The sequence below is a fragment of the Hesperophylax consimilis genome, chromosome 26, assembly GCF_061612785.1.
Source record: "Hesperophylax consimilis isolate HC1 chromosome 26, BYU_Hcon_1.0, whole genome shotgun sequence".
NCBI lineage: Eukaryota > Metazoa > Arthropoda > Insecta > Trichoptera > Limnephilidae > Hesperophylax > Hesperophylax consimilis.
In genome coordinates, this window is record NC_142861.1 from 23,473,285 (window position 1) to 23,723,365 (window position 250,081).

General features: G+C 33.6%; 1 protein-coding gene across 1 annotated transcript; it reads right to left on the bottom strand.

Moving 5' to 3' along the window:
* Positions 1-41,347: 41,347 nt before the first annotated feature.
* LOC149411332 (uncharacterized) lies at positions 41,348-172,206 on the bottom strand. Its single transcript, XM_089647382.1, has 2 exons — positions 170,636-172,206; positions 41,348-44,090 (listed from the first exon to the last, which is right to left on the bottom strand). Exons 1-2 carry the CDS (start codon positions 171,522-171,524, stop codon positions 42,316-42,318), a joined length of 2,664 nt encoding a protein of 887 aa, XP_089503508.1. The 5' UTR covers positions 171,525-172,206; the 3' UTR covers positions 41,348-42,315.
* Between the last annotated feature and the right edge of the window lie 77,875 nt (positions 172,207-250,081).

The window sequence follows — 250,081 nt, forward strand, 5'->3', positions numbered from 1 at the left end:
TACAGCTCCAAGAGGATTTAGAAAATTACATGGAAGTCCAAATGATGGGATGCAAAATGAGATTGAAAAAAAATGTGATCCCACATATTTTTGCCTGTCAAAAAAAAGTTTTACCAAGCCTAAGGCAAACAGGACTAAAAAAATTGCGTGCCGGGTTAATTCAAGACGCGATGATAGTGGGGGACCCCACGTGGAACGCACCATTGGACCCAGAGCCCTTAACATCTACAGCAGCTAGTCTTCTCTCGGAGCCCTCCACTTCAACAGACATTCTCTACCTTCCAGAAGCTGCTGATAGCAGTTGTAAAATGGCTAATAAGGCGGTACAAGCAGATATTTGCTGTCGTGTTACCTACAGAAGCAAGTTTTCTTCAACCGTGCCAACAATGACGAACACGGCATGCTCACCATTGAAGTTCTCACCCACAAAGCCTGTTTCTGCAAAAGGTGGCTACTGTGCGCCTACTCATCATAATATAGATATTATGTCCACTGGTTTCGAGGACAATGATTCAGATTACACTCCCTCCGCATACTCGGAAAGTAACAATTTTGATGGGTCCGAGATTGATACTGGACTTGTAAATGTGACCATGAGAAAATCTTTCATGCTTGTCATAGAGAGAAAGTCTGTTTAGGAATCAAATATTATTTCTATTGTAGTTGCCAAAGCACCTACAGAAACATTGCACTTAAAAAAATAAGGTTAGATGATTCGTTCGCCATACTTGCGCTTCACTTTGGTTTGTCGGCTTCCTCTGTAGCACGGATTTTCTCCAAGGCTATCAAAATATTAGCGATTTTATTTCAGGAACTCATAATTTGGCCAACCACACCCGATATAAGAGCTCAGCTACCAATATCCTACAGGGCTAGGTATGGAAATGTTCAGTCCATAATAGACTGTCTAGAAATACAAATTGAAAAGCCCTCAAATCCGATTCACCAATCCATGTGTTGGTCAGAGTATAAAGGATGTAATACACTGAAATATCTAATTCCGTGTACACCAGATGGTCTGGTAAACTATGTTTCATATGGCTATGGTGGTCGTGCGTCTGATGCAATTATTATAGAGGACTGAGGTTATTTGTCATGCCTGAGACCTGGGATGACTGTAATGGCGGACCGGGGTTTTAAAAATATTTTCCATATTTTGCAGCAGATGGACTGCGAACTGATTCGCCCACCGAGTGTTTTTGCGAATGTTAAGTCTAGCCGCGAAGAAGTAAAGTAGTCCAAAAGGATTGCCGCATTGCGCATTCACGTAGAGCTCGTCATAAGTAGAATTAGAGAATTCCAAATGCTCAGAATGCATCCAAGTACTGACCATAATCATATTCCCGTAATTGATTACATTATTATTGTAGTATGTGGTCTTATTAACCTGCATGGTTACTCATTAAAATGTAATATTTAAAGCAACTGTTGTTATTATTTGTGCGAGACCCTCCCGTCTGATGATGTGCAGGTGTTATATGATTAGTACATCTGCACTGATGTATTCCTTACCGTGGGTAATGAAAGTGACCAGAGGCGGTCCCTGCCTTAGTGCATTTGTGCACTGCACTGCCAAACATCGATATACGTCAGAAATGTAAATTCGTATATCCACTCACGAAGAATTCCCGCCAGATCATTATAATATTCTTACCAATCAAAGTTTGTACTAGACTCCCGCGCATGCGAAAAACAATGTAATATATCAACCCGTGCATCTTTCGCTTTGCCGAGACATGCCATGTACCTTCTATAGGCACTGTCTCTAACACATAACGGCTGTTGATGTGTTAGAGCAGTGGAGATAGAAGATGGTCGGTGCATTATCGGCGCATGCGCCGAAACATCCTGATCTATATCAAATACCTTAAACATGCGTAAAACGTTTGGAATGCATTAGTTAGGATTGACAGATTTCGAACTAATTAACAATGTTATAATATTCTAGCGTTACCGGCGCGATCTACATATCTGCAAACTTGACAGTATTCAGTATTGGCGATTGACGCGACGTTTTAACGGTTTTTGCGAGTTTTGCTCCACAAAAAGCTTTTTAAAAATGAGTGCTAGTGAAAACATTGCGGTTAACATTGATTATATCAAAAGTAACCGAAGTTCATTTGAAAATAAATTGTTTTTGAAAAATAATGGCCCTCCCAAACCATTGCTGAACATAATACAAGTTTGTAAGGTTAAGGAAAAAACTGTGAATAGAGCATTTAAAAAATAACTTTATTCGAAAGCATTTTGGCTTTGTGGATGTGATCGTTTAAACACATTTTTTTGTTTTTCGTGTACAATTTTCGGAGGTGATAAATTGTGGAGTGAAAGTGGTGCAAATGATATTCCTCATTTTACTGAAAAAGTAAATAAACACTCATTGTCCCAAGCACACATAAATAACGTATTAAAATTTAGTTTGTTGGGACGAGTTGATATATGATTACAACTTGATGTTGGTTTTCGCGAATCTGTTTAATGAGAAAGTTCGCAAAAAACAGATTGATTTTGTCCAGAATTATAGACTGTGTTAGATTTTGTGGCGCATTTGAACTAGCTTTAAGAGGACATAACGAATCTGAAGATTCTACGAATAGGGGAGTGTTTCGTGGTCTGATAGATTTTGTAGCTGAAATTGATTCGTCTATGAAGGATCATCTTGAAAAAGCAACTGTGTTTAACGGCGTTTCTAAGACCATTCAAAATGACTTATTGAACGCAATATTACGTGTTTGTCACGAGAAAATTTTGCAAGAGATTTCGGAAGCCGATTTTTTTTCGATCCAAGCCGATGAGACCACTGACGTCTCTATATCAACCCAGATGGTTTTAATTGTACGATACGAAATGAAAGGAGTAATATATGAACGGTTCTGGAAATACCTAACGACCAGAGATCAAAGTGCATCAGGATTAAGCCAAGTCATCTTGACTGAAGTACATCAATTTAACAAGAACAAGGAAAACATCAAACATAAATTTACTGCACAAAGTTATGACGGGGCGAGTGTCATGAGTGAACATTTAAATGGAGTCCAGGCAAAAGTAATAGAGGTCTATCCATACGCACATTTTACCCATTGTTATGCACATCAACTTAACTTAATTCTTGAAAAATCTGTTTCGAAAAATATACATGTGTTAAATTTTTTTGCACATTTACATAGTTTTCCAAATTTTTTTTCGCGCTTAGCAAAACGCACCGCTATTTTAAATAAATCGTGTCCAAAAAATAGAATCAGTCCCCCAAACACGATGGAGCTATAATATTCGAACTGTTTCTACTATATTCGGTCACAGACTCTCATTAATACAGTGCATGGAAAATATAACAAATTCATTGACAACAGATACTTATACTCTAAATCAAGCTGAAATGCTATTACATTATCTAAACGACGAAGAGTTCAATTTTTGGCTTTCTTTTTTTAATGATGTATCACCACACTGTGAAGTACTTTTCAAACAATTGCAAGGACGGTCAATTGATACTATCCAAGTAAAATCGTTCATTGAAAACTTTGAAAAGTGCATTCAAAACGTTAGGAATTCCTTGGATAGAAGAGTGGAGCCATCAGCAAAAAGGATACGACTAGAACGACCTTTTTCTTTACTGACCGTTTCAAATTCACGCAGCACTTGCTAGCCGCAAAATTATTTTTTACTGAAATGTTCCCTGTGTACAAAAATAATTTCCCGGAGGAAGAGTTTAAAGTGACTACGAGTGTGTACGATTTTTTGGATAAAGTGAAACTTCGAAACGAATAACGTGTCCTTTACTCTAGAGATGATTTTGCGAATGCTGACGGAGCAATATCAATTTTACAATTATTTTACAAGTGTAACTTGGTGGAGTGTTTTAGTGAAATAGTGAAACTGTTAAAAATTATTTGTACTATTCCGATGACAACTGTCGAGTGCGAAAGGTGTTTTTCTACGTTGAAACGTGTAAAAACATTTCTGAGGAATACTATGTCCCAAGATCGTCTCAATAGTCTACCAGACTTTAATAATCTTGTAATTGAAGAATTTTCTCAAATGAAAGAGCGACGAATGGATTTTCTCTACAAATGAATCATTTGTACTGGGTATGTAGTTCCCTTTAAATCACTTTATTTTCCTATTTTACATGTTACCATTATTTGTGAAATTCACTGCTGGCAAATTCTGTCACGAGCCGCAGCTGAAAGTGACCCTGATATGTCTTACAATATTAGCTGAGGGAAAAATCAATGCAATGAGTTAACAACTGTATGTAGGTACACAGGATGTGAAGGAAAAACTGGTGGAAAATTTTGGAAAATTAAATTTTTATTTAACTAAAAAAAACACTTACAGGAGATACAAAATAGATTAATTTGAACGCTAGTAGTAGCTATGTAAATTTAAGATTCTTATAAATAGCTTGGAACCAAAATGTTAAGCATTTGTCCATTAAATCTAAACAGTAATTTTTATCGTATTCTAAATAACAAACAATAAATAACCTCTTTCGAACTTTCGAAGTCTGGCTTTGCTACACAAAACATAACTTTACATTTTTTGCAAAATGCATTTGCAATTGCATTTGAGCCATGTACTTATCACTAGGTTTGTCCATGGTGACCGTGAAGTATCTTCTTAAAGCTGTATCGCTACTTGGACATTTCACTTCTACAATGTAATTTTCTCCTACTGCATCTGGAGAAGCTCCAAAAAATGGATGATGATTAGAAAGAATCAGGCCGCACTTCTCAAACTTTATTTGAAGTATTTCCTCCACTTGTTTCAACACTTCAGACTCTAGAAGTCTGCCACGCCTAAGAAACTTAGTTTCTATTAGTTTAGCACCTAGAATGCTGTCAACGAGTGAGCCTTCCATGGTTTGGCAATGAGCAGCGCTTTAGATGTGGTAATTCTAGCGTACCTCAAGTTGTGCCACAATGGACAGTCACAATGACTGCCCAACAGTCATCTGAGCTGCCCTTTGACAGGCAACGGTGTCCATATTTTGTTGGCAATATTTAAAAAAATCTTCTGATGTTGATCCCACATCATTGGACAGAAAATTACAAATCATATTGTTTATGGAAAGATTTTCGATCACCGTTGGGTGGATAAAATATTTCACCAGCTGAATGTCTCGTACACCAAGCTCGATGCTGCTGTCTATTACTGACTTTAAAAAAGATCTATCGCCCTGCGGCAGAGCAGCAGGAGCAGCTTTTCCTAAATCGCTCGCCTTTATAAATTTTATTGTGGTTCCTATAGCAGCCATCTTAGACCGCTTCCAGTAACACTGAGTGGATGTTTTTGGAGGGTCTTCGCTTCTTCGGTGCAACCACGATAATAAAGTTACCACATGTTTGCAACCGCCTAAAACAATAATAATAATTAGTATTATAGCCAGTAATGTAATGTTGAAAAGAGGGACACAAATGAATTAACAAACAAAATTACGAGTATTAGGCTCTCCTCTTTCACCAACCTTGTGATGCCGGACAATCTTCACATTTGCAGGACTCGATTACTTCTTCTGCTTCGTTGCATACCAAAATTACAGAATATGCCTTCGTGCGGACTCTGTGCTCTGGAGTTACCCGGGCCTTCACAGTGCAAGTGGCACCAATACGTTACACTTAATGTAATATACACTTGGACGTAACCGATGGCACTGTCTCCGTAACTCTCTCTGCGGATCTACAAATTATAATTATATTCATTATTATAAGGCACAATATATCTTTGTACTATTTCACACACCTAAATATTATACTTTACTGAAAGTCAGTTTCAAACATGTGGAGGTTAGGTTTTACAACTGTCAAATTTTACTAGAAAAAGTAAATACTGATATAAAACGTATTACTTTTAAAAGTATTGTTTGAAAATCCAATATATATCATGAAACATTACATACTCATCATAATAGTGATTTATTTACCGTAAAACTTTAACGCCTCGCATTTCTGCACTAAAAAAATCAATTTGCGAAAAGAAAACTGCCATCATAATCGCGTCGATTTTTTGCAAATTATCAGACTGTCCTTGTAGAAAACCACTGTCTGTCATGATAGTATGTATTTAAAATATATGTTATATAAAAACAAATGGGTTTAGGATTGATTACGACTATCAAAATCAAACTAATTCAACAACTTCAACAAGCAAAAAGTGGCAACAAGCAACTGGAACAAAAACAACTTGAAGTGGGACACGTGAGTGTGTTGTGACGTCACAATTCGCTAGCCAATCATGTCTCGTTATTGATATTTGAATTTCCATACAACTTAATAAGTGAATTAATTAATTGAGCTTGATTCCCCCTTTTATTATTCGAAATCCATGGGGGGAGGGATTCTGTAAAATATAATTCCCCACAAAAAAAAATTCAAAATGAGTTCTCCCCACAAAATATTCGAAATCCATGGGGGGAGGGTAGCTACGGAATTCCTTTTCGGAAAATTCCTCACATTTGGTATGTTCAAGAAGGTAAATTCAAGAGATTTTTGTTATGTTTAGTAGCCTAAATGGCGATAAATCGCCTTCGTCGACGCTGGTAACCATTTAACTTTGGAGCTGTCAACAATTTATGTGTTGCCACGAGCAAAATTATTTGCGCGCATATTTGTCTGTCAAATATTTGTTTTTTGGAGATAGATCTAGCGTGTGCAATAGAACACTCTTATACCAGATCTGATGTGACACGACAACGACTATCCTCTTCGGGTTTCAATGTCTGTACGTCAAAGTCGCAATTAATCTCAAATTAACGTGATATAGAAAGCCAGATTTTGTAAATCATGTTCCTGATATTAAATGTATTGAGGGCCGCACAAAATAGCTTGGCGGGCCGCAGGTTGAGTATGACTGTTTTAAATGAAGAAAGTACTGGTACGCCGCCGCTACTTGAATTTATTATCGTATCTGTATTATTAAATAAATTATAGAGAAAGTCGGTAATAATACACTGTTCAGAAAAGTATTTCCTTTTTATGTTCATAGATGGCAGTAAAGCATACTATGCCAGAAGATGTTATTTAGAATGCCGCTAGATGTCGATGGTTACAAATATAAAATTTAATTCAATTTACGGATAAAAACGCCAGATGGAATGCGCAGCGTTGAGGAAATACTTTTTAAATGAAGAAAGTACAGGTACGCCGCCGCTACCTGTGAAATAGTGCACAGGTGAGCTTGTGAATGGAAGGCGAACGTATCGTGGGAAAGAATGCGGCCAACCAAATACTCTCAAGAATCTAGGCTACACAAATCAAGCCAAGCTGAGAAAATTCACCACTTCATTGAAAAAAACGCCTCAAATGCACTAAAATTTGATTAAATCCTTACGTTTTCAGTCTCTTTTGCTTTAATCGGAGGAGATATTTTAGCCTTTTCTTAGATAAACTTGAACATGTCTGATTCACAATTTACCGGAAATGCGAAAAGTGCAAATTCCAGACAGAATATCGTTGTCTTAGTAAAAGCTTATTTTGTACAAAGGCTTCCATTATTTATTTGGAGATTTTCAGTGTAATATTTTTTTTGACTATAGTGAGTAAATATTGATTGAACTCCTGTATAATTAAGTTTGTATCTTTGTTACTGGTTTAGTAATTTGGATAAGTATTGTTCTGTTTAGAGTTTAGATGAAAATATAATAACGCTTGTGTATAAATTTTATAAATGTTTCAGGGTACCTAATAAAACCAATGGGGTATATGTATAGACAGAGTCAGCTTTGACGTTCGAGGTATGGGCCAGGCATATTGGCTCATTGTCGGATGTGAGATATTTCGCTTACAAGCGCTCGCCGGGCACAAGTCTCCGGCGATAACTTCAAAATGCCGACATGCACACTGAGATATTGTACAAGTCGTACTGAAAAATGTAGGGAAATCAATGATATAATCTTTCATCGGTAAGTAGGGTTTACCATAATCAGTAGTCGTGTAAATTGACTTATTAATGTTAAAAAAACTCGTGTAGCATTTGCGGCCGCCGGTCCCCTTCGACCGTTCGTTGAGTTCATTTGTGGTCCGAAGGATTTGGGCGACATCAACAGCCGCCACAACCCCTTCTTACTTCCCGCACAATATTTCAGACGTATATTGCAAGGAATTTAGACTCTATTTATATATAACTCAATAAATAAAACAAAGTATCCATTGAAATTACAATTGTTTTTGATGTTCAGCGTAAAACGATTATACACCAATATATCAAGGAGAAGGTTATCATTTTGAGGCACATGTAAGAATAAAAAGTTTATGGGGTCAGTTTTACCATTTTGTGACATGCCTCAAATGATAGTCGTCAATCTGTCTGTATGTGACGTTGAAATGTCGCTGGTCAATGCAGAATCATAAAGCAGTTCTGCTAGGCAGAAGTCCTCGCTTTCGGAGCATAAAAAAGTGCATGGGATCTTCCACGAGAATACTTGTTGGGCACATATATGTTAACCTCTTCAACATAGGTAGATTAAGTAAGTTCTACAAATTAACATAGACAATGCTTACCTAAAAAACATCTTTAGGCGTTCTTCTAAGGCGTTGAAATCAAGCATTCCTGTAATGGAAAACAGGCATATACATTACCTCATACATAAGTAACGCATACATTATTTTGTACTTTTTGTATTTCTAGGATATGTGGTTTTGTTTGTTCATATTGCGAACAAGTGCTTTACGTGAATAGATACTTACATAAACAGAGGTAGGTATATAAATTATGTTTTACATAAAATGATTGTATAAAAAAAGGATATGTTCAGGAATCTCGATAAGCAGGTGCACACCTTACGTAGATTTCGCGGTTACCTCTACAACAACAACAGCCAAACAGTTTGCTCCACTGTTGGCTGCGTGCACATTTTTTTTTCATTTAAATTATTCGCATAGAGCGTAAAAGAAACAGGAAGCGGTGAAAAAGAGGACTTCTCAAAATTCAACCCGTAAGTAATTTCAGTCACGGGGAAGCCCAAAACATTACTGTCGACGGAATGGGAGATAAAGGACTATTAACTACTTGAGAATACTACTATTTCACATAGGAATAATTCACGCAGGAAGTAAATACACTAAAAAAAATGAGTATGGCTGATTTATTAAAATCTTGTGATGGCAAGACATTTCCTAATAAAATCTTAGTCCATTCAAAATATATCTCAACTTGTTAACGCAGTTGCTCTTTTCCTGATAAATATAATAACGAAATTCGAAAATATTAGAATTTTTAAGAACACGTGTTCCGACATAACACATTCGTGTTTTACTGATAGTGTTGTATTATTCTGACTCTTGACATGGCCCGACTCAAGTATCTGATTCACTTGGTTGTGCCATGTCTTCCTTAAGCGTCCCCGACTTCGGCTACCATTCACATTTCCATCATATTAACTTACACTTCTTTCTTCGCTCATTCACTCTACATGCCCAAACCATCTAACCATCAGCCGTGCACTCTTTGCAGATCTCCACATTTCTTACACGATCAAACGTGGTTTTATCACAAGGAAAAATAGGAGTGGGAAGGAGGTCTTTACCTTGTGAATGTTGTGGCTTCTATTTGAAGTTCTGATGTTGGTCTTGAATGTTGGTCTTGATGTGGGCACTATAGTATATAGATGTACATCTAATATTGTTTCTCCACTTCAACGGTTTTTGTATCACAAATATTTATTGTTTTACAACATGAACCGTTATTGTATGACAAATATTTATTATTTTACAACATGAACGGTTTTTGTATCAAAAATATTTATTGTTTTACAACATGAACGGTTTTTGTATCATAAATATTTATTGTTTTACAACATGAACGGTTTTTTATCACTCTTGATAATATACAATATTTATTTAAATGTATGATAATTCGGGCTGCTAAATTATACTGTTTTTCGATAATTATTACGAGGGGGCGACAAATATGAAACGAAATGCAACAACGAAAATAACATCCATTAACAAAAGAAACTTGCTTTTGCCTTCTATTTTACTTTTGGGAAAATGGAAAAAAAAATAAGAGAGAAGGCAATTTAGGTAGGAACCGGATTGGAATAACCGTAAAGGTGTTTCAATATTAAACAGATAGTTTATTAGGAAATCTGTCAATTCATTTGTTAAAGGCCTGCATTACCGTTTAGGCCTGTTTTACCAGATTTTTAATAAATTTGCAAGATTTTATACCAGTAAGTTATCTCAGTGTATAAAATACAAAAAATATGTTTGAGAAACAAAAAGGATAAATAAAAACAAATTAATTTATTTATTGATAAACGCCCTTTTTCGGGGCTTTCACATATAAATATTAAGAAATATACATTATTTATTGTACATAACTGAATTGTTTCATTAACAACATTTTATATTTGTTTAAAGATAAATTGAAGATGTCCACTGACTTGGTATAATTATTTCCCTCCATTAGTATTCTGGGAAAAAAGGAATACATATGGTAGTAAGTCCCAAAATTTCTGAACCTGAAATAAATCCTGACTTCTAGTATTACGGTGTGGAATCCAAAAGCTTATCGATTCTAGCAATAACGGACTATCAACTTAATCATTTAGAATTTAACATAGAAATTACCAAGTCAGTGAAAATTCTTATTTCTGACAATTTGAGCATATTCATGTAATTTAACAGAGTGTTGTAGTTCAACATAATTGCTGGAATACACATTTTAAAATTTATAAAACGTAAGAATTTGTTTAATGTTATAATGTGGGTTCCAGACAGGAGAATTCTACTCATGTTGACTTCTCACATAGGCAAAATATTATACACTTTATATTGTTAAAATTTCTGGTTAGCCTAGTTATAAATCCCGAGATTTTTAAGTCCTTATTAGAGATTTCTGTTATGTGGTTAACAAATGAAAGATTTGATTTAAAATGCCTAAGTCTTTGATTTGTGTTAATGTCTCAAGAGGAGCATTGTTATTAATGTGGTAATCAAAAATCAGTGGATTTTTTATTCGAGAAAATCGAAATAATTCGAAATCTCATTTTCAAAACGTCAATTTTTCTTAAAATTTTCCTGAAAAAAGGGGATTAAAATCCTTATCTCAGAACAATCTTTTTGGCATGAGCTTCAATAATATATAGGGTTTTCCAATAAGAGGTGTTTAATTCCGGCCATAATATGATTTTATATGGCCGTATATGGTAGGTATTGATCTGGACAACGTTTACTTTCAACAAGACGGCGCTACGTGCCACACAACCAACGAAACCATTGATCTTTTACGGGAAAAGTTTCCGGACTGTGTTATCTCTCGAGGAGGTGATCACAATTGGCCACCGAGATCTTGTGATTTAACACCTTGCGACTTCTTCCTTTGGGGCCACGTGAAAGAGAAGGTCTACGCCAACAGCCCAGCGTCGATTCAAGACCTCAAAGATGGAATTAGACAGGAGGACATAAGGCAGCCACTTCGCGATTTGGTTATGGAAAATTTCATGAAAAGGATATGGTCCTGTAGGCGTGGGGTAGTGGTGGTCATTTGAGTGATGTTATTTTTCACTATTAACGGCATACCTTCCTCTTTATAATGAAATAAACATTCGATCATTTATATTAAAAAATTGCATTTTTCTTTGAATATCAAAATAACACCTCTTATTGGAAAACCCTATATTTGTTTCATTTTTTTAATATCTGACTTAAAATCAAAAAAATGATAAAAAACCTGTTTTTTTGCTCATTTTGCTGCCGAATTTTATTAATATATTCTTGTATATTTTTTTAAAATATGATAATCATTTGTTACACTCACTTAAATCAATCATGTTTAGTGTTAGATTATGAGAGATTTCGTGATGAGAACAAGTAATAAACGGAGATACATGATCTGGGCAACAAGTTTGGTGGTACTATTGATATATTTACTGACTCCATCTATACCAGCACTTGGTTGAATTCTACAAATTATAGTAGCGTTGGTAATGTTGTTTTAGTGAGTTTCCTTATATGTAGTATTGTTCTAGTATCTATTTAATTTTATGTTACTGTTCCACTAATATTTTTTCATATTTATTTTATCAGTTTAATGTTATTTCAAGCTTTAAAATCTTTGTGTACCTATATTTTGCGATAGCTTACTATGTTATAGCTTATTATATTCTTATAATCCATACAAAAGCCCAGCTGGGCGTAAAACCAAACAAAATAAAATACCAACAGAAAAATAATGGATATGAAGCAACGATATGTACAAGATGGGGCAAAAGTAATGTCATAATGTGAATTGGCAGCCATTTTGTTAGAAATTAAATGATGACATTAAGTTGTGACTCCAAATTGGTGATTTCTTCTTTAATGTTGGCTTTCAAGACTTGTGATTTGTTGTGGTAAACGCAAGATTTCAAAAATCCCCAAAGGAAGACGTCGATCTGGCCAGACAGTTCAAATTGCCAAGACGTGAGATCACACGGCCTGGAAATTGGTGATTCAAAATCTCCATCGTTTCCCGAGCTGCGTATCGCTTCATTGCTTGTTGTCGACTAATTCTCTATCTGTCTACAACATATATGTCAAAGCACAGTGAAATTTTACGCCATTTGCAAAAATTATGGCACATTCACATTATGACATAACTTTTACCCCACCTGCGTTAAAACAACAGACCGGAAATTGGTCAAATAAGCAATAACAATAATTCCGCGTTCTTCAGATGTGTATCGCTTCATTGCTTGTTGTCAACTAATTCTCTATCTGTCTATAGCATAAAAGTCAAAGTACAACGAAATTTGACGCCAGTTGCAAAAATTATGGAATATTCACATTATTAAATTACTTTTGACCAACTTAGTACCTTCGTACGGAATATAAATATGTTCGTAAGCCCCTACGCGAGAGATTCGAATACTCCTATGATATGTTGCTAGCAAAGTAAAGCCATTCTAGTTCAGTTTACCTGTCGACCTTGCCGTGCAGACCTCAATCTGAACGAAAGGGACTTAGTTTCTATGATGGAACACAGGTGTTTATTTCATTTCTTTATATCAGCTTGGCTACGTTCATGAATACTACAGCATTACAGCAATAATAACACATATTGGTGTGAAGTGTAAGGTAAGCGTGTTGATGAAGAAGAAGAAATTGAGAACCTTTACGGAATGACGTGTAGGAATTATATTGGATAGGTACTAGAAATGCCTTCCACGTAGATTTGAATGGAAACTGATGGCGCCGCTGACTTAGTACCTTTTAGTTCCAGCCCATTTGGCATGCGCTGTGTCTCTCTTACCACTGCCTGGCATCGTATATCGCCAGACCATTTTATCGAAACGAAAATTTCATGAAACGAATTTTTATATTTGAAATTAGCAAAGAATGGTCAGACTTTGTTTAGAAATTCTGGTGTTATTTATTCCATGGCTTGCGCACAGCAAAATGGCTGCGGATGTGGTATTTTTATGAGAAAACTGTTGCGTATTTTTTCATGAAAATTTTTAAAATCCTTCTATATAAATGTAGCATTTGATAAACATATAATTGGGTTCCTGAAATTAAGGTTAAGGCACTGAAAAAATTCTGAAACCGGGAAATTGTGTTATTTTAGTGATTTATAGGTTTATTATTAATAATTAAAAAAATATTTGTTAAATTTTTCATCACTTTTTATGAAAGTTTGAAATTATTACATCACTGAAAAAACAAGTTTTTGAAATTAAGCTTTGAATACCGAAAAAAACTTCTGAAAAACTGAAATACGGTAAATTGTATTATCTGGATGGAGCAGCGTAGATAAAAATAGGTGAAAAAAAAAATAAGGCGTATGTACTAAATTGAACGAAGACATCTCCTTTCAAACAAAGCGGACTCTAGAAAAAAGTTAAACTTTTTTTCAAATAATTTTCATGTCACTTTCGGGAAAATGATATTATTATATTATGTAGAATTTTTAGAAAGAAAAAATGTAACATCATAATTTTTTTAGTTATGTAGGTACCTAGATACTAAAAAAATTTTTGGGAAATATGCAATTGGTTTATAGTACTTAGTACTAAAAATATGTTTTTTTAAAGAGACAGTAAAGGAAAATATGCAAATAATAAAAGTTAGAAGATATAAAAAATAATAATCCACATTCACGGTACAACTCTCTGAAGTATCCAAAAATAAAAATAAATATATAATAAAAATTATCTCTCCAATCAGAGTAAACTTAAGAAAACACTAACTTTCCGCAAATATTCGCAGTTCAAATTTAGCAATCTCTTGCTACAATCATTATTACTTATTTTTTATATATTGGTTTCCCAGAGGACCCAGGCGGATATTTTAGTTTAAAAAAAATTACTCTTTATTTTTGAAATCACAAAAAATAGATAAAGGATGAAATATAAAAATAAACGCGTAGATTAGCGTGCTCTCTTTAACAAACGTATTTAAATATCTCCTTTTCAAACAATCTTTTTCTTCTTTTCAAACGCTTACTACGAAGCCTTAAGTCTCCGCATTCCCAATTTCAACCGATTTATAACAAGTTTCTCGTTAATTCTTTAAGTTTATAAGTTCCAAAAATAGTTATTTTTAAAGATAATATCTATACATTTGTTATACCGAAATGTTAATTATATGAAATTCAAATAAAAATTCAACAAAACACGTTTAGTTGTGTTACTTAATATGTTAAAGGCATTAAATCACAGTGTATCTTTAAATACAACTAAAGCATTTGTCGAGAGATTTTTGCTATATTTTAAACGAGTCGTGTTTTATTAAATATTTTCACCATTTCCGCTTAAGGCGATGAGGTTTTTAAAATTTGGTCGCCTAGAAATGTTTAAGATGCTTTAATTAAATACTGCGATTAGAATACATCTTGGCCTTTGAAATAATCGAGTATTTTTTAGATCAGTCTTTTTATAAGCCCAAAAAAAATAATGTATAAGGCCTATGAAAACTGCTTTAAAGTTCAAAATCTCCTACTTACAAACCGATTTTCGGTTATGGTTTTATTGTATAATGTGGAAAATTAATTTATTTATAAAATGATCGTAAAAAATTAAAATATTTGTGCCTGAACATTTACAAAATAAAATAAAAGGCATTTTTTGGCCATGTTTTTTTCTTGCATAAATCAAAAGGGCTGGTGTTAAGTGGGAATTTAAGCCTTATCGCCATCTACGTAAGGTGTGTTATTGATAGCGGCTCGATTCAAAATATTAGACGACGTAGTGCATCGCCTTAATTTTTATCGTTTTTTTAATATTACCGCGCTACCTCTAACATTCGTATTTACATATCTCCCTTTCAAACGCTTACTACGGGGCCTTAACTTGTCTTACAAACTGTAGTACCTAATGTGAAATGGGCTGCCTTAGACAAGATATGGATAAAATATGTTAAATATCACCCAGAAGTATTTATTCTATAAATACTTTTGCAAATAATAATGTTATTTAATAATAACTTTATTATTTATAATCACAGTATTAATAACTTTGAGAGTTTCAAAAGGCAACTAATTTTAGACCTATTTGCTAGTTATTAACTTGTAATATTTATTAGCTTTAAAAAAAAGGTCTAGCCTTCATACTTTGATTTACTTTACCATATTATTTTCTAATTACCTTATGAGTAAATTATATTTAGCTATTTTATCCATGTACATGTTACACTTATATACATATACTGTCAACTTACTATGTAAAAGCCCGATAGGGCGTTAATAAATAATAAAAAATAAATAAATAAAAAAAATTAGTATTTTGGTTTATTTTTTTAATGTTGTGCTTCTGCATATACATGTGCATATATTTAACCAGTTTATTTATGTAGTCCTAAACGGGAAACACGCTGACATATTATATTATTGTCATTGGTCCTAGTGGGTAGGCAAATAATCAGATAGATGCATGCTCACCTGCGAATTAGCAAGAAGACTGGATAAAATTAGATGCCCATACAAATATTATGCGCAGGTAGAACAGAGTTATTATGGCAGAGGCGCACGAACGATATTATTGAATGTTAATTTGTTGCTAATTGGAAGATAATTTACACGGAAATTCTAAATAAACATCTTAATATACATATATAAATGTGGTGACAATGCCGCTCAACAGATGTCGTTAGGTTGTTTTAAGTTAGGATATGTAGTTGTGTACTTTTAAGGTATCAAAGATAGTAACACATGACAGAGACAACATGTCGGACGTTTGGATCAAATACCCGAATGGTTACGAAGATAGCCGATGGTAGCCGATCGATCGGCGAGCGTCGTCAGTAAGCAATCCTCCCGCTTCAGAATAACTTAGAGTATCCTTTAGAACGGACCTGAGACTAGTTAGATATTTATTGTAAATACATCACGATAATAAACATACACGAAATATCAGACGAACCGAAGTATTACTATAAATCTCACGATCATCAAGTGTATTGCAAATAAGAAGAGAATCACCAGGACACCACGGTTTATTTAGAAGAACTTTTCTTCAATTTTGAACATTTTGGTGCACAGACATTTTTTTTTTTTTTAAATTTGCCGGTAACCTGGGTGTTTATTGACATCAATATTTGTTTACAAATTATGTGCGCTACCCGACTTACTAGACAATATCTGTTCTGAGCCGGGTAGCAGTATCAGTACATAGCACAAGATTTACTGAAAGAAAGTGTATAAATGTTCAGTATGGAGCCAAACGCTTGAATAAATAATAGTACCAGAGATTTATAAAAAACTTGATGTTTTTTATGTACTCCTTATTTCATGTATATTTAATACAATAAATTATAAACAAAATGACATCAGAAAATATAAAATTAGCACAAACTCTAGACGCATATGTAAGAGAAACATCTACATGCAAATTTATAGGTAGGCTCAGGTTAGATTAGTATTGATTGAAAATGCATGTTAGTATAGCCTTCTTGTACCTAAATTCCCTGCAGTTAACTGTAGATAAAAATAAAATATCAATTTTAATTTGGGAGGCAGGTTTGGACACAGCTGTCTAACTAACTAACTAAATAACTAACACCTCTGCCATAGGTCACCCCATTTGGTTTGCTACGTTTGGCGATATAGCAGGAGTGACTGGGTTCATCGGGTGAGGTGTGTTCAAGATAAGCCTGTCTACAGCGGGATTGATAAATCATTTGTCCGTCACCCCTGGACACACTGATCCCTAGATTCCTACACACCCCTCATACCCTTTCCTTCCCAGAACTTATTCTGATTTCTTTCCTTAAAAAGTCATTCACACATCATCACCAAATTATTATCCTTAGGGCCTCCTGTATGGGGTTAATGTAAAAAAAGAAATGTATCTAAAAATTATAAACGATTCATTTTTGGAACATACAACGTGAAGTCAGCCGTACGGAGTTGATCATCAAGGCAGATAAGATGTTTTTCAGATGACGTATTTGGACAGAAAATATTCTTCAAAGACAGTTCAGAATGCTTTTTTATTTTTGTGAACGTGGTTTCAAATACAAATTTAAATCCACCCCTGCTATTTATAACTGCAATGCAAGCAGATTACACATTCCAGTGAATACACAAACATGATACAATCAGCGGCGATACAATGTCCGCTAACTAACCGTAAGGCCCTACACAAGGCATATTATGCATAGCCATAAGGATTCCATTATATCATCAACGTGAAACATGCAGAGATGTGCAAAATGGGTACCCAAAACCATTTGAAATGCAAAATGGAAATGGGTCAAAATTTTTCCATTTGAAAATGCAAAATGCAAAATGGGTTTTAGAAAAGCATTTCAAATGCAAAATGCAAAATACCTATTTTCAAAATGCATTGAAAATGCAAAATGGTTTCTCAGGTCAAACAATTAAAATAATTTTAGAATTTTTAAACAGTTTTTTGTAGAACAAACATATTACATGATGGTAAATCCAAAAACACCACGACTACAGATTATGAAACCACAAAAAATTCGCGTGGGACTAATGTTGCCAACGTAAAAACATAGAAACTGCTATCTAACATTTAATATTAAATCGTCATGGCCCTATGTTCAGGACCTATTTGAATCAGTATTTTTTGCAATGGTATCACTCAATTTCCAGGGCTCCTACCAGGGAGCAACTTGACAAATGTAAATTATCTCTCATAGCGAGGTTGAGGACCGACTGATATTTGGGGCTTATGAAAAAAAGATGAGTGGAGATAGTAGGAAGAATGTTGCAAAAAAGCATTTAAAATGGAAAATGCATTGAGAAAAGCATTTAAAATGCAAAATGGAAAATACCCATTTTGCATTTTGCATTTCCATTTGAAATGGATTTATTTGAAATAAAGCACATCTCTGGAAACATGACAAATATATCTAAGTATGATTCCGACGATCACCACCACCCTCTGGCTACAGTAAACACTTAGGTATTTGTGAAACTTTTCTAATTCAAAGGTTGTAAAATACGTCACGCAGGACACAGGTTATTATCATGTATACTTCTTATGTTCATCAAAATTTATTTTTGGATTTCGGGCCAAAATACCCAACCGAACTGAATAATTTATTTTTATTGAAAATCTGTAGCAAATATCTATTACGGATGTGAGCAATTTTATTTATTTGTGTTTAGAATTATAAAATACTAGCTGAAGTGTACCCGGCCTTGATAGAGGTTATGAATGGTTTGGAGTAAAGTTTTGAGGTTATGAATTATAATGTACCTGAAAACTGGGTGCATTTTTAAGATGGAAATAATATTATTGTAAACAAGTTTTTTATTCACTTGATCGTGCTACGTCTTCCTTGGGCGTGCTCGACCTCCACCATTCACTACTGTATACCTTACACGTTGTTACTATTAAAAAAACTTCATTATATCGACTTTTAATCGAATTCATATCTCAGTCTTTCTCGGGCGTCCCCGACTTTTTGTACCGTACACTACTGTATACCATATTGTTAATATTAAAAAACTTCATTTGAATGCACTATAATTTATTGTATTTCAATCCAGTGTTCCTCGGATGTCCCCGACTTTTTATAACGTTAAAACCACTCTCTAAACACTCCTAACACTTATAAGAACAAACTTAGAAATTTTCAGTCAAGTATTTTTGAATCTCTAGGGGACAAACAAATAAACATTTATTTTTCTATAAATAATGGAAGATGAACTGAACGTCTCAACTTTGGCATTTTTGTGAGTTAATATCGTAAAACGCATTGTTTTTCACGGAGAAAACTTGTTACTTTATTAAAAATGTCTTTTAACGAATAGATTGACATATTTCCTAATAAACTATCAGTAAAAAACGAATGTGTTATTACGTTTTCTGAATCATTGTGAAAGTACTAATAATTTATTAGGAAATGGCCCGCTGTCACCTTTTAACAGGATTTCAATTTCGTTACTTGATTGGCGCAGTCTGCGCCATAAGCTTCCCATGTGATGGCGGAGAAGCGCTCTGAAAGAGTGTACTCGTCAATCCAGGAACATCAGTCTATTTCGTTTCCCCACAAATAGATACTAATTTTAACTTTACATTTTCAATTAATACTAGTGTACCCCGCTACGCTTTGCTGTAGCTCAGTCTGTCCGCGTTTTCTTTTTACGTCCAACAGATGGCGCTGTTTTTTTAAAAGCATGTTTTTACATGTCACAGGTGACATCTTTAGAATGGTTCCATGATAACTCAACACAGTGACAATTCAACACACTTTCAAAAAGTGATATAAAGTCATTAGAAACAATGATTTTTTTTTAACCTAACCTAACCTATTTAACCCAGTTAGTAAAGTTTTTGTTTTATCACTTTCCATGACTTTATATAACTTTTTAAAGATGTGATGATTTATCCGGTCACCCTTTAGAATATAGGTACATAAAAACACACGCGTATTCGTATGCAACGTTGTGTCAACATTTCTTGCAATCGGTGAAAAAGATTTAAGATTTTGAACAAACGAAAATTACATTTTAATCTATAGATTCTTACAAAAGTTCCACAAACTTCTATATTCACGGTCACAATCAGACCGAAATCTTATCGTTAAATCCAAGTAATATGTTTAGCCCGGGTTTAACCTCCAGTGAATCATTATTCCTCCCACTGAACAGAAAATTCCTAGAAGTGGAATCTAATTCAATAAAAATTAACTCGTAAAAGTCATATTTTTATCTTACCATAATAATTCTATTTTTCTAAATAAATGTATTTAAAAATATAATATTTTTTTGTTTTACTGAGAATTGAGGACTGAATTTTAACTGCTGTGAACTTTTAAAACATAAAAAGGCAAGATTTTTGGCTTGACTGAGGATTAAACCTTTCTCGAATCGAATCGACGAATCCTAATTGGGTACGACCGACATTTATGTCATATATTAACTACTGTAATGTCATCCAATTTCAGAGAAATGCTTGTATATCCGGGTGTGATTCCAAATGATAGAATGCATTTTCATCGACAACGAGTCTGTCTACCGAGTTTAAGCTCGATCGGATGTCTGGAAGTGAGTTAATTTCCACTTCAAAGATTCAATTTCATTTTTCCATGCAATCAAATAGATGAAATTGAAATAGATGTATTTTGTAAAAAAAAAACATTGTCGTCAATTAATTTAAGTACTTAACTAATAAATCCTTTAAACTATGACTCCCTCACTAAAAATAACCGTGTTTTGAATGTTACTCCACTGATAAACAACCATTTAACATAAATTAATTATTGTTTTGCTGCTGTACAAAATTTAAAATAAGATTATTAGTAAGGCCTTTATCATCAACAAAACCGTGGCATGAAAGAATTTCCTATATTTGAAAATGTTTGATCAATTTCATTTTGTACACCCCTAATAACTGGTTTACATTATACCTTTTGATTTTTAGATCCCAGACAGGCCAACAAATTTGATACACAAAATTACTGCACGGGAAAAACTTACTATCTTCAAATAATTCATATTCCGGTTAAAAACGGGACTGAAGGCCTTTAACGGGTGAATCGACAGGTTTCCTAGTAAACTATCAGTAAAACACGAATGTGTTATGGCTATGTCGGAAAAATTGTTCAGAAAAATTCTAATATTTTCGCATTTCGTCATTGTATTTTATCAAGGCATGCGCAAGTGTTCCGACATATTATGACTGAACTAAAAGTTAATTAGGAAATGGCAAGCTATCCCGTTTTCTATTTTTTTATAACAGGATATTAATAAATCAGCAATTCTAATTTTTCTACGTGTAGTAAATTGTATTTCTTAGTCCTCCTCACTAGGGTGTCCTGTGTTGAACTAAAGTTATTCATTTCTGTTTAATTACTTTTCTATGTCATTTTTAATGTTTTTTTTAGCCTTTTTTCATTAATCTCTTTCAGCCAGATTTTTATTCTTGATTTGTAATAATTCATATTTTCTATTCGCTTTATATCAGGGGCAAGGATGTTATGGAGTTTACCTAGATACAACTGATCCCCATCCTATAATTCCATACTCAATACGAGAGTGACATAAGGCGTAATAGATTTTTTTCATGTCCTTTTTATTTACTACATTTCCTAGATTTTGAAAGAAATATATAACTTTTGTAATTTTTTCCGTGATACCTTTTTGATATGTATGTCCCATCTAAGATTTTCATCAATTACCACCCCGAGATTAATTAATTAATTTCCACTATCCACTAAACACACTATCAAACAGCTCTGTATTCCACAATCCACCCTCAAAACCAACTACACACGGAAACAGATCTGTGTTCCACATTCCACCCTCAAAACCAACTCCACAAAATATCAATTTTTCGAAAGAACATGTAGGTACATAAATTACAACATCTTTTCAGACGATTATATTTTCCATTTATCCTCGAGTCAATTTATTAAATGCGTACTAGAAAAAACCTAATCACGAGGATAATTACCAACCCCTGGCGTGTGCTAAATCTTTAAGTTATTTTTTCTCATTTACATTAGGTTTTTTTTTCCTTAATTTAATTTGTTTTTCTTGTATAATTTTATTTATCCGAAAAAAACAATAAATTTAAAAAAACAATTTTAACGGAAGGAATGACACGGCCACATCGCACTTCTATGGGTCTTCTCTTCGGTGCCTTCCGGATATAGGGTGCTATCTACCGGCAGATCTGTTGTTTGGGCCATGGTTCCCATGGGGATATGGCGTGCAGGTTGGTAAATAGGCCAAGAAATCCCGTGCCACAAAATGGGCCAGAAGTCTAACTCCCAAAGGTTCCGATCGATAAGTTTTATGCGCTAATTGTATTGTTTTTTGCCTTTTGTGAAGGGTATTTTAGCATGCCTAGATGTTGTTTAGATGGAGAATGACTAATGATTTAATGAAGGTTGCATTTTGTGATAATATTGGATTTATTTACTAAATAAAGCATGATTATTGATTCAATTAAGTAAATTATAATGATGTTGTTTACGTCTTTTCTGAGTGAATAATGTTGTAGCGAAATGATCTTGAAAACAAGAAGTGACTATTTATTTATTTTATTTGTCTGAGACACAAACAGGACGTTTATAGAACATATTTGTTTGTTTGTAAAGTAAACGTATATCCTTTAAGTTTTGAATTTCACCGTTCGCATTCTGCGTTGCCGATAAAGCCGAACTTCTGATTCTGAATTGACAGATGATATATTATTATGTGGAAAAAAAATAGAACGAAAATCAAGATGGCGATATTGCGTCACATTTTTTTCATGATTGAAGTAACCAAACCAAACAAAACCAATTGTTAAAAATAAACTGATTCAATAAACTTTAATATCGTTTTTTACAGAGCCACACAAGTGTTTTATTCAATCAATTGAAAATACATCAAAGTTCAATATTATATGTAATATAAAAAAATAGCATTCAATTATAAATGTCCCTAGACTAAAGCGTCTGCAGCATTCACATTTGGACAGTAAGATAAATTTTAATTTTGACAGTTCTGGAAGTTTCTTGGTCCTTGGTCCTTGTTATAAGATGAAGCCTTGTGGGCTTACATTAATTATGGCTCCGTAGTAAGCGTTCAAAGATGGTTTGAAAGGGATAAAATACGAATATTAGAGGGAACGCGCTAATATTAAAATAACGATAATAATTAAGCGAAGATAGTGATAATATTTAATCAAACACCACTCGTTTTTTTTTTTTTTTTTTTTTTTTTTTTTTTTTTTTTTTTTTTTTTCATTATTTCTGGTTTTCACGATCCTCATTCGAATGAGTGAAGAAATTTATTTTTTTGGAAAAATGAGGGAATTGCTGAAACCACGGTTTTGATGGAAAAAGAATATTGAAAAAATAAAGAAAATTATATTAAATAAATATGTATTATTATAAATATAGGGTATAAAATTTGATGTAGTTTAAAATATTATTATTATATGATAATAATAATAAGAAAAATGCTTAAGTTGCATTTAAAGATACACTGTGAATTTTTTCATGCCTATAACATATTAAATAACAGAACGAAACGTGCTTTTAATATTTTTCAGAGCTTACTTTGGGATTTTTTTCTATCCAAGTAATTTCACATAATTAACGTTTTGGCAGAACAAATGTATAGATATCAACTTAAAAACTTAAAAGAGAAATATGTTATGAATCGGTAGAAATTGGGAATGCGGGGGTTAAAAGTAAATCAAGTACGAGTACGTCCCCAATATATACTTTTGAGATTCTCTCAGTGTCGCCATGATGTAAAACCTCCATTACAAATTGAAAAGTTGCTTAAAATGGCTTTAACCGTGTTTGGTGATCAGACCTGAACAGTAACTTCAGCACCCTCATCTTGTCCATCTCCTTCCCCTCTCCACTTCCTTCTGCCTCACAACACACCTCAATTGAGGATGCCATAGAATATTGAAATTGAAAAAAATGTACATTTGATTTTGAACGTACTTGACTTATTTTACCATCAACCCGTCAAATTTACAATAGCACGTAACTAATTTAAAATCTTATTCATTTATAAATAGGTACTTAATTGAGTTAGATTTGAAAATTCTCCACTAACCAAGTACTAGAGGTAACGTTTTTCCATCACTTCCGACCTATTAAGGTATGCCCTTGACTGCAGCGCCGGATATCCGGTGGATGAACATAAGACAGGCTGCGTGTTCACTTCCCATCACGCTTACTAGTTGCCCTCACACTTACTAGTAGTCATTAGCTAAATACCGCTGAATATTCATACCTAATTGAAATACTCTTAGAATAGATCAGATTTGCTGTATCAAAAATGGACAAAAATTGCTACTGAATGTTACTTATTTGTATTTTAATACCTAAATGCAGAGTGATAAGTTCCTTGACTACGGTCACAGAGGTCACAGGTAATGCTTTATATCTGAATAAATACAAACTACAGGGTTTTCCAATAAGAGGTGTTATTTTGAATAACCCGCTATTTCGGTAGATGTTACTTTTGAAGCTGTCATTTTTTTACATTTGACAAGTAGAAACTACGCCATTAATAAAAATGGAACGATACACGCTTCAACAACGCATTAAAATTATTGAAATTCACTTGAGTGAATCAAGTGCAAATCATCTTGATTGGTGAGGCCCATTTCCACCTCGGTGGCTTCGTCAACAAGCAAAATTGTCGCATCTGGGGCTCGGAAAACCCAAGAATTATTGTTGAAAAGCCTCTCTATCCTCAACGTGTGACTGTTTGGTGCGGTTTATGGCCCGGCGGAGTCATTGGACCTTACTTTTTCGAAAATGAGGCTGGAGCAACAGTTACGGTGAATGGATTGCGCTATCGAGAGATGATTAATGATTTTTTATGGCCGGAATTGAATGGTTTTGATCTGGACAGCTTTTACTTTCAACAAGATCGTAAACATTGATATTTTACAATTGAATATCAAAATAACACCTCTTATTGGAAAACCCTATAGTATTTAAATGTCTTCATCTCATTGAAGAGTGAAATACACGTATTCCTTATTTAACTGATTGTAGCCATTTCAATCAGGCGTTTGAATTGGAATGGTGGTCTTTTACAAGGGCGACACTGAAAGTAACTACCGCTCTGGATTATAGTTCATTGACTATTATTCCGCCATCCCAATATCACAATGAAACTTTTAAATATACATATTTGAATTTTTTTGTTTTCGGTATTGAACGAATGCCAATTAGTAAACGAAAATTAATCCACTTCCCGATATTCGATCGAGCTAAAACTCGGCATATAGACTCTTTGTCAATGACAATGCATTCTGTCAACTTTTGGTGGAGCTCGTGCGCACACACGCGCGCACACATACATTTTCTGAAATTAGGTGATATTATATTTTCCGCACACATGCAGACGTATAAGCATTTCTCTGACATCGGATGACATTAAAGCAGTTCATATACGATATAAAAGTCGGTCCTACCCGATCGACATTTGGCGAAGTTGTTAGAGTTATCGACTCCGGTTCCTGGGTAGGAAGGTTTTTTTTATGTTACACGTAAAATATTCATCCATTTTAAAATAGATGTGTTATAGATGTGAAACCTTTCAACTGAACAAAAAAATAGATTGAAACCTTTCAACTAAACAAAAAATAGATTGAAACCTTTCAACTAAACAAAAAAATAGATTGAAACCTTCCAACTGAACAAAAAAATAGATGTGAAACCTTTCAACTGAACAAAAAAATTGATGTGTTATAGATGTGAAACCTTTCAACTGAATAAAAAATAGATATGTTATAGATGTGAAACCTTTCAACTGAACAAAAAAATAGATGAGTTATAGATGTGAAACCTTTCAAACTGAACAAAAAAATAGATGTGAAACCTTTCAACTAAGCAAAAAAATAGATGTTTTTTTTTTATATTAACTCCACACAGGAGGCCCTGAAGAAAATAATTTCCCTCGGGGCCTATGTCATCTTTGGGGATGCTGTGTGGAGGGTCTTTATTTGGAGAGGAAGGAGTGAACATGGGTCTTGAAGAGTCCCATGTTGTAGGAGGGAGGAAACACAGAGGCCGGCAGTTCGTTCCACAGCCGAGCTGTTGAACTTAAGAACGAATCGTAGAAGCGACCCGTTCTCATGTGACAAGTGTCAACTGTGTACAAATGTTGGGCGCGCGTTTGGCGTGTATCCCGACTACGCACCGGTGCCGAAGGGATCAATGACCCTAGTTCCTCAGAGCATCTTCCATTGTAATACCGATAGAACAAGGACAGCATACCTACCTGACGCCTGTGCTCTAAAGATTGCAGTCCGTTTGTTAAGATTGGGGAATCTATCAAACGGACCGCCCGTTTCTGCACAGAGTCAAGGGTTTTTTTCAGGTATTTTGGGGCTCCAGACCAGAGATGGCTGCCAAATTCGACAGTAGGGCTCACTTGCGATTTGTACAGGGTGAGCAGTTGTGTACTATTAAAGTATCTGCGGGCCCTGTACAGTACGCCCAGCTTCTGAGAGGCCAACTTTACTCTGGCTTCGATGGAGCCCCCGTACCTGAGCTGGTCACTTATAGTTACACCAAGCATATCAATGGAAGGCCTGTTCGGAAGATTGCTTCCGTTGAAGGAGACTAGATTATCATTTGGATCCCTTTTAGACGTAATCAGACAGGATTGGGTCTTTGAAACATTAAATTCGACGAGATTATTTTTACCCCAGGAGGAAATACTCTCGAGATAACCGTCCATTCTCTGCTTCAAAGCCCTCCGAGCCGTTGGAGTTTGTGTGCCCTTTGGGGGCTTGTCAAACAAAAAGCTATCATGAACTGTACTGTCATCCGCGTAACAATGAATCGGTGCACATGTCAAAAGGTCATTGATGTGCAACAAAAACAAAGTCGGAGACAGAACCGATCCCTGTGGGACGCCAGCATTTATGGAGTGCGAGGAAGAGGTGAAACCGTCAGCAACCGCCTGAATCGACCTATCCCTTAAAAAGTCAGCAATCCACGTACACAGGGATGCGGGAAGTCCGTAAGAATGCAATTTGTTGACAAGTCCTCGGTGCCAGACCCAGTCAAAGGCCTTGGATATGTCTAGTGCGACCGTTTGGGTCTCACCGTGACGTTCCAGGCACCGCCCCCAAACATGCGTCACATACGCGAGAAGATCACCGCACGAGCGGTTTCGCCGGAATCCGTATTGACGGTCGTTGATAATTTTGTTCTTCTCGAGATATGTGAGCAGTTTGTCGTTGATCACACGTTCCATCACTTTGGACAGAACTGATGTGATCGCTATGGGGCGGTAGTTGGCCGGGTTGGAGCGGTCACCTTTCTTGGGAATAGGGTGAATTACCGCTTTTTTCCAACCAGAGGGCACAGTGCCACACTTCAGGGACATTTTGAAGAGCTTGTCAAAGATTTTGTCAAAACTGTAACTATTTCCGCAGCACACCTCTGCAATACCAGGGCAGGTATTCCATCAGGTCCACTAGCTTTGTTAACATCGAGCCCCCGTATGACGTGGAGTATATCCCGATGCCGGATCCTCAGCTTTTTCATATAGAAGCCGCAGTGAGGAACCGACGGCGGAACAGCACCCCCGTCGTTGAGGGTCGAGTTTTCCGCAAACATTTTCCCTAATAGGTTAGCCTTTTCGGTGGCGGTGTTTGCTAGTGAGCCGTCAGGTCTGGTAAGAGGTGGCAAACTGGGTTTGCAAAAATTTCGACCTATTGAGCCCGCAAGCGACCAGAATGCTCTGCTGCCATGCGGGCAGGCAGCCAGCTTTTTGCTGATCTGCAGGTCGTGTTCGAATTTTGACCTATTGATGATTCTCTTGCATTCCTTTGCCGATTTGTTGTATGCTGATCTGCTTTCGGGCGTTCGAGATGTGTTGTAGGCTCGGTAAGCCGCGTTTTTTCGTCGGACTGCTTCGGAGCATTGTCGACTGAACCACGGCTTTGAGCCCACACCAGTTTCTTTAGTAGTCGATTGTATGAAGCCATCCATCGCCGATTTGATGACTTCACCAATCTCCTGGGCATATCTTGAAGGGTCCGAAGTCCAAAAACAAACAGCTGACCACGGAAAAGCGTTGAAATGGGCCCGCATACCGAACCAATCTGCTGACCTATAGTGCCACACTTTTCTCCTCAGCCTCTCATTGGTTTGTCTGAGGCTAACGGGGATTGATGTCGTCACTAGGCAGTGGTCAGATGATCCCAGAGGCGCTGTGACGTCAATCTTATAACCGTGTGGCACAGTAGTTAAGAATAGGTCTAACAGATTGGAGCGGTGAGTCTGGACATCAGGAACCCTTGTAGGCTCCTGAACCAATTGCTCTAATCCGTAGCAAATGGCAAAGGATTCCGCCTGTCGGCCAGCCGAGTCCGTTGGGCCTGAGAACTTCAACCATGGTTCGTTATGAACGTTGAAGTCCCCCAGAACAACAAACTCGGCCGAAGGGTAGCGGGGCAAGAGATCATCAATAGTATCGCTCAAATGTTTGAAGAGCTCGGAAGTGTCTGATTCGCTATGGTTCGGTGAGCGGTATAGACATGCGTAGAATCTTGCCGTACTGGCAAGATTGACGCGCACCCACATTACGTCGAATCTGGAGTTTTCCAGACTCAATAGTCGCACACAGTTGACGTCAGCTCGACTATAGAGGCAGACTCCTCCTTTCAGTCGGAATTTGCTTGCGAGGGTAAAGCCCGGGCAGTCCAGATAGGAGGAGTCTGGCGGCTCGGCTATCTGAGTTTCGGATAGGAAAAGAAGGTTGGGACAAAAGATGGTGATGGACGGAATTTAAATTTGTGTGCAGGCCGCGAATGTTGGCAAAATTTACCAACAGTTTTGGTCCGCACCGGGGACGCCTGCTACTCGCCGCTGTAACGATGTTAAAGTTGTTGTGTTGTATGTTCATGAATTTAATTTTTTTTTTTTTTTTTTATAAGGGTAGGAGGTGAAAGGAAAGGTCTGGAAAGGAAAGGTATGAGGGGTGGGTAGGAATCTGGGGTTCAGGCTGTCCAGGAGTGATGAGCGTTTGGTTCCAGCCCACCCACTACGGTGCTAGTCGATAGGCTGGGAGAGTCCGGCTGGAGAGGGCATCCAATGCGCCCCAAATGCTGCTGATGGGTCCCCTCCGGTCACGAACCGGCACAACAGCAGTGGCGGGGTTTTTTCACTCGCTGATGGGGCAGCCCACCCTTAGTCGTGAGCCTGAGGGTCGGGCCTCTGTACTATCGAGCGGCCCGGACAGCGGTAACCGGTTGTAAAGAGTCTCCCTCAACCAGCATCTCCCAACCAGCCCGCCACGCAGAAGGTGGGCCGACGCACCCGCCACCAAGGCCTGGGCAAACCTTAACCCATGAACCCGGGCACCCCTGCCAAGTCACCAAACGTAGCGAACCACTTGGGGTGACCTGTGGCAGAGGTGTTGGTAATCCAATAAATGGTTCCCAGGGCGGCGGTTCCCATTCCCGCCTACCAAATTGAAAAAGATGTGTTATAGATGAACAAAAATACACCATGTAAAATATTTAAAAATAATTCAGGAAAAAAACACTATTTATAATTACTTTATATAATTCATACAACAATTTTTTTGTTTTAAATGCGAATGAAATCTTCAGCACGGGAGATCCCAGTGAGGATATCACTATATCTATTTGTTACAAAAAAAGAAGATAATAAAACACAATGTTGTTATTAAAAAAAATAGAAAAAAAAACTTTTGTTTTACGGGTTGATTTTTAAAAATCGAATGCTATTGTAGCTTTAATAATATTTTTTTATACAGTTAATATTGTTGTGTACAATGGAAAAATGCCAATTTTACCGGAAAAATACAAAATTTGCACTTATCATGTAAAAATGCATGTGAAAATTAAAAAAAATCTCATTTCCTTTTCTTGTCTCTAGTCACTGCGATATTACAAATAATATCACCAAATTATTCGTTACAAATGTTACGGGTGGATGGATCGGTCTTAGAAAATAATTCCGTGTTTAGTTTGAATTCGTGAGCCACAAATATAATATGTATATAACAAAAGACCTAATTTTATGAGATTTTTTTAATCCAAAGGAAACATCTAGTCTGATCATTATTCATGTATGTAATGAGATAACGCTGGATATCTTATGAATATTTATTTATTCAATGATTTTGTTTAACATTACCAGAAATGATGCAATATGAGAAAAATTATATAATTATTAAAGGTGTGAATCCCAGGCTATGCAGTACGCCAACCCAGAATTTATTTATTTATATATTCTACGCCGATATGGGCTTTTACAAACAATTGATATACATACCAATTTACAAAAACCAAAAAAAACTAAAATTAAAATTAAAACTTATAAAAAATAAAAACTTTCTTCTACAACACATAAATACTTGTCACACCTATATATAACCACGTAAACACCTCAGCACAGGTTCTCCTAGTGAGGTGTTCACGAAACATACAATATTACTCACATACAGTTTCACCTTCTCAAACCTACTCTACACACAACATATTATAGTTATAAGTTTGAAATATATCATGTACAAATATAAATAATTATTTATACACTGTAAATATTATATAGAAATAAATTTGAAAAAAACATAATAGTTTAGTGGAATAGTAATTAAGATGTATTATATTCCTGACATTATTTGGAGTAAAAACTTTAAAAGAAATTCTGTCTCCGCTGTCTTTTTTCTTGCTTTTTTTTAAACATTTTTTAAAAATTCTTTCACACATTACTATAATTTTTTTTAATTAAAAAAAAAGAAATTTAAAAAAATTATTTTACATGTCGTCACTAGTTACTCAGCCGAATCCTACATCGAACCTAGCTCACCAATTTCTACTGATAACAAGTAAGTCCCTTAACACCATGTATAACATTTACAGTTTTATTCCGAGGTTGATGAAATTTGGCACACTTGACCTTCAAATGCTGTTCATAAATTCAGTAACATTTTTTTCGGATTCACTGCCCATATTTAAAAGTAGCATCACGTCGATAATATTATAAACTGTTCAATGCGCATACATATACACACACACTCACACATACACACACACCTATGCACTACACACGTCACCCGGTAATTACTGAATATACATACCGCAAATGAGACATTACAAGAAAACATATCATAGGTACCCAACTTGAAATATTTCATTTCTGTAAATTGTTTCATCATTGTAACCAATGTAGGTACTGTTTGTTTCTATAATATAAAATAAATAATTAAATTTTTAAAAACCATAGATACACTAAAACCAAAGCATAATTAAACATTTTTAACAGTTCGTATTTCTAGAAGTAATAACAGTTTTAAATTTTGTTATCTTTCTCCTAACTATAAGCACATAAACTACATAGTGAATTATTCGTGGTTACTATTAAATAAATAATTCATTCTGAATTGTAAATTTAGTTCTACAAACCCTACAGAGTTTGTGGAGTTATATTTAGCTGACAGCATAAAATATTCAGCAATATGGATTCATGTTTGTGAAGTATTACGAACGTTTTCCCTGCCTAGTCTGGATCAATAGAATATGCGAGCCTTATGAATATTAGATTGACAAAACTATACAAACACAATATCTCGCATTCCGTAAAAGCTCTTCTGTGTCATTAATAATATACGTCTTTTGTCTACCACATAATAACATCTCTTCTCTTCAGCCAGTAATCTTTTCAGTCTCTAATATCTTTGTAATCCTTCACTGGCCATTAAACTTCTACTTCAACACATTCTATTATTTTTTTGTCTATCACTTTATAACCGAACAACTTATCAGTCTATGTCTATGTAACCTTTTACTGGCCATTAAACTTCTACATCAAAACATTTTATCATTTTTAGTCTATCACTTTATGATCGAACAACTTATCGGTCTATATCTTTGTAATCATTTACTGGCCATTTAACTTCTACTTAACTTCTATTTAACTTCTATTGTCTATCACTTTATAACCGAACCACTTATCGGTCTATATCTTTGTAACCTTTACTGGCTATTAAACTTCTACTTCAAAACATTATATTATTCTTTTTTCCATCACTTTATAATCGAACAACTTATCAGTCTATATCTTTGTAATCATTTACTGGCCATTTAACTTCTACTTCAAAACATTCTGTTCTTCTATTGTCTGTCACTTTATCTCTATCTTTTAATCCTTTATTGGTCTTCTGTCTTCCATTTTAAAATTTCCACTTCCTTGCTTTATAATCTTGAATTGATTTTCTATCTCTTACTTTACATCTTTATAGTCGAGCGTTTCTGTTATAGCCTATTTATTACCTCTGTTATCTTTGTAAGAATACTTTATTGGCTTTTTTGCTCTTTTGAAAATCACTTTATAAACAAACTTTCCTATCAGTTTACTTCTCCTACATCTCCGGTGTTTTTTATGTAGGGCATGCAGTATTGGCATAACAAAATAACAGCAAATTTGTGTTAAATATTATAAAAGTTATCATCTAGAATCTCCCCTCTTGAAAACAATCAAAATCAATCAGTCACCGTCTAATAAACAAATACCAAACATTACTCTCATCCATTCGAGCAATGGGGTATATATATACACATATATACAGAATTACCATATTATTTAATTATTGTCATTCCTCAAAATATTAATATGGAAACATGTGAACACTTCTGACTGCGATTTCATCGTTTATTCCATATTTTTAGGTTCTAAAAATTTGGCACATTATGGCAAGCGATCGCTCTAGACGTTTTGCAAACTTGCCGTAATATGCCAAAACTCGTTCGAGTTGCTAAAGGATCAACTTAACCTTCTCCCAAACTCTTGTGCAAATTTGTCAACCATATAACATCCACTGTATAGGCAAGATTCCCGACATATTTATTGATAGCGTCCAGAACTTACTAAATGTCTCGAATCTCTTGTTTTCACTAGTTGACTTAACTTTTTTTCTTCTCGTTTTTGTTGCTGTTGTTTACATATTTAACTGTTTTATTCTTACATATTGTTGTACAGCATTATTAAACGGTTATCATTCATTATTTATATTTGTTTTTAATATTTGTTTAATCCGTAGCTGGATAGATATGAATCTGCAACTGGAAAATTTTAACAAATTTTGGAACCTAGCTGGGGCCCTTTCGACGTTAGAGCACTATGGAAAATTTGGTATCTACAATTTTACGAGTCCTGTCCATTAAAGAATGTGTACCATTTTCACTCCATTACAGAAGATGTCACAGCCTCAGGGAACTTATTTCCCATCGGGGCCTCCTGTGTGAATTTAATATTAAAAATCGGTTCCTGTGTGGGGGCCCCCCACCTTCACCCCATCCTGGTTGGGGCTATAGTTTGGGACCTCTCTATCCTAAGTGGAAGTACGGCCCCGACAGAGAAGACGCATTGTGTCTATATCTGGCACTAAGCCTAGGTGCATATATAAGAACCTCTCAGCTAAGTTATACCTTTCTTATAGTTTTATCTGAATCACCGGGAAAAAACCCGTTCTCAAGTTCTAAAAGTAATTTTTTATGCCTTTTTTTGTGATCAGCATCGCACCGAAAGTGTTTGCGGGTCGCACCAAAAAGCCTCGCAGGCCACAGGTTCCCCACCCCTGCTCTAGTGCTTCTGCTAGTCGGGTATCATCAGTATCAATAAATATAGTCTTATAATAAAGTCAATATACGTGATTCAATCTCAATAATAATCTATCTACTTAGAAATGATATATGATATATTTGATTGGAAATTAGAAGCACCTGGGACGTATCACGTGATGTTACCTGAAATTACGCGATCGCTCGTTGCTCAATTTACGAGCATCGCGTGTCTTCCGTTACCGAATCAAATAACAAATAATAACTAAATATTGATTGTTTGAATAAAGCCGAATGCGACGGCTAAAGTCTCTTCCTCGTTATTATTACGCAAGGTCTGCTGGTTATGCTTTGACGATTGTAGACAATGCGTATCACGTAAATAAATTACCAATGTAAATAAAAAGCAGGTATTATTCAACTTTTATACACAAGAAACATGGTATGAAATTTATTTGTTGGATGTAGGTAGTTCCTTTTTTTAAACATATCTGATGTTCCCGATAGATTTAATTCATTTGTCTGAATGTCGTCACTGAGTGGCTTATAGTATTAATGGCAGCAAAAAAAATCGTATGCCATTTTTGCTCTCTTAGGGTTATCTTAGGGTTATCTCATAATCGAGGTATACATTCTTTACGGGCGTATAAGGTCGTGGTAGTGGAAAACGTTACTCATAATCACTGCGGATGCGTACACCGATATTAGTAGCTGTCAGATTTACATCGGCTGGCCCCTCAGAATAGCGTCAGGATAGCTCCGGCAATGTGAAGAATGTCCGAATTTGTTTACGTTTGTTCGACAAAAATCGATTTGTCACGTAGTGGAATTTTAAAAAGCAGTAATACCCCTTTGCAGCACGATGGGAGGTATATTTTAAATCAATATATCGATTTACATTTATATAGATGTCAATACAAATAAAAAATATCGGATTAATGAGATTTCAATTGTCACTGTTTATGACATCTGAAGAAACGTGAATTTTGCAGCAAAACGCGAAATGCGAAAATGGGCGTGTTTTTGAGGTTTCGAACACAATGATGCCAGTCTAAAACAATCTGGCCTGAATATTACTATGAGTAACGCTTTTAATCCAAGCAGTTTATGGCCCTCTTTCTCGTATAGTTATACCAACGCATCAGCGGCGTATTAGAGATTCTTTATAAGTAAGATTGACAGACTCTAAGAAGCGTCTAGTTTCCCTTTTCTAATCCGTAATTTCAGATGAATTCGCTGTTTTTGATATTTCAAAATGAAATGCTGTTCTTAAAAGCGGACGAATGACTCTTTCAGATTATAGTATTACAAACTTCAACATTTGAATGCACCCAAAGATAAAGTTTTTAAAGTCGCTTAAAAACCTCAATGTTTGCCGATGGTTTAAAACTGGAATTATTACAACTTTCCACAAACTAAAAAACACATTTAATTAGACAAATGTACTGTAAAACTTATTAAGACTTTTTTTCAATTATTGAAGACAATATTAGCGATTCCTAAACAAAAATCTGAAAAAGAAAAATCAGAAAAGAAGTATAGATTATGACGGGGCACCGGCAAGGTAAGGGTCCTGGGTTCGAGTCCTAGATGTGACCGTATCGCTAATATTGTCTTCAATGATTAAATATTACAATTTGAGGTTTTACTCACTAAGTTATTCCAAAAAATTAAAAATCCCTTTTTTTCTTATATTAATATATTTTTTAAAACTGGGGGTTCCCGCAATGCTTCGCTATTACTAATGTGCTTCTCGGGCGTCTCTAACTTCTTCCACCATTCACTACTGTATACCACAATGTTAATGTTAAAAAACTACATTCCGTCGGCTTTAATTCGACTCCGAATCTCCGGTGCAGAGGTATTCCTCGGGTGTTCCGGACTTATTCTACCTTTAAAACCACTCTCTAAAAACTTCAGGCACTAATAAGAAACAACTTTGAAAGTTTCAGCGATATCGATCGACTACTTTTCGAGTTTTGCGAGCACAAACATACGCAAGCTGAATTTTTAGTTATTAAGATTTCCAAACTTTCACAAATATTTTTGAAATGCTAAATGTTGTTTCATAAAAATCTTTTCAATTTTTGGCATTCATGTTTATTTTTAATGCAAACTGAAAGCGCGGAATTTTCTCTTTCTAACACTGTTTAAATCATATTTCTCACCGCATTACAAAAGATATAGCCTTCATTTTAAGTTACCGTGTCAGGCTGGGATATATATCTCCCAAAAATACTCTACGGCTCTTTGATGTCTGTGAAGAATTTCTTCCAAAATTACCCAAGGGGTTAAACCCTGTTGTTGAACATGTTTTATAGTTGTCATGTCATAAAACTTACCCCCACCCACACTTGCGACATCTACTTCAATCTTTCCCAATTTTACCTGCCAATGTTACAGCACAATATTTTTTTTTTAGAATTATCTCAATAATTCGTTGTGTTCCAGATCGTTTTCTTCCCTTATCCAGTTCGGGTCGAGGATCCATCGATTCGATAAGACATCTCCAGTAATGGCTTACTTGTCCGGCCTCCGTCCATCGACGTGTACGTGTAATTTGAGAAGCAGGTATGGGTACCGTCGTCCCGGGAACCATTTATTGGATAACCAATACTCTTGTCATAGGTCACCTAAAGTGGTTAGCTACATTTGGTGACTTAGCAGGGGTGCCGGGTTCATGGGGTGATGTTGTCTACGTATTGGCGCCGGATGCGTTTGCCCAAGTACTGCGTGGCGGGCCGAATCGGAAGATACTAGTCTAGGGAGACCATTTGACCTTTCCAGCCGGACTCTCAGCCGGAGTGGGAGGGATTGATTCATACGTCTGTCACTCCTGGACAGATTGACCCAAGATTCCTCCCAACCCTCATACCTTATTCATTACCAAAAGTTCCTCTCCATAAAAATACCCGCTATACAGCATCTCCAAAGATCACATAGATCCGAATTTGTTGACGTTTTTTCGCCAAATATCGATCTTTCGCGTAATGGAAATGTAAAAAGCAGTAATACCCATTTGCAGCACGATGGGAGGTATTTTTTAAATCAATATATTGATTTACATATATATAGATGTCAATACAAATAAATAAAAACACCGGGTTAATCTTGTGTGGAGCTAATGTAAAAAATATATATTTTATGAGGAAGTAAGTCCTCTAGGATTCTGAGTATATCTAGGTTTTGTAAAATGTATCGTCCTTATTATTTACACTGAAATATCGTTAAGATCACTCATAAAATATAATAAAAAACTTAAATTTTGAATTAAACATTTAATGTATTCATTTGAACCATTTACATGAGGCTAAGGCCTAATATCTACATAATATTCTGTACAATAACATAGGATAGCCACATTTTAAATATAAATACAATATAATATAACACAATTTATTAAATTACAAAATAAAGTTCCCTATATAACATAAATGCTTATAAACAATACAAGGGTAGATTTTTTAATTGTGCAGGTAATACAATGGTTTTTATATTAATATATACGTACAGTATAGAGAATAATTTCTAGCTAAAGCCAAGTATATACGAGAAGAATTATTAATATCCGTTGCAGAGCTGTAAGATCCCTGACTCTGGACCTAACGGTCGCGGTCTCAAACTAATAACAACTTTCGACATATTTAGAAATAGTTTTACCTATGATATTATTTGAGATTTTCACAATATTATAGTGGTTTATTTTATATTTTTTCTAACGTTACGGACAGCATTACAGTGCCCATCATCAGGTCAGATGTGTGGATTACGCAATAGGACATAATACACCAAAAATAAATCACTCTAAAGGATTTAGCTATGGTTAATGATTGATATAATGCTGAAGCAATTGTAGTATGCATTTCAGCACGGTGGGTTGCTGATTCAGCGTATTTTTCAGGGAATCTAATTACTAACTACTACGACTATCCAGTGCTTTTATTATTATATATTCCACGATAACTATTACGTATAGTGCTTTCTCCTTGATAATAACTTTTTTTCTTCAAAAGGCGCCAATTTCATGTAAATGGCGCCAATTTGTTCTTGAAAAGGCGCCAATTTCATGATAATGGCGCAAATTATTTTTCAAAATGCGCCAAATTCAAGTTACGTTTGTTCTTAAAAAGGCGCAAATTTCAAGTTTCGTGCGCCATTTGTTCTTCGAAAGGCGTCAATTTCAGTTAAGGGCGACATTTTTTCTTAAAAAGGCGCCAATTTCAAGTTACATTTGTTCTTGAAAAGGCGCCAATTTCAAGTTACGTGCGCAATTTGTTCTTGAAAAGGCGCCAATTTCAAGTTACATTTTTCCTTGAAAAGGCGCCATTTTCAAGTTACGTGCGCCATTTGTTCTTGAAAAGGCGCCAATTTAAAGTTACGGGCGCCATTTGTTGATAAAATGGCGCCAATTTCACATTAAAGGCGCCATTTGAGTCAGTTTCCTTTTACTGTGTTCACAGCCTGCTATTCTCCTACTTTCCACCCAATTTCTTCAAAACTTTTAACACTTTTAAGTATGTGAACCCCACAACTTTAAAATATTATATTACACGAAAAATGTGATTCAAATATTTACAATTTTTAAGGGAAAAATATCGGTATGCTGTTACATGCTTTGAATATTAAAATACATTTTTCATTAACGCTATTATCACAAAATAATAAAAATGATGTAGCGATCAAAAATATTTCATATCTTATTCACAGATTTTTTTAAAAACATTGTATTAATTTTACTATTTTTACCATCAATACAATATTATAAGGGACACTAATATATGAAAATAGTAAGTGAATGAATCAAAGATTAAATAATTAAGAATCAAATTGAGTTTTTCTTTGGAGAGTTCTTCGATACTTCGAGCTAGATACATATTTTTGAGAAACAATCATTATTACGAACAGTCTGACAAAGTAGTAGAGTTTATTTTAATACTTTTTCAAAAAAAAAGTTCGGTAACTAAAGGGTTAAAAAAGACTTTTGGAACCAGTTTTACGATACTGATAATAACCCTTAGTACGGGTTGTTTCGGAGAATTTGAACAATTCATCAAATTTCAACGTTCATTTTCGGATTCTGTGAAAGTCCTATTCAAGTTCTGCTATTATAATTTTACTATGGGCTAGTTTCTTGACAGAACTGAAATAATAACAGAACTTGAAAAAATCATTCACATAATTTGAAAATTAACTTAATAAAATAAACTTTGTTTGTTAACAAATAACTTTTTTTTAACTTTGACCTAAAAAATTGCGATTTTATCGAAAAATAAAGGATCAATTAAAAAAAATTATGTTGCAAAATCGACTCCAAATGTAATGTGGATTCACCAGTTGTATTATGAACTTCCGTAAACCATGTATATAGACTCCTACTACAATCATTATAACCAGAAAACATTGCTTGTGCCATGATGGACATTGACATTATTTGTTGAGTTTCACAGAAATTAGCGCGATTTGAAATTTATGAAATGAATGGTTCCCGTTAAACACCGATTTCTAGGTCCGTTTCCGCTTTTGAACAATTTGTGATCATCATAAAAGCACAACTATCATATTGTTTTGATTTTCAGCTTATCGAAATTTGTTCAAAAGCTGAAACGGACCGAAAATCATCTTTTAACAGAGACAATGTTCCATTTGTGTTTATGTGAATCAGCGACACCTGAGTGGCAACCCACAGGTTTGGACCAATCGGCTTCTAACAGGTAAGACGAGCACAAGAAAGAACGAGTCTTAACCGACGCGTTCTCATGCATCAAATGTTTTTTTAAACAAATTATTTCAAATAACTGAGAGATTATTCAACGAACACCTTGTTATTTTTTATGATTATATTCAATGTTATTATTTTGAACAACTATACCGTATCTAATTGAATATCTGTTTATACGGTTATGCATGCATTTAGAATTACGTATTATATCATTTGATTATTTGTTGAAAACACATCACATTAACACTAGTATTCACTGAATATCGGTCAAAAATTGAATACAAATTTAAAAATATTATTTTTTAATGCTACCAAGGTCATTGCACAATAATAATCTGTTGATGGTTATTCATGAAATCTGTGTAGCGGGGATAATCCAAAACGAGTAACAAATTAATAATTGTAAATAGCGAAAAAATATTAAAATTGACTTGTTAAAATAATAATTCCTTACTAAGGTGATAAATCGTTCATTATCATACACGGAGAAAAACGGAGGATTGCCGATTAATTAAAATCCCGTTAAATCGGAATTGCAGGCAGTTTTTTAATAAACTTTAAGTACATTTATAATTTAACGGAACACGTATTCATGTACCTGCGTTTTTCCTGATAATATTTGAATTTTTATGAACGCGTGTTCTGATATCACGATAACACATTCGTGCTTTACTGAAAGTTTACTAGGAGACATATCAATTCATTCGTTAAAGGCCTGCAATCCCGTTTTTAACCGGATTACGAAACATTTGAAGAGATTCTTAATGAATTAACAATATTTTATATCAATAAGTTTTCTCGGGCAGACCCGTCAAAAATCACGGGTATTATAATTATCATTTTTGAAACGCAATTAAAATCATTTTCTGTTAAAATATTTTCTCATAGGTAGGTTTATTATCTCCTTTATAGCTTGTCTGAATTATTCTTCACACAAGAAGTAACAATTTTGAAAATGACACTTAAATTCAAAGCAAACTTGAGAGCATTGAACGTGAATAATTTCACATGGGAATAACTCAAATCAGAGACAACTGGAATTAGTACGTTTAATGGTGGGAAATGATTTAAAAAATAATTTTAATTACACATATTGAAATTTTGAACATAAAATGAACCTTTTGCTTCCATTATAACTTTAATGTATTAATCTTACTTTCGATTCTCCGTCGCAATCAAACCTTTCATTTTTTGTATGATTTTCAAATTCATAGTAATTTGTAAACATCGATTTAATTTCATTGTTAAATTTTAACTGTATTCGACTGATTTTTTGTGGAATAAAATAAACAATTTTGTTGTTATTTCGATCAACAATTTGATTCTACTTGCCATTTTTTTACACCTTTAAGAACATGTTAAATATAGTAGATGTACATTGACATCATAAAAGTTTGTTTTGATTAGCATTTTAAAAACTACTAATATATCATTCTCTGACCACACAGTGTAAATAATGCCTAAATAATAACGTTTTATTTTTCAAAAAAATATATTATATATCAGTACGAATAAAAAGGCTCATGCATATTGATGAGATAGTTTAAAAAAATACAAGCTGTAAATTATTTTTGCAAACAATTTAAAAACCAGATAATATGCCTGTTACAGGTAACATACATAAAACTACTTATTTTCAGGGTGGTGCAGCGAAACTTAAGGAGGTGATTTAGGCTGGCCGCATACATACGTTTTCCGTATTCGATTTCCGAATTTGTTTTCCGTATTCGGACATCCGAATGCACGGAATCAGTAGAAAATACATTAACTGCCGCACACGTTCGTTTTAGTTCCGAACGGAACAAATTCCTTACGCACGTTCCGAATGCAAGCCGGCGCGTTCGGAGAAACCGAATAGAAAAAACCTAATGACGTCATGTGGAACGCAGCTATTGCATACAGTTTGTTTGTGCCGACGCAAACGAACGGAAATTTCCGTTCAGTAATTCAGTGTTGCCAACGGATCTTGACCTAATATCGCCGTTTCTCATACATAAGGTAGCGTAAAGTAGCCGAATTTGCTGTTAGGTGGGACATTGGGACATGTTTAAAATTGATTGTTTTTACGTGAAAATACAAATTTCGTGGGGGGGGGGGTGGCTAGAGAATTTCAAAAAAATAATATTTGTCCCCAGAAAATAAAAAAAAATTCATGGGGCGGGGGGGGGTGGCTAGAGAATTTCAAGAAAATATAAAATTTGTCCCCAGAAAAATAAATTTCATTTTCGGCGCCGATTCTCGCTCTGAGTAGCCTAAATGGCGATATATCGCCCTTGTTGGCAACACTGGTACTGACGTTTATACATTCCGAATGAAGAAAAACGAACGTTTGCGCTAGTCTCACGGAATTCCGAATACGGAAAACGAATTCGGAAATCGAATACGGAAAACGTATGTATGCGGCCAGCCTTACGAGGAGGCACGAGCATGCCCACTTGTAGCACGTGGTACAAACATAGTGTTATATCAATCTTAGCAAACACTCTGTAAATAATGTCCATACATCTTGTAAAGTCATTAACCATGCACTAAAATGGAATTTCTCAATAGCAGAGTGGAAATCTTAACTAATTAACAACAGTTAACGAGGCGAGATTCAATAGTGACCCAGGAAAGATATTCAACACCGAACAGGTTTAACCAGTGGTTCCAACGACAAGACAAATAATATACTTTAAAATTTAATCATAGAATGTCAACGATGTGAGAAATACTAGAGTCGCTTTGCGACTACGAAAAGCGCAATATCAGATCAAAAACTATACTCGTGACTCGTGACGTCATCTTACAAGGAAAGCTTAAAAATTTCAATGATGCTGAGGAAGCATAAGCTAGTTGCCACTCGATTCCAACCAGTATTGACTGTAAAATATAGTGATAATCAAAATAATATGAACAGGCAATCTTAGATGCTCTTATAATCTTGTAAAATACCAAAATTTTAAAAAAAAAGTCTGAAGTGGGAACAGAAAGGAATTTAGGATTGTGGCAGGTGCCTTCGACTATCCAATCTAGCATTTCCTACATCGCTGACGGCTGTTGACATAACTTCGTTAAGCTAACAATAAAAATAATTGCTAATTTTGGCAAAACAAATAACAGTCATAATTTAATGCGTAGTACAAGTAATGGTTTACACACATACGGTGCTTCCTACAACACAATCGTGTTGACCTCCATCCAAGAGTTCAGAGTACCCCGATTCAACACTGCAAGCACTGTCGCTATCTTCTTCCGCCTTTTCTACTTCTGTGTTTGTCGTGTTATCAAAGTTTAGACTCTTTTCGGAAGCACCACAAACGTCTTCACCCAGGTTTTCTCTGCTGTCGAATTCATGGCTGTCGAATGAGGATACATTGGCTTCGTCGTCCGAAGGAGGGTAAGTCGCACACCTCAGGTAGCTCGGTCTCAGGTTCAGTCCATCGTGCTTCTCTCCAAGAGGGACTAGATTCACTTCATCTCCGCAACACACAGCGCCAGAGTCTGTCGAAGGGGAGTAAGATGGACTATCGTTAGCGCTGGAGTATGCAATCTCTGAGTCTTCACTTCTTTCGGAAGAAGTGCGGAAGTCTCCTGCGTTACTGTATCGGAAGTTGCCCTTATTAAACGATCTGAAATTCTGCAAGGAGTTGCTCCTTTCTCTGCTGAATAATTGCTCGAAGCTTTGGACTCTTTCAAGAACGCTGATCTTCTCAGATTCTTCTGGGTAACTTTTAAATTCGTTAATTGTGAAGTTGCAAGGGAGAGAAGCCATCTCGATATCAGAGGAGGTGACCGTGCTGGATGTTTCGCAGCCACTTGATATGGACCCTTCATCGCTGTCCAAAACCAAGAAGTTAGTTTGCGCGCACAGTTGATCCATACCATTGATAGATACTTCATCGTTCTTCTGCGTTTCGCTCTTGTCTTGGTTGGACAACCTTTCTTCTGTCTCGCAATAGAATACGTCATCTTCGGTGTCATCGGAGGCGACGTCTGTATTTTTTGGATTGTTTTCACTAGATTCTGACATGGTTGAGAAGCTAAATGATACATGGTGTGTAGAATTGGACACTCGTTGACTAGAATAGGGGTAGCTCTCATCACAGGTATCTTTCGATTCGTCACTAAGCGAGCTGATTGAATCATTTGCAGGTATTTCACTATTTACACGTTCATTGTCTTTCACCACAACAGCATTGTTTGTCGAACCTTCACTTTTGCAAAAAGCGGATCCCATGGTTTTAAATCTATTTTCTGGTACGGTCTTTCTAAAACATTTCTTATCACATTTTCTTCTTCCCAAAGTGTAAGATGGGAAAATATCTTCGGGTTGACAGCACATTTTTAATGAATTATCTTTGGTCCAAGTGTTGGTCGATCTCTCTCCAGTCATGGTCATTTCTTCTTCATCTTCTTCGGAGCACATCTCTTCGATAGCCATCAGCTTTGGTGCAGATTTGGACCTCTCTAGTGGTGGTTTATAATTGTTACCTCCGACACTGAGCAAGATCTTCCTTCTGGGCATGCTAGGGTTTTCGTAAACTGAGTTAGCTAAGCTTAGCCTAGCGTTTTGTTTGGCTAGTTTGTCTCTTTTAAACTCGAAGAGAGCTTGTTTGATTTTGAACTTCAGGTCTGTGGCAATCTTCTTGGCGACAGATTCCTTGGAACAGAGGACAGCGTGGCATCTGAGTTCGTGCTTGAGTTTCCTGCCTTCATGCCGGTAGACCCAGCAGAAGACCTTGGGGAACTCCGGCGGGCTGGAGCAGTAGGTGATGCGGTGTGCCCAGTACTCCGTGAGGCCGTGCTCCTTGGTGACGCCCTTGAGGCCGGAGTTGGTGATGGACAGCTTCATGACCACATCAGGCTTGGAAGACTGGTTGTAGTTCCTCCATAGAGTGGCCAGCGGCTTATCCACGCACCCTTCACCTGCAAACAAAAAATAAACACTGTTATTACACCATCAAATAATAATACCAATTGAAATTGTCAATTTTCAATAAGAAATACTATATGAAATACAAAAAATATTCAATTTAAAATTTAGTAAACATCATCACATTGTGATGGAACATCTTCTATATAAATAAAAATGATCGTTTGTTCAAAATCTTAAATCTCCGAAAGTTCTACGCGTGTGTTTTTATATACCTATATTATATGGATGTCACCTGTGGCAGATAAAAACATGCTTTTAAAAATAAAATTAAACAGCGCCATCTGTTGGACATAAAAGCAACGGGAAATTGTTTATCTATCTGCAGAAACAAACTAGGTCCAGCAACGCGTGGCGGGGTATAGCTATTATCTCCATATAGTATAAAACAGTCACTATCCGCGTTTGTATGTTTGTGCGCTTAATTCTTCTAAACCACGCAACGGATTTTGATAGGGGTTATCCACTATCATTTAAAGAATTTCTTCCCTTAGCTTTATATACATAATGTATGCATATTATATTTGTAGAAAGTAGAGAAAAATCGCAAATGTAAAAGCAAACCGTGCTATTTTATTTTATTATTTAAATTACATATCGGTACAAAATATATTTATAATCGCATTGTTCCTCTATCTGCCGACAGACTGAGCCTTTGCAACGCGTGGCGGGGTATAGCTAGTTATCAAATAAAAACTTTGTTAAGTTTCAGTGTTTCAATAAATATTTTTAAATAAAGTTCTGTGTAATATGGCGATAGTATTATTACAAAAGCCAAGCAGTCAGCGGCGAAGGTCATAAGGTTTTCCTCTTGAATTTTCCTCTTGAATCTCTCCCCACTGATGTCAAATATATCAATTCAGAAGCCATTCTATTTAGCAACAATACATCCCTCCCCACCGCACAGTGGGCTGAAAATCGCCTTTCATAGACATAGAGACTTGAATTTTCAAGTGTATTTTTTTTGGCTAGAAATGGATTCTGCTGATAAAATGAATGATTAAAATGAATCATCAACATTAAAAAGGGTTTTTTTCAACTTTGAGGATTTAAAAAAAAAATCGCACCTTGCGCCACAATATGAAGTATGTCAAAAAAATACAAAAAAATAGTAGTATTATCTGTGTGTAAGGATAGAACGGCCAACCTTATGATTCCAGAGATAGCCTCATTTTTAATGTCAGCGCCATACAAATTTTTCTTAAAAAAATTATAACTCCTTCATTTGTACACGCAATTGCTTCGTACGACATTTTATAGCATAGTAATGATCAGCAGAATCCATTACTAGCCAAAAAAAATGCCCTTGAAAATTCAAGTCTCTATGTCTATGAAAGGCGATTTTCAGCCCACTGTGCGACGGCAGAATCATTGGCAGGTTGGTTCTATGTTATTTGTATGTTCTATGTTGGTTCAATGCTAACGCTGTATTCAAAGTCACCAGGAATATGTCAAAGTCGTTTAAATTATACTTTATAATCATTTGCTGCTTAAGTAAATGAAAAACAAAATGTTTTCGTTCATGAATAATTAATTGTGCATTATTTCAGTTTTAAGTGGATAACTATACCGATATGCAACTGCATCCAAAAATATTTAGAAATATTCCAACAATATTTATGTAAAACAGTATTTTGCAACAACATATTGAAGAAAATATGAATATATCGTGCAAATTTTCAAATAACAGATAATTTACAGAGATGAATCATCAAAATCACAGTAATAGTTAGGCATTTATGCACGTAGACATTAAAAGATTACAGTTTAAGAATTCTCATTAGAAACCTTAGACATCTAACTACCCGTATAGAATACTAGCTTTTACCCGCGGCTTCGCTCGCGTGATATTAGGGATAAATCACTGTACGAAGAATCTTCCCACGGGAATGAAATGTTTTTCCGGGATGAAAAGTAGCCTAAGTCAAATCTCAGTACCTATTCCAAAAAAATCGCGTCTATCGGTCGGTCCGTTGCGTTGCGAAAGAAGGACAAACAAACACACTTTCGCAGTACAATATTTAGTTAGGATTTTCACATTTATTTTGCATTATCAGTGTTTATTTTGAAGTGCGGACACTTAACTATCATTGTAAATTTAATTAATTATTAATTAGTTGTACAATGTAGGTACATGCCTTTCTAACATAACCTAAACTAACACCGTGCCTTTTGTTTTGTATTGCCCCATTTTGCTGATCCCCACATACGTTCTATGTGTATATTCTTGGTATTGTAGGTAATAGGCATTAAAATCGCTTGACAAACTAAAAGAAAATCCGAGATACAGAGTTCATTAAGAGGAAGCTACAAGCCAAAAATGTGTATATTCTTGGTATACCTTATATTGTAGGTAATAAGCATTAACATCGCTTGACAAACGGAGTCTAGAAACGTTCGATTTCAAACACAAAACTGGTTTATATTTATTTTGTAAATAATTTTATAAGAAAGCAAAAAGTTAATCAAATGAAACTGTCACAGATAGTCTTAGCTATAATACTGTATTTTTAAAAAGTTGTTTCCTTTACGCGTTCATACATTTCTATTGAAAAAATATTTTTTTTAGAAGTATACATTTATATTTTTTACTGTGTAATTTATTTTTTTATTTGTAATCTACTCAAGCTAAACGATAGGAAAACCTTCAATTTATCTAAAGCATATTATTTTGGTATTCATAAGGTACACAAATTCGTTTAAAGATTAATCAAAATAGTGATTTAGCATTAAGCTTCGCCTTAAAGCGTGTTTAAAAGCATTTTATGTGATCCCAGTCAATTTTCTATTTATTATGACGTAATTAAAATTGCTACCAGCAAGTAGATAAGTACCTAACCAAAAACTTTTCGTTCTGATAGTTAAGTTAGGTTATTTACTTATTTATTTACTAACGGACATCGTCCAAATTACAAAATAATAACACGAATAAAGTAAAATGAAAAATACAAGAGTAGAAAAAGGTACATGAAAGCAAAGACATATGGTAGATATAATATAAGAAAATAAAGTGACAAGTCGAATCAAGTCAAGAATACGCTGTGGGTCAGGACCACAGGACACTTATAATATTCCGTCACTTGTTTAGCGACTGGCAAAAATCATTCAGACTTATCCCAAAAAAGTTTAGGTTTTGACTTGAGTTGACCAGTCTACACATTCTGGACAATGGTGAATAATATCCATAATTTGTCGAATGATGGTTGAGGAAGAGCAGTTAATTATTTCTGAGTCTGTGCGAGGGGATATTGAAGGGAATGAGTTGCAGTAGAGTAGATGAATCAATAATACCATTTATAATTTTGAAGAAGCAAATGAGGTCATTTCTTTCCCGACGGACTTCCAAAGGAGAGAGGTTTAGAGTTAGTTCAATTTCATCATATGAGTATTTGCCTTTTTCTAAACCTAGCCTCCTAGCAACCCCTCTTAAGAACCGATGTTGAATAATTTGTACATAAGATTAAGGTTTAAATATAGCAGTTTTATTTTCGATTGTATTTTGCGACTGTATTACATGTAATGACATCTGTTGTATTAGTTTTGAACAAATATCTCTAGGAAAAATAATTTATTTTAAAATACATCCTATTTGAATTTCACTTTAGTTTTCGTGAACGAATTAATGCAAATCTTGGAAGTGGAAATTAACTCTGATCGGACTGAAACTCGGCTGATAGACTCGTTGTCGATGACAATGCGTTTTATCAACATTAGGTGGCAATCACGCATATTATACGTATACATATACGTAATTCTCTGAAATTGGATGACATTTCAGCAGGCAATATACGAAATAAATGTCAGTCCTGCCCAATCGGGAATTGGTTCAGTTGTTAGCGCGGTTGATTCCAGTCCCTGGGGAGGTAGGTTCAATCCTCAGTCAAAGCAAAAAAAGATAAAAAATATATATTTTTAAATAAAAAAAAATAATCATCACACATATGTTAATTTTTTATTTTTACATATGTACCGGAACTAACCTAAGGTGGTAATAATAATATATAATAACTTAATTAACACATTCATGACCATAAATTTAATATGTAAAGTTGATAAAGTAATCGTGACTTTAGCATTTAATATTTATTTGTTTATTCAACACGGGGTGTCCAGAAACTCGGTGTAATGATGTTTATTTATGTTAACCGCACAAGAGTCTCAACGGCTTCCAACCGTCTATAGCACTCCCGATTGTGGTATGTTGTTAGGCTGAAGGTTGTGGGGAGGGGAAGGAGATGGGAAGAGGAAGTTGGGGAAAGACCTGTCTGTCACCAAACACGGCCATTTCAAGCAACTTTTCAATGTTTAATGATAGTCTTATACCAGAGCGTAACTGAGAGTATCTTCCACTCTGGAACATGCCACAAATATACAACATTTAATTAAAAATGAGTAATTTGTGAAACAACACAAATGAGATGTGCTAAAAGTGATAAAAAGTTGTGCCACGTGACCACCGATAACAGAAACAAGGGGGATGGGCCAAATGAGTGTAAAATCATACGCACAAAGTTGTCTGCAACATCGTTCACCTGTACTACTACAAATTGCATCTACGCATGGTGACACCCATGTTTCTACCTTCACAGGAAACGCATAATTTTCACCGATTAGTCCACTTTGACAGCACCAACGTGCAGTTTGTTAGTAGCTAGGCGACAGTCGGCAGGCTTCCATGCCATATCTCGCTCTGTTTCTATTATCCATGGTCGCTACTGTAGCAATCAGGAAAACCAAAATCGATTGGTGAAAAAAATCAAACCGTAAAAAATAGATGTATTATTGTACAGACTTTTTGTGATATCTGACTTTTAACACGCTATATGCAGGGTGCGATTAAAATGGATCCACGATAAATGTTTACGTAACGCATTTGAAACTTGTGTGATAACTTTGATGGAATAACTAATGAAAGATGGATGTTATAAGAGGAATTCATAAATATTCCTATCCATTAGGATTCCGTAGGATAATGAACGCTAAACAAATCTGTCATCAACACTTCTTATTTCTAAAAATAAATTGTTTGAACGATAGAAATAACTGTGGAAAATTTAGAAATATACATTGACGTGAACATACTAATTTATGTAAACAGTCAGAATAACAGGAGGATATGTATGAATGAAAAAGTGTGTTCCAAGAGAGAGTTACGTAACGGTTTATCTTCTCTGCCTACCCCTGCCGGGGAATGGCGTGATAAGTACCTATACAGCCTCCATGGTTGAGGGGTAATCGACTAACAATTCGGAGGTCGCCGGTTTAAATCCAGACAATTTTATCAGTTAATTTGTGTTGTTTTGTAATTAATTCGTTTAATATTAAATATGGAGTACGTATTTGCAGCACGTACCAGAGTGAAAGATACTCTCAATATGATCGTGGTGAAAGGCTACCATTGCTTGAAATGGCTTTAGCCATATTTTTGTTAACATACCTGATTAGTCAGGTACTTCCCCACCTTCCTTTCTCAAATATCTTCCCCATTCCACTACCTTCAACCTCAAATACCTACCTAAATTGGAGATGCCTTAATTTCACTGCACAGAGATTAATGAGTATTGCTGAATAATTAAAATTCTTTTAAAAACGGAAACGCCGGACGTGTCCTAATAAAATTTTAGTACTTTCCGAATATATCTGAACACGTGTTCATGCAACTGCGTTTGCCCTGATATATACAGAGAAAACACGAGCAACGCATTGAACACGTTAGCTAGTATACAATAAATAAAATAAAAAATTATATACAGGGTTTTCCAATAAGAGGTGTTATTTTGAATATCTCGCTATTTCGGTAGATGTTACTTTTGAAGCTGTCATTTTTTGACATTTGCCAAGTAGAAACTACGCCATTAATAAAAATGGAACGATACACGCTTCAACAAAGCATAGAAATTATTAAAATTCACTTGAGTGAATCAAATGAAAATCATTTTGAGTGATGAGGCCCATTTCCACCTCGGTGGCTTCGTCAACAAGCAAAATTATCGCATTTGGGGCTCGGAAAACCCAAGAGTTATTGTTAAAAGGCCTTTCTATCTTCAACGTGTGACTGTTTGGTGCGGTTTATGGTCCGGCGGAGTCATTGGACCTTACTTTTTTGAAAATGAGGCTGGAGCAATAGTTACGGTGAATGGATTGCGCTATCGAGAGATGATTAATGATTTTTTATGGCCGGAATTGGATGGTATTGATCTGAAAAACGTTTACTTTCAACAAGACGGCGCTACGTGCCACACAAGCAACGAAACCATTGATCTTTTACGATTGAATATCAAAATAACACCTCTTATTGGAAAACCCTGTACTACCTGAAAAATTTCGAAATTTCCACTGAAATCAAAAGATTTGTAAGTAGGTACTTAAACACTTACCCACGAAACTATAAACCATATATTTTAGGTAACATTAAAAACAAATCGAATAAGGATTTTTCCATTTGTCAAACTTCGCTATCTCAAAGACAATTCTTTTTTCAAACAAAGTTCAAATAAACATGACGTTTTCACATTTGAAAGAGGTCAAAAAAAAGACTTCGCTACGCTCAGTACGAAATTGTAGATCTGCAAGATTTGAATCAGCTAATTCAGATCTTTCCAGTCTAGACGCAAGGCTGTTACCGCCAAGCCACGGAAGTCATTTTTAGGTTAGGTTAACTCGTTGCAGGGCCGGCCCTGTGCAAGCACAATTGGAGCAATCCGCTCCGGGCGTCAAATTGCCAAGGCGTAAATTCGCCCATACCTTTCAGTACTAACACATCGCCGTTGAGATTATTTTTCATAAAAACAGCGCTACACAAAAAATACAACCTTTGCTTGCGCCAGGCGTCGTTCGGTTCAGGGCCGTGCTTGACTCGTTGGTAATAGGCCCATAGGGCATATCTTCTTTAAAAAAACCGATATGTATTATGTTTGAAGGGCCTTGTAACCTAAAAAGGAAGTATTTTATTCATGCAAATAAGTGCTTAACAGGAGTTTATAAATAGGCGAGATTGATGGGATATTTTTTTTATTTATATACCTACATAGTATTCACTGCACGTGTAGAGAAGCAATCATTTATATTCTTAGATTGACTACAACCTTGGGTCAGTATGACGAGGATATCAGGAAATAGTCTGCGGAAAACGAAGAAAACCTTTAAGATAAATAACTTATATAGAAAATCGATTACATTGGCTAGTAGATGAGATGACAAATACGTTGAGTTACATTTCAGCGTCGCGCGTTCGATTCTCCTCCGTCATTGCACAAGCTACATTTAACGGTTATAATGATGGTAGTAAGAGTTTTTTAAAATATTTTCAGGTTATTCGTAACGAGAGAATGTTTGTCTTTCTTTTAAAACAGAGAAAAAAATAGATTAAGTGACGGACATAGTTGATTTAATTCATGATAATTTAATATGCTAATTTATTAATAATCTCTTCTAATTATTCGTAATCCGATTAAATACGTGAATCTTAACACTCAACGAATGAAGTGATAGGTTTCCTGTTAAACTTTTAGTATAAAATTAATGTATTATCGTGACGTCGGAACACGTGTTCATAAATATCAAAGCAAATGAAAGTGCATGAACACGTGTTCCAATATATTAGGAATGTATTAAAAGTTTATCAGGAAACGGCCTGAAATCTCGTTTTTAACCAGATTTTAATAACTAGCAATACTCATTTTTTTCCAGGTGTTAATTTGACAGAAAAAGGAATGGGGTTTTTCTTTATGCGATTATCGCACAAGAGTTCCAACTGCCCGAGCTAGTATAACTCATAACCAGGAAACTCAACACAATGACAAGTCATGAAAAGTGATGATAAAAAACTAGGTTATTTAGGTTAGGTTTATAGGTTAGTTTTTTCAATGCTTTTAATGACTTTACATAACTCTTTAAAGATGTGATCATTTTGATGATTTATCCGGTCACCATAGACGAAGTGGTACGAGGAGGAAAATGTTAAGAACAACATAACATACAGGTTTAATGACTATCATTGTTAATAAAGCGATTAGTTCTGATGATTGTTCGGTAAGCAGTGACATGGTTTTATCATTAGAAACACGGATAGTTACGATAAAGATTGATGTTAATAATCAACAATTTCATTTCCTCTGCAATTATCTGTCATTCTAAGGTTCTCCGTAAGGTGAACCAATCAATATGATATAAAACCAGTTAAGGAGATGTAATGCGAATTAATGAACAAATTTGATTACCTAGAAATATTTATTATAGAAGTCCCCGCATTCCGAATTTCTAACAATTTATTTCTCTTGAAAACTTAAAGTTTTTAAATTACTAAATTTGAAGATAATATCGATTCATTTGTTGAGCCGAAACGGTAATTGTACGAAATTCGCACGATAGAAAAATCATCGCAAAGTGTGCCCCGAAAATTATTAAACACACATTTTACTCTGCCATTTGGCGTGTTATAGGTAGAAAAAAAAATTACGGTAAATGTAACTTAAGGATTTGTTGAAGTTTTATTTACATAAAGCCTTAGACACATTACGCTATATTATGCGCGTATAATTTGGGTGTGGCATATACGTATAATATGTTGGGGTGACACACTACGCTAGAACCTTCCCCAGGAGAGGGGGTCAGATCAAATGGAGAACTGCCGCCGAATATCATATCTTTGTATGGGATCTGTCACTTTAACAGATGACAGCCGCGTAATTACGGAGTCGCATTAAAGCCAGTTCTTTCACCAGGACGTTACAGAGAGTATCTACCACTGTGACTGCTAAAATGGTGGCCGACAACGTAAAGCGTATTCATCCTGTAACATTGTGTAATTTAATTTTCTACGGATATTTTTACGGATATTGTGTCATTCAAACATAATTTAATATCTATGACTAAAGTCTACATTTAAATTGACTTGTAATACCTACAAGCAAACAATATAAACTCGTATCGAATGAACAATGATTTATTTTGATTGGCACACATCTGTAATGCGCACAGACCCTGGTAACTGTTAGGTTGGGTTAGATGATTGATGCTGCATGGATTTATGAATTTACATGGTACTTAGGGAAATTACCTGTATTGATGTACATGACGATGTAAGTCTCAGTAATTACCGGAACTAGCAAACTATACAGGGTGTATAAAAAAGATAAAATCGGAAACATCGCACAATTATGTCTTTGCTGAAATGTTATCATTCAAAGGCGAAACGCTCCTAGAAATGGTTTTAGCTGTGTCTAGTGACCAGATATCATGAATAGTCAGGTACTGCACAAGTTCAAAGCCATCCTCTCTCCTACTTACTCCCTTCTGCCTCGCAACTTGGTCGACAGGCAAGGCCCTCGACTAGCAATCTGGAGGTCACGGGTTCAAATCCCGACGTGCGCAAGGAAAATTTGATATAAATAATTTGTATTACATCACAATTTAATAATTTTAAATTATATTTAGTATATTTTGCGGCATGTTCCAGAGTGGAAGATATTCTCAGTATCGCCCTGGTGTAAGACCAACATTCAGAATTAAAACTTTGCTTGAAGTGGCTTTAACCGTTTTTGGTGACCTGATCTAAATAGCCAGGTAATTCTCCACCTTTCACCTCCTCGTCTCCATCCCCTCTCCACTACCTGCAGCCTCGCAACATACCCCAATTAGGGATGCCATAATCTCTCCGGTTCCAGAAGGTTGGGAGCTGTTGGGAGTCTTGTGCGGTATTCAGATTAAATAAAATAAGAAAACTATTGGATCTATGGCCGCACCAATTTATTGGTTTGACTGGGGATTAAACCTTTTTTCACAGGGACTGACACCTAAGCCAAATCATAAATCCTAATTGCATAGTACCGATATTTATTTTGTATATTAACTGCTGTAAATTTTTAAATATAATGTCATCCGATTTCAGAAAAATGTATGAATGCGTGCGAATGTGTGCACCAGCCCCATCAAAATACAATGCATTGTCATCGACAACGAGCCTATCTGCGGAGTTTCAGATGGGCTCGTTGTCGATGACAATAGGATGTTGGAAAGTGGGTTAATTTCGAATTCCAAGATTTCACTTCATTCATACATTCATTTGAGAAAATAAAAGTGTAATAAAGTGTAATAGACGTATTTAAAAATAAACGCTTTTATGTTCGGTTTTAAATAGAGATTTTACTTCTACAGCACTCAGTCTACTTTAATCCAAACATCACCCTTTATTTTAAATTAAAATTGACAAGTTACCTAACTGCAAAAATTTCAGTCTGTGGTTAGAATAAACAACTGGAATTAAGATAACCACAGGTGACTTGCACGTCCAAAGCGAGACATACAAACGTGGCTAAGTCACTCTGCGTGCTCGTGGACCCATCAGTCACTAATCGATGTCCATTGTTTAATTTGATTGTCAATCAGTGTAATAGAATGCACGCTATTAAGCCTTACATATGCACGTTGCATACGTCATGCACGAACATGTAAATACAGATATATTAAATAACATGGAATTCATGCTATGAGACAGTAAAATATTGAGACTAATCGTTGTTTGAATCTAAGTTTCCAGTAAATTCTTAATTCAAACGTTACCCATGACAAAGATAAGTACTTTTTACTTGTCACTTTAAGATTTCTTCAGCACATTTGTGTATATTGTAACGTCATTGATTTTAGGTAACCGGACAAGTCGTGAATGAAAATTGATGAAAAAAAATTGAATCGGATACGTAAGGTTAGGTTTAGATATGGGCTAGTTTTTTCACTTCTAAAAATCACTAGAGTCGGACGGTGTTGGGTACTACTTAGTAAACAGTACCAAGCGCTAAGGTAGAACCTAGCGCTAAGGTAGGCCGTCGTAGAACCTACTGGACACTTTGGACGTTGCCTAGAGGTCAAGCCGGAAGGTACTAGAAACTACCGTGCTATTCCTACAGGCACTGGACGACTGCTACAATCTTCGGCGTAACGGGCGGCAACATATTGTAGCGATAATAAATAGAATGTTCGGGAACATACTAAGGTGCAACTTGAATCGCGTTAGAACCTACTAGCATAACACCGTAGGTACTGTCCATCTGCCTACCTGCTGCATGATTCTCGATGCATTCGCACCTTGTATAAGCGACAGCGGGAAGGTACTCATGCAGTCTACTACTTACATATCTTTAACGCGCTAATCAAAACAACTTAATCCTTTCGCTCCACGATACTTAAATAATCCTTGCGTGGCTCTTGTGATTAATTATTTGTGTGATATATAAAATATTATTAAAATTTATTCACGGCTCTTTTATCCCGGCAACAGAATAAATCTATTATAAAATATTCAACACAGAACACATCTCCAACCTTCGCAATACATTTATTAATGACTTTATATCACTTTTCAAAGGTGTGTTAATTTGTCATTTTCGAGTTGTCTCTTGCTGTTGGTTGCTAACATCCGTCTGGAGTCAAGGAGACACGGCATCCGCAATTGTGGTATGTTTTGAGGCAGAAAGTAGTGGGTAGGAGAAGGAGATGTGAAGAGGACGGTCGGGAAGTATCTGGCTATTCGGATCTGGTCACCAAACACTGCCAAAAACCCTTCAAGATTTCAATTCTAAATGGTGGTCTTACACCAGGGCGATACTGAGAGCATTTTCCACTGTGGAACGTGTCTCAAATATACTATATAAATATTAACTTATCGAGTGAATTGTGAAATAACACTAATTAATCAAATAGAACTTACTTAACCATAATGTCACGGAGCCATTTTAATTCAGCTTACTCTTTTCGACCCGTTCTTATGTGACAATTATCAAACGTGTACAAAAAATGTTGGGCGCGCTTTTGGTGTTTCCTGATTATTACCCTCGTAGCGTCATCCAATGAAATACCAGTAGAACAAGGAAAGCATACTCTCCTGATGCCTGTGATCTAAACTCTATTTTTTTTATGTATTCATTAATATAATTATTAGATTTATCAAAACAGTTTATTTTTAAACATTTCTGCCAGCTGTCACGCGTAATAATAGTTAAAAAGCAAAACTTGTTTAAAAAAAAAGTGGGTGTGTCAAGCCTACGCAAGACAGAAGTGAAACTTCTTTTGTTAAACCGTATGAACCACAATCAATTACGTATTTCACTCGTATTACACTCACGACGCAGTATACTAACCAAGCAGCTGATGCTTGGCGTGGCGCAGTTCGCTGGTGTCTGAGAGAGAGGAAAGAAGAGAAGAGAGAGAACGTTCGTGAGCGGCTCCCCCACCTCAACAAGCGCATATGGTGAGAGAGGGACAGTGAACGGTGAGCGGTGGTGGGGGTACCCGCATTTTCGTGTCGATCCTGACTCGGTTTTACTCCGTCCATCGAAAATCCATTACGCGCCTAAAGAAGTTTCACTTCAATAAACTGTTAATATATAAAAAATTAAAATTAAAATGGAGTTCTACAAATTATACTTGATAACAATATTTAAAAATTACAACCCGTTTGTGACGACAGTTAAATCTATCAATCAAACGGCCCGTTTTTGCACAGAGTCAAGGGATTTTAGTGCTAGAGATAAAATACAATGACACGTTATAACATGTTCTTGCGGTAAGAGTAGGGTTCAAAGGGTAAACAAGATAAACTTTTTATGCGATGATAAGGGTAGACATTGTGGACATGTTCTGCCCTTTCGCTCATAGCAGAAAAGCAGACTCTAAAGTTTGTGAATGCTATTTTGAAATACTGTGGAGTATTAGGAAAGGGAAAAAGGAAACGTTTCAACTGTCGCCGATCTACGACCAAACTGGCCGAACTATCAAAGCTGTGGAGTCAATGAAAGGTATGTGTTTAGTGTGAATACATAAATAAAGGAGCGGCACCGCTTTGCGAAGATGCAATAATTTGCAGTATGGGTAAACTATGTTGGCGTTATGCTGCACTCAGTTTCATACTAATAATGTTTCATTACCATTTTCATGCTTTTTATTATCTACGGTCTTCAAATTATGTATTACATTTAAAAGCTCGAAGTTATTGTTTTTTTATTTATAAATTTGACTAATTCTACTTTTTGTGAGTCTTTCCCCCTATTATGGTAGTCGTACATGATTTTGATTATAATGTAAGAACTAGAAATAATATACTGTAGAAAAAAATAATAAATTTTTAGGGAAAAGGGGATATTATGAAGAGAAAAAACAAAATTCATAGTATTTTACAAATAAAAAATAAAGATTAAATTGAATGATAAAAAGATATTATTTTTAATGATAAACTAATTTTGAAAAGACAATATTTTTGCATACCATAAAGGGCAAAAAGGATAACATTATATTTTTAAGCAGTAATTATCAGCCTGAAACACCTATATAAATTGAAAAATCTTCGGCGGAATGTATTTTTTCTCGAAAGATTTTTTGAATTTATATAGATGTGTTTTAGGCCAATAATTAATGCTTATAAATAATATGATAAAAAATTAGAAATGTAATATTAAAATTTACGGTAATGTTTATGTAAGAGTACACGTTTACGATCAAAACTGAAATTATCCATAAAAATTGAAATGATTCATTTTTTTTTTACGTGTTGGTATTCTTTAAAAAAGCTGATTCCCTTTCAAATATCCAATGTTGAACACGTGTAGTAAAAAGGCACATGAATTAATTGACTTTATATCTGTACTCAATGCATTGTATATTTTAGATGCGATGAACCAGATTTGTCGATGAGCGAATGAGGTGCTAGTTTTGAGAGCACGCATCCCGGGTTTGATGAAAAGCGGGTGTGTGCTTGATGCTGTGGAGACACCAGCAAGTTATTTTTCCGTATATAGCATGATTATTGCCTAGGTAATTTTATAAATACACGTCAATTTTTAGGTGATTTTAGATTTTGTCTATTTTAGGATTTTTCCGCTTTCAACTCCAACTTCTTAGCACCTGCGTGATAAGTGCGCACATTATACTGGAAAATCTATGTTAACAAAACAATCACACTGCAAAATATTCTATACTTTTATCAGTTTCAATATGGGGTTGACTGCGGTTGAAGGCCTTATCAATTTGCAAGAATGATTCGCACGTGTTAATTGAGAAAATTCTATGTTTTAATGGTATTTTGGCAATGAAAAGGTTCCACACATGTCCATATTTGGGTTTATTTCTATTATGTTTTGCTATGGAACATCTGCATAGCATTTGTATTGTGTAAAAAAGAGACGAGAAGAATATGTAAGTTCCGTAGGTCCTAAAGATTGCAATGCTGGACATGCAGAAAGAATGAGAGATCGCCAAAAAACTATGGCTCTATGGGTGCCCAGTAGAAGTGACACAGGGTCAGCGGAGACATTAATTTCGTCTATCTAGTGGAGAAATGACCTAAAGGACATTATTTAGTTTTTTTTCATATGCAGGGTCAGATCATTTCAATTTTTCCCTATAGTCAAAATATTTACAAAAAAAAATTATACTCGGGTTAAATTAACATTGTAAATTAGTTCTACGGTCACGTCTAGATGTCGCACATTAAAATTAAAATAAGACATATTTATCTAAAGACGCTGCCTAGATTGCATTTAGTTCGGGTTGAATGAATTGATACATAAAGATGGTTGCCAATAAAAATGTGCGGTGAGAAAAATGAAGACAATGTTGGTAGTTCTTACTCGAAGTATGATACAGTTAAATATGACCGAAAGAGATAAGGTCTCATTAGCTCAGTTGGTAGAGCAGTGCCCCGCAAGACAAGGGTGAGGGTTCGAGTCCTAGATGTGACCGTATCTTTTTCTGATTTTCTGTTTCAAATTTTCGTTGAGGAATCGCTAATATTGTCTTCAATAATTAGAAAAAATATTGTTGCTAATATACTTAAAATTATTGGCAATCCTGTTAAAAACGGGATTGCAGGAATTACGAATGAATAAACAGGTTTCCTGGTAAACTTTTAGTATATTACAAATATATTATCGCAATGTCGGAATTCCTGGTCATGAAAATCCGCGAATCCAGCGAAATGCGAAAATATTCGGATTTTCATGCGAACGACGTGTTCTGACATCGTGATAATATATTCGTAATTTACTAAAAGTTTATCAGAAAACCTTCGTAATTCCTGCACTCCAGTTTTTAACCGCATTACCAATAAATTTAAGAGATTCTTAATTAATTAGCAATACTCATTTTTCTCCGTGTAGATATATTCCTTGGCTAAGGATACAGAATGGGAATCTGTCTGGTAGGATGGTGGATAGTGAAAAATAATCATAAAGAAGTGTATTTTTTTATCCACCGACTAAAAAAAAGAAGCCAGTTCAACAAAAGTACTATCCCATCGCTTTTGTATTGAGAAACAGCCTTAATGGTAGTTCGTGTTACGAAACGGATTTTCTGACCAATGCGATGCAATAACTCGGTCATAGTTTTCGTGTAGAAATCGATTTTGATTAAAATCAATATGGAACAGCATTCAGCACGTAATGTGGATTAAAACTTATTATTGCCTTAATATATGACTTGTTTTAATTACGTGCACTAATAACGGAGGCATACAATATGTGTGAATCGCAAATTGCACTTAAGTATTCATGGACCTAATTCAAGTTTTTAAAGACGCAGGTTAAGGGTAAACGTAACGTACGTTATAATCTACACGTTCAAAGATGGCGTGAATTTAATTATTTAGTGAAAAAAACATCTCTTACAAGTTATATTTTAAAATATTAATACGAATTATTTGTTTGCGCCTGTACATACGTATTATGAATATGAATATAAATTTTTGTCCGTAAACTCAATTCTTTCAAGAAAGGCATACAAATGCAATCTATCGTTTCGGTGATTCAATCGAATAATTTGCTAAAACTGTTTTTACTAAAATAATTAAATTACCGCCATCTATGAACGAGCAGTTTATGAATAGTTTTATGTTTACCCTTAAGGCAATGCCATACGTAGTAATGCAAAATTATGTGTTTTTGGTTTGAAAATTTGGTCGCCTAGAAATGTTTCAGATGCTTTAATTAAATACTGCGAGTAGAATTCATCTTGGCCTTTGAAATAATCGAGTATTTTTTAGATAAGTCTTTTTATAAGCCCAGAAAAAAATAATGTATAGGCCTATAAAAACTGTTTTAAAGTTCAAAATCTTCTACTTACGAACCCATTTTTAGTTATGGTTTTATTGTATAATGTGGAAAATTAAGTTATTTTTAAAATGATCGAAAAACATCTAAATATTTGTGCCTGAACATCCAGAAAATAAAATAAAAGGCACTTTTTGGCCATGTTTTTTTCTTGCATAAATCAAAACAGGTGGATGGTGTGAAGCGGGAATTTAAGCCTTATTGCCATCTACGTAAGGTGTGTTATTGATAGCGGCTCGATTCAAAATATTACACGACGTATTGCATCGCCTTAACAGCCCTCCACGCTAGCGACAAAATTCACATAAACGTGTTTAGATTTAAGATTTAAGCTATTGACGGTATCCGTGGTCGAGGGGTAAGGCTGTAATGTTGTACAAAACGTTGGCTTAAGAAAGAGGTAATGCAACACGGCATAATACGTCAAAAATAAATCACTATAGCATAACGTGTATTGAGATAAAATAATATGTACCCTAATTATCGACTGCGTCCAAAACCAATCACCAAAAACAACATGGTGTTTCGTAAAGAAACGTTTTTATCAATTACAATATTCCTCGCATTATTGTTAAATTTAAATTTGAATGGTCGGATAAGAGCAACGAAACATTTTGACAAAACTGATTATCTTTATCACAAAAGTTTTGTGTTTGAAGGTTGAAGTCGGTTGCCATTTCCGCTGTTTAGCAGATACTAAATATTTAAATTATGACGAGCCACAAAGTTAATGTTTTTTTCAAATACTAATTATTTCGTTTACAGCAAAAAAATACGTGCCATATTATTCCATAATTTCGCGTCAAAAAGATCCAGTTTTTTTATCTGCATTTAGAGCATCATCGATGTAGAAAGATAAACAACAAGAACATCAGAAGAACAAGAGCACTAGCTTATCACGTAATGCGTTTATGGCGCGTCTAGTTTAATCCGACTCTTGCCTAGGAAGCATGGCAAGATCGGACAACGCGCTCGCATGGAAAAGGGGTCAGCTTCATTCGGCCAGCCACGTGACGTGACTCGTTGTCTCTTTCCGCCCGGCCGCCAAAACTCTGTGCGGTATATTTTCTTCTCTTCTCACTCAAATTTGAAATACATAAATATGTTCTAAATGATGATGAAATTCTAAATTAACTTGAAGTTAAAGGTCTAAACCAAGTGTTTTATATTCATTAAAAATGTATAGAGCACAAAATTTGGGAGGTGATTCTAAATGATGGTAGAAGTAAAAAAAATGGATAACTTTTTTCGAAATTCCGTGGTTTTTTCCAATTCAAAATTTTTTTCCATAGAAGAACATTATTTTCTCCATACAAACAATTTAACTTTTGTACCTGTAACTACTTTAAAACGTTGAAATTTCTATGAACTTGTTTATGTAGAATCATCTGCCGAAGTTGGTGCACATTACCCTCGGACACCAAAATAATAGCACAAATAATTAATTTTCATGTTTTTACATAACATTTTGTGAATTTCGTGAGTATTTTTTGACAGATGTGTGATCTATAGTTATGTTCAAGGTGTTGCCATTTTTTGACGAATTCGTACCGTCCCAAAATATAATTTCTTCTCTAATGGCAACTAACTATCCGTATGTAATCTAAGGTATGTGAAAATAATCATAGTGCAATCCAAAGATATTTACAGATTTTCAAATGGGTCCCGATATAGTATCCATATGGGATTGTTAAATTCGTGTAACACGCCTATAATTCAATGTCGTAGAGTGAAAATGTGAAAGTACTTTGAAAAATACTTTGGGTAGGTTAGGTTAGATACTGAATTCCAAGGTATACATCAAATTTCGTCTACCACTATGAATAAAAACATTTGTACAAAAAATGTGTAGGGAGCAGGAGAACACGATACACTTAACCCATTAACCTGTTAACCCATTGGGCACATGAACCAGTTAACCCATTGGGCGCATTTGAACCTGTGTTCTGAAACTAATTATAAAAACACCCTACTACTATTATAGAACTTCCTTCTTCTTCTGGCGCTAGTAAAATTAGATTGTTAATGTTAATGTTAGTTGTAAGTTTCTATTTATGTAAATATATAATTATGTCATTAATAAAGTAGTTATAGGCCTTAGCCGTAAGTCACTAGATTAAGTCTTAGATATAAGTCACTAGTTTTATCTCAGTATTTCTAAATAATTATAAGCAATAATTAGTCATCCGAAATACTAATTCAAATTGAAAATATCTCCCGAGTAAAAATAAATGCCGCAAACGGGAATTGAACCCGTGCCTTCTGATGTCCGGTCAGGTGCTCTGTATCCACTGAGCTATGTCGGCTTATTTCCAACCCGCCAAATGATTCAATATGTACTAGTACCTCAATCAACAATTACTGCTTATTATATTTTTTCACCTGTAAACAACCAACTTTATTTTTGTAGGAAAGGCTTTGTTAGTGCTAAATTTCTCACTAGATGGCGTCCATACATATGATATCTTCATTTATTGGTGAAATAATTTTGACATGTCAAATATTATTATTTTTTAATGATAAACTAACTTTTATAAGACAAGGTTTTATGCATAGAATAAAGGATAACAAATAATTATAAGCAATAATTAGTAATAAATTAAATATTTTTACTTTGCTATGCATAAAACCTTGTATTATAAACGTTAGTTTATCATTAAAAAATAATAAAATTAGTATTTCTAGTATTAATTATTAAATAAATATATTTGTAAAGCGTCCTTAAGGTGATTTTTCAAGAAAATGGCGCTATATAAGTTAGCCAAATATTATTATTATTACTTCTTGATAGCATGTTTCAACAATGAGTTCAATTACTTCAGCAAGGCATATATTTCAAAATAAATGACCGTACCGAATCAGTAAATGTTATTGAAAACGACCTAGAAGTGTTTAAATGTAAATTATACATTACACGAGTATTGTTACACTACGGGACGAGGGGAGGGGATTTATGATAATGCCCGGTAGATCCCCTGGCTCCAGCTGCATTAGTTTTACACTAGTGTAAGTTTGTTGTAAGTGGCAGTATAGTACATTGGTATTAAAACGTTAATTGTAGATTTCACGTCGGTATCAGCGCTGTAATCATTAAACCAGTTATGTGTTGTAAAATGCAGAGGTCGACAATCTGAAGAAAATTATTTAAGATTTTTTTAAAACATGATATTATCAGGACTGTTGTTGGTAAAACCCTTCAAGCCATAAAATGAAAACTCAATAGGTAGACGATAACAAAGAATATTTACAGATTAGTTTTTCAACATTTTGACGTAATTTATTGCAATTCTATTTACAATTTTGAGAAATTTGAGGGTCGAGTTATTTCATCAACATTTTTTTCGAAATAAACTAAAAAAAATTGCTTATGTTTAGTCCACATTAAAAATGCCCTAATCACCACATATTACTTTATCGTTGTATTTTCAAAACTATTCTGTGTGAAACCACTGAAAAGTGACTTTTCAAAAAAATGTGACTTGAAGGGTTTTATAAAAAGACAGTCGATGTAATGTTTTGAATGGATTCACTACACAGGAATTGATTAAGGACTTGGCTTCATTAAAATAAATAAAAAATATTATCTTGATTTTCTCCTTATACCGAAAGATATTATTCTAAATATATATATAATTTTAAGTACAAATTATTAATTTTTGTTATATAGACCTCACTAGATATTATACTTGTTCTGAGGCCTACGTATTAAAATAACTATTGTTTTGCATTATTCTTAAATGTGATTGGAACCTCCAATATAAAAATTAAAATATAGTGTGCAAAAAACTTAGTGTGTTGCTTCTTTTAATTGTGCTGTGTTTATGGTTCGTGTATATTATTCTTTATTTGACTTGATCCAGTTTTGTTTATTTATTTTCAAAAGCTAGATTGTTTATTTAGTGTTTTGATTACGACCTGAAATAAAATTATACAATTTTGATCGTGCTGTGTCTTATGTTCAAAAGTAGTAAGTATTCATCGAGATTATTAATTTTGATCGTGTTGTGTCCTTTGTTCAAAAGTAGTTACTATTCATCGCATTGATATGTCACGTAAGTAAATAGTTCAGATTTTTCTATTTTTTTTAATGAAGCTGTTATTTATACGCACATAGTTATTTCATGTAAAGTACGTTAAATTTCGCATTCTTAAACCCGGGAATGATTTTATTTTTTTCAATATAAAAATCAAAATTCTAAATCTCTTCTTAAAATGTCAAAAGTATAAAGTACCTACCAAATTTAATAAAATATAACAAAGAAGCCTTAAAATCCATCACAAGCTTAAATGCTTAAACCAGCTGCCGTGCCATAGTTACCGCACCCCTGATAAAAATCTAATCAAACCAGAACGGAAGCAACTCGTTCTTTGCGCATGGAGAGATATTCATAAATTCATTGGAAATAAAAATAAAATCTGAATAAGTTCACAATACTATACAAGTTAATTCGTTAAAACAACGGTTAAGTACGGGTAGTTATGTGGAAAATCGTTTTGACATGTATCTTTTTTATTTTAGCTGTATCTTAACCAGGAAGTGAAAGATACGGATAGATACGTAGAGAATTCCGGGGAAACAGAACCGTTGGATTGTACTTTGTTGTGTTCATTTTAATGTATTGGCAGAAGAAGGAAGTTATAAGGAAATCATTTTAAATATGGAATCATTAAAATTGTAATTACTGTTTTCGATACGTGAATTGAGTTTTTCGTTATGAGGCGTTAAAGAAATGTTAGAATGAAGTAAGATTATATATTAAACATATATTATATGTTGAATATAAATGTTATTTAAATCACATATATGTTTTTCGCAAACACAATCACCGAAAAAAATTCAAATTCCTATTTTAAATTATTGTAGGTAGGTAGGTAGATAACTAGGCCTTTTTTAATCGTTCAATATTTTCACCCTTACGTTTTGTGTTTTAAATCTCAAATTAGTATAAAATAAAGTCGCTATCCACGTCTGTCTGTTTGTGCGCTTAGTTCTTCTTAACTACGCAACTGATATTAATAGAGTAAAAATAACCCCCAGCAACGCCGGGTAAAAGACAGCTAGTTTTACATAAAAAGGCATTTTCAGAGTTTTTTTTTTCGAAAAAAATTACAATACTGAAGGTATTTTTATGTTGACAAATAACGATTTGAAAAGTGTCATTTTCGATTTGTCGCGAAAACGACATGTTAGTTTTTATTCGTGAATTCGGCAATGTTGACGTCACGCCGGCGTAGTTGATGACAGCCGTTTTACCAGTGGCGGTTTCTATCATAATGACCTTGTACCCAGTTGGAAAGTTTTGGAATGTGTGGTTTTAGATCGTTTTCGAAATGAATAATTTTGACTGAAAATATTAAAATGACATATTTCTAGTACGATAGTCAAATTCAGAAAAAATATCTTTAAATCTTCCGCACACTTTTAACAGTTTAGGGTAAATAATAGGGAGTTTCGTACTCTCTCTTTGAAACACCATTACTTTAGACTAAAGCTGCCGACAGACGTAGCTATAAAAGATCAAAAGTTATTTGGCTTGGCGTATTTCGGCATATCGCTCGCCATACATTTCAATTGGAAATGTACGGCGAGCGATATGCCGAAATACGCCAAGCCAAATATCTTTTGATCTTTTATAGCTACGTCTGTCGGCCCCATTACTTACATTCATATTCATTCAGTGTGCAATATAGCTGTGAATGAGGAATACTTGGAGCAGGTGGATGAGTTTGTGTATTTAGGAAGTATGTTCTAGAGAGATGGGAAGGCTGACAGAGATATTGAAAGAAGGGTAAATGCAGGTAATTCCGTTAATGGAGGACTGAACGCCGTTGGCGCTAACAAAAAATTGTCCAAAGAAGCGAAGTTAGCAGTCCACAACGGAGTGCTGGTACCTACCTTGATGTATGGAAGTGAGGAATGGAACTGGCAAAGAAAGGATGAAAATAGATTGAATGCTGTTGAAATGAGATCCCTGAGGCGTATGTGTGGTAAAACAATGTTTGATCGTGTGAGGAATGTGGAGATCCGCAAAGAGTGCAAGGCTGATGTAAGTGTAATGAGTAAGATTAAGAAAGGGACACTTAGATGGTTTGGGCATGTAGAGCGAATGAGCGAAGACAGGAGTGTAAGGAGGATATATGATGCAAATGCGAATGGTAGCAGAAGTCGGGGACGCCCGAGGAAGACATGGCACGATCAAGTGAATCAGATACTCGAGTCGGGTCATGTCAAGAGTCAGAATAATAGAAGAGTATGTATGAGACGTTGTATGAATGTGAATGAGGCAAGAAGTGTGTGCCAAGACCGAGTTGTTTGGCGGTCAGTCCTCTCTGCCTACCCCTGCGGGGAAACGGCGTGATGGTTAGTTAGTTAGTTATAGGGAGTTTACATCTCCCGAAAATAATAATAACATTACTTTTACCCACATTCATGTGAGACTGGTATCACTGTGAACCTGCGCGCGATACCTCGCGCGACAAATAATTAATTCTATCTCCAGTGGTTTAGCCGTCGGTTTAGCCCTAAATCTACTCTAACGTACGCGATCTGTTTTGTTCATAAAATTATTGTAACGTGAGTTTTGTTAAAATAAAAACTAAATTGAAAATATTCGAATACTCATTATTACACACCGAGAGTAATCAGGCAACCTTGGATTCTGCGGATTGGAGAACCACAAAATCATTTAGCCAACAACCCATTAAAATTGGCGATAGTCCACAGACATAGGAATTAATAGACGAGAAGATAATGGCGAGGGGTAAAATCAACTGTTGAAGAACGAAGGGAGTGAAGCTGACTGTGATTCGTCAATAAATCAATCTGACAGTAAATAGGCATCTCGCATTATAATATCACCATTTACTTCTTAAAAGTAAAATCTGCTTTTGAATGAATAGACATTTTTACATGGGAGCGCAAATTACTCGCCACGTTATGAACAAATTTGCGAAGTCCAAATTCGGCAAAGTAAGGCAGCTTCTATATTCAGAGTCGTAGTTAGTTCAGAGTATTTAGTTAAGACACTTTTATAAATGTTCATAATTTACTTCCCAGCAACCAACCAGCTTTGTGTTTCGCGTCCAGACGTTTCTCGATGTGATAGTAACAACTGATTCATATTATACGATGTGAATATGCTTAAAATAAAGTAAAATAATGCTTATATATGGAATGTAATACGACAATTGGGTTTATTCTCTTTTTCACATCTATTTTTACAAGTTTTCATAGTACAAGTCAACATTTTGCCGTGTTATTTCGTAAAATGAACCGATGATGCCTCGACCATAGTTCGCACGAGAATGATGACGTCACGTTTTCAAATTTCACTTGAGGCCATACGCGAGCACAGCCGGCTCCAATGGAACCGGTATGGGGAGTGGGGATAATACGCTTTTAATCACTTAGGGCAGGTCTACTAATATTCATATGTCTATGCGATAGTCACAATCCTGCAAAACAGTATTCATAGTTTGTGAAAACACTCAATTGATAAACATTAAAATTAATGTACGGTTAGTGGTTATCAGTTGTGTAAAACTTAAAACAGGTTTATTAGTGAGACCTACAAAATCTTAAACATAACAACAGATAATTTTCGTTAATTTATAACTGAAGAGATACACTGATAAGTGTTGTGGACGTTTCTGTGTGCCAAAGTAAATCAATTTTTCCCTGCCTATTTCTGGCGAAATAATCAAAGATAAAAAAACGATATTCATTGCCATAGGAGCAAGTTCTTTAAATCAAAAATATGAAGTGGTTACGATATCAGATACTCTCAGTATCGCCCTATTGAAAGACCGCCAGTCACCGTGTTTGGTGACCAAATCTGAATAGCCAGACATTCTTTTACCCCAAATCCCTACTTTCCCCTTAACCTTGAGCCTCACAAGATACCCCAATAATTGGGAACGCCATAGACCCACTGGTTCTAGACCAAGGCTGCCCAACCCCAGGCCCGCGGGCCACAATGTGGCCCGCGAACGAATTATAAGTGGCCCATTTAAAAAAAACCCGCCAATTTGAAAAAGTGTCGCGGGCCCGCTGTAAAACAAACAATGCAGCTTGCGCGCGGTCACCAGTGTTGCCAACGAAGGCGATTTATCGCTATTTAGGCTACTCAGAACGAGAATCAGCGACGAAAAAATCTAACCTTTTTAAACAAAAATACACCGGTTTTTTATATAATATTTTTTGCGTCCGAAATGGAATTTTTTCTCGTAGCGAAGTTTCGTAACAACCCCCCCCCCCCATGGATTTCAAATATTTTGTGGGGAGCGCTCATTTTGATATTTTTTTGTGGGGAATTATGTTTTATAGAAATTCTCTAACAACCCCCCCCCCCCATGGAAATAGGAACCGTCAGGTATACAGTGGCCCGCCAGTGATTCAAAATCGTCAATTTCGCCCAACTGTTAAAAAGGTTGGGCAGCCTTGTTCTAGACGGTTTGGTGCAGTTGGAAGAATTTTTCGGATTTCCAATTAAAAAAATAACGGCAGTGCTGTCAATGTCATAAAAAATAAGATAAAATTATGTAATGATATTACCACATTAATTTGAATATGTGATGAATATCAATTTTTATTTGTTTATTATTTCACCGGTAAATTTAATTAAATTTAATTTGTAAAGTTAAGTCCGTGTTTTGGTAATAAATAGCCTTGGATAGCGTCTAAATCAAGGCGAAGGTACTAAGTATGATATTTTTAGACATGTTTGTCATAAAAAAATATTATTTATGTACTAAAACCTGTTGTTTTTATCGAGAGATTAAAACCGAATATTTGTTTCTTAACTGGTTTTCGCTTCTTGAGACAAATTACGTGTAAGTACCTTCACAAATAAACTTAGTATTATAAAAATCTACAAAATAGTGTACAGCAGACAATCTGTTTGCTAGAGCAGCAAAATCTCTCTGAAGAAAACTAGTAAAAAAAATAAGTTTTTAAATATAACTATTTAAATATCACTTTTGTTACAGGTAACCAATGCAAATATTTGGGATAAGCGGAAATTAACGCACTTTTCAACATTTGATCAAGCTGAATTTCGGCAGGTAAACTCGTTGACGATGACAATGCATTCTATCTAACTTTTGGTGGCAATCACGTACATAAACGCGGACATATACGCATTTCTATGAAATCGGATGGCATTACAGCAGTTAATACAGGGTGTATCGGCACGTACCCGACAAACTTGAACCAGCTATTCCTTAGCACATTTGGAGTAAAAAATGTTATGGGCACTTTGCTGTCCGGTAACATTTTTTTTAAATAAAATTTTACTATTCATATTTTCACCACATGTCACCAATGTTTTATCCTTTGTCAAAGTTTGAAAACCCATCTGGCAATATTTTGTTCGAGTTTCGTTGAATAATGTACGTACGTACCTACGTTGGCGCGCTTTTACAATCACAACGAAATGGCCCGGCACCATTCGTCTCATTTTTAACTATTATTATTTAGTGTGTACGAAAGAGCGAGGACACTTTTTGACACACTTGCTAATAACAGCTGTTGAACACGAGAAACAATGCAAATGACAGTGACGGACTGTGGACTTTTTATTTATTTTTTGTTTTTAATGGCAAAAAAATGTTACCGGACAGCAAAGCGCCCATAACATTTTCTACTCCAAATGTGCTGAGGAATAGTTGGTTAAAGTTTGTCGGGTAGTTGCCGATACACCCTGTATATGTATTAAATGTCGATCTTACCCGATCGGCATTTGGCGAGGTTGGTAAAGTTATCAACCCCACTTCCAGGGTATGAAGGTTCAATCCTTAACAAAAAGTTTTTTTTCTTAATTTTAAAAAACATTTAAGATAGATGTACCTATAATAGTAAAAAAACGTTGTCTCTTACGGGATGATTTTTATCCTGCCACAACATTTACATGGTGAGCTATAAATGCATTAAAATATAACGTATACCTTTTTTTAAATGCGAATACCCTAAAAAGAGTCCAAACTCTTTGGAGCCAGTAGGATTATGACTTCCCCAAGCATATTTGAATCATATTTACCTTCAAAAACTCTTCTAAAAAAAGTAAATAGTTTACTGATGCAATGAAAATATAACGTACAATTAAAATATATATTTTTTACTTTTCGACTGCAGTAAGGTTGGTTATAAAATTGTTTACCTTGCATTACAAATTACTTACTACTGCAGGTGTAGTATTTAAGAGTGATAACTGTTACGTCCCCGACATTGACAATGCAACAGCTTAAAAAATATAAAAAGCGAAAGAGAAATATAAACGCGTAGGTAATTTTTTACTTATTAAAAATTCGATCAAGGATAGGAAGGACATCTTGGTCCGTAGGCAATACAAAAAATTGTAGGCGTAAAGGCCAGTGTGCTGTAGGCTTTATTTATAATCAAACTATGGTAATGATCCTTCAGCGTAATCAAAATCGGATCTCTGATAGGTGTAGACGAAAAATTTAACCTAGGAATATCGTGAAAGTCATTAATTAGTGTTTTTTTAGTGTAAGTATCGTACAAGAGTCAAGTCTTAAATTGATTGCTCTCAAAAGTTAGTCGAGCCAGAGAGTTAGTGAAGGTAGTGGAGAGGGGAAGGAGAAGATGGCAAAGTTTCTGACTATTCAGATCTGGTCACAAAATTATGCCAAAGCCATTTGAAGCAAAGTTTCGATCAAGGCGATGCAGAAATTATCTTACGTGCCGCAAATACACTCCTTTTCACAGAATTTGAACAATTCATCAACATTTCATATTTAATTTTCAAGTTCTGTTATTATATTATTATTGGTCAGTTGTTTCGCAAAACTGAAATGATAACAGAACTTGAATATAACTTTCAAAGAATTTGAAAATGATCTTTCAAATTTGACGAATTGTTGAAATTCTGTGAAACCACCCGCCCATTTATTATTTTGTTTATTAATAAATTCTGAAATAACTCAAATTGATCAAGTATTTCTTTTGCGAGCCGGATTTTGAACCTGCGATCTGCGGATTCATAGCAAAGGATTGTAACCAGTCAACCACGGATGCAGTAAAAATTTAAAAAATATATTTTGACCAGTCGGTGGCCCAGTTTACATCGCGTTTGGGTCCCACCCAGGCGTAGTGTGTTCAATTCCTCGGCATCACAACACAAGCAACATTTTCAGTTTACTGTGGTGGTAGTAGGAGATTTTCAAATATTGTCAGGTTATTCGTAACCCGGGAATGTTAGTCTTCCTTTTTTTTAAATTAAATTAATTGATATAGTTTTTCACGAAGTTATTATGGAAGTGCCTGAAATCTGTGTTTTTACAATCATTGTCAACTTTAACGTTTAAAGTTAGTAACCCTTCGAGAAAGAACCGAATCTCGCCGGCTTCTTGTATCAAAAATATCCGCTAATATAAATGTACTACTAATAATTGTGAACCACCGCCCAGACATGTTCGAGGGTAAAGTGCGCTAACTTCGGGAGGTGATTCTACAAGATGGTAGAAGTAAATAAGATAACCTTTTTTCGAAATTTTATTATTTTTCCGTAGTTGAAATATCGTTTTCTCCATACAAACAATTCAACTTTTGTACCTAAAAACTACTTTAAAAAGTTTAAATTTCGTAAAAAAGTTACTTATCTTTTTTACTTGTACTTGAAGATATGACACACTTAATGTCTTCGGAGAGCACCATAATTTTAGGTTATAAACAATATCGGCCTTTAAATAGCAGAAAATAATGTAGCTATACGCGTCTGTCTGTAACTGCGCTTAGTTCTTCTAAACTACGCAACAGATTTTGGCTATCATCAAAAAAATTTCTTCCTGAAGGTAAACATATATAATACATGCATATTATATTTATTGAAATTAGAGAAAATTTGATGTTTTATAATCAAGTCGTAATTTTATTTTTCGGGCACTACTTTGGTAACGCTGGCTTAACCTTATGAGATACATCAAAATGATGTACTACGGAATTGTAAACCTTAAAAAGGACCACAGAAAAGTCTTAGGTGGTATATGTCTATCTCCTAAGGATAATCCCCAGCAACGCCCGGTACACGTCAGCTAGTTTTTATTATAATATAATCATCCATACTGATCCTTCAACGTAATGGGTACTAATACATATATTAATCAAATTACACCGGTATAACGAAATGGATATTTATAATCTATTTAGTATTTGCCTATAACACTCGTTGTTGCCTCGCTACGTGGTCAAGGTATCCACTTGCTTTTAAAAGTTCAACCACTTTTTTTACAAATAATATAAGTACTATATAATATAATATGAAAGTGCTTCCCAGAAAGATTTATTTCCAACCAATGATATAGCATACAAAAGATTGGCATACGTAGTACAATTTTGAACACAAGGCTTTTAAATGAATACTACTAGTAGTTCTGTGAACAGTATATCTCGCGTCCAAAAATAAAATAACTTATTAAGGTGAAGCTTAGTGCTAAATCACTATTTTGATTAAACTTTATAATGAATTGGTGTAAATTATGAATACCAAAATAGTATGCTTTAGATAAATTCAAGGTTTTCCTATCGTTTCGCTTGAGTAGAACACAAATAAAATAATAAATTACTCACTGAAAAATATAAATGTAAACTACTAAAAAAAATAGTTTTTCAATATAAATGTATGAACGCGTAAAGGAAACAACTTTAAAAAAATACAGTAGTACCTATAGCTAAGATTATATGTGACAGTTTCACTTGATTAAAATTTTTGCTTTCTTGTAAAATTATTTAGAAAATAAATAAAAACCAGTTTTTTGCTTGAAATCGAACGTTTCTAGACTCCTCTTGCTAAGCGATTTTAATGCCTATTACCTACGATATAAGGTATACCAACAATATACACATTTTTGGCTTGTAGTTTCCTCATAATAAAATAGCTATGGTCAGTTTTCTCCGTGCATCAATAAAGACTTAAAAACACGAACCAATGTTCCCAATTAAGCAGACGAATTTTATATCTGTATACTTATTGAAATTTGATCCGAATTCATTGTGAGCTTTCAATGAATTATGAAAGTTTAAAAATTTCAATGAATTAGGAAAGCTTAACAATTTCAATGAATTATGAAAGCTTAACAATTTCAATGAATTAGGAAAGCTTAACAATTTCAATGAATTATGAAAGCTTAACAATTTCAATGAATTATGAAAGCTTAACAATTTCAATGAATTATGAAAGCTTAACAATTTCAATGAATTAGGAAAGCTTAACAATTTCAATGAATTATGAAAGCTTAACAATTTCAATGAATTATGAAAGCTTAACAATTTCAATGAATTAGGAAAGCTTAACAATTTTAAACCTTATTCCCAACGTCACATATTTATTCATTATCTACAGCTTGGCGTTTTAATTGGGAATGCAAAATATTAAAATGTATTCCCAAAGTCACCTATTTCTTCAATAAACTACCATCACATCTCGTGTTTTCTCTACTACTGTATACCCGATTAGCAGTGGCTTCTAAACTTTCTTCTGTGTGCCAAGGCGTTTTAGCATAATATTACAGGTTATTTATTATACATAGATAGTTGTTGTCGGTTGTAACGGCCAGATTCTGTTTCGGGTCGCTGGCCTCGACTGCAAACTGGGTATTGTATCAGTTAGCTAACCATCCAAGCGTCACTTTCTTACTAATACTCGTGTATATTCAACATTCATAATGCTGTTGTATAATTTTTCTTTTATAAATACATCTTGAGGATGAAACAGACGTATTGCACAATGTATATTATGCGCAAAGTAGGTAAGTATTAAAAAAATACACCTTGAATGTCGCCAAATTCAAGAAGGTCAAAATTGATTAAAAAATAATGGGGAGGTCACATCCTGTCTAGAGTTATTAATACTATGGCATCCCAATGGGAATTTGGGGGTGAAAGGAATAAAGAGAGAAAAAGGTAGGTCCGGTAAAACTGGACTATTCAAATCTAACCAACCATCACTCCCTTTCTCCTTCTGTTCACATTTGATATATATTCTGATATATATATTCTGATTCTGATATATATACATTTGATATATGATCTTCGGATCTACCGGATCTGCCCTGATGATGGACACTGCAGCGCTGTCCGAAGCGTCGGCTAAAGAGGGAGTTAGCGCAACGCGGCATAACACCCCAAAAACAAACAACAAAAAAAACTAAAATATGTATTAAATATCTTATCTTACAGCTAAACCATTCTGAAACACACACAATTACTACCATCCTTATTCCAATCTCAAGTCTTTTAATATCTTTTGAGAATCAAGTATATAATCTAATTATCACTACTTTCTTGGCAACTTTTTATATGAGTCATAGCAATAATAATTATATGTGTACTCAAGATAAATTCTTACACTCCGAACTAGATTCCTCTGCTTCTATCATAATAACCTTAAAAAATGTCTTATTTCATATTGTATTGCTCAATATTATCACCATACAAAAAAATAAGAAAACAATTTTTGTCATAAAAAATGAGTAATATAGGGAATAAACAACTATGTACAAGTAGGCATGTGTATATGTGTGTATGTATGTATGCATACATATATATATGTGTATGTATGTATGTATACATATATATTTGTATATATTTGTATATCTTTGTATGAATATGTATGCATCTATAAATATGAATAAGTGTGTGTGTGGATGTATGCGTGTACACGCGTATTTACGCGATCATACATGCATGTACACTTACACAACCAGAAAAGAGAGTTATGTATTTGATCTTTTCCTGCATAATAGCATGTCTTAGACTTCTAAATTTTTTATTTTTTTGTTTTTCTTTTATTTTTATTTCTTCTTTATTCTTTTTATTTTCCTTTTTTTTTTGTCTTCTGCTTTCTACTTTAACATTTTTATATTTTCTATTTCCATTATAATTCATTCTAATATAATCTTTCATACTTTAAACATGTATAAATATTTAATTCATATGTTAACACTAGACCTCACATATTAACTATATACCATTGGTCGCCACGAGACAGGCAGTCGCCTAGTGTGGTGATTTAATGTATCACATGTAAGAAAATGTATTATTGTATTATCATGTATTCTATAAATAAATAAATAAATAAAATAAATAAATAAATTCCTTACACTTATTTCTTAGTTTCTCACACGATCATACATATTTTTACCATACATACGTCCCATGGATCTCATTTGTACAGCGTTCACATGCTTCAATTCCATTCATCATTTCCATATCTCGTAAAGAAACTTCCTAAATACAATAACCTATCTAACTATTACAGGTATACATCATTCGCAATTATTTTGCACGCTGTTTTGGTACTATCTCTTTCAAACAACGTGACTTTCGACTTACTTACATTCATCATTAACTCATTCTGCATACATGCTTAGTTCATCCTAGACACGAGGGACTAGATCTTCCACACTGTTAGAAATCAACACTGCATCATTCATCATTCATCAACACACAACAGACAATAAATACACTTTCAGATTACTCTTTTTCGCGCCCAAGCCCACCTCTCAATTCTTGCATACAATTATCCATATATAGATCTAGTTTAAAATGAATAACTAGTTAACTATTACAGATTTTCTCGCATTGATAGGCAGATATTTAATTCACTATTATATTCACACTTCTGATATTCTGAATATTGACATAAACACTATAAACAGCCCTTTTACCTCTTTGATTTACGTGTTTGAGCCATACGTTTCCAGAGCGTACCCAACTTGGACTCCCATCTACTTGTGCATCATATTTGATGCTTCTCACATTTATATCTTTTTCATTTTGCCTACACATTAAAACCACCTAATAATTCCATTATTTATTTCTTTAATTATTATTACACCGGCCTTGCATACTTACCGGATCTCTTGGTTGGTTGGTTTATAGTGCTATCAGTTTTCATACTTCCTCTGTCACTTCTGTCTCGATTTGAAAGAATGTGGTCTAATGACGTGAAAGTAATGACGTCATCAGAGATGTGCAAAATGGGTAACCAAAACCATTTGAAATGCAAAATGGAAATGGGTCAAAATTTTTCCATTTGAAAATGCAAAGTGCAAAATGGTTTTTAGAAAAGCATTTCAAATGCAAAATACCTATTTTCAAAATGCATTGAAAATGCTAAATGGTTTCTCAGGTCAAACAATAAAATAATTATAGAATTTCTAAACATTTTTGTCATTTAATAATGGATATCAATGTAGAACAAACATATTACATGATGGTAAATCCAAAAACACCACGACTACAGATTATGAAACCACAAAAAATTTGCGCGGGACTAATGTTGCCAACGTAAAAACATAGAAACTTAGCAGTTAATATTACAGCGTCATGGCCCCATGTTCAGTTTTTGAATCAGTATTTTTTGTAATGGTATCACTAAATTGCCAGGGCTCCTACCAGGGAGCAACTTGACAAATGTAAATTATCTCTCATAGCGAGGTTGAGGACCGACTGATATTTGGGACTTATGAAAAAAAGATGCATTTAAAATGGAAAATGCATTGAGAAAAGCATTTAAAATGCAAAATGCAAAATGGTTTTTAGAAAAGCATTTAAAATGCAAAATGGAAAATACCCATTTTGCATTTTGCATTTCCATTTCAAATGGATTTATTTGAAATAAAGCACATCTCTGGACGTCATAACATTCCAAAACTTACCAGAAATTCTCGAGTTCCTTTTTTAAGTTCAAAATACGTCCAACTTAACTGGAATATTGAAATGGTGTTTACCTGAAACAATAGAGAAAAAAAAGATTAGACAAATAAAAAAATAACCAACGTTAAAAGTATTTGTACACACCGATAGTGGAGTTCGGAATACAAGCCCGTAGTTCCCTCTTACCCCGCATTAAACATAAGAAATTAAACTCGCAATTAAATTGGACAATGTTCTTTTAACGTTTTTTTGTATCATTCTATGAGCTTTTCCTGTCAAAAATAAGTAGGCATTGTTTGTACTTGATATTTTATTTCTTCAATTAAGTATTTAAAATAGTTTAATTCAATTCAGTGCACCATTATACAAGCAAAACTCTGTAATGATTTACAGATTTTTTATATCTATTATGTCCTCTGCTTGCAAACTGTATCTAAATTTCTCTAATAAACAATAAAAGTCTCAAATTAATCTAAGTTAATCTCAAGTGACCTCCCAGGTAAGTATGATTCTGTATATTATCTGCCTGTACAGTATAAATAAATAATAAGGATGTTGGGAAGTAAGAGCTTCATAGATGCACGCACAGATGGCAGCGCATAGAGCTTGCGTGGAAGTTCGCAAGATGGAGCCAGTGGCCAGTAGTCGCCAGGGCCAGTGGGAAGGCTCCCAGAGAAACTTACCGTTTCAGATTCCAATTAGCCAGCTTCTAGTTAGGTCGACTATCGAGTCACCATTATATTACGCGGAGTAATAATAAATCCCTGATTAATTTAAAATTACCATTTTATTCATAAACTCCTTCCAAGACGAGTGACATAACATATAACATAATATGTACATTCTAATGCAGCATCAAGTTCATTAGTCAAATGCATTGTAGTTACATATAGTTTTGTATTAGTGATCGACGAACTGATGGATGCAATCTGTCAGATATAAGTCGATAATAGTTTGTCTAGTATGTAGTTAGTATTGTGACAGATTACAATAGAAATATATAATATACGTTTGTACAGCGCCCTTGGGGTGATTTTTCAAAAAAACTGCACTTTAAAAATCCTCCCGATATGAGTATTATTATTATCATTTCCCCAACTAAAACCGTTTTCTAGAGCAGGTAATATCGCGCAATGTAGTTTAAAAATCACCATTCTACCAGAACCTCAAATAACACAATAATAATGAACCAGTTAGAATGTATGTAGCAACATCCCAGCATCCATAGAATGCATCAGTGTTGAGATATTCTGGTCCAGACGTCCTTTCATCATTCATATTATGTATGTAGAACTCGTCTCGATTGGATGATCACGCTATGATTACAGCCTCATCTCGCTCATCTGTCTCATCTGAGTGGCTTCGGGATGAGTGGACCAGTGTGGGCAGATGATCAGATGATGATCTGATGATAAGTACATCTGTATATGGACAGTGAAGCGTTCTGAACAATGTGGCGAACATTTTAAAGAAAAATCACATATGTATGATGTAAATGCATTAAAACTGTGAATAAGGGTATGAAAGCATTAGGTTTTATATTAAGAACAATTAAAAACTTTGAATCTTTACAAATCATAAAACTATTGTACATATCCCTTGTTAGAAGCCTGATAGAACATAACTCCATAGTTTGGTCGCCCTTCTACAATGTACATATTCATAATGTTGAAAGAATTCAAAGAAAATTTCTACGCTTCGTCAATTTTAAACTTAACATCCCTTTAGAACACATAAATTACCAGTCATTATTGAATCATTTAAATATTCCGACATTAGAAAACAGAAGAAAAATAAACGACCTAACCTTTTTATTAAAATTATTGAACTCTAAATTCGATTGTTGTGAACTCCTGCATTTAATAAATCTACACATACCTACACGAACAACTAGGCAAATATCAACATTTTACATACATACATCTCATTCCAACTATAGTTTTCACTCTCCAATACAACGTTTACACAGTCTTGGTAACAAATACTTAAATAATATAAATGTATTTGACAATAATTTGAACTTGGCCAACTTTAAACGGAGTATGTGCGAACTATTTTTACCTAATTTGTAAACTATTGTTATACTTTCTTATTATCATTATGGTTGATTTTGTGGATTTTGGAAGATTTTATATTTTTCGTCTCACTTACTCTATCCATACCTATATTTTTAAAATTCTTATATTTTATGTAACATATTTTGTCAACTCTGATATTTTTTTATGTAACCTGTATTTTGCTAACACTGATTTTTTAATTTTTTTTAAATTTTTTATATGTAATCTGTATACTTAACTAAAAAATAAAGATGTACATTATTATAGGTAAAAGCCCTATGGGAGTTTAAATAAATAAATAAATAAATAAATAAAACATTATCTTTTACACAAAGCTAGTGCACGCAGCAATGCTTCGCTTTTGCTAATGTCTTTCTAGGCCGTTTCCGACTTCTTCCACTATTCACTACTTTATACCACAATGTTACTATTTAAAAACTACATTACATCGACTCCGTATCTCGTCCCAGTGCAGAGATATTGGAGTTATTCATAGGGCGTCCCCAACTTCTTCTGCCATTGAAACCACTCTCTCAATACTCCTGGCACTAATAAGAACAAACTTTGAATTTTTCAGCGATATCGGTCGACTACTTTTCAAGTTTTGCGAGCACAAATATAAGCAAACTGAATTTTTAATATGGTATTTCCGTCAATATTGTTAGTCAAATGTAAGGCTGGTATAACAGAAGAAGATATATTGAGATTTTCAATTACTATAAAAATATAAATTGTTAAAAAGATGTGTATGTAAATGGATTTTGGCGCAGACGTTATAACAATGAGCTCTATACTCTGTTTAAGGAGCTAAACGTCACAAAGTTCATAAAACTGGGAAGACTTCGGTGGCTAGGTCATGTGGAGAGAATGACCGAGCATCAAGAACCAAAGTCCCTGCTGAGCTCAAGACCGATAGGGAGAAGGAGCCTGGGAAGGCCAAGGTTAAGATGGAGCGACAACGTCCTCAAAGATTTGTCTGCCTTGGAGCTTCGAAACTGGAGAGAGCTGGCGCGGGACCGAGATGAGTGGAGGAAGACTCTTGAGGAGGCCAAGACCCACCAGGGGTTGTAGAGCCAAAAGTGATGATGTATGTGTTTACTTTTATATTCACAATACAAACACAGAAAGGTGAAAGGGTTTCCTTAAACCCCTCCCGATCTCGCCCGCTACGCAGTTTGTTGGTGCGCAGGCGTATTCACAGCCAAGATCTAAGCACTCCTCACCCGATGAAACTGAGCACCCCTGCTAAGTCACCAAACATAGCAAACCACTTGGGGTGACCTATAGCAAAGGTGTTGGATATCCAATAAATGAATTAAATACCCATACCCGCCTCCCAAATTGGAATTCGTTTCTATTATCTACTATAAGCTATCATTGATATGTCAGTGGTCGTTCGACCACTGAGAACTGCGACCTAACCTCTCTTTCTGTTACATTACGTCCTTTATGAGATAGAGGGAGATGATTAAGTTGAGTCATCAGAAGTACGTCCCATACCTGTGAAAATAACAGGTTGGCGTGTCCAGCGGCGTCTATATATACCTCCGAGAGATATTGCGCAAGATTAAGAAAGGTCAATCCCAATAAGTACATAGTGCAGACCATCAATGATTGCACACTTCATTAATGAAGACTTGTTAATCTTAACAGCTGAAGATTTTTATCGAAGAGTATGGAATAAGCTACAGCGTGACATACTTAAAACTTTGCAATCGGTAAAAGGACTGTAACGATAATAGAATTGTAATCGTAATTGTAATTGTAGACATAAATAATAATTGTAATTGCAATGGAGAAACCACAGCCCTTAAGGTTACACGGAGAAAATCGAGTATTGCTAATTTATTAATAATCTCTTTAAATTATTGGCAATCCTGTTAAAACAGAGATTGCAGGTCTTTGACGAACGAATTAACAGGTTTCATGCAAAACTTTTAGTAAAATACGAATATATTATCACGATGTATAATGTACAATGGTTTGGACAAGTGGAGCGAATGAACGAAGAAAATAGTATGAGAAGGTATAATAAGTCGGGGACGCTTGAGGAAGACATGGCACGATCAAGTAAATCAAATACTTGAGTCAGGCAATGTCAAGAGTCAGAATAATAGAAGAGTATGTATGAGACGATGTATGAATGTGAATGAGGCAAGAAGTGTGTGCCAAGATCGAGTTGTTTGGCAGTCCTTCCTCTCTGGGAGGTCGTGATGGTTAGTTAGTTACCCATTATTAAACAAGTGATTTTCACATAAACGGCGCTATACAACTCATCCAAATATAATAATTATTAAGAAATGTCCGTTTGAAGCAGCAGTAAATTCTGTGTTTTGGGACAAATCTACTATTATATTTTGTGTATCTAATAAAATAAGAAACTGAGAAGCTGTAACATTTATAAATATCTAAATTCTTTCTTGAACACATAAATGATTTCATTGACTTGTCTAAGACCTAACCTAGAAATCTAACCTAACATGAACATTTTTTGGATAAAATGTAAACACATTATAAAAGCATGGGCAACTACGGGTGCGAAAGCTAGTGTAAATTAACCAGTTTCGAAAGTGTAATGGAATGATTTCAAAAGGGTAGTTAAATAGTCGAATACTCATTTCTCACAACGGCCGCATTGTTTCCAATGGCAATTTCACAGCTCCATTATCATATTTAACTAGTTGTTAGCCGTGAAAAATCACGGGATGTAACTCGACTTGGCAAGATGAAACTGAGAAATTTTATTTCTTCAGAATCAAAAAAATTATAACAATAACACAATAATAATGTACATTCTCTTGACTCTTCTCTAACTGATTCTCTGATTCTTGACATGACACCACTCAAGTATTCGATTCTCTTGGTCATGCCATGTCATCCATTCTCCTCTTTCTTAATGTGAAACCGCAGACCCAACTGCTCCCAACCGTCTGGAGCCAGTGAGACTATGACATCCCCAATTGGGGTATGTTGTGAGACCGAAGATAGTGGAGAGGGGAAGGAGATGTGTAAGAGGAAGGTGGGGGAGTATCTGGCTATTCAGATATGGACACCAAACACGGCCAAAGCTATTTCAAGCAACGTTTCAATTCTGAATCATAGTCTCACACCAGGGCGATACTGAGAGTATTTTTTCACCCTGGAACGAGCCGCAAATATACTAAATATAATTTTAAATGAGTAAATTATGAAATTTCACAAATTAATCCAATAAAATTTACTTGCGCAAGCCAGGATTCGAACCTGTGACCTCCAGTTTGCTAGTCGAGAGCCTTACTCTTTTACTGCTTTTACCACACCTGCTCCTCAGGGATCTCATTTCTACTGCGTTCAGTCACTTTGGTCCTTCCTTTGTCAATCCCACGCCTAATTATTTTTTTATTTGATAATTTTCAAACACGTACCTAGTTGGAATTTTGAAATTTTCACATTCGTACGTACACATAAAGAAATTGAATTGTTTAATTATGATTTGACAGTGTGTAGTTGTTTTTGTTCTTGCGACGTTTGAATTTGGAATGCAGAATGGGCGTTCGAATTTCAAATTTCATACAGGTGACTCCAAGGCGCATGTGTAAACCGATATCCTGTAACGTTACGTACGTTGAACCGATATTGCGAAGTCAATATCGATATCGAATGTCGATACAGATTGACAAGGTTAACTTTGCAGTCAAGTCATTCGGCTGTCAAAATATTATTTTTTTTTGTTTTTGTTTTCAAGATTTGATTTTCAAACAAAGTATAAAAAAAAGTGGGTGTGTCAAGCCTACGCAAGACAGAAGTGAAACTTCTAGTATTCCTCTCTCTCTATTTTCAAATTTAATTTATTCCTCTCTCTCTATTTTCAAATTAACCGTATGAACCACAATCAATTACGTATTTCACTCGTATTACACTCACGACGCAGTATACTAACCAAGCAGCTGATGCTTGGCGTGGCGCAGTTCGCTGGTGTCTGAGAGAGAGGAAAGAAGAGAAGAGAGAGAACGTTCGTGAGCGGCTCCCCCACCTCAACAAGCGCATATGGTGAGAGAGGGACAGTGAACGGTGAGCGGTGGTGGGGGTACCCGCATTTTCGTGTCGATCCTGACTCGGTTTTACTCCGTCCCCGAATCCATTACGCGCCTAAAGAAGTTTCACTTCAAAAAAATATATATATTTTTGCTTTATTGAAAAATGCACTTTATTTTAATATTATAAAATATTTGTAAGCTAGTCTGTCTCGGCACAGAATTTCTAGTGAGACAGGCAAAGCCAAAAAAAATATATAAACCTTTTTATATAGATGCACATAATAAATAAAAATATCACCTGAAATAATCAAAACACAAATTAAATAAAACAGTATCTCAGAAAATTGACCAAAAATAATTTCCGGTACCGGGAATCGAACCCGAGCCTCCTGGGTGAGAGCCAGGTATCCACTATGAGAGCCAGCTAGCCACTAGACCATACTGGACTTGCGAAATTGTGCGAAAATACGTTATTTAACTTGTTTAATAATTACAACGAATTTTGTACACCATTTTTCTGAACGGTGAGCGGTGGTGGGGGTATATGAATATAATATGAAATAAAAATTTATTTCATACTACTGGAGCTAAAATACAATATCAAAAATATCCTTCCTTTGAAAAATAATGATTCTCCATAAAAAAGGAGTGCACTGCCCGGGAATCGAACCCGGGTCGCAAGAATGGGAATCTTGCATGATGTGCTTCCGCATTCCTAAAATAATTGTGAAATTATAAATACATCCCGGCTGCCAAAAGTCCATATTGAAAAATTAACAATTTTATGATTTTTTTCAAGTCACTGCTTGTATTTAATAAAATGAATTCTTAAAAATATCACCTGAAATAATCAAAACACAAATTAAATAAAACAGTATCTCAGAAAATTGACCAAAAATAATTTCCGGTACCGGGAATCGAACCCGAGCCTCCTGGGTGAGAGCCAGGTATCCTAGCCACTAGACCATACTGGACTTGCGAAATTGTGCGAAAATACGTTATTTAACTTGTTTAATAATTACAACGAATTTTGTACACCATTTTTCTGAACGGTGAGCGGTGGTGGGGGTACCCGCTTTTTCGTTTCGATCTTGACTCGGTTTTACTACGTTCCCGAAAATTCATTACGCGGCTAAAGAAGTTTCACTTCAAAAAAATTCTTGAAAAGATTATCATTTTTATTGACCTCTATGGGGCCCAGGAGTCTAAGGTTGGGCCTACCGACAATTTTCCATAAGTATAATATTTCAAAAAATTGTGTTCAAATATCCAAAATTATACCATATGAACACTAGCGGTCTCAGTAGTAAAAAAAATCACTTCACAACCGTTAAACGGTGTTTTTGTTACGCATTGTACAAAGACACTTACACTTTTGCATGCCTGTTTTTTGGTTATTCTCTGGGAATTATTATTCTTATTTTAAATCATTTTTAATTGTATGAACGAGATAAAAAATTAAGTGTCAATACCTAAATAAAAGGACTCTGTTCTTTGGTTTTTTAATTCTTTAAAATTTTTGAATTTTTTTGATTAAAAATGTTTGTATTTATATTATAAAGTTTGAAATTACAATATTACTATTTCGAAACACTAACGCATATTTAAATTACAAAAATATAAAAGGTAATTTTATCTACTTTTTAAAAACTAAATTAAAATAGTAATTATGTTAGGACATCTTTAAAAATAAGAAATACAGGGTTTTCCAATAAGAGGTGTTATTTTGAATAGCCCGCTATTTCGGTAGATGTTACTTTTGAACCTGTCATTTTTTGACATTTGATAAGTAGAAACTACGCCATTAATAAATATGGAACGATACACGCTTCGATACGATACGATGAGGCCCATTTCCACCTCGGTGGCTTCGTCAACAAGCAAAATTGTCGCATCTGGGGCTCGGAAAACCCAAGAGTTATTGTTGAAAAGCCTCTTTATTTTCAACGTGTGACTGTTTGGTGCAGTTTATGGTCCGGCGGAGTCATTGGACCTTACATTTTTAAAAATGAGGCTGGAGCAACAGTTACGGCGAATGGATTACGCTATCGAGAGATGATTAATGAGTTTTTATGGACGAAATTGGATGGTATTGATCTGGACAACGTTTACTTTCAACAAAACGGCGCTACGTGCCACACAAGCAACGAAACCTTTGATCTTTTAGGATTGAATATCAAAATAACACCTCTTATTGGAAAACCTTGTATGTAGAACATTTAAAATTCCGAAATTCGACGAAAAATTATTATTATTTCAAGTTTATACAACAGATAAAACAACCCCCTTTGACTGAATACGCATTGTATATATCTTTCCATGAACTATTTTATGTCAGTTTCTGTTAGTAAAGTTTTATCTTACTTATTAAGTTTGTATTATTTAAATTGACGAAAAATTCATGTGTAACAATTTCATTCGATGGCCAATCGGCACCATATATAAACGCTGATTCTAAGGGGGTATTTCACTATGTCGGGCTAAATATCTGACTAGCTATCCGTTGGCTGGCTTTAAAGATCAGAATAACTTCGTTATTCAACGGCGACCGTTTCACCATTGTTTCGAGCTTCCGGATAGATAACACTCGAAATAGTCTGGCAACATCGCAAAATGTTTGCAGTTACTCCATCTACTGCCACGGCTGTCATGCGTCACAGTCCGCACACCGCGAAGTGTGCATTTTTTTGGTTATGTTATGTTGATTATCAGGTCATTTTAGATAGATTCGTGTCGAATTAATACATTGTTTCTTATTTTGAACACAATCAAATAATTCAGGATGGATCATACAAGCATTCAAATTCATTCAACAAAATTCGACTTACTTCTCAGCTGTCAAACTCGGAATGTTTTGACGCCATCTTTGATTCGAGGAATAGGGCCTAACGTGAAGTTCGAGCACTGATTAGTCAAATCGAACTTTAACCCGTTACCCGAGCGTTAGCGTTATTCAGATATAGTGAAAACGAAAAAATGACTAATCCGCGGATTAGTGCTTAGTCAGAACATAATCAGAGATAGTGAAATACCCCCTAAGTCCGTTTCAGTTTTTGAATAAATTGTGATTAACAGGAAAGCACTACTGTCAAACACAAACATTTGACTGAAAGCTGAAACTGACCCGGAGTCAGCGTTTAAGAGCAACATTTAAAAATGTGCTGTTTTACCACTTGATGACAATGTTATTTTTTATGTCACTGTTACATTTAATGACAACATTGAATTTGAAGACAATGTAACATTTTTTATTTTATTTTTTTTAAAAAGAAAGACAATCATTCCCGGGTTACGAATAACCTGACAATATTTGAAAATCTCCTACTACCACCACAGTAAGCTGAAAATGTTGCTTGTGTTGTGATGGAGGAATTGAACACACTACGCCTGGGTGGAATCCAAACGCTATGTCAACTCGGCCACCGACCGGTCAATTAGATGTCATGTTAGATTTCATTACAATGATACCTTTGACGACTATAGTATATATGATGACAATAATACATTATTTGTTGACAATGTTACAATTTAAGAAATGTTAATTTTTTTTTAAATATTACATTTAATGACGATGTTACCATTTTATCACAATGTTACTTTTGGTGTAACTGTTAAATTTGATGATAATATTACCTTTGATTATGATGATACATTTGATGACAATATTACATTTTATGACAACGTTATATATTATGACGTTACATTTAATGTTACTTTTGATGTCACTATTACATTTTATCACAATGTTACGTTTGATTACAATGTTAAATTTTATGACTTTGTTGCATTTGACGACAGTGTTACATTTGATGTAAATGTTTAATTTCACGACATTTTTACAATTTAAGATAATGTTGTATTTATAATAAACACACCATGATTTTATGTTTGTGATGTATGGTAATAAAATTGAGTATTTAAGCGATAGATGGCGCTAGTCATAAAGCTTACTCCAGAGTCCGACAGATGTCGCTAGAGTGTAACAATTACTTGTGAGATGAGATTGACAGGGAACAAGCTTCTCGAACGAGAGAATTACCAACCCTCGGGTAATGAACAGTGTAGCTAAATCCAGACCTATTATTTGTAACCTAAATAAACACAATTATAAGTAGAACCTTTTACTTTTTAACAAAGAGTTACCAACACTTAAATCTGCAAAGTAAGGCAGATATAACACTGTTTAACGATTTTTTTTCATATAATTAACCTTTCTTCCAAGATTTAATTAAAGCACGTCTACCATCGTAATGTATCCTATATTGGCACGTTTACGCCTGCTGATTATCTATGATCATATTCTCTTCAGGTTATATGTAGTTTGTCACTTGATCTTGTTTGGATATTGAACTGTGAATACCGTTAATATGCCGAGGCTATTTACATATCTGTCCTAGTTACGGAGTCACCACAATGTGACGTGTCACACCCATTATATATTATAAGAATCGTAATAAATTACGTTTAGGTACTTCCATTTGCAATTAGATTATAAAATAGGAGAGGATGATATTACTTGAGATTTTCACGATCAAACGTATTATCCGAAAGATTTTAGGTATTTAAAGGTAAAGGTGTTAAACATATTAAAATAATCTACATTGTACACGACCACACATATTTTTATACTATATTTTTTTTATTTACCCCTCGAGCGAAAGCTACCCAAATTTGGGTAGGTGTTTTTTAAAATGAATAATAAATTTAACAGTTTTATTATTTTTTTTTATAAAGCTAAATATATGGGATAGACGCTGAAATCTTTCTTTCAATTTTTTTTTTCAAATTTTGTATTCGTAGTTACTTGTTGGATATGATATTGACACTTTCTAATATACTTGTCAGTTTTTATATCTTATGTTTTATATTTATAAATGTTAAGCAATATGGTTAGAGTTGTTTAATTGAGCTGAAGACATAATTTAATAGCGCCCATCTTGAGATTTATCATAATCAAACCTTAATTTTTTCACTGCATAAATATGTGTCAGCACCTCTATAGTTCTTTCTGCAGTGCATTTGTCATAACACCATACAATTAGTATGAACTAGGACATCCAAGATACTATGCAATTTCCTTAACAATGCGATCAATAAGGTAGAAATTAAGTCTATTTAACCCTTATGACTCTACGGCTTAGAGGTGGTATTTCAGTTACTCTGCTACTTCTGCTCGTGAAATACATGAATCCAAATTGAAACGTGCTAATTCGGATGCCTATTCGTCGAGAGCCGCAAAAGAGTAGTTCCAGTTACACATCTTTCAAATTTGACATTTTCGTAAATAATTGCATGTTTTCGTCTCGCTGAAATTTACGTCAAATGGAATTATTTTATATTTCATTATGAACTTCGATGATTCATCGAGCGAAGACGAATGTTATATATATGATAATTATTGATAAAGAATTCAGTCTAAATAGTACAAAAGGAATTTTAAATGTGACGATGTGAAAACATGTTTGTTTTCTACCGTTGCGTTAGTTGGATAAAATTCATGAATGAGGCACTGACCCCAAACAAACAAAGTTTATTTATAAATTGACTGTCCTGAGTTACTCCAATTAATCAGCATCCACATACCCAAAAGATCTTGCCGAAATTTACTACCCTTTTATTTTTACAACACCAGCACACTGTCTTAACAAAATTCCCCAATTCCAAGACTTCACAGTCTCGGAAATAAATACTCTGATCTGGGAGATATATTTCATCTTAAAAATAATCAATATAAATATTGTTTATTTCAATTCTTTTATAGATCGAGACACAAATAGACATCTATAATTTCCGCAATATATATATATTTTTTTTATTTTGAATATCTATTTATGTGAGACTTCTTATCATTTTTACTAATGTATCTTATTTTATCATATGCTTTTGTTGTAACATTTAATATTTTTTCTTTATTCGTTGTATTATGTTTCCTTTATTGTTTTAATTTTGTAGAATCTATAATAACTGTGATACTCTTCTATTAAACTTTGTAATGTGTAAAAGCCCATTAGGGCGTGTAATAATAATAAATAAATAAAATAATAACTAGCTGAATGTGCCCGGCGTTGCTTGGGATTATGAATGATTTGGAGTTAAGTTTTGAGGTTGTGAAATCTAGTGTACTATTTTAATATGTAAATAACATTATACTAAAGAATTAAATTAAAAGTTTTTGTTTCATTTGATAGTGCTACCTCTTCCTCGGCCGTTCCCGATTTCCATCATTCACTAATGTATACCACATGAATTTAAGATTAGGTTCATGGAATATATGCTGATTGTGTGGATTTCATCAAAAATCAACTCTTAAACTTGAAAATAAACAGCGGTCGTCGATATTTTGAATTACCTTGATTTGCAAAAAAACACGTCAATCTATTAAAATCATAGACAAACTTGTAAAATCTGCAGGTACTTACAACCGATATAATATACCTACGGATTGTTGATCATTTCTCTTTAAAAAAAAACAAGAGAAAAGGGTTCTGTCAACTCGTTTAACATTATTATTATTTTATTTTTTTTTAGTTTATTTAGGAAACATACAGTATTATAAAAAAATAATTGAACATAAAATATAGAACATGATTTAAACCAATTAAGTTCCATTTATAATATTTATAAAAGCTAGAAATTAATTAAAAGTAATAAAGTACATAGTGTGTGTGAAAAATGATTAAAAAGAGAATACTAAACAATACAGAAGTAATATTTTTAACTTAGGTACATAGTAAGGTTAATTTGATTTTAAACGATTTAAGGGTACCTACAGTGGAAAATGTCAATATCGCTTAAGGCATTATAAGATTTGCAGATACGCCCGAGCAAGGAGTTTTGTGCGTATTTCGATTTGAAATGTTGTATATAAAATATATAAAAAATGAACTATCTGATGTTTCCGGTGATGCCCGAGCTTCACACAGAGTTTTTCGAAATCAGATGTAAACAGCAATTTTCCTCGTATTTACAACATTAAGGACGGGTTGTGTCACTGAATTTGAACAATTTCAAAATTTGATTTTCAAGTCATGTGAAGGTTTTTTAATTTGAATTTTTTTTGGCATACATGGCATTTTTGATACATACAGGTACATATATAATTATACAAAATATAAGACATTAACAAAAAATCCCACAAAGGCGAAGCCGGTGCGTGGGCATTATGCATTATCTATACAAAACAGTTGTGGTTAAATAAAGAAAAAAATATTGCACCCTTTGTGATTAATGTGATTTTACTGGAGTTTCTGCCAATTTAATAAAAACAGTTCTATGCAAGTTTTGTTATTATTGAGGTTTTTTAAGCAATTGTCCAGTAATGATATAATCATAGAACTTATAAATGTAAATCAACTTCGAAATTTGATGAATTGTTCAAATTCTACGAAACAACCCGTCCTAAGTGTACAAAATTTAATTGAGAAGTACCAACTTCTGCTCTAAAGGGTGACAAAAAGGGATCGGGTTGTTTTCGATCTAATATAAATGGTAACCTTTCTCTTGTTTTGAAGGTCAAGTGTGCGAAATTTCACCATTTCCGAATAAAATAATAAATTTGTCGAAAAACCAAACCCAGACTTTTTTGTCTATTATGTGCGTTAGTCCTGTATAATATTTGGTTCACTGAACTCAAATTTTCTTTGAATTAAAGTGTTATTTTAAATATTGGAACTGATTTAGTTAAGAATTCCGAGCAAGCAATAACGTAGGAAGGTACTTTGACACAATATTTTTTTTTTAAATTTGAAATGTTTAGTCAAGAATTCAGACTATTCCGTGATTTTTCACGAATCTGCGTTATTATACACAAATGTAATTAATGTTGTCACTGTAATAGTTATCTCATCCTGCCATTGATGAGATCAGAGTTAGTATCAGAACTAATTTATTATAAACTGCCTCGATTAGTAAATATATTTTCACACGAGGTTTAATATTGGTGGACATGATTTCTTTGTTCTATAACCGCCGCATAATATTATACAGGGTGTCCGGAAACTCGTAGTACAAGCGGGAAACTGGTGAATCTACATCACATTTGGAGTCGATTTTGTAGTATATATTTTTTTTATTTGAGCTTTCGTTATCGAGTAAATCGAGTTTGAAGTTGTTTTTTTTTTTTTTTTTTTTTTTTAAATCAAATTCTTATAAATTATTACTGAAGATCAAAGTACCCAACTAATTAAAACTATTTGAAAGTAAAACAAATGAAGAAACTCGGATTTGAAGCATTATTTTGAAATCACCCTTCATTTAACCCGGTGTAATCATAAAATATTTCTGCTCTGCAGGGTTAAAACATCTGTTATTCAACCCTAAACACCAGAAAAAACTTTAACCCTAAAATAGCCGAAAAATATTTTTTTTTGGTTTTTTTTTTTTTTTTGAAAATGCTCAAATCAAAAAACTTTATGTTTTTTTGGGTTCCCCATGTGGTGTAGATTCTCCAGTTTCCCGCTTGTACTACGAGTTTCCGGACACCGTGTATATGACTATATTATTTAGTAACCAAGTGCGTTATTTGAATACCATTTCCACTAGACAAACGTACTCACGTACTCACTACTTGAGCAATACGCCAAATATCATATCTGCATACTAAAAGGTACTCTGTCACGCTACTTGTGACGAAATACTATTGCATTAGTTCCAGTTACGTAAAAAAAATTTTGATACATATTTTATTTATTTACGTAATGTATTATCTTATTATAGAAACAAATCTTAAACATACTTAAATCGGTTGTTGGTGCATGGGTAAGTATGTAATGTGTGATATTTCTGCGTAATGCGTAACATTTTTCAAAATCAATGTACTTATTCGATGCCATGTTATATGCCTAGAATACATAATACCTAATACATTTAATGCAATTACTTTTGTACTATTAAATTACCTATAATAAATTCAATTAGATTACTGTTGTACTATTAAATTACCTATAATACATTCAATTCAATTACTTTTGTGCTATTAAATTACCTATAGTACATTCAATTCGATTAGTTTAATACTGTTAGATCTTTCAATTAGTTTTGTACTATTAAATTACCTATAATATAGGCAATTCAATTACATTTAACGGAAATATATTTAGGACAAAACTAAAAACATGGCTGAAAAAACAAAGTGATAATCAACTTGCAAACTTTATGGAAACGATATAAAGACAACTAGATATTTAGTAAAAACATATGAAAAACTACAGGCTGTCTCAGAACAGGAAACATTAGTGAGGAAGACTGCGAAACCTTTGAATTTATGCATATATTATGCTTTATTTTATACTTACACTATGCAGAAACTTTGCAGTAGAAACTGAAGTTTTAGAGTATTAAATTACCTACCTATAATACATTCAATTCAATTAGTTTTATACTATAAATTTACATATAAAAAAATCAGATCAATTAATTTTTAACTATTTTAGGAAGTGTTTGTTTTTCTATATAATTTGCTACTGGTAAACTTAGTTCATTGAGTAATGAATTATAATTATTATATTATTGAAAAACACACTTTGTTATTTATTTATTATTTAATAACGCCTCAGTGAAATTCTACATAGTAAATTTACTTTAAAAGTGATACCGTAACCAATAATCCGAATAATAACAAACAATGTGGTGAAAACAAAAACATAGCTGTCATGTTATAATGACGTTGTTTACGAGTGGGGAGCTAAATCTAATAAAATTTCCATATGTTTGCTTACTGTACTTTATCGGATGCGTCTTTCGAGTACAAATTCAATTTATCGCTGCAATACAATTTTTCAATGTCTCACTGCCATTAAAATATCACAGTGGTACACATGCCCGCCGTCCCGGGAACTATACAGGGTGTCCGGGGTGAAAGTGCAGTAACTTCGGGAGGTGATTCTACATGATGGTAGAAGTAAAAAAGATGCATAACTTTTTTTGAAATTTTAACTTTTTATTTTTATTTTTATTTTTTTTATTAATAATTTTCTTTTTTTACATGCATAAAAATATAATTACAAAAATCAAGTATTACATTATTAAAATTATTGTAGTATTACAAAAAGCATTTCATTCACAGATAAAGAAGGTACTATAAAAAATAAAAAGGTAGCTTTAAGATAAGAAAAATAAAATGATACAATTAAATAAAATATATAATAGAATAGTATGCATATATACCAAAAAAAAATCCTACATAGGCATCGCCAGTTCGTGGGTATACTAATTTTGTTTAGTGCAGTTTATAAAACAAATAATTCCGTTTTTACAAAATTATAATTAAGAAGAAAAGGTTAAAAAATAGAAAAATTAAGGATTTGTAAATTTACAAAAGGTAGGATGTTATAGCAGGTAAGTATTTGTGTCAATGGTAGTGATCCTAAGTCTTTATTACGTTTTTGTATATGCTGTAAGACGATATATTTTTAGATCTAATTTCTATAGTCTGATAGAGTGCATTGTAGATTTTTGGGGCAACTACCTATATATATTCTCTTCTGAGTGTTTCTATCCTTCGATAGTACGTTTCAATGGGTTATTGGATGTAGTTTATTGAAGACTTAGAAGATTTTTTTATTGAGGATTGGGATTGTAAAGGAATATCTCGTTTAGGTTTGAAGATCATAGAAAAGTCACGTAAACATTGGTTTCTTCAGACGTGAAATGGTAAACATGTGATATTGTTGTAAATTCATTAAGAAAGATTATGTAAACTGGTTTGTAATTAGAAGTGTAATCACTGTTATTATTTAGTCATTATATCTCGACGGAGCATTGATAAGAAAAGGTTAGGTTAGGTTAGGTCAAGTTGTCGATGTATTATTTGTAGTTGTTTACAAACATTGACAGTCAGAAATATTTATTATTGGTTGGGACCACACGATATGCGACATTGAGTAGTTTTAATAGTGGCAAATAACAAAGTGGTATTTGTATGGTCCTGCCACTGAGAACTCAGATGTAACCTAAATTTATATTAAATTACTTGTTTGTGCGAGAGAGGCAAAGACCGCAACTACTCTATTTTTTTTTTTTTAAATTGCGCGAATAGCGCACAAGAGTCCCAACTGATCGGAGTCAGTGGGAATATGGCATCCCCAAACTTGGGGTATGTTGGAGTAGGGTAGTGGAATGAGGTGGGGAAGAGAAAAGGTTGAGAAGATACCTGGCTATTCAAATCTGGTCACTAAACACGATTTTCGCCATTTCCAGCATCGGCGTTAGTCCTGTGTGAAATTTATTTATTTATTATTTATTTATTTTTTCATGTTCTCCATGAAACGGTTATACACCAATATATCATGGAAAAGATTACAAAATAAAAGGTTTACACAGGCAGTTTTACTATTTTGTAACATGCGTTATAAGATAGTTACTGAATTGTCTGTAGGTGACATTGAAAATCTCGATGGCTAATGCAGAATCGTTAAGCAGTTGAGTCGCTCTGTTTATTGGCGCGTTCTGATAGGCAGAAGTCCTCGCTTTCGGAGCATATAAGAGTGCATGGGATCTCCCTCGAGTATAATTGTTAGGGACATAAAAGTTAACCTCTTTCAACATAGGCGGATTATGTATTGTACCAGAGATTAACTTAAAAAGTGTTTGCCTAAAAATATTTTTCTGCGGGCTTCTAATGTATTGAAATCGAGCATTCCTGTTAAGAACAAGGATGGATACAGGAATGGATAGTGTGTATATTCCCTCATATACAGGTAACGCATAAACCTTTTTTGTACTTTTTCTATTTCTAAGATATGGTTTTGTTCAGAAGGGGCCCAAATAATGGAGCTGTATTCCAGGATACTGCGGACGAGTGCTTCATATGTTCTCCGTATTGGTATCTGGTTCAATGAACTAAAATTCGCTTTGAATTTAAGTGTCATTTTAACTGATTGTCTTAAGATAAAGCAAGTGCCTAACTAACTAACAGACCATCACGCCGTTTCGCCGCAGAGGTAGGCAGAGCAAACACTCCTTGTCTCATTAACATTCATACACACTCTTCTATTATTCTGACTCTTGACATGGCTAGACTCAAGTATCTGATTCACTTGATTGTGCCATATCTTTCTCGGGCGTCCCCGACCATCTAAGCGTCCTTTTATTAATCGTACTCATCACGCGTACAGCAGCCTTGCATTCTTTGTGGATCTCCACATTTATCACACGATTATAGGTACATGGTTTTACCACACATACGCCTACATCGCAATTTCCACCGCATTCTGTCTACTTTCATTCTTTCTCTGCCAGTTCCATGCCTCACTGCCATACATCAGGGTAGGTACCAGCGCTCCATTGTGGACTGGTAGCTTGGCTTATTTGGACAGTTTTTTTGCTAGCGCCAATCGCATCTAGTCCTCCATTAATGGAGTTACCTGCATTTACCCTTCTTTTAATTAGTGGCGGCTCGTAAATTTTGGGTGTACTACTAATTTTACAAAAAATTAGTTATTGATGTTGTTGTAGCTGAAAACGATTTTTAATTTTTTTTTTCTAAAATTCAATTAGTTGTATGAAGATTTTCAGGAAATCCGTGCGTCGCACGGCTAAACTGAAATTTTCTGAAAATCTTCATAAAAAATCGAGTTTTCTAAAAGACATAAAAAATAGTTTTCAGCTAAAACAATTATCACTTTAGTACACTCAAAAGTCACGAGCCGCCATTGCTTTCAATATCTGCATCAACCTTCCCATCTCTCGTAAACAAGTACCTACCTACCTATATTACTAACATAATATTTTTTATAGAAAATTTAAAAAACTAATTATAATATCCTGTGATTTTTCATGTGCGCTAATTAACAAAATAAAATTAATAAATAGTTCTTAATAAATAAAAAAATTAATAAATAGTTCATCCTTAAGGCATAATTTTAACATCCAAATTCCTCTATTTTCAACACAACAAATGCACAATAACTACATTTACAAAGGCATAAGATATTTTAATAGTCTTCCCGAAGAAGTGAAAAAAATACCAGATTTTATTTTATTCAAAAAGAAGGTCAAATTTATCTTAAAAAAAAATTAATACCACCTATCAAATGTTATAACTTCAATTCATGTTACAACCAAAATTAACGTCACAATCCTCTTTTAAGTTTATATTTATTGTACTGTAATAATGTTAATTACTGATATAAACATGAAATAATTGTCAAATAACTCCTACGCCAAGCTCAAGAGCTAGCACTCTTCATTGGAGTAGAATTTCAACAACATATGTTTTACACTATTACTTATTATTACCTAATTTTATGTACAATGTAACAATGTTATAAGTTAAACAATAAAAAAAAAATAAAAAAAAAGTTAAATAACCCATTTTAATTATAAAAAAATTTACGTACGCGGGAATTGAAATCGCCACCTCTGGATTCGTTGTCGATCACGGAGATCGTCAAATATTTTATTTTAAAAATCATATATTTAATACATGTTAATATTGATTTTTCAAAATGTATTTAAATTTTCCATGATGATTAAGGACTTACTTCATTTAGGCATTACTAATTTATTTTTAAGCCAAAGCTCCAAACGTCCCCTAGGGGTTGAAAGTTAAAACGATTTGAATATAACCTAATTAGAGACAATTCTCAAAGGGGATTAACGGAAATAATCCAATCAGAAAACAGGCCATTAAATATACGTACAATGTAGATTATTTTAAAATATATTTATACTAGCTGACGTGTACTCGGCGTTTCTGCGGGTTATCCTTAGGAGAAAGACATGTACAGGGTTTTCCAATAAGAGGTGTTATTTTGAATATCCCGCTATTTCGGTAGATGTTACTTTTAAAGCTGTCATTTTTTAACATTTGACAAGTAGAAACTACGCCATTAATAACAATGAAACGATACACGCTTCAACAACGCAATGAAATTATTAAAATTCACTTGAGTGAATCAAATGCAAATCATCTTGAGTGATGAGGCCCATTTCCACCTCGGTGGCTTCGTCAACAAGCAAAATTGTCGCATCTGGGGCTCGGAAAACCCAAGAGTTATTGTTGAAAAGCCTCTCTATCCTCAACGTGTGACTGTTTGGTGCGGTTTATGGTCCGGCGGAGTCATTGGACCTTACTTTTTCGAAAATGAGGCTGGAGCAACAGTTACGGTGAATGAATTGCGCTATCGAGAGATGATTAATGATTTTTTATGGCTTGAATTAGATGGTATTGATTTGAACAACGTTTGCTTTCAACAAGACGGCGCTACGTGCCACACAAGCAACGAAATCATTGATCTTTTACGATTGAATATCAAAATAACACCTCTTATTGGAAAACCCTGTACAATAGTGGACTTTTCTGTAAGCCTTTTCAAAATATACAATTCCATAGTACATTATTTTGATGTATCTCATAATATAAGGTTTAGCCATCGTTAACAATGTAGTGCCCGAAAACATATTTTTATGACATGATTATAAAACATCGACCTTTCTCTACTTTCTATAAATATAATATGCATGTTTTATGTATATATAAACCTTCCAAAAGAATTCTCTAAATGATCATGAAAACCGTATCAGAATTTGTTGCGTAGTTTAGAAGAAGGACATTATTTTATACTATTTAGTAATTTAAGGTAAAATACTAAACCAATAATTCAGTCGACAAAAAGACATACTATTTATTATTATTGGTTGTACTTATGTTTTTTTTATATATATATAACGTTTTCTGACTTAAGCCCACGATGCCATACAATACATTCATCGTAGTAATTCGTCGCTCAGTATACGCGTATACGTAGCATAAGATTTGTATCTGTGCCGGTTGTATGGGATTGTATGGCAACGCCCACAAGTATTCATATATTTTATCCCTCGTGTGTAACAAGCTTTATGACCTGTCATCCGAGATAATATATTGTGTTAATCACAGTCTATTGACTACCATTTCGCTATTCCAATTTCACAGTTCAACCTTAATGTAAAGGGACAACAAACAAACAAAAATTACAATATATTTGCTTCGTCTTCAGCTGGGTATTTCAAAGAATCAGTAAAGAATTTTCTGCTAATTTTTAGTGATTCAATTCAATTCAATTAGTTTATTCCTTTAAAAACATTCCAAAATTACATTTTAATTCGTTTATAAGTACAATTGTAACATGTTATTACATAATAAGTAAGCGGTGTATCAACTATACCAGCATCAATAGAGCTTGCCTTTTAAAGGCAGCTTCACCTTCAGCTAAATATGTCGATATCCGAATTGATTCTGTTCAACAGCAAGACTGCTCTCCCCACCGGCATGACCATTGGCAAGTTGGTCCTGCAGGCTGGGAGATAAAACAGTCTATGCTGTCGGTGACGGAGATAACCATCAGGAACATAGAGACTAATACTCTCCATGATAGTCGGATTTTCAAACCATCCACGAATCAGTTTGAAGAAGTGTGATACAATATGCACATCTCTTCTGACCCGTAGATGGTTCATACTGAGCATGCCCAAGAGAAAGTCAGTAGGATAGAGCCACGGGTAGTAGCCATACTCCCTCAGGTAGAGGAATCTCAGAAATTAAATATTTAATATCTATTCGTTCGGTGGTTCTGGACGTGTCCGTGGGCCCGCAGTAAGCCCAATTTTTACTTACTTCTGTTCAAATTGTTCAAATATTATTTTCAAATATCTTTTTTTTTTCGTGAACAGTTTATCTGAGGAATACAGCCTGTCTAGGCACTAGGTGTCAATTTTTCTTGCATGAAATACAGTAAATTTTTAATATGTGTTAAAGAAGTAATCAAAAAAGTAAATTTTCTTAGAAACAATACAGAGCTCATTTATAAAACTACAGTTGCTCCACATTTAGACTACCGATACACGATATTATATTTGGCCCATGAAGAAAATCTTAACAAGTTGGAAGTTATTCCAAATAGAGCTATGAGATGTATACAAAGGAAAGATATATATATGCAAATGTTTATCAAATGAGAGAGGAGCTGAATGGAATTCCAATAAAAAAGAAACTGCTATATAATGGTTCATTTTATACATAAAATTATGAATAATCAAATTCCTAAATAATATACATGAATATGAAACCAGATATATGAATCGACTTCGAGAAAAACAGAATTGCTTGTTGAAATGTTTAAAAGAATTAAAAAAATTTACTTTTACTGCAAAACTATAATTTTATAAATAATGAAATGTAATCATGTACAGATTAATTTATATACATACAATGTATATCAACTAACTCATTCTCTAAATAGTATAAAATAACTTCGCTATCAGCGTCTGTCTGTTTCTGCGCTTACTTCTTCTAAACTACGCAAAGGATTCTGATACGGTTTTCACAATCATTTAGAAAATTTATTCCGGAAGGTTTATATATATAAAACATGCATATTATATTTATAGAAAGTAGAGAAAAATCGATGTTTCGTAATCAATTCATAAATAAAATATTATCGGGCGCTTACATTGCTAACGCTAATGCTAAATACAGATGTCACCTGTGACAGGTAAACATGCTTTTTTGAAAAAAAAAAAGGGCCATCTGTTGGACGTTAAAGCAATATGCGCTATTGTTTCTTTTTCTGCACAGACAAAATAAGCCATAGCAACGCGTGGCGGGGTACAGCTAGTATACAAAATAAATTAAAACTATTGTGGTCAGTTTTGCTTCAAATCTGTAGGTACAGATGACACTTCCACGGATCCATAGGTGGGTATTCCATCGATTGTACACTTAGTTTGACCTCTCTAGGGAGTAAATATTATGTTGTTTTCATTTGAACTTTGTTGGTAAACAATATTGTTTTGAACGCATTAATAATTATGCACGGAAACAGGAGAGTTCAATTTCTCCTTGAAAATATTGTGGATTCTAGAATTTCTAACCTGATTACTATATTCTAGTTTCCTCTGATTCCATAAACAGGTTTACTAACACGTGGTACAATCCTTTTAATTTTTACGTGAGTGACCCTTTGACGAATGAATTGACAGGTTTTCTGATAAACTTTTAGTGTGCTTCGAATACATTATCACGATGTCTGAACACGTGTTCATAAAAATCCTAATATCTTCGCATTTTGTCATTATATAATATCAAAGCAAATGCAAGTGCACGAACACTTGTTCATGTTATCTCATGTCATTTTTCAAACTTAACCTTGCCTCACAGCTTCCCTTTTCTTATTTTATGCTGGGAAGTAAGAGCTTCACCGATGCACTCATAGAGGGCAGTGCATGGAGCTTGCTTGGAAGTCTGCAAGATGGCAGCTAGTAGTCGCCAGGACCAGTGGGAATGCTCCCAGACAACTTGGTGTTTTCAGATCTCATTTAGCCAGCTTCTAGTTAGGTCGACTATCGAGTCACCATGGTAATACTCGAAGTATTAATAATGGTGCTGCCACACGCAAAGCTCACATCAACAGATAATATAAAGCACAATAGCGCTCGCCATACAATCCCATACGGACCCGACACACGTAAAAAGATAACGCGCTATAAGTGTGGTTCTGAACTTCGCTAACCGAATTTATTTTACGTAACCGCTCCCGACGCGATATTTGAAAAGTTATGCGTCCCCCTCTCCGCAGTAAAAAGGAGAGGGGGTCATTTTAATTACGGAGCTACCAACTAAGTTCCGTGTTCCCTTTGACAGCCATGACATAAGCAGCCTAATAATGCATTTCTTATTTATTATGTTAGCTCATATCGTCATGTGTGCTAGTAAATTTAGAAACATAAAAAAAACTTTATTTGGCAAACATACTTAACATATATTTAAAATATAAATATAATCAATATTTGAATTTGAAGTAAACAAATTTTCGCCCTTTCAAAATTAATCATATTTTTAACTCAGTATGTTTATTTGGTAATATCATTCGGTTTTTTGATAAAATTGGACGGCCCGATACCTACATAGAGAAGCTTCTAGTTTGTTCGTTTGTTGATTGTTTTCCTGGGTAATCTGGTTTGCTCTCGTCAGCTCTCGTGCTCTCTTCTCGTTCCCTGCCCTGGTGTTGGTCCTTGAGGCCTTTGCCTTCGACATTTTTGGAAATCGACGTGAGCTTATTTTACAATAATTTATTATATGTCGCTTTCGTCGATCGGCGTGCGAACTGCGAATTTCCTGATTCGACGGAGAGGTTATGTCAGGTTATATGAAAATGCGCTATTTACGCGCAGATTGTTTAAAATCTAAAAAGTTTATAAAAAGCATTTATAATTATATAGTTGGCGGCATCATCATCTGAGGATGAGCTGTCCAACAGATCCAGCAATAGGCGACAAGTATCATCCATTTTCAAGCTTCACCATGCTCAAGCTGTCAGTAAGTAAAGTTGTCACTTTGACAGATGAAATTATGTTCCTCGGCCGCTCTCGAATTCAACTGACCCCCTCTCCTACCATAGGAAGAAATATTTGATAGCGTCGTGTGTCGGTAGAAAAGATGATGCGCTGTACATTAACTTTTGATGTGAGCTTTGCGTGTGGCAGCAGCTTAAATCCCCGATTTAACACAAAGAACCTATTATTTAAAATCTCCTTCCACGACGAGTTGGAGAACTGTTTGTGGGAACACAACATATGACTACTACAATTGATCTAGATGATGTTAAGTTAAAAGGGCCGATCAACACCGGGGACGTAATTTCACATTAAAGTAACACTATAAACAGAACTATATTCAAATTAAATTAATTAAAAATAATATTACGAAGTAAGTATACCATTTATGCATTTCTAAAGACCCGAGTGTTCACAAACGTCTGGAGCCAGTGAGAATTGGGGTATGTTGTAAGGCTGAAGGTAGTGACGAGGGGTACGAGATAGGATGAAAAACAGCGCCATCTGTTGGACTTAAAAGTAACACGCGCTATTTTTTATTAATCTAAGATACAGCAAAGCGTGACGAGGTACAGCTAGTTAATTAAATAAAATGTATTTGATTTTAAAACACCACTTCCGTATTTGTAGTCGAGAGCCTTACCCCTTACCCCTTACCCTTACCACTTACCACGGAGGCCGACAACTGTTCCATGCATCAGAAGTTATAAGGCAGAACAATCCGTATGTAAAACAAATCATTTTTTAGACTTGTTTAACTGGTTTTAGGAGATGTTTTTTCATATTAAATATTTGCCGAAATGTAAACTGCCGATGAATACGATTGACCTCAGAATATGACTAAGAAATATTTTATTTATATTGACTTAACATTTGAGAAGGAAGAGGAATTTTAAAACAAGTATTATTAAGTTTCAACAATAGGGACATTTTGTTTAGCTACCGTTCTCAATTATAATAACCCTGGCCACAAATGATCACTCACAGTTTTCCTAGTATAGCGTTCGAGGTAGTTGCCTAACCTACAATTTTTTTCGCAGTCAAAGGGCAAACGAAATCACTTGTGACCGTATCGGTCATTTTAAATTGTTTTATGTGAAACATCTTTTGGCGCCTTCACGGAGAAAAATGATCCTGTTAAAAAATTGACAGAATGCTAACTTCCCGATAAAAGCCCGCAGTCGTATTTTTAACAGGTAAACGAATAATTTTACGAGATTTATAATAAATTTGATATATTTCATGTCAGTAAGTTTTCTCCGTGTAGTGGGGTAAAACTGCAAGCAAGCGTGGCAAGGCGGAACGACGATCTTGCACGGAACGACAACTAGTCGTCTACCGAACTCTGCGGTAGATTTGCTTTTATTCTAACTATAATTAAGTGTTAGTAAATTTTAATAAAAATAAAATAATTGTTTTGGTATCAAAAATATAATGCTTGTTTACTTTAATTTTCACATTCTTCATTTAAAATCAATTTTGATGTTTCACATATGCCTTTTTTTAAAATAAAAATCTACAGTTTTCTTCCGAGATTGATCAATTTATACAGTTGACCTTCAAAACGTGGGGAAGGTCACGGTCTCCAAGGGCCGTATGTGTATGTTCATATAATCCGGGCCTCTCAAAACCCGCATTAATAAATCTCTTCCTACAGCCTCTATCTTAACCCGCCTTATAACGCTGCCCAATGCGGTCCTGCCTTTACGCTGTACAAATAGGGGCGCTCTTGTAAAATGTCACATAAAAAAAAAATCGTTTCCGAAAAACCTCCCCCATCCCTCATTCCCATCCCTTAAAGCAGAATTTTGATACTTCTTGGTGAAATTTTGCGCAAACCCGGGCAACGCCGGGGACTTCAGCTAGCTATGAATATTTGTAACTCGGCTTCGAGTACCTTGCCTATTAATTGCCCAAGCATAATAGCGCAATGAAACCAAACATTAACTCGTTAGTATAGGAATTATTAATGGTTCGCAGTTCGCACATTGTTTGGAATTCACTGGTAATTGTTTTGAATGGACTATTGATTCGTAATCATTAACAGTGGCGGTTTTATCTAGGGTGATTTTGTGTATTGAACTCATATAAATTATAAAAAAATTATTATTTTCCACACTTTAAACAGCGCGCTATTCAAATTTCGGAGTAAAAAATCCACAAGTGAGAAATGAATCCCTTACGTGCGTTAAGAGGAAGCTACAAGCCAAAAATGTGTATATTCTTGGAAAACCTTATATTGTAGGTGATAGGCATTAAAATCGCTTGACAAACGGAGTCTAGAAACGTTCGATTTCAAGCACAAAAGCTGTTTTTTTTTATTTTGAAAATAATTTTATAAGAAAGCAAAAAAGTTAATCAAGTGAAACTGTAACAGATAATCGCTATTATACTGTATTTTTTTAATTCCTTGACGCGTTCATACGTATTGAAAAAATATTTTTTTTTAGTAGTTTACATTTATATTTTTTATTGAGTAATTTACTATTTTATTTGTATTCTACTCAAGCGAAACGATAAGAAAACCTTAAATTTATCTAAAGCATATTTTTCGGATTCATAATGTACACCATTTCGTTATAAAGATTAACCAAAATAGTGATTTAAGATTATTAGAATGTCAGCGACTATGGGACTTTCTGTTCTTTATAGTTTATACAAAACGTACTACTGGCGGTACAGTGGTAAAACGAGTGCAATCGGTGCTGCAGAGGGTGCACCGGGGTGCGCAGCGATTATGAGATTTGTTGTAATCTCTGGTGAAGTGATGTGAAAAATTCCTTTAGATAAATTGATTTTTTTCTCCTTTTTTCATCTCCGATTGAACTCTAATGAAAAATGCCACGAACCGCCACTGATCATTGTAACTGTGGAACTATGTACAACACTGGCTGATTATACAATAAATGGACAGCGTGTAGGTGTGCTGGAATAATAAATAAATAGAAGTAATGTGACTGGTATTCCGAGTATACATTGTTATTTTATAACACCAATTACTTTTGTGGTTTTTTCATTGGACTCTAAAAATGTTTGTTGGTTCCACCACAACCACAGAAGGCAATGGGGTAGTATAGGTGCACGGAAAGGTCATGTAAAATAGAAATAAAGGGAGATATGGATTGAAAGCGTACCGTCAAGTCGTTTCATCAATCTACGACAAAACTGCACGGGCTTTCAAAACGGCCGTACAAAGAAAGTGGTTTGTTTGGTGTGTAACAGATGCAATGTAGTGATGACGTTTATAAACTATTGTCTCGATTCTGGTTACGAATGATTTGTGTTGTTTCAGAACGATTGCCTCAATTCCAGATCATTTTCAATGACGTTTCAACCGATTGTCTCGGACTGTTTCCGAAAGAATTTTGACATTGAGATTGAGTGAGTCGATTGTTCAAGAATCGACTTGTTTATTTTTCATACATTAACCCCAAACAGGAGGCCCTGAGGAAAATGAATTCCCTCAAGGCCTATTTTATCTTTAGGGATGCTGTGTGAAGAGTCTTTTTAAGGTCCCGTGGTAAGCGTTTAAATATGGTTTGAAGATGTGTAAAAACGAATTTTAGAGGGAGTGTGCAAATATTAAAAAAACTGTAATAGTTAAGCGAAAATGGTGAAAATATATAATTAAACACCACTCGTTTGAAATCGAACAAAATTCTCTGGACAAATGGTTTAGTTGCATTTAAAGATGAAATATCTCCTGAAATATCAATACAAAATGAAAATATCTCCCGAATAAAAATAATTATTTCACCAATAAATGAAGATATAATATGTCTCGACGCCATCTAGTGCGAAATTTAGTATTAACAAAGCTTTTCCTACAAAAATAAAGTTGGTTGTTTACAGGTGGAAAAAATATAATAAGCAATAATTGTTGATTGAGGCACTAGTACATATTAAATTAGTTGGCGGGTTAGAAATAAGCCGACATAGCTCAGTGGTTTCAGAGCACCTGACCGGACATCCGAAGGCACGGGTTCAATTCCCGTTGGCGATATTTTCAATTTGTAATGATATTTCAGGCGACTAATTATTGCTTTTAATTATTTGTTATCCTTTATGCTATGCATAATACCATGTATATTAAACGTTAGTTTACCATTAAAAAATAATACTACATATAATTTTAGATGAGTAAATTATGAAATTACACAAATTAGTACTATTAAATTTACTTTCGCACGACAGGATTTAAACCCGCGTCCTCCGGCTTTCTAGTCGAGAGCCTTATCCCTCGACTACGGAGAACGTCAAAATTATTGTGTACTCGGTGGCGTGTGATTTTGTGGCGTTACTTTGGTTATACAAATAATGGTTCATGAATGACCCATCTCCATTTTCTCTATTATCTATGTATGTACCGTAACCTTTCCCAATCTAACCGGCAACACTGCAAGATTTGTACGTACAATATTATATCTTTTGACTGTAAATTTTGATGGTTGTATTCGGCACCGGTTTGTTTGGTGACATCATTTCAGATATTATAATAATTTTGAGTTCATCGCATATAAATATCTCACACCTGTATTTGCTTTCTCTCATAACTGGCTGATGCAACTTGATAATTAATATACATGTTTATAAAAAAAATATCAGGGCTAATTAGGTAGGTGCGCTGAAGAGGTAAACCAAAAATATGGCGTGCGCCAAAAGTAAACAATGTCCAAAATTAGTTTTTGGAACTTCAATCAATTTCATTTGCCCGTCTGGGACCTAGGAGATCAGAATAGGTCACACTTCTATTGATTTTGTGTTCAGTAAATACAACTACTTGTAGGCGATACGTATAGTGTGCAAAATTTCATCAAGAAGTATCAAAAATTTGCTTTCATTTGTGGATAAAGAGGACGTGGTGTATTTTCTAAGTTTCATGTAGACCTTGCTCTTGTTTTGAAGCTCAAGTGTGCCAAATTTCATCAATCTCGGAAAACTGTAGATTTGCACAAAAAACAAAGATTTCGCATCAGACACTCTTTCAATCGTCCGTTTTGCATTTTATCTGTCTGCAAATTTGATTGTACGTTCCGTTTCAATTTTAAGATGGTGGTCGTTTTCATGGTTCAGTAAAGACTATGTTTTCAAATGTGAAATCGTCGTATTTCTTATTTACATTTTTTTCAATATTATTATACTTACGTTCCTGCCTGAAGAAAGTTTGAAAAAAGGCAAATATTATGATTTCAGATAAAATTTATTTAATAATATAATTTATAGAAGTCCTCCAACATTCCAGCTTATAATAATAATAGGGGAGTTTTAAAAATGTCAGGTTGTTGGTAACCTGGGAATGTTTGTCTAACTTTAAAGAAATGTATTTCAACCCGTGCAAATGCATCAAATAAAATAAAACACATTCCGTAATAAATGGAGTCACTAAGAAGTTTGTACATTGGAATTGGGTACACGCTCGCCATAACAGGCAGCATTTATAAATTATATATTATAATTTAATAGCAGTCGATAAATACATTGGTATGTAGTCACCAGGCATTTATCAGGTGCTTACTGCTGCCAATCCAGAATTGTCAGTTGTCACTAAGTGAATTCTATTTTAATCAATTTACACAGGAGTAGACTGGGGCGACGTATCCTTGTGGGCAATATGCGAGGCGCATACGGGCGGTTGAACCTAGGGGCGGCCAAATGATTTGTTAGATTAATTTCAGTTATCATTGTCTTACGATAAATTCTCGATCGATATATCTGTGGCGGAAAGATAAACACCCCTTAGTATTATTTACAGATATCGTATCAGTATCATGCTTAAACTGTTATATACAATCATCGAAGGACAACTCTTAAATGATAAATCTGAAACAGAAAATAATTTGGTCGCATCTAGAAATTGATCCCAGGATCTCAGCATTGCCGGGATTTTCCTCTACCACTGAGCTAATCCGACCCTACCCCATTCGGTCATATTCAACTGTATCATACTTCGACTAAGAACTACCTAAAATTACTTTCATTTTCTTGAAGCATATTTTTGGCTGCTAACTTTATACACGATTGCAAGATTATACCCGAATTAAATTGCAATTTAGATAGTGTCTTGGATAAATATATCCATTTTTACGACTTTTTCAAAATTCTAGAATGAATATTCATTTTTTATTAGCAACTAGTTCAACTCCTAGATTCAACGGAATATTTTTCTAATTCTTCTGATTCACATTTTTCATTTGAGAATTGTTAACATTATCTTCAATGGTTATAATACGAGTATATATTATTATTTTTAATTTTTTAACCATGGTTTATGTAACCGAGCTCTGCGGTGTAATTAGTATTTACAAGAAAAAATATGTACGTAAGACATTTCACCACAATTTGATAATGGAAGGTGAAATAGCTGTTCTGCGTAACAGTAATTGCACAATGGACCTTGTTTATAAATTACCTTTATTTATTTGAATAAAAGTATTTTAAAATATTTAAAAAAAATCTTTCAACTGTAATTTAGTTCCACAGCTACTCGCAATTAATTACACTTGATAACAATGAGTATTTGAAAATGATTTTCAGCTAAGGTAAAATAGCTGCTTTTTATTCTTAGATCTTAGATTCTAGAATTCTTATACTTAACTAGAAGTTAACTTAGTTACTTTTTTAATCGCACACGGGCGGCAGTAACCCTTAAGACGGCCCTGAATAGGTACTGTACTATGTAAATACTGTTCATTACACACTCCTATGGCCCAGAATCGACTGGCTATAATAATAATTATTATTATACTCGTAGGACTTTATTACGTTGGTCCCGGCGGACGTGAACGTATATTGTACGCAGGTACAGTGTGTCAACACATTATAGAAATTAAACAAAATGGATTTTTTTTCATTTTATGCCAACACTTAGAAACAACGATTTTAGTACAAATTACAGTAGATTCAAAAATGATCTTATGTTTGTCTTCCGAATCTGACAGATTTTAAAAAAAATTTTATGTGAAGCGTCCCAACAAGAGTCCCACAAGAGTCCCAACTGCTCTCAACGGTATGGAGCCAGTGAGACTACAGCATTTCCGTTTTATCATTTCAGGTTTTTGTTGTGATGCTGAATTTAGTGAGGAGGGGAAGGAAATGGGAGAGAGGAAGGTGAGGAACTACATACCTGTCTATTCAGATCTAGACCTCAAACACGGCCAAAGCCATTTCAAGCAACATTTCAATTTTGAATGGTGGTCTTACACCAGGGCGATACTGAGTGTATCTTTCACTCTGGAACGTGCCGCAAATATACTATATTTTGTTTTAAATGAGAACATTGTGAAATGACACAAATTAATCAAATATAAATACCAATTCGTTATAAAGATTAATCAAAATAGTGATTTAGCATTTATTTACTTAGACCATAGTGCTTTAATAAGTTACTTTATTTTTCTTTTACACCACCTGGGTGCTGCTATTTAAAACCATTTAATCGGTCGCATTTTTGTGTATAACTCTTTGACAGACTGTACCGAGACTGTTTGAGACTGTGCCAGTAATGAATTGTACGTATACCTACGCGCTTTGCAATACATTGCATCGAAGGTCGTTTGAAGGAAATAGCACCGGGCAGCCAGGCAGGCCATTCGCCTCTCAAATAACTCACTTGTTTACAAAGGTTCTGTGGCAGATTTTCAAATAAGAGAAAATGCGTCACATAAAATATTTTATTATTAGAATCTAATAATTTATTATGATGAGGAACACCTTTAATTCGTTTGATTAGGAAACAAACCTAGCCTTTTTTATATCCTTTTTTTTTTATATGAGCACGAAACTGATAGCCTTAATCACTTAAGCCAAATCCAAATTGCAGATTTATTTCGTATATTAACTACTGCTGTAATTTTCAATTTCATAGAAAATTCAGAGAAATTTGTGTGGGTGCGTGCGTGCCACCAAAAGTTGATATAATGCATTGTCATCGATACCGAGTCTCAGTTCGATGGAATTTCGGGAATTTGGTTAATTTCCACATACAAGAGATTACATTGAATTTCATCAGTTATTTTATTCATTCTTCATGAAAATAAAATCGAAATTCAAGTAGATTGATTTCAAAATTCAAGTACAGTGAAACCTCTATCTATCGTTCCTCGAATAATCGTTTTCCCGGATGTATCATTTATTTCTTCTAGTCCGAAATCATTTCGTACAAAAATAGATTGCATCGATCGTTTCTATGTCCACTATTTTCCCGCATTCATCGTAGGAATTACGTCGCGTATTTGATATACATATTTTGTCTATGTTTAAACGGCGCCAGACGGCACTCGTTACGATGCGCGAAACTTTTGAGAGAGAAAGAGAAAGAATAACAGTTTGTCACCGCCATCAGTCGCTAGTTGTCGTCAGTTGTCGCTAGATACCCGAACTTAGTGGAGTGTTTGCAGTTATCCTTTTTGAGCTTTTAAACTATCTTCGAAATGAGCCGTTTGATGAAAAAAGTACGTTCTCTTACGTACGAAAAAAACCCCGCTGAAAAACGCGTCGATATAGCCAAGCGTTTAGGAATCGCGGCATCCACGTTAAATTCTAATTTCTTAAAAAAAAACGAAATTCGGGAGCAAATTCAAAAGTGCGGAAAATCTTCGAAAACTAGAAAAACCAGTAAAGAATCAAAGTTTAGCGAACTGGAGAAAATTCTTATCTCTTGGTACCAAATTTGAAAAATTTTAACAATTTTGTTACTTTCGACGACAATATTCTAACTTGTGGGATAGAAACTATCGAAAGCTTGTGTGACGCAAGATTGACGGAGACAACAGAAGAGGTCGATATTGATGAAGAGGAGCCGCTGCCTGTACCTTCATTTTCAGAAGCATGCACACTCTTTGAAAGATTGAAAACTTTCTACTAAGCACACTCAATATCTGATGCCGAAAAAAATATAATTGGCAAAGCTGAAAATATACTGTTGACTTGCGGAAATAAAACAGTAAAAAAAACAAATGTCGATGAAAGATTATGTATTTACAATGCAATAAATTTAAAAAAAAAATTGGTTCTGTTTAGCTTTGTATTTTTTTAAATAAATACATTTATTTACATCTAAAACTTATTTTCTTCTTATAATTTTAATCTACCAACGGTTATGCAGATTGGGAGGACGGTAACTTTACTGGATCGTATCTCCTTGTGTTTTGTCCTCTTAATCCCGCATTCATTGTTTTCCCGCATTCATCGTTTATTTCGATAGGTCCCTTTAAAACCAATAGATAGAGGTTTCACTGTACATTGATTTCAAAATTCAATTAGTTTGATTTCAAAAATGTAAATACCATTTTATTAATTTAAAAAAATAAAAAATTATCTTGCTACAATCTAGCGCAGAGGTTCCCAAACTTTTTTGCCCCGTAGACCACTTGCCAAACATATTTTTTTCCGTAGACCCCCTGCCTGCCGAATATTGAATTTTCCTAAAACTATTAACGTCCCATTTGATAATCATTTCTCTTTTTCCTAAGAAGATTCCCTTCCCTTGCCTGTCCAACAACCGGGTGGCGGTATAGTTCCTCTGTCTTTACATTGTGCAGACAGGGGCACCCTTGTGAGGTATTACACTAAATGAAAATGGAGCAGGATAAGCAACGGGAATTTCTTTCTGTAGCTGGCCCTACAGAACTGCCCCTTAAGTTCTTTGTTAGCCCTTATTCCGATCAGTTCTTCTTGTCATATGATATCCGATTCTTCAACATTCCATTTCCACAATCAAAATGTCCTCAAACTTAGTTTTGAAGTCTGTGTGAAGTGCATTTAAATGTTGAACGTCATCATTACCCTAGACGTTTTTCGAAAATTCGCGGCTTCCAATGTGCAATGTTTTGCTTCAATATATTAATTCTGACGAGAAAAGGAACGTATAGTTTTATTTATATACCTTAATAAACAACTTTACGAAATATAAAAATACAAATATCAAATAAGTAATTTCTCAGTCTATTATAAGTCTATTATTAGTATTACGTAAACTGTGTTATTTGTGTTAGTTGTATTGTGTCATCTACGGAACTCCTAAATGTTGACTTGAGGTAAATGGGGGTCCGCTCGTATGTACCCCCATTTGAATTTCGTGGACCCCCAAATTTTTTTCTCGCTGACATAGACCCCCAGCAAGCCGATATCGACCCCTGGGGGTCTATATAGACCACTTTGGGAACCTCTGATCTAGCGCATCACGCGATACGCACCCCGTTTCATTCCTACAGCACGTATCACGTGATCCGTTGCGACGTGTGACAGTAGAAGTAGAAAATATGCTTTTTGGTTTTTGTAGCAATCAAAAACTATTTCGCGGTGAGCTCTGGCGTGATCAAATTGAAAAAGCTTTATCTGTCTGGAAATTCTAGGTCAAAGCAACTATTATCAGTTCGCAGTATCGTTTACATCGTGAGATTTTTAGCTTTCACATTTCTATTACCAATAGTTATCATAAAGTGCGTTGTATCTCCGGCGAAACCGGGTAGTGACGGCCTCTGAGGTTGAGGGATAAGGCTCTTGACTACGAATCCGTAGGTCACGGGTTCAAATCCGCGCAAACTAATTCAATTAATCTCACTGGATCCAGACGTCTGGAGGAAGTTGATTGGGACCATTATACACGTGTATTCGAATGCAACTTTGTGTCATAATTTCAAAGCAATAGGTGAAGAACTTTCGGAGATTTAAGATTTTAAACAAACGAAATGTTTATTAAATTATTATAGTTCCAAGATGATATTCTTAACACTGAGTTTAAAATATGAGATCGTCAAATATGACGTTTAATAAATAGATCCCAATGTTCAAGTTGGTCTGTCAATCCTGTCCGCCGGTAAGACGAGAGATCTCTCTCTCTCTCTCTCTACATTTTTCTATTAAAGTAAGAAGCTATTGCGAAAATTACGTTCACATGCTTTTTTCTCTTGGAATTCTCACGACGTAAATTAATCAAGTGTGTCAAATATTACATGAATATATAATCCAAGAATGGCTTCCACTTCTCTGCACTTTACACTAGAGACAAATCCCATGAAAATATTTTCTCTATCGTTGTAAAAACCACGTAAGTTGGGTTTTTTTTATATGGGAGCATTGTTTATTGAATAGAGACATTCTGACACTGAACATTCAATCTCTAAAAGTGTTATTTTCTTTTCTAGTCACAACTGCTCCCATCTGCCCGGAACCCATCGACTGTAGCATCCCCAAATCTTGGAATGTTTATTTATTGCAATTTATTTATTTTAACATCAACGGTATAAAATATAACACATACAGTAAAAAATTATAAACAGTGACATCAGAAAATATACAATTAACAGAAACTCTAGATGGATATAAAAAGTTAGAGATACAAGTACATGCAAAACTTATAGGTAGACTAGGTTAGATTAGTATTTATTGAAATAATATGATAGTATAGATACATGATATAATATATTACAATAGCTAAAATGTATGCATTTATTTTCAAATTTTGGTTGAAAGTAGGTAAGTGCCAATCAAGCTGTTGGTTCACCGAATTGAATATTATTATTTACCCAAGTTTCCTCAGTTGCCCCAGGCAGTTCATTTATATACATATTTATTAGACTTTTTACGTAAGTATGAGTAGACTTACATTTTATTGGTCATGATTTAAAAGATATGATATAAAAGCCTTTTTGTACCTAGCTTCTGTGCAGTTAAACAGATCCGCTACATCTGCGTACCTATTACTAATTTCATGTAATCTAGGTACAAGCGAGTGTTTTTCTTTCATTCACTATTTTCTTTTCAAGCAACGGCTGTACTTACGATCTGTCCCGATATGAAAAAATCAAAATTATTAATTAAGATTATCTGTGCGATAGTCCTGATTTGAATTTAACTGACATTTTAAAAATTGTAACTGATTGTTGGAGGAATTCACAGAAGCGATAAGTACGTAACTATAATTTAATATTTTTAACGGAAAATCATTTTTATCATTCTCAAAATTATAACTGATTGGCCTAATAATAACGTAACATTTGTATAGCGCAGTTTTGTGCGTTTGAGTACTTGCTAAAGAAATATGACATCGCCCGAGATAGGCCTAAAAAAATGATTTTCTATTCGAGAAACAATTTCGAATTGTGATAATTTTTTCTAATTTTCATTTTTATCAGGAAAAATAGAGCTTACTGGGACACGCCCACAACATACTTCTATCGGTTTCTCACTTCAGTGCATTTCAAGTAAAACAATTTTACTCTCAGTAAGTTAAATAGCACACGATTGTTTTCACAATAGACAACCTTTGTGGCTTAGTGGTTGAAGACCAGAATGTGTTTCTTCGGTCTTGAGCTCGATTCCTGGTAAATAATGTTTATAATAACAGTGTGTATGTGTTAAATAAATTATTTGAATGATTGAGTGGGCAATACAAACCATGACCTATTTGTAAATAAAAATAATCACAAATGAAAACAAAGTGGGTGTCTGTGCGTACCCCTTTTCAAATACATCTACTTGATTTTTTTTTAATCTTGCAAGCGGAAATTAAGCCGTTTCCAGACATCCGATCGAAGTTGAAATTCCTCAGATAGATTCGTTGTCGATGACAATGCGTTCTATCAAATTTTGATAGCAATCACGCATACACATGCGGACGTATACGTAGTTCTCTGAATTCTGATAACATTACAACAGTTAATATACGAAATAAATGTCGTTCATACCCGATCGGCATTTGGAAATTTTAGATTGGTAAAGTTGTCAACTCCAGTTGCTGGGTAGGAAGGAACTACCCTCAGTCAAACCGAAAAACATTTTAAAATAGTAATTTTTTTTTTTACGGGTTGATTTTTTTCAAGTCAAAAAATTATACAGTCGTTCTACCAGCGTGTTATGTGGAGACAATTTGGCGCAGTCTCCTGGTGCAAGGACTCAAATACGAATCGCTAGGTAAGCTTATTTTTTTTCAAAAGTCTGTTTTTTTTAAATTTTTGCTAATTATGTTTCATACCGACCCGTGTGGGAATGGCCTAACTATTAACTGAGACAACCTAGATACGTATGACGTCATGCGTACCGCGCCAGATTTGAATCGTTTCAACGAGCTATGAAAACGATATTTATAAAAATGTTCTGGTATTTAAGTTGGAAAGTATTGGGGTATATTGTCAGGCTGGAAATAGTTGAGAGGGGAAGGAGATGGGAAGAGGAAGGTGGAAAAGTAAATAGCTATTCAAATATGGTCACTAAACACAGCTAAACCATTTCAAACATAGAAGGGACAATTAATATTTTATTTCAGGTTAGGTTATTTATGATTGTTGGTTTAATTTCCAATGCCTTACTTTTCCCAACGTAACGCATGTTAATTAAATTGCTTAAGTCACGACATTATGTCTTACATATTACACAAAAGATAATACGAAGTGTTAACCCGTACAAGCTATGCGATGATGCCATATTAAATAAATAAATAATTCAGTTAGGAATGTCAATTCAATGCGTTATTACGGACGCCATAAAAGGATCTTTTGTACGGTGGGATGAACAATCACATTGATATTCTCTATAAGAAGAAAATATTGTTTTACAACTGCAAGTCTCGTTCATTATAGAAGTCTTTTAGTGCGGTTAGTTTTTGACACCATCACGATTTTGTATGGAATTTGAAAAAAATTGAACCTACCTACATACATGGGAGTTGAATATATTGTCATTTATATTTATATGACACTAATGCAGACCCGCGAAAAATCACGGAATATTCTGAATTCTTGACGCATCAGTAACAATTTTGAAAATGACTTAAAATAATTTTCTTTAAAAGTATTATTAATAGCATTGGTAAGTACCTACTTTATCGTTTGTCTGAATTCTTCACACAATCAGTAACAATTAAAAAAAAACACTTAAATTCATAGCTAATCAGAGTTCATTGAACCAAAGTTACAATCACAGATACATTACCAAAATTACGGGATATTATTAGGATTGATAATTGCGTGCTAGCTAAAAAGCAGAGACCTTTGAAAATTCACGAAATATATATTTTTTTCAAATATAGAATTACAAAAAAAATCTGGTAAAATACGTATTCGATTTTTTTATATAAAATCTTTTTTCAAATTTTGAAAAAGTTCACAAATTCAAAACAAATCCAAGTTCATTTAACCAGAGTAACAATCATAGACAAACAATAAAAATATTATGTTTGATTGTTGTTATTCTTCTCGAAAGCAGAATTTCCGATATTCGTAATTGCGACCGATAAACATCCCGAATGACTAAATTCTCCAATGAGCAACTTCTCGAATGATAAATTTTGATAGAAATCCCTAAAGCCGAACAATTTTATTATATTTCTAAATAACTAAAGTGATAAATGCATTATTTAGATTAATAATAATATTTTTTACCCACGTGATGGTAAGGTTCACATAGAAACTAGTGCACATAAACATGGAAAACAAAATAGAACAAAACAAAACATCTGTTTTTTAGTTATAATTTTATGACTAACCCCGTAAGGAATCTAATTTGAATACACAACTAAACTGTTTCCTAACAAGAATAATAAGTAAGAACTTAACTACTGCAAAAATAACTTACCAGATTTCCAAGATTTAGTTTCAATTACTCAGTGATCAATCAAATTTTAAAGATGTTTACCTGAAAAAGAGAAAAAAAATGTTTAAAAAATCAACATCAATTCAATCAAAATCAATTTTTTATGCAATACATTTTTATTTTCTTAATTGGTTGGTCTAAAAATTTCAAAAAAGTTTTTTTTTTAGGATTGAACCTTCCTTCCAGGGACTGGGTTAACCGCGCCGACAACTGATCCAAATCCCAATTAGATAGAATCGATATTTATGTCGTCCAATTGCAGAGAAATGTGAAGCGTTCGGGTTAATTTCAAATATTCCATTTCATTTATACATTCGTTCAAGAAAACAAAAGTAAAAATCAAAAATTGGTACTTAAAAATGTTAAATCATAATAAATTCAATTAGACGTCTTGGGTCGGTAGGTAAATGCAATTATCTTTTAAATGTATTTGCCCACACCGAAGGTATCGAAATAACTAGTTTGGAACACCACCCGCAATTATTATTTAATTTAATTATTTTTCACCCATCCTGTACACCACTACACAAACAGGGATCTCTTTACTAACTCATCAAAATGACAATCTACAATATACAATTGACACAGCTTTAAAAAGTGTTATAATAATCGTGATGAAAAGTTAAATAGATTACATATGTAACTATTCAACCTAGTTTTTGTTTCATAACCTTAAAGGACTTTATATCACCTTTTAAAGGTGTGTTGAATTGTCATTTTAAGGAGTTACCATGGAACCGTACATAAATAATAATAATTCGAAAAAAAAAAAAAAAAAGGCATATTTTCAAAATCTTTAATTTTTTTTTCAGACTTTATTTCCGGGTTAAATCTTCCCCACAGGAAAAACTAAACCATTCCACACAATTTTCCACAAATGAAAACACACACTATGCAAGTGCATTATATAACCAAAATAAATACAAAACAATACAAGAACAACACGTCAACTCACCAGAGATCAAATGGGAAAATAATTCACCGACTCCAGATATTTTCATATCAGAGGGTTCGGCTCGGTAGAACTTCTAACAGGGCCTATAAATCCTACTGATCCCTCAACATAAATATTTAAAAAATCTTTCGTTATCCTACATGTATTTAAAATTACCGATTTTTGCATTTCTTAATACATCTAATACGCCTAAATTTTTAATGAGAGAGCTAGGTATAGTGCCAGTAGCCGAAATAGCAAATGGTAATATTTTTATAGTCTGAGAATGAATGCCAAATACTTTTTATCTCATTTCCTAAATCTGGGTATTTTCTTATTTTTTACAAATTTAATTTATGGAATCATTTTAATTTAATGAAAATAAATTACTTTTTATACACACATAGACATCCAAATTGAAAGTTGAATGCATATATTTTTTTCTTAAGACCTGAAAAATTCAATCTACATTTTTATGCATTTTTTCATCGTTTTTGAAATATGAAAAATATTTTTACACAAGTTTTGGTGCGTATATTTCAATTTTCCCGCTATATCGTCACAATCATATTTACCTACACGGATAAAACTTACTGATATGAAATACTGTTAATTTACTTAACTTACTGTTATCTAGTCAAAATATTCATTTTCCTGTTAAAAATGGGACTGCGGGCCTATAACGAATGAATTGAAAGAGTTCATAACAAAGAATCAGTCAAAAGAAAAACGATTTATGAGGACGGCGGAACACGTGTTCATACAAATACTGACAAACTTAAATTGTACCATTCCGTCATGATATCTATTAGGAAAAGAAAACGTGTTCTCGATATATTCTGAATGACTAATATTTTATCAAGAAGTTAGCACGCTGTATTTTTTTTGTGTACATATATTCAATGTAATCATAATCATATCTCGATGATTGACTATTCCTATTACAACACTATGTACGTTCTAAGTGGCAATTTGGTAATAATAGAAACGCCTCAGTGCAAATGTAATCGAATGCTCAGTCTAACACGAGTGTCACCATTGAAGCTATTGAAAACACCATTAACCTTGTTTGATATTAATATCTGAAGGTGATAGCTATGGTAAAATCAAATCATATACAGGGTGTTACAAAACAACCACCCGTAGTCAACTAATCAGTTTGATAGTTGCTTCGAAGGATGTAAGGGTGTTTTAATTCAATTAAAATAATATATAGTATATTTGCGGAACATTCCAGAGTGGTAGATTCTCTCAGTATGAAACAATGGAAAAGTTTTCTTGAAATGGGTTTAGCCGTATTTCGTGACCAGATCTGAATAGCCAGGTACTATCCAAACTTCCTCTTTGCCATCTCCTTCACCTAATCACTACCTTCAGCCTCACACCAATTGAGGATGACATAGTCTCACTGGCTATGTTGTAAATTGTATTGTGAAAGTCCTATTAAAAAAATATATAAACAATTAGCAGAACTTAACCCCTGCTTTAATTTTATTAATAAATAGCCATTAAGCACTGCGAAAAGATACGCAGTGCTTAAGTAAGTGTGTGGTTGGCGTATCTGTGTACCCGAAGTAAGGTCAATTTTATCCTACTTTGGGTGAAATGAATAATGAACCTAACTATTTAAAATACAGAAATTCTTTCATAAACAGGTAATCAATCTCATTGACCCGAAAGGTGTTGTGTAAATTAGCAAATACATAAAATATTTGTAAAAAAGTACGAAATGTGATTAAAAAAACCCCATTATATTTTTCTTACTAAAAAAAATAATTCAAAAAAATGTTTCACGTATCTAATTCGAGGCGCGCACAAAAATATGACAATATTCGAAAGTGACATCTGGCGAATTTTATAAAAAAACTTTGATGTCACGTGCACAGTGTATGGAAAATGCAATGGAAGGTGCGCCGCGACATACATAATACGAACATATTGTCCGTGGAGATAGAGAGGTACACACCTCTCACTCTACGAGACGAACATTGTTCGTTAGAAATATTACGTAGGAATTATCTTTCTATAGGTGCGTTCTGGATTCCGCTCTTATGAACAGATTTTCACGTTATTAAAAATGTGATACCTAGACATATTGTAATTAATACTGATTTGTCTTTTTCGTCTGTTTATTTATTTATTTTGTAAGAAACAAACAGCTTTTATATAATATACAAGATAAATATACAAGTTAACTGAAGTCAAGCCACAGAAGTTTCTTATGTTAAAGTGCATTAGAAATCAAGTTTTAGTATCTTAAAATTAATTTGGTGTTAAAGGAAGGGGAGAGGAAAAGGAAAATAGGAAGAGGATAGGAGATGCTGCCGATACATTCCATACTCTCATATTAATAATCGATCGTACGCGTTACTTCATACCGATATTTCTTTAGGTTATTACCGAAAATGTCAATGCTGTAAAATTTTGTATTATATTGTGCACATATACGAGGAATTGGGGAATTTTTTCGAATTTTTGCTCTACACAAGGGTAGATAAAATAAATCAGATTGTCGGGTTGATCTAGACCAGGGGTCTCCAAACTTTTCAGCCGGAGGGCCACGTTGACTACTCCAGTGAGTTCAGAGGGCCAAAACCGTTTTAATTTCTAGACACCCATATTTTCTGTCCTAGGGAGGGGGGGGGGTAGACAATAGAATTTTCAGGGATGAAAATATAGCTTTAGATAACGTAGCTTTGAAGATAATTTTTGATACTCGTTTCTCAGACCTTGATATCATTGCGAATAAAATAAAGATTTTTCAAAAAAATCCTCTCGATATATTCGCGCGATACTTGTGGACGCAATGTATAGGTGCGAAGTATCTCGCCAACGAGCATATTTATTTATTCGCACGAAAAAATTCGCGGAGTTTTCGCCCCTTCTGAGCAAGGTCTTAGCCATTAGCTGTCGCGGGTCCTTGATGACACTGGTCATAAGATGTCGCGGGCCGGATGGAAGACACTGGCGGGCCGGATACGGCCCGCGGGCCGTAGTTTGGAAACCCCTGATCTAGACGGAATATGAAGATTTATTAAATTGGTAAGTTCTGGTGAGTCCAGACAATTATTTAGGATTTTAAATAATTTGTCTGGACTCATCAGAACTTAGATTTGATCAAAAATTAGACGTCGTGTTCCAAACACCTTCCGAGGGAGTTAAAATTATGAAATTTAATGGATTCGGTATAATTTGAGAAGTATAGGTTAGTTTATAATTTATGTGTTTAAAATTTTTTTTTTGAATTCTTTCTTTTCTTTAGATATGGGCTTGGTCTTTGCTAATGTTTGGGTGTTCTCTGCACATAAGCTCCTTAGAGAGCCGCAACTGGACCCGACTCAACAAATTCGATTCACTTGGTCGTGTCATGTCTTTAGGAGCGCTCTTGATTACTGATTATTGTATCTGACCTCTTTAAAACATAGAGTATAACATTATTATCCTTGCGCAGCAGCTAATCCTTGCCTTGCGATGAGACGTGATGAATAATATGAAGAATTGTTAAGTCGCTGTGTCTTGTCTAATGAATATAAACGACATTTAATGCACAAAACGTTTATGCTAATCAATTTCCGTGTCAGAGGTAATCGTGTGACCTTCAATCCGCTTTAACTACCTACAACTAAGTTCTCAGCTGATGGCAGAGAATGCAGTAGTATTTAATTGTGTAACAAACAACATCATTATCGTTTTATTCAACACTTGCTGTACCCCGCCAGGCGTTGCTGTGAGGCAGTTTGTCTATGTGGATAGATAAACAATAGCGTATTTTGCTTTAACGTCCAACAGCAAAAGGCTTGTTTTTTACCTGTCACAGGTGACATCTATTAAATACAGGGTTTTCCAACAAAAGGTGTTATTTTGATATTCAAAGAAAAGTGCCATTTTTTAATAAAAATAATCGAATGTTTATTTCATTACAAGAGGAAGGTACGCCGTTAATAGTGAAAAATAACATCAGTCAAATGACCACCACGACCACGCCTACAGGACCATATCCTTTTCATGAAATTTTCCATAACCAAATCGCAAAGTGGCTGCCTTATGTCCTCGATAGCCTCCCGAATTCCATCTTGGAGGTCTTGAATCGACGCTGGGCTGTTGGCGTAGACCAAGGCTGCCTAACCTTTTTAACAGTTGGGCCAAATTGACGATTTTGAATCACTGGCGGGCCACTGAATACCTGACGGTTCCTATTTCCATGGGGGGGGGGGGTTGTTAGAGAATTTCTATAAAACATAATTCCTCACAAAAAAAATTCAAAGTGAGTGCTCCCCACCAAATATTTGAAATCCATGGGGGGGGGGTTGTTACGGAACTTCGCTGAGAAAAGTCGCTGATTCTCGGTCTGAGTAGCCCAAATAGCGATAAATCGCCTTCGTTGGCAACACTGGTGACCGCGCGCAAGCGACATTGTTTGTTTTACCGCAGGCCCGCGACACTTTTTCAAATTGGCGGATTGGCGGGTTTTTTGAAAATGGTTCACGCCACTTATAATTCGTTCGCGGGCCACATTATGGCCCGCGGGCCTGGGGTTGGGCAGCCTTGGCGTAGACCTTCTCTTTCACGTGGCCCCAAAGGAAGAAGTCGCAAGGTGTTAAATCACAAGATCTCGGTGGCCAATTGTGATCATCTCTTCGAGAGATAACACGGTGCGGAAACTTCTCCCGTAAAAGATCAATGGTTTCGTTGCTTGTGTGGCACGTAGCGCCGTCTTGTTGAAAGTAAACGTTGTCCAGATCAATACCATCCAATTCCGGCCATAAAAAAATCATTAATCATCTCTCGATAGCTCTTTGAATATCAAAATAACACCTCTTATAGGAAAATCCTGTATAAAACACACGCGTATTTGAATGCAACGTTGTTTCAAAAGAACTTTCGGAGATTTAAGATTAAAAAAAACGAACATTTACATTTTTATTTACATAGATAACGGAATTATTATTTTGTGCATAACTAGTACATGGGTACATTGCGGTCATAAGCAAAAAGGCAGCTGGTATTTTCCAAACGTCACATTCTAATATACGAGGTCTTTCAACTAATATAATAAAAAGTATATTAGAATGCGACGTTTGCAAATTACCAGCTGCTTTTTTGCTTACGACGGCAGTATACAAGATTGCGATCAAGGGTGTCTAAAGGCAGTAAAGGGTGGCGTGGGCAATAAAAAAAGCACTAAGATAAATTACTACTTTTTTTCTATATAATTAAACTCTTGGAAGCGGAAATTTAACCACCTAATTAACGACATCCGATCGAGCAATGAAAATGCGATGACAATGCATTCTATCAACTTTTTGTGGCAATCACGTACAGACACGCGGACATATATGCATTTCTCTAAAAGCAGTTAATGTACTAAATAAATGTCGGTCCTACCCGACAGGTATTTGGCTAGGTTGGAGTTGTCTACTCCAGTTCACGGATACGAAGGTTCAATTGTCAGTCAAACAAAAGTTTTAAAATAAATATATCATAGCAAAAACATCATGTTTTTACTGGTTGATTTTTTATTTTATTTTTATTTGACGCTAAGATGGCTTGGGCATGTAGAGTGAATGAACGGAGAAAGAAGTATAAGAGAATTTATGATTCAAATTTGAATGATAGCACAAAGAAGATATGGCACGATCAAGTGAATCGAGTCAAACCATGTAAAACATAATAATAGAAGAGTGGGTATGAATATTGGTAGCTTTTGAAGATACACTGTGATTTTTTTCATGTCTATAACATATTAAATAACATAACAAAACGTGTTTTAAATAATTGTTGTAGCTTACTTTGAGATTTTTTGTTCTATGGAGAGAATTTCATATAATTAACGTTTTGGCATAACGAATAAATATGACCTTCAAAAATGACTTTTTTTTTTACTTAAAGAGTTAACGAGAAACTTGTTATAGATTGGGTAAGCGTAGGCTAAAAATATATCTTCAATAGGGATAGAAAAAAAAAAGATTTTAGTTATAACGGTTTTGTGAGTTAAATACCTTTGAAAATTTACAATTTGTTTCCGTCAAAAAGCAGTAATTAACGCATACAAGATGACATTTTATCAACTTCCACCAAATGTGACAGAGATATAGCCTCGGAATAACAATAACGTCAATATGAACGATATCTCTTTGTGTCTGTGTACAAGTCAAGTGACAGCTAGAGATGTGACAGATGACAGCTGATAATAACTGACCACTTTAACAACTAACAACTAGTTGTAATGGTAATTACTAATTCCACTAATAATGCAAACAGGTTGAGTAACTTCATATTAAATAATTGAATGTGTAGACAATTCCGAACCTTACGCACCGCAGTGTGCGCTATTAGTAATGTGACAATTATTACCCTATCGATAAGCGGCCATGGCCTATTATCGGGTGAATAAATTAATCCATTAAAGGTGTTTATCCTTTGAGTGGTTTTCAGAAATATCTCTAATGGAATTTTATGACCATTTCAAGAGAAAATGCAAGTTTATACATTATTCTTAAGTATGGTCAGGTTATTCGTAACCCAGGAATGTTTAGTATTTCTTTTGTTTTAAAAGTTAAAGGTAAAAACTCATATTCCCTCTATTTTTGTTGCTTCGTATCATATAAAGCTAAATCGTACAAGAATCCCAACTGTCTGGAGCCAGAGAGACTATGGCATCCCCAATTGGGGTATATTGTGAGGAAAAATGTAGTAGGAATGGGATGGATATGAGGAAGAGGAAGGTGGGGGGAGTGCCTGGCTATCCAGATCTGGTCACCAAACACGGTCAAAGCCATTTAAAGCAACGTTTCAATTCTGAATGGTGTTCTTACACCAGGGCGATAAAAAATAATATTTTAAATGAGTTAATTGTGCACGCCGGGAATTGAGCCCGCGACCTAGCTAGTCAAGAAGCCTTACCCCTCGACCATAGAGGCCGTTGATTTAACACATTAGATATAATTATTTAAATTAAATTTTAAACCGTTATTTTCTGAAAAATTATTTCAACAATTAACTTCCATATGTGAGCCGCAAAATCAGAACAGATATAATGTTATTAATAATATAAAAGCAAGTTTACAGGTCGGCTGGAACTTGATGCAAAATATTAAAAATAAATTAATGAACGAAGGTGAATATTTTCAGTTACTATAAGTTATGGATAGAATATCTAAAAACATTTAAAAAAAAAGTAATAATATAATATTTTATAAAGTTACAATTAAATAAATTGAAACGATTATAATGACAAAGTAGAAAAACAATAATTGTTTATATGTGTTTTTTTTAAATAATAAACTGAACTAACCGAACATACATATCTAACAATTACGCCATTCTCTGCACGGAGAAATATGAATATTGCTGATTTATTAAAATGCGGTTAAAAACGGGATTGCAAGGCGTTTCCCGTTAGTACTTTCTTAATATATCGGAACACGTGTTCATGCACCTGCATTTGCCCTGATAATATATATTTACGAAATGCGAAAATACAATGATTTTTAGGAACACGTGTTCCGAAATCGCGACAATATATTACTTTATTACTTAAATTTTAACAGGAAACCTATCAATTCATTCGTTAAGGGCCTGCAGTCCCGCTTTTAACCGGATTACGAATAATTTGAAGAGGCTCTTAATATTTAGTAGGATCAGCTCCTTATTTCATTAATAGTATGCACTATATGGACTTACTTTGGGCAACGATAGATTTAGCCTAGAATTCGAACGTTATGCAAATCTACTTATTTTTTAGTATAGTGCATATTCTATTGAAAGCCCATTCCTCTTGACTTGTTAAAGATACCACAGGGCAGTACAGATGTTATAGCACAGCGTAACGCGATAAGAGGAATGGCGCTATTGAAACAAATTTCTAAAACAGTAGATGTACTTAAATGTCTGTCCTACCTATCTTTACAAATGTTTAGAATGCTAAAATAATAAAGCTCGTACTTTAAAAGTTTAAATGGATAATTTAATCTGTCTTACGATAATTTAAATAATATTAAAAATTTAATTAAAAAAATAAATTATCTTATACATTTTTCTTTGTAGTCCACAACTGTCAATGTAAAAAAGCGAGGCACTTTCTTTATGCAACTATTTAGTTATTATTTTTTTTAATTAGGAATGGTAAATAATTCCATAAAAAATCGTTATTAAATACGTATAACAAAAATAATTTAAAATCTGCTCTTTCACAGATAGCGCTAATTTAATCATTTTAAGAAAAAACGCTTTTGGCAGGTTATGCTTTAAAAGAAGAATTATTTTTTGCGCCCATACGCAATGTGAATTATGAATAAATAATTTCGTCCGTGTAAAAACACAATTCTTTCAAGAAATGCATATAAATACAATATTGGATTGAATCACCGAAACAATATTGTATTTGAATGCCTTTCTGAATGAATTTATTTTGTTTACGGACACAACTACAAGGTTTTCCAATAAGAGGTGTTATTTTAATATTCAATCGTAAAAGATCAATGGTTTCGTTGCTTGTGTGGCACGTAGCGCCGTCTTGTTGAAAGTAAACGTTGTCCAGATTAATACCATCTAATTCCGGCCATAAAAAAATATTAATCATCTCTCGATAGCGCAATCCATTCACCGTAACTGTTGCTTCAACCTCATTTTTGAAAAAGTAAGGTCCAATGACTCCGCCGGACCATAAACCGCACCAAATAGTCACAGGTTGAGGATAGAGAGGCTTTTCAACAATAACTCTTGGGTTTTCCGAGCCCCAGATGCGACAATTTTGCTTGTTGACGAAGCCACCGAGGTGGAAATGGGCCTCATCACTCAAGATGATTTGCATTTGATTCACTCAAGTGAATTTTAATAATTTCAATGCGTTGTTGAAGCGTGTTTCGTTCCATTTTTATTAATGTCGTAGTTTTTACTTGTCAAATGTCAAAAAATGACAGCATTCAAAATAACACCTCTTATTGGAAACCCCTGTATTTATTGCATTTCGTATGTACAAGCGCAAACTAACAATTAATTCATATTAATATTTAAAAACAAAGCGAAAATGTGTTTTTTTAATAATTATTTATCAGTTTATGAATATTTAAAGTATGCCCCTAAGACTTTCCTTGAATTTTTAGGAGAAATACAATGTTTGTTTCAAATAGATATAACGTTAAATTATTCGATCTTCTGTGAAAATCTTTGGCATGTTTACATGAAAATTTATATCTATAATGCTGCTGACAAAATCATAGCACGCAAAGGAACAGGAAATCTTACCACAGACTTGGAACACTGTGGTTTACAGATAAGTCGTAACTTGGACACTGGGCAGTGAGCACCAAACGGCCTTACTTCCGTACTAACTACTTTTTAGTAACTTGTTAGTAACACTGAAACACGCTATTCTGGGAAACAATACATATACCTATCTAGCGGTTAAGTCATACGTCAGCCATCTGTCATTGCTTCATTTAACATCGCTTTGAATAACCAGTCCAAAGCAACATGCAAGCTCACGCCGCGATACTTCATTTGGTGATTAATTATGACAAACTGAGAAAAAATAAAAGACTGGACAATATCCTAAAATATAGTCGAAATCATAACGACGTAAGTGAAAAAATCATGCACAAAAATATGCGACGCGCGGCCCTGGTGTATTGAACAGACCTACGGTTGAATTTTGTCTTTGCAATAAATTGGTCTCTGAAATAAATTGGGAATTTTAACGACATAAGTGAAGAAGTCGTACCATAAAATATTCGGTGCGCAGTCCGGCGTAATGTACGGACATACGGTCGAATTCGCCCTGGCAGGCATAGTAAATAGATAATTCTGTGGGGTTTATTTTAATTTTTATTATTTTTATGTGTAACCGTTCCGGTGAGACTATGACATCCATAATTTGGGTATGCTGTGATGCTGAAGGTAGTGGAGAGGGGAAGGAGATGGGAAAGAGAAAGGTTTTTTGAAATATTAAAATTTTGAAAACAAACATTTAAAAAAATTAAAATGACTACTTTACGTTTATTGTCACTAAAATTACTGATAACGAAAAAATACATAAAATACATTTACTTTATTAGACAAATTTATGGCAAATATTAAAGTCACCTCACTTTTTGGCGTCACATATAAAAATAATTGATAAAAAGCTTTTTTCAGATTGCAGTCGGAACCTTTGGTTTCATAAAGGTTCACATTTAATTTAATTCTTCGGCTCGTTAAGTCCTCCATCACAACACGAGCAACATTTTCCGTTTAGTGTGGTGGAAGGGGGAGATTTTCAAACATTGTCAGGTTATTCGTAACCCGGGAATGTTTGTCTTTCTTTAAAAAAAAAAAATAATAAATCTTCTGTGGATAGCTTCTAGATTTGAATATAAAGCGTGATGTTTTCTCTTTCTAACACCATTTAGATCACATTTCTCATCACAACAGTAAGGTATTAAGTAAGACCACGTGAGGTGTTCCCAAATTAGCCCGAAGGCTTAAAATTTTATAAAAATTAAAATAAACGTTTATTTATATACCTTGGGCACATTTTCTCATTTTTCTACATAATGTGATTTTCTTTTATACGTTTTTTTCCTTAACATTTTTTCACAAAAACATATTTGTAAAGTTTTATTTATATGTAGCTAATTTTAATCGGTGAGAAATGGTTCTATTGATGTTTTTTTTATATCTGTATCTGTGTTTGGTTTTTGTTATTTTTATTTGTTTTTAGTTAAAAAAATTATACAACAAATTGTAAAATGTTGTATTTCAAACTCGTGCATGGTTTATAAGAACGAGGAGAAAGGTTATAATAGAGTTATCAGCGGTATGTCTTGAGGTACATTCATTTTTATTATAAATAGGATTAATATAATATAGGATAAATAATACTGATAACATATTAAAATAACATTAATTTCTTGCACGGAACGTAAGCTGACCGCTAAACCACAGAATTTTGCGTTGGTTCTCATTAAAAAGGTGTTTGTCATGTTTTGAACTTTATCACTAATTGTACATTCGTAAGCTTTAATAGCTTTGTCCAGACTTCGAGAGGCCTGCGACGCATGAGCTAACAACACAACAGTTGAACTGTGCCAACAAGTAACTAGCAATAATTGAACCCGAATATATTAGTATAGTGACAAATGATTTCAGGTGGGAACGGCTCACGTGCGTTGTATGGACTGCGTGGGAGAACCTAAATTTTAACCATAATATAAATTCAAAAAAATATTTATTGCACAAAAAGAGTACAAAGGTATAGCTTATGGGTTACATCCTATTTCTTCCAGCTAACCCAACAAATACACATTATATTACATAACCCAACAATTACATGCTAACAAATGCATGTAAATAAAAAACAGAGGTATTTAATTTATGTAAGGTATTCATTTAAGGTGTAGTGACATTTGTTTAAAATAAATGTTTTTAGTGTTGATTTCAATTTAAGTATGTCGGTTATTTGTTTGATGCTACGTGGAAGGTTGTTTTATACTTTAATCGCCATGTAGTGTGGTCCTTTTTGAAAAATAGTTTTGTTATAAAAATCTTAGGTTAGTTTAGAAACGTCACAGTCCTAACTTAGCCAAACTGATACAAAATTTATGATGTATGGATACTGGTTTCGACATGTAGAGCGGGTGAATGATTGAATGGTAGAAAAAGCCGGTGACATCTGAGAAAGGCACGGCATGACAAACTCAATCAAATACTTGTGGCGAGTCATGGTCAGCAAAACAAAAGAGTATGTGTGAGACGATACACGGTTGTCCATATTAGGTGACCCAGGTACTTTCCAACATTCCTCTCACTCATCTCCTTCTCATCAATGGGAAATAATTATACAGTAGACATCTTCAATTCACTAAATAAATACAAAAGATTGCTACTGCGACAGTTCAGTTATGTATGATGGACCGAACAAGGGTCGACACCACTACCTGAATTGTATTCCACCTGATAGATAGAAGTTCTGGCACATAATGGCATTACAAAAAGTATGGTGCTGCTCTAGGTCTGAAATTTTCAACACCAGCCTTGAAGGTTTTAAGGCTAATTTTTGGCAAGAACTCTAAAACATATTATTGTTAAATTTTTCATCAATTTATTTTTATATTATGTAAATTATTTCATGTAAGTATAATGTAATAAAAGTAACTCTTGTCTAAAAGCCCCTAAAAAGGGCTTTTTAAATAAATGTGGAATACTGTAGTATATAGGAAGCATTTAGGACTCTTGTGCGGTATTCTAAATAAATGGGGATGCCGTAGTACATAGAAAGCATTTAGGACTCTTGTACGGTATTCTAAATAAATCAGGGATGGGTAGTACATAGGAAGCATTTAGGACTCTTGTACGGTATTCTAAATAAATCAGGGATGGGTAGTACATAGGAAGCATTTAGGACTCTTGTACGGTATTCTAAATAAATCGGAGATGGGTAGTACATAGGAAGCATTTAGGACTCTTGTACGGTATTCTAAATAAATGGGGGATGCCGTAGTACATAGAAAGCATTTAGGACTCTTGTACGGTATTCTAAATAAATCGGAGATGGGTAGTACATAGGAAGCATTTAGGACTCTTGTACGGTATTCTAAATAAATGGGGGATGCCGTAGTACATAGGAAGCATTTAGGACTCTTGTACGGTATTCTAAATAAATGGGGGATGCCGTAGTACATAGAAAGCATTTAGGACTCTTGTACGGTATTCTAAATAAATCGGAGATGGGTAGTACATAGGAAGCATTTAGGACTCTTGTACGGTATTCTAAATAAATGGGGGATGCCGTAGTACATAGGAAGCATTTAGGACTCTTGTACGGTATTCTAAATAAATCGGAGATGGGTAGTACATAGGAAGCATTTAGGACTCTTGTACGGTATTCTAAATAAATCGGAGATGGGTAGTACATAGGAAGCATTTAGGACTCTTGTACGGTATTCTAAATGAATGGGGGATGCCGTAGTACATAGGAAGCATTTAGGACTCTTGTACGGTATTCTAAATAAATCGGGGATGAGTAGTACATAGGAAGTATTTAGGACTCTTGTACGGTATTCTAAATAAATCGGGGATGGGTAGTACATAGGAAGCATTTAGGACTCTTGTACGGTATTCTAAATAAATGGGGGATGCCGTAGTACATAGAAAGCATTTAGGACTCTTGTACGGTATTCTAAATAAATCGGGGATGGGTAGTACATAGGAAGCATTTAGGACTCTTGTACGGTATTCTAAATAAATGGGGGATGCCGTAGTACATAGGAAGCATTTAGGACTCTTGTACGGTATTCTAAATAAATGGGGGATGCCGTAGTACATAGGAAGCATTTAGGACTCTTGTACGGTATTCTAAATAAATCGGAGATGGGTAGTACATAGGAAGCATTTAGGACTCTTGTACGGTATTCTAAATGAATGGGGGATGCCGTAGTACATAGGAAGCATTTAGGACTCTTGTACGGTATTCTAAATAAATCGGGGATGAGTAGTACATAGGAAGTATTTAGGACTCTTGTACGGTATTCTAAATAAATGGGGGATGCCGTAGTACATAGAAAGCATTTAGGACTCTTGTACGGTATTCTAAATAAATCGGGGATGGGTAGTACATAGGAAGCATTTAGGACTCTTGTACGGTATTCTAAATAAATGGGGTATGCCGTAGTACATAGGAAGCATTTAGGACTCTTGTACGGTATTCTAAATAAATGGGGGATGCCGTAGTACATAGGAAGCATTTAGGACTCTTGTACGGTATTCTAAATAAATGGGGGATGCCGTAGTACACAGGAAGCATTTAGGACTCTTGTGCGGTATTCTAAATAAATGGGGGATGCCGTAGTACATAGAAAGCATTTAGGACTCTTGTACGGTATTCTAAATAAATCGGGGATGGGTAGTACATAGAAAGCATTTAGGACTCTTGTACGGTATTCTAAATAAATGGGGTATGCCGTAGTACATAGGAAGCATTTAGGACTCTTGTACGGTATTCTAAATAAATGGGGGATGAGTAGTACATAGGAAGCATTTAGGACTCTTGTACGGTATTCTAAATAAATGGGGTATGCCGTAGTACATAGGAAGCATTTAGGACTCTTGTACGGTATTCTAAATAAATGGGGGATGCCGTAGTACATAGGAAGCATTTAGGACTCTTGTACGGTATTCTAAATAAATGGGGGATGCCGTAGTACACAGGAAGCATTTAGGACTCTTGTGCGGTATTCTAAATAAATGGGGGATGCCGTAGTACATAGAAAGCATTTAGGACTCTTGTACGGTATTCTAAATAAATCGGGGATGGGTAGTACATAGGAAGCATTTAGGACTCTTGTACGGTATTCTAAATAAATGGGGTATGCCGTAGTACATGGAAAGCATTTAGGACTCTTGTACGGTATTCTAAATAAATGGGGGATGCCGTAGTACATAGGAAGCATTTAGGACTCTTGTACGGTATTCTAAATAAATGGGGGATGCCGTAGTACACAGGAAGCATTTAGGACTCTTGTGCGGTATTCTAAATAAATGGGGGATGCCGTAGTACATAGGAAGCATTTAGGACTCTTGTGCGGTATTCAGATTTTTTAAAGGAGTTGTACCAAGAGAGAGATGTGTGGCGAAACGTTGTGAAACAACGTAATTGTACTATGTCAACGTAATTTTAGTATCATGTCTAGTCAACTTCATTTCAACGAAGTGCCAATTGAGTGTCGATAGGTTTTGGATCGCCTATAAAACAACAGGCATTCCGTTACGATAAGTATTCATCTCTTCATCTCCTTCCCTTCCCCCGACTACGAGCAGGTTCCGACTCCAACTACAGAATCCGGAGTAGGAACTGATCACCGCTGACTCACATCGGACCTACCGGATAATAACAACGACGGCTGCTGTTTGATGGACTATATAATTGCGGATGCAGCTTTAAGATGAATTCATTGTCATTTAATAATTATAATCAGATGCGACTCTAGGGAACCAGAAATAGGAGGCAATTATGACTAACTTATATTTAATTAACAAACAGTGAAACATAACGAAATTTAAAGTTTATCCTAAATATCTAGAACCTGTTAAGGTTTTTATTAAAAAACGGTGTTTTTTACTTTAAAAAAATATGAATCCACATCAATTCATGGATTCTGCGAAGGAGGCAATTGATGATTTATTGAATTGTGTTCAAGATAAAGTCAATAAATTTAATAAAGAACAAATTAACTTAATTACAACAAAAACAAGTGCTATATTTAACTGGATGGGACATCTAACTCTTCAGTTATCTGAAGCAAAGGGAAAAATAGTCGAACCAACATTTGGATACGGCAAAGTAGCTGAAAACCAAAATAAAACATTGGAAAGTGATTACAAATTAATAGTTTCATCGAACAATGCTGACGAATCTTCAGAAAATATACAAAATAAAATCAGGAAGAAAATTAACTTAAGTAAGATTGGTGCAAAAGTGATTGGTGTTAATGCGATATCTAAAAATAGAATACTTATAAAATGTTCGACAAAGTACGATGCGGAAAAAATGAGTAAAGCTATTGGAGACGAGTTCAAAGACATCAGCGCTACAGAAATTAAAAAGAAAAGACCAACTATAATACTTAAGGGCATTGCTAATGACTATAATAAGGATGATATAATACAAGATATAATCGAACAGAATGAAGATATCAAGGATGTGATGATAGATAAACCAGAAATTGAGATGACGTTAAAAAAGATCTTGAAAAACAAATATAATAACACATCTAATTACATAATAGAAGTTAGTACTGAAATAAGAAGAAGGCTAGTATATACCGGTAAAATGTATGTGGGATACCAGAGAATACAAGTAGAGGATGCCCATCCTCTAGTGCAATGCTATCACTGCCTGGGCTTTGGACATACTTCTGTCAGGTGTCTTCATAAAGAAAAGGACAAACCATTGTGTACACACTGTGCTGGTGATCATTCCTACAAAGATTGTGCTAACAAAGATAAAGAACCTAAATGTAAAAATTGTGATAAAAAAAATGAACTGGAATATTGACATCAGGCATTCTGCAAACGATAAAACGAAATGTGTTGTGTATAAAAAAATGAGCTTTTTAGCAAAAGAAAAAATAGAATATTGACTAGAAATAAGATTAAACCTGTCTCAAAATAGATTTAGTGTTATTACATTTTATTACATAAATATCGTTATAAAAATTATAAAAAATCACAAATTAACTAACAAAAATAACATTATTATATTACATTATTTTTTTAATAGTAATATCATAACGTCACCTTCAAAAACATTTTTTTGTTTACTTAAACATGCATTTTTTCACTGTGTACTATATTTCACATTCATAATTATAAAAACAGCTTTTAAATTTTTTTTTAAATATGAAAAATATTCTGAAATAACACTAGATGTGAACATACAGTTTATTTTATATTTATTAAGCCTTTATCAAAAATTACTTGTACCAATTAGCTTCAAATACAATCACTTTTATTTTGTTAAATATTTAACATTAAATTCTTCAATTTATACTCAAAATATGTCTGTTAAACAAAACAAGAAAACAATTAATTACCATCACGAATTAAATGGCGCAGAATAATTTTTCTTATATAGATAATGATAATGAAATAGAAAGTAGTACAGTAAATAATTTAGAAGATTGGATAAAAAAACAAAACATAAATTCGTCTGATAATCTTGTTTGTATTCAATTAAATATTAGATCTATACAAAAATATTGGGATGTATTGCATATATATTTAATTAATTGTTTGAAGCATATTGACATTCTGATGCTATGTGAAACATCTGTACAAAATGAAAGTATGTGTATTTACAATATTCCTGGATATAATGCATATAACTACTGCAGAACTGATAAGTCAGGAGGAGGAATTATATTGTATATAAGAAACAAATTTGAATTTAGACTAAAAACATTAAAATCAATACATTTTGAAAATATATCAGGAAAGCTCATACTCCAGGACAAAACTAAAGTCAATATAATAGCTATCTATAGACCTCCTAATTTCAGTAAATCTTCATTTCTGACGGAATTATCATCATATCTTGAGACAATTAATAGTAAGGAAAATATTATCTTACTTGGAGATATAAATCTTAATTTGCTTGATGAACAAGATAATATTGTAACTTCGTATGAAAACTTACTTACTAACCATTATTTAACTAAATGCATCAATGTAGTAACCAGAGAAGCTGTATCAAATGGACAAATTACTCGCACGTGTATTGACCATATATTTGCCAAATTTAGAGGCAAGAAAATAACAGCTTGCGTCAGTGAAAATAATATTGCCGATCATTTTATCACTGCTATTAATATAAAATGTCATAAACGTCAGGTAGACTTTGCAAATAAGTATATTCAAATCATCTCACAAAAGGATATTGATAGACATATCAGAGATTATAACTGGAGTAAACTTATAGAGGATAAGGATTGTATTTCATTATATGAAAAAATAAAATCTTTATTTAATAAATTTTACAAGAGTAGTTCTAAAACGATAGTGCAAAACCCGAAAACACGACCTTATGCAATAAATGAATGGGTAAGCAGTGAATTATTATGTCAAATAAATAAAAGGGATAAACAATATAAAAAATGGAAAAGTACACCAACAAACAAAACATATGAAACAGAATACAAAAAATCACGAAACCTTGTCAATAAACTTATAAATAAAGATAAAACTAACTACTATAATAATAAATTTAAAAACTGTTTTAATGATACAAAAAAAACCTGGGATGTGATAAATAATATTTTAGGACGTAAACCCAAAAACGATTGTGATGAAACAATAACACGATATATGTTAAAAGATAGAACTGAGGATTCTGTGTCAAATGATTTTGTGAATTACTTCTCGGATAGCATCAGCAACATGTTACATAAATGCAATCACAAAGCTACTAATATTGTACTGGAAGAACTGCCTCACAGTTTATTTATACCAAGAGCTACTATAACTGATATTGAAAACATTGTTAAAAAAATGAAAAATTCTAAAAGCACAGGTATTGACAATATAAGAATGTTTGATTTAAAAAGAAATATAAAAACTCTTGGGCCAATAATTACTCATTTAATCAATATGATAATAAAGCAAGCAAAAATTCCACAAGAATTTAAATGTAGCATTACTAGACCAATATTTAAAGGTGGAAAACACATTGAACTGGGAAATTATAGGCCTATTAGTATACTACCTGCGTTAGAAAAAATTCTCGAAAAATTTTTATCAAATAAATTAAATAATTACATTGAAAAATTCGCTATCATAGATCCAAATCAATATGGCTTTCAAAGAAAAAAAAATACTGAAAAATTACTGCAAGATTTTTCCAATTACATAAATAATCAATTAAATAATAAATTACATGTTATTGTGTTATTTATCGATAACTCTAAAGCTTTTGACACAATTAACTCTAAAAAACTGCTAGAAACCTTAGAAAAAATTGGAATAAGAGGAAATGTGTTAAATTTATTTAAAGATTATCTTAGAAATAGAAAAATATGTACCAAAATAAATAATACTTTTAGTAAAACAAAGAATGTATCTGCAGGAGTTCCACAAGGTTCCATATTGGGACCTACACTATATATAATTTATGTAACTATAATGAAAAAACTTTTCTCTTTTGTTAAACATTTTGTATTTGCAGATGATACGGCATTGGTCATATCACATAAAGATCTAAAAATTGCAATTGAACTCATGCAAATTGACTTTAATCAACTTTGTAAATGGTCACATGATGCAGGACTATTAATAAATGCTAAAAAAACCAAAGTTATGCATATAAGATCACCTAATGCCAGATTTCAATTTAATCCTAATATTATTTCTCATAGTTTTAATTGCATCCATAAAAATATCCCGACTAATTGTAAATGTGAAAGCTTAGAATTAGTTACAGAATATGTCTATCTTGGTGTTACAATAGATTGCTTTTTCAAATGGGACAAACATATTAAAAAAACCTGTAAAAGACTCAGATCAATTGCTGGCAGAATGTACACATTAAATTTTTTCCTATCAATTGAAACACTTAAAATAATTTATATGTCAATGGCAGAATCTATTATAAGATATGGATTAACCATATGGGGAAATACTAGTATAACCAATCTGAAACAAGTCCAAGTTGTACAAAACGCAATTGTAAAATTACTAGTCGTTCCTAATATTTTTAAACAGAGACATAATACACCGTTGCTGTTTCAGAGTGCCAAAATTTTACCTGTTAAGGCTATACTATGGCAAAAAATCATAATTCAGTATATATTTACCCCGCAGCATAAAGAAAAATTAGAACATAAATACAGTACTAGATTCACGCGCAATGACGGGTTAATAGTTCCGAAATTTAATAATAAATACGGACAGAGAACGTTTGAATACAACATACCGAAGATATTTAATTTATTACCTGACACTATAAAGCAATGTAAATCTATGAATAAGGTTAAATATATGGTGAAAAATTGGTTATCGGAAAAAAAATATTTATTTTAATATGTATGAAATATTGTATGAAAAAATTGTTAATTCTGTAGATGTAAGATGTAAATTATAACTTTAAAAAATGTATTTGAAACTAACTTTAAGCACCTGTTGACAAGCCAATTCAATCGGCTTAGCAGGACTTGTTTTTGATATTATGTATTAACTATTTATTCAATAAAAAATAAAAATAAAATAAAAAAAATAAAAAAAATTGTTTAATATATTACGAACTATTGTCGTTTTATAATTTTAGTGGCTACTGTCCATTGACCTTATGAAACAGCCGCCCCTGATTACAATATAAATATGTATTTTGTTATCAAATTTTACCATCGCTTTTTAACATTATTTTTCTTGTCAAGCTAAAATTAATAATAAAACAATCAATAAAAATTGCAACAATTGCGTTTCTAAATAAAATATTTTTTTAAGCTGCAAATCTCATGGTAGAAGTAACGTCACAAACAACGCCCTTTTTCTTAATCAATTTTCTTACTGTTACAAAGGACAATATAAATATAAATGTATATTTAAAAAAAAAAAAACAAAATTAGTTTTCTAAGTTAAACGTATTATTTTTAAAAACTCCGTAGTTGATGGTGTAATGACGCCAGAGTTCACAAGCTTCTTGGCTCATGACGAAAATATCGTCACGAACAAGCAACATTTTCCGCTTATAATGATGGTAGTATGAGTAATTTAAAGGTTTCTAGGTTATAAACCTGGGAATTACATGGTTTTTTCAATAAATACGATGCATCCCGCACAGTTGATACACCGCCATATTATATGCACTGCAAGGGAGAACCTACCTATTCATGTACCAGTTTATAGAATATGAATCAACCTAGTCTCGCGACCTGCGCGACGGGGCGGTGGTAAAGACGATTGTGTCGGTAAGTACCGGTCGCCAATTCGACGCCGCTGAGTCACAAGCCTAACTATCGGTGTATAATATTTATATTTGAGTACAGGCATCATGCGGCAACACTCAACACTAGAATAGTTTGACACGGATAACTAAGCAGTCAGTGTTTACCAGAGAAAAATACTTACATTACAAGAAGTAGGCTTTTATTTAGAAACAAATGATAAGCAAACATTTAAAAGTAATTAAACATATTCAGGAGTAATATTAACTAGGAATACAAGACAAAATATAACATTCTTATGCAATACATACACAACCAACTATCAGACACACTTAATGACCAATAGGATGCATGATTTTGGCAACAAGTTAAGGGGTACTATTGATATATTTACTGACTCCATTTATAGAATTAACCGTAATCTATACCAGCACTTTGTTGAATCCTACAAATTAGAGTAGCGTTGATAGTGTAGTTTTAGTGATTTGTCTTATATGTAGTATTGTTCTGGTTTCTATATTATTTTATGTTACTGTTACATGTTTTACTAATATTATTTTATATTCATCGGATAAAAAAAAATTACGTATAATTTTTGATAGCTTACTAGATATATTCTGTTTTAAAATGCATGTAAAAGCCCGGAATAAAATAGAATAATTATCTATTTTCCAGCAAAGCAAACCACACAACGGGATGAAGCTAGTTCTAATATGTATATTTAAATATAAATTCTCAAGCTACATGGCTCAAATCTTGATAGTAAAGATTTTTCTATTTCTAGAGCTAAGTTATCATAAAAAATAACTTTGAATAAATGCAATTGACAATATTTTGACAGCGAATAAATAATAAAATAAGTTTTTTTAAACTGGAATAACTTAAGGTCATTTAAAATAATTTCAACATTTAATAAAACACGACTCGACACGACGTTTGAAATAGACCAAAAATCTCTCGAAAATTGCTTTATCTGCATTTGAAGATACACTGTGATTTTTTTCATGCCTATAACCATAGACATATGAATATTAGTAGACCTGCCCTAAGTGATTAAAAGCGTATTATTCCCCACTCCCCATACCGGTTCCATTGGAGCCGGCTGGGCTCGCGTATGGCTTCCCGTGAATCTTGAGAATGTGACGTCATCATTCTTGTTCGAACTAGCGTCGAGCTATGGTCGAGGCATTTTATGAAATAACACGGCAAAATAGTGGCTTGTGATATGAAAACTTGTAAAAATAGATGTGAAAAAGAGAATAAACCCAACTGTCGTATTACATTCCATATGTAAGCATCATTTTAAGCTTATTCACGTCGTATAATATGAATCAGTTGTAGAAACATATAGGTACTATCACATCGAGCCAACATTGGTCGAATGTAGCGATTCTCAAGTGTGCGCATCGTTGTTACTGGGAAGTAAATTATGAACACTTATAAAAGTGTCTTAACTAAATACGTAAACAAAATATTCGACTCTGAAAATAGAAGAATTTTTTTTTGCTGAATTTGGACTTCGCAAATTTGTTCATAACGTGGCGAGTAATTTGCGCTCCCATGTAAAAATGTCTATTCATTCAAAAGCAGATTTTACTTTTAGGAACTAAATGGTGATATTATAATGCGAGATGCCTATATACTGTCAGATTGATTTATTGACGAATCACAGTCAGCTTTACCCCCTTCGTTCTTCAACAGTTGATTTTACCCCTCACCTTTAATTTCTAGTCTATATATTCATATGTCTGTGCCTATAACGGTTCCATTATAACTCAACACAGTGACTATTCAACACACCTTTAAAAAGTGATATAAAGTCATTAAAAACGATGAAAAAAAAATAACGTTACGTAACTTAATCTAATTAACCCAGTTAATAAAGTTTTTGTTTCATCATTTTCCATGACTTTATATAACTTTTTAAAGATGTGATGAATTATTATCTTGATGATTTATCCGGTCACCGAATTGTAGATCTTAAAAAGGCCTACAAAAAAGTACTACATGGCATAGTTTATGTCATATCTTTTAAGAATAATCCCCATAACGCCGGGTACACGTCAGCTAATAATATTAATAATGTATAATTGCAATTTATAAGGAAAGTGGTTTTAATAAATTAGTTGTTTATAGTGAAAATAGGGTTATTATTTGAATGTTGTGGTTTACACATGAAATGCATTTGGGTGGAAACTCATACGTTAGTCATAGATTCCGTTGATAATGTTAAAATTAAATATAAATATTTTGAAGCCAATTGTTTCTAATTGGCAATTATCAATGTGGGTATTTTCCCATGTTGGTTGTTGAACAAGCCCTGTACCCGTTAAAAATCACGGGAAAATTTCCAATCAATTAAAGTTTGTAGTTACCGGCACAATATTACATAAAAATGAAAATGAAGGATGCTCACACTACGAAAAAATGAGTAAAGCTATTTTATTAAAATCGGTATTGCAGACCGTTTCCTGAAAACTTTTAGTATATTCTCAACATATATTATATATTCAATGACTAAATGCGGAAAAAATTGTATTTTTATGAACACGTGTTCCGACATCGTGATAATACGTTCGTATAGTAATATTACAAAAGTTTAATAAGTAACCTATGAATTCATTCGTTAAGGGCCTGCAATCCCGTTTTTACCAGATAACAAATAATTTAAAGAGAAAATTAGGAAATATTCAATGTATCACTTATTTTTCTTTGTGCATTTAAAAATATGTAGGCATAGTAATCCCATTAGTGTATCTTGAAAAGAGGAATGGGAAGGAAATAAAGAGGGGAAGATTCCCGGCTGTTCAGACCTAGTCACTAAACATAGCTAAAGCAATTAATTTTAGATTCTGAATAGTGTCCTGTTACTACAGGTTCTAGAACGAGCAGCAAAAGTGAGTACTTCTAATTTAATAAGAATCTGTTCGTAATTCGTAATCCGTTTAGAAACGGGATTGCAGGCCCTTAACCAATGAATTGATAGGTTTCCTATTAAACTTTCAGTAAAAGAGGAATGTATTATCACGATGCTGAAACACGGCTTCATAAAATTTTCGCATTTCGTTATCATATATTATCAAAATGCAGGTGCATGAACACGGGTTCCGATATATTCGGCATATACTAAAATTGTAGGAGGAAGAGGCCTGCAATTCCGTTTTAAACCGGATTTTAATAAATTAACAATAGACTAAACGAAGAAAATAGGAGAAGGAAATGACCAAGGAGGAGGTTCTCGGTTGCTCAGACCTAGACAATAAACATAGCTAAAACCATTAAAAGCAATTTTTAGGTTTTGATTTTTTTTATTCTAGAAAGAATCGCAAATATATCTATCATTTAACAATCAACGAAATTTAAATACAATCTTTTTCCTACGTTGAGATTTGAACCCAGAGCCACTTATTATAGAATGACAAAAAAGTGTTAATGACGGCCTCCGTGGTCCGCGGTTCAAATACCGGCGTGCGCAAGTAAATTTTACTTGATTAACTTGAGTTGTTTCAAAATTAATTCAAGTATATTTGCTGCAAGTTTCAGAGCGGAAGATACTATCAGTATCGCCCCGGGGAAAGACCACCATTCTGATATGAAACGTTGCTTGAAATGGCTTTAGTGATGTTTGGCGATCGGATCTAAATGGCCAGGTACTTCCTCATCTTCCTCTTCCACAAATCCTCCCCATCCCCACTACTTTCACCCTCTTAATTTACTCCGATTGGGGATGCCACATTGTCTCTGGTTATGGGCAGTTGGAACTCTTGAAAAAAATTATAATAAAATAACTGATGCTCAGTGAGCTCTTTCTCTTCGGCCAAGAGACAAGAAACCTCAAAAACTCACCCACACTATTCAAGTATACGATTTAAGTCACAAATTAAACACCCTAGAAGGCAAAAAACCACTAATAAGCAGGTGTTTGTTATTATACGCTGAATAATCTTTAAATGATATAGGTAGGTAGATAAGTATGTGGATAGAGCAACTTTCCAATCAACTAATTGAGGAAAACATTGAACAATAAATATTATTATTATATTTGATATCTCCAGCCATTATTATGTCATCAGGAACGTTTATCGCGCAACGAGGAAAATGATTGTTTAAAAGAAGGATTTCCCACAATCACACTTTTGAACAAACGATTGTATATTTTTATATAAAATTAAATAAGGTGGCATGATTAATGGTTGTAATATAAATGAGTCGGTAATTGAGGAATCTACATTTTTTTATTTAACGGCAGTATAAAGTAAAAAAGATACAATATTAAGTAACATAAAGATATAAAGTGATGTAGTTTGTTCTTAGTCCTCCTCACTAGGTATTCCTGTTCCGAGGCGGAATGTAGGTTGTTGTATTTGTGTTGATCATGATTTCCTCATCTTATAATTTGTTGGTTCCCACAAAATATAAAATAAAATAACCAAAAAGTATTTATGTTTGTTGTCTGTAGGTTGCGTTGGGGTTACTTCATAATGGATTCATGGGGTTATTTAATGATTTCCTTATCTTCATGCATAATTTGATGCCTTTTTTAAACTTTTCTATATCCATGGTATTTTTAATTTCAATAGGAAGGGCATTATATAATTTTATAGCATGGAAAGAGTGGTTTTTCTGACGAAAGATGTATTTAATTTTGGAATTTTTAGTAGATTTGAGGATTTCGTCCTTTTAGTGTAGGTGTGTTAAGCAAAGGTACTCATATTATTCTTTAAAATTGAGTTGTGCATTTTTGAGTAGTTTTATAATGCTGAAATTTCTTTTGATGGAGTCCTTATGGGTACTATCAGGATTATTTTTGTTATTACTTTTTGTGTTTTAACGAGCTGCTTCATGATAAGGTTTGAGGCAGATCCCCATCCAATAATCCCATATTCTATGCGTGATTGGCAAAGAGCATAGTATACTTTATATAGATCATCATCACAAGGTTTTTGTTATAATTTAATCAATCTATATAACATTAAAATAAATGTTTCTTTGTTTGTCCCGTTTGCGATCCTATACCATTCATCCGATTACGCTGAAAATTTCTAAGTTTGTTCTTATTAGTGCCAGGAGTGTTTAGAGATGTTTGAGTGGTTGAAGAAGTTAGAGACGCCTGAGGAAGACTTAACTCTACACTGGAATGAGATACGGAGTCGAATAAACTTAACGCCGGGTACACTAGCTACTCAGCTAGTTAATAATAATAAAAAATGCATTTTTAATTTGACAAAAATTTTAGTATTCTCTGCAATGTAGTTTTCTAACAGTAACAATGTAATAGGTACTAGAAAAAGTCGTAGATGCCCAAGGAACGAAGAAATAGGTGTAATGAGAATTAGTGACTTGGAAGTGAATGGTTAAATAGGCCGAGGACGACCGAGCAAAACATGGCACGGTCAAGTGAAGCAAATATTTAAAATAATATCATTTCTAGAATAAGTACCTCAAAACTTTATACCAAGCCATTTATAAGTCCTCGAGCAACGTAGCAAATAATATTTATCGTTGATCACTTAGGAATCTATATTACCGACATGCATCCTGATACTACAAGCTAGAATAAAATTAAAATTCTTATTCCCAATAAGGCGCCAGTTCCCAGCATTGAAGAACTGTCCTTGTTAGATGCATAATATAAAAACACAATTAAAAAACAAGTCACACATTGACAAAGCGAGTTACTATACTGTGTCGGCTATTGCAAATTACAACAACAGAAACGAGAAATACTTAATCTAGAAAATAACTAACTTACTAGCAAACCATCACGCCGTTTTTTTTTTCCGAAGGTGTAGGCAGAGAGTTTCCAATCAATACAAGAGGGCAGATGTGTAATCTGATTGTAATCACACCTGAGTGTAATCAGATTACACATGATGGACACTGTAATGCTGTCCGAAACGTTGGATAAAGAAGGAGGTAGCGCAATACGACATAATACCCCCAAAACAAATCACCATAATGAGTGATTCTGATCGAATTAAAAAAAATCACACCTTTGAATTTTAATACGGAGACATATAAACTGAATACAGTTCTATATAGCCAATGAATTCACCTATATATTAATACGGAGACATATAAACTGAATACAGTTCTATATAGCCAATGAATTCACCTATATATTAATACGGAGACATATAAACAGATTATAGTGCTATACAGCCGATGAATTCACCAATATTTTACCGTTTATCCTATATCTACAAAAAAAATATTAAAAAATCCTAAATGCGTGAATTCTGCAAGTCAAAAATGGCATATTATAGCGTGCGATCACTCTAGAAGTTTTGCAAACTCAGCATAATATGCCGAAAATCACTCAAATGGGTATAGACCACCATGACTCATGAGTCTTAGCACGCTCTCACATTCATGCATCGTCTCATGAGAACTCTTCTATTATTCTGACTCTTATCATTTGATTCACTTGATCGTGCCATTTCATCCTCGGGCATCCCAGACCTCCTTTATCACTCACTTTTGAGTCAAACAATTTTATAATATTCTTATCTAATCTCATATAAGCGTCCCTTTCTTAAACTTGTGCACTTAGTTTTCTTCGGGCATGCATTCTTTCCGAATCTCTAGATTTTTAATACGTTCAAGCATGGTTTCACCATACATCCACCTCAGGAATCTTATTTTCACAGCATTCAAGTTTATTGTCATCCTTTCTCTGCTAGTTTCATCCCTCACTGCCGTATATCAGGGTTGGTTTTAGTACGCAGTTGTGGACTGCAGTTTCACTTCTTTGGACAACTTTTCGGATACAACCTAACCATTTTATTTCGTCTTTTCTGTATTCAAATTCTTTTAGATTATTAATAGTCAGAATTAACTTTAATTAGTGTGATGTATGGTAATAAAGTTGAGTATTTAAGCGATAGATGGCGCTAGTCATAAAGCTTACTCCAGAGTGTAACAGATGCTTGTGAGGTTATAGAAATAGGGAACAAGCTTCTCGAACCAGAGAATTACCTACCCTCGGGTAATGAACAGTGTAGCTAAATCCAGACCTTTTATATGTAACGTAAATAAACACAATTATATGTAGAACCTTTTACTTTTTACAAAGAGTTCCCAACCCTTAAATCTGCTAAGTAAGAAAGATATAACAGTAACCCATCACACGTGGTTCTCTACGTTCGGTGACTTAGCAGGGGTACCCGGGTTAATATGATTTTTGTATTTTATATCGTATTTTTAAATGAAATATTGTTTTTGATAGCAGATGAAAGACTTTGTCAGAATTTAATATTACAAATCCACATAATATGAAATTAAAAATCTTAATTTTTTTAACGCAAACAAAGAATACTTTAAAGTCGCTTTCCGATGGTTTTAATTGTGTAAACACTGTAACTCCGGCTTTACACGAAACTAAAATAAAATATTTAATTAGACAATGATATAATCAATGTTACTGTCGCTTCTCTTTATTTCCTTTAATATAAAAAAATATATATGTTTAAAAATTTGCAAACCTTGATAAAATATTTTCAAATGCTAAATGTTGTCTTATAGAATTATTTCATAATTTTCTAGAACGTTTGTGTTAAATTTTTGATTCAAAAACTGAAAACACGATGTTATCCCTTTCTAATATTATTAAAATCATACTTTTCACCGTTTTAAAAAAGAGATAGCATAACTTTTTTAAGATCGTGTCAGGCTGGGATATACATCTTCCAAAATTGACCAGGGGATTAATATTCAATTGTTTTTTTATCATTCTACAAGTATTCTCAAGAAATGAATAATTATTTATGAATGAATGATTAAACATGTTTTTCTTATGACTTTACCATGAAATACAATATTTATTTATTACGAGATGACTACGATACTTTTCTAAGTAATTTATGTGGATGACAAATTTACGATTGCAGTAAAATACGGAATTATTGACAATAAATCATCGTTGTTTGTTTTTCCGTTTGTTTGACTTATGTTATTGATGAACTAATCTGTTTGACAATAATAAAGAACTTGTTTTATTATGTTACCAAATAAGTCAAGTTTACACGTGTTATGTAGCGATATTAGCAGTGCGTAGATTTTTTTTTTAAATTAGCTTACACAGGCTCTGGGGAAGTAATGGTCTATATCATCTTTCGGGATGCTGTTTAGTGTAGTATTTTTATTGAAATAAAAGAGAGGAAGTTCTGTGAAGGATATATGTATGAGGGGTGGGTAGGAATTGAGGGGTCTATGTGTCTAGGAGTGACGGATGTATGTATCATTTCTCCCACTGCGATGCAAGGCGATGGGTCGATAGAATCCTGTTGGAGAAGTCAAAGGGTTTCTCTCAACCAGTGTCTACCGATTTGGCCCGCCACGCAGACACATTCAGACCTAGAAAAACCTCATCCCCTGACGTTGTGACACTAATACTGATTTATGGCTGAATAATTTTTAAATGAATTCTGAATTAAATTTTTAAATTAATTTTGAATGTGTAATCGTCTGGAGTGAGTGAAATATACTTTCTAATTGATTGCGTTGTTTGGCTGAAGTGGAGGGCTTGTGTTGGGAAGTGATTTAGCTAAGAGCTTCACAGATGCAATCATAGAGGGCAGTGCATAAAGCTTGCTTGGAAATCCGCAAGATGGCAGCTAGTAGTCAGTAGTCGCTAGGGCCAGTTTGGCTGCTTCCAGACAAATATGGTGTTTGCAGATCTCATTTAGCCAGCTCCTAGTTACTCGTAGGTCGACCATCGAAATCACTCTTGTAATTTGCGAAGTATTGAAATAAATCCCTGATTTAATATAAAGAACTTATTCTCTAAAATCTCCTTCCACGACGAGTTGGAGAACTGTTTGTGAGAACACAACAGCTTGGAAGTAACTGGTCATTTATATCTGATTACGAAATAGGCAACAGCCTTTTCAAAGTAATGTTTCGATTCTGAATAGTGATCTTTCACCAGGAAGATACTGGAAGTATCTACGAGTGAATGTAGTATTATTGTGATCCCTGAGGCATACATGTGGTAAAGTGATTAAATTGTGTGCCCAATTTTCCTTACTTCTGGTGAAATTATGAAAATTTTTTTTTAAACAAAATTTATTTCTTGAACAGTTAATCGTTTTAACACGCCTGTCTAGGACGTAAGTGTTGTAAGATCTTTTGAAATTTCTCTCTTTCGAATAGGTAAAGATCACACTTCTAGAAATTATTATCCGTTCAGTGGTTATTCTTAAAAGCGAACCATCTGCGTTCAAAGTTTTAAAGTAAAGTTATTTGACGAGATTACAAAGTTTCCGAGTATTTTATGCAACGAGTGCGAGCGAGACCCGCGGCCAGGCTTATCTCCCCCTCCGCCGGAAGTGAATGGTGTCCCATGTTTATAATATTACGTGTTGGGCACACCGACACCGGGCATGGGCAGCGGGGAGCCGGGTCTTGCAGAGACCCACTAGAGCTAGAGACCAGTGAGATGAAGAAAACAGCAGTGAGAACGCAAAACTTTCTCCAGGTCAGAGACCTCTGAACGTGGCTGCAGATTGCGGCGTTACGTGTCAACTTTAGAAATAGTAGACTACAAGGCGAAGATCATGACCGCTAGTTGTGGAGACATTTCAAACAATTTATATTTATCTTTAAAGAAGAAGATAATATTAAAAAATCTTAACAAAAGCTAACAGTTTCAACTGAAAATCGAAGTGAAGAATATGGGAAAAAAACTCTTGCAAGATAATATTGTTTACTCTGAATTGGAAATATGAAATCGACAAATATGGCATATAATATTTAGGTCTTAATGGTCGAGTGGATAAAGATGTTGTCCCGGCAAGACGGTAATCCTGAGTTTGATTCCCACTTGAGACTGTTATCGTTTTGTTTGAAATTCAATTTTTTTTTGTAGAAAGCAACATACGAAAATAATTTAATATTTAGTTTTCGAGAAAATCACGATAAACCGTAAATAGAAACATAGTTAGCTTTCTTTAATTTACTTGAATACTGCGCAAATGTAAATGCAAATGAAAATGCGTAGCATTTATTTAGTAATAACACCATATTGCACCGCACTGACTTGGCTAAGTGAATAAGCCCATTTGACCACATAAGGCTTTTAACTTATGCGATGATATTACAGAAAGATGTGGGTTTCTTTCTAGCCTGGAATTCTGATTCACAAAACATCGATGTATCTATATAGTAGTTCCTTTTAAAAGAATTTTACTTTTTATAATAATCATAATTGGATAATTTATAGAGCGCTTTTTTTAACATCATTGCAACTTGGGAAAATTACTTAAAAATACTAAAGATAGAGATCATAAATTTAGCCATGCGGGCATTTACCAACTATTTTGCAATGATTGTCCATCGTTCTACGTAGGTAAGACAACTAGAAATATAAATATTAGAATCACGGAACATGTTTAAATAACAATAATTTTTCCGAGTTTAAAAATCATCTCATTTCACCGATCATAATTTTAATAGGACAGGGGTTAAAATTCTTCACCGTAATAATAAAAGCAAAAATTTTGATAATTTAGAAGCACTCGAAATTAGAAAATCCCTAAATAATAAATCTAGTATAATGAATAATCAAATTCATCCATCGTTTAGTCCGATTCTAGATATATTTCTAGTTAACCGCTCTGTTCTTCCTGGAAATTCCAAATTACACCTTCCATTTTGTCCACCTCTCCCTCATACACCATTTTTTTCCACCTCTCCCTCATACACCTAAAGTTTTACTGCCCATCTCTCCCTCATACACCTAATGTTTTTTTGTCCACCTCTCCCTCATACACCTAAAGTTTTTTGTAAATAAATATGTCAATATTTTGTATCGTAGATAAGTTTTTGATATTCTCCTGATGAAGGAAGGGTTCTTCCGAAACCGGTAGAGTTTAAATAAAATGAAAGTGGTCAAATACAAATTTATGTGTTTTTTATTGTAAATTATGACGAGCCACAAAGTTAATGCTTTTTACAAATACGAAATACAATTTTACTAAAAATATTTACAACATTTCATCCAGAGGACACTATAGTAAAAACACTGGACATTGATAGTATATTTGCTATTTTGTCCTCAATTACTATGATATTACATTTATTAGAAGATAAGTGGCAAGAGTAGAGTTGTAGTTGTTAGGTAATTTTTTTTTTAAATTCTGTTGTATTTATTTGTTTTTGCACTATACCCCTGGACACCGCGTATAGTTCAGAGGTAGTTCATATTCAAACATAAAAAAGTATTTTAAAGTCATAAATACTAATTCGAATTGCAATGGCCTAGTAACTAAGTGTTTACGATTAAATACAACTAATCCAAATTAGTATTTTAACAACTTGTTGATATGGCATTGATTACTAATTTTATTTACGGTAGACGGTTGTTCATTTAGTGCAACATGCGCAGATTGGCGCATCCGATATGGATAAGTGAATTCTACGCATGTCCGACTTCAGGTGCGGAAGGAAGGCAGCGTTTCCGGCCGGTGGTGAAAGAGGCTCTGCAGAAGTCGGAAGTGATGCTATCAGAAGTCTCAAGGACGAACGAGGAGTGTGATGGTCACGAAACGCACACAGACAAAAAATATTATTTCTTATTATTAAAAATGTCTTCAAATTCTTAGTAATCCGGTTTAAAACGGGATTGAGGGCCGTTTCCTTTACTAAATTCTACATAACACCTGTCCAAGCACCTGCGTTTGCCTTGATAACATCTATTTATGTTATATTGTTGTTGTTTTTAACTTAAGTTACTGTAATTTTTAATTTAATTTATAATCTCATTGTCAAATCCCAATAGGGCGTTAATAAATACACATTGACATCGTAATAATATTTACGAATTTTACTAAAAGTTTACTAGGAAACCGATCAATTCATTCGTTAAGGGCCTGCAATCCTGTTTTTAACAGGATTACGAATAATAATTAAATATCCCTTTCGAAGACTTAAAATACAATTTCTTATTAGATACTCTAAAAATACATACAATTTAAATAAAATAAACGATTTAACGTTCTTATTCAAAATACTTAACTCTAAATTCGACTGTTGTGAACCTGCAACTTATAAACATACAAACACCCACAGTAACAACACGACAAAATACAATATTCTACAGCAGCACACATAAGCGTAACTACATTGCCCACTCTCCGATACAACGACTTCACACCATGGGAAATCATTACTTGGGTGATGTTGACATATTCAATACAAACTTGGCAAGTTTTGTGGATCATTTAAAACATTTATTTCAACAATACTCCCAAACAAATCATGTAAACCTACAAATAGCTGTAATTTTCTGTTTTTGTTTTTTGTGTTTGTGTGACTTGTTGCATAGCTTTTATCAAATGTAATTTTATTCTTATTTTTTATGTTTCAAAGTATCTGTCAAATTAAAATTATACTACCAACCATGTAAAAGCCCTCTGGGCGTTAAATAAATAAATAAATTTCAAGAAAATCTTAATAAATTAGCAATACTCAATATTATTCATTTTTCTTCACGCAGAAAAGATTTTTCGAATCATTTAAGCATAGTCAAACATATTCCTACGTAGACGATATTTTCTCCTCGGCCATTCAGGAGGAAGTTAATGGCTTCAGGAAGGCATTGAAGAAATGTAGGGGTGGCGAGGGCAGTATGCTCTTTCAATTTCAGAAGCGGATGTAGATACCGCCGCCCCGGGAACCATTCATTGGACAACCAACGCCTCTGCTATAAGTCACCCCAAGTGACTTAACAGGGGTGTCTGGGTTTATGTAGTGAGGTATGCCCGGTGACTTAGCAGGGGTGCACGGGTTCATGGAGTGAAGTTTATCTGGTTCTTGACGGCGGATGCTTCTGACCATCAACGAACCATTTTCCTTCACAGAACATCCTTTGATTCCTTTCCTTAAAAATTACCTCCACACAGCATCCCCAAAGATGACATGACAATATAGTGTTTACGAAATCATACATTATGAACCGATCATAATTGATTGTATATTTTTTTGGCAGCACGTCTTGCTACGAAAATATTATTTATACTCGTAAAAAGAGCAATGTTAAAAGTGGCGCTAAGTCATTTTGAATCAGATGATGTCAGAGAGATGTCAATATCATCGCTAAAGCGTCCCTGGCGATATTCATGACGTCAGTGTCGAGCCGGAGCGTTTAGCTTTGTTTGTTATTTAATCGTGTTTCAGAACATAAACGTTTACATTCAAAATAGACTTTGTATCGAGTCATAAAATAGGAATTTCTTATTTCAGTGAGATTATATAACGCCCGGGGCAAGTGATCCGACTGCCCCACCCAAGTCGCGCCCATGGATTTCAGATGCGAGCATCCTCTATTTTTCAGAGCACTGAAATTCATCCTACCCAATCTGTCCTAAATGGAGCATGGCGTCTGCAATCATATCGCATGGCTACTTCGTCCGGAGACTGCGCCAGCAAAAACATTCCGACAGCGAATATTGCGCACAAATTATTCCGGACACTGTGATTCCGCATTTGGAAAAGTTTGGACACAGATTATTCCACACATTAAGGACTTCGAACGCGGAGAGATTATTCCATATGCAGATTATATATACAGAGTACACCAATATTGGAAAATTCCGCAAACAAGTCATTTTAAATTCAGTTTTATCAAATTTAGTTTTAGGCGAAAGTTTAAAATATTTAGATTCATTACATTTATTTTTACAAAGATTGTCTCTTTTTTATGTGAATACCGCACTAGAGCATCAACTGCTTCCAACCATCTGGAGCCAGTGAGACTATGGCATCCTCAATATGTTGTGAAGCTGAAAATAGTGGGGAGGAGAAGGAGACGGGGAAGAGGAAAGTATTGGCGGGAGAGGAAGGTGGGAAGGATACTGATTATTTAGATGTGGTCGCCAAACACGGAATTATTTGAATTATTCGGAATTGAAATGTTGCTTGAAATGGCTTTTGCCGCGTTTGGTGACCAGATCTGAATAGTCAGATACTTCCCCACCTCCCTCTTCCTCTACTTTCCCTCCCCAATACCTTCAGTCTCACAACATACCCCTATTAAGTATGCCATTGTCTCATGTGTTGGGATCAGGTTTCACATAAAAATTAAAAAAAAACTAATATTGCGCACAAATATTCCACATGCGAAGATTCCGAAAAGATTATTTCGCACACTAAAAACTACGATCACAAATTAATCCATTTTTTTATTATTTAAAGTTGTATTTTAAAATTTTGGATGCACAATTATTCACGAGAACATTTTAACAGGGAATATTTTTACTGGGAACATTGTTATCTGGAACATTACTACCTACTACCTAACATCTACCAATCTAACACTTAACTAACATCTTATCTACCTGTTAGCTATCACGTACCTATATAGATATAATAGCTAACGCCGCAGTGATTGGACAATGCACTCGGATAAATTGCAATTCTCTTCCGACAATGGACTTTTAACTAGGCGACTTAAGGAGGACTGCCAGGGGCTATTTTTAGAAGAGATTGGTCGCTCTTACAGTCGGATAATGGAAACACTGATTGAAAATGAGGAGATGAAACATTGCTAGATAAACGTCAATAATTTCAGCCCATACACGCAACGTATTATAAAATTTGGCCAATAGATTCGTACCTTCTTTAAAAACACACCTGTGGTCAAAAATGGTTTTCCTTATTCTATGATATTGGGACGGCGGAATTATAGTCAAAATACTGTAAATTAAACGACAGATTATTTATCACAAGATTTCTTGTTTTGACGTTCTTAACATTTTGAAAGATAATTATTGTTTTTTTGTTATTTAAAGAGTATTTAAGTACATCCACTGTTTCAGAAATTGTATTCAATAGTACCATTCCTCCTATCATACTATGCTGTGCTAGAACATCCGTTCTGCCATGTGGCATCATGAACAAATCGTGGCGAAGACCGAATCTATTATCGCGAATGACAGTTGATGACGAAGAGACATGGGACAATTTTATTCTTCATTATAAGCAGGTCAATTCCACAATATCAATTATAACACTAAATCACACGTATAACGAGAAGCCATAATATAGATAATAGATAGAAGAATATAATAATAGAAGAAAGACAAACATTCCCGAGTTACGAATAACCTTTGTCAGGTTGTCATTTGAAAATCTCCTACTACCACCATAGTAAGCTGAAAATGTTGCTTGTGTTGTGATGAAGGACTTAGCCAGCCGAGGAATTGAACACACTACGCCTGAGTGGGACCCAAGCGCGATGTCAACTCGGCCACCGACCGGTCGTGTATAGATATAACACAGTCCAAATACTCAAAGCCACACAAAATTCGTATAATTACGGATAACTCAACACAGTGACAATTCAACACACTTTTAAAAAGTGATATAAAGTCATTAGAAACGATGAAAAAAATTTTTTTTTTAACCTAACCTGATCTACTTAACCCAGTTAATAAAGTTTTTGTTTCATAACTTTTCATGACTTTATATAACTTTTTAAAGATGTGATGAATTATCATTGTGACGATTTATCCGGTCACCATAATTACATGCATACAATCAATGGATACTAATGCATTTATAAACAGAATCAATATATCTATTAACCATATTTATAGCTTTTTTTGTTCAGTTGTTCGTTCGGTGGTGACATTTAAATCCCCTTTTACTTGCATTGACATCTTATTGAATATAGTAGTACAATCTTATTAAATATATTAGTACAATCTTATTAAATAAAGTAGGTACAATCTTATTAAATATAGTAGGTACAAATAAGTGAATGTTCGTTATCCGAATCTATTAGTAATCTTTTAGATGGAATAACTACTATTTATACAGCTACCGTACACGTGCAGTCTCACTAATACAAGACTTAAATCGAACGTTCATTACATTAATTATTTATCAAATAATACAAATGAATAATAGACAAGTTGAATATTTACAAATTTATGCATTATTGGAATGATATTATTAAATGTTTGCGGTCATTCGACGCGATTAAAAGGACAAACAAAAAATTATAATCATAAACACAAATAGGTATCATAATTTTACTATTCGTTACGGCAAAATACTGAACACTCTAAAATACTTGACTCTAATTAGTCATTTCATGAAATGACCGTTGTAAATTGAAGGAAATACATAAAACGTATATTTTCCGATCTTTTACTTGACCAGAAGTCATTTGTGTTCTATAATTTTTATACGCCTATTTGATACAGACATAATTTAATTATTTTTAGAGAAAAATGACCTTACACCAAGTCGAAATATAATAGACATTACACAAGAATTATTACAATTTGTTTTCTGGTAGAGATAGATATCAGTTATTGAAACGGTGAATAATTCATAATTAATTGAATTATTGAATGTTAACCTCAATACGCTGCGTTCCTTGAAATCATCGACCAATTAGGTCTTATTATATCAATGCTTGAAATGCATTATTTTAGACTTTTGATAAATCAGTGATATATTTATGATGGAAAAATGTTTTTTTAATATACGAATACCTTACAAGAGTCCCGACTGCTCCCAACTGTGAGGAGCCAGTGAGACTATGGCATCCCAAATCGAGGTGTGATCTAAGGCTGAAAGGAACACGTGCTCCCCATGCTGTGACCAGTCTACAAAAGTGACCTATCATTACGCGAGCCCCACTCGGCATAAAGTTTATACCGGTTTATCGCACCCAAAGGGTTAAGGATGTTTTTTATTACCAGATTTCTAAGTTCACAGTTCACAAAAGCTGACTCTATTTTAAGGCATTATTTACTTTAATATGACACCTGTAATAATAATTAAGACTGTTACAAAGTTCAAAATAATAACATTATTGTGCCTACCTATTATTTGACGTGTTATTTTTTTTTTTTTACTTTTTACGTAGATTGGCGCATACTCTTTCAAAACTATAATAATAATAATAACGAAGGGACCTATTTAACACTTTTTACTAACCGTTTTCGCCTCAAAGCGGATTAGAAAACAACATGAATGTTCAAGATGAAAATAATTGCATTAACCTAAGAATTATGATATTTTTCGCTGCTTAAAATCTAATAAGCAATAATTCTTGAATTAAAAATACCAGTACACATTGATTAATTTGGCTGGTTTTGAATAAGCCGACATAGCGCAATTGGTAGAGCACCTGACTGGCAATCAGAAGGCTACGGGATCAATACCAATTCAATTATTTTTCTCTTTTAAAAAAAATTATATGGGTGTTTCAGGCTAATAATTATTGCTTAAAAATAATATGGATCCTTAGGGGTTCGCTGGCGTTCGAGGTGTTAATAATTGCAATAAAAAAAGGGTTAGCCTTCAAAACTCAGAAATACAAATCAAAGGGGCGAGACTTTTTACAGGCGAAAATAGATTCTTGCTTAGTATTTCAGATTACGTATTCTCTCAATTACGTAGGTACATTAAAAGATCTCTCTCGCTCTCTTTCTCTCTCTGCAATATATAATAATTGAAAATATAATCTGATAAACCACAAGTCACCAAATTACCGGAGAAATCGAAGTTAAATTCTCTTATTCAATGAACATCCGAGAGTTAATTCTCTTCAAAATAATAATAATATTATATAACCTAGGCATTATGCATTATGTCCATTCATCTCACCACCGTAACATAACCCATAACCACATTCCACTGGTTTACAGTATTGAAACATTTAATTATGAAATATAAATAATAATATTGTTTATTTGAGACGCCATTTTGTATCCAAAAACTATGCTGTATTGTTAACATTCATTATTACCTCTGTATCATCAAATAAATTTAAATGAATATCTTAATCGAAACCGAATGATCAGTACCACCGAATATATTAGTATATAATATTTTTTATCGTTTTTTTAGCTAAATATTATTAAAAAACTTTAATATTTATAGTCACATTATTAAAGTAGTTTTTCCTCAAGGTAAGGTGGTTAAAAATGATTAATTTTTAACAAAAATTATCACTGTTTATTATGAATTTTAATTCTTTATTAATCTTAATGATACAAATAGTATAATAAAATGCATTTTTGTTTTACATAATAATAACCGTGTTACACCTTTTTTAGAGCAAATGCTAGAGTTAAGAGGAAGCTACAAGCCAAAAATGTGTAGGTATATTCTTGGTATACCTTAGGTAATAGGCATTAAAATCGCTTGACAAACGGAGTCTAGAAACGTTCGATTTCAAACACAAAACTGGTTTTTATTTATTTTGTAAATAATTTTATAAGAAAGCAAAAAAGTTAATCAAAAGAAACTGTGACAGATAATTTTAGCTATAATAATGTATTTTTAAAAAGTTGTTTCCTGTACGCGTTCATACATTTCTATTCTATCTATAAATGAAAGCTACTAAAAATATATTTTTTAGTAGTTTACATTTATATTTTTTGTTGAGTAATTTATTATTTTATTTGTATTCTACTCAAGCGAAACGATAGAAAAACCTTCAATTTATTTAAAGCATATTTTTTGGTATTCATAATATAGACCAATTCGTTATAAAGATTAATCAAAATAGTGATTTAGCATTAAACTTCGCCTTAAAAAAGCGGAGAAACGTACACAAAATTGAAGAAAGTTTTAACATAAAATTTTCGGAAACTTCAGAAACTTCAGAAACAGCTCTAGAGCAAAAAAATAAAATATGACAAATCTTAGATTTTTTGAACCGGGGAACATTTATTGGATTACCAATGCCTCTGAAATAGGTCACCCCAAGTGGTTTGCTACGTTTGGCGACTTAGCAGGGATTCATCGGGTGAAATGTGTTCAGGATGCACCTACCCACAGCTGCGTGGCGTTGATCTCTCTCGACCCATTGCAATGCGCCGCAGGGGGAGGGATATATATATATACACTGATCCCTAGATTCCTTCCCTACCCTCATACTCTTTAACTTCCCAGGATTTAATCTCCTTAAAAAAGGACCCTCCACACAGCATACCAAAAGATGAAATAGGCACTGAAAGAAATTATTTTCCTCAGGGCCTTCTGTGTGGGGAAAATGATTTTTTTTTTAAATTGAAGATACTTCAGAAAAAAAAGGAAAAAAGTATGTCTAATTATTATAAATAAATTTTATATTTTATTTATGTAAGTATAATATTTGAGATGTAGGTACTCTTTATTTAATCGTAAAATTGTGTTTTTTTAATGTTAATCCCATAAGAGCCCCATCTGCCTTGTCCCTGTGGGATCGTGTCATTACCATATTTGGTGAATACTGGGAGGCTGGAGTGGGTAGGAGAAAGAGACGTGAAAGACGAAGGTTGGAAAAATATCTTCCAAGTGATAAAGCACGGTTAATACCGCTGCAAACAGCGTTTCAATCCTGAATGATGGTGTTATGCACGCGAATATATACCACTCTGGAACGTACCTTCTGTGAATACAAACATGATATACATAAGACATATAAATTATTTATAAATACATTTATTCGTGAGGATCTTAACCATGTTGACAAATTGATTTATTTACTTGTATTTATTGCTTATACAAATCATAATTTTTCACATGAAAATCAACCTTACTAGGACTAAGAATTTTTCGAGTTAATTATGTGTTCATCTATTTTTTATCGTTCACTGGAATACCTATATCAAATACGAATATTTCTATATCAAATCATGTTATATTAATTCCAAGAAAGTCAAAATAGGTCCCCATTACTTTTTGACGACTACTACAATAATACAGAATTATGCAAAAATTTATTATAACGATATTTTTACAATGTTTTTCATTCAGTGATTTAACTTTGGACCCGATTGTTAGTTACAACGACAACATGACGTGTTGACGCTTAATTCTTCATTCACTCATCTTAAGCTTACGAAAGGCAAATCAAATATTGAAATATTTAACAAAAACCCTACCTTCTACCTAATTGTGCTAATTAACCGAACAAACCGCGAAAACAACAAGTTTTTTAATTGCTTAATCTTTTTGCCCTTTACTCTCAGTTGTTATTGGCCAGAAATCAGCAGCGAAAATAACCTTTCCGTATCCAAAATGACAATCTCAAGTCACGTAACTTCTATAATCTTTAATATTATATTCATAAACCTACACAAAACTATAAGTTTGTCAATAATAATAAATTAAAGTGCATCTTAAGAGTAATGTTACAGATATAGTAGATAATAGATTTCATCTGATGTATTCCTTTATCTCTTTTACAGAATCTGTGAAATTGATTTGTGACAACACGCTTTTCTATGGAATAGAAACCCAAAGTTGAATGGACTTCAACTTTTGATCTGTAAATTGACCATATAGTCTTAGATAATAGATCAGATGAGAACGCTAAATTAGATAACGTGCATAAATATAACAAGACACACGTAACACTAGAACGTCTTTATCTAACGATTTTAGGCAGTCAGGTGTTTTTACTTCGTGTAATTTGGTGTGTTACATTGTTTTTCTATGTTTCCACAAAACCATGAGCACACTGAAGAGATAAATCTCTAGAATTTTCATCCAAATCGATTTGAAAGAAAGCTGATTTCACCAAGTTAAATAAAACTTTTCAACCCCCTGGCCAGTCAGTGAAATTGGTGTTCTGTTCAAGAAATCATTCTGATATTTGAAAATATTTTATCAACTTCACCAGATGTACGGTAATTTTGATTTCAATTCGACACATAGACCTACAATACACTTCAAAGGGTATATCTCTCCAGTGGAGGAACAGTTTCGATTATTGAGATCACAAATGTTTATTTATTGGGCAATTTGTATGGCGCCGTTTTTGTGAGATATCTCCTCAGGGGCACTTTACAGTTGATGCAGGTATTACAAAAAATATAAATATTACAAAAATAAAGTTAAGTTAAGTTAATTAAAATGAAGAACAGGAACAGGTGACACGAAGATAGAAGATGGAGACTCTGCGGCAAGAATCCTAGGTGGTGAAGAAACTTAACGTGGTGAAGAAATTTAACATACGGGTACGTACCTACATGTTTGGTTTATCCTTAGTCCAGGTTTAGATGGTATTATATTTAATTCACACATTTTAAAACTTATTTTAAAAATGACATAAGTAACTTATAAGTAAGTAAGATATAAGTAACTCGAATATCCAAACGGTAACGCTAAGTGTCACCTTGGAAACGTTTGGAAGCATTCGAACTCTGTATTGATAAGGTTAAGTCAACCAGAGTTCACAGCTTCCAAAAGGTGTTCGTTCATATGAATCACCCATTCCCCGGATTCGCCCACCATAAGAACCGATGAACCAATGAACTAAGTCACAGATATACTCTTATTTGTGTGTACAGCTCGCACTCGTCATATTACGCTCGTAATAATTGATGCTGTGACCATATGGTCAATTGGTGCACACCCTGAGATTAAACGAAAGACTGAATCATATTTGATCTAAATTATTCAGATTAAAACCAACAATTTTGTATAAAAAAAGTAGAAACAATATTACAAAATTCATGTGTCATATGTTGATTTTTTTCAGTTAATTAAGCCATAAATTATGCATTTCGATATTGAGAATAATTAGTCACACATCTACGAGAAAAAAGTTAGCTGAAATATAAAAAAAAAACATTTCCATTATTTTGGCCATCTTTTTCCACCAACACCGAAAAATACACCAATTATCGAGAACTTAATATCTTTTCTAATAATCAGTGGCGTGTATTTGATAAAGGCTGAAAAGCTTGTCTAACCTAAGAAAAACGAACAGTAAATAGATAATAGAAAATGGGACAAATTTCTAAACAAAATGTATATTTTATATAAATTCTCATTTATTCACGGAGAAAAACTAGTAAAGCTGATTTATTAAAAAATCTGTTCAAATTATTGGTAATCTATTTACAAACGGGACTGTAAGTCGCTTCTTGATAGTGTTAGTAAATTCATAACAATATCGGAACATTTCATGACGAAATGCAATCGTTACAAAATATTGGTATTTTACTTGAATCATGTGTTTTTGGTTTGAAAATTTGGTCGCCTAGAAATATTTCAGATGCGTAAATTAAACTGCGAGTAGATTACATCTTGCCCTTTGAAATAATCGAGTATTTTTTAGATAAGTCTTTTTAAAAGCCCAGAAAAAAATAATGTAAAGGCCTATGAAAACTGCTTTAAAGTTCAAAATTTCCTACTTACGAACCAATTTTCGGTTATTATTTTATGGTATAATGAGTAAAATTAAGTTATTTATTAAATGATTCAAAAAAATTAAACATTTATGCCTGAACTTCCACAAAATAAAATAAAAGGTACTTTGGCCATTTTTTTTTTCTTGCATAAATCAGAACAGGCGGATGGTGTTAACCGGGATTTTAAACCTTATCGCCATCTATGTAAGGGTTGTTATTGATAGCGACTCAATTTAAAATATTACACGACATAGTGCATCGCCTTAAAGTTTTTCGTTTTTGACAGGAACACGAATAATTTGAAGAGATTCTCAAAAAATCAGCAAATTTTTGTATATCAGGAATTTTTGATGCATAGTAAAATGATCACTTCAAATGTCCAATTGATAGCCGAACTTGAAAAATATACGCAGCCTACACGGATAAAATTTACTGATATAAATTATTGTTAACTTATTAAAAATCTTTTCAAATTATGTGTATTCCTGTTAAATACGAGACTGCAGGTCTTTAACGAATGAATTGACAGATTTCCTCGTAAACTATCAGTAAAACACGAATGTGTTATGATGGTGTCGGAACACGTATTCATAAAACTTCCAATATTTTCGCATTTTGTCATTATAAAATAACGGGATAAACGCAGCTAAATGCACATGTATTCCGCCATATTATGAATGTACTTATAGTTTATTAGGAAATGGCTTGCTATTTATTACTTTTTAAACAGGATTTGAACAAATTTACAATACTATTTTTTTTTCGTGTAGGTACATTTGGTCCACTGAGCAATTCACGCCACTGGTAATAATAATCTGTTAGTTGTCCATTCAAGGAGCACTAAACTAAAAATATGCAAATCAACAAAAATATACAAATCAACAAAAATGTACGTATAAAAAAAATATACAAATCAACAAAAACAAGTGTGTTCTTTTGTTTTTTTTTTATTTCTTCCGGAAGGTTTACATATATATAATACATGCATATTATACTCATAGAAAGTAGAAAAAAGGCGACGTTTCGGCCGAGTTGACATCGCGTTTGGGTTCCACCCAGGCGTAGTGTGTTCAGTTCCTCGGATGGCTAAGTCCTTTATCACAACATAAGCAACATTTTCAGCTTACTGTGGTGGTAGTAGGAGATTATTTGCGAATTTTTTACTTTCTTTAAAAAAAAAAAAAAAAAAAAAAAAAAAAAAAAAAAAAAAAAAAAAAAAAAAAAAAAAAAAAAAAAAAAAAAAAAAAAAAAAAAAAAAAAACGTAAAAGAAATGACGGCCGTTTCCATTGCTAACGCTGGCTAAACCTTATGAGATACATCAACATAATGTACTACCGAATTGTATATCTTAAAATGGCCTACAGAAAAGTGCATTATGGCATATATCTATCTCCTTAGGATAACCCTTAGCAACGCCCGGTACACGACAGCTAGTAAGCAATAATATAATTTGCATATTGTCGGTTCCCCACTGACGTCATCGCACATCATTTGAATTACATCATAATCATAATTCAATACGGAATTATTGAATTAAGTAGATTAAATAACGGTTGAAATTAATTTAAATGATTTATTTAAAAAAACATTAAGTGTTTTTATACCTATCTTAAATAATCCAGATATTTCCAACAATAATAATGAATATATTAATAAAACAAAGCAAAACACGAAGCCGGATCGCAGGCTAAATTCGTTCCAGGGGATTAAAATAATTTTAAACACTTTTAGCCAATTTAATCCAAAATTTTAATCCGGTAATGTCGAACTTGTCGTAAACACTAATCTCACTTCCCGGAGCTTTTTTTGAACTTTTATGTCGAAGCACATATATTTAATACGTAACTAACTTCTAATAATCAAATAAAACCAACGTAACCTTCTTCCAACCGCTTGAGTGAATGCGTTGACTATATATATATATATATATATATCACAACATCCACTTTAGTGGCAAGATTCCGGACATATTTAGCGACAGCGACAACGATTTTTAATCTCTCGTTTTCACTTAACTTCACTTGACCCAAACTTCATCGTCTCTTGGTTTTGTTGTTGTTGTTTTACAAAGGAATCGTATTATTTTATTATTATACTAATAAAAATCTACTATATCGACTATATGCAGAGTTTTTAAAATATATATGTATACATTAATAATTTTCCTCTTGTTTTGAATGTTTGACACAATTAGCTCCGAAAACTGCTAGAAACTCTAGAAAAAATTGGAATAAATGGGTTTATTTAAAGATTATCTTAAAGATAGAAAAATATGTACCAAAATAAATAATATTTTTAGTAAAACCAAAAATGTATCTGCAGGAGTTTCACAAGGTTCCATATTGGGACCTACACTGTATATAATTTATATAACTATAATGAAAAAAACTTTTCTCTTTTGTTAAACATTTTGTATTCGCAGATGATACGGCATTCGTCATATCACATAAAGATCTAAAAATTGCATCTAAACTGATGCAGATTGACTTTAATCAACTTTGTAAAGATGCAGGACTATTAATAAATGCTAAAAAAAGGAAAGTAATGCATGTAGAGATCACCTAATGCCAAATTTCAGTTTGATCCTAAAACTTAGAATTAGTTACGGAATATGTCAATCTTGGTGTTACCGTAGATTGCTTTTTCAAATGGGACAAACATATTTTTAAAAAACCTGTAAAAGACTCAGAATGAATGAATGTACACATTAATTTTTTTCATATCAATTGAAACACTTAAAATAATTTATATGTCAATGGCAGAATCTATTATAAGATATGGATTAACAATATGGGGAAATACTAGTATAACCAATCTGAAACAAGTCCAAGTTGTACAAAACGCAATTGTAAAATTACTAGTCGTCCCTAATATTTTCAAACAGAGACATAATACATCGTTGCTGTTTCAGAGTACCAAAATCATCTGTTAAGGCTATTCTATGGCAAAAAATTATAATTCAGCATATATTTATTTACCCCGCAGCATAAATATATCACTAAATTCACGCGCAATGGCGTGTTAATATTCCTTCTTGTCTCTTTGTATTTTTTTATGTTAACTAAATAAAATAATAAAAAAATAGACATATCTTTGTGACGTTTGCGAAACAGTGTCATCCTACGCGCGATTAATAATTGCCTGGCAGTCTGCCTAAATACGTCAGATTGGAGGAGAGTAAGCAAGGGGCAACTTTGACCTCGCACGACAGGCCGTGCAATGCCGGGGTCCCCACTTGACCCGCACCTCGTGAAGAGGAGGAAAAGCCAATTAGATTAGTTGCAAGAACTAATTAAACGATGTACAAAGAAGATAGGTACTACTGGGCAACTTGCATTCTTGGAATGTGAATAATTAACTGTTGTAGATGGCAAGATTGTATTGAATTACTTGGAAAGGTCGGGGACTTTGCAAGAAATTAATAAAATGGCATTTCTATAAGAAATTAATTACTTTTAATTAACTGAAATTATAATAAATACACTGACGACCTCCGGGGTCGAGGGGTGAGGCTCTCGACTAGCAATACGAAGGTCGCGGGCTCAAATCCAGCGCAAGTAAATTTTACTTGTTGCATTTGGATTATTTCACAATTTATTCATTAATCTATTAGTATTGCCTAGTGATGTAAATCATGTATTTAAAGAAAAAAATGTGAATACCGCACAAGAGTCCCAACTCCCCCCAACCGTCTGGAGCCAGTGGGACTATAGCATTCCCAATAAGGGTATGTTGTGAGGTTGAAGGTAGTAGGGAGGGGAAGGAGATAGGAAGGTGCGAAAAGGAAGGTGGTAAAGTTAAAAGTAAAAACTCATATTCCCTCTATTTTTGTTGCTTCGTGGTATATAAAGCTAAATCGTACATTGGGGTATATTGTGAGCCCGAAGATAGTGGGAATTGGGAAGGAGATGAGGAAGAAGAAGGTTGAGGAAGTTCCTGGCTATTCAGATCTGGTCACTAAACACGGCTAAAGCCATTTCAAGCAAACATTTCAATTCCGAATGGTGGTCAGGGTGATACTGAGAGTATCTTCCACAAATATACTATATATTATTTCAAATGATTAAATTGTGAAAAAACAGGAATCAATCAAATTTAATTTTGAATTGATCCCACGACCTCCGGATTGCTAGTCGAGAGCCTTAACCCAGGCCGTCTTTATTTATATTGCCTACTATAATAAGTGGATATACTATTTTTTTTAATTATTACAGTACAATAAAGGTTAATTATCAATTTACAGTACAAGATTGCATATTTTAATATTCCTACCATTGGGAAAATGGGAATACATAAAAGATTTTTATTTAATGATTAAATATATGTACTTCTTTAGATATTTCATTCAATTCTAATCCTAGAACATCTGTTCTACCGTGCGGTATCTTTAATAAGTGGTGGTGATGTCCACAGCTGAATCTTTCAGGCACGTATAAGACAAATCATTTTAAGATGCTGTTCAATATCAATTATGTGTATCAGTAAATTTAAGGCAAAGCTTAATGCTACATCACTATTTTGATTAATCTTTATAACGAATTGGTGTACATTATGAGTATCAAAAATATGCTTTAGATAAATTCAAGGTTTTTCTATCGTTTCCCTTGAGTATAATACAAAGAAAAAAAATTATTCAGTAAAAAATATAAATGTAAACTACTAAAAAATATACATTTTCAATAGAAATGTATGAACACGTAAAGGAAACAACTTAAAAAAATACAATATTATAGCTAAGATTATCTGTGACAGTTTCACTTGATTAACAGTTTTTCTTATTTATAAAATTATTTACAAAATAAATAAAATCCACTTTTGCGCTCCGTTTGTCAAGCGATTTTAATGCCTATTACGTACAATATAAGGCATAACTAGAATATACACATTTTTTTCTTGTAGTTTCCTCTTAAGGCGATGCACTACGTCGTGTAATATTTTTAATTGAGCCGCTATCAATAACAACCCTTACGTAGATGGCGATAAGGTTTAAATTCCCGCTTAACATCATCCGCCTGTTTTGATTTATGCAAGAAAAAAACATGGCCAAAAAGTGCCTTTTATTTTATTTTGTGGATGTTCAGGCAGAAATATTTAATTTTTTCCCGATCATTTTATAAATAACTTAATTTTCCACATTATACAATAAAATCATAACCGAAAATGGGTTCGTACGTAGGAGATTTTGAACTTTAAAGCAGTTTTCATAGACCTTATACATTATTTTTTCTGGGCTTATGAAAAGACTACTAAAAATACTCGGTTATTTCAAAGGCCAAGATGTATTCTACTCGCAGTATTTAATTAAAGCATCTGAAACATTTCTAGGCGACCAAATTTTCAAACCAAAACACATGATTTTGCATTACTACGTATGGCATCGCCTTAAGTGTTTACGATTACAAAATATTACTTTTATATTGCAGTACATTTTTATGTCAGTTATAATTGTTAGGCGTTTTATAGTAGTTTTTATGAGTCATAACATTCCACTTAATTCCGATTTGCAGTAGACAAAAACATAACAAAATATGATCACATAATAATTATGTAGCCTGCTCTTATACCTAAAACCTACATACCAATGTACGTAAGGATATTGTCTGATGAAAAGTGCAGTTGGGTTACATAAACACAGCCTACGCAACACGGTAACTGTTTACGCAATCTTTATGGGTTTATTTTAGTCTCATCCGGTATTAAAAAAAAACTAACAATTTATCTAGCAGGAAATCAGTTTGTATGTAGCAGCAATAACATTAATAACTCTCGAACGATGAGCACTGGCGTTGTGATATTTTTAAAGATCTATTTTATTTTGTTTGTGTTTCTTTATTCATAAAAATTTAAACGATTACAGTTTTTTGTTTTCTACAGCCACCATACTAGGCACACGCCCGTATTATGTTAGCCATATTTCTTTAGATTACAATGTTAAGATGTTAGGATATACAGAAATAAGAGAGAGAGAAAAAATATATAAAAATAAAAATAAGAAGAAAACATATGAATATAACGGAATAAAAGAGCAGTTAATTTAATTTAATGACACGAGACACTATTTGCAATAGTTCCTTAATATATAATAGCTAATTCTGAATATTTTTTAAATAAATATGTTCAGTTTTCGATTTGGTATCTATATTGAGTAAATTGAATATTTTGGGAGCAATATAGGAAAATTGTCGCTCGGCAAATGCTGTTTTTGTTGGAGGAATTACACATTTGAGGTGTGACGAGTTACGCGTATGAATATTTTGTTGTGTTTTTTTGATGATATATTTTTTCCATATGTATATAAGAATAGTCATTGACGAATATCTAGGATTATAAATTTTTTGAAAAGTGGCTCTGATGGGTGTGACGGGTGACATTTGAATATTATCCTTAGCAATAGTTTTTGAGTTAAGATCAAGGGACGGAGAATTGAAGATATGTTTGAAATTTCCAAGTCAACGCAATGTTTAGAATGATGCGTAGTTTAAGTCGTGAGATAATTAGTTTTGAAATGTCCACACGCCTTAGTGGTGAAATATTAGAAATTAGTTTATATTTTTGTTTCGTAATGAATTTAATGAAATAAACGTGTGTATTATTCAATTAAAAAAAAACAGAGAAATTTATTTAAATTACAAGTTAGAGCTTTTTCAGGACGTAGTAGTGCAGATACCAACCCTATTGCAAAGCAGTGAGAAAAATTAAAGAGGATGGATGAAAATGAAACCGAATACCGTAGATATAAGATCTCTGAGGTGTTTGTGTGATAAAAACTATATGACTACAGTACGAATGATCTGAAAAGAATGCAAAGCCGGTTTAGGGGTAATGAGATATAAGAATATTATAAGGCGCATGTTGACTTAAAAAACTCGGTGATATGGCATGATTAAGTGATCCAAATATATACTTGAATAACATAAAATTTAACTTAATATTCTAAGATCAGTAAGGTACTATAAGGATTAAATTGAAATGAGTTTTATATAATATTACATACGACACGTGAAACCTTATTTTTAATCCCAATGAGTTACAAAACTCATTATAGGACGAGAAGAACTTACAATACATAGGTAGGAGTTGATAGTTACAAATTTACATTGGTATTTTGATATAAAAATTATAAGTTTCACATACGAAACAGTACAAAAATAATCATGTTTTTAAGTTTCAGAAAATACCACAAAAATAGAAAAAGTGACGTTAAGTAGAAAAAAAAAGAAACAAAAAAGGAAACCGACAGGGATATACTCATAAGCACAGAGCCAAGGTACGAATTTACAAAAAGGTACATACCCACTAATACATTGGTAAAAAAAGATTATGCTCGATTACAAATACAGGGGATAGAAAATGAGACAAAAATAAAAAAGACAAAATACAACATGACAAGAATTACGTATTTTCGTTTTTATATCTTTTGAAAAAATATTCTTTTAAAGCCTTACTTTGAATTTTTTGCATTTAAGGCGATGCACTACGTCGTTTAATATTTTAAATTGAGCCGCTATCAATAACAACCCTTACGCAGATGGCGATAAGGTTTAAATTCCCGCTTAACACCATCCGCCTGTTTTGATTTATGCAAGAAAAAGTACGATGGCCAAAAAGTGCGTTTTATTTTATTTTGTGGATGTTCAGGCATAAATTTTTTTTTCGGTCATTTTATAAATTACTTAATTTTCCACATTATACAATAAAATCATAACCGAAAATGGGTTCGTAAGTAGGAGATTTTGAAATTTAAAGCAGTTTTCATAGGCCATATACATTATTTTTTTCTGGGCTTATAAAAAAACTTATCTAAAAATTACTCGATTATTTCAAAGGCCAAGATGTATTCTACTCGCATTATTTAATTAAAGCATCTGAAACATTTCTAGGCGACCAAATTTTCAAACCAAAAACGCATGATTTTGCGTTACTACGTATGGCATCGCCTTAAATAATTTTCTCGGAAAAATATTATATTAAAGTTACTTTATCGATTTTCTGCATTCTTGACACATCGATTCCGATTTCGAAATGACAATAAAATAATTATCTGTTAAAATATTATTGGTAGGTTATAATCCGAGTTTGAACCAGAGTTACACCTCTACACAGCATCCTCAAATATGACATAGGGCTAGAGTGAAATTATTTTCCTCGGGGCCCCCTGTATGTAGTTAATAAAAAAATACAGACAGTTCAACCAAAATTAGTATTTTTCTTCCGTTCTCTTATTCGGTTCGGGGACCCATCTCATTGAAAAGATGCCTCCTGGCGTCCCTTTCCAGCGATTATTCGGGGCCTCCGTCCATAGCAGACAAGAAGACCCAATCTCACCTCGCACAGTCTCCGGAGATGTTTCTCTCAACTTTGTCTTAGGTGGACAATTGAACGTATTCCCTTTGGAATCGCCCTGAATATTTTCACCAGTCTTCTATAATTCTCAATAGGTGACCAATCCACCTCAATTGTGACTTTTCCATGAAGATAATTTATTCTGTCAGAAAAAAATTGATGCTTATTCTGTCTGCCATTGAGAGGAACTTGTATCGACTATATCAAAAAAGAGTTTTTATGCTATTCAAGTGATCTTTACAAGATGCAAATATATGTGGTTTTTTTGTCACAATTTTATTGAAATAAATATTGCAAAAATATTCAAATCTTTAAAAGTTGTCCCGACACTATTAATGATGAACTAGTCGATAATAAATTGTCAAATGTAATTTTATCGGGCAATCCAGACCTAGCCCAAATATTGTACTAAATTTCGTGGAATTTACATGATAAAATAATTTCCCCTACATAATAATATTGTTTACTCGAGTATTATCGTCAAGTGGTTCATAAACAAACATTGATGTTTCACTTCACTTTTCAAAAATCAACATATCGGAAATCAAGAAATAATCATTCCTATTTTAAATCGACCATTTTTCATTTCTTGTCTGTTAGTTTGTTTGTTACGTTCCGGTTTCGATTCAAGATGGTGGCCATGTTGGATATTCCTTTTTATCCCGTCAGAATTCGCATGACCGTGGTTGTCAGCTGTCAAATCGGAATAATCAATCTTGTGTATTATTATACCTGAAGAAAAGTTGAAAAAAATAATTATCTTTGAGATGGGGACATTTCTTTGGAAAATTAGAGTAATTTTTTTTATTTGAATTTTTTTTGAATGATTATGATTAAGTAGTTAGGTATATAAGTAACTACTTACAAATCTTATGATTTGAGAGGAAATTTTTGTTTTGATTTCTTAAATAATGAAAAATTAGAAATATGCTTTTTAGAACACGAGGTGTACTGTTCACGGTTAGTTAGTAGTTATCTGCTATTTAATTATTTAATAGTTACTATGATTTTTTTATGTGATACCTACCGCGTAAGAGTTCCGACTGCTCGGAACCAGTGGAACTGTGGCATCCCCGTTTTGGGAATGTTCAGAGTCTGTGGAAAGCAGCGACTCATGTGCAGTAGGTTTTCACAAAAAATAATCACTCCTAATTTCAAACAATATTTATAATAATTGCACTCAAATAGCTTTAATTTTTATGTATTAAAACTGTTAAACAGTTTAATAATACCTTCAGAAGGCGCAACAACTGTCACGCGTAATAATAATTACACATCAGAACTTGTTTATAAATAATCTGTTATTATAAATTGAATTTTAAAATAATATATATAAATTAATGAATCTTATAGTCTCAAAAACTGCTGAATCTATTTTACTGAAGATTGTTCTTATTAGTGCCAGGAGTGTTTTGAATGGTAGAATAAGTCGGGGACGCCTGAAGAATACTTAATAATAATAATTGGATGACTTGTATAGCGCCGTTTTTGTGCAAAATCACCTCAAGGGCGCAATATATCTGCACAGGAATGAGATACGAATCGAGATCGAATTAAAATCGACATAACGTTAATGTTATACACTAATTGGATATATAGAAAAAATGGAGTTCTACAAATTAAACTTAATAACGCTTTTCAATAAACTATATGCCGCAGTATTTAGAGTTTGGATGTGCCGCAGTATTTCAAATTTGGATGTGCCGCAGTATTTTGAGTTCGGATGTGCCGCAGTATATAGAGTTCGGGTGTGCCGCAGTATTTAGAGTTTGGATGTGCCGCAGTATTTCAAATTTGGATGTGCCGCAGTATTTTGAGTTCGGGTGTGCCGCAGTATATAGAGTTCGGATGTGCCGCAGTATATAGAGTTCAGGTGTGCCGCAGTATTTAGACTTCGGATGTGCTGCAGTATTTTGGTATCGACGAGGGCAATAATAATCATCTTATAGTTATGTATTATTCTGTCTAAAAAATAGACACAGTATCGAGAGAAAACCGGTTCCTAGTGGAGATGGTTCAATAAAAACATTAATACGTCAACGATTGGAACAATATCCTACAAAAAAAACACTCGACAACGGATTATTTTCAAACGAAAAACAGATGATTTGAAACATGTTGAACAAAGAACCATTTAACGTCAGCAAAAATATGTTTTAACATGTTTTTGCTATCTATAATAACTACAACGATTTTTTTAAACTTCAAACAAGTTTTTAGTGATAATATTATACGTAGTTAAAAACAACAAAAATATTATAATTTTAGATGTGTTCAACTGTATGGAATATAGTTACAAGAAGGCTGTAATAATATGCATGGGTTCTATATAATTTAAAAGTCAGTTTATGACAACTCTTTGTACAAAACACGAACGATATAATAATAATCATTTGTTTTTTGCAGAGAACGCTTTTTTTATACGGTGCTTGAAAAATATGGAAGGAACCATAGAATAAAGAAGAAAACTAGAAATCAAAAATATCGGATAGAAATAATAGTTCACCGAATTTGGTTAGTTTTGCAAAGTAAACAGCTAAAAAAGGTGGCAAATTTTACAATTGAAGAGCCAAGATGCGTAGAAGATCAAAAAAATTGAGTAAAAAATAAACAGGTAACTTTGGCCACCAAAATACAGTATCGAACAAAAAACTGTCAGTAAAAAATAAGATTATATAAATAAATAATTCGTTAAATTTTTATGTAAATATAGAAATCAAGTCAATGTGCGAGAACGACAATGTAAATTGCATATATCTTCCTTTTTCATTTCGTTGTGAATGGCATACATAATACTAAGCATACTCTAAAGCTAGGTTATTCAATTATTGACACCAATTGAAGAAAATACCAAGAGAAATCATGATTTAACACGGCCGTGGATCAAAAAAAGTAAATAATGCATAATGACAAAGAAACACAACAAATAATTTATAAAAAACAGGTGTTTTTGAGACGTACCTTTTGCCCATCCTGTAAGGACATTTCCCAGGTAGGCCACCTTGTAAACTGGATCTGGTTCGCTGATGTTGATGCTGCTGTGTCTCTTCAAGAGCCTTCCAAGACCTTTAGACAAAGTCCTGAAAGTCTTCATTTTGAAATCCTTGTTATTTTCACTTCCATTGTGAAGTTCTGGGGTCTCTACACTCCTGGAAAAATGTTTGTTGTGTTCGTTCAGCTTTTGGCTGATCAGTTTTGGTAACATAGGTATAGATCTTCGTCTTTCCGAAAGGACTGTCTTTGCCTGGGATAGGTTGTACACGTTAGAGTTTTTTTTGTACGTGTGAGAGTTGTTGCTCACTGCTTTGATGAGCTTGACCATATCTTCACATTCTTTGTCATCATCGTGATCTTTAAGTTCCAAGCTTTCTTTTTCTGAAATCTTCGGACTCTCTTCATTGCGAATGAATGCATGATCGGGTGTTGTTGTTCCAATTGAAACAGTCACGTTGACCTCAACAGTTTTGTTGATTGGTTGTGTGTCTTTAATCAGGTTGTTGTTTAGTTTGTCTGACTCATTGTGACTTCCCTCTGTTCCGTCATAGAGCATGGAGGAGCTGAGATATTGTCCCTTTCGGAGACTCGATGTCTTCAGCATGATATTCTGCTCACTGGAGCTTCTAGTTTTGAGAACGTGGATCTTTGAGAAGTTTGTAACGGCCCTGTCTGTTTCATCCACACCCACAAATCTGCCAGTGATCTCAACTTGGTCTTCTGTGGGAGTGGGAGTGCTATCTGCCGCATTGTGTTCGGTTTGACCTCCTTGCATGTTATCAGAACTAGCCTGCAGTTCTCCACTGGATTGTTTATTCCTAGCGCGCCTCGCATCTGATGCGGTTTTATGAGCCATTCTAGCAGCGAAAATTAGGCAAATTTAATAATATGGACAGCAAAATTACTGTATCAAATTAGAATACTTTAAAATCTGGACTAATCGAACATTCCAGGCTTCGACATGTACACATTATACACAGAAACTACCGAGTTACATTCGTAACTGGAATGTTAACGTCTCAAAGAAAACGTATTATTTTAAAAATACAGCCTTATTGAAAGGTTGCATGAACATTTATTGAAACACCAGCTTGTCGCTTGGAGGACAGACAACACAACGAGACTAATATATTCAGGATTCCTTCAGTAAAGTTGTTCCGTCAGTTTACCGTGCAGTCGCGAACAGAAAGATCTGGGTCACTCAAATAACTTATCAAAAAGGCAACTTTATTAACTTATTTATGTAACAAAAGTTAGAAAACTGACCGCAGTTAGAGGCATACATTTACAACACCACAACATAACGAGCAGAACACCCGAGTTGTTCGCGGAAACATTCTAAGTTTCGCGTGAACTTAAACCGTAGTTTAATACCACTAAAACGAGGGTTTTAACTTATGGTTTGGTCGGTTTAACTTGACAACACTTCACAATTGGTTCACAGATGCTTCAGCAATGTTTTGCTATAAACAAAAATGGAAAACAACAGCTTATCAACGTATTATTTCGTTCACTTGCGCTCGCGTTAGTTTAGCTCGACGGGTGAGCGGCAATTGAGGTTTGGGTCTGTACTTGTGTATGAGGAGGTTGGAACGTTGGAAGTGTACGAACAACGAAAAGGCCGGCGCAATGTCCGCGATGGCGTGCCGGAGACACCCGAACACTTACGAAGATTGCCGAAGCGATCAGGTATTCCGTACCTGAGCAAGGTGTGATGGGTAGGTAGCGGGCGGCCGAAAAGGTGCAAACAAATAGTAAACAATCAAAAATGCATTGTTCTATAATAAAAATTAATAAATAACAACTTATGACCATTACCGGATTATAATAATTCATTGTTTTTGTTGTTTTTATTACAGAAATAAGTATTATCGTAAATATAAGGTTGTCGCCAACTAGAAAGTCGGTAGAAAGTGGCTATGCATTGAAACATCCAATAATATAGGCGTTCGTATCTAAATTACATACTAAGTGGCCGTTTTGAATCTTATCTCGTATACCGTAAAGTCCCTTCTCGAAGGAGTATGCAGGGTGAATAAAACGCCACACATTCCGACAGATTTGTGATGGATTTTTAACATAATTTAGCAGAAGACATTGTAGTAAATATACAGGAAAAAAACACTTTGTATCAGTTAGCATTGAGAATGAAGTATTTATTTAGTCGGAAATAATGCCTTTTAATAGCAATTTTGTAAAAACACTGATAATTTGACGTCTTATCGTCACGCAATGTTTTGACATTTTTTAGGTTGGTTTTTTGTTTAATTTTTAATTAAACCGAAACTAAGAACCTATTTTAAAAATAGAGAAAAGTTGTTCCAATAAAATCTAAAAAATATATATTTATATTGGTTAGTTGGTCGAGTAGTACAAAGCGTCTGGTTTCCATGCCATCATTGCACAGGCAACAACACTTTTCGATCTCAGCAGGTAATATATATTTTTGATATTATAGAAACAAACAGTACATGATTTACAGAGATGAAACAATATACAGGAATAAGATACTTCATGTTGTGTACCTATGATATGTTTCCTTGTAATGTCTGCTAAGTGGTATGTTTATTCCTTAATTACCAGGTGACTTGTGTAGTTTATAGGTGTGTGTGTATGTGTGACGTGCGTAATGTATGTGTGAGTGTTTGTGTGCATGTGTGTGTCTGTATGTATGCGCATTGAACAGTTTAAATTATTGTCATGATGCCACGTTTGAATTTTGGCAGTGAATTCAAAAAAAATATTATGTTAGAGTTAAGAGAAATATTATTAAGTGTATGAAGAGCTCGGTTAATTGGCGAATTGATGATGTATTTGTTTTATAATTTAGCGTGAAATTCAACTGTTGTCAGGTTATTCCTGACGAATGTTTGAATTTAAATTATAATCAATTCAATATTCAAGTACAGGAACTCAACGTCCAATAAATTATTAATAATTATTGTATTCTATAAACTGTACAGTAAGATTATACATATTGCACAGATAAAATAATCCGTGTAAATAATTGCAATTTCAATTAAATTAATTACTTTAGCATTTATTGATGAATATATTTGCTTAAAATTCGCATTATAAACTCGTATTTAGAATAATTTATGGATTTTTTACGATGTTGAGGGTCAATAAATGAATGCCGTTTCAGAAATAGATATCTAGTCTCCGCAGGGGAAGCCAGTAAAAATTAAACAGTGAACTTCCGAAAATCCCTAATACCCCAAACAGACGAGGCTAGTATTTCAATCCAGGACAACGAGCCATTGCTAATAATTTAGCGAGATAGTAATTCTATCAACATGTAAACAGAACAAGGTCTTAAAACGATGCCATACGTAGTAATGCAAAATCATGTGTTTTTGGTTTGAAAATTTGGTCGCCTAGAAATGTTTCAGATGCTTTAATTAAATACTGCGAGTAGAATACATCTTGGCCTTTGAAATAATCGAGTATTTTTTAGATAAGTTTTTTATAAGCCCAAAAAAAAAATAATGTACAAGGCCTATGAAAACTGCTTTAAAGTTCAAAATCTCCTACTTACGAACCCATTTTCGGTTATGATTTTATTTTATAATGTGGCAAATTAAGTTATTTATAAAATGATCGAAATTTTTTAAATATTTATGCCTGAACATCCACAAAATAAAATAAAAGGCACCTTTTGGCCATGTTTTTTTCTTGCATAAATCAAAACAGGCGGATGGTGTTAAGCGGGAATTTACCTTAATAAACCTTATCGCCATCTACGTAAGGGTTGTTTTTGATAGGGGCTCAATTTAAAATATTACACGACGTAGTGCATCGCCTTAATATTTCTATTTTTGATACTGACAATTCGTGGTGGAAATCCATTATAATGATATATGAAAAGAATGTTAAACTCTTTTCCACACATTTTATCGTTACCGGTTTCAGCTTATTACAGCCATCTTCAGGCTGGTACAATTGTTTCTTAAACTATGGCTTATATACACAAAACAAGGAGAAAACTTACTGATATAATATATATCTATTTTATTAAAAATCAAATTATTCGTATTCCTGTTGAAAACGGGACTGCAAGCCTTTAACGAATGAATTGACAGATTTCCTAACAAACTATCAGCAGCACACAAATGTATTATGAGGCTGTCGGAATAGGTGTTCATAAAAATTCTGATGTTTTCGCATTTCGTCATTATATTTATCAGGATAATGGCATCTGCATGAACGTGTTCCGATATATTCTATATGTACTAATATTTTATTAGGAACTGGCCTGCCATCGTGTTTTTAACAGGATTTTAATAAATCAGCAATACTCGTTTTTCTTCGTGCATTGGTGGGAAGGTGTGAGGGTTCACAGAGATGGTATAAAATGATTTTATTACAATTTTATGGTTTTTCCAATTTTGTTGATGTCTGTTTGAAAGTACCCGTACGAACACCATAAAAAGATTTTTTTAAAACTTTAATCTTTTCAGTATTATAAAACTTATCTCAAAAAACGCTCTACTGAAATTTAAATGATAAATGGGCACTTTTCTAACCAACACACCAACACTACAAATATCTTTTGGCCCGAAAAATCATAAATTTCCTGCTACAAAATTATGTAATGCCATTCCAAATGTAATTAAAAATACCAAGAGGAAACTAGTTTAAAAATAACATGACAATATAATTAAGTAATCAACAAACATAAAGATGAAGAAATCAACAAATATGACAGGAAGAACTCAACAAACATGAAGATGAATAAATAAGAAATATGAAAATGACGAAATTAACAATTATGAAGATGAAGAAATCACCAAAGACGAAGATTAATAAATCAACTAACCTGAAGATGAAGAAATGAACAAACACAAAGTTTAAAAAATCAAAAACACGAAGATGAAGAAATAAAAAACAAGAAGATGAAAAAATAATAAAACAAGAAGATGAAGAAATCAACAAACATGAAAATAAGAAGATTAATAAATCAACAAGCATGAAGATGAAGAAATCAACAAACATGAAGTCGAAGAAATCGAAAAAGATGAAGAAATCAGCAAAAATAAATCCCTAGTGAGGAGGAATGTCAATAAACTACCACATTGTACGTATTTTAATAGTCATAAATAAATAATTTAAAAAAATAAAAGCTCAGCTAAATCTGAATAGCAACGTACTTCCTAAAGCCAAAATTCCTCTTCTTCTTTTCCACCCCCTTCCTTTCATACTCTCTTGAGCCTCAGAACAAACCAATCGGGATTCTTTTTACCTTCATTGTGTTTTGATCCAAACTCTTACAACTGATGTTGCTTAACTTTGGTGAACGCTTGGCAAGTGATGCTGTAATCTCGCTATGCACGCAGTCAGGCGATAAATTATTATCTCTACGCAGTTAGAAAGAGTGGAATCAATGTAGGTATGAAGAAATAATAATGGTTACTAGTTAGAATAGAGAGATGATAGGTTAAGATTGTAAAGTGAACGGGGAAGAGAACAAGTCAAGGACGTACAAATTCCGTATGGACGTGCATTTATCAATTTGTTGAACCGCGGCTTCAAGGTCGGATTGGACATGAGAATAATAATGATATTATAGTCAGAATAATAGAAAAATTTAATATTTTTAACTCTTCACTGTACACGGTGTTCGGAAACTCGTAGTAATAGCGGGAAATTGGTGAATTCACGTCATATTTGGAATCTATTTTGTAGTTTAACTTTTTTTTATTTTAGCCTTCGTTTTCGAGTAAATCGAGTGCGAACATTGATATAATATCTCCATGAGTGCGAAGTTGGAATTTATTATGTAGTATTATAAAGAATTACATTACATTCTGCATCTGTAAACAGGTTAAAGATATTGCCAGATAGCAATTTCTTCAAAGCAACCTAGATTTCAGATGAAAATCTTTGTAAAGATCAGCAAAAAAATTATTTAAAAAATAAAGAATTATTCATTAAAATATTTTTAAGAATTATTATACTTTGCTGATCTTGTCCGGAAAACATAACAATTCAAAAAACAAAATCAAAGTATTTTAACTGAAAGTCGCCTAGGTCAAAAACATGCCCCTTAATATAATTCCCATCACAAAAATAATGTAACACCTCGTGTGTGCAACAACAAAATTGGTGGGTACACATTTCAGACAACATTAGAACAATTAAATATGATAAATGCCTAGCAGTGGCACAGTTGTTCGGGGGGGGGGGTTCACAAGTTTGTAACACTGGTTTCCGGACATCGTGGATAAACGATCAAAAACTTGCGCTGATTGTTGAGTTTGGGCCACCTAAGCCGATAAATGATAGATCGTGTTTTTTGTTTAAGTTGCAAGCTCCCACTATTTACGTGTAATGGCTTTGGCCCTGTTTGGTGTCCAGATCTGTATTGTATAGCCAGATTCTTTCCCACCTTCCCTTCACCCATCTCCTTCCTTCTTTAATGCATTTATTAAACTCACAACATTACCCAAGTAAAAAAAAATGCTGTCCATTTTTATATATTTTTTATCAATAACTTTATAACTTAACTACATGACCCGTAACGTCACCGATAACCAGTCTTAAATGGCCTACGTTTTTTTTTTGGGAATCGAGACGTTTTTTATTCTTAAGATTACCGGATTTTAACATCGAACAATACTAGGTAAAATCTTGTATCTCGTCACTAATATTATTGTATTGAATCAAAGTACAAAATGCATCCATGACCGCACCTGATAAACAATTTACCGGTATTTAAAAACCTGCATTAAAACATTTGTATCGGTTCAAATGTGAATGTGGACCAGAGTTGTCAATGCGTATATTCTTATAATGTAAATGTTCCTGGAGGGACGAGTACACTCTTTCAGAGTGCTTCTCCGCCATCACATGGGAAGCTTATGGAGCAGACTACGCCAATCAAGTAACAAAATCATCACTGCCATGGTTGCCTGGATGGAGTCCCCTCTGATGGCTCTCTGGAGACGGGAGATGTGCAAATATCCTCCATAAACGGCTGTTCACACATTAATTTTTGTGTGTATATTTTATCTTTTTTCACTTAAATTCCGCTTTTTGTGCCTGTCGAAATCACCTATTTATTATTATTAGTTTTCTTAGTCTAATTATTTATATTATTTCAAATATGGAATGTATTGCATTGCACTACCCCTGCATACATTCTGGAATAAATTCTTATTATTATTATTAATATACCCACAACACATGAAGAGATTTTCAAATTCCCAATATCAGAAAATAGCATTGTTTTTTATTATGTAGTCATTTTCGGATGTTGTCTTCCTAAAAATTGAAAGGGAAATACTCGTACAGTTCGTTCTCAAAATTATTTTAAATATTATTTTTTAATTTGGTCGGATAATCAAGAAATGCCAAGAATCCCCGTATTTTCCCCAAAAAAGGTCCCAAAACCCAATTCTTGAGGAATTCTCCACGAATTGGCAACCCTGGTGTGGATATTGTAGACCATGTACGTATTACTCACGTAGACCGGTTGTTTTGAAATGGTTTTATAAAGGGAAGTTGTTTTATTTGTTTTTAAATTCTACGTATAATATTATATAATAAATCTTACATACTGAGAATCAGCGTTTGTTGATCTATGTGTATATATATTTTTAAGTTATACTATTGTTCACTGAATTTTCTTTATTGGGGGTGCCATAGGCCCACCGGCTTCAGAATTCAGACTTGAGAGTAGTTGGGACTCTTATACGGCATTCACATAAAAATAATAATAATACGCAGTAATTTTTCTCGAGAATTCCGCAGTACGAAAGTGAAACCCTATACTCTCTTATAAAACATGCCATAATTTTGTTCAGAGTTTGGTTCAAGTTCATGCCAACTGAAGTTCCTTGTATGACGGTGTTTACCCGCGCATAGCCAATTACTTAATTACGAATTTAACAATAAAAATATTAAATGAAATGACGTGACCCGTACTTGTAAGACTGTCTCGATTATTGAATAATAGACATTACTATTTCACGCGAGATGGCTAAATTGTGTTTGAGAGATAGGATCTTGGATCTGGACATATCCATTCGAATGTTCTGGGGCATATTCTTCACAAACAGCATGGTAGTGGGAAATATATAATACATCTCGGTAACCGACGTTTTGACCGTAAACAAAAAGATCGTAATTATCATTTGATCGTAAGCCCATTTGATCATAAATTGCTATTTTCATTCAAATTTATCTGTAACCGACGTTTTTACCGTAATCAAACGATCGTAAGCAAAAAGATTGTAATTATCATTTGATCATAAATTGCCATTTGTTCGTAAACCGTACATTATCTCATAAAATATATCACTACGTGTAAATTAAATCAAATCTTTTTACTTTAACATGGCACACAGACACCATTATTTGCTCACAATCATTTGCTTATTATTTGCCTACGATCATTTTGCTTACAAACATTATGCTTACAATAATTTTGCTTACGATTATTTTAATTTTTACGTGTAATTTATACCAAATATTTTTACTTTAACATGGCATACAGATTTGCTTATTATTTACCTACGAACATTTTGCTTAAAATAATTTTGCTTACGATCATTTTGCTGATAATCATTCTACTTGCGATCATTTTGCTTATGATCATGCTTAATAATAATAATAATAATAATACTTGGATGACTTTTATAGCGACGTTTTTGTGCAATAACACCTCAAGGGCGCTGTACAAACTTATAATACATTTCTACAGTGTTATTACTTAACTATTTATGGAGAAAATATACAGTACAATACTTACCTGGTAGGTCACTTGAGATTAACACTTAATTAACATTATCTAATTGTTTATTGGTGAAATTTAGATACAGGATTTAGGACTTAATTGAAAAATTGAATATAACTGGACTTTCTCTTAGGATTGGTATATTTAATTTAAGGGTACGACAGCTTAAAAAGGTAAGTTTTTAGTTTAGACCTGAATTCTGTTGGACTTGTTATGGATCTTAGTTCCGGAGGGAGTTTATTCCAAGCCTTCGGCCCAGATACTCCGAAAGCGCGATCACCAAACTTAGTATTTGGCTTGCGCGTAGGTTCTATCAGTCTGCCTACAGCTGCTGATGTTGCTGATCTAAGCGTTGACTGCCTCAGACCAGTGTTTTCCGGGAAGCATAGTTCAGAGATGTAGGGTGGGGCCATTTCATTGATGGATTTAAACACCATCCAGCACAGTTTGTACTTGATTCTTTCAGGGCATTTGAGCCAGTGAAGGTTACGAAGGTGTTCTGAAATGTGCGAATATTTTGAAACCCCGGTTATGAGCCGTGCTGCTGCATTAAACACTGATTGAAGTTTGTCAATTTGATATTTTGGAAGGCTGGCATAAATGCCGTTGCAGTAATCGAGACGTGAGACTACGTAAGAGTTGATAAGTAGTTTTGTTGCTTCTGAATGAAGGTTTCTTCGGACAGACTTGAGTTGTCTTAGGTGAAAAAAACCGGTGCTTACAGTCCTATTTATTTGACTTTTAAACGAAAAGTCTGAATCTAAATTGACACCGAGAAGTTTGACTGTTGTTTTTGGGATGATATCGCTGCCGGAAATAGTAATAGGTGAATTGTCTATGAAATGTTGACGTTTTTTTGTGGCTACCCAAAGAAACTCAGTCTTAGATGGATTGAGCTTCAGCTTGTTTGAAGACATCCAACGAGTTATTGCTTCTAGACATTCAGTTATACGGATCTTGAGACTATTGATTTCATTTGGAGCGCAGTAAAAATAAACTTGCTGATCGTCAGCGTAGCAGTGAGACAAGAGATCAAATGACTCGATTATTTTGGCGACATCATTTGTAAAAAGGATGAAGAGAAGTGGACCCAAAACGGATCCCTGGGGTACCCCTGAAGAAAGTGTTGCGAAATTGGACAATTTATTTCCAACCCTCACGGCTTGTAAGCGATTGGATAAATAGGATACCAGCCAATTTTTTATGTTCAAACCAAATGTTTCCTCTAATCTCCTAATGAGGAATTCATGATCAATCGTGTCAAACGCTGCACTCATGTCTATGAGTGAGATAAGTGATAACTTACCTGACTCTACGGCCAGAGTTATGTCTGATAGCATAAGAAGTAGTCCGGTTTCAGTTGAGTGGAACTTTTTGTACGCAGATTGACGTTTTGCGAATAATTTATTTGAATTCAAGTGACGGGTTAGTTGTGCGGCAGCAATTTTCTCCAGGATTTTTGAAATAAATGGTAAGTTTGAAACGGGCCGATAATTACCTAAGTTATCGGCGTCTAGATGTGAATTTTTCAGGATTGGTGTAACTACAGCTGACTTGAGTGGTTCAGGAAAGTCACCCGTGCTAAGTGATTTATTAAAAACGTGAACTAGGAATGGAGCTAAAATAGTAGAACATTGTTTTAATAACCATGTCGGTATGGGATCAAGACTGCACTGTTTATTAGGCGAGCTTGAAATAATTTTTATTACTTCTTCCAGCGTTGTGGGTTTGAAGGAAGACAAAATTCCTTTAGAATTTAAAGTAAATATTGGCGGAGGGGCGTGAGATGCAGAAGCACGAATGGATTCAATTTTTTTCCCGAAAAAAAATTGAGAAAGCTTCCGGGGTAATATCTATTTTCGTTGGAACAGTGACTTCCGAAATTACTGTCTTTATTGAGTTCCAAAGACGTCGCGGGTCGGTTCGCTCAGAGTTAATCTTTTCTTTCCATTTTACGATCATTTTGCTTGAGATCATTTTTACTTGTAAATTATACCAAATCTTTTTACTTTAACATGGCACTATTATTCGCTTATTATTTGTCTACGATCATTTTGCTTACGATCATTTTGCTTTAGATAATTTTTTTACTATCATTTAGTTCATGAACATTGTATCTATAACAATATTTCTCCCAGCTTGATAAGGTCTCATAATAGTTATGCAATCACATTTTGTATTAAGGTGAGATTTAAACAGCGCTGGAAAGAGAGGGTACCGCGCTTTCAGCTTGCATACAAAATTGTACAGAATGATTTGTACAGCGCCGTTTTTGTGCAAAATCATCTCAAGTACCTTTGTCTAATTAAATATGCTTTTCAGACTAAAGAGGCTATTACAGTTTACACGATAAAACTATCGGTAAGCGACTTTAAAAATGGTATGTATGTTTGCGTTTTAAATTTCAATATTTTTTTAAATTTTATATGTGGACGTGTCATAGTAAAATCTAAACGAGTCTTTTATAAAAAAGTATTTTATTTATTTTGCGTAAAAAAGTTATCTGGAAAGACGGTTTAAAAAAAAAGATTGTAAAGAGATATAAAAATACGCGCGTATTCGAACGTAACGTTGTGTTAAAATTTCAAGGCAATTGGTGAAGAACTTAACGAACATTTACATTTTTATTTATATATGGAAATTGTTTGCTGTAGCGCCCTTATGGGTAAATTGAATTACATGTACTATTCATGTAGGTGAAACTCACCTTAAGAGTACTCTACGATTTACCTTTTGCTGCACTCTCAATTACAAAAGTTACTAATATGTATTTTGAGGAACCACCGACAAATTGAATACAACCTGTGTAATCTGAAGACCTTCGCTTCTTCACGCCGTGTGGTTAGGCAGAGGAAGTGAAGTATCAGTGCCTGGTACCTACCTGCCTGTTGATTCTGTCTGCCATAGCCACCGAACAGACAACCCCTAGAAGCGTTACATTAAGACCTCATTACTCTAGACCACAGATAGGTCATTGAAATTGTTTATTATGAATTTTGATATTTGAACTTGGAGCCAGCAAAATGTAGTTGATTTTTCCTTCATTGGATAGAACAACCAAGTTATTAAAACATTATAAAGTGATTATACAATAGGTGCATTAAATTACATAAACCTACTCATTTTTAATAATAAATACATACTATCTACATAAATTTATAAAAACTCACCTAAATGACAAACAAATAAAGGCAAGAGTTGCAAGTGATACATAACATAATTAGCTCAACGATTCTTAGATATTTTTGACCAACAGCGGGTAATTTTTTTCTGAATTTTTGTAAATTTTTCGACGAAAATTTCTACTTCAGCACACTATATCTTATTAAATAGTCGACACATTTGGTTTAGAGGGCTAAAATAGACGATATTAGTTATAAATGTATTCAGGTGAAACACACGTCTTAAATAACAGGAATTGAGAACATTTATTTTTGTGTTCAGTGTCATCGAATCAATCTTTCTCTCTTATCGAAATTTGTAAAGAAGTATATTTTCAGGCAAAATTAACAATGTAATAGATATACCTGGCGTGCGCAGGTAAATTTCATTTTATTAATTTGTGTAATTTTACAAATTACTCATTCAAATAATATATTATATTTGTTTGACGTTCCAGAGTGGAAGATACTCTCAGTATCGCCCTGGTGTAAGACCACCATTCAGAATTTAAACGTTGCTTGAAACGACATAGGCCGTGTTTGGTGACCAGATCTGAGTAACTTAGTAGTACTTCCCAACCTTCCTTTTCTCCTTAACACTAACTTCAGTCTCACAACATACTCTTATTGTAGATGCCATAGTATCACTGGCTCCAGACGGTTGGAAGCAGATGAAACTGTTGTGCTGTTTCACAAAAAAATAACAAAAAGAATATAGAACAGTTTTACATTCAAATAAATATAATGTTTCTGACTTGTCTTTTCAGTGTAAAACCATCACATGTACGACTATGTAAGTTTTAAGTACAGTTTCACATTCAAATATTGTTTTCGGTCCTCGCTCGATTATAAATCTTTCTTCTATCATGAAGTTATTGTTAAAATTGGGCGTGAAAAAATATCAAAAGTCACATTGTCGGTTAGGTTTGTGTTAGACTAAAAAATTTCTGTAACCGTGATCAGCCAGTGAACAGTCCTAACTAAATACCATTTTATTTTTAAATACAGTGAAAAGAAACATATACTCGTAAATGTGTTTAGACAAAAAAAACTTGAATTGCTTGTAACATTTTTGATTGCTCGAATCTACTTTTATTGCTTGTAACATATTTAACTGCTTGTATCATATTTAATTGCTTGTAACATCTAGCTCTAGTCAAAATTTTATGTGAACAAAATCTAAATAAATAACTTGTTTTTTCCATAATATATCTATTTTAAAATGCCTTTTAAAACTTTTTTTTGATTGAATAAGTATAGAACCTTCCTACCCAGGAACTGTAGTCAACATCTCTACCAACCTCGCCAAATGCCGATCGGGAAAGACTGATATTTATTTCGTATTTTCACTGCTGTCATGTCATCCGATTTCAGAGAAACGCGTATACATTCACGTGTGTATGTGTGATTGCCAACACAGTTGAATAGAATCGAATTTCATCGACAACGAGTATGTCTGCTGATTTTCAGCACGATCGGATGTCGGGAAGTGGGTTAATTTCCGCATCCAAGATAATTTATTACCGAAAATAAAGATAAAATTCAAATATGTAGATATATTTTTTTAAAGGCACACCGACACGCCCACAATACACTTCTATCTGTTTACGTCTTCTGTTGCCATGGTTACGAGTCTGGTACTTCTTGGCACCTGGCAGGAAGCGTTTAAAGATATTGAAAAAAAACAATAGCCGTCCTTTTCACTCCCGTTGCAAGTACACATTTTGTATGCAGGACAGGTTGTTTTTCGACTCTTTCGCACACCTTTTCGGATGGTATAATACGGCAGTTTTTGTCATTATCGGTTCAAATCGTCTGAGATTTAAGGAAAAAATAATGATAAACCGTTTGTTTACCTTACCATAATATTTAATAATCTGAAGTCTTATCAAATCATTGTTTGTCCTATTATGCAATCTTATTTAAATGATTTTTTTAAGCCGCTATTATTTTTATATTCATTTATTCATGTCCTCTATTCAACTGTGATTACAAATTTGAGGTACATGTAGGTAAGTAAGTATAGGTAAGAGGTCATTGAGGTAGTTTTACTATTTTGTGACATGCGTCAAAAGATAGATGCTAAAATGTCTGTAATTGTCGTTAAGCAGTTGAGTCGCTCTGTTGATTGGCGCGTTCTGATAGCCAGAAGTCCTCGATTTTGGAGTATAAAAAGTGCATGGGACCTCTCAAGCGTATACTTGTTAGGCACATAAGTTAACCTCTTTCAATAGTAACAGTTCCAGAGATTAGTTTAATTAGATAATCTATTTAATATACATATAAAGAAGAGTGTCTGTAGCAGACGGCGTGGCTTTGGGGTTTTTTTTAATACAAATCTACATTTTTATTACTAGATAGATGAAATTTTGCACCTTTAACTTTCAAAATAGGAGGAAGATCACTGTCTACATAAGATTTAATTCCTTTTCCCTCCCTATAAAGCAGAATTTTTATACTTCTTGAAGAAATTTTTTCGTACTTGTCGTTCAAAGTAAAGGGGAAATTACTTTGTATATCTAATTTCTAAAAATTCAGGGGAATTCAGCCAGTTTAATATAATCTAATAGATATTATCTAATATAATATAATCTAAAATAATATTACATAATCCAATATAATTTAATATAACCTAATTTAATTTAATATAATCTAATATAATTTAATCTAAAATAATATTAAATAATCTAATCCATTAGAATCTCAATCAGAATCTCAAAAGTGCAGATTGCGGAATTTCAGAATAATTTTATATAATCTAATATTATCTTATACAATCTAATATAATCTAATTAACATATTCTAATATAATATGAAGCGAATAGAAAATTCGAATGATTACAAATCAAAAATAACATTCTGGCTGAGAGAGATAAATGAAAAAGCTTTGAACAAAACATTAAAAACGACATAAAAAAGTAATAAAACGGTAATAAATAACTTTATTCCGCCTCAGCACAGGTCACCCTAGCGAAAGAGACTAAGAAATACATCTAATATAATTTAATATAATCTTCACGATAAAATTAGTCAATCAACGATATCAGTGATTAGTCAACATGAGCCCGTTTATATCGACTATCGTTAGTGTGCCAAGCCGATTCACTCCCTACATAAACTTGTCCACATCGATAGTTATTTATATAGCTTATATCTGCATGTCAAAAAGCTTCGTGGAAAATGTTTTGACTACTTTTTGCTGACAAATTAAAATTGAGTTTAGATAGCTATTCAGAACTTTACGAGTAGTGGCTAACGGCCGCTGTTCAAAAATCAATCAATGATCAAGTGCATAAAACAAATAATTAAACCTTTTCATAAAAGGACTAAGTACCTAAGCAAAATTCAGAGGCCATCGCCGGCCTTTTTTTACCTGTCAATGATTTAATTATCGATCGCCGTTCGTGGTGGGGACATTTATTGATAAACAAACGTTATCGACAGCTAAGTTTATCCTTCGGAGATTGCTTTGATATCGATATGATCCTGCCAGGCCCCGTGGCGCCATTTGGCATAGAACTTTGCAGACTGCAGATATCCAGTGGCGTTCAAAGAGTTTTGGATCAGGGTAGGCAGAAGGAACATAAACGAAATCAGTGAAAATAAAAACTTTCCACAGACAACTTCTACCTTCGTACAAATTTTCACTGCGATTGGCAAAGCTGTTAGCTGTAGCCCACTTGGTGGGGATTTCATAGTGCAAGTCAATCATGTATCTATGCATATTACAAGCCCATTACTAGATACCTGCATAAATTTCCGTTTATTTTCCGCTGAATGAACACAGACAAAATTTTCAAACAAAGCCTATATACGTATTCATATCAGCATTTTTCTTATTTTTTAACGTTGTATTAATTGATAAATGTACACGCAGATGTCACTGATTGCTGTATTTGCTGGCCGTCGCAATTTTTTCTAAAAAGCTCCACCTATTTCGACACTAACACAAAAGAGGCATCTCTTGAATGTGCACACCGCACACATGTACATATTTTGTGTAGTATAAAGTGTACATTAAATACTATGAGCGACATTTGACATACTTAGTTTCTGCTTTTGACACTTTATAGTGTTTGGAAGAAAGGGTGTGCGCTGCGCTGCGATTCGTAGTCAGGAACTTCGCTCTTGACGTGAGACGTCATACTTAGTTTATGCTTTTGACACGTTATTGTGTGCGGTCGGTACGGTGCGCACTGCGCTCTGATTCTTGGTCTGTAACTTCGCTCATGGACGTGAGCGACGTTTGGCATACTTAGGTTATGCTTTTGACACGTCATAGTGTCCAGATGGTACGGTGCACGCTGCACTGCAATTCGTAGTTTGGAACTTCACAAGTATTTTTGAAAGAATAGATTGATTTTTTACTAGAAGTTTATACATTTTAATATTAAACATTTTTTTATGCTAGTAAGGCAGGGTATAGAGTGTTCATGCGTCTATAATGAATGCACGCCTCTGCAGATATCAGATACCAGTATCACAAAAACAGAAAATCCATTACTTCTTTTGGATCTGTTTCGCTGTTTACATTAAAACTGTGAAGGTACACAGACGTGTTTGCACTGGGCCGATCTGTGTAAACATTGGTGTAAACACATCGGGATTCCAATGCGATTAGAGAATATTTATGATTGTTTTTAATGATTCGTCAGGTGGCTAAGCAAATTTAAAGAGAGTATTTCTAACGAAGGTAGCAAATAAGAATACAAAAGGTAATCGATAAAAATAATGCATAAGCACATAAAAGTTGTACGAGTTCACAGCAAATAGAGTAAATATATATTATGAAACTTGTTCGACCTTCATTAACTCGTCGGGCTTATTTGTTCAGTTTTCGGAACAAACAGCTATTATTATCCGTTGAGTCAATATGTTCCCTTTTTGGAACAGCTTATAAATATGGTCTCATAAAAAACCCTGTGTCTACCTTACCGTCATAGTTAGAAATATAAATTAAAGGGTATTAGAAAGAAAAAAACACCAAGCTTTGTATTCAAATATAGAAGTTGACCACAAATTAATTAAAATGAACACCTATATAAAACCAAAGATTCCGTCAGTAATTTAAGAAAAAATTATGAAACTTTGTGAAATTTTTATTAATTATTTTTAAATGAAACGTCAAAAAAGTGAAAGAGTTTAAACTCAGTAATTTAATAGAGCAAAATTTGAAACTTTTTACATTTGATTTCAACATCTCAGCATTTAAAAAAAATTATGTTTTATTTATAACAATAATATTTGAATGCGTATTTTATCACCTTTAAAAAAATGTTTCCGAATACGTTCAGAATTATCCTATTGATTTGGATTTTCTTGAAAAGCGGAAAAACACACAAATTCTACAATTTTCAGACAGTATTTTTTAGAAATGCCAGTATGCCTAAATACCTATACATTTTATTGTATCTTAATTGTTCTTCTAAAGGTACGTTTTTACTTTGTGACGACATTATAAATGAATTAAAGCCAAATTACTTTTTTCACCCCACAATATAAACAAATTTGTAATAAATTGTAAAATATGTAAATTAATTGCACAATTTTTAAATTAACTGTAAATATTGTAAATTAATTGTAAACATTGTAAATTAATTGTAAGCATTGTGAATTAATTGTAAAAAAATTAAAATAATTGTAAAATTATAAAATTAATATATAATGTTTTTTGAATGTTTTCCTACATTGTGATACAAAACTTGCCAAACTGACTCGGATGAACTAAAAAATGTATTGAATTGGACTCGCCCAAGTTTATTTAATTTACAAAATGATTATATTGTGTTAAGTTATTTTTAAACTGCTAGAAACATCAATTTTTAATAATTAAACTAATACATAAATAGGGATATTCCAATATTTTATGGTTTTTTGCTCGTTTTCAAAATTGCCTACATCCATAACAGACCTCAAAATAAAGTTTAACAAAAAAATGTTACAAATTAATTTAAGCAATAATTCAGCGTGAAACACAACTATTTTATAAATTGAACAAATCTCTCGAAAAATAAATGCTACCGAAGGGAATTGAACTCGCATCTTCTGATTGCCGGTCAGGAGCACGGAACTACTGTGCTACGTCAGCATATTTTTAACCGCCAAATAATTCAAAAGATACTATTATTTCATTCAAAAATCATTGCTTTTTTGGTATTGTCAAATACTTAATTTCTCACTAGGTGGCGTTGAGATATATTATATCTTCATCTTTGTGTTTCAGGCTAATAATGATTGCTTATAATAAATTGTTATCCTTTGTGCTTTGCATAAAACCTTGTCTTGGAAACATATTTTTTACCTTTAATAAAAATAATTTTAAAAGTTTTTTGTTGTTCGGTACGTAATATAAAATTGTTAAGATTATTTAAAATAATATTATATTAATTTATTTGTATAAGTAATGTAATTAATGTGTAAAAAAAATTTCAATTTCATAGAAAAAAATTAAAAGCGAAGAGACGACTCGTAATAAATTATCAGATGATATTTTTTATAAACCATTTTGCTATTTTTAGACGATATTTTATCATAAAAAAAAAAAAAAACTGGAATGGTTTAAAAACTACTTAAGCAACAGACAACAAACAACAAAGATAAGAAACAATATATCAAATCCGATTGAAAATAAGCTGGGTGTACCGCAAGGATCTGTATTGGGTCCGATATTGTTTATACTCTACATAAATGATATGGTAAAAATATTAAAACATTGCAAAATAAGACTGTTTGCAGACGACACACTAATTTATATTGCAGAAGATAATTATGAGAAAGCAATCAAAAAGATAAATAGTGACTTAGAAACATTGTAAAAATGGCTCAAACTAAATAAATTAAAACTAAATGTAAATAAAACGAAATACATGCATATAGGCAGAACAAATACGCATGAGGAACCAAAGGTTTCTATAAATGGAGAAATCATAAAAAAGTGGAAGAAATTAAATATCTAGGTGTTATTATAGACTCAAAATTGAACTTCTCAAAAAATGCAGACTATACAATCAAAAAAATTGCAAAAAAAATATCATTTCTTGGTAGAATCAGAAACAAAGTAAATAAAGAAACATGCCAAATAATATACAATACAATTTATCACCACACTTTAATAACTGTTCAAGTATTCTTTTTCTCTGCCATAAAGAGAAAATGAAAAAAAATGCAAATACTGCAAAATAAAGCAATGCGAATAATACTTAAGCGCAACATATACACACGGATAAGAGACATATTAAAGGAGCTGAATATTTTGACGGTGAAGCAAACTGTGTATTTGAATGTACTTATTTTTATACATAAAATTAACATAGGGATGATGTCTAAGGAACTGAAAAGAAAAATAAATTACAATAACGAGATACACGGACACGGGACGAGAAATTCTTAGCAAATTAGATTGCCAACAAGAAAAAAAACAAGCACCCAAAAATCTCTGATGTACCAGGCCGTTCAACTCTATAACAAAATCCCGAAGGAAATTGCTGTGATAGAAAATATTAATAAGTTCAAAAATGAATTAAGAAAATATGTCTATCTCAATTATTAATGTTTCTTGTTTGTGACCTTATTGAAATATTTAAAGAAAGATTATGTTTGCCGAACAATGTACATGTTTATATGTTTATAAAACTATTAGCACACACGAAGATGTGAGCTAACTTAAAATTAATAAATAAATAAAATAAATAAATAAATAAAATAATATTTACTATATTATAATTCCGTATTTGAAAAACATAACAAGGATACGAATGGTTGAGTCCCCTTAATTCTCTGTTCATATTGTACACAGAAGCATTAGGATTAATAAAATATATTTCTATTATAGGCAACTTTCCGCTGAAATGAAAATATTCATATGTTCGGGTGTCAATTCTCCATAGGAATTTATTCTTCTTTCGTAAGGGGGGTCAGAGAAGAACATCTATGTAGGTTAGGTAGTAAGCCTAGGGCCTCAGGCGTCGCCCTGTGGACCTCATCAATCCCGCCGGGGAATGAATGCAGAGGGCATTCTTTAACCAAATGTTCGGTGGTCGCCGACTCTTTAAGCCCCCCTCCCTGTGTATCATATGGGCGGCTGTGGGCGGACCTTATCCTATTGATGGCGGACCAGAGATGAAGGACCATAGGAACTGTTTCCTCGATTTAAGGTCCTTAGTAACCTAATTCAGAGACTGTAAAAAAACAGATTTATCCAGTTTGGGCCTGTAAATATGCAGTGTTTTTTTTTGTCATACGGAGATACTTATTTTATACCATTGTCGTCTCTTCGATGAAAAATCGTTTAAAGGATTAATAACCCGTAGTTCGTAAACATAATATAATAAAATTAAATAATAGGTACAAAGTCGAAAAAAACTTAATAGGCTTCTCGCATAAAATACGTTTTTTCAATCGTAGATAATATCTGAAAATCATAAAAAAATCAACCGGTAAAAACAGTGTTTTTTACTATTTTAACTTGTCTTTTAAAACTTAAGTAATATATATTTTTTACTGAATATTGCTTCTACCCAGACGGAGAAAAATGAGTATTGTTAATATATTAAAAATCTCTTAATTATTAGTAATCCCGTTAAATCTAACTATTAGTCTGTTCCTAACACATCGGAACATGTGTTCATGAACCTGCACTTGCATTGATAATATACAATGGCGAAATGCGAAACACGTGTTCCGACATCATTATAATTTGTTCGTATCTAAATATATTAGGAAACATATCCTATGCAAACGGTTAAACGCAACGCTCGTTGTATTCTACGTGTTCACAGATGGCGTTAATTAATTAATTTTGTTTAAATACGCTTTTGCAAGGTATTGCTTTACAATATTAAGACAAATCATTTGTTTGCGCCCGTATATACGCAAAATGAATATGAATCAATAGTTTTGTTCGTTTAAAGACTTAATTCTTTCGAGAAAGGCACACAAATACAATATTTTACCGATGATTCAATCCAATATTGTATCTGTATGCCTTTCTCGATAGAATTGAGTTTTTATATGGACAAAACTATTTATTCATATTCATATTGCGTATATGAGGGCGCAAACAAATAATATGTCTTAATACTGTAAAGCAATACCATGCAAAAGCGTATTTAAACCAAATTAATTAATTAACGCCATCTGTGAACACGTAGAATACAACGAGCGTTGCGTTTAACCTTAAGGACCGGATTATGAATAATTTGAAGAGATTGTAATATTTTATAATACATGGCGATCTTGCCAGGATTCATCTAAATGAAAATACTTTTTAACACTATTACGTGTTTGCTGGCGGGCATTTTATAGTAGCTCAATCACAGAGATCGCTAGTTCAGCGAGAATCATAAAATGAGAACACTTTATACAGTTATACTGATGTACCATTTATTTGGTAACAAAGTTATACATAATATTACGAATGCTGGAAGTTACTGGCTCTGATTCATTACATTTGTTAATTGTACCATTTAAAGCGCTCACGGCTGTGAACCGACGGGGGAAGTTTGTGTTGTTTCTCAGGTTCATAGCGTGGTTTAACCCTCCAGAATTTAGAGTAAAGAGTAAGTTTAGTCTCCATTCGGCCTCGCCGCTATGTGTGGGTGACCACCCACACTTTCGGAACTGAAGTGCAGGGTTCCTGCAACTGAAGAGCAGTCCCGCTCTGTTTCATCCTTCCCCTCCTATTTCATCCCTCCCCCTCGTCCGTAGTGAATCATTCCTCCTATGGGCATAATTTTTGAGTTAGCGCTTACTGCTGTTTACCGTCGACCACGATATAAGGTGATCCTTCCGATTGCACGTGACCAAGGCATGTTTTACACTAAATTACTGCGTGGTCAATGTGGTGGTGTGTCCTCTATGATGTGTGGTCGTGGGGATGCTTAACTGGGGAGGCAACTCATAACACTATTCTTAATAAATTGGCAATATTTTGTTAATAGTAATTTAGGGGTTGATTTTTTTCCGATATTTGGGCAAAATTCAAGGCAAGGCAAAAATTGCAAAGGCAAATTCATTCATTCAGTTCCGAATTCTCGCCCCACTGTCCACAGGTTAATTACAAAAGCGACGATGACAAGTGTGAACAGATCCTAGCAATTTTTTTTTTCATTTCATATTGAAACATTTAATTGAATATTATGATGGTCAGTGGCGTGCATTTACCTAGGACCAAAAGTAGACTGGGTGTAAGTTTTAAAGTTCGGGTAAGAAATTTCAAAATGACGGCCTCCGTTGTTGAGTGATTACGATCCTCTTCTACGAATCTGGAGGTCGTGGGTTAAAATCTAAATATTTTATGCTTTCTGTTATTTCACAATTTATTATTGTCCGTAAACCATACGATGTAAAATATTGCCAATTTATTAAATATCTGGACAAATTTTTCGTATTCCTGTTAAAAACAGGACTGCAGGCCTTTTACGAATGAGTCGACAGATTTTCTACCAAACCATAATTAAAATACCAATGTTTTATGAGGATTTCGAAAGATTTCATTTTCGTATTTTGTCAGTATATTTATCCGGTAAAGCGCATCGGCATAAACACTCATTCCGATACATTCTGAATGATATTTTACTAACACTATAGGACTAATATTTTATTAGGAAATGGCTTGGCATCACGTTTTTAACAGGATTTTAATAAATGTGTTAATGTATTAAAAAGTGCTTACAAAGGAATTTTACCAGTTTTGCTTAGGGTAGTCAGATATTTTCAATCTTTATCTACCGCACACCACTGCTAATGACGTCAAACGTTGACAGTGTTTGAATTTGCGCAAATTGTCAGAATTGATTTTATAACACAAATTAATACTTTCCTATTAAAATGTTTATTTTTTTTCCAACTGACACTCCGCATTACGAGTTATCATTGGTACTCATTGACTGGTGACGTCTTTTTTAGTGGCTTAAAAATATGATTTCTAGAAAAAAGGTAACAGATAATAAAAAATTACTAAAAGAACGACGAAATTAAGTGTAAAACTTTGAAAAAACCTTTTGTTCTGAAATTATTATCTTCAATTCACTTATTTCGGAGTCAGCATCTTGAATATTGAGTTTGAGCTACGCTACTTCGTTCTACTAGAAGGCTCTAGTGTAGATAGAGGTTATAGAGGTTTAATAGGGGAGACGTCAGCCTTTTTTATGTGAATACCGCACAAGAGATCCAACTGCTCTCAACGGTCTCAAGAGGTTGAAACTATCGCATCCCTAATTGTTATGTATGGGGTATGTTGTGAGGCTGAAGCGGAAGGGGTAGGAGACGGAGAAGATGAAGGTGGGGAAGTACCTGGCTATTTAGATCTAGTCACAAAGCGCGACAAAAGCCATTTAAATTTTGAACGGTGGTCTTACACCAGGACGATACTGACAGCACCATCCAAGTATACAATGTATAATATTTTAAATTAATAAATTTTGAAAAAACACAAGAGCATCACATAAAATTTACTTGCGCACGCCATGATTTGAACCCGCGATCTTCAGATTGCTAGTCGAGAGCCTTACGACAACAGAGGCCGTCCTACAAATTCGTCGTTGTTTAAATTTGTATTCGTAAGGCGACATAAGACTCTAATAACGGGGGTTTGCCCAACGCTCACATTTTAATTATTTCCGATGAACGTATTATCAAAATCTTAAATGTTGCTAGAGTAATCCCTATGGGTGTAAATTAATTACATTTAAGATTAATAAAAACAGGACCTTATAACAATTTTTTGTCTAAAACGTTTTAAAACTTTATAAAACGTTTTTCAACTATAAAATTAGCGGTGAGCTCAAAATTTTATTTTCCTAGACAATGCATTAGTAAATTCCCGAGGGATTCCTCTTGAAACATTTGAGATTTCAGTAATACGTTCCTCAGGAATAATTCAAATAAATCCCACGGAAAGATCGATTTTCTAGGCCTGATAGGCCAAAGTCGACCGTAGGTCCATCCATTACGCCGGACCGCACGCCGAAAATTGTTTTCACATGACTTCCTTACTTATTTCGTTAAGTTTCCCACTTTATTTTAGTTATTTGGTAAGGCAAATTTAAGTCTTTAAGATTCTGGATTTATTTGACGGTATTGTCTTAACAATGAAACAGTGTTTTGTTGCGAAGGAGTTTTAATTATAGTGAACTGTTCACAGCAAATATTGAATGAAATTATGTACCTACCTAGTGTTTATAACTTCCTACTCTTGTTTAGGAGTCATTTTAAAAATTGACTTTTTAATTGAACCGTATAAAACTTCAACATTGATTTTGACTTCTCTTTTAGAAAAAATGAAAAAAGCATTATGAAATAATTTTTATATTATTTTCTTGGTGTAATAACCGACAAATCAAACTGCCACGAGGAAGCGAAATTTCCTCAATGCTTACTGTTCCGCGAGGTCATGGTATACTTAATCAAAATACGTTCCTAGAATAATCATTATGGGATTATCCTCAAAGGGTCTGCATTCTAGTAAAATACAGACAGGGCCGGATCTGCCATTCGTCCATGATGTACAAAAAACATATGCATAATCTCTGAGCCTTGAAAATAAATATCGTATTTAAATTTACTATATTCTCTAAATCATTTTAAAATTTAGAAACAAGTTTTTTTTTAAACTTTTTTTTCAGGTTATGCTCATCAATGTAATATATCATTGAAGAAGAAGATAATATTAGAATAATCTAAACAAAACATGAAACAGAACAAGACACAAGAAAAAGATAACGGTCACAACTAAAAATCTTACCCAGGATCTATTGTTTTACCGGAACAGCTTCAAAACCACTCGACCATTAACCAGCTAACATAAGGTAGCCGCCAAAAATATGGGAGTTTGGTTAAGACTAACTAAGTTATTTCCCGAGCACGGTTGCGCTGTTGATGGCCAGTCCGATATTGATAATGCAATTAATAAGAAATCGATATAAGCTGGCATCCCGATTTAATGACCGAATTTTGCACTATAAACTACACTCACTGACGGTCAGACGTAAACTTTCTGACGTACTGCTCCTACACAAAATTATACATGCATCAGTTGATACACCAAACATTTTATCCCAAATTAACATCAATATACCATCAAGAAAATCAACACGGAGGATGAAAGACATTTTCTATATTAAAGCCTACCACACAAATACGGGATATTTTTCCTCTGTACCGCGATCATTATGAAATTATAAAATTATACATGGCTCTAATAATGAAATAGACATTTTTAATGACCAATTTAAACACTTAAAAAAAATTAATTTTTCACTTGTAGCAAACACTTTGTGGGTATACATAATTATAATAATTAAAATAAAATAACTTTGTTTAAATACCACTTTATTGTATATATTTATAACCAACCGGTTTCAGTTCAGCCCGAACCTTCATCAGGGTTAATAAAAACATATTGGAATATGTTTTTTAAGAATATGTTTTTATTAACCCTGATGAAGGTTCGGGCTGAACTGAAACCGGTTGGTTATAAATATATACAATAAAGTGGTATTTAAACAAAGTTATTTTATTTTAATTATTATACTTAAAAAAAACGTAATTAAGCTGATATTGTGATGAAGCCCTTTATTTAAAGAGAAGTAACATTGTACCTACCTAATAAGTGTCTCACCAGTACAGGTGTGACAATGACAAATCGTTTAAGAACATATTTGTATTTACCTTTTACCCATTCTTATTTGTCATTTACTTCTGCATATTTATCTTATTCATTTTGTTACTATTTTTTTTTATTATTATGTATTTAAACATCCATGTATGTAATTTTTTGGGCACCATGCCTGTTTTATGTACTTAAATAAAAATAAATAAATAAATCCCTGGAGGTATTGTCTATGAATTGATTTTTCGAAGTGTCAAACAAAAAACAAATACGTTAAAACATTAATTAAATGACAATGTTGAATTGAAATGCTAACGATACAGCAATTACTTGTTAACAATAAAAAGGGATTTGAATAGTTGAGGTCTTTATTCGCAACATGTTATGTGAACAACTTTCGTGGCCCTAACCAATGTAGCGTCATTGGCCCAAACGAATTCAACTCGCCGCATATACGAATTCTTTCAACACTAGGAGGTTCGTTAGTTCAAATCCGCTCGTCAATAAGCCAGTAATTTTGCGTAACGTACGGCGTTATTAAAAATATGTGTATATTGACAACTAACCAAAGCTTATCTGATACAATGGAGGTTGCGCTAAAATTTGTGTATCGTCGGTTGGAATATTTCTTATATCGTTGACCGTGTTCGCAAATATTGCTAGCTGACCACAGATTAGTCAATATAGTATTGACATAAGGCTTCGTCGATCATCCATGCTAGACATTCTGGTTCCCAGAGAAACTATCGTTATCTCCTTACTGAACAGGGCACAAGTGTTGTGGAGCCGGCCCTGAGGACACACCAATCACAATTTTATTTTCATCACGAAACATGTTAATTTTCAACTGAATTTGTGGCTGTTTCATTTAATACATCGTTTCTAAAATACCTACGGATTCACATAAATGTTTTCCTTATAAGATTGAATTGTAATATGTTGTATGGCTAATGTAGAACATAATTACATAAATCTAAGGTATTGTGATAAAATTGCCTACTAGCCTACATAATATAATGCAAAATGATTAAATAACATAATTTTGAAAATGAGTCCGTAAAACAGTTAATAGGAACGATTTTTTGTCTTTGACTTTATGTCCGGGTTAAATCTTCCCCACAGGAAGAACTAAACCCTGCCACACACTTTTTTACAAATGATCATCTAGTCAATCCACATTATACAAGTGCATTATAAATACAAAACAATACAAGAATAACACGTCAAATCACCAGAGATCCAATGGGAAAATAATTCGCCGACTCCAGATATTTTCATATCACAGGATTCGGCTCGGTAGAACTTCTAACTGGACCTATAAATCGTACTGATCCATAGACATATGAATATTAGGTAGACCTGCCCTAAGTGATTAAAAGCGTATTATCCCCACTCCCCATACCGGTTCCATTGAGCCGGCTGGGCTCGCGTACGGCCTCAAGTGATATTTGAAAACGTGACGTCATCATTCTTGCGCGAACTATGGTCGAGGCATCATCGGTTCATTTTACGAAATAACACGGCAAAATGTTTACTTGTACTATGAAAACTGGTAAAAATAGATGCGAAAAAAGAGAATAAACCCAATTGTCGTATTACATTCCATATATAAGCATTATTTTATTTTATTTTAAGCATATTCACATCGTATAATATGAATCAGTTGTTACTATCACATCGAGAAACGTCTGGACGCGAAACACAAAGCTGGTTGGTTGCTGGGAAGTAAATTATGAACATTTATAAAAGTGTCTTAACTAAATACTCTGAAACTAACTACGACTCTGAATATAGAAGCTGCCTTACTTTGCCGAATTTGGACTTCGCAAATTTGTTCATAACGTGGCGAGTAATTTGCGCTCCCATGTAAAAATGTCTATTCATTCAAAGCAGATTTTACTTTTAAGAAGTAAATGGTGATATTATAATGCGAGATGCCTATTTACTGTCAGATTGATTTATTGACGAATCACAGTCATCTTCACTCCCTTCGTTCTTCAACAGTTGATTTTACCCCTCGCCTTTATCTTCTCGTCTATTAATTCCTATGTCTGTGTACTGATCCCTCAACATAAATATTTAAAAAATCTTTCGTAATCCTACATGTATTTAAAATTACTGATTTTTGCATTTTTATATATAAATTCTTTCACAGATCTAATACGCCTAAATTTTGAAGGAGAGAGCTAGGTATAATGCCAGTAAATTGTAATATTTTTAAAGTCTGAGAATGCCAAATTCTTTTAATCTCATTTCCTAAATCTGTATATTAAAAAAATATATCCCATTAGTATTATCTGATAGTATTATTACGCTAGCGTCTGGACGGTCTAGGCCCTCTGATTGGTCGAATTCAAATTGTATGTTTGTATAGGGATATGGTATTGAAGCTACGACCAAACTGCACGGACTATCACAATGAAAGTTATGCTCTTTGATGTGTAGGTTGAAACACAAGCGGTGAGCCGATGTGTATAGATACGGTTTGCAGTAGTAGGTAGTAGGTATGGGTCATAGATATCCAAGTTGATAGACGAGACCATCAGTAAAAGGGGAACAAACCTGATGCGCGGAGCGGGGAGGGGGCGTGACCATATCCCTTTCTGTAACTTGATAATTAGTGAATCTGACAATATACACGCAACTCACATTGTAATATCACTATTTAGTCCGCGAAAATAAATTGTCCTTTCGAATTACTAGTCATTTTTTTTAAAGTCGCGTTAATTGCTGGCTGCCTAAAATACTTAACTACAAATCCCAAATTGGGTAAACAAAATTTCAGACTTGTTTCCAAAATGTATTATTTTGATATACAATTTACAGACTTCATTCATTTTTAACAACGGTACGCCAGACGGTTCGGTTAGAAATGAACATTCAGATTCTGCGCAGAAAAGGCCAAAAAGAACTGCGCTGCAAACCATTGCCTTATTTTAGCTACCTTTACTCAGGTACAGGGTCTGGTTATTACAATGTGCGCGTTTCGGCGGTCAGCGTATGACTGATGTCATACCCTGTTTATTCAAAGCATTCTAGAATCCTCCTAATGCTTAAAATATGGTCACGTGGTTTTCTTCCAGCTCGTCGAAATGAAACTCAGATTCCTCGTTAGGGCAAAACTATCAATTTATGGCATGGGTGAATGATGCCTACGATACTTTTATAATAATGGTTCATGGCTTATCTCCCTTATTTCTATTTGCTATGGTGTAAACTACGCGTATTTCTAATACCTACCTATGAACACGAACATCAATGTCATTGTACATTAACTAGAGCAGACCATTTTGAAAAAGACAATAAAATATTATATTATATTATAGGTAGGTAGGTGCCTACTTTGTCGCTTGTCTGAATTATTCTTCACACAATCAGTTCCAATTTTTAAAATTGCAGTTAAATTCAAATTAGATTTCACGCATGAATAACGCACATCACGGACAATCGAATTTAGTTGTTTGATTAGTTTGTTAGACGCTAACTAAACTGGATACGTGGATTTAGAAAACCGGGATTTCCAGTTACTGATTTGTCCATAATATGATGCTAATCGTGTTCAGAGCTAGTATGAAAATCGTGGTACTATTTCAAAAGCAATTATTGGTTTTTCATAGATTTTCAACGAGGCAATTGCTCGCGGATCGTGTGCAATGATTAAATAAATTATCTATGGGGATTTTCATGGCTAACTTAAGGTTTTTTCCTCGTTAGTAACTTTACACAATATTGTACGTATTTAAATGGCTAACCCAATTGATAATTCAGGAGGAAATCGATGAAAATAATGACGTAATTCTTTTAGTTAGACAGTTATGCAATTATTTTATCGAAGAAGGAGATAATAATAATAAACTAGCAGTTAAAAACCCGCTCCGCGGGTTTTTTTCTGCTAGGCCCTGCGGGCGGCTCTTGCTTGGGCTTCGCCCATTTTAAGTGATATTAACAACAGTTACATTTAATAGATAGATATTAGAACATTCACAGAGAGAGCGTGAGTATATATATTGTTAAAACACGGAACAGGAAGGAGTTAATTAATAATAACATTCTAAATTTACGCATAATAAGAATGACAGTTGTTTGAATAAATGAAATTTTACGTATTTGTGATGGATTATTTCAAATGAAACACTATTATTGACTACATGTCTACAACTGATATTAACTGTTATCGTACCTAATATAATTAGCTCATAGGAGACTTGCAGTGCTTAAATATGTGTTACAACCGTCAATGTCTATAAGTTGAATCAATATCGTTTAGTTTGTGACAATTAAAGATAGTTTTAACAAAGTTGACTTAAATAATAGATTATTACATATTGATTAATTGTACCCGTGTTTATGAATAAAAGGAGGGTAATTGTGCGATGACATTAGCAGTCGGTTTAATTAAAAGGTCCTAATTTTACTCCAACTGGTGGTAATTCTTTACCTACAACTGTTACTGTATCTAATAAAGTTTAATGCTAGATTATATATACACCTTCATCAGGAGAGTAAAAATCTATATATAAAGGTAGATTATTACAATATAGCGCCCCTGAGGTGATATCTCTCAAAAGCGGCGCTATGCAAATTGTCCAATAAATAAATAAATGTAATGTTTACATTTTATTGTGTATACACCGAAGTCAAAAATTAAATATAGATTGCAATTGGGAAAGAAGAAGTGGAAGGAGGGGGGAGGAGTAAGAGTAGGCTGGGTTTATAATAATTAGGAATTACAATATCGTTAGACGGGAAAGACCAGTTGAGTGGGAAAATATTTAAAAGAGAGTTTATAAAAAAATTCTTGTTAATTATATCTGCTTTTATATTAATATGTTTCCTCATTTCTAAAATTTCAAAATTATTTAAAGTGAAGTATTTTAAGACCTGAAAAAAACAAATAGCATATAACCATAAAACAATATATTCATAAGACAAATAGCATTTAATAACGGTTATTCTAATAAATTGATAGTTGAAATACTAAATAAAAAAATTAAACACATTCTCTTCAAACGGTCTTTCTAAAGATAGAAATAAACAATGGCGTAGAATTCTGTTTGTGGATAACGATACTTCTAAAATTATATATATATAAACAATCCTGGTACCATTCAACTGGCGTTTTACACTAATAACAATGAAGAAATATATTCTTAATAATAATGATAGCAAAATTCAAACAAAAAAAACAGGAGTTTAAAAACTCAATTGAGATGATTGTAATTTCTTTTACAAAGGTAGAACCAATAGAAACTTTGAAGTCAGAACTAAAGAATATCGCAGGGCTATAAATGGAAATAGTGAATCTGAGTTTGCAAATAATCTTTTAAATAATGATCACACTTTCGATAAAAATTCAGGTCTTAAAATACTTCACTCAGGATATAAAACATCGCAAATAAATAATTTTGCAATTTTAGAAATTAGAAAACATGCCAATATAAAATCAGATATAATTAATAAGAAAAAAAAATATAAAAAATAATGATAAATGCCATTACAAAGTGATAAGCTTCCAGAAGAAATCTTCTTATAAAACGCTTGTTAATGGTAAGTAGTCAAGTATTGTTAGCTGCATATTTAAATATTCGCGCCAGGCATTTGGTTCGTTTTTAAACCGCCAGAGGTGCGCTCTGTCGGCCATCTTGAAGAAACGCGTGAATTTTTATAAACGTCAAACATAATCACGTAACTGTGGAGAATTTTCATTGTAATGTAATTAATCCAATGGATTATGAACTTTCTAAAACATATTTTCTTCGATATTATCCAAAAATTATATGAGCAGAAACGATGCTTATGAAGAAATCTCGTATTATTATGAGGCGATCCTAATTTAGTATGGAATTGTGTCTTAATATTCAAGTTACCCGAAACAGACAATTTAAATTTGACCAATCAGAGGGCCTACACCGTCCAGACGCTGGGACAATAATACTATCAGATGTACACGAAACATGAAGCAGAAAAAGACACAGAAAAAAAATAACGGTCTCAACTGGCAATCCAACCCAGAATCTGTGTCTTACCGAGACAACGTCTTTAACCACTCAACCATTTTAATTTAAAAATAAACACAAACAGTCTCGGGTTACGAATAAACAATATTTGAAATTCTCTTACTACAACCACAGATAGCGTCAAATTTTGGTTGTGTCGTGATGGAGGAGCCAGCTGTGGAATTTAACGCACGACGCCTAGGTGGGAACCAAATGCGATGCCAACTCAGCCACTGACCGGTCAACATTTAAGCATAGTTTTTACTAGACATAGCTAAAGACACTTCAAGCAACCTTGATTATTAGAGATTGCCTCTCAATAGGGCGTTGCTCTGGGGGCCGTTCAAGTATTATGTAAGCACTATGGGGGGGCAGGGGGGTCTTTGCTTTGCTTATTTTTGATTATATCGGGGGGTGGGGGGGTCGAGATAGTGATTACGTCAGCACTGCTCAGCAGTAGTTATTATTTTTTTACACATTGGCAACCCACACATTGTCTATGTTTGAAAACCGAATACATATTCGGGGATTCCCACAAATAATTAATACGTTTAGGTACTCGCTTAAAAAACAGAATACATTAACAGAAAAATGCATATAGGTACCAATTTTTATGAAAGCATGGGAGGGGGGGGGGGTGTAAGAGCTTTGCTTACTTTTGGTGACAAGGGGGAAGAGGGGGTAAATAATTGTAATAAATCTGCTTACGTAATACTTGAACGGCCCCCTGGATTGGATTGCAAATAAATAGTTTTTTATTCAGCTGTTATTTAATAATGGTATACTCGTATATCTGTGTTGAACCCTTGTCGAATTAATACAATTTATCGTTTTATTTACCTTTGACTTCAAGGGAGTCAAAAAATTCCCTACCTCACCAAATCTGGTTTGTCAAATCTTTTTTCTGTGATTCATGATTATGTTTTTATACGATTATTATAACTGCTTCCAACCGTCTGGAGAAGGTGTCATCCTCAATTTTGGTATGTTGAAGGTATTATTGAGAAAAGAAATTAAGAGGAGGAAGTTGGGGAAGCACCTAGTTATTCAGATCTGTTCACCAAACACCGCTGAAGCCATTTCATTAAACGCAACTTATCGGATTTATACGAATCAGGCTTAGCCATCAGGGGACACCGGGGGTATCTGCCACTCTGGACCATACAAGAAGAAAAATAATCATGTTAAAAAGTGATAGCATGCCAATTTCCTAACAATATTTTATTCATTCAGAATATATCGAAAACACGTGTTCTCTTCCTAATAAATATCATGACGGAATGTGACAATATCAGTACGTCAATATCAATATCAGTATTTGTATAAACACGTTTTCCGTCGTCTTAATAAAACATTAGCTTTTAACTGATACTTTATAAGAACTCTTTCAATTCATTCGTAAAAGGCATGCAGTCCCGTTTTTAATTGGAAAACAATCAATTTTACCAGATTTTTAATAAATTAACAGTATTTTAAATCAGTACCTAAGTTTTCACCGTGAAAATTTTGTCCATACAAACATATATTTATATATATGACAACATATACAGGGTGTATCGGCACGTACCCGACAATCTTTAACCAGCTATTCCTTAGCACATTTTGAGTAAAAAATGTTATGGACACTTTGCTGTTCGGTAACGTTTTTTTTTAATAAAAAATTTACTATTCATATTTTCACCACATGTCACCACTGTTTTATCCTTTGTCAAAGTTTGAAAACCCATCTGGCAATTTTTTATTCGAATTCCGTTGAATAATGTACGTGCGTACCTATATTGACGCTCTTTTACAATCACGACGAAATGGCACGGCACCATTCGTCTCATTTTTAACAATTATTATTTAGTGTGTCCGAAAGAGCGAAGACGCTTTTCGACATACTTGCTTATAACAGCTGTTGAACACTAAAATTGCCTAGTTTCAATGCCATCAACAGACGTTCAGTTTACAATTTTGACCATGTATTTTAAAAAAAGAAAAACGTACAAACACCAAATATTTTCTTCTTATTCAGCAGGTGAAAAAAAATCTAAACTTCGTCCAAATTTGGAGGAGAAAACAGCGGAATACCAAATCTCGACTTTTTTATTTAGGTGTAATCAACCTGAGATGTAGTTCATTTCATTTCATTCAATTTTATCGGCGCCCGCGTTTCCTTTATAATTCATATTCATAAATCGACTCATACGCAAATGTGAATGGTGGCAGGAATAGGAATATTAAAGGAGCGCGTAAATATTAAAAAAACGATAATAATTACGCGAAAATATTTAATGAAACACGGCTATTCTAAAATAGAGCTAAATTGCGTAGATTGCATTTAAAAATACACTGTTGATTTTTTCATACCTACAACATGTTAAAAACAGAACAAAATTTGTCTTTAATAATTTTAAATTTTCTTAATTTCATATAATTAGCGTTTCAGTTCTTCAAATGTATTGATATTATCTTTAAAAATAACATATATTAAACTTAAATAGCATTATTAAAAAAACGTGATGAAATTGAACGACCGTGTAAGGGAAAATATTACTAATATTTAAACTGACATTAAATAATTCATGGATACATGCATTGTTCACAGAACCAAATAGGGTTATTTATCTGTTATATAAACTTAAAATTTCTTATCGAATTTCGGAAAATCTCCAAGGTATTTTAAATGGGCTGTATATTTCTTCTTTTTGACGATGCCGTAAAATCAAATACAAAAAAAGAAATTAAATAAAATTTATATTTTGGTATTTATAAATTGTAATATTTAAATTTTAAACATGAATCAAAAAATACTTATTTTTACTTCAAACGTCAAAAAATTGTATATAATGAAAAATTTGAAACGCATTCGTTTTATTTAGGGAATCAGAAAAAAAAACGTTACCTCACTATTTATCTCGTTGATAAAATAAAAAAATTATAAAAAATAATTCATAAATAAAACATTTATGCACTCATTAAAAACATCACTTTAATAGAATTCTAATTAAATTCACATAGAAAAAGTCAATTAAAAAATAATTGTCTGAAATAATCTCACTTTTTCAATACGGGAATTTCACGAGTCAGTCTGCTGAAATGCGAAGTTGCCAGTTCTTTCGGAGCCGTTAAAGATATCTTTTACTAGTAGCAACTCAAATCAAAACTTTTACAGTCTTTATACAATGTATAACAAAAACACCGTTCAGCGGTAGTGAATTAATTTTTTTAGTAAGGCTCTAAGTGAGAGAAATATTTCATAAATCTATAAAAATTCGGAATGCGGGGGCTTAGTTTACAAACTATAAAAATTTATCTTTAGATTTTCATGAATAACTTCAGAATTTTAGCGATGCCAGTGAATCACGGTATAATGTTTTATTTCCATTAGATAAAAGACAAATACGAGAAAGCTTCAATGTACCCACTCAGTTTGGCGGCCGAATGAAGGACGCTTGGTGCATACAGTGATCCGACCGGACCGTGAGCCGAAAGTCGACATCCATAGAAGGTGAGTGTTTGTTCACAGTGTTGGTATGCTTTTGTACCGCGGTGTAGATGTATGTACACTTGTACCCTCAGGTAATGCGTCACATCTTCGTCTCGGGATGATGAATCTGTTTTTCTGTTTGCTGAACGGATCCAATTTTAGCGGAGCTGAATATTATAATGATAAAATATATATTCAGAAATATCTAAGCATTTATAGTATCAAAAATGCTGAGAGTATTATGTACTATGAACCTATGTCCTCCGCTCATTGTAATATAATTATAATATACTCCTACCTATTGAGGTGAGCATTCTGTAATAATTGCAGTTTTATTTCCTCTGATCTTTACGATACAATGTAGTAATGAAAACCGGTATCGAATGTCTCTATACATTGCATCTTTCACTGGATACAATAAATATATATATATAATTATTTCAAATATTGATGTATTGATGAAATATTCGACGCTATAATCGAGTATTGCCAAACGTTCGATAGTTATATATATTCTTATTATATTAAACCAGCCTATGTACCTACGTAATATAGGGATGTTTAAGAGCGCACACTGTTTATTGTTGTCTAATAGTGGATATGAAATTTTATCAAAAATACTAACCTTAGTTGTGCATATGTCCTGCGTAACTCTAAAACTCGGATTTGCTTTGAATTTATGTTTTTTTTTTCAAATTTGGAACTGAATTTGTGAAGATTTAAGACAAACGATAAAGTACCTACCTGGAAATTAGTATATTTCGTGCAATATTTTTCTTGATTCTGCATCAATAAATTGTCCTTGTTCTGGAAGTATTTATTTATTTATTTATTTAACGCCCAGAGGGCTTTTATATGTAGGTGGTACAATTTTGAAACATGAGAAAGAAATAATAAAAATAAAATAACATTAAAAAATAATATATGCAAGAAACAAAATTAAAAATAAGAAGAACATAAATTAAAAAATACAGCAATTTGACTGGTCTACAAAAATATAACTTCCATTTAGGAATAGTGTTGAAATAAGTCTTTTACGTAATCCACAAAATTCGCAAAGTTAATATTCAATATTAGTATTGTTTCAATAAACTTTCAGCTTCACAAATCTAGCAATTATATTATCCCGTGATTTTTCACGGGTTCGCTCTAGTTTTAAATAACCAAAAAAACCTATCACATGTCGTCATTGGTCACTCAGGCGAGTAACTACCCAACGACCCTACCAAACCCTTACTGTCCACTGATTTATGTTTTTAGGTGAAAAAAATCAAAGAAAAAAGTTACCAATGACCAAAACGTCAAGCGCGTTTTTTAGTCCAAATAAGCTCATATATCGCTGGTTAAATAATGTGTCAGGCATATCCCTTACCCCCTTTAAAAACAAATGTATCTATTTTCATGCATAGGAAATTTTATACTAAACTTTCCTGAATGTAAACTCTTCCATGCCAGAAATAGATTTCCGTTTAAGACTGCTATAAAATATTTAGCGACAGTACATTTGGGCGTAGAAGGTTGTGCCTTTTCCCATCATTTTTACCGTGCGCGTTTAAGGTGGAAACGCGGTTCAAGTTATTAGTTTTCGATAAAACTTTTACTGTGATTTTTATTTAATAAATAATTCAAAATTACGTAATTAGAATAATTTATTTCTTTTAACAAGTTTATAGAGAAAATAAGTAGGTCAACAATAACACACCAATAACAATAATAACATAACAATAACATAACAGTAACATAACACTAACATAACCCTAACATATTTTTTTGGCATTAGCTCAACACAAGAGGCCCTGGGAAAAATAATTCCCCTCATTCCCTTTTGGGGATATGGAGGGTCTTTTTAGGAAAGGAAACGGAGGAAGTTCTGCGATTAAAAAGGTTTGAGAGGTGGGTAGGAATCTAGGAATTACTATGTCCAGGAATGACGAATGTGTGAATCTATCCCTCCCACTGCGGTGCAAGGCGATGTTCTGAAAGTCCTGCTGGGGAGGTCAAAGGGCCTCCCTCAACCAGTCTCTCCTTATTTAAGTCACCAAAGGTAGTGAACCACTTGGGGTGATAACCAACACCTATGGCAGAGGTGTTGGTTATCCAATAAATGGTTCCAACTTTTTATCCTAAAAACTACCTTACACGGATAAATTTTTAAAAAAATCTTACCCCCGGACACCCTGTATAACATAAAAGTAACATAACTATTTATAATATTTTTTTATAATAAGCCATACTCTAAAACTTCCGGTAATTGTTTGGTTTCGGTTGCCTCCTTATTGTACCCTTTTAAAATGTCTGCTCAGAAGATTCTCATTTCTGAGCACAAACTGCCTCCTGTTTTATATTATGTCTTTAGTTTTAATATTCTTGTTTTGTCCTGTCCTGCTGTTATTGTTATTCTAAGGTTTGTCATCACTTTGTATAAACAGTGTATTTAGTGTTATAATATTAGATCTGTATTGGGTAAGGCACAATGCACAAATAATTTTAAGAACATGACCACTAATACTAAATTACCGTTTTTAAGTTTGTTATAGTAAAGCGCACTTGAAGTGAAATGACACTAAACTGCGCAATATAAATGCCATGTTATTATTATTATTATAACATAAAATAAGGTAACAATAACATAACAAGACGAGAGACTTTAGTTACAGAGACAGTAGTGTTGCAACAGATGCGGGCATAAAATCCATTACTCCAAGTTTTAAGGACAAATTCCCTGAAGGACAAATCTTACGTCAAATGTAACCAAAAGGGAAAAAATTACTTCACCCAACTTTTTGTGACAGCACAATTTATATTGCGAATGAGGCTTCAAAAAACACAGTTAAAATATCACTGGCAAAAATTGCAGCGCGTTAAATGATTCGCATTGTGCATTAAGTTCAACATAAATATTATCCTAAATATAAAATTCATTGATTCTGAAAATAATAATATGATACAATAAGCATGAAACAGATATTTAACTTTAAAGTCAATATTTATTACTAAACTTATCGTTAATATTGTTTAACGATGGAAAGGTTTTCAAATATTGTCTTAAAACTAAAATTATGCAATTAATAATTAACCACAACATTATGTTTGTTAACACAACAATTGTTTAGGACTTGAACTTTACGATGCTGAAGAAAAATATGTACAGCAATAACTAGACTATAAAATATTATTAATTACACGGATATGAACGAGAAAAAGCAGAGTATAACATAAATTAGATGAAAAATATTAATTATATAAATGCACAAAGAAAATCGTAAAGTAGTTTAATCTTGGTGTCGAGAACATAAAGATATGATTTGAGATTTTCACAGCCAAAAGTATTATCGTGATTAATTTTAGAGTTATTATGCCGTGTTGCGCTTCGCGCTTTAGTTATGGTTTCGGACAGTGTTACAGTTACAGACCCGTGCCCACCCATTCATATCCATCGGTGCTCCGATGATGGCACTGTATCGCATTTCAAAACGTTGGTTTAGGGAGAAAGCGCAACACGGCATGATAGCCCAAAGATTGGTCACGATAAATAGATATTATACACGGTGTCCGGAAACCAGTAATAAAAGCGGAGAACGTGTGAATTTACATCACATTTAGAGTTCCTTTTGTTGTATATATATTTTTTTTATTAGGACTTTCGTTTTCCAGTCCAAAGTTAGAATTATTTAAAACCCTTAAATGCATACTGTTGTAAAACTGCAACATACCGTTCAAACCACCTTTAACTCTTTGGTGTATACTTAATGCATGCCGTTTTAGAATTATCAAGTTCACGGTATATTTATATAATATATTTATAATATATTTTATCGAGTGGCATCACCTTTTTTTTCTTTCGCGAATGTCAAATGTCACTTTTTCTTCAACAAAGTGAAGATTCTCGAAAATTGGTTGGAGGTTAGAATTACAGTTTGGTTTTGCTGTTATTATTTTGATTTTCTTAGGTAAGTAGATACAATAATACAATACTTATATGTAATAACTCGTATTTTTCCGGTAACTTATTAGTTTTGAGAAATTTTTTTAGGTTTTTTTTTTTTTTTTCATACGTAAATTGTTCATATTATTTTTTTATTAAATACATGGTGTTGTAAATATGCAACCATTTTTTTTAATCAAATATCATTAAAAAATTACAAATAAAATAAATTCTTTATATTTCTTTGCATATGCATGTAAATATCTACAAAATATTTTTTGTTCCAGAAAATTTAATAAATCATTCATTTAAGGGTTAGTCAAAAAATCGGTCGCTAGAGGGTTAACATCGCCTATTTAAAAATATGTCGAAGCGTAGACCCATCTTCTAAAGTTTTTTTTAACCCTTTAATAGTTGAGGAAAAAAGGAAACAAGTGTTTTTAAATCCGAATGTTCCTATCGAAAAAGTGGGTTTTTTATGTTCTTTATGTAATTAGTAGATTCACCAGTTTCCAGCGTGTAATAAGAGTTTCCGGACACCGTATATTATAATTATTAAATATTGTACTACTTGCATTTTATACTTCGATAGATTTTATGTATAATTGCATTTTATACTTCGGTATATATTATATATAATTGAATTTTATACTTCGGGAGAGATATTAAGCTTACTTGCATTTTATACTTCGTTAGATATTATGTATATTTGCATTTTATACTTAGGTAGATATTATGCTTCATTGTATTTTATACTTCGGTAGATATTAATGCTACTTGCATTTTATACTTCGGTCGATATTATGTTCATTTTTGTTTTAAACGCATACCATATGTAATTTTCCCAAATCGTCGATTTCAAATAGTAGATTTTTTTTTTTAGAAATGCAGAATACTTTCTTATCTAGTTTTCTAGAAAGCACCTACCCACGTCATCTCAAATTTCGCATTATAAAGTCCAGACTTTGTTACAATAAAACTCGTTCGTAGCAGATTTTTTAACATTACGGACGTAAGTCGTAATGTTAAATTGAGGAGCGTTTTCACAAACAGAAATATCTACTCAAAACGGTTTTATTTTGTATTTATTCTTATTCTCTATATACCAATAGGAGTGTGTATATATAATATAATATATTAATCTGATTCATATTTTATAGAAAATGATAAATGTAAAAAATATAAATATAATAAAATTCCGACTTTATGTCCGGGTTAAATCTTCCCCATAGGAAAAACTAAACCCTTCCACACACTTTTCCACAAATGATCATCTAATCAATCAACATTATGCAAGTGCATTGTATAAGCAAAATAAATACAAAACAATACAAGAACAACACAAATTTTTATTTTTTTTCTTTTCCGATTTTATGTCTGGGTTAAATTTTTCCCATAGGAAAAACTAAACCCTTCCACACACTTTTCCACAAATGATCATCTAGTCAATCAACATTATGCAAGTGCATTATATAAGCAAAATAAATACAAAACAATACAAGAACAACACGTCAACTCACCAGAGATCAAATGGGAAAATAATTCACCTACTCCAGATATTTTCATATCAGAGGGTTCGGCTCGGTAGAACTTCTAACAGGGCGTATAAATCCTACTGATCCCTCAATACAAATATTTAAAAAAATCTTTCGTTATCCTACATGTATTTAAAATGACTGATTTTTGCATTTTTAAATATAAATTTTTTGATAGATCTAATACGCCTAAATTTTTAATGAGAGAGCTAGGTATAATGCCAGTAGCCGAAATAACGAATGGTAATATTTGTATAGTCTGAGAATGCCAAATTCTTTTTTATTATTATTATTATGTATATTTTACATTAACCTCATATCTTGTTTTAATGAAAGGAAGGTGAGGAAGTTCTGGGAAGAAAAAGGGTAGGAATCTAGGGATCAGTGTCCTTAGGAGTGACGGACATATGAATATATCCCTCCCACTGCGGCTCAAGGCTGTTATATTTAAAATTTAATTTTTTTTCTAAAATATTTCTTGGTAGAATTAATGCGTAAATATTTCTCTCGTCGAATTCGCAAATTTTCGACTAATTTTTAAATAAACATAGCTTTTCAAAAACAAATTAAGTTATCTTAGTATTCATCGTGTCTAACGGTTAATTTAAGGCCCCGTTCAACGAATAGTTTGAAATGGAGATATGTCAATACAAATGTTAGTGGGATCGCGCTAATTAATTAATTAAAAAACGTTAACTTAAAATTTGCGATTTTTTCTATCGAGGAAATTTCAAATAATTAACGTTTCGTCATAACTAATTTTTAGATATTATCTTAAAAAATTACATATATTTTTTTTAAACTTAAAAAAGTTAAATAGTTAAAGAAAAACTTGCTAACAATCGGTAGAAATTGGGAATGCGGGGGCTTAAATAACATCTTGAAATATTAACGCATAGTGATTTATTCACATTAAAACTGTCTCACAAAAATTTTAGTTTTTCCCTTTGTGAAAAAGCTCCTGAATTTCTTGATGAAGATTCCGTCTACCTTCTAAATATTTACTTAATCTGTTTACTTCCCAAATAGAATCAAAGGCAATATGGTAATCTTCAGCTCTCCCGAATCTTTCTCTCATAAAACCATTTTTATGTTTTTAAAATCAACAGTAAATTTTCAAATTATGCAATCTGTTTATTTATTATGTGCCTAGTTTATTTGTACATAATCAAAGTTTTTTATTGATTTCGAAGCATTCCATAAATTCCTGATATCAGCGTTATATAAGTTTAGTTTATTTTAGCAAAATTACAAAATTTTTAAAAGTTACATCATTTTATTTTTATGTAAACAATGGTACACATTTAACAAAGTCTTTAATCATATTTGGACATACGGAATTTTTTTTAAATTCTCAGCTTTTTATTTTTGCTTAGGATCCAGCATATTTATAATAGGGAGATATTGAGAATAGAATTTTAAAAGATTTATTCGGACTACCACAAGATACTTAGTATATTAGCTTAGACCCGTGAAAAATCACGGGATATTATAATTCTGGTATTTGTAAAGCTTTCGAAAACCTGTCGAAATCAAATATTGTCAATTTTCTTGATGAATTATAAATTTATTTTTTTGTTTATCAAATTAGAACGACGATCATAAATTATTTACCTTCTAGGTTAATCTCAATTCTGGGATTTGTGAAACCTTAAAAAACCTTTCAAAAACAAATATTGTCAATTTTCTTCATGGACTATTAATTACATTTATCAAAATAAAGTATTTACCTTTCGAATGGACACTGATAGTTAACTTAATAATCACGAAATCTGTTAAAAATTTAAACAAAAGAAATACACGTTTTAAATATAGAATAAAAAGAAAATATAAGATATAGCAGAAAATAATACATATTTTTTTTTTTTAAATTCAGTTTGATAGGAATACGCTCACTTTCCACGTAATTGAGAATATTCAAGCTTACAAAAAAAAATTAAATAAACCATTTCCAGCTACAATAATAAATGTCAGAACTGATTGTATTGCACAGAGGCATTATTGAAACGACTTAATTTATAGCCCTGCCATCGACACCACTATTCAATTCCATATACCGACTAGGAACACAAGACAAAATGTAACACACACACAACCAACTATCAGATACACTCACTAACCAATAGGATGCATGATTTGGGCAACAAGTTTGGGGATACTATTGATATATTTACTCACACCATTTATAGAATTAAGCGTAATCTATACCTACACTTTGTTAAGTGCTACAAATTGTAGAAGCGTTGGTAATGTAGTTTTAGTGATTTGTCTTATGTGTAGTATAATTTTAATTTCTATTTTATAGTTTATGTTAGTGTCACATGTTTTACTGATATTGTTTCATGTTCAGTTTATCAGCTTAAAGTTATTTCATACTTTAAAAACTTTTTGTACAATTTTCGATAATTCACTGGAGAAAAGTAAGTATTGCTGATTTATTGAAATCCTGTTTAAAACGTGATTGCACGCATTTTCTAATAAAATATGAATATATTCAGAATATATCGATAAACTTTTTAATGCAGCTGCGCTTACTCATGAACATAATGACGAAATGCGAAGTATTTTTATGAACACGTGTTCGACATCCTAGAAAATCCATCAATTCATTCGTTAAAGGCCTGCAGTCCCATTTTTAACAGGAATACGAATAATTTACCAGATTTTTAATAAATTAGCAATATTTTATATCAGTAAGTTTTCTCCAGTGGCGTAAAACCAAATAAAAATAGAATACAACAAAACAACTTCAAACTAAAAACACATTATATTGAATAAATTCGCATTTAAACGCCTTATGGCATAATGTGCTCTGCAACACTTAATGCATTGTATTTTCAGTACCTTCCTCTATTACCATGACGCATGGTGTTACCTATAAACGTTAATGAGGTTGTAGCACGAATCGTGAATCATGAGGCATGTTCGCTTTAACCTGGGCTCTGAACAACGAGTTCCGATGCTGACTAGGAATGTACTGACGGTAGCCACAGGAATAATACTGACGTCACGGTATCGGGTGTCGGCCAGACACCCTATATCCTGACCGGTGCCCAGTGGGCCCGACCACACGACCGTGAAGCCTAAAATAATCATTAGCAACAGGGTGTTCATAAAAAGAGTGTCATCATAAAAAAATTTAAGTTAATTCTCATTGCATTCCCACAGTCAATAAAACTTACCTTCTCTGTTTTGAAAAATGAGTGTTGCTAATTTATTAAGAATATCTTGAAATTATTCGTAATCCGGTCAAAACGGGATTGCAGGCCCTTTACTAATGAATTTATAGGTTTCCTGAAAAACTTTTAGTGAAATACGAATTTACTATCACGATGTTGGAACTCGTGTTAATTAAAATCCTAATATTTCCGTATCTGGAAATTATATATTATCAAGGCAAATGCATTAATCTACATGAAGATATATTAGGAATTGACTAAAAGCTTATCAGGAAACAACATGCAATCCCGTTTTTAACCGGATTACTAATAATTTGAAGAGATTCTTAATAAATTAGCAAGACTCATTTTTCTAAGCGTATAACATTAATTGTACCATGAATTGGGGTGGCGGAATAATAGTCAACAAACTGTAATTAACTTAACAGAGACATTGGAGAACCATTCACACTCTTTTGTAGTCCTTTTTTCTCGCTCTCTCATTGGTCGTATTGTCGTTACACTAATTCCCTTCATCCCCTGGACAGTTGATCCATTTGCCAGTTGATCCCTCAAATTTTCTTCTAGTATTTACATTCATAGATATCATCATACGTAAATAATAATATAAATAATATATTATTTCTAAGCAGGGTCGGACAAATTTGTAAAAATATTGGTGTCTTACGAAATTATATATATTTACAGATTATTAACCTGTCAACTGTGGATGGGACACCTCCATTCAAAATTCGGTGAATTTTTTTTAAAATGTTAACCCTTATGTACAAAGGAACTGTATACAGAATAAGTTCAGAATCGCTTGCGCTAAATATTGCTGAATACAAGCATCATCAGGGTGCAAAAATATACATATAAACAAATAGAGTGAGACAAAATATAACACAGCATAAAAAGACAATGAGATAGCATGATATCAAAAATTTAACACGTTAATGTGACGTAAGACTCTAATAACGGGGGTTTGCTCAACGCTCACATTTTAATTATTTCTGATGAACGTATTACTAAAATCTCAAATGTTTCTAGAAGCCAAATACTAAGTTTGGTGATTTCGGAGCATCTGGGCCAAAGTCTTGGAATAAACTCCCTCCGGAACTAAGATCCATAACAACTCCAACAGAATTCAGGTCTAAACTAAAAACTTACCTTTTTAAGCTGTCGTACCCTTAAATTAAATATACCATTCCTGAGAGAAAGTCCGGTTATATCCAATTATGTCCTAAATTCTGTATCTAAATTTTGCTAATAAATAAAAAAGTTAATGTTAATTAAGTATTAACCAGGAAAGTTTTGTGCTGTATAATATAATATTATTATCTCCATATATAGTTAGTAATAACATAGATCATTGTAGAAATGTATTAAGTATATATTTGTACAGCGCCCTTGAGTTGATTTTGCACAAAAACGGCGCTATACAAATCATCCAAATTTATTATTATTATTTAGAAATTTTTTAATGCAAATTCACAGTCTGGCTTTATTTTAGGGTATTTTCTAGTCTTAACAGAAAAAAATAGACAGATAATGTGTACCAAAATATGAAAAAAATTGTACAATATTATGAATATACCTATAACATTATATTTAAATATGAATTGTAAAAAAATTTCTCTCTTGCGAAATTACAGAGGAATATTTTAATGTCAATAAAAACATTGGGGGATCAATTGACAGAGGGATCAATTGTGCAGAATATCAACTGTCGGCGGATTAACTGCCGGAAGACCAGCATCGGGTCAGCCGTTAAATTAGGTAAATAATATTCAATTTCCAAATATTTCACTTGTTTAACACGGTAGGCGATCAAAGTTAATTGAAAATTGACTTTAATTGAATACCCTAACTTCCTATGAAGCCTGTATACCGTACCTTCCCTACCCGAACCACTAGTGGCCATTGTATTCGTCACAGATGACTGCTTTTCGCCCCAATTCTATATCACCTGAGCACTGTACCTGAATCTACTTGCAAGCCCTTTATAGAGTAAGTTTCTTCTAAATTAAATACGTTCCACTACCGTCACTGTACACCTGCTTAAACACCGTCTACACAGTTCATTCTCTCATATAGAACAGAGTCACTTTGACACAATCGCTTCAAAAGCTTTCAACGTAGTTTGCTCTGCATAAAATAAACTCACACAAAATTGTAAAAAGACTTGTGTGCAACGCAGAACTTGACCCCACAATTGTAAATTAAATAATTGATTGAAAAAGCGACAATTTAGTAGCACAGAAGCTTTAGGAATATTTCAACCTTGAAAATATTGCGTGCTTCTTATAGTTCGAAGTCAATATAACTCCTCATTCGTAAAATCACAACATAAATTCTTTTATATAACTTTAAACTCGACATTCCAGTTGAAAGTCTAAACTATAATTATTTGACGAAAGAATTAAATTTATTAAAACATTCAGATCGAAGATTCAAATTTGACTTAATTAATATTTATGTCCAAAATTGTAAATGGTAGTACCTATAGACAGCCCGAATAACCTTATTGAATTTCATGTACCGACGAGAGCTACTGGTTAAATGTAACAATGCCAGGACTGAGCATTTCAAATCCCTCTTGTCCCTAGATTCCGTGAAGGTAGTAAGTAATGGATACGCAGACGTGGCGGATTTATGTAACTCCACGGAATGTAGGTAAAGAAGGCTATACTATCATATATTTTCAATCAAAATTAATGAATTATTTTTAATGATAAACTAATGTTTAAAAGACAAGTGTTTTTTATGCATAGAACAAAGGATAACGTATTATTTTTAAGCAAGAATTATTAGTCTGAAACAACTATATAAAATTGAAAAAATCTTCCGAGAACAAAATACATGCCGCCGACGGCAATTGAAAATCTAATAAGCAATAATTGTTGAATGAAAAATACACATTGAATTATTTGGCAGGTTTTGAATAAGCCGACGTAGCGCAATTGTCAGAGCTCCTGACCGGCAATCAGAAGAAGAATTAAATTCCCGTCGGCGGCATGTATTTTTTCTCGGAAGTTTTTTCAACTACTTATAAGTTCTTTATTTCTTTCATTTATATACTTTCATAGTTTCTGTTTATTTTATATTTTCTGATGTCATTGTACATTTATTTATTTTGAAAGATACATTACATTATATGGAAGGAATGTTTTGACTGTCCAACTAGGAAGGTTTCCCATTTCAGGACAGTCTCATTAACAGGTTTCAAATTATCATTACACAATTACAATAACATAACATTAGCATTACAAAATACATAATAATAACACTATCTTGCTGAATAATATGACAAGCAAATTGAGTAGGTAATACACTAATGGCGAATATAAGAAAAGTGAAAATTGGGTAAAATTTTGAATTTGAGAGAAAATAAGTATGTAAAAGCGAATATACAACTAGACATTCGTGATAAATAATTATCAGATTACATTTTTTAGTAATATTTCGGAATCAGTCATGCCTAGATCTAATAACCATTTTGTTATTTTTGTACCAAAGGATGACAATTCACACAGTTTCAGCTGTGAAGGGATTTTGTTAGGTATATATTTTAGGACCGAGCTATGAGAATATTTTTTGCTAAGCCGCTCTGTTGCTTGTTGGAACGGGAAGGTAATTTCTTCCCTTACTTCTGGTTTGATGTTTGTGTTCGGCTGTTTTCATTTAGTTTTTATTTTTATGAAAATGGATTACTATTTTTTTATATAACACGCGAGAGTGTCGCTCGAATATATGAAAGGTTTCTTAATAACATGTTTTATAATAACACGTAAAATAGATTTCTGTTCCTGCAATAACGGGTTTAATGATATATTTATATGATTTATTGTTAATGATATATTTATACCGTTGATATTAAATAAATAAATAAACACGAACCTCTTGAATATGTAGTGCAATTAAAGTACAAAATATTCGTAAATCAAAGGAAAATCCTTTATAAGGTCTTCGAGGAATTGCTAGAGGGGTTCCTTTTAGCAACCATTATTAAGGAAGAGAGTAAGTCTCCCCTAATAGAGTTTCGTTATCAATATTATATTGTAAAGAATACAGCTCCCATATCCCCTACCTGCCTCTACAAACGAACAGATGACATTTAATAGAATTACAGGTACAAAGGCGATAGTAGGTGCTATACCTGTATTACCTGTGTAGATAAGCAGGTATTGTACCTGAATTGTATCAGCTGTTCAGTCAGAATGATCAAAAAAGTAACAATAAAAAACCCTTTCAAAGCTGTGTATAGTAAAATCATTTTAAAGAGATTCTTGCTTGTGTGGTGGTGTACTGTATGGTAGCTACGTAGGTAGTACCACAATAATTTCCCTGTGCTCAAACAAGGCTACACTCCTCGCGCTTGTGCCCTGCATGGAGAGCAAAGACGACGTGACACAACGTTCCGAAAATAGATGATATTTGATAACATACATACACTTTTACAAAGATTTACAAGGATTTTTCATTCGTTCTCTCATTTATTCATTCGTTATTTTATTCAAATATTAGCGTAGGGAGCCATCACAAGCTAAGGTGTGAGCTACCGTGCTCAGGCTGAATGACCTGGGGAACAGTGTCACGAACGGTGCCTCAGAGAAACAGGGTCGCATCTCGGAATATTTAGACCTTAGAGTGGACTTATCCGTCGTTGGGCCTTCAGGGAACCAAGGAGGAGTGGAGAGGAGAGATGAGTCCACCTCCGTGAACTCTTCCCTTGTGGGGCCTTCAGGGAACCAAAGGGGAGTGGAGAGGAGAGATGAGTCCACCTCCGTGAACTCTTCCCTTGTGGGGCCTTCAGGGAACCAAAGGGGAGTGGAGAGGAGAGATGAGTCCACCTCCGTGAACTCTTCCCTTGTGGGGCCTTCAGGGAACCAAAGGGGAGTGGAGAGGAGAGATGATGATCTCTTCTATTGTGGAGCCTTCTGGGAACCAAGGGGAATTGGAGAGGAGAGGTGAGACCTGGGAAGACACATTGTGGAACCAGAAGACATAGCAACATATCCAATGACAACCCTGGTGAACTCTAAAGGAATGAGGTAAAATGGGAGATAGCACAATGGAACTATGGCCTAAGTGCTCACGGGAACTATATGTAAGCAGTCTCAGCTCTATACATATTCAATAGTTCATTCAATCGTTCATCCATTCGTTCGTTCATTTGGTCATTCATGAATTCATTCATTCATTCGTTCGTTCATGCATTCTTTTTTTTGCATTGACTCAATTGAAAACAATTCCTTTCAAAGCCTATGTCTTCTTTGGGGATGCTGTTTGGATGTTTTTTAAACAAAGAAGAATAGGAAAGTCTGGGAAGAAAAAAAATAGAAGTGGGTTGGAGTTTGGAGATCAGTGTGTCCAGGAGTGACGGACGTAAAAATCCATCCCTCCCACTGCGGTGCAAGGAGATGTTCCAAGAGACTCCTTCTGTCTAGAGATGTCAAAAGGTTTCCCTCCACTAGTATCCCCCAATCCTGCCACGCAGTTAGTGGGCAGACTCAGAATGAATGAATGAAGAATTAGTTAATTAGTTAATTAGTTTGTTCTTTCATTCACTTATTCATTCATTCATTAATTCATTTATTCATTCGTTTATTATATTTTATTTGTTGTTTACATCAATAAGACGGTTTTCAACCAATTTTTATAGAGATTACAAATGTACAGCAAAAATTGAGAGAGAAAGAGAAATAATGTTATTTATATGATTACACATAAAAATTTTAACATGAAAACACAACAAAACTACATGTATATTTAATACAAGGTGCCCTGGGGTAAAGTGCGCTAACTTAGGGGGGTGATTCTACGTGATGTAAGGACTAAAACATTTAAAAAAATTCTTAATTCCAACGATTTAAAGTACCTAGTTTATTTGTAAAAAAAGTTGAAATGTTTGTATGGGAAAATGAATATTCTTCAATGGATAAATATTTTAGTATGGCAAAAAAAAGTTGGAATTTTGAAAAAGTTATTTGTCTTTTTTTCTTCTACAATCATGTAGAATCACCTCTTGAATTTAGTCCACTTTACCACCGGACACCCTGTATATTCTATGCCCCACCCAAATTCTAACCAACTGGTAAAACGTATACCTTCATAAATCTCGCACTTAAACACTCGAATAAATTATCCATTTTCACCCGTTCTCGGCAAGAGATGAGAGAGAGTGTGACACCGTTTACCGTTCATGGCGTTGCAGACAAATGAGGGAAGTGACCTTAGAAATGGCAGTGGATGCACTTCGGTGCACTCTATCGCACTCTAAGACACTCTCTCCGAGACCTTTCCACTTGCCACTTACCTGGATGGCCGACTTCAATGTCAGATGCATCGGAATAAACTATATTGAAACCAGTTCTACGGGTTGCAGCATAGGGTCATGATAGCCAACTTTCGATAATAGGCAGCAACTTTTCGAAGCAAACTGCTTCCTGAAAAATCTTTAAAGAAAAAACTTAAAAAATGATGTCTAATCTATGGGCTTTTTAATCTCACTTTGACGAAATTAACTGTAATTTTAACAAATTTAAGGGGGAAAACGCGAGCTAAACTAACTAAAAATCACAAATTTGTTTCCCAACTCTAAATGGCTTCTATATTGATACGTTGGTTGTGTTATAATAAAAAATAACTAACTAACTAACCATCACGCAGTTTTCCCGGAGGGGTAGGCAGAGAGGAACGGACCGCCAAACAACTCGGTCTTGGAACACACTTCTTGCCTCATTCACATTCATACATACTATTCTATTATTCTGACTCTTGATATGGCCCGACTCGAGTATATGATTCACTTGATCGTTCCATGTCTTCCTCCCGACTTCTGCTACCATTCGCATTTGCATCATATATCCTCCTCACACTCCATTCTTCGCTCATTCGCTCTAAATAACTGTTATCGAAAATTTACATTTGTGAAAAAATGGTCTAAGGAACGTACTTTTCGCAGGCAATGTGATATAATAAAGAAAATTCAATGAAAAAATCGGAAACCAAAAAATTCATTGCAAAATTCAACAAAATTTACCTGATTTGAGAGAATTGGGTTCGGAAATTAAAATGCGTTTTCTCTGGCCGTATGGGTCCGAATGAACTGAATCTTTGGATTCCAGGCAAAAGTAAATTATCTATCAATTATTATTGCTAAATATAATTGAAAAATCCACCAATTAAATTAATGTATTCCACTAATTTATGCTGTTTAAAGCTGTTTTCTCAGAATCTATGTGTCCGAACGCCATGAAACTTTGAATTTGTGATAATATTTATCAATTAAAAATGATAATTTTTTAACAATTATTAAAAAAATCATCTATTTTGATGGGCTTTTGCGAGCCATGAGTTCGGAATCATTATTTATTCTTTTAAACGCCCTGTGGGTCTAGCACAGTGAGATCGATAACTTTACAATGTCGGATCGATAGGCGGAACTACAGACGATTTTATACCAATCCATAAGCTTTATGTCAATACGATATTTACGAGATCCGTCATCTATGGTCCGTTTTATGATTCCGATAGTCGATAGACAAAAGCCACTGCTTTTAGCCAGGCCTCCAATGTGTTGGATCAGCTGTCAATATGCATGACTTCTTGGATAATGTCGTTCGTTATGCAAAATAACTGGCTAATTAATTAAGTGAGGTGAACTAACTAAGCCTTTTAGTTGAAAGAAATTCTATACACGATACATGGATTATCGAAATGCGATCAATTGATTACGTTTCAAATTGGAGGAACAAAAGTTGTTGGTCGTAAGGTCATAAATAAAGACCTCGTGAACTAATTAACTTCCTTTTTAGTGTCAACAAGTACATCCGGACTGCCAATGTAAAGGGTTTTCCGATAAGAGGTGTTATTTTGAATAGCCCGCTATTTCGGTAGATGTTACTTTTGAAGCTGTCGTGTTTTAATATTTGACAAGTACAAACTACTTCATTAATAAAAATGGAGCAATACACGCTTCAACAACGCATTGAAATTATTAAAATTCACTTGAGTGAATCAAATGCAAATCATCTGGAGTGATGAGGCCCATTTCCACCTCGGTGGCTTCGCCAACTAGCAAAATTGTCGCATCTGGGGCTTGAAAAACCCAAGAGTTATTGTTGAAAAGCCTCCTTATCTTCAACGTGTGACTGTTTGGTGCGGTTTATGGTTCGGCGGAGTCATTGAACCTTACTTTTTCTAAAATGAGACTGGAGCAACAGTTACGGTGAATGGATTGCGCTATCGAGAGATGATTAATGATTTTTTATGGCTGAAATTGGATGGTATTGATCTGGACAACGTTTTGTTTCAACAAAACGGCGCTACAAGCCACACAAGCAACGAAACCATTAATCTTTTACGATTGAATATCAAAATAACACCTCTTATTGGAAAACCCTGTATATTAAAGTTATCCATTGATTAGTATTTTTTTACTTTTGCTTATCCGTCTGACATTAATTCATTTCCAAGCTGCCAGTATTGCCAGCGTGTATCGATTTGCATTTCGATATCGGTTGGCGTATCAATAGTTTGGCCATACTAGCTTAATCGCTTCAAAATCGTCGGCAGTTCCGCCTATCGATCCGATATTGTAAAGTTATTGATATATACTGGCAACACTAGAGTAATTTGACATTCTGAAACATCAAACGTCATACATTTACGTAAAAATATTAATAAAATGGGAATTTAGAATTGAAATACTATCCGAAATATGCATTGGCTTATTATTTACTTTTTGGAATTAATTAGTTAACGATGTCTTTATTCACAACTGAGTTAAAAGTCAATAAGATCTTTAGCCATAATACGGGATATACAAAACGAGAATTTCATCTCTACAAGTTCAAACGGATTTAATTGATCGCATAAATAACGTCTTTCAATTCTAGGAGCTTCGTTAATCTGTCTCGTGAAAAGATATTATTAAAAAAATTTGCGAATTTCAACAGTCACCCAAATTTAACTGACAGCGAAAGAGATTTGTTGGGCTTTCTTTGTTTCTTTCAATCGTTAACCGTGCTAGGGAATGTTGCTAACTGACCATATATCATGAATTTATTCAATATCGTATTGACATGGGGCTTTGTCGATCTTTCGTGCTAGACCTCCTGCTGACGGATTTTTACATGATATGTAATTTACATGATTTACTGTATAATAAAGTGCCAACAGAAGGTTTTTATTTAAAAAAAAAACAACAACGAAATCAATACCCAAAAACTTAACAAATGAACAAAATTCATGGTTCATATAATTTTCCATTTAGATGCACGTAATATAATAAAAGAGAAAAAATAAATAAACCTGTTTTAAAAGCACAGATAGCATAAAAATTATATTAATTAATAGATCAGGTTTATAATAAGTTACTATGGACCAAACCAACTGAATCTTTGGATTTGTGATACTAATTATGGACTGAACAAGATTCAATAAACAAATTATCGAAATAATAATAATTAAAAATGCCTAAAATTTACTAAACTAGTTATTGTTTTCTCAGACTCTAAGGGAGAAAATGTGAGTGGTTTATTTATGGATCAAATTGACTGAATCCAAGTGGATTTGTGATAATATGATGGACTGAACACGACTTTATTCGAAATATTAAGATTCTGTTATTACGAAAATTTTCAAAATAGGGTCCGAATGCCAGAAATCTTCGGATTTGTAATAATAATGATGAACTCAATAATGTTCATAATCGCATTGAAATCCACGTCACATATTGTGTGATGTTGGATATCTGCCTTAATTGTCTACAATTTAATAAAACAATATAATCGAGGTACTTTCAGTCATGCAATGGTATCGTCATGACTACGGGGTTTCTATCATTTAGTGGAACGTGATTTTAAATATGTAGTATTTATACATATTTTATCAACTACTGATACGCCATCGGAAGGTCATATGAATTCAATTGGTATGAAAAATAAACGCACAAGCACTGGATTAAGGCGAAGCTTAGTGCTAAATCACTATTTTGATTAATCTTTATAACGAATTGGTGTTCATTATGAATACCAAAAATATGCTTTAGATAAATTGAACGTATTCCAGTTATATAAATACAGTATTATAGCTAAGATTATCTGAGACAGTTTCACTTGATTAACTTTTTTGCTTTCTTATAAAATTATTTAAAAAATAAATAAAAACCAGTTTTGTGTTTGCAATCGAACGTTTCTAGACTCCGTTTGTCAAGCGATTTTAAACCTATAACCTACAATATAAGGTATAACATGAATATACACATTTTTGGCTTGTAGCTTCCTCTTAATTGTGATAAAAACTTGAAGGATGGACAGGTTTTGGAGATTTGAACCAGTTTATCAGGATTCTCATAGTTACCTAGATATTAAATTAGGTATGTTAAAGTAAATTACGCGTCATAACATCTGGTTAGATAGGCAAACAAGTAGTTCTGTGAATTACTCTGTGAATTATTTTTTGAAGACTTTTCGTCCAAAAAAATATGTTTATAATTTTCTCTTATTTCTATAATTTTTAAATCCAAACCAAAATTTCTTCTGAAATCACAAGATTTCTAAGTTGGTACTTAGGTACCTGTCTACTTAATTATAAAACATGTATTTAATGTAACATTAAAAAAAAATTAAAATAAATTCAAAGTTCAATTCAGTTCAAATAAATCTCAATGAAAATTCTTTTTTCAAGTAGGTAGGTACCATAGTAGTGAAAAAATGATAATAAGAAAGTCTAAATAAACGCACGAAGATTTCATATTGAAATAATCATCTTTACTAAACCATGGTCAAAGTTAGCCATTTAGTCAAAGTTAGGCTTGCTTGAATAATAAAGTGGATGCAACAGATTTTTGAAAACGAAAACGGAACACACAAACAAATTTACATACAGATGAAATGCCAAACGGTCGAGTTAAAATTCCGCTTCTCACTACACTCACTCAATAAATAACATAACAGAACATGTTGTAATGATGGAAGATGGATTAGATAGACCAACATTCCTAGCGGCAGCGCTGCTCTAAATTGCTTTAGCCATGTTTTGTGACCAAATCTGAATAGCCAGGTACTTTCCAACCTTCATCTCCTTCAATCCCCTTTTTGGACTACGGAAAGTTGGCGTTGGTAGCAGTTGGCACCTTGTGAGAAATTCAGTAAAATTGCTTTGCGGAAAAACCACAATTTGTAATCTCAACGTTTCGTGTCCAGTCTCACAACGTGACTCTATTAATAACAGACTGTTCATATTACCGGTCACCAGGAGACCAGAAGTTGACAGTAGGACGGAGACATCCACGTGTTTATGACGGTTGTGTCACGTGGCCACTGCACATCGGAAGATGTGCATCAGCATCTAATTACAGACTTTTGCTACATTCAGAAGACTTAACATAATACAGGGTTTTCCAATAAGAAGTGTCATTCTGATATTCAATCGTAAAAGATCAATGGTTTCGTTGCTTGTGTGGCACATAGCGCCATCTTGTTGAAAGTAAACATTGTCTAGATCAATACCATCCAATTCCTGCCATAAAAAATCATTAATCATCTCTCGATAGCGCAATCCATGCACCGTAACTGTTGCTCCAGCCTCATTTTCGAAAAAGTAAGGTCCAACGACTCCGCTGGACCATAAACCGCACTAAACAGTGCCACGTTGAGGATAGAGAGGTTTTTCAACAATAACTCTTTGGTTTTCCGACCCCCAGATGCGACAATTTTGCTTGATGACGAAGCCACCGAGGTAGAAATGGGCCTCATCACTCAAGATGATTTTCATTTGATTCACTCAAGTGAATTTTAATAATTTCAGTTAAGCGTGTATCGTTCCATTTTTATTAATGAAGTAGTTTCTACTTGTCAAATGTCAAAAAATGACAGCTCCAAAAGTAACATCTAACGAAATAGCGGGCTATTCAAAATACTACCTCTTATTGGAAAACCCTGTGTTTATTATTTTTTTCTGATAATACAGCAAACTATCGATTTATCGGGTCCCCGTTAACCGGGAAGCGGCTCATCCGAGACATTTTAAAGACCCAAAAGTATGCATGTAATTTAATTTTAAATATTTTCTGCAATTTGTGAATGTTTTCCGCCACCGCAAATATGGAAGCTTTTTTAAAGAACATACTATTAAGTTTAATTAATGAAAAAGTATGAAAGCATAAAATGAACTTTACGGGTTATTATTTTTTAATAAAATGCTCATTCATAAATGGCACTAATGTAATAATTTTAAAAAATGAACACTTTTCAAAGTTATAATCGATAAATAAATAAGATAAGAATAAAAACACATGTACATTTGTAGAAATGTATTATATATTAGTATTTGTACAACGTCTTTGAGGTGATTTTTTGCACAAAAACGGCGCTATACAAATCATATTATTATTATGCTTTAAAATATTATTTTTTTTAAATAGAGCGGTGACGGTTTACATACAGTTCCAGGGTTGTTATTGGATATGTGGCTATGTCTTCTGGTTCCACAATGTGTATTCCCAGGTCTCATCTCTCCTCTCCACTCCACCTTGGTTACCTAAAGACCCCACGATGGAAGAGGACTTCGTCTCTCCTCTTTACTCCTCCTTGGTTCCCTAAAGGCCCCGGGATGGAAGAGGGTTTCGTCTCTCCTCTCCACTCCTCCTTGGTTCCCTAAAGGCCCTGGGATAGAAAAGGGTTTCGTCTCTCCTCTCCACTCCTCCTTGGTTCCCTAAAAGCCCCGGGATGGAAGAGGGTTTCGTCTCTCCTCTCCACTCCTCCTTGGTTCCCCGAAGGCCCCGCAACGGAGGAGTCTTCTCTTCCTTCTTGGTTCCCTGAAATAAAATATTAAGATGAATTGTTTTAATAAACTGTAGTGTTTCTGGTGTTTTACTACACTTTATATTGAAGCTCAAGGCTCGTTAGATGATTGAAACTCTGATGGTTCGTTTACAGATTTTTTACGATAAATGGTATTAAAACCGAGCTGTACATTCGTGGTTTGGTAACGTGTGCTCGCTAGCGGGGTAATTTTCCGTCTGGCGAGCGCCGCGCAACGCTCGCCCGTTTACGCGACCGGTTCGGAAGTGCTCGGCCTTCCCGAGCAGTTCCGAACCGCCTGTTCAGTGTTGCTAGACACTGCATAAACTAACCTAACATAACCTAATTTTTTCAGAAATTCACACTAAAATTTCGTTAAATTCTACAATTTACCGGTAAAACCTGAGAGATTTACATGTAACATTGGTATATTTTTATTTTTGATACTGACAATCCACGGTGGAATTCCATGATAGTGGTACATTGGAAAAATTTTAAACTTCGTTCTGCTTACTCAGCTTATTCTAGACATCTTATTAGCCTTCAGACTGGTGCAATATACGTACGGACTCTTTTCGAATTTGTTGTTTTTTTTAACCAATTATCCCGGTAGCTCGAGAGTCTACTGTACATTAATCGCGGCACGTTTCATCCACGTGCATACATTTGACATCTTTGACTTAATGACAAAGAAGGTGACCCAGGATCATAGAACATTTTTAGAAACAATCTAATTGACTTTGCTTCAGTAATTAAGACGAGAAAACAATTTATTTATCATTATTGTGTTTAATTCGTGGAACTACATTTAATTTATTTTTTGTTAAGTTCTGCAAGTATTTTAGTTTTTATTATTCTGACAGCTGTTTCGGCGTTCAAGGCCATGGGATAATTTCATTATTTACCAGATTTTAATAGCCAGGTACTTCCCAACCTTCATCTCCTCCGACTCCTTCCCCCTCCTCACTCCCTTCAGCCGCACACAATGCCTAAATTGAGGATGCCATAGTCCAACTGGCTATGAGCAGTTGGGACTCTTGTACAATATTCACTTTACAGAGTGGTAGATACTCTCAGTATCGTTTTAGCGAATACTACCATTCGAAATCGAAATGTTGCTTAATTTTTTTTTATATAAAACCGCACAAAATTTACAACTGCTTCCAACCATCTGGAGCCAGTGAGACTAAGGCATCCCCAGTTAGGGTATTTTGTGAGGCTGAAGGTAGTGGAGAGGGGAAGGAGATGGGAAAGAGGAAGGTGGGGTCAAAAAGTCATTTCAATTCTGAATGGTGGTCTTACACTAGGGCGATACTGAGAAATATCACAAATTACTTTACTTATCAAATCTGGTCACCAAACACGGCCAAACCCATTTCAGGCAACATTTCAATTCTGAATGGTGGTATTACACCAAGGCGATGCTGAGAGTATCTATCCTAATGGTTTCAACTGGGTGACTCATTGATGTTTAGTCTATGAGGTGACTAGATCTGAATACTTAGGTACTTCCCAACCTTCCAATATCCCATCTCCTTCTCATTCAACTCTCCCTTGGACTCCGGGTCGTTAGAACTCTTGTGCGGTATTCACAATATATTTTTTCATTAATTATATATTATATATCACATCGTCTAATTCTCATACACAGTTTTTCTATTATTCTTATTCTTAATACATGGCCCGACTCAAGTATTTATTTTTTGCTTGATCGTGTCTTTCTTAGGCATCCCTGACTTATTCTACAGTAGGTAGTAGCAGTGGCGTACAAAGAATCTTTAGTCAGGGTGTACAGTAAGAAAACAGCCAATTAATTTATATTTTTTGAAAGAAAGATAAGTTGCCATGATCAAGGAGTATGTGTAAACAATATATACTACGCAGATGATATGGTTCTTCTAGCACCGTCACTTAGCGCACTGATGAAACTACTCCAAATATGTGAAGATTTTGCAAAAAATCATAACCTTGTATATAATACGTCCAAATCAATAGTTATGGTTTTCAAATGCAGAAACGAAAACATGCTAACACCTTCAGTATGGCTAGATGGAAGGAAAATGGATGTTAGTCGTTGCGTCAAATACCTGGGACATGTTATCACAGGCGACCTGAAAGACATCGAGGATATGGAAAGGCAAAGGAGAGCGATATCCGTCAGAGCAGGTATGCTGTCGAGGCGTTTTCACTTTTGCAGTACAAACGTGAAAAAGATACTTTTCAACGCATTTTGCACTTCGTTGTACACGTCAGAACTGTGGGTGGATTACGCTGCATAACAATGGCATAAGCTAAAAGTCGCTTACAATAATGCTTATCCAGGATATAAAGCATCGCAAATGAATAACTTATATTTTCAGAAATTAGAAAACATGTTAATATAAAAGCAGATATAATTAACAAGATTTTTTTTTTATAAACTCTCTTTTAAAAATTTTCCCACTCAACTGGTCTTTCCCGTCTAACGATATTGTAATTCCTAATTCTGATAAACCTCGCCCACTCTAACTCCTCCCCCCTCCTTCCACTTCTTCTTTCCAATTTTACCTAATCTATAATTAATTTATGACATCGGAGTATACTTACTCCTGATGAGGTGAACTTCGTTCATGAAACATGTAGTGGTTGTATATAATAAAGTGATGTTAACAAAGTTATTTATGTTTGAAATAAATTTTAAAAAGATTACTTTATTTTATCTATTTCCGTTGTAAATCAATGCATATGTACGTAATAAAATGTAAACATTATATTTATTTATTTATTGGACAATTTGTATAGCGCCGCTTTTGTGAGATATCACCTCAGGGGCGCTATATTGTAATAATCTATTTACAATATATACTCTCTGTGAATGACCTAATATGTACCTATTAAATGGAACTGTTGTTAGTATCACTTAAATTGGGCGAAGCCGGTTTTTAACTGCTAGTGAATATGAACGTGCGTTATCGTGCATTCTTAGTTCCTGCCTTTGATACCTTATAGTAGTGCGGTGCTGCGATACTTCGCGCGTATCTTTTAAAGTTTTATTAATTTTTTGCAATCATTTTATACATTTTAATACTATTTATAATTTTACACGAGTTAGGTAAGGGAGGCAGTGCTTGTGTGCCTATATGGTCGACACTCCCGGTAATTATAGTATTCCTTCTCTTCTTGTAATATGGCGTAGTTCGACGCCGACTCGTGTAGACTGTAGTCTGTAGTATCACTCAATTTTATAAATTAATATTAAACCTACAACCTACACAATTGTGAGTATCCTTTGTTGACATTCGTCCTTGCCAAGCACAAAGAGGTCGTAGCTAACAACTACTATAAAAATGCACATTTGAATACAGGACTAAACCAGTTTCATTTGGCACAGGTCCATTAATGGTCATTACCCGTTTAAGCCTAGATCATTATTTAATATATGATGGGATTGAATTGTTCTATTTACCCCTTGTCTATATTCTGCTTAGGGTTACCAGAGGGAAGCATGATAATATCGACAACTAAGCAGAGTCAATACGACTACCTAAGCTGTCAACGACAATTTTTCGTTGCCGCTAACACGCCTAGTAATTAATTAATCGATGGTATGTAATAGATTCAAACGAGGTTGTTTAGCAAAACTGATATAATTAATTACTAGCACAGATGCATGAAAATCACGGAACAGTCATAGAGGTGCTCTTAAAAAATATTTCCACAGAATATATAAACATACCATAAACTCTAATGATTGCATAAATTTTACTAAACTACGAAAACAGTGTAAAGAATTATCAATAAAATGCTTTAATGATTATGTTCGCTAATAGAAAAAGTGGTACATCAAAATCTCAAAGAATTATGGATGTTTTTTTAAAACTCAACCAAAAAACGATTGTGGATTTCCCAATAACGTGTTCTTAAAAGAAAAATGTGCCGACAGTATCGAAGGTATAGTTAATCTCTTTGCTGATTCATTTAAAAGTGTTTACGTCACAGATGCTGTCAATACTGTTCCCGATATTTCAGTGGAAGAGTAATTAAATCTAAGCCAATGCTTTATGAAAATAAAAGCCTTACAAAAAAGCATAAAATGCTATACAAGCGATGTATCAAGTTACCGATCAATTTGTGTAATCTCTGCTTTACCGAAACTTTTTGAGAAATTAGTACTAGATATCATTGTAAAACCTATCAACAATATCATTGTTCCTAACCAACATGGCTTCATCACAGGCTCTACAATGATTTAATTTAATTTAATTACGTATGAAAATTACATATCTACGATACGACTTCCTTGGTCTCAAACAACAAGTTAAATTTCATGTACTGACTAGGAACACAAGACAAAATTTAACATTCTGCAATACACACACAACTATCAGACACACTCAAAAATCACGAACCCACTAAAAAAGTATACAAATGAAATACACATCTAAAATAAGCGTAGAATTATAATGGTTTTCTGGTAAAAAAATATTATCAGAAAAATTAAATTAAAATATTAAAACCGAGCTCATTGATTTCTGGTTTCTATTACTCACAGACATACCCACAATTAGTATTTTTAAATACATCTATTTAAATTTCACTTTTGTTTTTGGTAATGAATGAATAAAAATCTTGGAAACGAAAATGAACCCACTTCCCTACATAAACTTTTGGTGGCAATCGGATGACATTACAGCAGTTAATATACGAAATAAATGGTGACAAAGTGACAATTCAACACACCTATAAAAAGTGTTATAAAGTTATGAAAAGTGATGAAACAAAAACTAGGTTAAATAGGTTACTTATGTAACTACCTAACCTAGTTTTTGTTTCATCACTTTTCATGCCTTTTTCCACGTCTTTTGTCATGTTGATGAGTTATCATGTAACCGAAATAAATGTGGGTCCTACCCGATCGGCAATTAGCGAGGTTAGTAGAGTTGTCGACTCAAGTTCTTGTGTAGGAAGGTTCAATCATCAATCAAACCAATTGTTAATTAAAACTCAAAGCAGTATGTATTACAGAGACAAATATTCCAGAGTTTCGAATAAAAATATTTGATACTTGTTGCAATAGTTGGCTAGCAAAGAAATTGAACCTACGAAGCATAACCCCAATCCGACGCATTTGTATACTCTAGTAACCCGTTAAACCATTCCTCCTTTGGTATTTTTTTTTTAATCTGGCAACCCTAACTCTGCCGGGAAGGAAGTGTCCTTAATACGTAACTACCTCGTGATGGATGTAGTTTATTTTTAGACCATCTAAATGGGTTGGTCCCTCAATATCCCTGTGTGTAACTATTGTAACAATATCACTACGCGTAGTGGCTTGCTTTACTAAAATAGTTATGGCTGAGTGCTGCGTATTGTAGCACCCAGTGGCGCAGCGAGCCCCTGGCAGTGTGGGAAAGCCCCTCAGTGCTAATACAAATAGACACGTTATTATCGAACAATAATTAACGAGTAACAAATTATCTTATGTTTCCAGTAAATTCTTAATTAAAACTTTGTTCATGTATGACAAAGATAGACGTTCTATGTGCGAATGGACGAAATGGATATAGGACTGGGCAGTGTTTACGTACTATATCATTGAAGAAGAAGATAACAATGATAAATCTAAACGAAACATGAAACAGAACAAGACACAGAAAATAAAAAAAGAATATAGTCACAAGCAGGAATCGAATCCAGCATCTCTTGTCTGACCGGGACAGGCGACATAACCACTCGACCATTTTATTTTTGGTTTGGTTTGACTGCAGATTGAACTTTTTTCTCCAGGGACTGGAGTCAATTGAGCTAAATCCCGATTAGGAAGGACCGACATTTATTTCGAATATTAACAGCTTTAATGTCAAAAGCTTGTTTCAGTTCAGTAATTTTCAAATATTAATTTCCGCTTCTTTTACGAACACAAAATCTAAATTCAAATAGATTCATTTAAAAATATGTAGCGACAATAAAGCAAAAAAAAACTGCGCGAATATCGCCTAAGAGTCCCAACTGAGAGACTATGGCATCCCCAATTAGCTGAATATAGTGAGGAAGGGAAGGAGATGAGGAAGAGGAACCTGGCTATTCAGATATAGTCACCAAACACGGCTAAAGCCACATCAAACAACGTTTTAGTTCTGAATTATGATCTTGCAACAAGGCGATACTGAGAGTATCTTCCACTCTAATAACACAAATTTATCATGTGGTAAAAAAAAAACTTTTTTATAATTTAAAATTTACGCATTACTTTTGAATTTCTAGTCGAGAGCCTTCGCCTCGAACACGGAGGACATTAAATTACGAGTGATGGGGGGATTTTACTTTACCTATAATATATGTTTACCCGGGGGTTGTTTTAATATGTTACGCCACTGGCCGCACTTACCCAATGTACATTAATGGAGTAATTTGATTTAGTGGAACAAACAACAGAGCTTGATGAGATGAAATTGGATTGTGTGTGGACGCTCCACAAATACGCAGTACACACCGTAGGCATTATCTCACTCGGCACTATCTCCCACGGCTCATACGGGAGGAAGTAGAAACTAGACCTGACTGTAGACACGTCGTAGTATTGTCACATGGTCACTTGGTGATCATTCGTTGATATAACTGTTGACGTTCGAACAGTGACGTATGCCACCACTATTCCCTGACAAAGGCTCGGTCTTTGATTATATAAATGTAATACATTTATATAATCAAAGGGCTCGGTATATCACTTGATTTTAAGCTCGGCTTGGTTGGCATTTTGAGCTTAGCGCAGCTTGGACATAATCCGTATATGGGTCGTAAACCTAGATAGCAGCAATATTACAAGTATTGTCTATGATTTTAATAGAATTTTAATAGAGCGACGTGTTTCTTTTGTCTTTGTAAAACAAACTACTGTCTTCGTGAGTGCGGTATATATAAGCTGTGCAATGTTATCGCGAGGTTGCGGATCACTCAAAATGTTACTTTTTTTTAATAAACTAAACTAAAAGCCGAAAACAAACTATCGTGATGTTGAAAAATCCCTCTTGATAATAATATCTTACTTGATTATTTGAGATTGATAATCAATTAATAACATCGAAATTCCCCATCATGTGACGAATACGAATTACATGGTGATAAAATTGAGCAATTTTCGTAAATTTCAGTGAGATGGAAGTGTGTAATTATTATGTAAACGTCAGATTTGACATGTGTTACTACCTCGGCGTTTAAAAAGACAACTATTCTGCAGCTTATCAATGGTTCAGCTGCCGATTTAGCCCGCTTAAATTTGAGCGAGGAAGGTCGTACATAGCGAGGGTATGAACCGATTGATATACCGGGACCTGGACATAAGACAATGAAAAAACATCTTCGTGAACAGATACAAATCAAATGGAGCCGAGGCCAAACTTTACGGGGGTCGAGGGAAAGGGGATGATGTCTATCTGTTCACTGACACGAAGAAGTAGCTTGGAGTCTAGTACTTCGACGAAGTTGGCTACATTCCCAACCGGCCGAGTTCTGATATACGGACAACTCGCAGTGCAATATCACCACTCGGTCCTCGAAAATAAAATCTGCTTACGAATTACTAGTCCTTTTTACAATGGCGCACAAATTGCTGGCTGCGTTGAAACTTAACTAGATATCCCAAATTATGGAAACAAAAGTTCGGGTTTGTTTCTAAAATGTTATATTTTGTTACATTATTTAGTTAGACACGGTTACAAGCGTGTTATAAATTATCCACCTCACTCAATTTTGGCGTCGCTACGCCAGGCGATTCGTTGAAAAACGAACATTCGATCCTGCGCAGAAAATTCCCACGTGGATAGCACCGTAAACCTTTGCCTTACTTTAGCGAACTTTACTTTTCTGCGCATAGTCTGGTTATTTCAATGTGCGCTCTTCAGTGGTCAATGTACGACTGATCATAGTTATTTACATAAACACGCTTATTTTATTAGACAAATGTATTTAAGGCGATGCCAAACGTAGTAATGCAAAATCATGTGTTTTTGGTTTGAAAATTTGGTCACCTAAAAATGTTTCAGATGCTTTAATTAAATACTACGAGTAGAATACACCTTGGCCTTTGAAATAATCGAGTATTTTTTTTATAAGTCTTTTTATAAGCCCAGAAAAAAATAATGTAAAGGCCTATGAAAACTTAAATTTCAAAATCTCCTACTTACGAACCCATTTTCGGTTATGATTTTATTGTATAATGTGGCAAATTAAGTTATTTATATAATGATCGAAAAAAAAATATCTATGCCTGAACATCCACAAAATAAAATAAAAGACACTTTTTGGCCATGTTTTTTTCTTGCCTAAATCAAAACAGGTGGATGATGTTAAGCGGGAATTTAAACCTTATCGCCATCTACGTAAGGGTTGTTATTGATAGCGGCTCAATTTAAAACATTACACGACGTAGTGCATCGCATTAACGTTTTGTAACGTTTCCGTTACCTCACTTTTTTATCGTTTCATATAAAAATTATTTAAAAAATAATTCACAAAGTATCATGAGTGTTTTTCATTTAATTGCGGTCGTTACTTAAGGTATCATAAAGATGCACATTTTAATTATGTTGTGGTTTATTTTTAATTGAATATAAAGCGTGGTGCTTTCTCTTTCTAACACCGCTTAAATCATATTTCTTACCACAACAGTAAGGAAGCCACAACGATTTCTGTGAGACCATATGGGTTGTTCCCAAAAGCGAACAAATTAGACTGAAAGGTTAAATATACTTGCACAAGTCTTAGCTCAAGGAGGTGTACATGACAATAATACTTGAAGATGTATTGCGAGCCTATGGTCGAAGTATAGTCTTGGCTCTTAAATTTTATTTGCTGAAAAAATGGAAAACAGTTTTAAAAGAAATCGAACTGGACAGATCGAAAAAAAGGGTTTTTCAAAGATTTCTATGTTATGTTGATTCACCAGTTTCCTACTTGTATTTTAAGTTTCCGGAGACCGTGTACGGGTATTTTGTGATTGTTTTTCAATTACCACCTGACAGAAGAACAAACTGATAAAATGTAAACTGTCAATATCCCCAAAATGACTAAATAAACAAACAATTTCCGTATTCATTTTAACAATCATCGATATTATATATTAATGTCACATCACAAAGTGTTTGCTTCCTTCGATAAAATCATCGATATATTTATCGATGTTGTTCGAATTGTTCTCCATTATTAACCAATCATCACGATAATCCATAAATCGACAGTAATGTTATTACCTGAACGTGCTGCAACAGAAGTCCAGTATATTCTGTACCAATAGAACAACACCCACAACTCTTGGTGTTATACACAAAGTATGCTTTATCTCTTCAAATGAAGCATGCCTTATCTCTTTATCTCTTCAAAGGAAGCATGCTCTATCTCTTTAAAGAAAGCATTACAATAATAATTAACAATAACATTTACATTATTTTTATGAGCGGTTTCGCTAACGTGCTATTTTTCTCGCTGCCGATAATTTTAATTTCTAAAAAGGCGCACAGGTAAAACTGCTTTAGCCACTGAAGACATAAATCGATAGACGTATATAGTGGGCTTGGCCTTTGGCCTTAATTAAGTAAAATTTACCCTTACTTTGGATGAAATTGATGAAACTTTTTCAAGTACCTTTGGGGTATTTTATACATACAAGACGAAGGAAGATTTTAAATATGAAGCATTTTAGGTTGGTCGTCGATGACATCATGTACGACCTCTCTATGGGACTAATATAACACCGGCGGCCTGTTTTGATTTCCATCGCCAAATCGAAAGTTTTATTTTCTTTTGTGAAGTTCAGGCATAAAAACAATAATATATTTTCTGATAATAATCTAGGTTAGGTTAGGTTAGGTTAGGTTAGGTTAGGTCATCAGTTTTATTTCATATCGGTTAAGAAGTATGTTGTGGGCGTGTCAAGTGTGCCAAAAGTTAGTACAAATTCCGTTACTTCGTGTAAAACTGGTATTGCTACTGTATATTTAAATACTAGTATTTTCATTTGCCTGTCAAGGGCCTAGGAGTCGAAAATTCTTATGTGATTTGGCGACAACAGTTTTCTTTCAAATCTGTCAATATAGATCACACTTTTTCATGTGAATACAGCCCAAGAGACCCAATTACTCCCAGAATTACTATTGCATCTACGATTGTTGTAAGTTGTGAGGCTGAAGGTAGTGAAAGGAAGGAGACGTGTAAGAGAAAAGTTGAAAAGTACCTGGCTGTTCAGATCTGGTCACCAAAGACGCCTAAAACCATTCAAACATTGCATCATTGTGTCATTCATTGCATCATTTTGATTTTGAATGCTGGTCTTTCAACAGCATACTGAAAACACGTCTTTTTCACTTCTAGGTATCTTGTGTTCAGTGGCTGATGCGTTGTTGTTTATTCCAAGTAGTGAACGTGCCTAAGTCATAAATTATGTATGTCCTAAAGAGTGAAGCGAATTCTTGACTTACCTAGTTTTCCAGCCAAGCGTTAAAATTTCCATCTCGAAATGGGGAACATGGGAAAACGTTTAACGCGGGGGAAAGACGAAACGCTTTTTAATCCCCCGCATTCCCCAATTTCTACCGATTTATAACAAGTTTATCTTTACTTCTTTGAGTTTTTAATGTTTTAAAAAAATATATTTAATTTTTAAAGATAATATCTATACATTTGTTATGCCGAAACGTTAATTAATTGAAATTTCTTCGATAGAAAAAAATCGCAAAGTATTCTCCGAAGAATATTTAAAACACTTTTGTTATGTTATAGGCATGAACATTAGCAGTAGTATCTTAAATCGTTTTCTTTGTATCTTTTATCTTTACGATTTTTTGGTCTATTTCAAACAAGTCGTATTTTATTTAATATTTTCACCATTTTCGCTGAATTCTTATCCCTTTAACATTCTTATTAACATATCTCCCTTTCAAACCATATTTGAATGCTTACTACGGGGCCTTAAGTGAGATTTTATTGCCGCAATGTAAAATTTACCCCATTATAGGGGAGATTAAGCAAACAAAAATATATTTTAAAAAGGACCACACTACATGGCCATTAAAGTATATATCAACCTTCCACGTAGCATCAAACACATAACCGACATACTCAAATTTAAATCATCACTAAAAACATTTCTTTTATACAAATGTCACTACACTTTAATGATTAAATACCTTACGTAAATTAAATAACTCTGTTTTATTAACATACATTTGTTAACATGTAATTGTTGGGTTTTGTAATATAATGTGTATTTGTTGGGTTAGCTGGAAGAAATAGGATGTAACCTATAAGCTATACCCTTTGGTGCAATAAATGTTTTTTAAATTTTGATTGCTTTTTAAATATTTACTAACTGCGCACAGATGAGATATTGAGATAATGGTAAACGAAATCATCTGCTGACCTTGTACACTGTGCAGATCGCGAGAATTGTACCATACTGATGACTGATGAGTTTAGAAGTCACCTCTGGCCTAGACTTCACCTGAAAAAACTGACACTGTTCGTAAACGGGAGGTCCGTTCCAGGGTGGTGCATATGTACTAGATATACAATTTGGGTGGCGGGTTTGGGAACCAACACCCTTGCCAGGTCACCTTAAGTGGTTTGCTACGTTTGGTGACTTAGCAGGGGTTTCCAGGTTCGTGGGTTGAGTTTTATCTATGACTTGGCGATGAATGCGTTTGCTCACCGGGCCGGATCGGTGGAAACTGGTTTAGGGAGAACTTCCTCTTCTTCCTTTAACAAAAAAACCCTCCACACAACATCCCAAAGTTGACATAGGCCTGGAGGGTTTTATTACCTCAAGGCATCCTGTGTAGAGTTAATGTTAAAAAATTATACTCTCAGAAACGCCCTGGTTAAAGACCGCTGTTAAAAATCGAAATGTTGCTTAAAATTGCTTTAGCCGTGTTTGGTGAAGTTATGATAGCCAGGTACTTCCCAACCTTCCTATTCCCCATCTCCTTCCCTCCCCACTAACTTCAGTCACACAGCATACCCCAATTAAAGATGCGATAGATCCTCTGACTTCAGTAGGTTGGGAGCAGTTGTGACGCTTGTGCAGTTTTTTTTTTAAAATTTTATAGTTATAAGACAAACGTCGTTCTTGTGTTCAGTAGCCTGGGGTTTTCTGGCTTCTGTGTTTCCTACCTTTTACAACAGAATATACATATATATAAATAATATATAGTTATAGAACTTATAGTTGTAAGAGGGATAAAATAGTTCATAAAAATAGATAATGACTTAACTTGTTTACATTAAATCATATATTAAATAATTGACAGCCCTGAACTATTTATTTTATGCTTGATTTCTTTCCAACCTACCTCGAGGCAATATCTACCGTATTATTGTAACAACTCCAACACGGAATCACAATTGTATACTCCCATTCGCCGTATCCAGAATTTGGGTAAATTTAATTAAGCAAAGTACTTAGTTCTGCTTGGACTTATTTCATTTATTTAATCTACTATAATTCCATCTTGCATGTTGAAGTATTTTGTTTTTGTGATATCATGCTCATATAGATTTTATCTGTGTTAAAAAAAATAATCAATATGTTAAAAGTGCTGTGCGTGAAATTCAAAATAAATAAATCAATAAACATGGGTCTTTCTTCAAGACCAAGGTTTACTCCTTTATTTTCTCAAGTTTACCACCGACACAGCATTCTCCAAGATGATATAGGCCATGAGAGACATTATTTCTATCAGGAATTACACCTACATGAAGTTAATTTATCTATCTTCTATATTAATAAAAATGTAAATGTTCAAAAACTCCGAAAGTTTTTCACGGATTACTTTGAAATTTTGACACAACTTTTCATTCAAATACATGTGATTTTTAATATACCTTTGTTATTGTTTCTCTATCTGCATAGCCGGACTGAGCCATAGCAACGCGTAGCGGGGTACAGCTAGTGTAAAAATAATAACAAAAACACAGCAGTCCCTCAGAATCCATTTTTTCCGGAAGTTCACATTTCACAGTTATACAGGATCAAAATGTGAACTTTTGTATAGATCTGTAAATGAAGTGATTAAATGTGAACTTTGGTATAGATCTGTAAATGAAGTGATAAAATGTAAACTTTGGTATAGATCTGTAAATGAAGTGATAAAATGTGAACTTTGGTAAAGATCTGTAAATGAAGTGATAAAATGTAAACTTTGGTATAGATCTGTAAATGAAGTGATAAAATGTGAACTTTGGTATAGATCTGTAAATGAAGTGATAAAATGTGAACTTTGGTATAGATCTGTAAATGCAGTGATAAAATGTGAACTTCGGTTTAGATCTGTAAATGGAATGATAAAATGTGAACTTTGGTAAAGATCTGTAAATGGAATGATAAAATGTGAACTTTGGTAAAGATCTGTAAATGAAGTGATAAAATGTGAACTTTGGTATAGATCTGTAAATGAAGTGATAAAATGTGAACTTTGGTAAAGATCTGTAAATGAAGTGATAAATGTGATCTTCGGTTTAGATCTGTAAATGGAATGATAAAATGTGAACTTTGGTAAAGATCTGTAAATGGAATGATAAAATGTGAACTTTGGGAAAGATCTGTAAATGAAGTGATAAAATGTGAACTTTGGTATAGATCTGTAAATGAAGTGATAAAATGTGAACTTTGGTAAAGATCTGTAAATGAAGTGATAAATGTGATCTTCGGTTTAGATCTGTAAATGGAATGATAAAATGTGAACTTTGGTAAAGATCTGTAAATGGAATGATAAAATGTGAACTTTGGGAAAGATCTGTAAATGAAGTGATAAAATGTGAACTTTGGTATAGATCTGTAAATGAAGTGATAAAATGTGAACTTTGGTAAAGATCTGTAAATGAAGTGATAAAATGTAAACTTTGGTATAGATCTGTAAATGAAGTGATAAAATGTGAACTTTGGTAAAGATCTGTAAATGAAGTGATAAAATGTGAACTTTGGTATAGATCTGTAAATGATGTGATAAAATGTGAACTTTGGTAAAGATCTGTAAATGAAGTGATAAAATGTAAACTTTGGTATAGATCTGTAAATGATGTGATTAAATGTGAACTTTGGTAAAGATCTGTAAATGAAGTGATAAAATGTGAACTTTGGTATAGATCTGTAAATGAAGTGATAAAATGTGAACTTTGGTATAGATCTGTAAATGAAGTGATTAAATATGAACTTTGGTATAGATCTGTAAATGAAGTGATAAAATGTGAACTTATAGATCTGTAAATGAAGTGATAAAATGATTCGCGATAGATTCTTCAGGATATTAAACAGTTTAAAATTAGAATAATAATTAATAATTTTAAACAACTTACCCGTGTTTCTCACTATCCCCTATTCTCTGAACAAAATAATGTAAACAAGAAACTACAGAGAATTTTCGTTAATAACGTACATAAATTTTACGGTTTGTTAAGGTGTGAAGCGCTAATAACATGGCGTGCAAAAATTTCTGCTAATTTTATCCTAGGCTCTATGGGGCCAATCGGACTAAAATATTGGATTCTTCCTGAGAATAACGGTCTGAAGTGGATTCGATGATAAAATCTTAGAAATAGTTCATTTGTGGAAAAATCTTCTTTCTCACGGGCACAAATGCAAACTTGGGTTCGAACTTTGAAAGCCGATTCCTCGGACTATCGGACTTATCGGACTAAAATATTGGATTCCTCCTAAGAATAATGGTCTGAAGTGGATTTGATGATAAAATCTCAGAAATAGTGCAATTGTGGGAAAATCTTCATTTTAAAGGGGAAAAATTAATCGAATTTTGAATGCCATTTTATCACATTCTATGGAGCCGAAAGGAATGAAAATTTGAATGTGTGTTATTAATTATGAGCTGAAGTGGATCGATATTGAAATCTTATGAGTTATTTATAATTTAAAAAATAAAAATTCATATATACTCGTATATTATTTGCTTTCGGTAACATGTGCAGAAGTCAAATATATTTAAGTCAATGCGGGTTTGCGCATAATCCGCATAAGAAATAATTAATTGACCTTAATGTTATGTCCACACGTATTGACTAATTTTCTATTGATTATGTTCATTGTAAATATGCACAAGTCTACTGCAGCATTTGTTGTTTATTTATCACTGATCAAAACACTGGTAAGCAATGAAGCGTTATTTAATAATTTTCATTTTTTCAGAGGAGTGAACTCATTTAACATATTTCTCTACCAACGCGAGCAGTCCACGATAGAGTGCTGATACGAACTTTAGTGACGAATGTCATGGAAATGGTGAAAGTGGAGTGAATGCTGTTCTTGAGGGGTAATTTGGTACAAGGTACCAGGGCCGGCCCTGTGCTAAACGTTCAAAACCAGTATTAGTTTAGTAGGTTTTCACTGTAATCAACAATATTTTTTAAGATTCCTAGGTAGTTAGGTAAGTGATCACTGTAATCAACAATATTTGTCACAACCTGTAGATTCCTAGATAGTTAGGTAGGTGATCGCTGTAATCAACAATATTTGTCAAAACCTGTAGATTCCTAGATAGTTAGGTAGGTGATCACTGTAATCAACAATATTTGTCAAAACCAGTAGATTCCTAGGTAGTTAGGTAGGTGATCACTGTAATCAACAATATTTGTCAAAACCAGTAGATTCCTAGGTAGTTAGGTAGGTGATCGCTGTAATCAACAATATTTGTCAAAACCTGTAGATTCCTAGATAGTTAGGTAGGTGATCACTATAATCAACAATATTTTTCAAAACCAGTAGATTCCTAGGTAGTTAGGTAGGTGATCACTGTAATCAACAATATTTGTCAAAACCTGTAGATTCCTAGATAATTAGGTAGGTGATCACTGTAATCAACAATATTTGTCAAAACCAGTAGATTCCTAGGTAGTTAGGTAGGTGATCACTGTAATCAACAATATTTTTCAAAACCAGTAGATTCCTAGGTAGTTAGGTAGGTGATCACTGTAATCAACAATATTTAGATATTTTAAATTTGTTTTTGCTCCATGTTTATGTGTTAGGTGTTTAATTAAAACACAAAGAAATAAAGTAGCATATATTCCTACTATTTGCTTTACTTGTTTTTATGGCGCCGTGTTTACGTGTTAGGTGTTCAATTAAAAACACAATAAAATAAAGTAGCACATATTCCTACTATTTGCTTTACCTTTTGATAAAAAATGATTTTTCAGTTTGATCAAATATTTTGTCCTCAAATCCAAATTTAAGTTTTGTATGAAAGGGGCCGCGCAGCCGTTCCCTTTAACCTATCAATTCATTTGTTAAGGGCCTGCGGTCCCATTTTTAACCGGATTAATAATCATTTGAAGAGATACTTAATAAATTAGCAATATTTTATATCAGTAAGTTTTCTAATAGTAACAATGTGGTATACAGTAGAGAACGGTAGAAAAAGTAAGGGACACCCGAGGAAGACATGGCGCGATCAAGTGAAATAATAAATTATAAAAAGTAATTCTTAGAAAAACAAAAAGTCGAAATAATGCAGTTTTTTAATAGTAAAAGTGTGGTGTACACTGTACAGTAGTGAACGGTAGTAAAAGTCGGGGACGTCCGAGCAAGACATGAATCAAATAATTATTTGTGATTACAACATTGATAACAATGCTCTTGAGACATTTAACACAAATCAAAGACTTGGACATCATTTTTCAATCAGATCTTTCGTTTGTTAACTAAATAACAGAAATCTCCAATAAGGGCTTTATAACTAGGCTAACCAGAAATTTTAACAACATAAAGTGTATTAAATTGTTATATTTTGCCTATGTAAGAAGTCAACTTGTGTACAATTACCCACATTATAATATACATGTACAAGCTGTTGAAAGAATACAAAACAAATTCTTACGTTTTATAAATTTTAAATTGGGTTTTCCAGCAATTATGTTGAACCACAACACTCTGTCATTGTCAGACAGGAGAATTTTCACTGAATTGGTATTTCTATATAAAATTCTAAATGATTTAGTTGATAGTCCGGTATTGCTAGAATTGATAAGCTTCCAGATTCCACAACTTAATACTAGAAGTCAGGATTTATTTCAGTGCAGAAATTATGGGACTAACTACCATATGTATTCCTCTTTTCCCAGAATATTAATGGAGGGAAACAATTATACCAAGTCAGTGGAAATCTTCAATTTATGTTTAAACAAATATAAAATATTGTTAATGAAGCAATTCAATTATGTAAATAAATAATGTACATTTCTTAATATTCTTAGATTATAATGTAGCGCCCTTCGTGGCAGCCGGACGCGTCTTAACGCGTCCTAAGCGTCAACCGCTTTGTGTTGTTTTATTTTATTTTATGAAGCATCATTCCTTTGAAATTATTTTAATATCAATCAATCAACAAATTTTAAATAAACTTATCAACCATTTATTAGAACTTTATAATATGTGATTTGAGTGCAGTATGTTAAAAGTGAATATTCGGATATTTTGCTCAAAATATTTGACATTCGAAACGAACGTAGATCGGTAAATATACCTCAGATGTTTTCAATGGAATTCTCGGAAACTCTGAAGGGCCTAGCAAGTGTAAGTAATCTAAGCCCAGTGTAATTTATTATCCCGACCGTCGCCTTTTATTGCCGGCAGAATGCACTGCTTCAATAATCACCAGGATGGACTCGCCGAACGTCTATGTGAGGTGTCAGCGCTTTATTAGCAGCATAAACATGTGTCCACCACGTGCTGGCACTGTTGGTGGGCGCGGTGGACTCTCTCGCTGCAGCAGCTGGTCCAGTTTGGTCACCACCTAGGATTCATGCTGCAGAGTCTACATCTTCTATCTTCGTCGAGTAAAACCAATACTAACTACAATACAATAATATTATTTCCACCTTAAATATGCACCCAGTTGTCAAGTACACTAGCATTCAAAACCTCCAAACTTTACTCCAAACAATTCATAATCCCGGGTACACATCAGCTAGTTAATAATATTTTTTGTAAGCTTCGATGTACAAACGGCTAAAATAAAATTAATAAATAAAAAATTCCAACACGGAGATTTAAAAAGATTTTCTTATTGCATAAAGACTTCCGATGTGACTTGTCAGGAAGTCCGTATGTCCGGGAGAGGTTCATGCTTCCAACAGTAATCAGCACGACAAAGTCCAATGTCCAATGTGCAACACCTGGCACCTGCACTTTACAATGATTATTTAAATGACCATCATGTCCACAGGAAGCGTTAACGCATTAACATTTTTTCAGGCTATTGTTTAAACGGGAATCGCGACTCACGATTCGGGATTGGTCATGGAATAGGATGGATTACCTCTAACATTAAACATAGTTTTAAAAAATCAGGTGCAGATTTTCCGGTGGGTACCTTTTAAACTTTAATTAACGTAGGAGTGACTCAAATTTAAAACAGGGCTCTGGTCAAGGGGTCACAAAATAATACAAAAATAAATATATTATTCAGTTATAGTATATTTATTTATTTTTATCATTAACACCTTTCGGCTTTCATAATATAGCTTACAGAAGACGGGGACTCCCGAGGAAGACTTAGCACGATCAAGTTAATTAGATACTTGAGTCGGGCCATGTCAAGAGTCAGAATAATAGTAGAGTATATGAGACGATGTAAGAATGCGAATTAGGTAAGGAGTGTGTGTCAAGACCGAGATGTTTGGCTGTCCGTCTTCTCTACTTACCCCTGCGGGGAAACAGTGTGATGGTTAGTTAGTCTAAAACATAAACTATAACATGAAGTTAGAATAGTCCTTATGCGCGTGTAAAACAGAAAAGGATGGTAAATAGAAGTGTAAATAACAAAACAAAATGAGATCCTTTTAAGTAATACAATATTGAAATGACAAAAAATTGTTTTTATTTATTATTTATTAGCTACTAAAAATACAATTACAGAATAATGAATCTTTGACTATCCAACTGGGAAGGTTTCCCGTTTCAGGACAATCAAATTGATATGTTTAGTTCACATGAAGTAGGTAATGTAAAACATAACAATAAATTCATATCATCGGAGAAATTACTTTTTACATTACATTGAATTCATAATGTTGTTTAAAATACTTTAGTATTACAATATAAGAGATAAGTTAGGTAAGCATGTGTACATACTTTTGTATAAAAATTATAATTAAAGTCGATAAGATGAGAATTGTGTAAGCAACGAAGTTAAGAACATATGTAAATAAAAAACCAAACAATGAGGTCCTATAACTCGTACAATATTGCAATAATAACACATATGTTATATAATATGTAACTTACTTAACAGAAAGATGAGGTACAAAGTAAATGCTTAAGGGTTAAATTCATTCAAGAAAATGGTCAAAATCTCCGTACTAGCTGAGAATGATGATTTTGGATCACCCATGTTGTCGCTTATATCACAATTCCTTGTGGAAGCTCTGTTTCGATACAATCCTTATTTACTTACTGCGCATGTACTTATTTACTTCTAAAATAACTTTTGGTTATTTATTATTATGTTACTTATTATTATTACTATCTACTTAATTATCGTATTAATATTTACTTTAATTATTGTCTAGCTAAATTATTTACTAACTTACTTTTTATTATAATATTATCTACTTACCTATCGGTTATTATTTACCTATTTTTATTTAGTTATTTTTATTTTTTCTTATAATCTATTATTCATACTATCCATGTTGTAATTGTTAGTATGGTTACCCTATGCTTGTGTCTGATAAGCCAGCACAGGTACCTTGTACTTTAGTTAACAGAAGAATATTATTGTTGCCAACTTACTTACTAATGCTTCTTTTGTTGACATTTTGTTTTTATTTTTTCATACATTTGTTACTAAAATTTTGTTTATTTTTGTCTACCGGTCTCGAAACGTCCGTGTCATAAACTTTTCTTTTTGGTTTAAATTTAATTTAATGTTGTTATTATTTTAAATTTACATATATATGCATATTATGTTTTTTTTTTTAATGATATTATTGTAAAGCTGCACATCTTGATACAGGAATGCCCTAGTGAGATGTGCAGAGTATGCTTTTTATGTAAAAACTGTTTTTTGAATGAAATAAATAAATAAAATAAATATGTATATCCTTGGTAAAATATACTGGTGTCCGGGGGTAAAGTGCACTAACTTCGGGAGATGATTCTACGTGATAGAACAAGTGAAAAAATAAATAAAAAAAATTGATTTCCCAACTTTTAGGGTACTTTTCAGGTAAAAACGAAAAATTGTTCCGCCGTGTGGGGCTGGCATTATTATTCTTGTTGCTAAATCTACCGTCCCGCTCCCAAACGCAATCGTTCCGTCAGTATTTTTAATTGCCGCGCTTCCTGTCAATAACTTTTATTTTATTCGCATGGGATCTATTATTTAATTGGTTAATTTAATGTATAACTTTCAAAACTTGATTTTTTTAATAAAAACTTGTAATTGTAGCTTTGGTTTAACTTAGTGTGCATTTATTAAGACTTACTTACATAAAAGAACATCTTTATTCAGCGCGTGTTTTCTCCAAAGAATTACTTTTAATTTTGTGTTTATTTGTGCGTAATTTAATGCCAGGCTTCACCCACGAAGAATGAGCAGACATCTATCAGATTTACGGGCTACATGATGTAAGTACACATGGAAAGTGGACATTTTGAAAATTCGTTAAATTAGTCAAAAGCAATGGACAATAGTTCAAATTTTAACTACATTTTTTTAATTGTATTTTAGTTCTTTTTTGAATTTGGTTAAAAACACACGATATTGTAACATAATTTTAAATGTGCTGCCTAGTGTTATTATTTACATACAGTTTTAGTGGATGGATAAGTGGAAGTTGCCACCTCGTTCTAGACAAGCTCACAGCGAATTTATAGTGTAAGTTTATACCTCACACTAAGGATTTTTAGTATATTATTATATGTATTTTCGTACGAAAAAAAAGTTGGAATTTTGGAAAAGTTATTTACCTTTTTTAATACTTCCATCATACATCACCTTAGTTATCCTTCCATCCTTCCATCACCAAGTTAGTGCACTTTACCCCCTGGACACCCTGTATTTAAAGTTTAGATGATGTCCACATATTACAAGATAAAAACATAATTTTTAATGAAAAAATTATGTATATCTGTAAATAGCAAAGCAAGAATTGCCCCTTAGGTAGGTAGGTACCTGTATAAAATTGAAACCCGTGAAAAGTGAAAAAATAGTTAAAACGAATTTATAATATTACAGATCGTAAGGGTTTTATATTTTTTTCTTTTAAAAATTTAAGAACAGATAATATGACATGGTTAATGTGTTATAAAGAGATATTTATATTTAGTACGACTAATACAGAGGTACTTAGTACGTAACCAAGCAATGAATTTGATATAAATACATGTTTAAGTATTTTGTAAAGAAGAAGAAAAAATGTGGAGAGTAAATAGAATATTATAGAATTATTTTTGTAAGTTGTTTTGAAATTACTGAAACAGTTTTTTCTGTTAATGATGTCTTTAAAATATTTGTTAACAGAGTTCAATATTTGTAATTTTATCGTAAATAATTCTGATTTCTTCCAGCAATTTATTATAAACATCTTCCTTGGTGAGTACCGAGGTGTTCAAAGAAAGTGTTCAGTTTAGCGCGTGCAAATATCTGTTTTGGCAAATTTGTATCAATCTTTTTCTTTTTCAATTTGAACTAGTTGAAGTCCCCGGCGTTGCCCGGGCTTTTAGATTTGCATAAAAATCAAAAACACCTTTCTTTATATTTATTAACAGAAGATAAATAAAATTTAATTTGATTAATAAATTATTATTTTTTTGGTAAACTAATGTTTTTAAGACAAGATTTTTTATGCATAGCACAAAGGGTAACAATTATTTTACAAGCAATAATTATTCGCCTGAAACACTCATCCACATTGAAAAATCTCCTGATAAAAGATACATGACGCCAACGGGACTCGAACCCGTGTCCCTTCGATTTCCGGTCGACAGCTCTGACCACTGAGCTATGGCGGCTTATCTCTTACCCGCGAAATTATTCAATATATACTAGTGTTTCATTCAACAATTACTGCTTGTTACATTTTTCATCTGATACATTTGATACTGTTTCTCGTCGCATTTTAATGGAAAAATTAGAACACTTCGGAATAAGCGGCAACTTTCTCGAATGGCTTAGAAGTTACTTATCATAACCCGGAGAGGTGGCAGCCCTATGTGTATATGTAAGCAACTACGCAGTAAAGCAAAATCATGTGTTTTTGGTGTGAAATTTCGATCGTTTGGAAATAATTTAGATGCTTTCATTAAATACTGCGAGGAAACACATCTTGGCCTTTGATATGAGAGATTTTTTTGACTAGTCTTTTTGTAAGCCCAGAAAAAATAAAGTATCAGGCCTATAAAAACTGCTTTCATCTTCAAAATCACCTACTTACGAACCTTTTTATACTAACATCGTATAGTTTTATTATATAATGTAGAAAATTAAGTTCTTTAAAAAATGATTGTAAAACATTTTAATGTTTGTGATTGAGCTTCGCAAAGTAAAATAAAATAAAACGCACTTTTTGGCGATGTTTTTTTGCATAAATCATAACAAGGGGCAGGTGTTAACCCTCCTCTGGCATATAGTGCCAGAAAGCATTTGTGTGTATTTACGCTTCTCGATAAAATCCACAAAAATGGAATATTTCTGAACGTATCCGAAAACTAAAAACGGTCTTCGAAAGGTGATGAAATAGGCTATCAAATTTTATTGTTACAAATAACCATATAATTTTTGAAATATCAATTTTAAAACTAAAGCAAAAAGTTTAAAAAACATAATCAGACTCACCTTACATATTTTATTTTATTTATTTATTTATTGACGCCCTATTGGGCTTTTAAGTACATAAAAATTACAAATTTCATTTTTAGCAACAGTATAAAACAAACAATAGAAAATTTAAATAAAATATAATTATATCTCATACATTATTTACATTTAAAAAGTGGTGGACTAATTTGGCTTTAAATGTTTTTAAG

Coding starts and splice junctions, on each gene's coding strand:
- LOC149411332 (XM_089647382.1), bottom strand. CDS start 171,524: ATGGCTCATAAAACCGCATCAGATGCGAGGCGCGCTAGGAATAAACAA. Junction 44,091..170,635: donor CCTTACAGGATGGGCAAAAG/GTACGTCTCAAA, acceptor TTTTGTTTGCAG/GTGAAGGGTGCGTGGATAAG.